Genomic DNA, 288,358 nt, shown 5'->3' with positions numbered 1-288,358 from the left:
AGCTAGAAAGAATCGCTTTGATTGGTCAGTCAATGCAAAAGCGAAACTGTAGAGACACGCAAATGTATAAATATAAGCAAAATTAGTTCTATAGCTTCAGTTTAACATGAAAAATGTCAGATTAAGGTTTCTGCCAGACAGCAAGTATCACGTAAAGCGCTGTAAAACGATTTGAAGATTTGGTTTGCGTCATGTTGTCATGCGAGTTTGGATGAAATGCTTGGTTAAGTCGTTTTTTTCTGAGAAGTCTGCAACTCTCCCATGGTAAACTTTGTTTGTTTGAGATTAATTTCTAATTTAAATATGATGAGTTCTATTAATAATGACAAAAAGTTTATTGCTTTAGCCGAAATCGTAGAACGGTAGTATTATAGAACGACCACAAATCGCTATGTTGCACTTTCATAAGAGAAACATTACGTTATAAAAATAACTGCTTCAATGCAAAACTTGAACGCAAGCTTAGCGAAGAGAAGTTTAAATATCGAAATACGTTACACTACTAGGCACATAGATGTATTTACATATATTTGGGCTATAGATATAATTTCGTCGGATACAAAACAAATACAAATCAAGGCAAGTCTATGTTCTGGGTTCGTGTGTTCGATGTTGGTTCCTAATATAAATTAATCTAAGGAGACCCTCGTGCAATTACGCCGATTGATTGAACTGTTTGATTGAAAAAATTGAATATTAGAAATTTTGATTGCCTTGTTCCACATCAATAGCTCTAACAACCATAGGGGCTGATCCTTGTAGCTTTATCCTGGAATTATATGAATCATATTACACAACAATTGTAGTACAATAAAGAGAAATGGGATTCACAATGATTTTTGTGAAGCACATAAAATAGTGCTTTTAATAACATGAACATGGAAATTCCTGTTGTAAAGGAGGGGGAGTGTAGCAACGTGTTGCTTGAGCCAACTAGTTCTGAAGGTATATTTGATTGGATTTTACGAACAACATCCAGTTAGCGCTCAACCTCCGAGTCGAGCACACGCGTTTCTGCTAGACATCGGAAGTCGTGCACGGACTTTATATTGAATTTTTCTATTAACGAGGTGCAGTGATACAGCCCAGTTCTGAGTGTTTTCTCGCGGATAGTATCAAAATGAAACGTCGCGAGAATACGTTTCGCATCGATTATGCGCTCCTACCACGGAAACCATCATACGAAGAGCTTCACCACTTTGTCAGTACCGTTCTCGAGTTACAAAAACACCAAGTAGTACGAATTCAGCCAAGTCGAAGTCAGGGATGCGCGTTCATCAAGGTCAATGAACTCGAATTGGCACAAAGAATTGTCGAGAAACACGACAATGTACACGAGACCGAGATCGACGATAAGATTTATAAATTGAGGATCACATTGGAGGATGGGGCAGTGGAGGTAAAACTCTTCGATCTCTCCGAAGATGTAACGAACGAAAAAATAATTCGATTTCTTCAAGCGTATGGGGACGTTCTTTCAATCCATGAAATGTTATGGGATGAAAAGTATGCATTTGGTGGTATCCCAACTGGTGTCCGAGTAGCTATTACGGCCAACAACAAACCTGCCGACACTGCCATGAATCCGTTCACAGTGGGATTTCTTGCATACAGAACAAAAAACTGCTAGTCCAAAAGCTGGACGCTGACCAAAGCAACGCTTCGTACGCGAACGCCGTCAAACAATCGAACCAAAAACCGATTCAACGCAAACCTACACAAAGGAATACTCCCAGTAAGACCCCTACTACAGAAACACCGTCGTTAGCAACACCGACGACACAGCTACACCAGTCAAAACTACCGTCTAGTGAAAAACCACCACAACAAAATGCAGAGCCCGCACATCTTCCTGATCGCCACCCGAGCAACTCTACCCTTAAAAAACCACAAAAACCACCGCTGACCGGAGGAGATGTTACACGCAGACCCGCACCATCCAATTCGAAAAATGATGGCGATGACACGGATAGATCCACAACTTCAACGAGCAGCCGACGATCGCTCCGCCGGCCTCCAGGAAAGAAGCCACGACAAGAAAACGGTGACGAGTCTATGGAAGAAAATTGCGCAACCTAATGGAGCACAACAGCTACAATATCGCTACAATTAATATAAATACGATTACAAACCCGACCAAGACCAATGCACTCCAAACCTTTGTCCGAATGATGGATCTTGATATCATTTTCTTGCAAGAGGTAGAGAATAACCAATTCAATCTACAAGGTTACAACGTAATTTGTAATGTAGACCAATCACGGCGTGGAACGGCGATAGCCCTAAAAGAACACATACAGTTTTCTCACGTCGAAAAAAGTCTCGATGGGCGCCTCGTGACGTTACGTATATCAAATACCACATTGTGCAATGTATATGCTCCCTCCGGCTCAGCTGTGCGCGCTGAGCGTGAAAGGTTCTTCAACAATTCTCTCGCGTATTATCTTCGTCAAAGCACCGAACATGTGATTCTCGCTGGAGACTTCAACTGCGTCCTACGACCTTGTGATGCTACCGGGTACAACACAAGCTCATCTCTCCGAGCAACCATCCAACAGCTGCAGCTTCACGACGTGTGGATCAAATTGAACCCACAAATGCCAGGCCACACGTATATTACTCACAACTCCACTTCTAGGCTTGATCGCATCTACGTGAGCTCAGGTCTGTGTGATAAACTACGTAATGCGAATATACATGTATGCTCCTTCACAAATCACAAAGCGCTGACCACCCGAGTTTGCTTACCCCATTTGGGTAGGGAGCCTGGACGAGGTTTCTGGTCTCTTCGCCCCCATCTGCTCACTCCTGACAATATCGAAGAATTCCGATACAACTGGCAGTATTGGACCCGACAACGTCGAAACTTCTCATCGTGGATGAATTGGTGGATGGCGTACGCTAAACCAAAAATAAAATCCTTTTTCCGTTGGAAATCTAAACTAGTCTTCGAAGACTTCCACCGTGAAAATCAAAGACTCTACGCGCAACTACGTCTAGCATACGATAGCTATTATCAAAACCAAAGTATGCTAACAACCATAAATCGCATCAAAGCGGAAATGTTAAACCACCAAAGACAGTTCACGCACATGTTTGTGCGTATTAACGAAACACACATTGCAGGTGAATTAATGTCCACATTCCAATTAGGCGAAAGAAGACGAAAAAGAACTATGATTACGCAACTTAGGAGTGAGGAAGACGAAATCATCGATCGACCTGAACACATCGAACAGCATCTACTAGAGTACTATACGACACTCTATACAGCGAACGAGACAACCGAAGAAAGATATGAATATTTCGCCTGCGAGAGAGCTATACCCGAGAACGACGAATCGAACGAAGCATGCACGAGTGAAATCACAACTGCCGAGATAAAAGAGGCGATTAAAACTAGCGCTTCGAAAAAATCTCCTGGAACCGATGGAATCCCGAAGGAGTTTTACCTACACACATTTGATGTTATCCACCGAGAGCTAAATCTTGTAATCAACGAGGCGCTCAATTAAAACTTTCCTGACGAATTTGTGGAAGGCGTGATAGTACTGGTAAAAAAGATGGGAACAAATAATACTGCCCTTTCGTATAGGCCTATCACACTTCTGAACTTCGACTATAAGCTCTTATCGCGAATCTTAAAGGCACGAATAGAGAACGTAATGAAAAGGCATCGGGTTTTTAGTAACACACAAAAATGTGCCAATACCAACAACAATATTTTTCAGGCAACTCTGTCACTTAAGGATCGAATAGCACAGCTGATCAACCACCGTCGACGAGGTAAGCTGATCTCTTTCGACCTAGACCACGCGTTCGATCGGGTTAACCGAAGCTTTTTGTTCAGAAACATGTGCTCGCTCGGCTTCAATCGTGATCTTGTAAACTTACTCACTAGATTCTCGAACGCATCTTCGTCTCGCTTGCTCGTAAATGGACACCTATCCACCGCTTTCCCAATCCAGCGTTCGGTTCCCCAAGGCAGCCTTATCTCCAGTATACTGTTCAGCTTGTATATTCATCCTTTGCTACAACGAATAGAACAAGTATGCGGGAATGACCTGGTCGTCGCGTATGCTGATGACATACGTGTAATTGCTACCACCCACCCACAAGTCGAGCAAATATACGAATTGTTCACTCGTTTCTCACGTGTATCCGGGGCGATTTTGAATCTATCTAAAACAACATCGATAGACGTTGGATTCATTAATCGGGACCCCTTAGTAGTGCCGTGGCTACAGACAGCAACAACGATCAAGGTACTTGGCATAATATTCACCAATTCTATTCGTGACATGATAAAACTAAACTGGGACAACTTAGTGGTGAAATTCACACGTCTAATCTGGCTACACTCGATGAGATCTTTAACGCTTTTTCAAAAAGTCACACTACTCAACACATTTATAACTGCTAGAATATGGTACGTAGCCTCTACTGTTCCCCCATCAAGTATCCACATAGCGAAATTAACATCTACGATGGGTAATTTTCTATGGCGAGGAATACCAGCGCGAGTACCAATACAACAACTAGCACGAGATAAAGCCCAAGGCGGACTTAAGTTGCAGTTACCCGCTTTGAAATGCAAGGCATTACTGATCAACCGTCACGCACAGGAAAAAGAATCAATGCCGTACTACAAATCGCTAGTATTCCTAAACAATCCCAACCAAATAATTCTACCAACCAATATTCCCTGTCTGAAATTAATACACACACATTTTCCACTCCTACCGGAGCAACTACAACAAAATCCTTCGTCCGATCTCATACACCGTTTCTACATAGAAGACACACCTAGAATAGAACGAGAGAACTGGATTCGAGAATGGCATAAGGCATGGAACAATATACATTGCACTAAAGGTCTAACTTCGCAACAGCGAAGCGATCTTTACCTATTCGTGAATGGGAAAACCGAGCACAGACAACTGCTACAAGTGATGCAACGCGTCGACAGCGAGAATTGCTTACATTGCACCGCGACAGTGGAAACATTACGACACAAATTTTGTGAATGCCCGAGAGTTGCACCAGCCTGGCGATTACTTCAACGACATCTTTCATCACTATACGCTTGGAGACGATTGGAATTCGACCACTTGATGATACCTGTACTAAACGGAATAAATCATGCAACGAAAGCAAAACTCTTGAAATTATTTACAATTTATATAAATTTTGTTAACAAATCCAATACTGTAATTAACATTAATGAATTGGAATTCAATCTTAGATATGAATTATGAAATGTAAATAGTATTTTAAACAAATAAACAATACTAAAAAAAAAATTAGAGGGTTGTATGCAAGACACGACCGATCACGATTACATTAAAAATGAAATAATTCTTAGGTACCCATAATAAATACAAAAATAAAGATGATGATGGATGCACAAAAAGTCACAAATTACAAACTTACTCTTACTTACAATTTGATTCTTTCAGAACAATTGATTCTACTCTATTTTGATGCCTTCAATAAATTTTTACATTTGAAAATTTTTGGAAAATATCCTTTAAATGAAAGTCAATTATGATGATTTCAAAGGTACTTAAAAGATCAATTTTGGATACGAACAAGTACTAATTATAAATCTGGACAAATGAAACGATTTTATATCATAATAATTTTCAAGACAGAGAACGTACAAACTTAATCATTTTATAAACAGCGATTAGAGATGACTTTAAATATTTTGATCGAAAAATGTGAATGTGAAAAATTTGAATAACCGTCAACCAATAAACTCAGTAATAGTGTAATTTTAATGATCCTTCGTTAAAAAGCATCGATAATCTTCGGAAAGTGTCTGAACATAGAATGGCAGCAATACAAGGAAGAAAATATGTGACACAGTCCGCAGAACATATTTTGTTACTTTGATTGATTTTCACTTTTGCATATTAAGGAACCAATGCATACGCAACCAAATCCCTAATTTTGTTCATATTGTAACTTGATTTTATTAATACATGAACGAACATTATCATTGTAAATGATGTAAATGATAATTTAATTGAAACTGGCGGTAACCCGAATTTAGTAAGGATTTAAATGATACATGTAAAATCGCAGATCAGCTTGTCTTGAGTTTATCTCTAATACTGTATTTTATTGCATCTGATAATTCTATATATGTGAGTCGGTCCAACTTATTTGTACTAAGTTCCGAATCTTTTGATTTTTATTCCTGGTAGGGCAACAGCTTGTTCAAATCGATACTGCATAACGATTGGTATTGCATTATTTTTGCTACACTTAGTCTGGATCCCTTGTATAAGATTCTTGGAAGCAAGATTACATCAAAATATATTGCTTTATACTAGTAAATCAATTTCTAACTATTCAATTAGGTTACACGATTATTGTTTGGTTTAATAATAGGGTCTGAGGGATTATGCTGAGAGATAGGTCTTTGTATTTAGCCACATTTAATGCAAAATAATTATCTATGATTATCATCGTAACACAACTTTATACTGAATTTATTTGCGCGCCACCGTGTTGTTCGTATGTAAATGGAGATTTCAGTATGCAAACTACCCGTTGACAAATTAAAACATTTTTAAACTTTTTCGAATCAATTTAAATGAGGAAAATTTATCAATAAATCACAGAGATACAAGCGCTTCAAATTAGGTTCGAAAAATCTATCGCCGATAATTCTAAGTTGGCCTGCTAGTTACCGGAGAATCAAGATAAGCCATGGGTAAACTAAAGCAGAAATGTATTCGGACATATATTTATAGATTCCCTTTTGTGCTATAGTTCAAATCGGACGAGAGTTTGACATCATTCACTGAGACTGTCATTGGCTCGTGAAAACATAGGTCAACTCAATCCATTTTTTCAATGGTATGCAATTAAAATAATATAATGTCGTTATCATATAAGTTTAAGTTAAATATTTTCGAATCGATTGGTAGTTAAATTATTTAAATTCATCAACAAATGACTGAGTTATAAGCGTTCAAAATTATGACAGAAAAAAGGTTACGGTTTTGCATTTTTTTAAGTTGACACCCAGCCTCGTACAGTGAAGAGTTAGCAAAAGCGACAATCCAACGAACGATTGCATATACAATCTAGTCATCACCTCACTGGACGAGCTACTTGTTTCATTCACAGTCAAGCATCAACTGAAATCAAGAAATGATTTGCAGCATATATTTATAGATTTCTCTTCATACTACGCATAACAATGCGGTGTTCTTTATGCATGACGCAAAGCCTCCTATGCCGAACAAGAAAATGACGTCAATTTCCACAGCTGGGATTGGTAGATGAAAACATAGGTCAATTCTAACCATTTTTTCAATAGTATGCTATTGAAATACTGAAACGACGTTGCTATACATGTTTAAGTTAAAAGTTTCCGAATCGATTGGTTGTTAAATTATATCAATCCATCAACAAATGACTGAGCTATTAACGTTTAAAATTATGACACAAAAAGGTTACGCGGCTATTTTTGAAACTTTTAATTGACACCCGGCCCCGTATAGCGAAGAGTAAGGCATTTTTAATGCCAAAAAAAAAAGGCGGGTGGGTAATGTCAGACATAACTGGATGTCGTGAATACGAAAACAACTGACATGTTCCTTAACACTTCCGAATATCAATTGTATGAATTATGCACGCATTCCCCTTTTTCACATTTTTCGCAAAAACAAAGAAAGCTTCACTTGATCTCGATTACTGTGAATTTCACACAGCGAAAAGTGCACAAATCTAAGCAAACTGTTCTTGATTTGCAGTAAACTGAGGATATTTCCCTACGATTTGCAAACAACAAATCCTAATAGTTCTTTAGAAAACTTTTAGAGCCATTAGAACGGCTGATCTTGTGCAATGCTCTCCACCGTTGTTTTTTTCCCAATGCTAATGACTGGCAGCTGTGACATAATCGCTCTTGTCGAAAGCGAAACTAGTTGTGCAGACGACACAAAACACATCTGCTCGCAGTGGCGATACAATCCAAACTGATTCAAGTTTTGTTGAGAGGCTTGTTTCTACCTGATTTCGTTTGTAGCTTTTTCACTAATGGGCGGTCCTAACGGCTATAAAAATAGCCGCATACAGAATTTTAATGTCGATTATTTCATTTCGGATTTGCATAATTTATTGAAAAAAAAACTATCAATATGCTGTAGGGATTCATTTCCAGCATTCAGAAGGGTCAAATTACGTAATTCTCTACGACATTAAACTCTGGAACATTTTTCGCAAAAAAAAAAAGCTTCACTTGATCTCGATTACTGTGAATTTCACACAGCGTAAAGTGCACAAATCTAACCAAATTGTTTTTGATTTGCACTAAACTGAGGATAATTACCTGCGATTTGCGAAAAACAAATCCTAATAGTTCTTTAGAAAAATTTTAGAGCCATTAGAACGGCTGATATTGTGTAATGCTCTCCACCGTTGTTTTTTTCCCAATGCTAATGACTGGCAGCTGTGACGTAATCGCTCTTGTCGAAAGCTTGCAGACGACACAAAACACATCTGCTCGCCAGCGATGCCAGATAGTAGTAGTGTCATTTCCGTAGATTTGAAGTTTTCTCGGAAACGCTCACGGTGAAATGCTTTTCTTTTTTTTTTGCTCGCCAGAAAAAAATTGTTTCCGTAGTTCTCCGTTGATAAATTTTATTTTCCGTAGATTTCCGTAGAAAAAATCCAATTCCCGTAGATTTTGTCTACGGATCCGTAGATCCGTAGAAAATGTTCGAATCCGTAGATCTACGGAGATTTCCGTAGATCTGACATCGCTGCTGCGGTCCTAACGGCTATAAAAATAGCCGCATACAGAATTTTTATGTCGATTATTACATTTCGGATTTGCATAATTTATTGAAAGAAACTATCAATATGCTGTAGGGATTCGTTTCTAGCATTCAGAAGGAGCAAATTGAGGAACTCACTGCTATATTCACCACTTTTCGGAACATTTTTTTCGGACGATTTGTTGTACAGCAGCAGCTATTTTGTTCTCTTCCACAGAACGCGTTCTGATTGGCTGGTGTTGACATGGGTCAAATGAGATAGGTTTTTCAATAGTGTACTATTGAAATACTTCAATGCTTTTGCTATACACGTTTAAGTTGAAAAATTTCGATTCTATTGGTAGTTAGATTATATAAATCCTTCCACAGATCACTGAGCTATGAGCTTTCAAAATACGAGAAAGCAAACGCGCCATATGAATTATCCTCTTTGATACTCGTTTATACCAAACATTTCAGAAAAGTTGAATTTTGAACTATTTGAGATTATGCCACACAACTGAAAAATTTATCATAAAATTGTGATCATATTTCCGATGGCATGTATCAAAAATTATGTTGATTCGTTAGATACAACAAGAGATATTCACGATCAAAAACTTATCACTCTCTCAGAGGGTAAATTTTGAAAAGGCACCCCATAGTAAAGTAAGTCGTATTCACGACAAAAAAAAACAACATAAAAACAAAAAATTGACTCGATTTGATGAGAATATTGTGAAAATTATGATTATTGTGAGACCTGAGATGGGACAATGGGTGGGAGTAATCTGTACATGTACGGAGTACTGATCAATCGGGTTGCCGTCTAAGTTGTTTCACTGGCAGGAAAATTTCGAAAACATTTTTGCGGCCCTACCTTTCCGAAACATTTCCAAGCAACGCCGGGTAATTTAGCTAGTTTAATAAATAAATAAATTCCACTATAAACAAATCGAGTTCTGACACAATTTCAATAGAACTATGTATCGGATGAAAATGTGTATATTTTTTTTTGTGTAAGCCCGACTCGGACTTTTTCCGATTCGTAGGAAACAGATACTCGGAAACGAAAAGCATCACGTGATAGAAACACAAAAAAGCACTAAGGAATAGTACGAGACTTCTTTATTTCTATACGGATTGATATAATTCTCGTTCGATAAATAATTTTGAACGCTTACAACGCCGCACCGAAACAAAAGACTCGTGTCATAGAAATAATACTTCTTCAAGAAAATCGACGAATACGCATGGTGATGCTCAATGGTGTTTCTTCGGTAGCTGACACCATAATCCATACCAGTTTTTTTGAAAGCTTAAATACGGTCTATTGGTCGCGTAGAAAATGTAATTATTGTGAATATGTTCGATCTGGAAATTACAGGAATAAAAACGAATTGAAGCGTTCGCGTACAGTTTTCTCACTAAAAGCCTAAATTTTCACTTGTCTCTTTTGAATCGATTGTCAATTGATTCACTGAAAAACGAAAAAGGGGAATTTTTATGCACAGGAGTTACAGACCGTGTCACTAAAAACTAAGAAAAGGTAATATTTTTTAGAACTCACCGTCATCCGGTAACTTATTGACAGGTGACTGAAATAGATAAAATTAGCAAATCGTTAAGTGAAAATAATGTTTTACAATACATAAAAATAATTACAAACATAAAAGTAATTCCTGAATATTAAAACGCAAGCTTGGTGTGTGATTTTGATGAACTTTTGTGATTTATGGTGACGTTTCAACAGCTGATGACTCTTGTTAACATTTCAATCTGTAAATGTGTCGTCTCGAGTACCGATGCATTTAGTTTTAACCTAAATTTGAAGCATTTTCCAACGTTCCACTGGAAGGCTTTCGTACGAGATGTGGCGAAAATGCATAGCGATCGAACAACTTTTAACTTCTAGATTCTGAATTCTAGTTTATTAAAGTTCAATTCGAATACAATCGTTCATTTTTGAAACCCGAAACCATTTGTCAAGCTAAAAACTATATCAATTTTGGTAGAAAGTTTTAATATCAATTTTGGTCGAGGCTCAAACATTGTGTAACTCTTGACATCTGAAGGCTGTCATCTTATACTACATCATAACGATTCATCCACGGAAAAACAAGCATTCCGACGACAATCTTTGCTTCATAGCGACCTCAAATCGCACATCAAAGGATCAAATGAAATATCTTCCCATAATAAAAGTCTCGTTGATGGAAGGCGCTAACAGCATGGCTGAACCGATATAGAACCGCAGATAAAAGGAAAGCATTAAAGGGGCATCACTAAAGCATCACTCGTGTAAGACCCATAGTAAAGTAAGACGTATTCACGTCAAAAACTGATTAATTCGAAAAATATTTTTTAGATACCTTACATTGTAAAAGCTGATGTGTTTTGCTGTCTTCAAAAAGTCAATTCGAACGGGAGATGGTCAGGTCTCGGTTTGCTTAGACGTCGAACAATTTCATTGATCTTTTTTTCTATATGGATTAGGATCCTTAACTCTTTTTACACGCGATAAGTTCTAGAAAGGTATATCAATATAGAAGAATTGTTTGATCCTGGTAAATTCAGGTGGCCTACACGTGATTATTGCTAAATCCTTTCACAATCTATCATTTCATGTGAATTTTGTTTCCCTTCAAATTTATGTGAGAGTCATGAACCAACCATGCAAACCTGAAGCATTTGAAATAAATTAACAAATTTTGTATCAAAGATTGCCTCTCCACACACCCGCTCTTAGCAGGTCAGAAAGCCATCTCGAATTATTTGAAAACCCATTCTATAAAACGTGTATGCTTCTGCCAGGCCCACCACTAACTCGAAAATCATTGATTATTTTCATCACAAAATTCATACCCACTGATCGCTCACCTCACTAAAAAGTGACTTCATGGTTCGGACTCGATTTTTCGCTCAAATAAACGCGAAATAAATTAGATTACATTCCATCAACTCGGTCTGCTTTAGGAAGCACCGTTGAGCGCTACGGACCATGGTAAATATAAAAAATGTTCATTAATTTAGACTGATTAGAGTAATTTTTCCTTAGTATAAGCGACGCCACGCAATGAAAGCTGTTAAACCTCTGTGCTTTTCTGGAATGTGAAATTATTTGTTTGCGAATCATATCGGATAAAAAAAATTCGACGCGCGACAATTTGCGTACGATCGGTCAAACACAATTCAGGTCTACTGGCAGCAGTGTTGGCAAAACGGCGAAGCTTGTTACGGTTAAAAAACCAACGGTTCAAAACAAAGAAAACAAAACAGAACTGATTCATTGGAGCTCCTGTCGGAGCGCTTGAATGAAATTAAAATCAATGCAATATCACATTCGCCCAGAAGTATTTTTTTTGTTCATGGACCGTATGACTATATAGAATTATATCTTTCTAATGGACATGAAAGTCTTCGTTGTAAGAATTAATTTCTTATTGCCCCTTTTAATTGTAATCCGTTTTCTTATTTGATCAATAATTCAACACAAGCAGAGGTGTCTCTACTTGTCTCTTAAGATGTGCTGGCTGTATGTTTGACTAACCATGAAACACGACATTAACAAGATTAATAATTCATTACGACTATTTTTCAATGTGGTCCTCCGGAGGTGAAAGTAAATGAACTGGTTTGAGATGGAACAGTAGCTCCTTTGAAAATTTCCCCAGACAGAAGCAGAATAGCAAGAATAAGGTGATTAAGCTTGTGTATCCATTTAATTTGTCTGTTTGCTATGCTGAAAGGTGTTATTCTCGTTTCTGTTAATTTGCATAATTCGATTGTGTTTGGGTATATCGATGACGATGAAAATGGTGCTGGAGGAGATGGAAAACGAGCATGAAACTTTTCTCAGTCAAAATGTATGGAAACTTGATAATGGCTGCGATTCAAGAATTCATAGAAAAATATTCAAACAGCATCAGGATGGAAAATAATTAAAAAATCGTGACGAAATGCTCTTGGAAACTGGAACTGTGGCATCTGTTAGGATTAAAAACAATTTTGTTTATCTAATTTAGTGTCCTAGCTATACAATGTGAGCAACCTAGACTGAATATGAACTATGAAAAAATATCATGAGCTACAACTAGAAATAAAATATGTTATTTTCACACTTGCCTTCAAATAATGTCTTATAATTCATTGTGGCACTTTATTTAACATTACAGGAAAAAATGGAGGAATGCTTCGAAATGGCAGACTCACACAGAGCTGCTTCACTCACCGATTGCAGTCTGGGTTTTTCATTGGAGTGAAAAGCTTCTGCGAAGCGACTTTTTTATGCAGCTTTTTATATTATTCTCTGTAAACAGTATCTAACAGTGTAAAGCGGAACGCTTTCACCAACCAGACGAACGTTCTCCCTGCAAAAATAAACTTCTCATACATAATAGACACAGAAGCACTTCGTTTTTCCTCCTGCTCAAATTGGACTAACTTGAAACGCCATCGGTGTGCCTAGCAGTAAAAGAACACACTGGATGCGATGCGAAGAGAGGAGGCTGGGTCCTGAAACAACCCTTTTGCTTCATCGTGAAACATCCTCTCGTTTGCTTCATATCGTTTGTTTTTTCCATTTTTCGGCACGGTTCTTTCAGAAGAAAACGTACAGGGAGTTGCTGGTGTCGATGTACAGTTCGTAAATAATTTCAGCATAAGTGCTGTTTCACTTAAAATCAAAGAACGAGCTTGTTCTGACCAAGGCCGTAATGTGAAAACACTTTTCACACTACCTGTTGCTGGTCCATTGATTCGGCGATTGCACTGTTCGTTGGTGATGAGTATCTTGTTGGAGGATTCATTCAATGTGTTCTCGGCCTTAGATAGACTGAAATGAAAATTGCAATAAATTTCATTGGCGTTCGAGGTATATGATTGAAATTGACTGTTTAAATTTGTCATCCAGATTCAAAATATTTCATGCATTCCATTTTTTTTTTCATTAAGATATTTTATTTCGGCTCATATACACTTAAGTTTGACTCGGCCGTTTAACAGTAATAAGAATCCCATCCATTGGTTCGGTGTCACTGTTGTTGGTGGAATCATCGTGGTTGCTTTTATTTGTCCAGGTGAAGGTTGCGTTGTTAGCTGCTACTGGTGTACCTTGTTCTGCATGAGTTGCGGCTATAGGTTCCGTTGAGGAGGATGCTTCATGATTGTTGATGGCTGTTTCCGATGTACTGGTTTTTTTTGGGGTTGGTGTGGACGGAGCGCTGTTGTCATTTGGTGTAGATGTCTTATTTAGTTTTTCACATGGCTTACCATAGTGAACAACTTTGTAGCAATATTGACATGTGGCCATGTGATTGTCATCGGTAACAAGTGATTTGCACGGAACCCTTGAATCCTGGCCGAAAATCACATAAGAAGGTATAGCGCATGCGCCACAAACGTACGCCATTTAGAATACCGTGGGAAAAGTTCTTCCACTTTTCTTTCTCGATGGAAAGAATCTCTCCATACTGGGACATAGTTTTGCAAATATAAGGATTACAGATGTTTGAAAGTAGATCATGCGCACGCACTTCTATAGCACTATCTTCCATATATACTGGTATGTTGTACTTGATGTGTTCATACTCCACATAGTGCACATTGTTATTGTCTTTTGCGAATTGTATTGCATCCAATTCTTTATAAAACTGGATGTAAACAACATTAGTTGTCTTGTTACATTGAAGTGAATGCACAGGTTTAATATCCAGATGTATTTGCTCCTTAAGCAAACCTTCAAGTTTTCGTACCGAAAATCGAATTTTGCACTGCCTGAAGTCAACAATAATTGTATTCTTTCGTAGTGGCGGTAGCTTTTGTTCGTTTGGTTCACTCATTTCGAGATCGTTCTATTATTCACTACACAATACTGTACTTGGTTTCTTCTGTCCCCAACGTAAGCGGTTTTGTTCTATCGACTGACTTGGATGAGATGTGAAAAGGAACTGATGCATTCCAATTTGTTCTCTTTAAGTCTTGAAAGAACTTTTGTGCGGTGAAGGCAGCTTTATTATATTAAAAAAATTAAAACTATTTTAACGAAAAATTTACATCGGAAAATCTGAATAAAACATTACTAAACAAATGCGATTGTCTCAAAGGAATTGTCATATGTTATCACATATACCAAGGCGAATCTCCGCTTGATTTCCTCCGAACCACTCTTTGTGCAACTCGCGAACGTTGTGCAACGCCAAATTTTCCCGCAAGGTATCTCGTCTTCCACCATCGGAGGTACCGATCCGAGATTCGAGCACGTGCACGTCCACACTCACCGGCGGAAACTTGCAGAAGAAAAAAACCAAAAGCAAGAAAACTCTCGCTGTCAAGTTAGTTTCCTGTCAGAGTCAACCAGTGGGCCCAATTTTCCAGATTTACGGTTCGTCTGCACTCTTAATTAAATCTGCTTACATGCACGTAGTATTTTGCCTAGATTGTTTATAACTGTTTCCATAAACCAAACGTTACAGTATTAACATTATTGTGCACTCAATTTGCTCAAAGATGGCAGAACCGATTTGCACAAACTTAGCTTCAAATTCCCCTACAAAGTTTCTGAATTTTATTTAAATCTGACTTTTAGTTTCGGAATTGCGGGTGATTTATGTAAAATTTTTATTTCAAGGGTGTTTTAGTGACCATGCAAAGAACTACAAATTTCATGAAAATTGTTCATAAATATGAATAGTTTGTAGGTCTTGTTGGTGGATGACAAAATAATTTCACTTCGGATATACCGATCCTCCGTTTTTCGGAAGATTCGGAAATAATAATAAATAACTCTAAAATGGAACTCACTAAAAGTTCTCAGAGATGCTGAGAAGGCTTCTCAATGCATCAAATGAGTAATGAAATCGTTCAGAACAGCTACAGAACTCATACCAACAGACTGAATTACCAGTTTCGATGTTACCAAATGAACACGAGCAAACAGATTCAAGAACGAACCACTCCACACATCCTTGATGACAAGCGTGCCCTATTACGTTTAATAGTATCAAACTTTTCTGAAGAAAAGTATGGCAGTATTTTTTTCCTCTCAAATATAGGCAATTCGTCCAAAAAAATTCTCGGTAGTATAGGTGGTCCAGGGAAACTCTCGCTGGGGAACCATTCATCATCAAAAAAAAACTGCTGAATCATCTTTTATTACCAGTAGCTACAATTAATATTTTTGAGTCAGTTAGAGCTTATGTTTCCTCTAAAGGTTCGGAATAAAGCATGTTTCATAATGAATGGGCACTGAGGCATAATTCTCACATTTTGGATTATTGGCTGATACACGGTACAAACGGTGCTAACGAAAGTACTTGTACATCGTTCAAACGATGTACACTGTAGGGTCGCGAATAGAAAATAATAAAGTTATGCTGACAGACCAGAAAAAATACGAGAGAAGACTCCGATACATATATAAGGGGGAACATGTGTGCACAGCTGACGATGAAGAACGAACGATATTCTCTCGTAGTTTCGCGTACAAACGTAAAAGAGATTGAGATACAAATGACACGTGTATACACAGGAAGAAATAATGAATTTCGTACGACTTGTAAATCGATAGTAATATGAAATAGACATCAGTTGAATTGAAAGTTTGATTGAAAACCATCATCCATGCAAAACTAATTTTTTTCAATGAATAGAACTGTTTCTTCCAATTAACGATTATTTTATATTTAAATTATATTGAAACGTAAATAATTGTGAAGTGTATTATGTTTAATTTCCTGCTCCAAATATGTGCATGAAAATAGATGTTAATTCACAAAATATTTTTGTCTGTGTAAGGTGATGAAAGTTAAAAATTCAATACCGACATTCCAAGTGACTATAACATAGAAACTCTTTGATACAGTGTGTAGGTCTTATTTGTTTATAAACATTCGAACCTACTTTGACAATACCGGTTCCCAGTTTCCGTACAAACAACTGAATTGTATCTGGATCCAGAATTACAAGGCAATGAAAGCTGAAACTTTGAAACCGTCATTTAAGAGCGATGATGCGAAAAACTGAAAAAAAATCTTCTATATTTTGCTCAACTCTGTCTACGAATTGAAAAGGTCATGCTATTTATGCCCAAATTAACTGTCTTGTTTTATTCAAGATTCAATTAAAATTGTTTTGATGAATCTTTTAGTGATATTCATGAAAATATGAGTTCAAATAGTAAATGGTAAATAACTTTTACTTTTATTTTCTGCATATCAGAGATGATGATTCGCATTGATGAGATGCCTAAATTCGATTCCTCTGGTAGAAGGTAACTGCGAGAAGCATTCTGCTTACATAAAATGAACTTTGCCACGTCTCACTTTTTCGCACTTCTAAGTGGAATCTCAAAGTTATGCGTTATATATTCTCAGAGACCACTCAGTCGATATGCGTCAACCTCAATTCGAATTATAGTCCTATGGATTCTTATTGGTTTTTATCTGCATCCGACTTCCAATTCCGGAGCTACAGGGAAAAATGTACAAAATTAACAAAAAAAGGTCACTCGATTTTCTCAGAGATAGCTCATCAAATTTTCACAAGCTTAAGTTCAAGTGAAAAGTCTTTCAACTCCATCCGGTTCCGGAATTACAGACTGTTAAGTATAAAACTTTTATTTTCAGGAGCATGTTCTCATACATGACACCGAGAAATCAATCCAAATACATTCAAATAGTCGTACAGTTCATCATTTAGACAGGTAAAGTTGATTGATGACGTTAATTTTGGTTATACCGGATCATCGTTCCTGGTTGCGGAAGTACCGAGAATGTGCTCGTGTGTCCCAAACCGAAAGTCACTCCAATTTCTCAGAAACGGCCAGACCGATTTTCGCAAACTCAGATTTAAACGAAAAGTATTATATTTTCATAAGTTGATGTAGAATTTTATGCAGATCACCCGGTTCCTGAAATACAGGGTAGTGTGTATGAAATTGCAACCTGTCATATAAAGCTACAATGTTGCAAACATAAAAATTCTTCTAAATTTGGTTCAAAACTATTAAAATTTATAGGATATGTTAGTTGCTAGCCAAACAAACCTATCTCAGCTATACCAGCTCCTAGCTTCGGATTCCGGAAATCCTAGTCGAAAACTAAAAAAACGGAACTCTCTTCATTTTCCCAAAACCAGCTGAGTCGATTTTCACAAACTTATATTCTAATAAAAAGATCAACGTACATAAAAATAGACTACTTTTGATCTTTTTTCAGACAGATTGAGAAGGGTTTAAAATTTCCAACCGTCGTTTGGAACGAAAAGTAGAAAAACGAAGCATTCCTATTAACTTGGGCCAACACTGCTAACATATGGAAAATGTTATGCCAATGTATGCCCAAATAAACTTTTATGTTCCTATTTTAAGGATCTCCTAGTAATATTGATTAGAACATGAGTTATATGAGAAGGGCATCATAACATGACTAGGTGAATTAAAAGATAGTTTGATGCATATTTATCTGGTGTAATCTCAAAAAATTTTTAAATCGAATGTCTGTGAGATCAATTTTTTATGCCAGATTTCTTGATAATTCATGACATGTCGAGATCTGGAACTATCCCAAAACGAAAACCTTGAGAAAAACCTGTTTTAATCCACCTAGTGGTGTAATGATGCCTTTCTCATATCAGTCATACTATCATATATAATACTATGGTAGTCTCCAAAATAATTTTCTTCGATTCTTGAACGTATAACAGAAATAAGTTTGTTTGACCGTCTACTGATAAAAACTATCAATTGGAGAAGATTTAGATTTTTTTTTTGTTTTTCGCCCTTTTCAGTGATGGTATATAATTTTTAACACATCTTACCATATATTCTCGGATCCGGATGAAATTCAGGAATTCCGTATGGGGCCGCAGGATATTTCATTTAAACCTAAGTTTGTGAAAATTGGTTGCGCCATCTATGAGAAAAGTTAGAACACATATTTTATTTTTTTTGCAAATTTTACCCCATAATTCCGGTACCGGAAGTCAGATCCAAATGAAATGCAGGAATTTAGTATAGGACCACATGACCTTTCATTTGAATCTAAGCTTGTGAAAATCGGTTCACATACGCAAACACACATATACACACACAGATATTTTGCGTACTCGACGAACGGAGTCGAATGGTACATCGGCCTTCCGGGACTTGGTTCAGAAGTCGATTTTCACAGTGATTGCATAACCTTTCTGTAGGAGAAAGGCAAAAATGATTGGAACTAAATCGATTTTTTTCAAAGAAATTTCATTTTTAAAGATAACACCAGATCTTGACGTTTCAGTTATTTATAATACATAAGAAAATTCGATGCAAGGAAACTAAAAAAAATTATTAGTCTCCGTGAATTGATTTTGTTCAAAAACTCTTTTAGGTAACGTCAGATCTCGGCGTTTCATGACTTTTTAAGGCAAATTTTTTGAGTTCGAAGCAGAATATTCGTAGAATCTTTCTACTATGCTAGTCTAGTAGCTATCCTCCGCTAAAAATGTTAATAAGCTGGAATAATCAGTAGATTTCAATGTATCTCTCCAAAAAACGTGTTTTGTCCTTCAACTTTTATTGTGTTAACCAAAAAACATGAAACTATGTGCTTTTTAATATGATTGCAATGAAATACTAACTGGGAGAGAAGAAGCGTTTTTTTTCCTAGTGAAAACATGCCATGCCAGTATTACATAGAAAACAACACTTTGTTTTCCAAATTTCAATTTTAATAATCAATTTATTCACTTTGAAAAGTAATCTAATGGTTCGAACGGCACTCCAACATTTCTACACCACTTTTATACCACGATTTATTTCAATCTCAGCGATGACCTTATCAACCGAGGCAAATCTCTTTCCGGAAGGCTTCTAATTTTTTCTAAATCAGTAAAAAACAGTAAATAGTCGCTAAATCTTCAATGAAAAGCAGTGTTTTATCAAGACACGAAATTCGCTTTCACCAAAATTAAGTCACTAACAAACCGAATATCATGATATTTTGAAAGATTTGAAATTTTGACATCTAGAGAGATTTGAAAGATCAGACCGGGTACCTTTTGACCCTCGTTTTATATGTTATGGAAAAGTTTCAATTACACCAGATGATCTTACAATCCAGTTGTCGTATGTTTGAGCCCCGACCTGAAAGGATTCTTTTTTTTTAAATAACTATTTATTGGAATATGAGTTAAAATTAAATTATTAAGATTTAAATTGGGTGTTCAGACACAAGTGGTGACGTTTCAGCCCTATTATATATATGATTTGGTTATTACCATGAGGACATTATTTGCTTCCGCAATTCTGAAATTTTTGTGTAGGGAAAATTCTAAACCTACTTGTATTGTGTAATGGGGAAAAGGAACTTATATACTAACTTACTAACTAATACAGAGAGCGAATCGATTCAATTGAAGATTGCATCGATTTTTGTCGGAATTTGCTTATAATATTATGTGACATTACATCTAATGGTTCTATATTTGTGAGTCTGTGTAACTCATTTGTACTAAACCAGAGAGGACGCTTCAAAATCATTTTCAAAATTTTATTCTGAATCCTTTGAAGCGTTTTCTTCCTGGTGGAACAACAACTTGACCAAATTGGTACTGCATAAAGCATGGCTGGTCTGAAAATTTGTTTATAAATTAACAACTTGTTTTTTAGACAGAGCTTAGAATTTCTGTTTATAAGAGGATATAAACATTTAATATATTTATTACACTTTGCCTGGATTCCTTAAATGTGATCCTTGAAAGTGAGTTTTTTGTCATACGTTAAACCTAAGTATTTAGCTTGATCAGACCATGTCAATTCCAAGCCATTCAATTTGAGAATGTGATTATTGTTTGGTTTAAGAAAAGAAGCTCTTGGCTTATGAGGAAAGATAATTAATTGCGTTTTTGCTGCATTTGGTTTAATTTTCCATTTTGACAGATAATCACTGAAAATATTCAAACTTCTTTGTAGGCGACTGCAGATCACTCTTAGATTTCTACCTGTGGCTAACAGACTTGTGTCGTCACAGAATAGCGATTTCTGACAACCAACGGGTAGATTTGGAAGATCAGAAGTGAAAATATTATACAAGATTGGAGCTACGCTCGAACCCTGCGGAACACCGGCTCGTTCGGGTAGCAATTCAGATTTACAATTCTGATAGCTAACCTGAAGAGTACGATCAGTTAAATAATTTTGAATCATTTTGATCAAATAAATAGGAAACTGGAAATCAGACATTTTTGCTATTAAACCTTTGTGCCAAACAGTGTCGAATGCTTTTTCTATGTCTAGAAGAGCAACTCCAGTGGATAACCCAGAAGATTTATTTGCTTTTAAAGCTTGCTTCAAATAGAATTGGAACAAAGACAATTGCCTGTATTTCAGTTATTTATTATTGTATTCAAGATCTTTTTTTTATACAAATGTAGCGTTTTCTTCATACTTTAAAAAAAATACGGATAAAATTATTCGTCACGGTTTTGAAGGAATTCTCGAATTTTTCCTGTAACACGGCTCAGTAGGCGGCGCACACCTTCTTCGTCCATCGTTTTAGCTATCTTATTCCACCAGGTCGTCATCTGATTGATGTCTTTGACAACGTTTCCCTTTGCCTTGAGTCTCCTCTTCATGATTGCCCAGTATTTCTCAATAGGGCGGAACTGGGGGCAGTTGAGTGGGTTAAGGTTTTTCGGAACAAACTGGACCACTTTCTCTGCATACCATTCTTAAACGGCTTTGCTGTAATGACAGCTTGCCAAATCTGGCCAAAACATTACAGGATGGTCGTGGGATCGAATGAACGGCAAAATTCGTTTTTGGAGACACTCTTTTTGGTATAGTTCCGATGTCATTTGTCTTATTTGTAACGAAAACTTTCGTTTTTTTGCCGCAGGTGCAAATGCCCGGCCAAATCATAAATTTTCTTGCAAATTTGTCGGCAAAAACAAATTTAAATTTGGCTGGAACATCCCCCCGAGCCGTTGCCAAGTAAAATTTTTGACCTGGGATTTGACCGAAGTCAGCCTTGACACAGGTTTCATCGTCCATCAGAAGACACCCATTGATCTTGGTCAGCACCTGGTCATATAGCTTCCGAGCACGAATTTTGACCACACTATTCTGTTTCATGGTCCGATTTGGCTGTTTGCTAGCTCGATACGACTTGATTCCTTCCCGGAGTCGAGTTCTCCTCACGGTACTATGGGCAGCACCGAATTTTCTGACCAAATCACGGTCCGACAGATTAGGATTCCTCTTAATCGTCTTCAAAATCTTACCACGCAATTTTCGGTCGTCAGTTCGACTCCGACGATCGGCTTGAGGCTTCCGAATCGTCGTCAATGTTTTCTTATACCGTTTGATAACGCGCCATACGGTATTTCTGGGGAATTTCAGCTGTTTAGCTAGCCTAGATGCAGACCACAATGGATTTTCCAAATAACTGGGCGCCAAGAGCTTCCAAATCCGTCCACCAGGAGCGCCACAATATGAGCAAAAGTTTGTTCCAATTCTAAATGAAGCAAGCTTTATCATGTTCGTTACCCTGACAAGTTGATGAGTAGTTGAATGTTCATGACGAAATCCAATCTGCTCTGGTAGAAAAATTGAATTCTCGTTTATATGAGATATCATTCTCAACAAGATAATTTTTTCAAAAAGTTTACTGATAGATGAAAGTAAGCTAATTGGTCGATAACTTGATGTTTCTGCTGGATTTTTATCAGGTTTCAGGATAGGAATTACTTTGGCGTTTTTCCATCTTTTTGGGAAGTAAGCTAATGAAAAACACTTGTCTGAAAGGATTCTTAATATCAGCAGAATCGCAGCAGCAGTCATGCAATGGTTATTTACGCTATGAGTCTGTTGCAAAGTCTGTTGAAACAGGATCTCTAATTCCACAAAAGGAATGTTATACCAGAACTTTGCTTTGTTTACACCAAAAAATGGATTCAAAAAACCATTTCTTACTTTTTAGTGAACTTATGAAATAGATATGTTATTCAGTATTCTTCTATTCAATTTAGATTCATCATTGATAACGAGGTCCGCTTTCAAGGCAACATGAACTCGTACATTGCTAACTCTTGCTTTTGTATGAATCTGCAATTGAATGTTGGAAATTCTGTGAATTTAATCCACGGTATCTAAAGCAACCTGTGGATCAGTAAACACAATTTCCACAACAATCAAAAACTCGAACGTTAACAATTGTAGCCAACCTCATTCCACAGATGCATACAAACATCAACTGAGAAACGACACCACAAAGTGCACACAATTCGCTATGACCAGCACTAGGAAACTGTTCAGCCATAGTTTGTTTAGTAGAAGCACCTCTCAAGTGCACTACTGGTTTGGACAACTTTTGCTTCCTGTGACTTCAACCTAGTTGTTCGTGTGGCCCTGAGGTGAAACCGCCCTAACGTCTGGTGTTATGGTTTGCAACCTCCCCACCGGAGAGGGGTGGGGGACACTTCCGCCTACAAGCAGACACAAGTATTCGGTCTAGTGGTGTACTAACAAGTCTAACTTACGCTCTGCAGTCCCTTGGCTCGCTGGATACGGATGTAGTTGGCTTGAGAAGAAGGGATGAAAGCGGTTGAGGCCTATCTGAGGAATGTTAATTAGTCGACTTGCAGAAGGTGTCTAGTTGTGGTTCGGGAAAATGGTTTGTGGGTAATGGGAAAGATAGAATCATGTTATTTTGGAAGCCATTCTTTGAGCTTTTTGCGGTGCTAGTGTATACTAGATGGAAAGAGAGGAATTTTTGATTATACTCTCGTGGGAGCCAACACCAAAGAATCTATGAAAGCAAGTTATTGGATTTCAAGCGGGTTCATAATTGTGTTAAACAACAGTTCAACTAATTTATTACTATTTAAAAGATACTTTTATTCAGTCCTATTTGCGTACAAGGCTTACGTGGCCGATTGAGTCGATTTTTAAAATAATTTTTTTTTGGTATTGGATCTCGTTGTCACCCTTTTTCTAGGAGGAGTGGAGCTTCCATTTTCTTCCTGCGAGGATTGAGGGGCACTTTGTTCGTGAATCGTCTCGTCATCCATTGCCACATCGGTGGTTCGTTACAAGCTGCTGTAGATGCGCCTTGTTGTACATTGGTTGCAGTTGCTGATTGGTTGGAGGGCAAGTTGTCAACTGCAGCTGGTGTACATCGTTCTATAGAGGATACTTATGGTTTCGTTGAAGAGGATGCTTAATTGTTTTCGGTGACTGTCACAGGTGTACTGGGGTTGCTTGGGGTTGGTCATAGGTCATAGGTCATAGGTAACAAGTGATTTGCACGGGATTCTTGTATCCTGAACGAAAGTCACCTAAAAAGGTATAGGCCTCTTCAAGCGCATGCGTAACAAACGTACGCCATTTAGAATACCGGGGGAAAAGTTCTTCCACTTTTCTTTTTCGATAGAGTATTGGGACATATTTTTGCGAATATAAGGATCGATGACGCTTGAGGGAAGATCATGTACACGCACATAGTACTATCTTCGATAAATATTGGAACGTTGTACTTAATGTTTTCGTGCTCCACATAGTGCACATTATTATTCTAGATTTCTTCGAGTTTCGATTTCGGTCTTTTCATCAGTGCTTAAAGCAGTTCAAATTGAACCGCCATCTCCACCTAATAGTTCAATTGGAACGGCTAAGCAGACGCAAAGTCCACACTATTTATGTGACCCTTTAAGGATATAACACTAGGTGCCATATTATTATTGTCTTTTGCGATTTGAATTGCATCCAACTCTTTATAAAACTGGATGTAAACAACATGGTCTTATTGCGTTGAAGTAAATGCACACGTTTAATGTCAAGATACATTTGCTCCTTAAGCAAACCTTCAAGTTCTCGTATCGAAGGTCGAATTTCGCACTGCCTGAAGTCAACAATAATTGTATTCTTTCGTAGTGGCGGTTGCGTTTGTTCATTTAGTTCACTCATTTCGAGATCTTTCTATTATTCACTACACAATACTGTACTTGGTTTATTCCGTCCCTAACGTAAGCGGTGTTGTTTTATCGACTGACTTGGATGAGATGTGAAAGCGAACTGTGAGTTCAACTAATTGTTTATTTATTTTGCGAGCTAAAACATACAGAAACTAATAAGCGTCTTCAATGAACTGAAAGATGGTATCTATTTACAGTAAAATAACACAGTTAAAATTAAAGCGTTTTTATAGAAAGAGATGGATACCTAGCTTCAACGTGTCGGAGCACAATGATAAATAATTCATGATGATCAGTTGAGCTGTTTTTCTCTCTCTAACGAAAAACGACTGACAGAAACCGCTCATTGTTGCTCAACTATATGAAAGTAAAACGAAAAACTGTACAATAAAAATCGCAATCTAGCACAGCTGCAATAAAACACATTTACGCTCACTACTCTGAACAAAAAGACAATTGCCGGAACGATTCGACATTTATTGAACGTTCCTTTCATACTGCAAATTTCCAATTCTGGAGATTAAAGTAAAGTCATATGGAATACGTACACATACCAAGCGATCCTGCTGACTGCTGACGAGCGGCAAATGGTGCGAGTTCAACCGCTTGTTATCAAAAATCGATTTCCTAATACGCTTGGAAAGAGCGAGAGTGACGGCAAGCGAGTGGAAAAAGTAGATTGCATCAAATGCTTTTAAACGGAACAGTTCACTTCGCAAATTATTCGATTTTTTTCGGTATGTTTTCAATGGTAATGTTCCCTATTTTCAAGTGGGTGCTGACTGGTATCCCAAGGGTTGCTTGCAGTTAATTAGCAGGAAGATTGATACCATCAACTACTAGCGAGTTTCAATGACTGCCGTAGTTCAAGCAGCCTGTGCAGTCGCGTGGCAGTCGCTGAGCATAGGACAGATGAAAAGTAATTCCAAAAAGCTTTGTGACTTGTATTCTCATCGGTTGTAAAACCTTTTTTCCTCTTTCGACTGTAGAGATGGTCTTGTTTCATTTCCGGAAGATAAACCTTCAAATTCACGCTACAGACTCATAACGATTATTGACGGTAACGGAAAAGTTAAACGGATGAGAAAATGACGTTTATATTCAAATGACATATCAGTGGGCATCATTGGAATGCGAGGAATGAAAACTTTCTCTTCTTCTAATTTGCCATTCAAAATTGCTGCCTCGAAAACATTTGCGATTACCTTTTGAACTTTAAACTTTTTTCGGTACTTGTTCCTCGATTTTATGCACTTTATTTTGTACTTTGTGTGCTTGTTTCTGTAATTTGTGTGTTTGTTCCTGTACTTTCTGTGTTTGTTTCAAAATTAGTTCCTGTACTTTCTGTACCTGCTCCAGTATTTTCAGTATTTGGTTCTGTAACTTCTGTACTTATAACTGTACCATCTACACATTATGTACCCTTTTCTGCACTCTCTGCACTTGTGCCAGCACTTCTTGTATTTGTTTCTCTCATTTCTGTACTTGGTTTTGTACTTTCTGCACTTATTCCTGTACCTTCTTTATTTTTTTCTGAACTTATCCTAGCAAGAGAGTGAATCTTTCGAATAGGCAAAACATGTCGATAAGTTTCCAAATCTCGGTTCCATCGATGTAATTTAATAACAGGAGGCAAACGGGATGGTTCGAGTACATTGGACGACTGTTCATAGCCACTCAAACGCAAATAATTTGAAATTTCGAAGTACTCTGGGTGGATACAATTTGGATCGTGTTTGGCCCAATTGAAGACGTTTGGACTCAAATAAGGTGCAGGTTTGAAGGTCGTTTCAAAAAAATTTACACATGGGAAATGCTTATGAAAAATTTAAGCCAAAAACAAATAGAAAACATTTTTCTAATTCGAATGGAATTGTTCCAAAAAGTAGAGAACCGAATAGTTTTGGTGTTTGAGTTGCGTATTGTGACAGCAAGAATCATATATATCGTGAAGAGAGATATCTCATCTCTGGAGTTTTAGGAACAACGAATCATAAGAAACGTTGATCACTTTCTTTTCTTACAGTCGTTCTATAATTTGACTTGACAACATTGAACCCAAATTTATATATCGGAAAACGGAAATCTTTATGCTGTTCATTTGGCGCCCTTACTTAATCGCACATGTGATTCGAAATAAAGAAACACTTGAATCAAGTAGGCTCAGTGAAATTTTTACACAAATCAGCTTGTTTGGCGCCAAACGGTTTTATTAATAATTTTGTATTCATATTTTGCTCAACAGTCAGCTAGCATTTCACAACTCCATACACAAAACAATCATCGAAGATCTAGCATGCATTGAGTGGAAAATTTCCAATTCCAAACGAAAAAATTTTCTAGTTTTTCTCTACTTTCCGAAGGATTTTCCTTATGTACTATAGCCTAAAACCTCCGGATAAACGCCACCTTTCGAATAAAAAAATCATTTCAAGATCGGCCCACGCATAGCAGACAACATTAGCAACACACACTTTTTTCGCTATTATTTTATATATATATATATATATATATATATATATATATATATATATATATATATATATATATATATATATATATATATATATATATATATATATATATATATATATATATATATATATATATATATATATATATATATATATATATATATATATATATATATATATATATATATATATAGATTATATTATATTGAAAAAAGAAGCCTTAGGGGTTACTCAATCTTGGCAAATTTTTAGAGTGGACAGATGAATACTTTCGGAGCAATGAATTTTTACCGCAGCGCAATTCGCTCGGATACGGGCTTAAAAGGCTATCCGCATTATGCCGATCCAACCGATCCGAGCTCTCCTGCGTTGACTTTTTTTTGCTTCGGCTATGACTGAACTGCACATGCAGCTGTGTGCATGTCCAGCTCAACCATAGCCAAAGCAGAGGAAAAGTCAACGCCGAAGAGCTCGGATCGGTCGGATCGGCCCAATGTGTCTTTAACTTGTCGACAAATGTCGCGCCACAGATCGAATCCTAACTTTGTCAGTTTATTGTTAGCAACGTTTTAGTTAAGATCGCGGTGTAAAAATGAATTCAAAATTCAAAAATCGTTGCTGCATTCCATTTAATTTTGAGACTCATATTAGCAAAAATCAAAAACTTTCGTTGCGTCGGGTTTCTTCTTCCCTTCTTGAGAAATTCGATTTTTTGCAGGCAAATGATGTTTTGTGTGCACCGTGTAGGCAGAAAGCGAATAAAATTGGGGCAAAGGATCTACGTGAGTATTAAAATAATGATGACATACAATTTTGCAAAACGTGCGAAAATGATGCAATTTTCACTATTCAGCTGTGAGGGAAAATTATGCTGATGCAATAATGATCACAGATTCTGAATCCTCTGAGACTGATGACAATGATGACAATATGTCTATATTCAGCGACTATACAGAAGTATTTCTTACATTTACTTACATTAGAACATTGCATTTCTCAAATTTTAAAATATTGATTGCCTTTTTAGAATGAACCAAATTTGCCTTCCGGTTATCTTACCGAATTGAAACAAAAATTTCATGCTAAAGATTCAACTAAATCGGAAAGAATGAAAATTTTCACTGTTTTGCCAAAAAACTGGAGTATTCGTAAGATAGCGCATACGACGCAGACATCAAGATATTTTGTTACGAAAGTAGAGAATCTCGTGGAAAATTGATTTTTTTGGGAACAAAAAGTAAAAAATTAATATATAATAATATTAATTAAAGTCAAACACTTTTACGAACGTGACGATGTAAGTGTTATGATGTCAGGTCATAAGGACACGAAATCTAACAAAAATGATTGGAAAAAAAGCATAATTCAAAATAGATTAATTTTTGGGAATCTTAAAGACGTTTATCAACGATTCATAGGTTAAAAAGGAAGGGATCAAAATAAGCTTTTCAACATTCTGTTCACTTAGACCAGAGCACTGTGTTTTTGCTGGTACTGGTGGGACGCACATGTTTGTCTTTGTCCCATTCATGAAAACGTGAGAGTGATGACTTCATCTAATAAACGGAAACATCTCAGTTTGTTTCCTGTAACGTTACTATTCCCGTTGTTTACAGGCACGCAACTGGTCAAATTAATGATCAGCAACGATTATCGTGTTTGCTACTACGAAGATATTTTGCTACATTTTTTATGTGAAAACCCTAGTGAAAAATGATTTTTCGGGCAATGTAAAAAATGTTCAACTAATGATCAGATGTCAACAAAAATTCACGTAGTTTTCAAAAAGAATGAAGTAAAAAAGTCACGCACAAACAATGGGTTATGAAACCAAAAACATGTTTGGACAAAATGACAACAGCTACTCATAAATTTATCGAAAATTTTTGCAAAGCTGCAAGAATATTTCTCATGCATTCTTTCATTGCTCGAAAACAAACTTCATATTTTCAAAATGTGAAAAAAAATTAAGAGTGACGAAAGTTTAATAATTTGTGATTTTGCGGAAAACTACGCCTTCGTTATTCAAAACGCCATAACTGGCTTTCATTGGAACAACAACCAAGCGACTATATTCACCATTGTTTTCTATTATAAAATGAACAGCAAAATGTTGAAATCGGCTCAGCCATCTCTAAGAAAATTGAGCGGTAAAAAAAACTATGCGTTTTGTCCGTTACGTCACTTATATCTTTGAACTAGATCAATGACCCAAAAGAAGCTTTAAAACAAGCTCAAGTTTGTTCAAATTGGTTCAAACTTGTAAATTTGTCTAAGTTAGTTTAAAATCGGTTTAGTCATTTTCGAGAAAATTGAGCGATAAAAAAATCTGGTGGAAAGGTGTAGACATTTTTCAATTTAGTCGAGCTAAATTGAATGGTATATGATATTATGGTCTCCGAGGCTCCGTTCGAAAATCGAGTTTTTCAGCAATCCTATTACCTTTCTAGAAAGGTAAAAAAGTAACGCATCCAAACCACATTAAGTTCGTCCTGCCTTCCCCTGCACGTGCAACAAACTCATGTACTCCATACTAAGTATTGCCTTCACTGTACGTTCTTCCCTAAGTCGTGAATAATATATTATTATTTCTACAAGAGTATAAAATAAACATTTATCTGTTTTTCATATTGATAATCTCGGTAGCTTCTCTCAAGCGAAGATCAAACTGTTCGAATTTCAAAGTGAATCGAAGCAATTATCAAGACCGACTGGAAAGCTAATATTGACATCTAATGGACCATTAATTGTAAACGATTTGAATTCACCCTGCATTTGACAACAGATTCAAATCAGTGCTTCCATATGAATTACAAACGAGCGAAAGCTGTCCAAATATCGTAATAATAGGAAAAAGCTAACGTCTCCACTTCTTGAGGGAAAAACTTGTTGATGATACTACACACTGAATAGTGAAGAGAGATCTTCACTTTCAGACAGAGGCCAACAGGGAATCAATATTGTAAATCCCACTTCGAATAGATTCCCCCAAACACCACACTTAGAGTTCATTATTCGTCGAGCGAGCCCAGGAGATGGAAGTAAATGGCCTTTGTGAAAACTTGACTTGGGAGAAAATACTTCACGAGTTTGAATCACTTCAGTAAATGTCAAATCACAACAGTTTGCTAATCAAGTTACACCCCGCACAATGCATAGATACCTCCTTTTGTTTTGTGCGGTGGAATATTAATGAGATGAATATATTTTCATCATTCAGAGACGAGGACAGCACGATAGGATTTAGGCTGCCGTATTAAGTGATGGTTTTAAACAGGCTGGTCACGAACGATGATGATTACAATAACTACTACTACTTTGGTGATAATCCTTTGAAAAGGGACGTGCTCGTTGAAGCTCAAGGATAATGCTTCCGTGGCATAATTGAAAAAAAGAGACAGAACTCAGTTCTTGAAATTTCTGATAATGAAATCATTGAAGTATTTTTAATTGTGCTGCAACACCACAATACAACATTGCGTGGTCTATTGCTTTATGCGGGTACAATAAAAAATGTAGATCATTAATTCCACTATTACGGTAAATTTCATAGTCTTCGCTGCATCCATTAATCAACGGAATCCGTTTCACTGCACGCCATCTGTCATAAGTAATCCTATGGCAGAAACAGCGAGGAATTCGTCCAATTAGGATTTCGTTTTGCTAATAGTTTTCCTAGCTTGGGTAACGAGCAGAACAGCATTTATCTTCTGCCCGTCGATGTGTCACCTGCAGGAGCTCTATTATTACATACTATTTTCTTAACCTACAAATTACTAGCATGAACGCAAGCTGTTCGTTAGAGAACAGCAAACTGACACCAGCTCGGAATCTGAATTCGATGTCTCTTACGTTTGTTATGATGAAACTGCTGCTGCTACTGCTACTGGGAAAAGACACAATCCACAGTCTTCGTTGCTAATGCTTAGTTCAATTCAGACTAGCACCCGTGGTGACATATGATGCAATGATCAAAACCAAATTACTCATTCCTAGCCGCCCGCAGTCGATACCATTCAGATACGGTTGCCATACTACAGGTAAGGTAGCTGTAGCTAACATCTTCGTTTAACACGGAACTTGACACCCGGTGCTCGGTTCACGGACACAGAGAGAAACGAAACAAAATATTGAATAAGAATATTTTTTCTTCGCGGGTGGTAAACAAGAAATGCCACATGTTGCCATGGACAGAGTGGGCGAGTCAGCCCTGCAGAACACAGGAAATGTTAGAACGTTCACAAGTGAAACCATACTCCAAAGTAATCATCATTTTACCACCCTTGGAGAAATTAAATTAAAACTCTACTTCCACGTCTGAATAAGTTCTAATTTTTTAGCCGATGTATTCAAAACTAAGTTCCTGATCAACATACTGTATCTAAACAATATTTACGACTTTTAAATATATTTACCAATGTGATGTAACACTTCTATAATAAAACTAGCTGGCCCGTCGAACTTCGTCTCGCCTGAAATTATTTTTTTAAATTTGTGTTTTCGGACAGCATAGTTGTCAAACGTTAATGTTTCTTTCCATTATTTTACTGATTACTTGGCTTACAATTAACGAATTACGACAAATTCATATCCAACACATTAACTTCGTCCCGAAGAAGAAATATTATCAAGAATTATTGTGGATATGTTCAATACTTTTGTTACGCAAAAACTAAACAAATGCACCAATTGCCAACTCATCCTTCGAGTCAGTGTATTGAACAGAGATTGTAGATCTCTCTCAAACTAAAGATTTGACATGTGGGATGATGGATTGGATTGAATCATATCTGACTGGTCGTAGTATGACCGTGAAAATTGGCGACTGCGTTACTCCATCATTCATCGTGAGCTCTGGCATTCCTCAGGGAAGCCATCTAGGACCATTCATATTTCTGCTATATCTAAATGATCTAAATTTCGCATTGCAATGCATGAAGCTATCATTCGCCTACGATTTCAAGCTGTTTCATCTCATCAAAGATCTGAAAGACTCAAACTTCGTATTTTTTAACTGGTGCAACGTCAACAGAATGGTTATGAATGCCTCTAAATGCTCCGTTATCTCCTTCTCTCGCAAATGAACCACGATCATGATTACACTATTTCGCAAGCTGCACTAAAACGGGAGACATCAATTAAGGATCTAGGAGTGTTATTGGATTCAAAACTTAGTTTCAAAGATCACATAGAATATACCCTCTCTAAAGCATTAAAGATGCTAGGATTCATCTTTCGCATCTCAAAAAATTTCAATAACATATACTGCCTGAAATCGTTATATTGCGCTCTAGTTCGTTCTACACTGGAGTATGCTGTTGTTGTTTGAGCACCATATTACCAAACTGATAAGCTGCGCATTGAACCTGTTCAGCGCAAGTTCATTCGTTTTGCTTTGCGTCGCTTGCCCTGGAGAGATCCATTTAATCTTCCAAGCTACGAAAATCGTTGTAGGCTCATACACTTCGATTTGCTATCTGTCCGCCGTGATACACAAAAAGCTGTTTTCGTCGCGGACCACATCCAATGTCGAATTGATAGTGCAGATCTCCTACAACAGCTAAGTTTTGACATTCTTCGGCGTAATTTGCGGTTTAATCCCTTTCTCAGAATTCCTCGTGCTAGAACTAACTATGGCTTTAATGAACCGTTTTCGAGTATGTGCCGCGTATTCAATATTGCTCTGATGAATTTGATTTCAATTTATCTCGTAACGCCATTAAAACCCGTTTTCTCCAAATCTTTTCCCGCTAGTTTTATTAGGATAATTAGACGATATCGATAGTTGTTAGTTAGCTTCGTAGTTTAAATAAGGGTAATTAAAGATTTTGTTATGTATCATTTGGTCAAATGTTATCTGTTTATACAAAAGATGAGAAGGTTTTATGCCGGCTGGAGAAGGAGAACCAAAATCTCAGCTCGAGCAGGCTTTTCCCTTGCTCCTAAATAAACAAATAAACAAATTAACAGATGGATGAAAAAGAGATGACCAAGATAAATACTTAAAATGGCCCCACAAATTTCCAAAAGCAGCCTTCGGGGTTGGTTGTTTGTCATTGAATGTCAAGACTTATTTGAACTGAAGACGTTTAAAAATTTAATAGCAAATCCTTCGGGATTATCGAAAGTAATAAACTAATTTTGAACGGTTGTCCATAACCTGCTTCACCGCTAGTGATATTATTTAGTCGTGTTTGATGAATGTTCGTAGCAGGATAATGACAGGATCAATTTTCGATTAACGAATTAGCGATAAAATGAAAAATACTTGGACATTAGAAAGTTCAAATTACCCTTTTATTAAATATTGTGTTCATTAACTTTGACATGAACGCTGGATTCGTTCAAGAATTGTATCAAAAGGTCTTTCATTCGTCGAGCCATCACATCGTTTTACTTAGTATTCAGTCCTGAGAATCAATATTCTGTTCTAGCGGAGTGAACATGAGGAGTGATTAAACCAGTATTCTTCTTATCGTTAAAGCCAATGTATAAAACAGCAGATCTCACAACTAATGGTTCTTACATGCCACGATTTCTCCTTCAGATATGATATTCACGATTCCCATATGGTAATTCGTCAAATAATCCAAAGTTCGGAAAATGAAATGATTTTACTTAAGCAGCTTACAAATGTCATGAATACCAACGTCAGCATGCTAAATGCAAGGAAAATATTTTCATCTGAACTCATTATTTCAACAGCAGAATCCTATCATTGATACGTGAAAATATCGTTACATAATTTGATTTGTTCAACTCACGCCCACGATGGCCAACATAATTCATCTAACTACATCTACTGGTAAATGACATTAGAACTTGTGCTTCTGTTTACGGTATAGCTAAAACAGTCATTTGGCAAGTAATGATTTTTATACCCTATTAAGCACGTGTTTCCAAATGACGAATCAATCATGCATGTAAAATCTCCACCCAAATCTACTCGTTGCGCGCCAAAAGATTCTTTCAACGATCTAGTATTCCTTTCTTCGACGGCCAAACACTTATGCAACTCGTTATGCGCCAAACACCTATCAATGATCTAGCAATCATTGGCGACTTTTTCAGTGGAAAATTCCATTGTCCATACAAAATAACTTTATTGGTTTTTCCCACTTTTCCGGTAAGTTTTCCTAATTTTTTTGATGTACGAACCCGGTGGGGGTAAAAACTGATCAAACAAAAAAAAAAGCATCTCAATCCGTCCATCCGTTCTTACGTGATGCGATTACAAAGAATGATCTCTGCATTTTTTGTTCAAGACCATAGGTGAATACAGTAAATCATCAAAACGTCAGTACAAAGATTTTGGAAGTTTGAATACATATCACAAATAAAAAACTATACGAACCAAAAAAAATAATTTTGCAGGGGAACTAATCCCTAATACGATGCAATTCATTAGATCTAATTTGTCAAATGTAGGAAATTTTATTTGTGATGACTTAATATTGAATTAGAGTTTTCAAATGTAAGTTGCGTTCGGTTAGCAAGTGTGACTGTACACTTGCAGTAGTAACACTGTTTGGTCCATCAAAAACCAAAGTGAGCATAAAGAAATTATGTAGATTGTTCGACAATAATTCCAGATCACATGACCAAGGACGGAAAAAATCAATCATCACCCTGAATACACACGATCATCTTTCACTATGCATCATCGTTCCATTGCGTACTCAATAATACATAACAGAGTCACTCAAACTCGTTCGGTATCATACTGCGTGCGATGGCGGAGAATAAGAGAATTGAAAATCGCAAAATTTTGAAACACGAACCCAATTGCCAATGCATGAGTTAAAGAGTGCCAGCGAACATCATCGGAAGCGATTATGTTCGTTCGTAAAAATGAACCAACTGTTCGTGTGCAATCGAAAATCCGAACGATTGACAAGTGTGACTGGATATATTCAGCAGGAGTTAGATCGAAACGATCTGTTGTAGGGAAGGGTGGAAAAAAACTGGCTATGGCAAGATTGCATGATGAGTTCGGTCGGCTGAATATAAGTTTTTGCTTGAAGGGCAATGTGCATTATGATGATCGTTACATTGCCAGTTATGTTAACATGTTACAAGTTTGATGTGCTATTCTAGTCAGAGTTAATTAGGTCTTTTAAGACAAATAAGATGAGATTGTTAGTTGACGAATGAGGAAATCAATTAGTTCCAACTCTAACAAATTTGTCCGCCGATCATCGGTGCATTTCATATAAGTTTGTTTTGGAAATCTGGACATAATCATAACTGTATCTTCATGTAAAACCTCTCAATAGGCATAATATTCCAAAGCAGTTGTTCCCTTTGTTGCTTGCTCAATCTTCTCAAGCAACAGTTTATGCATTTCTGTTAATCATATCAATCAATGCATATTCTGACTCATTTCAGGAAGATCAAACAAGTAACACTGGGAAAACCTTCCTTCGAAAAATCTTCATACCACCAGTGTTTGCATTATAATGTTAACGAAATGTTTTTGATTTCCTGAGATTGATATTGGGTGCTGATCAGTGCTGCACAATTATCACCTAGTCCACCTCCGCTAAGTATGGGGAAAATTTCTTTCCTTTCAATATCACTACAGTAATATTATTTAAATACACACATGATTATGAATGATCATTCTCACTATTATCAGCCATGCAGCGATTTGCACTAGCAGATGATGATATTCAGATGTCGGAAGTCCAGTACGCAATAGCAATATGCGCAATAGGATACAGCGAAAAAAACAATTCAATCTGAATATTGATTATAGAGACAAAGGACTTTGTTTTAATTCTAGGGTTGATTAAATCTCATGGTCTAAGTAACTTTATTGCCCTTATTAAACGCTATTTAGCACGAATTTTGTGTATAGAAGTAACAAGAGTGCAAATATTTGTGCGCAGCACTTGAACCAGCCCTCTACTGGGAAGCCTGTTGGCTACGATAACACTTGCTACAGCACTCTTCCACCGAGCTGGTTTGAGCGCTTGTTTGTGTTCGCTCTAGCCAAGTTCTCCGCTCCTGTTACTTCGGTGTATGAAAAGCAAGCAATAGTGACATATTTTTTTAAACCTGCATAAAAAATGTACCTGCAATTTACTCTGCATGAAACATGCTTCGTGATTGAAGTTATAATTGTCATTATAATTGTTTTTAATCACAGAGTGGCATATTAAGATCAGATTTAAATTGATTTTCAATACATCACCCACCATATTGAATTTCAGCATTTTCAGTGAGAATCTCTGCATGACTGATAATAGTGAGAATGTTTTTGAATGATTATGATTTTATTATCACGTTCGAGTTTATGGATCATCACTTCTTGTCAAGTACTGATACTTTTTTGAGTTTCATTGAATTCTTGAATGATTACGACATTCTATTCAGTTTTGTTTTCGAAGTTTTCGATAAAAAGACACTGAAATAAATTAGTTTGAATAGGAAAAAGTTTGGTTGGAAAACTTTATTTCCTTAGCCATATTATAAAAAAATTATTGCCCCATTACCCAATCACCAGACTGGTGATACACGATCACCTTCTGTGATTGCTGAATTTCTGGTGATCACCGCTTGATCACCGTACGTGATCCCTCCTCCGATACCCCAGAGGACAAATTTAGTTTCACTTAAACAACACCATAATTGACATATTAGACGAAAATTGGGAACTACTCTATGTTCATCGAATTTTAATTTATTGGGTGCTGATGGGACTAACATACACCAAGCGGTTATATTAATAATTTTAGACTATTAAAAAATCACGATTCAGGGTTTTAGATACAAGGAATAATATTGTTAACAGAATGTTTCCGCTGATTTGTAAACAACAACAGTTGAAATGTTTATTATTTTGGATAGCGCATGCGTTATTATAAAGAATTATTCCTATTTTTTTCGATATGTGTTATATTTATATAACCCCCCACTCAATATCTGTTAGTAGCTTTCAAACGGGATGCTTGCGGAAATCGGTTCAACCATTTCTGAAAAATGGGACTCGGAGGATCCGTTTGAAAGTCGGATTTTGCAGCAATTCTTTTACCTCTCTATAGGGAAAAGCAATATATTCAGTTTGGTCCAGTAATTTTATTGTTATCGTGTGTTCCCTAACGGTTTCGAGAAAACGCACAAAGGGAATATCTCCGAAAGAATTGTAAGACTGATTTTCCAATTTTGCATTCATGATTTCTTATAATTATTTATCGATTGAAGCAAACATTGTTCATTCATTTCTTTTGCTCTCTTGTAATATGCTGTTACAAAAGTTGAAAATATAATGTGCATAGAAAATAGGTTTTCAGTTGAAAATGTTAGTTCCTTTCGGCAACTGTCAAGCCTCTACTGAAATATAGCAAATCGAGATACTACAATCACCTGAAAATATGGTATCATAAATTTTCTAGGTGAGCGGGCCACTAGAAACAACATCGTGAAAACTGCAAATAATGTCGCTTTAATTTAGAAAATAACAACTTTTTTCACATATTTGCAGCATGAATCAAAAATGCACTTAAACTTCCCGTCGGCTCGTGAAATCACCCCACGGATACGATTATTTTGCGCCTGCCTTCATTATACTCCAGAGCGTTAAAAGAATGGATCGTCTTGAATCACGATTCAAAATACTTGCAAATATTCGGATTGCCGAGCGAGTTAACTCATCATTGGTTCGGATTGGTTCCGAACATGTACTAAGCAGAATTCAAATGGCAGCGCTCCATAACGAATGAAAGAGAGAATAAATGCGAGAGAATTAACTATTGCGCTTTGCCGATCGGGTGTTACTTGAGGCAATCGGGTGTTCGGCAGAAGCACACTTATGAACGAATAAAATCGAGTGACTCGCATCAGGTAGAAACGTGTCTATGAGTGCTAGCCGAGTGAAAATAGATACGATTATTCCCTTCCTTGCACATGACATTTTTCAAATAGAATCAGAATGTGTGCTATGGAGGTTTAGTTGCGCCATGCACTGAACTGACTGTGAACCACTGCTACGGTATGAAACTTTTTCACTCAACATTAGTACACAGAAAGAAATTATAAATCCCTATTGAAACTCCTTCCAAAAAGCCCACTAGTTATAAAAATGTATGGGTTATCACTTTGAATTCGAAGATCAAAGGTTATCACTTTGAATTCGAAGATTCAATCACTCAGAAATTCAATACGGTGAAAATTGTGTCAAATTTTGATTCCAAGCGCCATTTCATCGTGCTTCGTTCAAAACCCTAACTATTGGAATATGACAAAAAATCGATATATCCGTGAAAAATTGACGGATTCTTACAATCTACGACTAGTTTGATAGGTATTACGAAAAGGTATCTAAATTTGCAACAGTTCTTGGTTTTCAAGATCAATTGTGACAGATGTCAAAAAACAGTAAATTTTGAAATACATGTATAACTCGGAAAGTAATCATCAGATCCAAAAACAAAAACAATAGCATATATACGAGGTGTGACAATAAAGTAATAAGACTGATTTTATTGTCGCGCTTGTGTTAAATCTGCGACCTTAAAATTTCCTTTCCTCTTCCACAGCATCCTTTTTAAATCGTTTACACCCAAACCTCCGTTTACGAACACTTTTTATACGTTACCTCTTTTTACGTACCTCTTTTTACGAACCAAATCCCAAATAACGTAAACTTTTTTTACGAATCTACTTCGTAAAAAGAGGTTTTGTCATTCATCGAAAGCGATTTCCGACTCCATGGAAACTACTACAATATGGGTATTTTTGGAACGGGTTTAAAGAGTAGATTCCGGAAAATGATGTCTGAGGTATTTTGGAAATCCAAGATGGCGACTTCCGGTTGATTGATATTCCTTGAAAATCCATACAATATGGGTATTTTCGGAACGGAATTGATGAGTACATGTCAGAAAACGATGTTTGAGCTAGTTTTGAAATTCAAGATGGCGACTTCCGATTTGTTGATATGCGTTGAAAACCCAATGAAATCAACAGCTTAGAATTTACGAGAGTGAATCACAATTTTCAAATTCTTCAAACTAGAACACAACGGCTTTGATTTGATGATATTTGAACTCTTGTTTATGTTTTCCACGTATAAGAAGAAAAACAGAACGCTGCTACTTTACCTTGCTTGCGAGACTGGTTCTATGATGCCAGGCCTCTAATGCACTATACACCAGAAGAAGACAATTGCAAAGTATATACTGACAAAGTTTATTAGAAAACGGCAAACATCCTGACTAATGAGACAGATGTACAGACGCAATGTTATCAATGCGCTTAATTCGTCTTATACTTGTTATGAAATGCAAAGATGAAAACGTTCCACGCAAGCGTTCGTGCACGGAACGACCGAAATCAGCATTTTCGCGAAAAATTTAGTTGATTTGCTGATTTTAGTTAGTTATTTTTTGAGACAACTAAAAAAATCTTACTTTTGCTGATTTAGATTTTTTATTCTCATTCCCTTAATAATAATAAAATATTTGTTGAAATGACTATTTTTTTTAGTTGAATTCACAAATTAAACGTACTGTCATTTCTTAGCTAAGGCACACTTCATATCCAGTCAACTAATTTTTTAGTTGAATTAAAGAAATATAATGTTGTTTTCAACCAATATGAATGGTTGAATTGGCTTCTGCAATCTGCAGCTATATGGCGCCCTGTCACCGAAACGGTAACACCTTAATGACTACTAGCCACTAGATGGCACACTACTGCCGAAAAAAATTCAGACGCGGTTGTCTTTTCTATATTGGCAGGTATAAATACGATGTTGTGTTGGAGAAAAAGACATAAACGAAACGTAAACATCTTTTTGAATTTTTTTTCTTCTAAATCACTGTTTCTTCATTCTCACTGAAAACTTTGAGCACTCGGAAAACAAAAACCGAATACAAATAGTACACCGGACGGCGCATCTCGGAAGGTTTGAAGATACAAAAAACCTTCATCACAATTAGAGTGAAACATTCGAAATTCACATCACTGTTCCGCGTAAAAACATTATTACGCACAATCGCTTCAAGTGCGCACAAATTCTGAATAAATACACTTTCCACTAACAGTTTACGTAACACATGCGAAAAACATCTAAACAATTTGCGAGCAGTTTCAACAAGACTGTCCCTTTTAGCTTTTTAATGGATTGTTTTGCTTTGACACTGATGTCCTTCAGTAATGACGGTGATAGATAAATAGAATCAAAGTTTCTGATTTTAATAACGAAATTAGTTGTCAATGAGAATTTCGTGTTGGATTGAAATATTGCTGGTTTGTGTCCAGAATATTCGCCAACTAAACACATTCTCTAAAAATAAGAGTTTTTTTCAGCACAGTAAATTCTACATTTTAACTAATTTTATAGTTATTTTGGAAATTTTGTTGTTAGAATCAACTAATTCAAAAACAGTAATACGAATTAGGCGCAGAGCTAATTTCGGTCGTTCCGTGTGGAGTTACGAGCAATGTTATTATGCAAACGACAAATTTACGTTTAAAGTATATGAACATCGACAGTCGCAAACGAGAAGCCATCATACTTTGTCTGGACGGCATTTCACGCACATCAAAAACTGTCGTAGAATTTCCGGGAAACAGTCAAACGAGCGTCGAATGAGAATCCTGAATGATGCGAGCATCAAACGGACTACAATGAAACATATAAAAATAAAAACGAAATGGTTTTTCCTTTTTGCGCCTTTTATAGGCATGTACCATGTTTTGACTGATATTCGGATACTGAACTGTGTCTTAATACGCGCGCAATTGCGTTTATGTCACACAGAATGTACCCCAATATTAAGTTGCATGTTTTTATCTTCCATTACGTTTGGTGCGTGAAATCTGAGAAACATATTTCAGATCTAATAAACTAAAGCAGGTACACTCATAAAAAACTTAAGTTATTGTATTAAATTTATTAGTCCCAGAGTTCTATTTTTGAAACATTCAAAAGCTACATTTTTAATATTGAAAAAACGAATTCTTCTGCTGTTATTGTTGATTGTCTTTAGAGTAAGATGAAAATAGATACATTCACTTCGAGTTTTTGCGTCGTTATAACATCAGTCTTGAACAATGTTCGAACAATTTTTTTTGAGGTTTCACTTTTTAGAGCCGAAGAAAACCTATTGATTCCGATTTTATAACAAATCGACTAAATAAAAAGGCGACTCTACTAATCAGATGACATCGCACACTAACTAATGCTGTAATTCTTTTATTTAATGACAGTGTGGCACGGAAGGAACTACCTGCTACTCACTCGAGTTATCTTTTATCTTGCACAGGGAAACTGTCCGTCTCCAGCCAGCGCCCGAAAGGAAGTAACACAATAAAATGACACGAGATGTTTCGAATATAAAAAACATTTAATTTAATTTAAACGTCCTGACGTTGGATGTTATTCCACTTTAGCTAGGCGATTATCAAATAGATGCTAAATATATTTATATTCACAAGAAAACGATAAAAAATAGTAAGGATGTGCTTTTTCAAAGCGAGAAGAGCGAGATTTAGTTGGGTCTCAAAATCTGATCGAAAAAATCCGTTCTAACACTTATTTGTATTTTGCCGTTCTCATATAGAAAGGCTATGCAATCGCTGTGAAAATCGACTTTACAACCGAGGCCCGGAAGGCCGAGTGTCATATACCATTCGACTCAGTTTGTGTATGTGTGTGTATGTATGTTTGAGGGTATGTGATAAACAATATCACTAAATTCTCTCAGAGGCTGAACCGATTTTCACAAACTTAGATTCAAATGAAAAGTCTTAAGGTCCCATATCATAGATGGCTGAACCCATGCATTTTTGCCTTCCTCATATAGAAAGATTATACTATCACTGTGAAAACCGACATTTTAACCCAGGCCCGGAGGGCCGAGTGTAATATACAATTTGACACAGTTCGTCGAGTACGCAAAATGTCTGTGTGTGTATTCGCGTATGTGTGTATATAACGTTTTCTTTGCACTAACTTTTCTCGGATATGGCTGAACCGATTTTCACAAAATTAGATTTAAATGAAAGGTCTTGTGGACCCATACAAAGTTCCTCAATATTGCACTAACTTTTTTCAGAGACTGCTGAACCGATTCTAACAAACTTAGATTCAAATGAAAGGTCTTGTGGTCCCATAAAAAAATCCTGAATATTACATGGAACCAACTTCCGGTTCCGGAGTTATGGGGTAAAATGTGCACAAAAATGAAAATATGTATTCTAACTTTTCTCATAGATACTTACCTTACCTAACAGCTATAGGCCTGGGGTGTCCTTTGCTGTATCAAGCATACGTCTCCAGATAACTCGGTCCATGGCTGCTCGTCGCCAGCCACTTAAGGCACGGATGCTTCTGAGATCACCCTCCACTTGATCGATCCACCTTGCTCGCTGCGCTCCTTTTCTTCTCGTACCAGTCGGATCAGATTCAAGAACCATTTCCACTGGGCTGTCGGCCGACATCCTTATGACATGCCCAGCCCATCGTAGATGTCCGATTTTAGCTGTCCGTACGATGGGTGGTTCTCCTAGCAGCTGTTGCAATTCGTGATTCATACGCCGTCTCCATCTGCACTCCGCCATAGATGGTCCTCAGTACCTTTCATTCGAAAACACTGAGGGCGCGTTGGTCCTCTGCCAACATAGTCCAGGTCTCGTGGTCATAGAGAACAACCGGTCTAATTAGCGTTTTGTAGATGGTCAATTTCGTGCGGAGGCGTACTTTTCTCGATCGGAGATTTTTTCTGATTCCAAAGTACGCACGTTTCCCTGCCAAAATACGTCTATGAATTTCTCTGCTGGTGTCATTATCGGCGGTCACCAGTGAGCCCAATTACACGAACTCGTCAACCACCTCGATATCGTCACCGTCTATCAATATTCGTGGTGGGAGGCGTAGTGTTTCTTCTCTAGAGGCTCTTCCTCTCATGTATTTTGTTTTCGACGCATTTATGGCCAGTCCGATACGCCTAGCATCAGCTTTCAGTCCGATGTAGGTTTCAGTCATCTTCTCAAGGTTACGTGTCACAATATCAATATCGTCAGCGAAGCCAAAAAGTTGTACGGACTTTCGGAAGATCGTACCACTCGTGTCGATCCTCACTCTTCGAATCACACCTTCCAGGGCAATATTGAACAAGATACGAGAGAGTCCATTACCTTGACGTAGCCCTCTCCGAGATTCGAAGGGACTCGAGAGCGTCCCAGATACTCAGACGTAGCACATCACTCTATCCATCGTTGCTTTGACCAATCGCGTCAGTTTATCCGGGAAAACCGTATTCGTGCATTATCTGCCATAGCTGTTCACGATCGATTGTGTCGTATGCCGCTTTGAAGTTAATGAATAGGCGATGCGTGGTACGTTGTATTCACGACACTTCTGGAGTACTTGTCTTATCGCGAATATGTGATCCGTAGTGGCGCGGGCTCCAGTAAATCTCGCTTGGTACGGCCCTACGAATTCCTTAGCTATTGGTGATAGACGACGGCAAAGGATTTGAGAGAGTACCTTGTAGGTGGCGTTCAGCAATGTGATTGCGCGGTAATTGCAACAGTCTAGCTTATCGCCCTTTTTGTAGACGAGACATACCACTCCATCCATCCATTCCTGCGGTAGAATTTCCTCCTCGCAAATTCTAGAAATCATCCAGTGCAGCACTCTAGCTAGTGCCTCTCCTCCATGTTTGAGCAGCTCGCCTGGCAACTGGTCATTGCCCGCGGCTTTGTTGTTCCTCAGCTTGTCGAACTCTGTAGCTGTATCGTTCCTCGTTCGCTCTAGTTCTTCTCTTCGACCAACTGCTGACATTCGCCGTCAAACCAGTCATTTCCTCGATTCGATAACCTCGTACCTAGAACGGTTGCAGCAGTGCTCTCACGGCAGACCTTATGTTCCTCCAGCCGTCTTCAAGAGTCGCCGAGCCAAGCTGCTCTTCCGTTGGTAGCACTAACTCCAGTTGTTGCGCGTATTCCTCTGCAGTACGAATTCTACGTAGCTGCTCGAGATTGAGTCCCGGCGTTCCTGTGCGACGAGTGTTGTGCACCGTCGATAGTTTTGAGCGCATACAAACCGCGACAAGGTAGTGGTCAGAATCAATGTTGGCACTGCGGTAAGTGCGGACATTGATGACGTCGGAGAAGAATCGCCCGTCGATGAGAACGTGGTCGATTTGATTTTCCGTATGTTGATCAGGTGATCTCCAGGTGGCTTTGTGGATATCTTTGCGGGGAAAGAAGGTGCTTCGAACTACCATTCCTCAGGAGTCTGCAAAACAGGTTTTTTAATTCACATCGTAATATTTGAGCTATCCCAGAAATATATAACAAGTAATCAGACATCATACACTCCTATTTGGATGAAACTTTAAATACTTCTTCATTATGGCAAACCATTTGTTTTGTATGGATACAGAAACCAAATTTCGGAATTCTTGAAAAAACTCAACTACTTTTTTACAAGTGACGATGTAAAAAGGAGCAAGTTTCATTAAATTGGTTGGCAAATTCTTCCAGTTGCAGACGTAATATAAACTTACTCCGGTAATACCGGTCCATAATATCCGGTTTCGAAACCACCGGAAGAAGTGGACGAAAATTTCCAAAATGAAACTTATCTTGATTTCTCAGTGATGACTTAACCGATTTTTACCAACATAACGGGGGGCAACTAAAATTTTGGAATTTTTTTGAGGCCTGTATGCTCAAAAACAAACGAGCTCAGAATGAACTAATAGTGTGTACGTGTTAGCTCTCTTTCTCATCTTTCTGCTAGTATTTTCTGTTTTGTTCATGCTTGCTCAGTTTCGCTCAAAATGCCGTCGAAACGAGAAGTATTTCGCGAGCGCATTGTACAGTTCTACGAACTGTACAGAAATCTCGGCAAATAGTATACGGTACAACATTTTAAAAGCAACAATGTTGCGGTTTCGACAGTTTATAATGTACTAAGATGCTCAACAACTGCTCGTAAGGAAGGTAGAAGAAGACCGATCAAAATTATGGACGCAAAAAGACCTCGTTCTCTTTCTCGTGCCTTCAACAACAAGGATTTACTGAGTCAAAGGGATGCCGCAAAAAAGTTCAGCTGTTCTCACCAGTACATCTTCAAAACATTGAAAAGACTCGGAATAAAGTACCGAAAGAAGCCACGAGCCCCGGAATATACTGACGCACAGATTTCAACGCTGAATTCCCAATGCCGCTGGTAGATTAAAAAATTTTCCGGAAAAAGTTTTGGTTTGGACGACGAAAGTTACTTCCCTCTTTCGAAGACGCAGATTCCCGCAAACGATCGATACTATTCAACGGATAGTTCTACTGTACATCCGAACATAAAATATTAGTTTAAACATAAGTTTGAACAGAAAGTGATGCTGTAAGTTGTCATTTCCGAGAAAGGCATTTATAAGCCATGGTTCAAGCCATTTGGGTTGGCAATCAATCAAGATGTGTACCACAACGAATGTTTGTAGAAAGTTTTGATCCCGTTTTTTCAAAAACATCATGCTGATGGACAATACGTGTTCTGGCCGGATAAAGCGTCATCGCATTGCGCCCAAAAAACGCAATCGTTCCTGGATACCCATTCGATCCCATTTGTACCCAAAAACCACAACCCGATAAATGTACCTCAGTGTCGCCCAATCGAAGATTTCTTCGGGGTTTTGAGCTCTTTGGTGTACAAAAACAACTGGAGAGCCACGAATTGCTAACAGTTGATTGGTAGAATCAAGAGATGCATTCGCAAATTTCACATGAAGACATGTTCCGACATCAAACGGAAGCTTCGCCGAACATCCGATTACGGACCGTTTTCACACGGAACGACCGAAATCAGCATTTTCGCGAAAAATTTAGTTGATTTGCTGATTTTAGTTAGTTATTTTTTGAGACAACTAAAAAAATCTTACTTTTGCTGGTTTAGATTTTTTATTCTCATTCCCCTAATAATAATAAAATATTTGTTGAAATGACTATTTTTTTTAGTTGAATTCACAAATTAAACGTACTGTCATTTCTTAGCTAAGGCACACTTCATATCCAGTCAACTAATTTTTTAGTTGAATTAAAGAAATATAATGTTGTTTTCAACCAATATGAATGGTTGAATTGGCTTCTGCAATCTGCAGCTATATGGCGCCCTGTCACCGAAACGGTAACACCTTAATGACTACTAGCCACTAGATGGCACACTACTGCCGAAAAAAATTCAGACGCGGTTGTCTTCTCTATATTGGCAGGTATAAATACGATGTTGTGTTGGAGAAAAAGACATAAACGAAACGTAAACATCTTTTTGATTTTTTTTTCTTCTAAATCACTGTTTCTTCATTCTCACTGAAAACTTTGAGCACTCGGAAAACAAAAACCGAATACAAATAGTACACCGGACGGCGCAGCTCGGAAGGTTTGAAGATACAAAAAAACTTCATCACAATTAGAGTGAAACATTCGAAATTCACTTCACTGTTCCGCGTAAAAACATTATTACGCACAATCGCTTCAAGTGCGCACAAATTTTGAATAAATACGATTTCCACTAACAGTTTACGACATTTTTACATATCGGTTTAGAAATTTAAATAAAGATATATCGAACACATGCGAAAAACATCAAAACAATGTTCAAGCAGTTTCAATAAGACTGTCCTTTTTAGCTTTTCAATGGATTGTTTTGCTTTGACACTTCTCATGAGTTTTTGGCTAATAAACTTGTTAATAATACCCATTTCAGTTTTGTTTTTTTTGTGCTGTCCTTCAGTAATGATGGTGATAGATAAATAGAAACAAATTTTCTGATTTTAATAACAAAATTAGTTGTCAAGGAGAATTTCGTGTTGGATTGAAATATTGCTGGTTTGAGTCCAGGATATTCACCAACTAAACACATTCTCTAAAACTAAGAGTTTTTTCAGCAAAGTAAATTCTCAATTTTAACTAATTTTATAGTTATTTTGGAAATTTTGTTGTTAAAATCAACTAATTCAAAAACAGTAATACGAATTAGGCGCAGAGCTAATTTCGGTCGTTCCGTGCAAATGTTTTTAACAATGGACAATGTATCTTTAATTTCAATAAATCAGATCTTCTCCAAGTATGTTTGTCTTTTTTTGACAGCTTGAGAAAGAAATTCCAAAATTTTAGTTGCCACCCGTTAGATTCAAATGAAGGGTGGTTTCAGAGGTTGTCGTTTAATTTAATTTTTCATATTTTTATTATTTTCTCTCATATGCGCTTATACTTAACGTGGCCGTTTAACAATAATAAAAAAAAATTATTTCTTATGGCTGGATCTAGTCGTCAACTTCTTCGGCGTTTCCATTGTTATCCATCAAATGAAGGTTTTTGTAGTAGTGGCTCGCTATTCACGCTTCCATCCATTGGTTCGGAGTCACTGTTGTTGGCGGAACCATCGTTATTACTTTTACTTACCCAGGTGTTGGGTGCGATATTAGCTGCAGTTGGTGTTGTTGATGACTGTCACCGATTTGTTGGGATTATTTGGGGTTGGCGTGGAGGAAGCGCCGTTGTTATTTTTGTAAAAAATTCTTCTTGTCAAGTGTATCACATGGCTTACCATAGTGAACAGCTTTTTGGCAATATTGACATATACACGGAACGACCGAAATCAGCTCTGCGCCTAATTCGTATTACTGTTTTTGAATTAGTTGATTTTAACAACAAAATTTCCAAAATAACTATGAAATCAGTTAAAATTGAGAATTTACTTTGCTGAAAAAAACTCTTATTTTTAGAGAACGTGTTTAGTTGGCGAATATCCTGGACACAAACCAGCAATATTTCAATCCAACACGAAATTCTCATTGACAACTAATTTTGTTATTAAAATCAGAAAAATTTGTTTCTATTTATCTATCACCATCATTACTGAAGGACAGCACAAAGAAAACAAAAATGAAATTGGTTTTATTATCAAGTTTATTAGCACAAAACTCATGAGAAGTGTCAAAGCAAAACAATCCATTAAAAAGCTAAAAAGGACAGTCTTGTTGAAACTGCTTGCAAATTTTTTAGATGTTTTTCGCATGTGTTACGATATATCCATATATAAATTTCCAAACCGATATGTAAAAATGACGTAAACTTTTAGTGGAAAGTGTATTTATTCAGAATTTGTGCGCATTTGAAGCGATTGTGCGTAATAATGTTTTTACGCAGAGCAGTAAAGTGAGTTTCGAATGTTGCACTGTAATTGTATATGTAAAATGATGTTTTTTGTATCTTCTAACCTTCTGGCCTACGTCGTCCGGTGTACTACTTGTATTCGGTTTCCGTTTTCCGAGTGCTCAAAGTTTTCAGTGAGAGAGTCGAATGAAGAAAGCAGCGATTTAGAAGAAAAATTTATGTTTATGTTTCGCTTATGTCTTTTTCTCCAATACAACATCGTATTTATACCTGCCAATATAGAAAAGATTACCGCGACTGATTTTTTTCGGTAGTGGTGTGCCATCTAGTGGCTAATAGGCTAATCTTATAGGCTAATAGTCGGTGTTAACGTTTTTTCGGTGACAAAGCGCCATATAGCTGCAAATTGCAGAAACCAATTCAACCATTTATGTTGGTTGAAAACAACGTTTTATTTCTCTAATTCAACTAAAAAATTAGTTCAATGGAAATGAAGTGTGCCTTAGCTAAGAAATGACAAAAGAAGAAAATAATTGGTGAATTCAACTAAAAATAGCCATTTCAATAAATATTTTATTATTAATAAGGGAATTAGAATTAAAAAATCTAAATTAGCAAAAGTAAGATTTTTTTAGTTGTCTCAAAAAATAATTAACTAAAATCAGAAAATCAACTAATTTTTTCACCAAAATGCTGTTTTCGGTTTTTCCGTGCCCCTTTTCATTGCAACCGCACAGAATTACTTTTCACACTTGCTCTTCCTTCGACACCATCTTCGATCTAAAAAATTGTACTATCACCAAGAATTTGTTTTAACACACAGACATGCGTTCATCAGTGTGCGAAATATTACACACGTTGATGAAATATTTCCAGAGATATAAGCATTTAGACGAATCCAGATTTTGTCACGAACAAGACTTACTTAATAGTCAGTGCTACACATTTTACATTGAATGCTCCCGAAGAGCTATCCGGATTGTATCCTTAGTCTTAATTCAAAAACAGTTCCATTTTATTTCAAATATAAAAAAAATTAATAAATTGAGATTTTTCATGTATTTTTTGTATTCGATAGTATAATATATTTTTAGGCACACTGCTTAAGCTCTAAGATGCCAAGGGCGATTTTTCATGTATGAAACATTTGTAAGATATTAATGTAACATTTCGGGTGGAAATATTATTTTCTGGACTTTTTTCTTAAAACCACAAGTGGTCGTTTTACCCCAGATTCCCTTCTCTTTAATTTATAATTAAATTTCTATTTTTTTGCTATAAAGGATATAACCTCAAGTTGTATTTGTAAACAACCTTACTCTTCATGTCTTCCAAATCAGAGCCATTACAACTGTGGGTGTGTGAATATCATTTACTGGAATTCAAATTGATTCAATCAATCACTCATCGCGGTTGGTAAACCAGACACTATCTTGCTTGCCATGGAGGTGTATGCTAGCAAGAAACAACATCCAATTTATATTAGAGAACCATCGAGGAAAGGTATTCCTTATCTAATTTTTCCCCAAATTAGGTTGTTACAAGGCGACCTCCGCCTGTTTCGTGGCCGGTGCTTGATGGTAGCTAATTAGCATTATCCGTGGTTGGGATAATGTAATTTAAATGGCTAGCTTTCATTCAAAATGCCTTCTGCAGTATCAAAATCTACTCTTACAATAACTGAACGTAAGTAGGAATCATGACCATGAAAGAATCACAATTGAATCACTATGCATTGCCTTTCACCCTTTTTTATGACATTTTAGCATCGTGATGATGATAATAATTTGGAATTGCAAACCCGAAAGAGACAGGATTTAATCGCGCTCTTAGTGGCCCTACAGCTGATGATCCTTATCATTATAGGTCCGTCCAGTAAAAATACATGCAACCGTTTCATTTGAAATTTTTTGATCTTCTGAACAACAAAAGGATCTAATTATATTTGCAGAAATTCTTGAGTACGCTTTTGAGTGGATTTATTTCCGTAATAACTATCACAAAATGAAAGTACTTTTTTGTCAATCGATAATAAATAACTAGTAAATATCCTAGATTCCATTCAATATTAATATTATTTTGGATAAACTTATTAAATTCGATACTTTTGCTTCGAAGTAACTCAAATAAATTCAACATTTTACACCGGATTTGATCGGAAATTGAATGGAAATTCTAACGCAGCAACAAAATAACCACTCAGTTTATAGATTGCATCAAATATAACGGGGAAATTACACTGCTGAAAATCGATTACCTATCGTTCCACACGAGATACCAACTGAAAAAAAATTGAATTTCTAAACTATTGAAAAACTCCCGCTATCAGCACAATTTAACATATCAATAGGACGAAGACAAACACAAAGCCCAAGGCTAAGAAGAAAACTTTCGATCGAATTGAATATTCGAGACGAGTGCCATCTTGCCAAAGGGAAAAGTTTCTTCGAACGAGAGGAAAATCTAATCGAGCTCGCCATATCCGCTATCCCCGCAACAGAAAACGAAGTGTAATCGAAACCGGAGAATCTCACTGTCCGTCTCTCTCATTTTTCGCCATTGCTTTATCCACCATCTATGGCGAATCTAAAATTAACACCCATGTCTCTTGGCATCATATAATCTATAATCCGACGCGTCTGCTTTTTTTGTTGCTTTAGACCAAGGTTGCAATGTTAGAAGGATGACGGAAATTTGAATACATTCAAAACCAAGGCAACAGCAATGGGAAAATAATCCTTTCAAAAAGAAACCCGACTCGGTTTGGGCAAAGATTCCGGTAAATTTTTCACAGTGGTAGTCGATTTGAGTTATGTGATGTCGTTATCGCTGTTGCCAGTTATTGACAGGTTTTATGTCATCGATTTTTGAATAACACAACTTATCAAAATTAAAATGTGGAAGGGAAGAATTGAAAGTAATAAAATTTATTTCCAGACTCGGGTAGGTGTTGGCTTAATCGCTTTCCATGACTCATTTCGTAAAGCAAATCGTTCTATATCTTCCCTTCGAAGAACCCCACGTCAATGCAATGTTTCATAAAATTTAAACACTGAAGAGGAACAATCTGATCTCTTGTGGAGGACAAGCACTTGACGCTTATTTAGTTTGTTTTTCAGATTCATGTATACAAATAACATTTTCAGATCATTACACACTAGTAGCACACTAGTAGCAGATATTCCTAACCGTTTCGATTTCTTTATAGCGTGTACGAAATAGAACAACGCACGGATCGTTCGTTTTGTGTTTTCTTTCTTTTTCGGTGTTATACATATTGTCATTCTATATGGCGATTTGAAAACTTTGACACTCATCACCCTGTAACTGCGGAACTGGAAGTCGGATCCGGATGAAATCTCACAGTAGCTTTAATTCAAATAAAGATTTGTGAAAATCGGTTCAAGCATAACAAAAAAATCGAAGTGAGTTCTATTTTTGGAATTTTTCTTCACCACTTTCGGTGCTTCCGGAACAGACCAAATTAAGTTTATATGCCCACAAACTAACAAGCTCTGCAAACTAGAAGAATTTATCAGACAGTTTTATGATATTTGTACCTGTTTGTGGCTATCGTTTGTGAAAAAATACGAATGAAATTAGTAATTTTCCACTTATCACGCTCTAGTTCCGAAACCGGAAATTGGGTCCGGATGAAATGTTCTAAAATTTTTTAGGAAACTGTAAGACCTTTCATTTGATACCTAGTTTGTGAAAATCGATGGAACCGTTTCAGAGAAAAATGAGTGCACACTTTTTCTCTAATTTTCACATATTACCATGTAACTCCGGAACCGGAAGTCGGTTCCAAATGAAATTCAATAGCAGGGATTCATTAGACCTTTTATTTGAATCTAAGTTTGTGAAAATCGTTTGAGCAATCTCTGAAAAAAGTGAGTGCATATTTTTTCCATTTTTTGTGCATATTATCTCCGGAACCGGAAATCGGATCGGAATGAAATTTAATAGCTGGCTAAGGGACCATGAAACCTTTCATTTGAATCTAAGTTTATGTAAATCGGTTCAGCCATCTCAGAGAAAGGTGAGTTCATATTTTTGTTACATACACACACGGACGGACACACACTCACACAGCCATTTGCTCAGTTCGTCGAGCTGAGTCGAATGGTATATGACATTCGGCCTTCCGGGCCTCGCTTAAAAAGTCGGTTTTCACAGTGATTGCATAGTCTTTCTATATGAGAAAGGCAAAACTTGTTTCAATATACCTAGCAGTATTATGGTTCTCATTAAGTAGCGGGTGGGGTCCAACACTTTTGAAAAATCATTTATTTTTTCTTTATATTTTGTTTTAGTAAAACATTTTTAGATTTTTTTGTCAAATTTCCAATTCTTCCGGAACAAAGTGTTAGACCCTACCCGCCCCCTAGAAAGATTAATTGATTTTATTTACAACAAACTTGAGGCGTGTTTTTCTTGAAAACACTTTAAAAGTCCATGTCTGATTTCGTTCACCAATTGAGCATAGATTATGTTTTTTTCCTCTAAAAAATGAATGTAATGTTGTTGATATAACTCGAATATAGTTCACCGTAATAAGTAAGGGAAATAAAGTTGATTGAAATATCTATATTTATATGAATTTTTCGCGAAATTTTAAAATATGTGATATACCAACTCGTCGTCTTTTGAAATTTTTATTTGATTCGAAAACAGACAAATCGACGTCAACATTTCAGAGGGTCACATAAACCAATGAGAGTTTCTCTTTGTATGCTTTCTCTTTTGTTAATATCTGCTTAATTTTCACGTGTACTTACAAAATATTCGTGTAGAATGAAAGACAATATTCCCATGTTTCTAATAGTAACAAATATGTAACGAACGTGTGTATAATAACGCAGATATAGTCGAAAGAGAAAGAAAATAAAGAGAAACTGTCAACTGTTTTTAGGCCCTTTTGAAATATTGAAGTCGAAATCATCTCTTTCTCCGTCTTTTGAGCTCGAGCTACTCTTCGGTTTTATTAATATATTCGAAACTACGGCTGGCTGATATTTGTGTTTAGAAATAGATATTCTGCATGAATCAAAAACACATTTCCCAATTAAATTTGAAAATAAGGAACTCCAGTTTTCATTTTTTTATTGAGTTTTCTGTATAAAAATATCACTTTTCATAGATATCCGTAGAAATATTCCAATAAAAAATCTCAGAATCGGTAGATCTGACATCGTTGCTGACAACAAGACTCAGTGAAGAACATAAGTTAAACAAGAAATAACTTGTTCGGGCTGCACGAACACGAACATTTACGAACACCTTGCGCGATACGTCAATGCTCCTAGCGTCTGACATTCAACCTTCTATGCACCGTTCGTCGCACTACGCGGTGTCATAAAATATTTAATAGCTGTTACGTGAATAGCGGGCCATTTTTTTTTCATCGCAAAGTTGTTTATCAGTGTTCTTTTCAGTCATGTGATTTTTTTTCATTTTTTAAATTATTTGAGAACATTACTTTTTTAATGTTAAATAAATAAACATTGATTGAACATTAAAAAAAACTTTAAAAAAACCAAAAAGGTTTATTAATAGTGTAATTCAATGCAAACAAAATGGTGTTTGATTTACTAAAATTCAATAACTTGTTCGAAAGTTATGAAGTTATATAAAAAATTTGAATGAAAAGTTGAATTGTTCATAACAGATCAAAATTGTTCGACATTTTATGGTTGTACGTAAACCGCTATCAAAATAACAACATTTCATTGAAATTCACAGTGCTGAGTTCAAAGATCAATTGGCTGTAATTTCCGGTTCCGTAGATATATTGGTATTGTAACTGAGAAAACGTAATTTTTTCGCTCCGCTCAATTTTTTCGAAAATAGTTGAACCGATTATAACAAACTTTGAATGCTACTATTGGGTTGTAAATTTGAATGCTACTATTGGGTTGTGATCGAACATTTGTTTCAAAAAATAACCAATGATCAAGTTCAAATGTATTATTGCTGATACTTTTGGTTTCGAGAATGTTTCCGAACATTCGACGTAAGCGTAAGCATTCCTTTCAAAACAATGATCTCACTTCAATCTCTATGAATTCTTAGTTTAATTTTTATTATCGCTTCAGCCGTAGGTACGATCATGTTGCTCGAGAGAGATTAAAAACAATCTCGTACATGTTCGTCTGACACAAACTCTTTTTTTATTTGTATATTAGGATCTGTTACAACTTTGTCATTAAGGTCCGCGACACAAACTTTATTCCGACATCGGCATGCTTGGTACTGACCTTCGAAACTGTATATCAAGTACTAGAAAATTTCGCTGATAAAAGAAAATATTCCATATTTAAAGTTCCATTCATTACACAAATCTGTTTCACCACGATAAAACCTAAGAAATTTATTTTGATTGGCACTCCAACTGAAGAATCAAGGATCGATGAAAGTGGTGTATTGAGTAATTCTAATTGAATCTTGCCTAAATTGACACTAAATTTCATAATCCTAATCATTATTGCCTAGTTGAATTGATTTTTATCACATTAAAAACCAAATAGTTTATCAATGTCTCGGCCAAAATGAAAAGTCATGTTAATTAATAACAATCGACCTCAGGCTCGAGAGAAAAATTAAACATTTAGAAACCTGGTGTCAATTTATATGAAAATGTCTATTGCAAATTATATGAAAATGTCAAACTATGTATAAATGGCAATTTCGATGAATGCCAAATTGACATAAACTGATGAAAGTTGTATCATAGAACCATACGAATATCAAAACCAGTTTCGCCAACATTGATTACATCTTTCCCGGCAAGGTCACAACGCTATGTTCGAAGGTTCATCCAAACAATCGGGAACCGTGAGCGATTTGAAAAAAATATGTAAACACAATGGAGACGCCTAATACTCTAGTGTAGCGGCAAAGAAATGAACTCAATCCACAACCCACAATTTCACCCGTGAGACGCGTGCTCGTCCTGCGCAGTAAGCCGCCGAAGTCTTTTAACAACTCGAAAATTCTTCGCACACTGCTCGAACTGTTCGAGATATGTACTAAAAGCATATTTACCGAATCTCGAACATGTACTAACAGCTGGTCCCGGCGACGATTGTCAGTGTCGTGGCAAGTTCGAAGTGGTCTAGACGTTTCTTAGTATTTGTTGTAACTCTTGATGTCTTTCAACTCGCGATGAATAGTTTTGTGAATAACTGGAAGACTAATTGCGTATAAAATAATGATATTGTTCGAACACATCAAATCCAACGGTATACCGGAGAACAATTACCGCATTTCCGATTAACAGGATGAGTAAAGTCGCCGTGAAGCTATACGGTGGTACTCAGAACGCATGAGAAGAGCAGCCGGCAATCATAATCCACGAGGATACGGACCATTGTGTATTATTTATTCTAACATATCAAGAAAGGATGTTCCGATCGATGCGATAGATCTGCTGGTGGTTCTCACTAATATACCAGCGAGTAATGACGCGAATGGATTTAGGTTAGCTCTTCTTTCCCTGATGTCTTACCCCATGTATGCCATTCCGATTGGGAAAAAAATTGATTGTTATATGGCGTAAAAGCACAGCGATGTATCAGAACAACTCGCTGAAGACCAGTGAGTTTCGGTTGATGTTGTGTTCTGGACGGCCCAACCATAAAAATAGTGCAAGTGAGTGTGGGTGAAAAAGTTGTACTATTGAGGATCCGAAATGGTAAACAAGAAATAGTGTTATTATTTCTGATGAATATTTTCTCTCGCAGTCCTCAATTTGAACGAAAAGTCCTGGTGCGAGTCAAATAACCCAACCGCTAAAAGGAATACATGTCAGAAAGGAAATTAGAAGAAAACCCGAAGGAAAATCAATGTTTAGACATTGTGTATGTTAACTTTGGTGCTGCGTCAAAAAAAAGGCTGGACTCGTACAGCTCATTCTGTGTTCGACCTCGACCGGTTCTTTAGTGCTGAGTGAAGCGAAATATATTTTTCATGGTTTTCCTTGGTTCCCATACCCATTAGAATCGGTTCGACTCAGCAATGTTATCACCTATCGTGTGTTTCCGTTGGCAAATCAGCTACGCTCGGTTCCAACGGCGTGTTAACAAGAATCGTATGTTTTTTACAGGAAAATTGTGTCAACAAGAGTAACGGATTTAGGCGAATGAATTTGGCAAACCGCCCTCTGGGGAAAGTCGTACGTTGCGTGGAATGACAAGAGCAAACAACAAACTGTCGAATCGTTGCTATAGTGAGATTGTGGTCCCCCAGCTTCGACTCCCGTAGGGAAATCAGGCACCTTTTCACCTGGTGTGTGCCGATGCTTGGAAGTGAAGTAGGAAATCAGCGATCAAATCACGTTGGTAGTGCAATCAACCGAAACAGTGCGACATCTGTCAAGGGTCGTCGCTAAATATTCTAACAAAAGAGATCATTCATCAACCTGGGGCTCACCGAGCAAAACAGATAAAAAATCTTCCCGCTTTGTTTGTCAAAGCATTGGAATCAGTGTGGAGTGAGAAATAAATAGTAGGACAAAAAATCGTCTGAAAGCAAGGATTAAATTGGCATTCATCCTGTCGCAGCTTTTTTTTCTTCTGGCAGCTGCTCTGCGCGCTTTGGACACCTTTTGGCTGTCAGTTAGGGGCTTTTGATGAAAGGTAAGCATTTTAGGGTGAAAGTTGTTACCTCCTGATGTATTGTTCACTGTGAAAAGGGGATTCGCCGGGTATCATAGCATGAATAAGTGTTTAAATGACTCACATAAAAAACATTTTCCTCCGATACTAAAGACTAAAATTGCTGAGATGATAAATTTACAAACTTCACTGAAACAACCAAAACCAATGAACAGCAAAAACGATGCGAAAATGTTAAATTCTGGACCGATTACTTAGGGTTGATAAAAATTGTCGTCGGCGGTTTCAGATTTTGTGATAAATTTACTTTTCGCATTCAAAGACTTTCAAATTATTTTATATCGCTCAATGTTTAAAGTATAAAGTATAATAACAAAATATGTTGTGCACTTTAATACATGTAAAATTCTGACATCACATCAAGAAGTGCATGTTTGACGCATGGGAAATTTGGATGAGCTATCCCAAGCTTCATTTTTTTTTTGTTTATATTTTTCTAGAATATGTGTGTATCATGTCGTTTTTGAAAGATGCCGCGGCAAGAATATGTAAGATATTTTTAAAGATTATGAGGTTTTCTCTGAATGTAAAAACCTTACGCGGCTTTGTTTTTTAATAAATGTAGAGATAATAATAGGAATAATTAATTATCGCCTCGAAATAAATGCGGTTTTTGTGAGTCCTCATGATTTATGAAAATTATTTTTTTGTGAAATGAGATTCTTTGATCGTCATTTTGGTATAAATTACTTTCGTTGCACCAAAACTTGTGCTGGTGTTTTGAAAATGGAACATGAAAGTACATTATATTTCCTCCCCAAATGGATTTTGGAATTTATGCGATGTCAGTAAATGCTACGGTTGAACATCGAAATGGCAGCCATAACATTTTCCTTAATGAAAATTACTCTCAATTAAAACTGTAATAAATCCTGTAGCAATTAAATGAAATTGTAACATTCAGTATCCTAATATCAGATATGAAATGAGATGACATGAGATATCAGATACTGCGTGATTTTTTAATTTAGGTGGCATCTAATTTTTAACGTATGATTACTTATATATATATATATATATATATATATATATATATATATATATATATATATATATATATATATATATATATATATATATATATATATATATATATATATATATATATATATATATATATATATTATAGGAAAAATAAAACCAAGAGCTCAACCATTTTTAAACAGATTTTTGATATCACTACACCTGCTACTGGGCAATATTTTTATGCATAAATTCGAGTAGACGATTCTATATTTTGGATTATTAGTAGTTCGATTGTCAATGAAGAATGAGCAATTTAAAATTTGTCGTGTTTTCCAGGTCATTATCATGATTTCCCTTTACAAAGACAAAAGTTTCGTATCAAGGGTGCTCTATTTCTTGTGTCGGTATTGTTACCCCTTCATAACTTGGACATTTAACAATCGATTGACTTCAGTTTAGTCTTTTTGGAAACGGCAATCCAGTACAATTTTCACCGAAAGAACGCTCTGAAACAGTGACACTGTGCATCGAAAGTAATCGTTCACAATTAATTTAACGTTAAAAATATTGTGGCAAACAGGCGCCACTTGACAATACTACTCGTTGTTAAGTTAGTTTTTGAGCACGGAAAAGTGGGAGCAAATCGTACACCAGCAAACCATATTGACAAGTTTTAGGTAAACATTTGTGCCGAAATCATCACTATATCACTCGTGAGACACTCGAAAAGGTTATGGAAAGCGCGAGAAAAAGAATACATAATGCTTTGGCTAAAAAAATGATAGTCACTTAATTGATGTTTTTTTTAAATACTCCGAACAAACTGTAAATTGAATAAAACCGATTCGTAATGCCCTAGAGAAGGTTGCTGCTGCACATCAGCAAAGTGTATCATTTGTTAATTTATTTTGTGCGCCGTTCACCTCGCACGAGAGACATTTTCATCAACATTCTGCTGTTTCTTCGTAGTTTCTAACGCAGGATCACCTTGTTCATGGAGTACTGGATGATCGTGTTTAGCACCTTTCATCTTCAACATCAACAAACTTAACGGTTCTTTTCAGGGCATCTAAAGTTCTCTAAAAAGTATATATAGATTCGAATGAATTCATATGGAATACAAAACACTGCTGCCAAAATATTCAAAACAAGTTTTAGCAGTGATTTGGACAATATTTGTGTACGTCAACAGTTCGAAAAACTACATAGGGCTGCCCCTTGAAGTGCTTTTTTATACAGGTGTACACTTTCCATAACCAAACATAATAATGAACTGTATAGTGGTCAACCATAGAATATTAGCAGTTGAAGCCGTGTGCTTGTAGTCCCAAGGCTATGTATGTCTATTTTGGATACATTATTACTTGTGCCTCCCACAATGCAAAAAAAAATTTCAACATGGTGAAACAATGGTGTCTTACTTACTATTGGCTTTTACTAGAACAAATATGATTTGACAAAATTATCAAGAATGCACACAAATTTATCAAAATCAAAACTACAAGTAAGATGTTTTCAAATCTCGAAAAAATGTCTCTTTGATGAAATTATAAATGAGCGCAGTATTCCTGCAGATTATCATCTTTAGCTTGTCGCTGGAAGCAACTTCGAAACGTATGAAAAAGATCGAAATTGTGTCAAGTCGTCATAGCGCGCTTAAATTTCAATAGTTTTCATGTGTATGCTGAAATAGTTATAATGAAACATATTTCATCGCGTTTCAATTGCTTTCAACGAATTTAGTGTAAAAATCGACGTAAACATTTCAAATGGGCCTAAAACAGTTGACAGATTCTTTTTGTTTACTTTCTCTTTCTATATGAATATTTTGTATGTAAACGTGAAAACTTTCATTCTATATGAATATTTTGTATGTAAACGTGAAAATTAGGGAGTAATTAACAGAATAGAGAGTAAACAAAGAGAATCTCTCATTTGTTTATGTGACCTCATGATATATTCACGTCAAAATATACTATTTGCGCCGTATCGCGTTCGACTTCAAATAGCTTTTGGGTAAGAATAGCATCTTTCACTCTATCCTAAGCATTAAATGTTGTAAACGTAGCTTATTGCTGATCACTTTGCAACAAATATTTGAGTGATTGTTACTAACAATTATTCACTTCTGTAAATCAAAAAGTGCTGTTTTGACTGTTCACTAGCGACAGATTGAAGATCAGTGAAAATTAGCTAAAAATCAGTACTCATCCCATTGTAAGATCATCACTAATTAACATGGCCTGTGTGTTTAGTTTTGCAAACAAAAACAGAAGATAAACATGTTATTTGAAAATTTACAAATTGACGCGATACCTAACTTCAAGCTGAACTTAAATTTAGTTCAATGTTTTTCAACGCGTTTTCAAATAAACGCAGGTTTATGTGATATTAAAAACAATTGATTGAATCAAAGTACCTTCTAAATGTTCGAAAATTACCGATGTAAAGCATTGAAAAAAATGCATTTCAGAGATTCACGTATTTCTCAGTGTGACATCTTAGAATATAAAATTTTGATTTCGAGAAAACGCGTTTTAAATTTTGACGCTTCAAAGGTATGAACATTATTACGTTCGATGTTCGACTTAGAAAATTTGAAATTCTCAGACAACATCCAATAAAGCAATAAATATAAAATTCATAGAGTTTGAATTACGTGGCGATAACATAATGTAGATAATCGGTTGGTAAAAAAAAAGATTCTACATCATGCGAAACCGAGAGTGTCATCAATAATACCTACGAATGTTACCATCAGGCCATTTACAACTTTCAAACAACCGAGCCCAAATTTGTCGAATTGGTTGAGTTTTCTTTGAGAAACCAGGTCGGTTTGTTGGTCAGAATTTGATATGACTTTCAAACGAACCTAAGATTGTTGAAATTGGTTTAATTATCTCCGAAGAAATCTAGCAGCTTGAAAAAAGTGCGATCTGTCCATGATATCGAAAGTGTAAGATATTTGATCTTCGAACTTGATCAAATCAATGAACCAATAGAGCTATTCCAGAAACGATTACAACAGACTTTACATACTTCAATCCGGAAGAAACTTTGCACTCAAGACTAATTTCTAGAGCCAGGTTTCCCCAAAAAATGTTTTTTTAAATTCCACTCATTGTTTGAGCAGTAATTCAAAGTTATACTCTTAACAGATGAAATTACAAATATTAAACTTACATACAAAACTTCATTCTTTTTTATTTTTTCAATATGGCGGCTCTGAACAATACAGTTTCATATTCTGTATCGAATTGGGTATGGTCTAGTTCCGACCAATGGAAAATTTTCACCGTATTATTTGATTAAAACGTGCCTCTATTTTATCCAAAATTTTCTACAGATTTGTTATTATAACCAACCCTTCTTTTAAAAGCAATTAATGCCTTTTCAAAAAACGAAAAAAACACAGCTAAACCAATTTATAGTCAATTACAAAACTTCAATATGTTATAAAAAACGAAAATTTTATCACTATAATATGGTTCTACAAACGAAAATCATTAAAATTAGTTTTTTCTCCTAGGAGTAACCGTTTTCGAGGTATTCATACCGGAATTCCTTCCTACTTCGTACGCTAAACGGTGTGGTTGATCTAAATTATTTCTCCGAAGATCCGAATTGTTCGTGATACGTATTCCGCTTGCTGAATGCTGTTTTCTGCCTGACAAGTAGTAAGCTAATTTCACTTTGCCTATGGTGAGTTATTGCATTAGTAAAAGGTTTTTGGTGAAAACATAATAATTACCTACATGACTGATGGAAATTTTGTAACATGGGCCTAATTTCACCAATATGTCTGTCTATTGAACCGAGCCCAAAAAGGAAAACGGAAACATCCGAATCGTAGAAAAGTTTACCAGAGCAAGTCCTACGGTGCGGTCAGCTTTGAGTCGACAGATAATAAAATCGATGCCTCTCCGGAGTCAGTTAGTGCTCCAAACGACTAAAAATATTCCCGCAAACTCGCAGTGCCTTGTACCGTTTCCAGCCTCATCCTAAAGGAATACCACTGGGAATAAGTGCAACATGCTTCTGTAACTTCACGTATACGTGTCTGAAATGCTTGATAAGGCAAACATCATCCGAAGGCTGAGGCGTTCAGCTGTGAAACACGATTATGCTTGTTCGACCTTCGTACACCGTTAAGTATCATCGAGAAACGAGCTAAGCGTGGTGAAATTTTCATCCGATTTGCATTCGCTACGAAGGCTAGAATGAGTCCTCTTTCTGACCCAAGTGAAACCAAAAATTATGTTCAACATTTTGCGGTTGGTTTATACCTAACATCAGCTGATTGAGCAGATTTTTACACACCACTCCAAAAGCACACGACCTGGAAGAGTGTGTTTCCGATGCACTCTAATATGTAGCTCATCCCCATCAATATTCATTCATTACGCGGTGGATCGGTGCTAAAGAGGTCCTTTGGAAATATGTGCATATCGATGTAAACTCCATCTCACATTGGAATCAATGAACATGAAAGCAGTGAGAAAATTCTCCATCGTCAGCTGTTGAAAGCAGCTGAAAGAACCATGAGGAATATGCAAATATGCATTGTGAAGGAATTGATAGGACAGCTTTTGCGACTTGTTGACTATTGTTTGTTCTCTTCAGTCCCTTTCAAAAGGGGTTGATTATTATATCTTTTGATCTGTTATTAAGATCACGAATATGTTTGCACTGCTCTCGAGCCGGAACGGAATTGGGATATACTTACAATGAAATATTACTTACTTTGTTGTTACAAGAAGGGCGAAAGCCATCTATACTTCTATTATCCCACGAACATAATTCCACTCTACTATGGTCAGAACAGATAAGATATTTATTTTCATTAAAAACGAAACAAATCAGTGTGAAAGTGAATTCCATGTTCTGTCGATAGCACAAATGAGTCAGAAGCTACAGTAGAAGGATTCTTTCTTTCGTTTTCCCACTCATTTTCTTTCTTCCGAAATTAGACCTGTGCGCCAATCAAAATTGCCAACATCGGTGGCTGAAGCGTCTTTTTACCAGCGGCGACGGCGAATCGACGTGACGCCATTTCCTGAAAATATCGGCGGCAAAGGCGGCGCGATTCAGCGTAATAAATTATTATCATATTATTATATTAATATTGATTCACACAGGACAATTTCTCTATTTTATTATTTTCTCGACCTACAATCAACGATCCTAATGTTTATGTGATCCATTAAAGCCAACGTAGTGAATATAGATGGCAAATAGTTTCGAATGCAGCGAATTAGAGAAGAAATTGAGATGAATATGTCTGGAGATGGTTGACTATTATTTAAATAAATATATCATTCATATAGCTATATATAAGGGTAATAGGTAAGGGCTCCCTATTTCATCTCATTTGTAGGGATGTCGTCTTCAAACGCCGATTTAGCCACTAAAATCACTATAACTATTTCATGTTACTGCTTCATTCGCCTTGCTCCACGTTGAGAATTGATTCACATTTCTTGAAAATTTAACTAATATTCATAAAACAGCTAAAAACACTTATGATGTGTTCACTACTCTGCTCCTAATTACATCTCAATGGATTTTTATCCATCCCATTGTTGATCCTTTATTCATCCTATAAATTAGCAATGACGACAGCAATCAAAACAAAATATTCCACTACTACACTTTCAGGTTCAAAATGTCAGAATTATTCTTAAAAACGGCCTACTGCCAACTATGAGAGTACATACGATATTTTTAGAACCAGTTTGAAATCATTTCAACGTTTAAAAATTTTTCGGTCGTTTCCGTTAACTTTCGCTTCAAATTTAAAATTTTACTGTAAAGTTAATTTGATGAATTTTAAATAAAAACAAAAAAGTACAGTTACTTTCATAGTAACAGTTTACTATTTAGGCATTGGCCTTTCTTAAAAAATGGCCTTTCTTAAATGCCATTTATATAGATTTATCTGTATTGTATAGATTTCTGCGTTCGCATACTGATTTAAATCAATGTACAGATTTTCTAAATTTAATACAGATTTGTACAGGTTCATAAAAATGAGAAGTGAAAAAATAGACTTTTCTCTGAGTACCTATTAGTATTTGATTGCAGAGTATTTTTTTAAAAGTTTATTAATCAGCGGACATATCACCTGTTAAAGTGGAAATCTTTTATGCAGATAATTGATTATGAATACTGAAAATTTTGAACCAATTTGAACTGATATATATATATATATATATATATATATATATATATATATATATATATATATATATATATATATATATATATATATATATATATATGTATATATATATATATATATATATATATATATATATATATATATATATATATATATATATATATATATATATATATATATATATATATATATATATATATATATATATATATATATATATATATATATATATATATATATATATATATATATAGTTATTGATAAAAAATTTATTCGTTGAATATTCTAGTGAGTGGGGCAATGACTTACAGAGATATAAAGAACTATCTTTTAACATAATTTTATTAGTGCAAACAGATAGAGCACAGATATAGACTTTCTATGCAAAGTAATACATATTTTCTATGAAAATATCTGGCATCTCTGTGCACAGCCGATGAAACACACACACACTTTACAGCGTAATGTAGACGTATAGAGGAATGAAACCAGTGCTACTAGATTTGCCACAATGGATATTTCATTAGTATTTAACACGCTCTTTCTGGTAATATTCGAAGCCGAAAATTTTTTATTGAAATATTAATATCAATCACATAATTAAACTAATGTCACGGATACCAAAAACATACTTTTTGATGATAATTTGAAGAATAAAAACAATTTTTGTTTTGTAACATTATGAGATAAATTGGCAACTTTGCGAAACCAAATGAGATGAAAACAAAGCGCAATCAAGTGAACGAAGTGAAAAACTTTCATCTCATATTTTTGAAGACTTTTATTGCTTGTCGGGTAATTTTTGAAGTTTCAAATCGTTAAATAAACAAGTGGCAAGTGAACATTACTAATTATGAAGACATCCAGCATTCAATGGTAGTGTAATTGTGCGAAATAGTGATCATGTTTTGAGACGAATCGATAAGTAGATATTCAGAACCATGACGAACTGTAAATCTTGAGACGAAAATGTGTCATAAATTGAAAAGTGAGTTTATTTTAAATGAAAGAAACGATCACCGATGAATTCAGAACCATTTTTTTTAATAGGAAAGTGTGACAATAGCTTTTATAATCATTTAAAAACATTTCACAGTTTGATTCAGGTACGTTGTAAGATACTTATCATGTTCAAAGAAATGAGGTAAAGGGATGAGATGGAAATAGGAGCTCAGATGAAATAGGGAGCCGTTACCCTACAATGAGTTTATTTTGTCATGAGCAAGAAATATGAAGTTTTATTCTGAATTTCACTTTTTAAATCGCTCGCGTTTTTACATAAGACTGCTAAGGCTCCTGTTTAAATTAAAGGCTAAAAATAAATATATCTTTTTCGTATACTTACGTATGTAATTGACATAAAATCGATTGTGCGCTCAAATTCATTCAGATATCGAAAAATAATATCAAATTAACACCCGATATCACTGAGAATACTGTAGAATTCATTTCATACAAACATTCAAATCTCATTAGAAAATAGTTTTATCAAAAGTCTGAGTTACAGTTATTAGAAATGTATTTCTCTCCTAAAGAGTAAGTAATCTGAACTTTTCGTAGACTGGCATTATTATACTATGCGTAATGTGTATTTTACTCATACCGTGTGGTATAATGAAAAATAAGACAATTTTCCAATATTCTGAAAAACATCAGTCTATTGTAATACAAACTTCCTATAACATCAAAAAAAAGATATTCTTAAGAGGCGAACCAGCTTATTGGCACAATGACGTCAAAATGAAATGTAGAGGCGCTGCTTGTTTTAAGATGATCCTTTCAGTGAGAGCTGCCGAATCGACAGGAAAATTTTTAATTACTTCACATTTTGAACGATTTCTTATAAAAATGGGTAAATTCATTTGAAAAATCATAGTGGAAGTAGAAGAAAATGTTTATTTAGAATGGAGCATTAAACTTGATTCAATACCATTTTTCAAATGCCCGGAAATAACAATCGCTAAACATTCTAGCGCTCGCTAAACATTCTAGATCGCTAAACATTCTAGCACTCGAGAAATCAATATCCGCAAAAACCTAACCTTAGCCAATTTCACACATAGTAGTGATAATCACTTTAAAATCGATTTTCTTCTCCTCCGAGTCTACTTTTATTGCTGATATCTATTTGTACTATTGAACAAACGAAAAAAATGTTGCTAATCACTACTACCGATATGAAAATTTTCGGAAGAACCCTGTCATTGGCTCCGGTTGACGTCGATAGTACTGATTTTCAGTATACGTAGGCGGAAAATGCTTTAGTGATTAATTTTCAATGAATTTTCATGAAAACTGTAAACAATTTTCCATATTGATAAAATCATTTTTTCGGCTGATGGAATATAATCGGCGGCATGATTAAAATGTGATAACCGGCGCGCTGATTATCTTTTGCTTAAACTGGCGGCGTGTCAAAATTATTGGCGGCTGGGGCGTGGCGCGGCAGCGCGCAGGTCTAATCGAAATATTTATTTACCTGTTGTTGCTCATATCTAATAATGTTAACTTCCAAAAAGTTTTGAAGTTTCTTTACATTTATATAATTTTTTTCAATTCAGCAGATTTTCATGTTCTTACCTACAAATAATAATTCAGTTTCGTCTTGCGTACGGAAACGAATGTAAACGTCATTTGATAAAAGATGAGAATCATGAAGCAATAGACTAAAATGTTCTTTTTAGTTGTTTTGTTGTCAAACCTAAGCATTTACGTTAAGCAATAAAAACGATGGTAAGACTGTGGGAGAGATGTACTTTGGGTACAATTCACTGCTCGAACTGTGATATATGATAAGTGCGACCACACAATATTACATGTACTTGCAAATAAATTTGCGTTAACTGCGACGCTCCATTATTGTGCATCTTATAAGATATAAAATCACATGATCGAAAAACATGTATAATCCACCTAGTAGTAAGGTGATATCTTTTGGCCTTAAATATGCCTTACTCTTCACTATACGGGGCCGGATGTCAATTAAAATATGCAAATCTAGCCGCGAACTCAGTCATTTGTTGATGGATTTATATAATTCAACAACCAATAAGTTAAACATATGTGGCAACGTTATTTAAGACTATCAATAGTATATGATATCATTGAAAAATCGGTTTGAATTAACCTATGTTTTAGGAACCAATCAGATCGGACCATTTTTTCCACAGTCAGATTCGGACGGTGAGCGAAGCAAGTTGTTTGATGATTGGATGGATGACAAAACTGAAAGCTACATTCATTCGATCGAAGGATAATGCATTGTGTGCGGTGTGTGCCATTTTCTGTCTGCTCCACACCGTGTTCGCTTGAGTATATTGAGTATCAATCAGCTGTTGTTCTGATTTTCCGGTAACTAGCAGACAATTTAGAACAAATAACAGAACAACACTTTCTCTTTCGTTTATTACGGTACTCTTAACAATCAATCACTCAAACTTTTTGCAGAGAATAACTAATACAGGAATATTTCAAAAAAATTTAAACAGAAAATTAAAAATGAGAAACTGTCATTTGCACTTAGGACCTAATCTAATGATCATCGAGATTTAACAACCAGTAGGTTCGAAAACAATTAAATCAAGCATAGCAAAAGTGTGTGCTATTTATAATAAATACTTGTAATAAATTGGATTGAATTGACTGATGTTTGAACGTGTCAACCAGAACACGTCAACCAGCTTGATTACTGTTGTCGATACTGTTTCAAATCTCTACATATAGATATTTTGAAATGAATTCGATGAGAAGGTTTCAAACATTGATGCTCCCAGTCACAAATAAACCCAAATTGGTGACTTTCACTTACAGTATTATTGTTGGACCTGGTATGGCGAATTGTTGTCAAAAAGCTATTTTCAAATCTAATATGGCGACTGGGTTGGCAAGTAGGATTTCAAAATAATGTTTTAAGGTTTTTTTTTAATCAAGATGGCGTTTGCGGCTTTCCGATAATCAAAAATATCACATTAGGTTTGGCCCTAATATTGGTAGTGTATTATATACTTTCCTTTGTTTTATAATTGCAATGCAGAAATAATCTGTATCGAGGAGGAATAATTTTCTTTATTATGGCATTTAAAAAATCATACAATTTGATACATGATTATAATTGAAATTACAAATTTTCTGTAATTTTCTAAAGAAATTAATCATTTACTTAAGTCCTAAGAAGTAGATCCGCAGGGAACATTGGAATCCATAGATATGCATCAGCGTTAGAAATTTTCATGTAGGCTTATCGGAAACACCTGCTGGTTGAGGACTTTTCGAACGACCATTTTTCGACGGCGCTTGTCGTGAACCGAAATATCTATTTACGAACGAAAGCCGAAGTTCGCAAATAAAGTTTTGTTATAAATATTTTTTATAAATGCTTCTTGAACGCACTTGACGATTATGCATTAATAACTGAAGGTACTTCCCAAAATCCGAACATTAGTTTTAGAATCACAGGTAGTGTTTCACAATCATTTGCCTATTTTTCAAATTGAAAACTGTTGATGAGAGAATTTGAAAATTGCACTTTTAATATCATCATGATCGGTCGTGTCTCGTACAACCCTGTAATTTTTTGTAATCACATGTTTTCTGCATCAATATTCGTTTGTTTTTCAAATCAAAACAATCTCAATAAATATACATATTTTTGAATATATGTGAGTAATATAAAAATTTCGTTTTTCGGTGGTTATAGTTGAACACTATTCTGAACAGTATTGTGTAATTGCATTGCAAATTGTGTTTAATTTTGATTTTAAGTATTGAGATATGGCGTAAAAATCGACTACACCAAAATATCGATCTGACGGATTCTTACAATCTACGGCTCGTTTGAATGGTATTACGATAAGATATCTAAATTTAGTCAATCATATTTAGTTTCAAGGTCAATTGTGACAGATATTGTCAAAAAACTGCAAATTGTGAAATAAAAGTTTGTATAACTCCCGAAGTAGCAAATGTAACTTATCAAAATTTCGAGATGTTCTACAATGTTATTTATGCTTCTATGATGTTTTGGAATTGTTATTTATGCTTCTATTAATTTATTAATATACGGCTTCAACCAAGTTACGGTCTTTCACTGGGTGTTTTTTTATGTTAGATATGTTCAGAAAGATTTTCAAACATATTAGAATCGCACTATTAAGTTTCACAACACTACCGAAAAAATCATTGTAGAACAACTTTGAGTACATCTGAAACAACTGTGCAGCAAATCACCAACTTGCCTATGTTTCACTAGCAGTCACAAAAGCTTTGCAAAGATTGTCAGATCATGTAAAAAGGAAGTAACTATAACAATTGTGCAACTTATCAAAAATATTACTAATGCCTGTGTTCGAAATGGCTATAAATCTGCTGTGAAAGTAAAATATGTGAGCGAAATGATACTCTCCGCAAGGTAAAAAATATGATATTCCGTATTGAGAACCGTGCTGTAAAAATATTTTTCTGCTGAGTCTGCATAATTTTGGCCGCATCATAAACTATTGGGTCAGTGTGTGAAGCTTTCTTCATTTACAGTAAAAATGACAATAAATTAAAAAAAGGATTTGTTTAAAATAAGCTTGAAGCTTACAGACATGAGAACAGTATCATAAAAGTAACAGAAATACACCATTACATACGCAAAGAAAACAAATTCAACTAGAAAACTTGTATATGGTTTGCTCTTTGCTGAAATAATGAGCAGACCTGAAATCACATGCGAATTAGGGTGACATTTTTTATAATCATTTAATTATGTTATAAGCACTTTATAATAGCATTAAATGGTAATAAAATATTTCACCCAAGTGAAATTATTCTGTTCAAATACTCAAACGTTGATAAGTTAATAACTCATGTACTCATCAAATCCGTTCCAAAAATATCCATATTGTAAGGGTTTTCAAGGAATATCAATAAACCGGAAGTCGCTACCACCTCAAATATCGTTTTCCGACATGTACTCATCAAACCCGTTCCGAAAATACCCATATTGTAAGGGTTTTCAAGGAATATCAATAAAGCGGAAGTCGCCATCTTGGAATTCAGTACCACCTCAAATATAATTTTCCGACATGTACTCATCAAACCCGTTCCGAAAATACATATATTGTAAGAGTTTTCAAGGAATATCAATAAACCGGAAGTCACCATCTTGGAAATTGATGCTGCTTAGAACATCCTTTTCGTGTAAATACTAATAATTTCCGTTCCATAACTATTCAATATATTATACATATCTAATAATACATATACATAAGGAAAACTTTTTTTACGTTGAAAATTCCAAATAACGTAAACTTTTTTTACGTCGACAATTCCAAATAACGTAAACTTTTTTACGTCATAATTCGATTTACTGAGTCCCAATTATTACGTAAATGGAGGTTTGGGTGTATAAAAGCGGTTGAAATCAACATGTTTTGTCGGTTAAGTCACTTATACTATCATATCTCCGGAAACAGAAGTCGCAGTCATAAGATCTTCGCACTTGATCAATGGCCTACAAATAGCTTTCAAACAGGTCTAGACTTGTTAAAATCGGTTCAGCCATATCCGAGAAACTTGCGCAGTAAAAACGTTACTTATACCATTATATCACCGAAACCAGAAGTCACAGCCATTTGATCTTCGAACTTAATCAATGGCCCGACAGCAGCTTTCAAACGAGCATAAGTCTATTAAAATCGGTACAACCATCTCTGAGAAAATTGAGCGCGTAAAAATACAACACGTTTTGTCTGTTACGTCACTTATACAATCATATCTCCGGAGCCAAAAGCCACAGCCATTTAATCTTTGAACTTGATCAATGGCCCAACAGTAGCATTCAAAAGAGTATACGTTTGTTAAGATCGGTTCAGCCATCTCTGAAAATTGAGCGGTAAAAATATCTTAGAAAAGTACACATACATACATACACACACAGTTTTCGATCTTGTCGAACCGAGTCGAATGGTATATAACACTATGGGTCTCCGAGGCTCCGTTCGAAAGTCGGATTTTCCAGCAATTCTAATACCAAGAGAAAAGCAAAAATAGGTATAGAATTCTCTTAAACTTTGGAAAAATTTTCTGAGGCCCGGAGGGCCGAATGTCATATACCAATCGATTCATCTCGACAAACTGAGCAAATGTCCGTGTGTGTGTATGTGTGTGTCTGTATGTGTGTTGTCAACAAAGAGGTCGGGATCTCAGAGATGGCTGGATCGATTTTGATCAAACTAGTCGCAAATTAAAGGTCTTCCCGTCACCCTAAACGATATTGAATGGTTTTAAGATCGAATGTTTACTTTTTGAGTTATACGAATTATTATGTCAAAATTTTTAGTTTTCTGACAATATCTGTCACAATTGACTTTGAAAATAGAATATGTCTTTAAACTTAGATTTCGCACGGTAAAAGCTATCCAACAAGCCATAGATTGTTAAAATCCGTCCATTTTTAACGGAGATATCGATATTTTTGTGTAAGCGACTTTTCTCCCTATTCCTGCAGTAGCAGTTTTGAGCGCTGTATGAAAAAATAATGCTTGGGAGTAACGTGAAACATGATTATTTATACTGTTGCATACAATTGTTTCTACATACCAAAAAGGCTGTGTACAGCATCCTTTTTCATAGACTTTTTTCTCGGACCGATTTTTGCACGGTTCGGTTTTGGAAACATAATCGTTCGAATATGACATGTAAACCAGATGATGGCAGCATTTACAAGTTGAAAGTGATTCCATAACTATATTGATTTAAACTATGTACAGCGATAAATGCTGAAAAAACATCACACCTATATACGATTCGACTCAGTTCGTCGAGATCAGCAAAAGCGTGTGTGACAAATAATTCCACTAAATTTTATCGGAGATGACTCAACCGTTTTCTATAAACTCAGATTCATATGAAAAGTCGTATGCTCCCAAACAAGGTTCCTGAATTATGTTTGGATCCGACTTCTGCTTCCGAAACTACAGGATGATATGTGAAACCAAATTAAAAAAATGTAACTCTTTTTTCTCGTAGATGGTTAAACCGATCTAAGAACAATCTAAGATTCAAATGAAAGGTCTTAAGATCCTATAAAACATCTTGCTTTTTAGTCAGGTCCAACTTCCGGTTTAGAGGGATACATGGCGATTAGTTTAAAAATATCCATTCCACATAAATTAATCGGGTTTTTCGGGTTTACAGATTTGGATAGTCGATAACCAAATATACTTATTTCAGTTTTAACGGTATTCCGTTTTCGATTCGGAAGGTACCCAAAAATTTAATTCGCACTACGATTTCTCAAAGATGTCTACACTGATTTTCAAACATTTTGAATCAAATGTAAACAATACAGCTCCTCAGGTGAATTTAACTGACTTCGTCTACAGCGATTTTAGAATTCCGGTTTCAGTATCGAATCGTTTCTTACAGCTCTATCGTTTTATCAAAGCAGGCCAAATCAAATTTTGAAAACAAGCATTCAAATTAAAGGATTTATTATTCCATACAAAAATAATTATTTTATCCAATTCTGAACTCCGAATCTTGAATTACAGAGTGATGAGTTTTTAAAATTCAAACAAATTTAGAAGATGAAAGTTGAGCTCAAAACTATTGCAATTTATTCATAATATTTATTTATGGCCATACGAATCTATGTGGGCTATGCCGGCTCTGGAAGTACCGTCTCTGGAAGTACCGTAAATAATGGCGAAAAACTCTAAAGTGGAACTTACTAAATTCGATCCGATTCACGATTGAAATCTCAAATTGCCGCCTAAAACGACAGTCATTAAAATAATGTCATGAGAACTAAAACACCGATGAATATTCATGCAAAAAAACAATGGAAAAGAATGCCGAGGAGGAGGAGAAAAATTTCGAGATCACAGGTTCACTACAAGCGCGACAATAAAAGTTGTATAATTACTTAATTGTCACACTTAGTTTGTCGTAGTCATCCTGCGCTGCTTTCATTGCATGGTTAGCCACTACATCGTCTTTTTCGTTGGCCGTGATACCAATATGGATTGATAAACCCAGCATACTACCACTTCTGTACACTTAAAATTACCTTTTCCCACATCAATAGTTCAAATGTTCCATGTATGTTTTAGCGAAGAAAAGGAGTTTGCGAAAGATTTCGAAACGTGACGATTTTTGAAAACAGAAGATATCGCTTCAAAATGGGAAATATTTGAGAACAATTTTTAAATAGAGTTATGTGATTAGATTTATTAAATTTTGAAAGAATGTAAAATATAGTAAAATGATTCCATACAAGTTTTTTGTTTTTTTTTACCGAAAATCCGCTACACATAACTTACTCAAGATATTATTGGTTGACATGTCTCAAGCTGTGTGCAGATATCTGAATAGCATGTTTATACCAAGTAAGGAACATAAAATCAATTTACAGTCTCAATTTAATTATTTCCCTGAGCTGCAGCAGATACTCACATAAAACACATATCTACATCTGGCCCCTAAGGCTATGTGATCACACAATATCCAGTTACAGAATAATGTAGTGATATGAAAAATAGTAGAATGTTTTATAACTCTCGGTTGATTTTTCATTAGGGCGTATAAGCAACTGACAGTTTATCACTCAATTCTTTGCATGAAATGATACCCGAAACTTTGGACTTCCAAACAGAGTAGTGAAATCAAAGAAAATCTTTTTAATCACATCACAATAATCGAAAGAGAGAGTGATTAAAGAGAAACTGTCACTTGCTTATACGCCCTAATGAAAAATCAATCGAGAACTTTCTAGCCACCTAGTGTTCTACCGTGCGTCACATAAGTGAATCACTATCTGTGCTCAACCTACCCATCATTTAGAAAAATGTAAATGAAGACATAAGGGCATTTGTTCTCTCGATAACCATTTCCCTAAACAATGAAGACGAGATACCGTAGGTTGAATTCAGAATGTCATTTGCCAAAAAAAGGGTTCCAAAATTATTATGTCCACGTTACCCTAATATTATTAGATAGCATCGAGGCATCGCTTTACTGATTCAAATTCAACCGCTAACCCAAGCTTAGAAACGTAAGACGAACAGATAACAAACCGGATAACCCCCACAGTTTTGATGAAGAACCCAGTCAGGTTCGCCTAATTTAAATATAAAAGTTCTAGATTGAGCGGTTTATTATCTCGCTAAACGAGCACAGATTTTCAAGATGCGTCGAAGCGGTATAAACTGCTGAAATAGGTAAAAAAAATTCAAAAACCAACAACAGCTAAGCGAAAAGTACTTCATTATTAAACGATATAATAATAATACTTCATTATTGTGGTTTGTGAGTGTACAGTTTATCAACAAGTGCACATTGACTGCATCTCAACAATCTGTTGACTAGTAGTTCCGTGTTCTGGGGACTTCACAGTCCGAGAACCTTGTTGGTCACCAGAAGTTCATTTATCACCAGAAGAAAACTCTTCTTGACCAGAGCAAAATCGATATTACGATATATATATATATATATATATATATATATATATGATTTGGTTGTTATCATGAGGACATCATTTGCTTCCGCAATTCTGAGATCTTTTTGTAGGGAAAATTCTAAACCTACTTGTGTTGTGTAATGGGGAAAAGGAACTTATATACTAACTTACTAACTAATACAGAGAGCGAATCGATTCAATTGAAGATTGCATCGATTTTTGTCGGAATTTGCTTATAATATTATGTGACATTACATCTAATGGTTCTATATTTGTGAGTCTGTGTAACTCATTTGTACTAAACCAGGGAGGACGCTTCAAAATCATTTTCAGAATTTTATTCTGAATCCTTTGAAGCGTTTTCTTCCTGGTGGAACAACAACTTGACCAAATTGGTACTGCATAAAGCATGGCTGGTCTGAAAATTTGTTTATAAATTAACAACTTGTTTTTTAAACAGAGCTTAGAATTTCTGTTTATAAAAGGATATAAACATTTAATATATTTATTACACTTTGCCTGGATTCCTTCAATGTGATCCTTGAAAGTGAGTTTTTTGTCATACGTTAAACCTAAGTATTTAGCTTGATCAGACCATGTCAATTCCAAGCCATTCAATTTGAGAATGTGATTTTTGTTTGGTTTAAGAAAAGGCTTATGAAAATGGAGTAAGATGTTTTGTGACTCAGGAACGCTTAAGTTCAATATGAACTTCAGGAGACTAACATATTGCTTTATTTATAGTTACTAACGATAAATTGTGGTCGGGAAACCATAACAAGATCAATAGTTTCAAATTTGATGCAACCTAATAGTTCTGTCGATCTAGAGTTCCATAATCGGTACATAACTTAGAAAAGCCATGACACAGAAGTAGACAAATGCCAAATGCCAGCTCACGTTCCGCCAACGCTTCCTGGTTTCTTTTCGGAATTACTGGAGCGCGGCATGAAAAATGGCTTCACATCATTAGGGAGGGAAGGGCAGATGAAAGGATAGAATGAGTAATGCGGTTTTGATTACACACAATATCTTACGGAATGCTTCCGTCGAAGCTTCTTCATTCGGAGTGCCCACCGAGCACCCCGAGCACAGAGGTCTGCTGTTTGCGGTCTACCCGAGAAAAGTGCATGAGATTCCTTCCCACAACGTGGCGTATAACCGATGCGGGTACCAGTGACGGTGCAAAATGTTAGGAAAAAACTTTGCCCTCTTTTATGCGTGGTGCAAGAACAGGAAGCAATAGAAGATAGGAGATACCTTTCGTAACGCCAAAGATAATGGACTCCGGACTGGTTGATGGCACATGCAATAAAGACGAAAGCCGGTTGAGCAAATATTACACATAAATTTCGGTCGGTAATATTGGTTTACATCGTACTGTAGTTAGCTCCGGAAAAGTTTCTGCAATAAGTGACAGGGCCTGGCGTCATTTTGTCTTCTCGGGCAGATTTGTGCACTCTTTCCTCTGGTAGATTTACCCGAATGAAGGACGGAAGGAACAAGGCCATATTGGGATTGGCGGCACAGAGGAATCATCACCAGAGATGAATGTGACCACATAGCGGAACAATTTCCTTCGCAGTAATGGAAAAATATTACACTTGAAGATACTCGAATTAGATAATAAATGGCCATAAAACATAACTAGGTACTTCGTACGAAATATCGAACTAGTTGCATAAGAACTGGTATTATTAGTATTAATCTGATTTTATGTTTATAACTTAAGAGGTTGATCTACCGTTCTATAACTATAGAATACTTTATTTTTATAACTGAAAGGTACTGTAAAACATCAATATCAAAAGCACCAAAGATTTCTATACATTTAATGTCTTTGCCTACTATTTTCCAGTTTGTACCAAGGCGCACACAAACCATTTTCAATTAATTTTGTACGATCCATATTCGACTCATCAATGCGTTAGTATTTCATTTTGAATAGCTGGTGAACTTAGCAGATGAACATGAACTGATAAGTTTGTGGTATTAACAAATCATGTTGAACTGCCATGTGCACCAGAAGTTAAATGTAGGCTGCCAACGCATTGGTGAGTAAAGGTTGATACGGTTATAAAATTTGTATTTTCTATTTTGATTTCTATGTAATCAAATTTTGTATCCCGCAACACCGTTTACATATATAATGACAATCTTTGAACACATTTGTTTTAACCAAACATACATGGTATACCTGAAACATTCTCACCCAAAAAGCCTTCGTATTACATTCCTGTAGCGGTATTTGACCTTCTGTTTCAACCGACTTCGCAGCCGATTCAGAGTGTACAGAACTATTCCATGGCTGGAGCTACTATTCTACTGACAATACGAATCCTTCCAGGTCGGGGCTCGAACATACAATAACTTGCTTTTTGGGGTGAAAAACATTATGCTTCTGATATATTTTCTGAACATTGTCTACCGTATTCCCGATAATGTTTGCCCCATTGAACAATGTCAATTCTCATAAATTTCGATTCATTTTACTTATTCATTTTGGGGGGATTTTTTATCGAAGTCTCAAGATATGGTAATCATTGATTGAGTTTCCACTTGCTAACCCAAGCCCAAATAATTCATATTTTATTAATATTACTAAGGGACTCTTCAAAAAAATTATTTAAATATTGAATACGAATAAAAAAGTTTCAGGATAACCTTTTCAATTTTCATCATTTTCATAATATTTTCCATTTGAATCTAAGTCTGGCCGTTTCTGAGCAATTGAAGTGATTTCAGGTTTGGAGCACACGAGCACTTCCGGAACCAGGAACGATGATCTAAAGCAAAATCTTGGCATAACATACCTTTTGTAGAATTCGGTCTTTCTGTTTCAACAGATTTCGCAGCCGATTAATAGCGTACAGAATCATTGCATGGCTAGTACTACGAACCTACTGACACTAAGAATCCTTCCAGGTCGGGGCTCGAACATGCAAAAACTGACTTGTAAGACCAGTGCCTATGCATTGAACCGCCAACCCGGGCGATGATCCGGTATTCCCAAAATCAACGTATTTGGCCATCAACTAACCATACCTGCTAAATTGAAAAATTATACGACTGTATGAATGTATTTGGTATTATTTTTCCGGTTCGAATGATTTTGACGTTTCATGAAATCTTATACTTATCAGCCTATAATTCCGGAACCGGAAGACCTTTCCTTTAAACATAACCTTGTAAAAATTGAGTAAGCGGTCTATGAAAAAATCGAGTCCACTTTTTTAGTTTATTCTGCACATTTCACTCCGTAACTCCGGAACCGAAAGTAGGATCCAAATAAAATTCAATGGCCTTTTGCCTATGGGACTATGGGACTATAAGGCCTTTAATTTGAATCTATGTTGAACATGATTAAGGGATTTCGGAGAATATCGAGTGCACTTTTTCTTTATTTGTTTGCTCATTTTACCTCGTTACTCCCGAGCCGAAATCTCGAATTGGGTAAAATTCAATAGCAACCTATGGGACGAAGAGACCTTTCATTTGAATCTAAGTTTTTGAAAATTGGTTCTGTTATCTCTGAGAAAATCGTGTGGATATTTTGGTTACACACTCAGACGCACACAGAAAAACAAATAGAGTGTCGATTGAAAATTTCCGTGCTGTTTCCCGGACAATAACATTAAATCAATAAATAGTGAACAATTGAAGAGTTGAGTCTGTGCTTAAACGAAAACAATATTATAGACTTGATACGAAAAATAAAAAAAAAACAAAACCAGTGATTGAAAATTTCCGTACTGTTTCCCGGACAATAGCATTAAATCAATATATAGTGAACAATTACTTTATTCCTAAAAATTGGGTAGAGTCTGTGCTAAAATGAAATTAATATTAGCAATTTTCCAACTATTTCTGCAGAACAAACTTAGCTTTTTATTTGGGAAATATATTTTCTTTGCCAGAGAAAACAGGTGTTCCCATTGTCACGGCAGTGATCGTTGAATCAAATTTATGCAAATGGCGATAATTAGTGGTAAGGGGTTGCAACGTGGGGACATTTTGGTTTAATAAATCTTTTCACTATTTAAATGAGATATTTATTGCGTATACAAATTTACATTGTTTTCACGAATATAAGCTATTTTTATCTTAAATATTCGTTTCGTTCAGTAAATATTAATAACAATAAAAAATGTTTTTACCCCGCTTTGCCCCTCTCACGAGGCTTTCAAAATCTCACGTTAACATTTAATTTACATTAAAAAATATTTATGAATATTTGAAAAATCACTATTCCGTCAACAGTTAATGGCTAGAAAATAATTTATTCCATTTTTACAAAACCGGTTCGGAAATTCCATTGAGTAGAAAAATAACTTTTGCATACCATTCAGTAGAAAAATAACTAATTAACAAAATGATTCCAATGAATATAAAGTTAATTAAATTCTTGAATTAAATTATCAAAACTGAATTAGTACCATAGAATAACGATTCAGTTAATACAAATGTTGTCGTAAATTTATTTCCATCTCCTTGAATCGACAATCAATTTACATTAAAAAACACGCATTGATTGTATTCCCAACTAATCGAAAGTTTGGATAAAAGGGATCGATTTGGCTCAAGCAGCTCTCAAAGTTCATCAATAGCATTCTAAGCCGCCCATTTTTCAAGTACTCTTAAGCAGCGAGAAAGTTCACGCGGAACTTGATCTGTTCTTTCAAATTCTCAAAAGTTCCGCGTGTACTTTTGAGCAGCAAGAAAGTGTTTTTTAAGTAATTGTGGAACACCTGGTTGCCTTACCTTACCTCCTTTTGCTAAGAATACTTTTTCCGCCTCTCTCTTGTGAATATTATTTCTCTTGTGAATATTCTATATTTATCGTATCGTTTCTCGTCGAATAAATTTTGCATTGATATCTTCTTTTGTTAGTAAGCTTACTATAGATCTCTACCCTCTGAGTAGTGCATAAAGTATCTGTGCTCATCAGAACGTGTCGATGGGGGAAGATGAAAATTGATGTTCAAGACCTCCATCTCCTCATCTAAATCCTCCGTCCCCCCTCGTTTGTCGACAAATAAGATAAATTTCATAATAAACACCCTTTTTGGAGGAATTTCTTTAAAACTGCACCATTTTGTTCATTAACCTGTGCAATGAATATCTGATCTCGCAGAGCAAAATAAGCAATACCCTTATGACCACCTCTGAATTGCAAGTGGTTTGATGATATTTTACTAAGTTATTGTGGAACTATTCCGATATATACAAACAATTAGACTGAGAGTTTCTGTAATAGAGGCACTTGCTATCTTTTCACGCGTATAAATATCCTTACGATCATCTCTTAGTTGTAATAAATATCTGTGGCCGTCGAAAAATGTTGAATTTACCTCAAATTCCCTAAAAAGCATATAATCGAACATTACCTTAAGGTTTGGGGTTGGGAATCGAACCCAGGTAGGCTCTGTGAAAGGTATGCATTTTTCACATCGCACTATGCCCGTTCTTGATACTTGATTTCCCCAAAACATCAGCATAAATACAAGCTTATGAGAATGAAAACTGAAAAACAATTTCGAAAAAGTATTCTGGTGATTTTATTATACTTATTATTGTTATTATTACAATTATTACTATTAATAATAATAATAATAATAATAATAATAATAATAATAATAATAATAATAATAATAATAATAATAATAATAATAATAATAATAATAATAATAATAATAATAATAACAATAGTAACAATAATAATAATAATTTCTGTTTCGATGTTACTGACATTCAAAAAGTTGATTTCAAAAGGTCTATCAAAAAGATGCACATTCTATCACACTCTTCATTGAACCACCCCCATTTTCACCGCAACTAGGTCTTACTGGTCGTCATAACATACGAGTGCTTCATTAGCTACAACACGAGATTTGATTGTGGAGCAGCACCGCTTTTATGTATTAATGGGCCCTGGGGCAAGATTTTTTGTGTGTGCCCCTAGCTAACTGAATGTTTTTTTTTTTTTTTTGCTAGGATGATCCTGTTCGGGGCCCCTAAGACCGTGGCCCTGTTGTGGAGTAGTTTTCGGTACAAAACTCGCAAAATTTTTCTTCAGTCAATTTCTCTCAATTAGATCTTTTGAACTGAAATTTTGAACTATTAATAATTAACTAAATAACTAAACCCATCTGCGACACACGTTGTTAATTGTCACCTCCCAAAAATCTCTACATAAATCATTCCCACATCGTCGTCAACCAACTGAGCGCAGTCAAGCATAATTTTCGTCTAGATCTAGTAACATCCATCTAACAACAACAAGCGAGACGCGAGACAGCCCAATCAGCATTCCTTAGCTAATCGTAACAAATTATTCATGACACCTGAATTTCACATTTCACAAACCTCGCATCATATGTCTCAAACCTAACCCCCACCACACCCCCCCCCCCCCCCTTTCCACCGCTTGTTAAACACCAACACAGTGACTGTGACTATCACGAGACATTTTAAGCCATGCACGTCTTCATTCACAGAGCAACGTGCCGAAAAGGATCTGAATCGTTACCACTCTCTCCCAGCCTTCCATCATTCCGTTACGCTTCCACCGGGAAAATGGTTTCGAAGGTCGTGATTTTACACAACGTCGAGGGCGCGCATTAGATCGTCATCACCGTACCTAATACCGCTAATAAAAATGTCAAGTACCTCTCGGGGCACATTTCTGCTTGGAATGATATTTGTGGGACCGGTCGGTTCCCGTTTTTTTATCTGGCACGGAACCCATGAATTGCGACCCCACTGACTGGTTTGCGTTGCTGACGGTGACAGAAATTCGCCCACCGTACAATCAAACAAACCGGTCCGAACATCGAAAAGGTAAACAAAACCAACCGTCATTTTTCCACGCCATGGAAAATGGTTGCCTGGCCGTGTCGTGCGGACGGCAGGCCCCGAAGGTAGTAACCTGGTCATGCATGAATAGAAATAATTTTGGCAAAAGTTTTGTTTTGTTTAAGTGTGTCTGAGAATGTATGTATGTGTTGGATTAGGGTGTTTACCCGACATGTAGATTTCAACTGAAAAACTCCGTCACGATACAAATACGACGGAAGCATCAACCCTAAGCTTAAAATCAAACTATTACCCAAACAGACTGAATGTTTTTTACTCGAAAATCTGCGGAAATGAATTTACTTTTTGTATTTATCGAAATGAATTTATTTTCGTATTCGTATATGAACTAAAACATACTCAGTGTATGTCATTTAATATCTGGACGCGAGCAAACTGATTTTGCTTGGATCCATGTTAATGAAATAACAATGCTGAGTACTCACACTGGTAATTTATGGCACTTTATAGATAGAAAAACCTGTTTTAATCCACCGAGTGGTGTAATGATGCCTTTCTCGAATATACTATTGTGGTATTCTATTCAAAATACTATATCGATTTTGATTGGTTCTTTTCGGCAAGCATTAACTGAGAGAGACGAAAGATAGGAAATGAAAAGACGGATAGGTATACTAGATTGAATCAGTTATAAATTTAGAACGGAAAAGTAAACCTAGGCAGGCTCATATAAGTATGATCAGGAAAAGCCGCATACACGAGGGCTATGAACCGAACTGCCGAGCTTTCCGCCAGCCCGAGCGGCGGCCTCTTGCATACGAACCTGTGATCTACTCGTTCGCCCGGTTTACTTTACCGATCGAGCAGTATCGAGGTCGGACGGCACTTAAACCTGTGAATAGCCCGTTTGCCCGGAATATTGGCTCGTGTGTTATTTTGTAACATAAAAAAATGTCTTCATGAATTTGATAAAGACCATAATCATTTGATAAAGACCATAGATCATTGAGGGCACCTGTATAGGTTCGCGCGGTTTTGCTAGGTAAGAAGAAGTAGACCAGCGGAACGAATCGTCTCGTCTCACCTGCCAGTCGACGAATATTTTCACTGGTTGAAAACAACAGTATTCGGCCATGTTCGCTATGCTAATTCTTCAATAGAAATGGGACTCCGTCTAAGGTTTTTGCGAATTCTTCCAAAAGTTCATCGAACCGACTAATCTTCGGGCTCTTTGACATATACGCTTCTGTGTTAGTTTCGAGATCATGGTTTGAGCCTGATAAAGTAACAAAAATGAAACATGCAGCACGACTGAACTATTATAATAATTCCTGTTAATTTGTTATGAATAGAATGTTTTCCAAATGTATCTTTTGAATCGAACGGATAATTATAGTAATATTTCGAAATATCTTAATATCTTGTCTATTTGGATCTAGTGTCAGTGACTAGTACATTTCACAACGTCTTTTCAGTGACCTTAGCGTCGAATGACCAATGGACATCATGTTAGGCAAATGATACGCAGACAAATTTTGTGCGCAATTGGCAATTCCCAATTATATATCCGTATATACCTGTTTATATAAGTGGTAAATGAATCCATCGGATGACAGTTTCGGTTTACCTTTATTTGTTAATAATATTTCATAAGTTTCCAAACTGCCATTTCGACGTTCAGTTACGCAGCCCGAAAAATGAATAATTCCAAAGTAGTTTTCCTACAGCGATTTATGCTTTAGCAACTAAAAATTGGCACTGCTCATTTTAACATATAATTACAAAGTGCAATTACGTACAGTGATAGTGATTACTAACAACAATTTAAAATTTGGAAATAAACACTTTGCATATATCCCATTCAACACACCCAGAATTCACACTTACATTGTATTCGACTTATTGTTGTATTCTATCTTCCGTTATATACGACTTTTTGTCCTTTTCGACTTTATGGTGTATTCGACCTTATGGTTATTCGACTATTTGTTACATTCGACCTCTCGTTATACTCGACGTTTTGTTATTTCGACTTTTTGCCGTATTCGATCATTTGACGCATTCGTCGTTTTGTTCTTTCGACCTTTTGGTGTTTCGACCTTTTGTTCATAGACGTTTTGTCATTCGACCTTCTGTCAATCGACATTTTAGTATATATTCTCACTATTATATGTACTTCCAGTACCGGAACCCGTGAACCGGTATAATCGAAGTCAGTTTGTACGACTACCAACATGACGTACATGTTCTACTAGTTTTTATTCAAATTTTGAAGATTTTATACGATTTTTCCATCGTACTCTAAACGACGATTCCAATTTATGTTGTATCCGAAAATATGCAGTAATGTTTGGAGGGTCATAAGACCTTTCATTTGACCCTAAGATTAGGAAAAACGGTTTTGAGTCCAGTTTAGATTTCTTTTACGGTTTTTGTTTTGCCGAGAGTGAGAGTATGTGAAAATCGGTCAAACCATCGCTGAGAAAGTGAGTGAAATCCATTTTGGAATATATAACCACTATTTCCGGTACTTCCGGAACCGGATACTGGGAACCAGGATAGCCGGAATCGGTTTGTTTAGTTGCCTACTGATGGTGGCTATCGATTTGTGTAATTTTGACACCAGTTCAGAATTTTTTCTATGCTTTTTGTTTCGCCGGTTTAAGTGATGATGTACAATATTGAGTACACTTTACCTGGAATAACTCCGGAACCGGAAGCGAGATCCGGATGAAATTAAGGACACACATACATACATCGCGCAACTCGATGAACTGGGTCTAATGGTATATTTTTACTAGTCGGCATAAACTTTCTATATGAGAAACACAAAAAAGCGAAAAAAATATTCCGGTGTGGATTTAATAAAACCTCGTATTTTTCTTCCAATACCACTCTTCATATTTTTAAAATTCTGTTGGCTAAGCGGCCATTTTTTCTACCATCTCTTCATCTCTCTTCTCAACTGAACAATTTTTCTCAATTGGGCAACATTAAAGGCAGTTGAGTTGAATGATGTTCATTTCAAAGAAATCCAACTCAGAGTCTTGAAACCACTGTAGCACTTCTCCGCTGTAGTGACAACTAAGACCTAAATTTTACAGCTACATTATTTGCTTTAATGTACGGAAGAATATACTTTTCCAGGCACTCTTGCTTGTACATTTAGGGATCCAGATAATTAATTGTCACCAAAATTTGTTTTTTGTCTGAAGCTGAAAATATTTATCAAATCAAAAGGTTTCTTTCAATTTATCGGCAGTAACGAATGTGATCTTGCTAGAGACTTCACCTCGCGTACATTTCGGCGTCCATTAAGTTGCATCCTTCGTATTTAATAATAACCTTATTGTTCAACTTCCGGGCACGTGTTTTCGACGCTAAATTTCTTTCCAGAGTCATAATTAATTATTTGCAATGTATATATGTTTCGCTGTAGAATTTGGCATAGGTGGCTCTCACTACATTCTGTCTAGAATAATCTACTCTCCTCTAAGGAACATACCGAGTGATGGTTAATAATGATCTATTCCAGAAATGGGAAGCAAGTCTTCAGACTCCACACACTCCTGAAACTTTAAACACGTCTTCAGTAATGCAAACGATTGATTTACGAGGTCTGTTCAAAAAGTACCCGGAATTCTTATTTTTCTAAAAAAATATTTATTTATTCGTTTACATCTATATATCCTTCAAAGTAATCCTTCCTAGATACAATACACTTATGCCAGCGTTTTTTCCAGTCTTCGAAACACCCCTGATAGTCACTTTTTGTAATGCTCTGTAGCACTCTCAGCGATTCTGCCTTTATCTCTTCAATCGGTGAAAAACGCTGTCCTTTCATGGGTCTCTTCAACTTTGGGAACAGGAAAAAATCACACGGAGCGATATCTGGTGAATAAGGAGGTTAGGGCATGATTAAAGTCTTGTTTTTAGCCTTGTTTTTTTTTATCAAAATTCAGCAGTTTTGGAACGAATTTTGCTGCCACTCGTTTCATGCCCAAAACATTTGAAAAAATATGATGGCATGAGCCAACTGATATGCCAACTTCATCAGCAACTTCTCTAATAGTGATTCGGCGATCATCCATAATCATTTTTTCAACTTTTCCCACATTTTCATCGATTATTGACGTGCTGGTTCGACCGGAGCGTTCGTCGTCTTCAACGTCTTCACGGCCATCTTGGAAACGCTTATACCACTCGTAAACACTTGTTTTTTTCATAGCAGACTCACCGTAGGCTCTCTGTAACATTTCGCACACTTGGTTACACTTTGTTTCATTTTTCACGCAAAATTTAATACAAATTCTTTGACTCTTCAATTCTTCCATTGTTTAAACTAACAAAAATCGTCGAGCTCAAAAAAAACACGTCTACACAAGCCGCTACAAGACAAAATGTAAACAATGAATACAGCTGAAAATTTCACCATACATTAGGGACATATGTACCAACACACACACAATTTTTGACCACCGGACTCTCCAGACGCGCGCAATTAAAAAATTCCGGGAACTTTTCGAACAGACCTCGTATCTTGCAAGATTTTCATTTGAAAATGTATGTTCAAAACAACATTCAACATCAAATTGAAAAGTGAAGAGGTGACAGCTAGAAAAAAATTAAGGCAGTTGCGAAACATCGAATTTTTGCTAAAAAAAAAGTCGTTAAAACTCTTCCTTATGAAAGCAAGAGTAATAATTTTGCACATGGTAATTTTTCTTCTATAAGCAGCCGTTCTCGAAATATGAAATATGGAATTCAAAATGCTTGAAGATTTTTGTTTAACTGTACAGATTTCACAAGTTATAGGCTATGTTTATGCGAACAAGCTTAACAGAGGCATTTCAACAAAAACCTGAATTCATCGAATTTCGCCTACACGTTTGTCTACATTCTGACAAATTGAAAAGAATGTTTTTGTATACAATATACCTTACATTAATGAATACAACTTCAAGCGTTTTTCTGTTAAGGTTCCCGATGGTCTAATGCTTTAGAACTGCTTTTGTCATTGAATGTCTTTGAAATATCGAAATAGCAAATAACTTCTTTCAAGATTTGGATACAATTGATTTCAGATTAAATTATATATTGAAATTAAGATATAAGAAATAATATTAAAATATTGCATTATATTTGAAGGAAGCGACGTAAAACACAATAACACTAACGTTTACAGATTTCGGTATTTTCGTACATTTTGTGCAGATAATTGATATTCTACTCAAACAGGCCTGAGAAATCTACAGAGCCTGGGTTGCCATTTCAATGAAAGAAACAAAACAACATGATGATAGGTCATTTTTAAGTTTCATTAGATATGGTGAAATCCGTGAAGTAAGAACTATGAGTTTCGATGAGATACATTCCGCAAGTAACGCTTATTCCGATCGTGATCAATTTTCATGGGAGAGAAGTTATTGATCATGATTCAGATAATTTTGATCGTGGATTCATGTATAAGAATAATGATTGAGAATGAAAAATGAAACGACTTGTTTCATGATTTTTATTGATCACAACGACGGATTTGTTTCCGTGTATAGATCTTCAGAGTAATTACTACTAAGAGAAGTATCTCTACATGTGAACTTATTGCTTCTGATCTGTCGAATCACATTCTAGTGTTTCAATAACTATTTTGCATCGAGAACTTGAAATTTTACAAATAACTATAAATTGAATGCTATAATTTCTCAATTTTGGTAACACACTGATCGAATTAACATCCGCGAAAAATGAATGGTTTGTCATACTGAAAGCGTGTACAAATTTTGATCCAGATCAAAGCATGTGCAGTCTTCATTTCCAACAATGACAAATGTGTTTCGCTTTAAATGAAAAAATTTTTTTAGACAATTTAGTTCATTCCACTAATTGCTCAAAAAAGTACTTTTAGATATTTTTATTTCATCTACTGGATGTATGCGCTAAGTTGAACAAGCATCAGAATATTATTGATTTCTATAGCTGAATATAAAATATATTGCAAACAATGAATTATTTGAAAGATCTCTAAAAGCTGTCAAGCTTTCAGAATTGCTGCCTTGAAGATACCTTGTAAACGAAAGTTTTCCATCCTCCAACACTTACACTTGGTAATTTAGTACCATATTAAGAAAGAAACTTTTAATGCCTCAAAATAGAAACACTATGTAAAAACTACGTTTGCGATCATAGCCACCAATTTTCATAAAAAAATTTAAAAAGTTGAACATGATTCTTATTATAAATTGTTTAGAAATGTTTCGAATCAAAATATAATCCCCCTTTTGAGGGATAATAAAATGAGCAAAACTGTTAAAAGTTGTTACCTAAAATCACAAAAAAAAACATTTTCTTTGCCAAATTCGAATGCAACACAGCTATGAGAAACAAGTAGAACTTCACAAAATAACTATTCCCCAAACTTTCCCCACCATGGCAGTTATTTCTCTCGGATGCTAGATAGGTCCATGGGAGCGACAAGCTTTCATACTTTCCGCTGTTGCCACACGCTTCCGTGTACTACCAAACATTATACGGTAATGAGCCCCCGAATGTGCGTCGAGAGCCATTTTACCTACTGAGCACACACTCACACGGTGGCTGAAAACATCCGCACCCAATTTGTAACCGCACCGAAAACAAGCCGTTGATCGTCGGCATCGTCATTTCATCGTCGACGGAGAAATGCTTTCCTGTGGCAATAGTCGGGAAAATATACTGCGATTACGTGCTACTCATATCCGAATCACACGGGCCAATTCGGTAGACATTCAATTTTGCCGTACTATGAGGAAAAAGTGAAAAGAAATTCATTCAGTTATCGAAGGTGCGGCAGGTTTCGATCTTTAATGATGTTTTTCTTATTAAGTTGTCAACATCAAACCATTTTAATATCTTATCTCGATGATAAATGCAATAAATTTCACTATGTATGGAATGTAATACACTTTAATGCAGATAGTGAAAATCATTTATGGTCACTCGGAAGGCTTCTAGTTCTGTATCAGCAATCTGAATGTTTGAATCGATTAATTATAAAACGGTAGGATATTAACTATTAATTCTAGGTTATCTTGACCACGTGTTGTTGTTCTATGCACCTAACATCAGTTTAAAAATAACGCATAACATATAACGTTATAGGATAACATATTTAAATGTATCTTGTGATATGGTTTTTATTAGAAAACACGCGAATGCCGAATTTATTTTCGAGACAATCACGTAATAAAGGTTCTCGCATAATCAAGGAAATTATAAGTCAAACATACAGGGTCTGCCATCTAACTTTTTTTTTGAACTAGCGGTTATTTCGACATTGGTAACTTCTGATTTGACAGAAATTTAGTTTTATCCTTCCGCTGAATGAAAATGGTTGTGTATACGCTTGAGGAACGCGTGAAAATAGTGCAGTTTTACTTTGAAACTGGGCTTGCGATCAGCTTGAAGAAGACGCCGATTTTTACCAAAAAATCATCTTCTCAGATGAGGCACATTTTCATCTCGGCGGGTATGTTAATAAGCAAAATTGTCGCATCTGGAGAACGGAAAACCCGCACGGAGAAGCCGATGCATCCTCAGAGAGTGACGGTGCTGTTTTTGGTCTGGCGGCTTCATTGGGCCATTTTTCTTCGAAAATGAGGCAGGAGCCGCCGCCACGGTCAATGGCGAGCGCTACCGCGCCATGATTAGCGATTGGTTCTTCCCATTACTTGAAGAGGAAGACTTGGACACCATTTGGTTCCAACAAGACGGCGCTCCGTGCCACACAGCCAACGCTACGATCGATCTTCTGCGCACAGTCTTCGAAGATCGAATTATCAGTCGAAGTTCGGATGTCGTTTGGCCGCCTCGGAGCTATGATTTGACGCCGTTAGACTATTATCTTTGAAGAGCTGTCAAAGATAAGTGTTATGTGGACAGGCCAGAGACAATTCAAGCCTTGAAGGACAACATTCGTGCAGCCATAGCTGAAATAAAACTGCATACAACCGAAAATGTACTAAAAAACTGGACCGTATGGCGTACTGCAAGGCCAGCCGAGGCAGCCATTTGAATGAAATTATATTCCACAATTAACCGGAAGGATTGTACTTTAATATGAAAAAATAATTTTTAAAATCGGATGAACCGTTTGTGTTTTATTGCATGTTTAAAAAAAAGTTACATGGCGGACCCTGTACATAAAACCAATCAAACATTCTTCAGTAAACGGAGTATTGCGAAAATGGACAGCACTCGAAAAAAATGCAAAAGACAAAATGATAATTGGAAAGTTATTTTTACCACACCATTCGACTCAGTTCGTCGAGTACACAAAATGTTTGGGAGTGCGTATTTGCACACACTTTTCTCCGAGATGGCTGAACCAATTTTCACGAACTTAGATTCAATTGAAAAATATTATTGTCCCATAAAAATTTTGTATAGATCTGATTTCCGGCTCCGGAACAGGGTGATGTGTGAAAAAATTTGAACCTTCAGAGGGACCGTTGAAAAGTCACGTAGACCAAAATTTGGAACTTTTTACCACGTACCGATGTTGCACATATTGTCATTCTATATGGCTACTTGAAAACTTTGACACTCATCGCCCTGTAACTGCGGAACTCAAAACTGTTATAATTTGTAGGTCATGTGAGTGACTGAATCGACTTCGGCTATAACGGACCCCGCACGGAGAACCCGCAGATCACAAAATTACAATATTGCAATTGTTGTTTCACGCCCTGGTTGTTTCAACTAAAATGTTGTTGATTTAACTAACATATCTGTTGATTTTGACATAACCATTCAGGTAACCGGAAATTGTTATTTTCAAATGCTGTCACTTGGCGGAGAACGAAGACAGCAAAAGGCAGAACAAAAAACCTCTTCATTTCACCAGAAGCGTTTCATATTGAAAATTTTCAATGGTAAATGAACGTCATTTATGTTAGTTACGTAGTGGTCGTTTTATGTAAGTGAAAGTATGCAGAAGAATATAACAGTTAATTGTAAAACAAGTTTTCCATGTGTTAAATAGATATTCCTACAGTATAAATGTTTTAATTTCATCTGAGAATAATGTATTCTAGGACAGTTCATGTCAATGTTATTAAAACCGCTTAACGCTTAAAAATTCGTTGCTAAAGTGAAGTGGTACTATTTGTATTTTTTTGAAAGTGTATCTGTAGCATTAGGTTTACCAGCGAGCCATTCTGCAAGTGAAGGAAAAATTTCCTAATTCCCTGTGACCATTTTTCTGGTGAGTTCCCTTTTGAGAATTGTATTCTTTTGGTTCATTTCCATATCCTTTGTGAGTTTAGTGATAAAGATATAAGCAGTTAATTAGGTAAAATTTCGTTGTTCAAGCAGTGAACGATTAGCTGCCCCGAAGAGGCTAACAGTAAAAAATATTTATTGCAATTGGCGTTTTAAGTTCAAATAACTGAATAATTAGTTGAAACAACTGAGACATTTTTTTGCTTTCATGCATACAAGTAACTTTGCTGGGATTGTGTCTTTGCTCAATTGCACGAGTGACATCTCATTGAAACGTTTCATTGTTTGCTCAGGGTGTTTGGCATTGCTCAGCTGAAACGTTTAATTACTTGTTGGGTGTCGTTGCTAAGATGCCAGCACGATAAATCAAAAATGACAGATTAATTAAAACAACAGTCGATTAGTTGTACCAAATTTTAACCAATCAAAATCAGAAAAACAACTAATATTTTAGTTGTTTTGCGATCACTGGTTTTTCCGTGCGGGATCTAGTTCCGGAAGTACCGAAAATATTGGTCATAAACTCCAAAAAGGAGCCAACTCTCTTTTCTCCGCAACGACTCAACCAATTTTCCCAAACTTTAAATCAAATAAAAGGAGCGCAACTTTATAGAATTGCTAAATTTGAACTGGATCTGACCTCCGGTTCAGAAATATAAGGGTGATGAGTGTTTGAAATTTCCGATAGGGCAAAAGTGGAAATAATTTTCTAACTCTTGAGTCTAAAACTTCCATTTTGTTCATATTAGTCTAAGCTGATCTTACGAACCGACTTTGGATATACCTGGTCCCTTGAAATTGTGGCCAAAATTTCCAAAACAGAACACTCTCAAGTTTTTTTCCGCTATGGCTCAACCGATTTTCACAAACAAAAAGCCCAAATGAAAGATAATCCGGAACTACAATGAGAAGTGTGTTTAAAAGTTAAAACCGTAACTTAGGCTTTGCTAGATTGTGCCCGAATCAGCTTCTCCCAGTTTCTATTCGATGAGCAGTTTTCTCCAGAATATCACAGTAATATTTCTGAGAGTACTAGTCACATGAGGAAAGTATCTTTACACTACTAGGTGGATTAAAACAGGTGTTTTGTTTGGGAAAATTTTCAAAGGCCCGGAGGACCGAGTGTAATATACCAATTGATTCAACTCGAGTACAGAACAAAAAGGAGTAGATCTCAGAGATGGCTGGACCGATTTTGATCGGACTATAGACTGCTATTGAATTTCACCCGCATCAAGCTTCTTAGTTTTCTTAGAGTTCGCTCAACCGATTAAATTCAAATGAAAGTCCCATATCCTGCTATTCAATTTTTTCTGGATCCGACTTGCGATTCTGGAGTAAAGGGATGAAATTCTCAAAAAATATAAAAAATCAACTCTTAACAATGAGGTAGAGATTTCAGAGATGGCTAGAACGCTTTATATCAAACTAATCACGGTCTCCACGGCGGCCTGAATGCTAATGAATACTTTGGATATAGGATGATTACTTTTCGAGTTATACGAAGTTGTATGTCAAAATTTTCAGTTTTTTGACAATATCTGTCATAATAGTCCTTGTATTCAAAATATGTTTTGAGACTTAGGTTTCACATGGTAATGGCCATTGCGGTAAAATTTCATTTTCATTCGAATGATATCAGATATGAACATGAAATTTATGGCCACTGATCGTCAGTATATCAAATAGAGCAAATCCGAGAATTCATCGTCAGTTGAATAATCGTACCTAGTCATTTGAAGTTTTGCTTGCTCAGTTTCAAGTGCCAAGTAGTCTGGCTGCCTCATAGTCTTCGCTGTTGGTAGTGAGCAAGTTCGAATGAACAGAATTATAAATGGAGTAATGTAATAAAAATGAAAACTGAAGGAGGTAACTATTAATTTATGTGTATTCTGTAATTGAGATTTCAGCTACCTGGTTTGCTTTTCATCTATTATCTTGAACCAACTCGAATGTTTACATAAACCTCATTTGAAGGTCGCTCTCACACTAATGAAAGATATATTTTGTTACTTCAAGATATCAACTGACGGTGGTTAAACTGCGTTTTGATTTGAAGAGAATCGATTGAAGAACTGAATGCTGTTGGATCGGTACGTCAGCGAACGTTGTGTGTGTCAGAGTGTAAAGTTTACTACAATAGACAGATCGTCAGCGTGTTTCACATTCAATTTCAATTGAATTGAGTGAATTTTTACTGCACTGGTAATAGCTATCCAACAAGCCATAGATTGTTGAAATCTTTCCATTTCTTATGGAGATATCGATATTTGTGTTTAGGCGGCTTTTCCCCCTATTCCAGCAGTATGAATTTTGAGCGCCTATGATAACAACAAAAAAAACAACGATTTTTAATACTATTGTATGCAATTGATTCTAAGCATCCTTTCCCGTGACATTTTGCCTCGTTTCGATTTTAGCATGGTTCATTTTTGGCAACACAGTCGTTCAAATATGACATATGTAATAGAACGATGGCAGTAGCTTCAAATTCAAAACAATTTTACATTTATATTGATTTAAACTGCTTATAGCAATAATTGCTTAAAGATCATTACTTATATACCATTCGAAAGTTCTTCGAGATCAGGAAATGTGTGTGACAAATAATTTCACTCAATCATAATCGAATTCCTCCATCTAGGATTCAAATGAAAGGTCTTAAGATTTTATAAAAACTTTTTGTTTTTTAATCAAATCCGATTTTCGATCAGAAGATACAGTGTGATTAGTGTAAAAATGTCAATTTCACATAAGTTAATCGGGTTTATCGAGTTTGCAGATGTTGATAGCCGATGATAAAGTTATTTCAGTTTTAACGGTGTTCGTTTTTTATCCTGGAAGGTATCCAAAAAATTTATTAAAATACGCACTACGATGTCTCAAAGATGGCTACACTAATTCTCATATGGGAAAATTGGTGAAGTAAACTGACTTAAGCTACACCGATCTCCGAATTCCGGTTCCGAAAGAATCGGAAATAAAGGAACTTAATCGTTTTCTCGAAGAAGATTAAAACGAAATTTATAAGTAAAAATTCTAATTAAAAGAACCACACTAGCAACGCAATGGTTATGCTGAAGAAATAATAAAGTTTCACATAAAGAAAGTATTATCAAAACGTTGCTTCTCTTGGGTTATCATTGGTAGCATGAACCTTTGTTTGATATGCCGCCTGTTCCTAAACCTCTTTAAAAAGCATTAATAAAAATAACAGTAGTATAACAGGGTTTCTTTCTTGTGGGGTCGAACTTATGTCATATCTTGTATATTTTTTCACGGTTGTACGAAAGGTTCGCAGCTGAAATTTTGCAGTCATTAGACGAGGTTTATTTGAAATGGGTAATTTTTTCGAATGTAGAATATAAAATACAAGGGAGAAGAAGCAACGATCGTATAACTTCCACCAGCAAGACCAGCTATCGCTGTCGAGCCGCCATTTATAGATGCCTGTTCCTCATGTTCATGTAATCCATTTTTTTCGATTTTTGGGAAACTGACTTTCTTTAAAATTTATATATTGGCAACAACTGAGCCGATTTTCGACATATCGTGTAACAAAGATTATACTCCCAAAATCCTTTCCCCATATGATACGAACCCGTCGAACGACCGTGTCCTGATTAAAGGCGGGTATAAATAAACGGCATAAAAAATCGAATATACCTTTTAAAAATAATAAGAGAATGTAATACTAAATGGATTTTTTATCCACCCTAATATCAACTAGGAAGCCCTTACGACAAAATAAAAAAAAGGATTCAAAATATTCGGTGGAGAACAATTGTTTAAAATATTACAAAATTCTGAGAGATCGTATATTGTTTTTCTATGTAATTACTGATAATTGAAGCTTGCCTATTGACTCAGCGAAATTTCAGCTTCATATACACAAAAACGAGAATTTCACAAATGACCTCGTACAATGCAACTCGTAAAGACCTAATTTACCAAATGATGAGAAATTTCATTTTTATAAACTTAATGTTGAATTAGTATGAATTTCAATGGTTTCGACTGTAATTTGCATTCGGCTAGCAAGTGCGACGGTATGAATTTATATGCACCATTTACCAGCCTAGCAGATGTGTGCTTCTGTGGCACAGTCGCTTGAAGGACGTACTTTGTACGTTGAATCTCGGTTCAAGTCGCGGTCATTGCTATCAGTTTTTTTTATTTAAATGAATTTCATGTCATGGAATTTTCAAATCACACAATATTACATGTTCTTGCTCGTAAATTTGCGTGAACTGCGACGTTCCATTTATGTGCATCTTATAAAATGTAAGCTCACAGTAATTTTTCGAAATGTTTACCCTTCATACAACCGTCAAAATAAAAAGGAAAAACATGATTTTGGCACCACAAGGTAGAAACTCCTCTTAATGAAAAATGTATGCCATCGGCGAGCACATCATTTTAATTCCACGAACAATTCAAACTAATTTCTTACTGAAATCTTTACCCAATTCTCTCGTTAGGGGCAGTTATCACCTTTTCAAGATAAAGTTGTTTGGAGAATAATTTGAAATTAACGTCACATCATTCGCAGGAAATTGTATTTATTCACCCCAGTCTGTGCTTCAACTTTTTTTGAGCGGGTCGGTTAAATATTAGTGTGAGTCAAAATTCGAAATGAGCAAATTCTTTGCTTCTTCTTATACTAAACATTCCCATCCACTAAAGAATGTTTCCTTTGAATTCCATTGCAGTGGAAATCAACAAGAACATTTCTTCAGTCTTCTTCAGTGAAATCATTTCATCGACAGTATGGTGAAGATTCACAATTCAAATTCTAAATGATTTTTTGAAAGCAATTTCAAAGCAAGGCGCAATGAAATGAACCCACCTAGGGCACGTGATTGGCGGAAATATCACGATTCGTTCAACATGTGACGCATGTAATTAATTTTCTCCCACAGCCTCGTGCCATGTCGTATTTCCGGAATGCTACGAACATGAGCATAATATGAGGTGGGGCGGTGAATTCAAGTCTCATTTGGCGCAATTTTCACGGGTGTGATTACGACTTTAGCAGGTGTTGGTAGTCTTATTTATTCGTAGAGAGTGGATGAAAAACCGCAAGAAATCTGGTGTACCATGGAAAGTAATGTCGCGGAAAGTTCATCCAGCTGATACCAACATATTGTAAAGCTAAATAAGGCAAAGTAACTTCAGCCACAAACGTTGCCGGTTAAGTGGGAGAGACACAAAAGATTCGTGAAATAATGTAGAAAACAGGCCGAAGCTTTCTCGACCCAACGATCCGGAGGAAACCACAATTGCATTTTCCATCGATATCATGATCTCAATCTCGCCCGTCTTGGGGTTGGGCTCAACGTCATGCGATACAGTAGAGATTGAGATTTGATGTTATCAGCGAACATCATCTATAATGGCATATTGATGCTGGAGCACAAGGCATCAGCGTGGAGGGTTTTGTTTAATTAGTGCAATTGACTCCAATGAACAGGAATAACAATTTATACTTACTTGAAATTTCAGATAGAAATTAATAGGAACTTTCGAATCAGAGGTCATTTTATTTAAGGAAGTAATCGCTGCACTGATTAAGAAGTAAAATGATTTTTGCCTCCCAACACGCTCTGACTCTTCGTTCACCAACTTGTTACTCGTTAGTCAGTTCGGATAAATTACAGTTCAAGAGCAAAATAAATTGATTGAAAATAGTGCATAGTAATTGTGTCAATAACGTCTTATAACTTCAATAAATCGATTGAAGTAGGCATGTGGAACTCCGTCTGGAGTATTTTTATCACCTAAGCATCCTATTTGACACATCTTGTCACTTCATTGCGAAACATAAAAACAATCACTTTTCCTTTTCTGAGTGCACTTTAAACGCATGTCATAAAGCTAAACTTTGCCAATCATGACGACAGGAAAAAATTTAGTGTTGTAATAAAAAGTGTCTTTTGAACGCGGTAGAACGGAACCCCGCGCCCTCTAATGTCTGCTACTTTGCAGCGAAAATGACTGTTCCTATTCACGGGAAGTCGCAGTGCGTTGATGTGCATACCGCTTTCAGCAGCCACAGTCCTTTTGTCACTTCGTCCCAACATTCTTCACAATGATAAATGGGAAGAGAACTGTGTGTCACTTGCGAAACATCGTTCACGCGCTCAAAGCTATCGCTTATTTTACGACTCACCTTCCATGCAGAATGGGTGATAAGCGACATTCCAAACGGAAAGTGCTTCTGAAGTAGATAGCAGTAGCGGTTGCATACCGAGAAACATTAGAAGATTCCCTGCTGTTGTTCCTGAGTCTCGTCATGTGGCTGCAGCCACAAATGGAATCCAGATTTATGCATATTATCCTGCTCATGCTACCAATATTAATAGTTCACATATTCCCTCTTGTCGTTTTTCCCTTGGTGGTTCACTTTCGCTTACATGGCGTTTGGTCAGTAGCTGGGACACGTCTTATCAGACGTTCTTGACCCATTGTTTGCCAGTCGGACCGAGTTCGACCGACACGAATCATTGAATTTTATTTTCCGATGCTGAGGTCAAAATTTATTATCCTTTCCCGTCGACGGTAGGATGGCCTTGAGGAAAAGTTTCCTCTGAAAATTTGCACTTTCACTTTCATCGCCTTTGAAAGGATCGTATATCGATTCTTATCTTGCATTCATCCGAGAGGGTTCCTTGGCCGATAAAATCTAGCCATGGGAAATCGAAGCAATCCAATATTTTTTCGACGACGATGTCAGGGCTTTTTCAATATTTTGGTCTGTTCTGATTTTATGATGAGGGACCGATAAGGAGAGGTGTATTTTTATAGGATTTGATTTGATAGGTGAACGGAATCTTCTATCTTTTTATTTTATCTTTACATTTTTTTATATACTGTGTCGGTTGGAATTTTCATCATAAATGACAACATTCCGATGCGAACCATTCGGTTTGATGAAATTTTTTAAACTCGCTCCGTGAAACCATTATTACAACTTTGTAATTTCGTAATGTAATGTAATGTCTCCGATTAGGTAAAACTTGGTTTGGAAAACCCGTTCAAATCTTTTTGAATGCAAAAACCGGAAGAAACAATGAATGCAAAATAAAAATTAAAATTTATCCGGGTTCTACCGGATTTCGCATTCACGTTAGCTTTATGTCACGAATGGTTGAATTGGTAGATATATTATAAATATCAGGTGTGTCAGTCGATAATGCGGATGTGTCTCGCTCATAGTAGTCAATTGCTCTCAATCACTGAAAATATTCCGTAATTATCCGTCGGTTTTGCACGATAAGCTTTGCGTTCATCGTTGAAAATAGTATCTTGAATCTTTTACTTATATTCAACCTGTATTGCCTTTCAAAAAGCCCGCGCACAACTGGTAATACGCTTGGAAAAAAATAAATGAATGAACGACGAGGCAAATTTCTGGACAGCCAGCAGTCTAGAGTTTTACTTATTCCGGAAATTAATCGTTTAGTGCGTCGTACTTTCTGTTGAGATTGTATTGTTTGCCAAGATATTTCCAGATCTTATCGCAGTCCACATAATTCTATTTCTCTCCCGTGATACTCGATACTGATACTGCAGTCGAACCCACGGTATCTCGAAACAACGAGTATCAAGCTAGCAATCCATCAAAATAACATTGAGAAGATACAGTGGAAAGGATTTACTTATTCCAAGCATCATTTTCTTGGGATATTGTAAATTTTCGTTTATTCGGTCAATCAGGAAGTGCCAATACGTGCTTACTTTTTCAACACTAAAGTTGGGAATAGAAATTGAAACCATTTATGGAATCTATTTCATCGCTGGAGCATATTTGCCATAAAAATGCGCTAGTGAACAAATAAACTTCTTTAAAGGCAATTTGCAAATATTCACAAGATATCACTCTAAATGTTCCGTAATAGGGAACTCAAATGCAAAGCATGTTCAATGAAATTGTCAGCAAAATAACCAGAATGGAAATATACTTCATAATCAACCTTCTGCTGGTTATTTTCCAGTTATTTTTCCCAGTAATCCGACCTGTTTATCTTCCGTGAGAAACCCTTCTTCAATTGAACTGGTTTTAACAGATCAAAGTCACATTTATAGTGAAGTGATTTGTAGAAACATGAACCCCTGGTAATGATGGAATTTTTAATATTTTTATTAAAAATCTTCCCGATGATGCCTTGAGACTCTTGGTTAAAATTTCCAACAAGTGTTTTCAGTCCCTAAGAGATGGAAAAGCTCTAAAGTAATTCCAATCTTCAAAACCGATTAAAACCCAGCAGAAACATCAAGTTATCGACCAATTAGTTTGAATTGAATAAATTATCTTGTTGAGAATGATGTCTCATATAAATGACAATTTTATTTTTTGCCAGAGCAATTTGAATTTCGCCAGGAATATTAAACTACTCATCAACTTGTCAGAGTAACTAACATGATAAATGCAAATAAATCTTCGGGGTTATTCACTGAAGTTGCTCGTCATTTAAAAATTATTCGACAATGTTTGGCACAAAGATTATCAAAAATGTCTTATTTTCAGTTTCCTATTTATTCGATCAAAATGATTCAAAATAATCTCAAGATTAGCTATCAGAATTGTAAATCTGAGTTGCTACCAGTATGAGCAGGTATTCCTCAATGTTCGAGCGTAGCTCCAATTTTGTATAACATTATCACTTCTGATCTTCCAAATCTACCTGTTGGATGTAAAGAATTTCTATTCTGTAACGATACAAGTCTGTTAGCCACAGGCAAAAGTCTACGAGTGATCTGTAGTCGCCTACAGAGAAGCTTAAATATTTATGTAAGCTCAGAGCATCGATATAAACTTTTAAATTACATTGAGTCAATTATGAGTTGAATCCTCCCTCAAATCACCGAGAAGTATAGATTGGACTATCATCTATCTGAGAAATGAAGTAGCCCGCAAAATATACATATCGTGTAGTCATGTTGCGGACACGGGATGTGTACCTTTGGAATAAAATTGTGAGTTATCAGTATATAATACATAAAATGTTAATTTATATGATTGACATTTTAAAGTTCAAGATTTTCTACTTTTTTCTCGAATAATGGATTCTCCAAACTCCCACTCCAAACTCCTTTACATGTATCTTTTAGATGAAGCGGCACACTAAGCCAGTGGAAAATACATTTTCATAAAATATCACTTTTTTCCTTTGCACCGCCTGCAGCAGCCAGAGCTTCTCGTCTTCATTTCCCTCAGCAAATTCAATATAAAATACACAGACTGTCGGTACCGAACGTGTTCGACCGATTCTGCTCACAAGAGTACCCATTCCGAGCTGTCTGTCTGCCTTGCAAGGATTCCAGCTTCTACATCACAGCTGTCAATTTTGTTCGCTCTGCCCGGTAGCGATACATAAATCTGCATGTAATGGCCAATGTGGATACAGTAACCGTACTATCCTATGCACTCATTCTCTCATTCCGCAAGGTCTCATCTCTGGCCATTACTGAACTCCGCTTATGTCGATGATAAAGTCATTTGCCCTCGAATATCCTCTCAGTGGCACTGCATCCCAACGCAGGACAATCGCCTTACGGGGGAATGTAGAAGAAACATTCGCTTAATGTGTGAGTATGTACCGGCAAAGAGCCACAAATTTCCCACAATTTATCAATGAATAACGGGGGAAGATAAAACTTTCCGGTTCTGCTTTTCGTTTGCCTCTTGGCTATTTTTCGGTACCAATGGAGTTTTTCCTGTTGTTAGGAAAAAAACACTATGAGTAGCTTCATTCCAAAAAAAAATACAGCAATGACAATACTAGCATACAAAGGTAAATTTGCTTGCTATCTGAATGGCAAATAGTCTCAGTCGCAATGTGCGCTGCTTCCAAATGTCGTAATTCTTTGGATGCGTCGAGTCGTCGTAGTAAACGGAAGCAGGTTAAACAACGGCCACTAAACCCAGGTCGGACGTGCCGTTGTAAGAGAAACTCGCCCAGGTGGGAAAAACCCCTGCAGATGCTGCAGTGTTTTGAGTTTCGAAACCAGAGATGTCCGGAATTAGCTGGAGGAAGACGAAAATCAGTCACGTTTCATCATCCCAACGTGCGTTAGTAGCTTCCATGGCCCAGCGATGGTCGACGGATATTTTTTACTGGTGCAATTTTTCAGTATTGATTTACACTTTACAGCTTTGAACAGAATTTACGTGTCACAATTTGAGACCGCTCGGACCTGCATATTAAGTTGGAATAGTACAGAGAGGAATCTCTCCGGAGTGCGTTGGCCATAGAAACACTTCAAATTATGAGATTGAGACACATAATATTTCCGTCACGTATTCGGAAACAGGAAGCTTTGGCACTTTAATCTAAATATTGTGGATGTAAATATATCAAAGAAAAACTGTTGTATTTGACTAATGAATAAATGGCAAAAGCCATTATCAATTGCATATTTTGAGGTTCGCATCACCGTTCTTCACGATATACATAATCACTATTAGGTGATAGAATATTTCTGGAACAGACATCATACCAAACTCAACGCCAAGGTTCCTGTGAAAATGAATCTTTCAACATAAAAAACTTCCTGCAACTTTTCATTTATGAACATACCGCAGAAAACAAATAACAAACAGCTAGCTACGAACTACGGAACTACAATTTCCAATTGTTTACCGTTGCGCTCAACAATTGCCACCGAAAACCGACACCACGAATCTTCATACGAAATTCGATGCAATTAATACCGATGAACTTATGCTACTTTTTTCTTAGCTACCGTAAATTCGAAGCTTGAAGCGTTTTCGATATTTTGTTGTAAAACAAAATTGCGCATTTAAGGGTTAAATACAATATCAAACTACAAAATGTCTGCCAATATTTGTTTGGAATATTAAGTCAGCAGTCTTTTAGGTTCCTTATTTGTGTTTGCAATATTTTCAAAATTATTTCTTTGAGAATTTTTGATACCCTGATCGTTTAGTTGGTTGGGGTTGATGGTGAAAGATGTCTCGCATGAATCGAAAACAATGTCTTGGCATTACATTCCTTCCGTGGAATTTGGCCTTTCTGGTTTAACAGACTTCGCAGCCGATTCTTAGCATATATAATCATTGTATGGCTTATTGACACTATGAATCATTCCACGTCGGGGCTCGAACATATGACAACTGGCTTATAAGACCAGTGCCGTATGCATTGAACCGCAAACCCGGGCGAATCGAACGGTGCACAAAACAAATCCAGCCGCTGATGTGCATAGCACATCGTTAAAAAAGTCCCGGGACCGACTGAGATGACGTTTGTAATGTCAAACTATCATCATCTTTCAGAAGACAAGTGTCAAATTTTCACGTCAATCGCACTACAAATACTAAACTTACCAACATATAAGTGACGTTACTTTTTGATTTACGAAAACTTAAAAATAACGAATTCCGTGTATTGGTAAAACATTGCTTCCTATAAGGAAAACCCGGGCAAGTCCAGCAATGGTTTAAGAAGTGGTACCCGCACTCAGATTAAAAACAATGATTTGTGGTATTCTGATTTTACCGTGACCAAATTAAGCAGTCATCCCGAAAAAATGTGAGCAAGTTTTGATAATCGTTATGGATGAACACAAAATCAAAGTCCGACTGAACTGAAAGTGCTTTTATGATCGTATGCGAAAATCTAGGCATGAAAACAATCTTTTCCAAATACGTACCTCGTTCGCTCACAATCTATCAAAAGCAACAGCGCATCAACAATCCAGAGAGCTGGTCGGCACTTTTTAGTCGCAATAAAAAGGATTTCTTGCGTTGGTATGAAACAGTGGACGAAACATGGATCTATCTTTTTTCTCCGGAGTTGTTTCAACATTTAGACTGTGAAAACGCAACAGGTAGCTGCAACAAGTATGGCGTCAGTTTTTAGATGCTCCACGGAAAAGCCAGCGATCACAAAACAACTAAAATATTAGTTGTTTTTCTGATTTTGATTGGTTAAAATTTAGTACAACTAATCGACTGTTGTTTTAACTAATCTGTCATTTTTGATTAATCGTGCTGTCAGCTTAGCAACGACACCCAACAAGTAATGAAATGTTTCAATTGAGCAATGCCAAACACCCTGAGCGAACAATGAAACATTTCAATGAGATGTCACTCGTGCAATTGAGCAAAGACACAATCCCAGCAAAGTTACTTGTATGCATGAAAGCAAAAAAATGTCTCAGTTGTTTCAACCAATTGTTCAGTTATTTGAACTTAAGACACCAATTGCAAGAAATATTTTTTACTTTTAGCCTCTTCGGGAGGCAGCTAATCGTTCACTGCTTGAACAACGAAATTTTACCTAATTAACTGCTTATATCTTTATCACTAAACTCACAAAGGATATAGAAATGAATCAAAAGATTATAATTCTTAAAAGGGAACTCACCAGAAAAATGGTCACAGAGAATTAGGAAATTTTTCCTTCACTTGCAGAATGGCTCGCTGGTAAACCTAATGCTACAGATGCACTTTCAAGAAAATACAAATAGTACCACTTCACTTTAGCAGCAAATTTTTAAGCGGTTTTAATAACATTGGCATGAACTGTCCTAGAATATTTTACTACTAGATGAAATTAAAACATTTATACTGTAGGAATATCTGTTAAACATGGAAAACTTGTTTTACAATTAACTGTTATATTCTTCTGCATACTTTCACTTCCATAAAACGACCACTACGTAACTAACATAAATGACGTTCATTTACCATGGAAAATTTTCAATATGAAACGCTTCTGGTGAAATGAAGAGGTTTTTTGTTCTGCCTTTTGCTGTCTTCGTTCTCCGCCAAGTGACAGCATTTGAATACAACAATTTCCGGTTACCTGAATGGTTATGACAAAATCAACAGATATGTTAGTTAAATCAACAACATTTTAGTTGAAACAACCAGGGCGTGAAACAACAATTGCAATATTGTAATTTTGTGATCTGCGGGTTCTCCGTGTCGATATATAATTAACGTCGACTATCTTGAAAAGGAAGATTTTTTTAATTATTAATGCGTTAGGAGTTATTAATGCGTTAGAAGTATGGAGTCGTAAAAAACGGCCTCATATGAAGCAGAAAAAATCATCTTTAACCAAGACAATGCACCGTGCCACAAGTCAATGAAAATAATGGCCAAATTGAACGTATTGGGCACCGATCTGTTTCTTCACCCACCATATTCTCAATAACCTAGCCCCCAGCGACTACTTGTCATTTGATGATCTTAGAGATTCATCGCCGCAACTGAAGCCTATTTTAAGGTCATGGACAAATCATTCTTTAAGTAGGATATAAAAAATTTAAATAATAAATAAAGAAATTTTGCTCAAAAATGTTGTTTTCCTAGTTAGTTCCTGAACTTTTTGGACGATGTGGAAGAAATCTTCTCTACGGCAGTATCGAACCGCACAGAGTGCAAGTCGATTCTACACTGAATTTGGTTTTCTGTGAGTAATTTTCTCAAATGCAGAAATCATATGGAAACCGTGAACTTATGTATACGCAACCATCATATCAATTAGAGTAATGACAATGGTTTGAAAAACCGTGAGAATTAGACATTGTTCGTGGTTGAGTTGTAGATGTTCAAAATGGTTTTACTTCTATATTTTGAATTTGTACCACGGTATAGAAAACAAAGACGCAATCCTGCGTCAAAAGATTTTGAGTGATTTCATTTATGTGAAGATAAAGAATGGAAAGGCGAGATGTGACAAGGTTGATTTTAGCAAACTGAAACCGGAAACTTTCGGTACTAACTTAACTTTCGCAAGAGGAGTTGACCTTAAGCATCTCATCAATGCAAATCACTCGAGCCTCCGAGATACCGGTTCGTATAGTAAATGGTAGAAGACCTTTTTCGGTACTTTCCGGCAAACCAGAGACTCGAGTGATTTGCATGAATAAGATGCTTAAACTCGACCCCTTTGGTTGAAGGTAAAAGTTAAGTCACTAAAAGATTTCGGCTTGCTCAATTGACCATTGTCACGCTTCACATGTTTATTGTATATCTTCACATCCTTGCTCTACTTTGAGTACTAGCTGAAATGGTAGTTCGAAACACCATCTTCCCCGCAAAGATATCCACAAATCAACCTGGAGATCACCTGAATAACATACGGAAAATCAAATCGACCACGTTCTCATCGACGGGCGATTCTTCTCCGACGTCATCAATGTCCGCACTTACCGCAGTGCCAACATTGATTCTGACAACTACCTTGTCGCTGTTTGTATGCGGTCAAAACTATCGATGGTGCACAACACTCGTCGCACAGGAACGCCGGGACTCACTCTCGAGCAGCTACGTAGTGTTCGTACTGCGGAGGAATACGCGCAACAGCTGGAGCTAGTAACTAGTGATCTTGAGACTCATAAAATAAATGAATTGTAAAAACAAATATCAGAAAACTGTCTTGTAGTTTGATTTAACGGAAATAAACCGACTTAGTAGACGAAGTAGTCCCGCATGAAAAACATTAAATTATTTTCGAGACGTACGGCTATCGGGGGGATAGATTCAAAGAGTTGATAACCCACACAAACTGAACGAACGGCTGGTGGAAATGCGAAAAACTAATTGCAAAATGCTCTTTTCACGCCGCGAAAGAAAAAGTCTTTTCCGTAGAATTGAAATTGACGACAAAAATGAATATATTTTGAGAATTCGATATGCATAAAATCAAAGGTAATACCAGGACAACTATCTACATCGAAAGCAGAACCAAATCGATTTGAGAAAAATACTATTCTATGTGTGTGGTGGAATCAAAAAGGAACTAGGAGCATCATGAACTCAGCGAAACAGTCATCATCGTCCGCTACCGTCAACAAGTGATCCTCAGGTCACCCGATTTTAATGATTTGGATAGGGAGAGTAGAGTTGCTCGATTATCGTTCGTATTGGTTGTTTGATTGTGTGAATTTTGCAACTTTAACTTTAACCAAAATTCAGATTTGGAGTTCAAATCTACAATTTAGTTCCCGTTAGGAAACTGAGTTTAGTTCCAAAATCATGTCAAGAAACTAGTTCCAAAACTCTAGCAAAAATCTTGTCAAGGAACCAGTTCCAAAACTCTAGCCAAACAATCCCGAATTAGGATTTAGATCCAGAGTCTTAGATCGAAGTTCTGAACCTCTACTCCGGAACTGAATTCAAAAACTAAGATTTAATCCAGATTCCAGGTTCTAATTTCAGTCCCGGAATCCAATCCAAATGAGGTTTTACACCACGTAGATCTGTTGTTGCTGGTGTTGGTGGATGATACTTACCACCATGTCCAGTTCCTAGCAGGCACCAAGCGAAATCAATTTCCTTATTGTCCATTACTTTATGTACACTTAATTTTTTAGTTATTTGTAGGTATCTCACACAAGTGAAAATTAAAACGTAATTTGCTGATCATATGTCTAATGGCATGGAGAAAAAATTAGGTCGTTGAGTTTAGTACTACTCAAGATATTTGCGATTAAGATCTTCCACAGTCAATACAACAATGTTATAGTTGTTTGTTTGTTTTTGTAGATTTACATAGTAGGAAAACTTCGCATAGTTCTTTGGGAATATATCAATAGTTCTAAAAAGAACTGATTTATTTCAGGAACTGGACCTGAGCTCTATAACTAAACAGGTTCAAAATTTAGTTGCAATTTAGTTCTAGAACTGAATTCTGAATTTGAATTTCGAAACTAAATTTAGCTGCGAAATCTAGTTCCAGAATTCAGATCCAGCATGCAGGCTCTAAATTTTAGAACTCTGGGTCACCCAACAACTACCTGTTGCTCAGACTTTAGGATCTACCAGCATAAAGAACTGCGTTAATGAACTTTTTCTCCTCGGCTCATACTCGTGATACCACATGCAATTAACCCCTTAAAGCTCATGGGGAAATATTTTTCCCTTCTATGATAATCGTTGTCGATTCTTCATTTATTTTTAAATCGATGTGTTTTTTTACTGAATGTTTAAAAAACTTATTTCTTAGGTGACAAATGTGTTTCTGAACGAATACAAAAAATGAACTGTTAATCTCTGTTCCACTAAAAAGTTTGTGCAAAACGACGTATAGAAAAAAGAACACATAATAAATGTGATATGTGCAACGTTCACTTGTGCTAAACAAGTACACGAAATCGTTTCGTAGAATACCATAACTAACTATTTATTTTACTATTCTGATAATTAAAGCATATAAAGCAATAGATTAAATTACGATATAATCAACCCAACTCTTCGTTTATTTATTTCTGAGGATCAAAGGGTAAAATCTTTCCCATGAAATTATAGGAAACTTAAGCAGCCTGCTATGTTTTTCTGGTGATAGTCTCTGAGGACAATATTCCAAGTAGTTCTTGGATCTTGGAATATCTGTCTCAGAATATACTCAGATGGTCTAGATGCTTTTGTGTTATTTACACTAAAATCGAATGGAACTCGAGATTTAATTTACGCACTCCCGACTTTGCGCGAAAATTGAGGGTCCAGTCTTGCTAAGTTGGATTTTTCTCTGTTATTGCTTCAAACTTCAAAATGAGAAGCCCTTGAAAAGAACTCAAGCTTATCCCCGCCACTTTAATTTTTGCATTTTCATTTCCCGCGGGTACCCAATATCAATTTTCCATTCGTGAGAAAGCAGCCTATGGGAATTGTACCAGAGCAGTGAGGCAGGGCAGTCGGAGCCAGTCTCGGTTTCCTTGTTCTATTACCCCCGGAAAGCAGAAGCTAAATGTAACATCTTCTTTGCATTCATTCAACCGACGGTACCTGCCTCCTCTCTGTCCGTTCTCGTTGCCCTTCCGGTGGTCAGTCGGTTATTTTCGTTCTCATCGACATCGTAACCGTAGCCGAGGATTTGCATATTTTTGTGATTTCGCTCATTTTCCAGAGAGTTCCCGAAGGGCGAGATACACCGTTGGCAGGCGGGTCGTATAAGCCATGGAAATCCTTAGTCCCCGATGATCTCGTTAAGCGCTCGACAGCGTACCAAGCGACGCATGCGAAAACAAAAATGTCATTTGGAAAAGTTCCATCATGCCAGTCACGGAAGTTGAGTGGTTTTAAGAGTGGTAGATTCTATACTTATAGGATTGGATCGGATGAAATGGGATTTTAATCATTTATGAGATAGTTTTTCCTTGGTTTGACTTTCGACTAAGACACGTTAGACACGCTATAATTTTTTTTTGTGAGACAGTGCAACCACTACTGTAGTGCAACTTATCTAGATTCTCGGATCCACATTCATTGAAAAAATATATTTTTATACACATACATGCGAGGATATAACAAATGAGCTGTTCAAAGCCAACACCCGTAAATCATCCACGAAATTTTACAGATAAATTTTGGCAGGCTGAGGAAAAAAATAAATTTATACAGTTATACGCTTTTGCCGGTTGTAGTGACCTTTCCTGTAAACGCGCAAGCCATTTATCAGAGACCTGTCCCGAAATCGGTGTTGGTCTTCATTTGGACTAGTTGGCACACATTGCGTGCTGGTGGCCTAGCATCGAAAATATAGTGAAAAACGCTTCAAGCGTTTTGATGTACGTTTAATCCATCCTGTCGACCCGGAAGTCGCATGGTATTTTTTTCCCAACCGGCCCATGAATCTTTATGTTTGTCTCAACTCCGCAGGCTTGATAGGAGAAGAAGTGTGGAATCACGGAAAATACACAATAACTCAGGTAGGCAATATCGGAACAAACAGCTACAAATGCGATGGATTTATGAAAGTATACTATGAAATACTCGGCTATACTCGCGATTGCCTGTATTTTAGCCATATATCATATAGTTCGGACAGCAAGTAGATTCGAACGAGTTGCTAATCTACTGTGCGAACATGAATGTGAGAGTCGTTGGTAGTCAGTCTCACGTATCTGTTTCCGGATAATGTGTTAGAATACCGATAAATCGAGCAGAGTAACATCGTTGTTTGAAGCAGTGTTTAACTATGATGTTTCCTATCGTAAGATTTTTTCATAACAAAGTACAAATTGCAAATAGCTTGATAGATATTATTCTATTTTTTCGCATAATACATCGATTCGAAAGTTGTATTTAAAACATTCTTCATCTATTTGTAATTTCAGGTATCACATTTGAGGACAAACATTTAGTCATAATGTACATTAAAGTTATATTACCGGCTTTCGGATCAGCTCGTACAGGTAAAATGACACAGAAAGAAATTATGAATTTTACAGGTGACTTAATTCTTCAAACGATTCAATTCATAACTACTGAACTTCTCAAATGACACATTATTCCATTTTACATGTTCTTGAATATAAATTTGCGTGAAATATGACGCTCCATTTATGTGCATCTGATAAGATGATCATTTTAAAAGCAAGTAATTTTTCGAGACCTTGAATCCATCCATTAAAATCCATCCGGTGCGCGATATTTAGGAACTTATTCTATCTATCATGCTAAAAATTAGCCCAAACGTACTTTACTCACTGAGCCTTTTTAAGAATAAAACGTCGATTAAAATGTCCCTGAAATGATAAAACAAAAAACACTTTTTTCCGAATTCCGCCTCAAAATAACCTCATCATTCTATGCGAATTTTTTTCTCATATGAAAAATGAGCTTGCTGGATAAAGATCCAGCTAGCTCATTTTTAATATGAGAACAGAAAATAGACGATGTTGAATTTGCCAAAAATAGTGGTCTCAGTAGGAATTCGAATGTCAATTAACCACCGCAAAAAGTTGTTTTTTGATCAGCTAAGAGAGACCCCGGCATCCACTTTACAAACGTTTTGCCTTTCTCTATAGAAAGGTATTAGAATTGCTGGAAAAACCGACTTTCGAACGAAGCCTCGGAGACCCATAGTGTTATATACCATTCGACTCAGTTCGACGAGACCGGAAAATGTCTGTGCGTGTGTATGTGTGTATGTGTGTGTATGTGTGTGCACTTTTCGAAGATATTTTTACCGTTCAATTTTCGCATAGATGGCTGAATCGATTTTAACAAAATTATGCTCGTTTGAAAGCTACTGTCGGGCCATTGATCAAGATCGAAGATCAAATGGTTGTGACTTTTGGTTTCGGAGATATGATGGTGTAAATGACGTAACTTTCTGGGACTTTGATATTTTCTCTAAGTCCCAAAATGTCGATTTTTTTCAAAAAAAATGTTTTCGAGATGACACTAAATCTCGACGTTTCATGCAGTTCTAAGCTTTTTGGCATCAAAATTTTTTTTCGATTTCAGAAATTTCATGTACTTCCTAATAGTACTGTTGTTGTACCGTTGAATTCCACTATGTTATATCACGTCATTACACTCTCACAAAGTCACTATTTTCACAGTCACTATTTTTCCGAAAGTGTATCAAACGTTATAATACAGATACGTATTTCGGAATGCTATTTGCATCCTTCTTCAGTGTATCGGTTTTATAAGTTTATTGAAAGAATGCTGCAGTGAAGTTCCTTTTATACAAACGTAAGTAGGTAGAAACGTAAGTAGGTAAACCACAAAAAGAAAAAAAATTGAAAAGGTAAAAACAGGTAACAGAAAACTGGAAGAGTTAAGTGTTTTCTATGTTTGTTTTTATCTTGGATATGGGTAGTAACTGGAAAAGCCAAGAAGATCTATTCCCTTGGTCTCGGTTTAATAAAGAGATGGAGTTGTTTTTGAATATTTCTAAACGTTCTGCTGAATCTAATTTCCATGGATTAGAAATTTGTCTTAAGATTTTTATGTCATTAGTAGTGAGTTCATGATCTTCAAAAAAGGCATGTGGTAGTCCCTTTTCCAATTCTTTGGATGCTTTCGCTATTTCTGAGATATGTTCCTTGAAACGAATGTCTAGTGTTCTCTTTGTTTGTCCGATGTATATTTTATCGCAATGAGGACACGAGATCATGTACTTACCCCTATGGAGCTTTTTCAAGATTGAAAATTTTCAAAATGTTTCATGATTTTCATAATTTCTTGATCATGGAACCGGCAACGGATTTTTAACCGTGTGTTGATTTGATTAGAGCAGAGCCAGGGTAATGGTTATCAAAGCATTTCGAAAGCGATCGAACGCAAATATCCATTGGGGATATCTGGCCACTTGAAATGTCTGATAGGGAAATTTCTATGGGGTAATCACATTTCAAAATGACAGATGATGTTTTCTAGACGCGTTGACTCGTTGGCAATTTTATTGTGAACATTTATGGACTTTGTTGGTTTGTGCAAAAAACACATATTTTGGTTTTATTTAAACTGCTAAGCAGACACAAAATTCGCACTTCGTTGTTTTCAATTTTTTTCTTATTTTTCTGGATACGCTTCATTCATAACAACAAAAATTATACAATCGAGCAATTCCAAAATTTACACCATGGTGGTAAAATCAAGTTCTATTTTCTACGATTAAGATGAGACTTTGTACACGCCTTCATTATGAGAAACCATTAATTTGGCACGGATACAGAGACTGATACAGACTCATGAATCATTTTTTAAAAAGGAGGAATTATTTTAGTTTTGTCATTTTTAGTTGAATTTGCGCGGAACTGTGCATTTGGTGGTCGCCATTGAAGGTTGCCATTGACTCTGGTAGTACACTTGTCTCACAACAATCAGTTCAAAGGGTGTAGCCAGGTAAGCATACAAAAACTACCCCCCAAAAGAAATTAAATTAAGCTGTTTGTGAGGGTTTGTATCGGAGATGTCTTTCCCAAAATTTTCACTCTTTTACGGCCATATTTGAGGAGTTATAGTGGTTCTTCTGATTTTCATTTCATATAAATTTTTTAAAAATCTATTTAGCAAAAAAATTACAAAATCAGAAATAGATTAGGCATTTGAGAAAAATTTCTGATTTTTTCAGAATTTTTCTAAATGTATGTAAAAAAATGTTCAAAAATTTCGAATTTTTTTATTCACATTACAAGTACATTACGCTGCATTATTTAAATATACTATATATCAATATGGATCACTCTAGCGATTCACGAGGGACATCACAGTAAAGTGCGGTGCAAAAATGGTTACTAATACACTACACATTTTTTAATGCACATACGACAGTTTTCCCAATCAGCGCACTGAACCAAACAACGCCAAACATATGGAATATTTCTCGATATACACAGCACGGAAAAATAAGCTGTTATTATGGTTTAGAATCGCAATCTGATCTTATTTCGGATAAGAAGATTTTGTTTCTATAAAAATTCTTATTTATATAAATATGTGTGATATGTGCACGCAGAACTAAACAAATTAATCTTAATGTTAGTTGCAGTATTTTACCAACATTTCTGGATTATGTACTACAATCTCTTGATTTGAAAAATTACGGTTACGGTTATATAAACATACAATATCATGTTGTGTAATAAATAAATAAATACTTCAAAAACAACACTATTTAGTATATGAATAAACCGTAATTCGCCTCAATGAGAGCTATCAATTGAATTAAAAGCAATAAGTATAACTTGTTTTTTGTTTACTGTATTGTATTTACCGTACTATTTATTTACATTTCTTCAGTGCTAAACAAACTTTCTAAGTTCAAACTATTCGCAAAACAGTTCACAGCAAGGAGCAGATCGCTTATTATATGCACTTTTAGTTCATAGACAATTTAGAAAAATGACAATTTTATTTTATATTCTAACTTTCACTGAAAAAAAGATAATGGGCAGCTAATTTAAATTTAATGTCATGAACGCAATGAAAAACATATCGCAATCAAAGTAACTTCTAATATTTTCATTTCATTTCAATTTTGTTCTATATATCAGAAGTGATCTGCCAATCATTGCCTTTACAGCCTATAGGTTTCGTCTTTTCAGCACTATTCATAACATTAATGAGCAAAATTAAATACTAACTCATAACTCTTGAAAGTGAAAACGATAGGTCTAAAAGAGAGCAATTCCACATTATTTATAGGCGATATTAACAAATTTCAACATAAACCACTATGTAGACGTAAAGTTAATACTATTATCAACGCACCTTTTGCATCGAAGCGCCGTTAGGGACGACTTTCTGGCTGTCAACAGATAGTAGGTATTTGTACCGCATCTTACAGCACATCACTAAAGACATAGCAGTGATTTTCAAGTAACTTCAACTTAGCAGTTTATGTTCAACCGTTATGTAACGCGAAAAGTTCAACATAAACTGCTAATGCACTAATCAGGCGAAGACGAAGTGTAAAAATAATGAGTTATGTGCACTTAGCACAAACCAGTACCTATTAGGTATCTAAACCTCTGAATTATAGTAATATTTCCCCCTCCTCTATACTACCCTACTCCCTAACTATACACTCAAGAATCGGCTGTGAAGTTTTTTGAGAGAATGCTCTTTTTTACATTTTTTCGTATATTTTGGTGGGATATTCAATTTGTTTAGAGTTTTGTTATGGAGAGCTATTCAACATTGTCTATCAATTTCAATCTTGAAAACATGTTTTCGTTCCACATTCAAGAGAAACGAAAAGTGAGGTTTTGTACTCCATATCCACCAGTGTTGCAAATTCTACTCACAATTTACGATAATCGATACCAATATACTCCATTTTATCACATTCAGTTTCAAAACTCCCAGCACTCAGATTGTATCATGCACAATCTTACTGTAGGCAGCCACATACGAAAGTACACATACCAATGCCATCATACTACAGCCATTTCCAGGATACACCCGCCGACCCATAAAAGTACAACAATATTTACGATGTTCTTTATAATCCAAATATTTGCTGAGATAATATACTCGATGTTTCATTCCATTTAAGCCTGACGCCGTCGTCGTCATCGTTGTCTACTCCCAGGCCAGTACAAAGAGCGCAGGAAATCGCTCCTTGCGAGCAAATTTCCTTCGAAGCATCATCATTATCGTCATCATCGTTGTTTCCCGTTAGAGTGGAGGTCGTCGCTTAAGTCGTCAATTTTCCTCCGGTACGACTACTCGGTCGATTCATTCTCCAACATTCCGAAACTGCTATGAATGCTGAGCTCTGATTCTAAGCTGAAACTTTGGTATATCGAAATAAACAGTTCAAAAAGGAACGACGATTTATTTTTACATGGAACCATAACTTCGTCTCGCATGGCAAGCTATAATCTTACGGTAGTAATTTATCTGAAGATTAGAGTTACAGCTCGTTTTTCCAAAACATTATTGGTGGTTTACAGTCCGCTCACTGACGAATTGGAAAAGGCACTATTTCTATTACAAATCGGCATCGCTCCTATACCGACTGAAAATTTTGCTTCGAACCGAGTTTTACTTGTGGCTATTACTGGTCGGGTGGATGGGTTAGTTTGCGAAGTATTCAACAAGAAGAGCTGCACGTAAAGTTTGTCCTTACCAGATGGGCATCCCGTTCGAAACGTGTTCGGATTTGGCTACCCCAAGGGAAAGAAACAAATAAAATGATGGATGAAGAGCCATCTAAAATTTGTCTGCAAGTATTCTAATCGATGCACTCGCTCGGTACGATCCTGATAGAGTGGCACATGAATATGGCTTTATTGGCCCAAATCATCCGAGCTATGCGCCATTAGTAGCTGTCGGAGAGCTTTTAGTTCGGAAGAGCATTTTATGGCCGTCCGAGTCGGAATATCGGAATAATGTGCTCCGAGTTTTGTTATTGTGTGATTGTGCGGAACACTAACAGTAGTTAGAACAAAACACCCTCCAACCATGCCAGTCATTGCATTGCTAGGAAACGATTGCTTTTGTACATTGTTGAAGTGTTATGCAAATAGTTTGAATATCTACAACTGATGGCAGCTTGTAGAAGTAATAATAGCAGCTCAGTTGTTTTGCGCACCGAGAATTGGTTAGATTGTCTGTCGAACAAGAAAGGTAGCTTTGGTTAAGTTGTTTAGAAAGTATTAATAATTTTCATTTGCTCTTATGTTAATATGTAATACAGTATAGTATATGATATAGTAATAATTCAGTACATCATATTGTGATAATGCCAGTATTTATGCACTCGGCAGCTCTGAATGAACATGAAAGAGATAACTTGAATGATATACAGGCTGCACAATCTAAATGTAAACCATGTAAACTCTTAACATCTGTAATATTCCAGGGACGGGACAATAAAAGCCATCCACCGCGTTTGATAACCATTTTTAATGTGGAACACATTTTTGTTTTCTATATAGGGGTGCAAAAATACACATAGCAACGTGGTCAGGTTTTGAACAATTACAGCTCAGTCAATTTTGTATTTTGTGAAATATTTCTACGTATTGATTTGAATGTTCATAGCCATTTATTTTTAATTGTAAATCATTGAAATGTTGATTAATAGCTAGCAGTGTCCTATTTTGTCTGCAAAAAATCTCCGGCATACCGGATTTCCCTGCCATAGTCGACGGTTTTGAAGGAGTAAGCGATATATCAATCGATGCAAAAGCGAAGCCTAATGAGAAAAAAAGCAAAATTATAGCTAACGTTTCTGTTCTAACCGTAGCATGCTAAAGGTAGGTTATTGCTAGACAGCAAGACTAAAAGTGGCATAAAACGATTTGAAGCTTTTATTGGTATGCTCTGATCTTGTGCCATGCAAGTTCGGATGAAATTCCATATTATTTCGTTTCGCCTGAGAAATTGACAACTACCCCAGTGTAAATTTGAAGTGCATAAGATTAATTTCCAATTTTAATAAGATGAATTCGATTGATAATGAGAAAAAGTTTATCGCTTCAACCGAAATCGCAGAATGGTAGTAATAGTAGAGAAACGCTATAAAAATAACTGATTGCATACAAAACTTGAACACAAGCTAGGCGAAGAGAAGCTTAAATATCGATATCCGTATCGCAAGCGTGTACAAACATATAATTGCATACATTTGGGCTGTTGATGTAATTTCGTCGGCTACAAAACAAATACAAATCACGACTAAGCAGACTCTCGTGCATTTGCGAATTCTAAAGTGTGACGATTGATTGAACTATTTGATTGTAGATCATTAAAAATTTTGGTTGCCTTGTTCCACATCAATGGCTCGAACAACCCCATGGGGCTGATCCTTGTAGTTTTTCATTGACTTCATTCTTCCTTTTTCACTTGGTATTCAAAAATGTCGATTTTAATGGCTGGTTAGCCCGATTTGACGTCTTTCGATTTCCATTCATGTGAATTTTTAAAATCCAATTCAAAGGCACAAACAATTCGCTAAAACAGACACGTATGAAAAATGTTGGACAGTCACTTAAAAGAACCTTAATCCGTTTTGAACAAACAAAGATTTGGAGCTTCGATATCCTTGTTCTTTGTTCCTTGTTTCTTGCCAAAATTTTGTTCAAAAAACAATATTTTTAAATGATATGATGTATTTGACTCTAGCGGTCTCTCAAAAAAGAACACTTTATTTCAACCAATGTTCAGACCACTGATTTTTATCTTTATTAAAAGAAATTTAGCATTGTTTTCTCGGGTAAAGCGGGGTGGGGCAAAGCGTGATATTGCACGGCGCTCAACGAGATATAATTTCGATGCACAAAAAATAATTTAATTTACTTTATATTCATTGTAATCGATTTTTTAATTATTTATTTTTCAATAGAATGGCACGCAACAGTTATTTTTCTACTCGACGTAATTTATGTACAGTTTTTGAAAATATGAAATAAATAATTTTCTAACCTTCAATTATTGACGGAATATTGGGGTTTCAAATATTCATAAAAATTTGTTAATATAAACGGTATTATCGTGTGGTTTATAAAGTACCCCGCCTATATGGGGCACAAAAATTTTCTTTCAGATTGTTCTGAACAATTACTTAACGTAACGAATATTTAATTTTTTTTTCGGGTTATCAGCTACTAAATATCTAATTCAAATAGTGAAAATAATCTTAAAAACAACAAGTCCCTGCTCTCCTCCTTCACAGATCTTGTCAGAAAATCGTATGCATCAATCGGTTATTTGCATATTACAACTTCAACTGACACTATTGTTTAAATAAAACCAATAAATTCATACATACACCTGAGCACTGCCTAAAGACTTTTTCTAAAATGATCTTTGTGGAGAAACGAGTTTCAGACGAGAAAAAATAAATCATTTTCCTTCATATGGAACAAAATCAGTGCTTCGACTAGGTAGTAAACCATTCGATCTTTTTCTGATTCTTTTTCTGAGACTGCTAGAGTGCAACAACACATTGCATTCGCAGTTGTTTTATAATATTTCTAATTGAAACACCGTTTATAATGGCTTTATGACTCATCATGACTGTGTACATAATATGTAACCGAACATACGCTTTGAAAGTTCCTTCAGTATCTGATAATTCTATCCTCCAAACAAGCCAGTCTAAGATTTTGTTGCCCTGAAACAAAATAAAACTACAAGAAGCGCTTCTCCCAAACAACGACTTGTAGGCTTCAGGACAAAATTTTGCTCTCTGGTAAAAATCATTTTCGTTTTTTCTTCATATTGCAAACAACCGTATTTCACAGGCAATTACGCTCTGTTTCCTCTAAAAATGTTGCGAAGATGTGCGCACTTGGAAAGAAAGCCATCTTTCCGTTTTTCTTTCCGAGGCTCAGTCGCACACTTTCTATGTACATCAGAGCGTCAAGCATGTCAAGAAAACTGCATATAGATGAGAATTTACGATCTTCACCAGAAGAAACTGGAATGGAAAACAATGACATCAACGTTTGTTTAAATTAATTTTCAAGAAAAGTTTCCACTGAAACCTGTCCTGGAAAACTCTTGTACTACGCAACACAGCCTCTGTAGGAAATAAGCATTGCCGAGTTATTCACTAAAAGCACAAATCTTTTGGCAAGTCTGCAGGCAAACAAGATTGCGAGCGTCAGTCTGGCTCAGTAAAGTTTTCTTACTTTCTGCAATGTCGCTATAAACTGTTGATATTCAAATAAAACACCATAAAATTAGCACCCGTCGCAACGTCGGGCAGTGTTGCCTACTTGAAACTAGTTATAAAACTGTGTGTCTTCATGAATTATGCTATTATACTTATGATACTCATTTTATTTTACGCACAGTATAAATTGATTTGATCATATGTCATTGAATAAATATTTGGATTGAAACATAATAAAATATAACCTTTTGCCGTCCATCAAAAACAACAGACTAACAACTAGACATTTTCCTATACAACATAAATACTGAACATTAGATGTCTGGTAATGCCTGAATTATTGGCACGAGATAATAGTTGAATATAGTGAAACACGTTTAATCAGTTCAATTTTGAAACTATTCCAAACATATCATATAATAATAAACTATCTGTACTCCCAAAAATTTCTGGTTATGAAATCTGGAAACACTAGTAACATGAACGGGATACGAATGAGTCAAATCCTCCCCTATCCAGAGCGGCACAGCAGGGCTACGAGTAAAGAACCATAAAGCGAGCCCACCGATAAATGTCCTTTCCATTCCACAGTCGAATGGTCAACATTCACCGTTCCGAACGATTTGACCTGAAGCTACGGATACAACAGAATAGTCTATCGGGAAGGGTAGAATATAAATCTAGGACCCCCGTCATTAGTGAATAGTGACATAGCAGCGTCGAAATGTCAAATAAATTCGGTCAATCCTAATAAATGCGGCTGGACAAATTTGGTATGCAAAAATGGATCGCTTACTTCGTGAAGATAGAGTTGCGTTTTACGGAGCGATGCTGCAAAATAATCGCGTAGGAGTTTGGACGTGCCAGTTGTGCAATTGCTAAATAATTTCATAGAATCTACTACGTTGGTTGCACTACAGAAAATCGATAATGTACGCATCTGCTCCACGCTGAATATGTTTGTTATTTCCCATGATTCTTTGCAATCCAGTATATGGAAATTGTTTCTGTTTCTACGGTGAGTAATGGTGTCTGGAGTATTACAAAGAAAATATAATGCTGGAATAAATCCCTATATTTTATTGCTATCATGGAATCTTCCACAACCACCAGAGCTTTTCGCGCTATTCACCCAATTTGAATGTTTTATGGTTTGGTTTGGGTTGAAATTATGTTGAAAGTTTTCATCCGTTGTTTCTGAAATTGGTTTTGCATTGAAAATCGTAACAAAAAATGAGAGCACTTGGTTAATCATTGTTTTATTTACTAACCATATATGTTTATATCATTAAAGTTTACTTTGAAATTCAGATTTAATTCATAAGAACTAGAAAAACTAGTTATAAAATAGGACTGATAAATTTGCGCAAAAACGTTTAAAATTTTTATTTTAAACCTGTTACTAAAACCAACATTCCCGGAACCGAAATGCGGGGCCCGATATAGCCGCAGTCGACTCGTTAGGCCATCAACTAACATGACTTTCAAATTAGAACAGTTTTAAGCCTAGTTTCGAAGAATTTTTACGGTTTTTGTATGATCACTTTATATAACGGTTTGAAATTTCAAACACTCTTCATTTTGTAATTCCAGAACCGAAAATATGATCTAAATAAAATGCAATAGCAGCCTATAGGACAATAAGACCTTTCATTTAAGCTTATATTTGTGAAAATCGGTTTAACCATCTTTGAGAAAATGGAGTAACCATTTTTTGACAAATGCACAGACATTAACTCGATGAACTGAGTCGAATGGTTGTATCACTATGTGATGTACGCCAGAAGGAGAACTCAGAGATGCCTGGACCGATTTTAATCGAACTAGTCCTCAATCAAAAGTCTCCTTGTCAGTTAGAACACTATTAAATGGTCTTGAGATCTAATGTTCATATGCATAACTCAGCAAAAATCTGGCGGAATTTTCCTCATTTTAAGACCATATTTTTAGACCCTATGTATGTTTTGGTTTCTCCATCCGTGCAAAATTAAAGATTTTGCTACTCACTTTCCCCGGGTTGTCAGTTTAATGCATAGGGTGCTGGTCTTACAAGCCAGTTGTCGTATGTTCGAGTCTCGACCTGAAAGTAATCTCAATGTCAGTAGGATCGAAGTACTAACGAATTAAATACAATGTCACATAAACCAAAAAAAACTTGCAGTTTCGATGTGTCATTGGAAGCAGAATCGTTCTCCCGTAAACAAAAACATCCTGTTCCATTTATTGCACTGAAACAGTGCACAAAAATCAGCCGACCAAGTCATATTGACCTTGTACCTACGTATTATAAAAAGAGCACCAATTTTGCAAAATGTACCACACTTGACAGTCATAATGGAACAACATTCGACCAGTCTGCACGCTGAGTAACCCCAGAAGTGGGTACTTATTATCGTAATGAACTCTCGTGCACTCTCACTCCGTAAAAGTTGAAAGAAAAATAGTTTTACTGCTTTTGTAGTTGTATTTTTGACGGTATACTCTTATACCGAATACTGCTGCTAAAATTCAGTCGGTATTAAAGCCTAAAATAAAGTGTAGGTCCCGTTCTGGGGATCTATAGAAGGTTAATTGCTCTTGCCCATTACGGGGAAAACATATTTCAAGAGTTTTTTTGCAGTTGGTGTTCATTATAGGATTTTAAAATTGTGTGAAAACTTTGAAGTTTGTTGTATTTGGAAGGAGAGATTTAATGTTAAATGGTTGATCGTCGGTGCTGAACAGTCGTTCGCACCGCATGCAAATAGCTCTTGGCTCCTGGAAATTTTTTCTGGCTACCTTGAGTTTCATTGATTCAAAGCTTCAGTCTTTTTCAAGGCTACTTGAATCAATAACAGTCTTTTTGAAGACTATCAATTAGTCAGCCTTTCTGAAAACTATACAAAGAGTGATATTCTTATATAATCAGTCTTTTTGTAGGCTAAGAAATTATTCAGCTTTTTTAAGGCTAGTCATTCAAAGAATTATTCTTCGAACTAATCAGTCTACCACAAAATCAGTCTTTATCAAAATTTATCCAAACTAGGAGTCTAATCGAAGACTAATTTCGCAAACTTAATTTATATTTTTCAAAAATGCCTGCGTCCAACCGGAAAGACAATAAGCCTAAGGCTAAAAATAATTCAACACGGAAGAAATCTCAATCCGTTATTCTATTTTTTTTTAATAACATAGACAATGTTATAGAATCGAAATGTAAAAATAAAAGACAACGGACGGACTTACCTTCCGTTGATAATATGCCGTCTAACAATATTTTAGATATTCTACCCGAATCGGATGGTAGCGACATAAAAGAGAATTTTTCAAAAATTCCCAAAATGGACGCTTGTCGTTCTGGGAAGAAACAACATTCTATGCCTCCAGTTACGGTGATGATTTCCGACATCAAAACATTCCGTACTGAGTTACTACCTTTCTCCCGATAGTAAAAGTCTCCTTTCAAATCGGACGAAGAGGAGAATGTCGAGTCTTGGTTGATGGATTGAAAGATTACGAACGTCATATCTGGTATTTGTCGGAGAAACTTCATAAGTTTTATTCATATGATATAAAATCAGATAGACCCTCCAGGGCTGTCTTAAAAGGTTTATCAAATGATCAAAGTGCTGATGAAATTTAAAATGAACTAAACGAATTGCTAGGTTTTGGCCCTTTCCAAGTAATACTGATAAAAGAGCAAATGATACTTCTAAACCACGCTTTGGACTTTACCTAATACACTTCAATCGAAGTGTTGTAAACAATTTGAAAACTTTAGAAAAAGTACGTTTCATTTTCCACATTAAAATACATTGGGAACATTATTAACGGCACAATGGTATTGTAAACTTAACGGAATGCTGTCGTTGTGAAGGCTTTGGCCATGGTACCAAAAACTGTCATATGGATATACGGTGCTTGAATTGTGGTAAATCGCATTCGAAAGACGTCTGTCCAATGAATAAAACCACTGATAAATTTTCATGTTCAAATTGTGATGAAAATCATAAATTTAATTATTCGAAATATCCTGTCCGAGAAAAAAATTTTAAACGCTCGTTCGCTTAGCCAACAAGTCAAATCAACGACCTTAAATTTACAGAACATACCTGAAAATCAAAAACGATACAAATGCCAAACCTAATTATTTCTTCGAATGTAAAACAAAATATGTAAAACGAAACTAACGAAAACAATTTATTGACAGGTAGATCGATCACGTCATCATCTTCTTCTAATAACAGTTACGCTTTGGTAACAGGTAGACAACTACCACTTAATTCTTCTAATGTAAACAAACAAAAAACAGGAACGCCTTCCAGTTTGTCTTCTAACGAAAACAATTTATTAATGGGTAGATCGACCACGTCAGCTTCTTCTAGTGGCAGTTACACTAGCGTATCAGGTAGACCTACCAATCTTCCTTCAATGCCATTCGCTTCTTTAAGCGAAATCGATTTAGGCGATACAACGGAAAATGAAATTATCTACCTACAAAATCAACTTTTTCAAATGATCATCCGAATGAATTCGACTTCATCACTTTTTGAAGCATTTCAAGTTGGATGCCAATTTACAAACAATATTATAATTAATTTAAAATTCAACAGTGATGTTAAATAATTATATGAATATATTTAATTGGAATGCTCGATCTTTAAAATCGAGTGAAGATGAATTTTATAATTTTCTCAAAGTTCGCAAAATTCATATTGCCATTGTGACAAAAACATTCCTTAAACCAAATGTCAAACTGAAAAGCAATCCACATTATGTGGTTCATCGTTTTGACAGGTTTACTGGAATGGGTGGGGGAGTTGCCATTTTTGTCCAACGGCACATTAAACATCGAATTTTACCTTCTTTCAATACTAAAGTTATTGAAAGCTTGGGAATCGAAGTTGAAACCATTCATGGAATTTATTTCATCGCTGGAGCATATTTGCTATTCCAATGCACCGGCGAACATTTGAATTTCTTTAAAGGCGATTTGCAAAAACTTTTTCGTAATAGGGGACTTAAATGCTAAGCATTTTCAGTGGAATTGTAGGCGAAATAACAGTAATGGTAAAATATTTCATAATCAACTCTCTGCTGGTTACTTCACAGTTCTTCATCTCAGTAATCCACCTTGCTTCTCTTCCGTGAAAATCCCTCTACAATTGATCTGGTTCTAACAGATCAAAGTCACATTTGTAGTGAACCGATTACACATGTTGACTTTGACACAGATCATCGTCAGACTTTCCAACGAAGCTATAATTAATCCAATTAGTTCTATATTCAACTATCATAGAGCTAATTGGTTTGAATACAGATCTCACATTTAAATTCATGTGGATCAAGAAATTATTTTAGAAAATTCTGCAGACATCGACACAGCAATAGATAATTTGAATCATTACATTATCGAAGCTAAAAATCTTTCAGTTCCTCAAACTAAATTAAATTCTCCTATCATCGATTACAATCTTCAACTGTTCATTCGGCTGAAGAATGTTCGTCGACGATAATATCAACATTCTCGTGATCTCACTATGAAAAACATAGTTAAGGATTTACAAAAAGAAATTAAACATAGATTTACTCTTTTCTAAAATAAAAGTTTTCTGGAAACTTTCTTAGGTTCTTGAGAAACCTCGGAAATCAATTCCTGCTCTCAAGGAAGGAAATCAAATACTTCTTACAAATAACGAAAAAGCTCAAAAACTTTCTCAGCAGTTCGAGAGTGTCCACAATTTTAATTTGAACGTTGTGAGCCCTATTGAAAATAAAGTCTCACTGAAATATGATCATATTTCAACTCAAGTGTTGTTAGAAAATGACATTAATGAGATGAATTTTGATGAAATTAAGTCAATTATTAAGAAACTTAAAAACATGAAGGCTCCTGATAATGATGGAATTCTTAATATTCTTATTAAAAATCTTCCCGATGTTACCTTGAGACTCTTGGTTAAAATTTTCAACAAGTGTTTTTCATTAGCTTACTTCCCAAAAAGCTGGAAAAACGCTAAAGTAATTCCTATCCTCATACCTAATAAAAACCCAGCAGAAACAACAAGTTATCGACCAATTAGCTTACTTTCTTCTATCAGTAAACTTTTTTAAAAAAATTTTTGGTTGAGAATGATGTCTCATATAAATGAGAATTTTTTTACCAGAGCAGTTTGGATTTCGTCATGAACATTCAACTACTCATCAACTTGTCAGAGTAACGAACAATCTGAATTGCTACCCGTACGAGCCGATGTTCCGCAGGGTTCGAGCGTAGCTTCAATATTGTATAATATTTTCACTTCTGGTCTTCGAAATCTACCCGTTGGTTGTCAGAAATCGCTATTCTGTGACGATACAAGTCTGTTAGCCACAGGTAGAAATCTGTCAAAATGGAAAATAAACCAAATGCAGCAAAAACGTAATTAATTATCTTTCCTCATAAACCAAGAGCTTCTTTTCTTAAACCATACAATAATAATATTATCAAATTGAATGGCTTGCAATTGACATGGTCTGATCAAGCAAAATACTTAGGTTTAACGTATGACAATAAACACACTTTCAAGTATCTCATTGAAGGAATCCAGGCGAAGTGTAGTAAATATATTAAATGTTTATATCCTCTTATAAACAGATATTCAAAGCTCTGTCTAAAGAACAAATCATTAATTTATAAACAAATTTTCCAACCTGCCATGCTTTATGCAGTAGCAATTTGGTCAAGTTGTTGTTCCACCAGGAAGCAAACGCTTCAAAGGATTCAGAATAAAATTCTGAAAATGATTTTGAAGCGTCCCCCCTGGTTTAGTACAAATGAGATGCACAGACTCACAAATATAGAACCATTAGATGTAATGTCACATAATATTATAAGCATATTCCAACAAAAACCGATGCTGAATCGATTCGCTCTCTGTATTAGTTAGTAAGTTTACAATTACAATTTTCCTTACACAAACATCACAGAATTGCGGAAGCAAATGATATCTTCATGGTAATAACCAAATCATGTATATAATAGGGCAGAAAAGTCACCACTTGTGGCTGAACACTCAATTTAAATCTTAATAATTTAATTTTAATTCATATTCCAAAAATAGTTAAATGGTTTAGTCTTCGCTAAAGCTAAATTTTATATTTTTTTAAATTCCATTCAATCAGTTGTAACAAAATGCATCCATCATGCGGTGTCATCCACTTTCCCGATTTTGTCATTCAAACGTCATTCAATCGTTAATTCAAACAGTTTTAAAAAAGCAGGGCTGACATTATGCATCTCGAATCGAGTTGCTCGAAACGATTATTTTTGAAGTCGATTCGACTGAACTGAGGCATTACGTATCGCTTTCGACCTCGTGATCGAGATCCTAACAATGTGTTACTAGATTTCGACTGACGCTGCTCGAACTGTCATAACCAGAGATGCCATTTATACAGATTTATCTGTATTATACAGATTTTTACATGCGCATACAGATTTAATACAGAGTACAAATTTCTTACAGATTTCTTAAATTTAATACAGATTTCTACAGATTTCATCAAAAGTATCGAGGAAAAAATTAAACTATCTATTAGTATTTGAGCTATCAATTAGTATTTGATTGCAATGACGAGATAAACGTTTAGGAATCAACGTACAAATCACTTTTTAAAATACACATTTTTTGTGCAGATATTTAATGAAGAACACTGAAATCCATTTATATTAAAATTTGTAACTAAATTGAACTTAAAAGTTAGACAAGTCTTGGCATCGTGAAACATTATTGCCAGACTGACAGTTGTATTACCTGACTCGACGTTGCATATTGGGTTTTGGAAATCCATCTCAACTTATGAAGTGAACATTTTCAAATTAGACAAGTATATGGCACCATAATTCAATTGTTGTTGATAGGAAAAAACTATGAAATTTCGTCGATGAATATAATATAAGATATGAAATCTAATCTACCACTCTATAACCATAATGTATTGGAATAACACCTTTTAACATAGTTGTATTGTAGAAATTTCATGTTATTAGCGAATACAGATAAATACAGATATTTTATACGAATCGATACAGATTTTCTATGAAAATATCTGGCATCTCTGGTCATAACATACATAGGTAAACAAACCCATATACATTGCAATCATGAAAAAAATTAAACTGAATTATTGTTCGAGAATTTTCGATTACATTTATTCAGTTGCGGTTTTAAGTTGCCGCACGAAATTAACATGAACACATTTCTGAAATTTAAATCAAGAAGCAGATTTGTTTCCACTCCATTTGAAAACGTAAAGAATTTTTTCAAGCTTATTCTTGTACACAATTTATCGATGAACTTTTGAAATTATAATAAAAAAAATTCTGTATTTTTCATGTATTGTTTCAAGTCTAATACAATTTACGTCATCCATATGTGTAGTTTTAATCAAAGGCTTTTAGGTTTTGCAGCTTTCTTTGTAGTATTTTATCATATTTATTAGGAGATATTGCTTTAGCTAATATACCAGGAGCAACCCATTCTTTGTAGTCTTCATAATCTATTTAGGTACACTTGAAGAGTCAAATACACGCTAATAGCACGAGATTGTGATGCTTTTGGCATATTCTAAATACTTTCAAGGTGTTTGGACAAATTTTTCAATTTACTTGAGTTAGATATATGGGTAAAAACATTATTTGCTCATTGTTATCGAGCGAATAAGCTTTTTCCTACAATCCGTTTGAGCGACGTTTTCTGTCCACAAGATTCAGAAATTTTATTACAAACTACAGTTACTGGGCATAGGTTAGTTTCGACTTACTTTTGTTATCTTAAGTAAACACCACGCAGCTTTCAATTAATATGCTTTCTAAACAGTTCGACTTGTACATAATATGCCAAACACACAAAGTATATATAACGATATAAAAAACAATGCATTAAAATAAAGATTATCAATACTAATATGTTTATGAAAATCTAAGATGTTATCGATAACTACCTAAATAAAAAAGAAACGTATTCGAAAACTCTTAGTCGATAGTAATAAGGCTTTCGACCATTTCTTATCGAGTTCAGTCGTTTACGAGCTCGATTGTTTTGGTTTCATAATGCCAAAACTTCTCGATAATCTAATACTTCTTCGAGTGAAGTCGAACGAAGCTCGATGATCGACTTCGAATCGAGAACCATAATACGAAACGAGGTCGATTCGATAAAATTTCAGTCGAATCGAGATACATAATGTCACCCCAGGTATTGGATGTTCGATCAGCAGAAAGCAGAAGTTCTCTTCATACATAATAAAGAAAGCATATTCTCTCAAGCATCATTCATAACGAATGCGAATTTACAAGCCTTTCGATAGACTCCTGCCATCAAGTTTTGCACAATTTCGCTTAAGGGGGATAGGGTCTAACACTTTTGAAAAATCATTTATTATTTTCTTTGTATTTTCTCATAGTAAAACATTTCAAGCATCTTCTGTGAAATTTTCAAGCCTATCGGAGAAAAACTCGGCAAGCTATGGGTCTTTACCTTTGCTTATCTCATACTGCGAAGAGATAAGAGTTCGGCACACAGGTCCAAGATTTCTGCTTCGATCGATTTAAAAACTTGACAAAACATTCTTGAAATGTTACATTATAAAAGAATACAAAAGAAAAAATATGATTTTGTGAAAATATTAGACCCTACGGGCTCCCTTGAGTAATAAATTGTTTCCATTGATTTTATAAACAAAAAACTTTAAACGCGTTTTTCTCGAAGGCAGGTTTTGAAAGTCCGTGTCCATCGTCATTCAAAAACTACTGAACCATTTTTTTTCAAATTCAAACAATCGATTCAGCACGATGAACTGAGAAAATGTCCGTGTGTGTGTTGTCAACAAAGAGGTCGTGATCTCAGAGATGGCTGGACCGATTTTGATCAAACTAGTCGCAAATGAAAGGTCTCCCCGTCACCCAAAACGCTATTGAATGGTTTTTAGATCGGATGTTTACTTTTTGAGTTATACGAAGTTTTTTGTCAAAATTTTCAGTTTTTTGACAATATCTGTCACAATGGACCATGAAAACAGAATATGTATTTAGATTTAGTCTTCGCACGAAAATAGCTATCCAACAAGCCATAGATAGTTAAAACCCGTCTATTTTTAACGATTTTAAGATCCCATAAAACATCTAGCTTTAAACTTATTTCAGTTTCAGCGGTATTCAGTTTTCGATTCGAAGTTTTTAATTCGCACTACGATTTCTCAAAGTTATCTACACTGATTTTAAAAATTTTTGAATCGAACTATACAGCTCCTCAGGTGAATTTAACTGACTTCGGCTACAATGATTTTCAATTTCCGGTTCCAGTATCAAACCGTTTATCAGAGTTCATCCGTTTTCTCAAAAAAGTCCAATTTGAGTTTTGGTCCTATATAAAATTAATAATTTTATCCGATTCTGGAATTACAGGGTGATGTGTTTCTAAAATTCAAACCATTATAGAAGATGACAATACCAAAAAGCTTCAAAGTTGGACTCAAAACTATTGCAATTTATTCGTCATATTTATTTTTTGGACATACGAATCGTTTTGGGTTGTGCTTGTTCCTGAATACCGGCTCTGGAAGTACCGTAATTAATTATAAACTCTAAAGTGGAACTTACTTCGACATCTCATGGAATGTTCAATTGATTGTCACACGTTTAGATTCAAATTTGATCCTATTTGTAGCTTCGGTATTACAGGGTAATGAATGAATAAAATCTCAAATTGTCGCATAAAACGACGATCATTAATTCATGAGAACCAAAACACCGAAGAATATTCATGCAAAAAACAAATGCGGAATGATAAAAAAAAGGTATCATCTCACTGCTAAGTGGATTAGGCACGTTTTTATTACTGATAGGATACGCATCCTAAGGCACGCTTTCATTTAAATCCCACTTCAGTGCCAAAAATGTGTATGAAAATTGCATCAACTAAAATTCTCTCAGAGACGAACCAGCCTCCGGCATAAAGTCTCTTTAATAAAGAAAATTAACTAACCAATTAACAAAACGTCTGCTTAACGGTTTCTGTTGAACCGTTAGGTGGCGCTAGCGGTTCAACATAAACTGCTAACGCACTGATGAGTGTTTTAATCCACCTAGGGGTGCAATGATGCCTTTCTCATATAACTCATGTTCTAATGGATTTTACGAAGAGATTCTTCAAAAAACTTTGTTTAAATATTGAATTGCAACAAACAGTTTTGACCCAAGTTAATAGGAATTCGCTCTAAATGAAGGTTTAAAATTTTAAACAAATCTCACCCTGTTGTTCCGGAACCGAAAGTGAGATACAAACAAAGACCAAAAACAGTATATTTTTGCGAACGGTCACAATGTGAAAATTGGCTCAGCCATACCCGAGAAAAGTGAGCGCACTACTACCAACTTGTATTATTAAATAACTTGCTCCTAAACATTGAAAGAAAAAATGTATACCTCATATATTTTAAGAACACTGGGTAAAAAATTTGTATAAGATTTTGTATGGCTTCGGATCACTAAGGCCTATAAACTCAAAACTGAGTCACGAGCTCTTATTCGTAAATGAAATTCTTCTATGAATAAATTTCACACTGCCTAACTGTGAACAAAATAAACTCAATGTTCAAGGTTAAAAATAGATTCGTTTTCCTTTCGAACAGAACAGTTTATTGCCAACCCTCAACCTCGTTCAGTCTCGTAACAAACCTTCCTAAGCAACTGACACATTGCTAATTTTCCGCTCCTAATTAATGTTCAACAGTGAGTAATTCATTAAAAAGGGATTTACCGGGTGTTGCAAATTTAAACTCGACCCTAAATTAACCCACTTTGGAAGGAATTTGTGGTTTTTATGCCCTCGTTTATTTTTTATTTTTTTTGTAACTCATGATTTTGGCATCACTAAGACAACCAAGATTATCTTCACAATACGGATTTTGTATTTTAGTATACGCTGCCACAGGATTTTGGAAATTCGATAATTAAATCAGATGCACGCAGGCTTTTCATTTAAAAATGGACTACCAATGCCAAATACGCATCAGTAATTTTTCTTTGCGGCTGAACGAGTCAAACCGAGAACTAACTTTTACTTTCAGGCTTCGGAATACTCTTGAGCAGAAAAATGCCACACCAACCATTACCGAAGTTTGCCTCGGTCGTGCCTGTGAAGGTTTCGGAAGGATTTGCTAACGGTAAACAGTAAACTATTGCAAATTGATTACTTGCTTTTGCTTGGGCACAAATTGTCCAACCGGTCGGTGTGCTTCTGGTGCAGGAATAGAAACGAATAAATGTAACACCTCATGTTTATCTATATGTTTACTTTAGGCTTTGAGATTCTTTTCCCAGATGGATAGGATATCCGATACTTCGCCTTCAATAGAAGTTGGCTTGGGTACATATTTAAAAGGACATCCAAAATAACGGGCGCTTTTTACCTTTTTCATATAGAAAGGTTATGCAATCACAGTAAAAACCGATATTGTAATCAAAGCCCAGAAAGCCGAGTGACATATACTATTCGACTCAGTCTGTCGAGTACGCAAAATGTCTGTATGTAAGAGTAGGTATGTAACAAGTTTTTGCACTCACTTTTATCGGAGATGGCTGAACCGATTCTCAGAAATGAAAGGTACAATTATCTCATACAAAATTCCGGAATTTTATTTTGATCCTACTTCCGGTTACGGAATTACACGGTGATTAGTGTAAAAATTCCTATTTCATATTACTTCCTCCCTTTTTTAAGAGATGGCGTGACCGATTTCAACAAACTTTGGTTCGAATAAAAGGTGGTCCCATACATACTTCTAAATTTCATCCAGATCCGACTTCCAATTCCGGAATTATAGAGTAAAGTTTGTTAAAAATTGGTTACCATCACTTAAAGCGACATAGCAACAAACGTAAAAAAATGTTCTGAACTAGGCTCAAAACTATTCCAATCGGTAATTATCGTCAGTAGACGGCCCAACAAATTTATTTTGGCTATCTGAAGTTTCGATTCCGGAAGCACTGGAAATAGTATTCATATATTCATTTCAAATTGGAACTAACTCACTTTGCTCGGGAATGTCTCGAGCGATTTTCACAAATTTAGGTTTAAAGTAATGGGTTTGGTCCCATACGAAATGGCTGAATTTCATCCAGGTCCGAATTCCGGATTCGGACTTACAGGGCTAGAAGTGTTGAAAATTATATGCCGTCACTTAAAGCGGCGAAACAAAAACATTTTTTAGAGCGGTTAGTGGAATGAACTAAATCGCTTTTAAGCTTGAGTATGAACTTGACCGACCAGCCCTGAGTGCCACTCCATTACTGATCGGAATCAACTGAAATTGTACAGATAATTTCAAGATTATCAGTCCTGGGATTGGCAAATCATTCAACAATATACATTCTGGTACAGAATATAATGATCTGTAACGGCGCCGGTCAAGTCCGAGTGTAGGTAGGGTAGGATATAGGGAGGGTTGTTAGTCCAGCACTCGTTGTTACTAGTGGTTATTTATATTTACTCAAGCACATTCCATAAGTGTCAAATAGGAGGATATTTTTAGCTTACATTTCAATGACTGTGGCTTAGTATGTTCCGCGCTGCTTATTTATTAAAATTGAATTCACAGATACTAAGATGCTTATACTGAGAAACCTGTGAATATGTCATTATCTTTACGTCTTAGACTCATCAGCGCAGAACAGTTTATGTTAAACTGTTATGCCACCTGCATGAACCGCAATGCAATACAATTATAATTTGAATGTAGATAATTTAATTTCCTGTTTGATAATTTTTTTCGTGGTTTGTTCCGTCGCTTCAATCGACGGTATGAAATATTAAACACACTTTATACCATAATTCCTGAATCAGAAATCGGATTGAACTTAGGAGTTCCACGTTGTCACGCAGCGAGGCTTTCACTTGTAGTTCCGTGAAAAGAAAGTCCATTGGACATAAAAATTAACTGGCAATATAGCCTAAGTTACTGTGTCATCAATCGGTGGCACCTCAAGTAAGGTGACGCCACCCAGAAGTGAAGAAGAAGAACCTATAATTTTGTGAATCGATTTGGCAATCTTGAAGAAAAGTGAGTGAGATCCTTTTTGCAGTTTTTCATCACTATTTCCAATTCTTCCGAAACCGGATTCAGAGTCTCACACGGAATTCCTGAATTTCATCCGGATCCGACTTCTGGTTTCGGAATAATACTTATACCGTCGAAACAAAAAACGTTAACAATTTTCTAGACTGACGTCAAAGCTTCTCTAATAGGTGGTCATTATAAGTAGACGACCTAACAAACCGACTCCGTCTATCCTGGCTCCCGGTTTTCGATTAACGGTGGGAGATAGTAGTCATATTCAAGGAAGGGAATAATCGCATCTATTTTCACTCAGCAAGCACTTATAAGCACTTTTCTACCTAGTTCGAGTAACTCGATTTTATTCGTGCATAAGTGTGCTTCTGCCGAACGCCCGATCGTCGAAGCGCAATAGTTAATTCTCTCGCATTTCTTCTCTCTTACAATCGTTATGAAGCGCTGCCATTTGAATTCTGGCTAGTACATGTTCGGTTTTGTATCCGAACCAATGATGAGTTACCTCGCTCGGTAATCCGATTATTTGCAACTATTTTGAATCGTGATTCAAAACGATCCATTCTTTTAACGCTCTAGAGTATAATGAAGGCAGACACAAAATAATCGTATCCGTGAGGTGATTTCACGAGATTGTGATTTCACGAGATTCACGATTTTGTTATTTTCTAAATTAAAACGAAATTATTAGCATTTTTCACGATGTTGTTTCTAATAAGTGGCCCGCTCACCTAGAAACTTTAAGATTCCGTATTTTCAGGTGATTTTAGTATCTCGATTTGCCATATTTCAGTAGAGGCTTGACAGTTTCCGAGAGGAACTAATATTTTCAACTGAAAACCTATTTCCTATGCACATTATATTTTCACATATATCTTTACTTTTCGATCCAGAATCGATAACAGTTGGATATGACGAACGGCTGTTCTCACCAAAATCGTATGTTTTGGAATACAGCTCTCAACGAGTCCATAAGAGTTTTTGATTTTAAGTAGTACTATCTACCCTTATATTATAGCTTCGTGTAGCGCAATCGGATAGATTTTTTAGGGCTTGAAAACTGCTGTATTCATTTAAAAGTTTGGCACAAATGTTTATACAAGTCATACAAGTAAACCAAATTCATTATGTTGTTCTCAAGGTATTGTAGTTTCCGTTACGAATACAATGACATGTGGGAGGATTACAATTTTGTTACCACTTTTGTAACAGCATATTACAAGAGAGCAAAAGAAATGAATGGACAAAGTTTGCTTCAATCGATAAATACATTTTCAGAAATCATTAATGCCAAATTGCAAAATTAGTCTTACAATAGTTTCGGAGATTGCGTTTCTCGAAACCGTTCGTTCACACGAGATAACAATAAAACTACTGGACCAAACGACACGATTTTTGGCTTTTCCCTATAGAAAGGTGAAAGAATTGCTGGAAAATCCGACTTTCAAACGGAGCCTCGGAGTCATATAGTTTTATATACTATTCGACTTTTTATATACTATTTTACCGCTCATTTTTTGTAGAGATGGTTGAACTGATTCCCGCAAGCTTCCAGTTTGAAAGCTACTAACAGATTGTGAATCAAGTTCGAAGATCAAATGATTAACACTTCCGGATCGTATAAATGAGACAATTAACAAAAAGCACCTTTTTTGTATTCGTGTTAGAAATTATCACAATAATAAAATGTCTTAATAAGACTGTGTGATTTAAGAATAGGCTTTTTATTTTGTAGAGAAGCGCGTAAGCCTAAAAAATGCATGGAAAATATTTTTTATATTTTTTTCTTAACAAAATCATTAAGAATTAGCCATGTTCTTCTTACATATGAAAATTTCGCACCAACTCGAAAAAATGTTGGCAGCAGCCTTTCAGATTTGAATGAAATTCCCTAAATATAACGGTATAAAAATATAACTCAATTATGGTGTTGTTTAGGTGAAATTAAATTTGTCCTCTGGGGCATCAGGGGACACGTAAGCAATTATCAACTCTTGGTGACCAAACGGTGATCACCAGAAATTTAGTAATCACAGAAGGTTATCGTGTATCACTAGTCTGATGATTGGGCTGATTTTATTTCGCATACTTGTAACATCTGATGTCACAGGTGCAACACTATTGCCAATTGGAAATCTCTTTACAAATTCACAAATTTTTTCACAATTTGTGAAATGCTCAATTAAGAAAAATGCGGAGAAAATTATAGTAAACTGTAAAAAAATGTTATATACATATTCTATAACGTCTATATAAATCTGTGAATTACTCAGGAAATAAACTTTTTTCCAACCAAACCTACACTGGTGGTAAGATTTTTCGAAGGAATGTTTTCCCAATGTCATTTGTTTGATCTTCCTTAAATGAGTCAGAATATGCATTGATTGATATGATTAACTAAAAAATATAAACTGTTGCTTGAAAAAATTGAGCAAGCAACAAAGGAAACAACTGCTTTGGAATATTATGCCTATTAAGTGGTTTTACATGAAGATACAGTTATGGTTAAGTTCAGATTTCCAAAATACACTTATATGAAATGAACCATCACAGAACTAACATAGGTGGACCGAATCAGCTTGCCTTGCAACCACGCCGATTATCGGGAACCTAAAGCATAAGCGCACTGGCTGTTTCAAAAGTTTGCTCATTCGAACTGTTCAGTTACAATTTACTTGAAAACCATTCCGAAGTCGATGATCGTTGGACAAATTTGATAGAGTTTGAACTGATTGATTTCCTCCTTCGTCAACTAACAATCTCATTTTATTTGTCTTATTAATTCTGAGTAGGATGGCACATCAAACTTGGTACATGTTAACATAACTGGCAATGTAACGATCATCATAATGCACATCGCTCTTCGAGCAAAAACTTATATTCAACCGACCGAACTCATCATGCAATCTTGTCATAGCCAATTTTTTTCCGCCGAATATATCCACACTTGTCAATCGTTTGGATTTTCGGTTTCACACGATCAGTTGGCTCATTTTTACGAACGAATATGATCGCTTCCGATGTTGTTAGCTGGCACTCCTTAACCCGTGCATTGCCAATTGAGTTCGTTTTTGAAAATTTCGCAATTTTCAATTCTTCCATTCTCCGCTATCGCACGCAGTATGATTACGAACGAGTTTGAGTGACTGTGTTATGTATTATTGAGTACGCAATGGACCGATGATATATGTCGTTTTCGCTTGAGAAAACTGAAAGTGACCCAGGGTAGTTTCATCAAACAAACACTTTTCACGAAACTGTGTTGATTTCGCACTTAGCAACGGGGGTTTGAGTAAAACTGATTTAAAAACCAGGTTGGAAACTGACTCGATTTTCAGTTCAACAACGTTGAAACTAGGTTCGAAACTGACTTCAAACAAACGGTTTGACAGCAGTTAGGGTGGAAACTGGGTTAGGTTTGGCATCAAGCGAAAACAACAATAGTGAAACATAATCGAGTATATTCAGGGCGGTGATTAAATTTTCCCGATGACAGAACTGATATTCACTATATTAGGTTCAAATGAAAGGTATTATGGTCCTTCATAATTACTTATTTTATCGATTCCTATACAAATTTACAGGTGATATGATCCTACAAAAAATTCTGTATTTTCTACAAAAATTTACTCGATTTAAAAATCGTATAAAATCTTTCAAATTAGAATCAAGACTAGTAGAGTTCGATTATATCGATTCAGGTTCCGGAAGTGCCTGTAATAATGAAACGGACTTAATTTTCTTATGGATGGTCTAACCGATCTGAGAAAAGTTTAATTCCGCAGGTTGTACTAAAATATGCACAGACAATCTTTTTGGTTTCTTTAAAGAATCGAAGAAAATTATTTTGAAGAAACCCCATAAGAGTATGATTGATATGAGAAAGACATCATTGCACCAATAGGTGGATTAAAACAGGGTTTTTTTCTTCAATAACTTGAGTAGCTCCACTATCAATGCAATTACACACAAACCAATAAAACGATTGCAGTCAAAAAACTGAAGACTGAAAAATTTTAAAAGTTGTTTCAAGTGCAAGGTTGGTGCAACTGATCAACCAATATGAAAAATAATGAGAAAATGATGTTATTATCAACTGAAAATTATTCAATTATTCTCATCAAATTTTCCATCTACAAAGGAAAAGTTAAAACTCTTTTTGATTCTAATTGTCTCCAACACCATTTTCCAATAATTATTTTTTTCTCAATCCATGCTAACGCAAAAAGATAAATGTCTAAAATATTTGGTTATTTAATAGAAGCTAATGTGAACATCGCTTTTCTTCTACTTATACGTATACCTATCAAAAAATATATCCATTCAGTCAAACGCCAATTGGCTCTATTCGGACACGTTCAGAAATTTTCAATGTGGAACACAGTCGTAAAACTGCCATTAATTTAATGCCGTTTTTCTTCTGTAACCTTTCCTTGGCCACCTGCTGCCACTACTAATAGCACCACTTATACTATTGCTACCTACTATCGCTACTACCGGTACGAGTAGTTCGGCGAAATTGTTCCGAAACAAGAAACATTTAATGCGACATGAAATTAAACCGCAAAAAAGTGTGAAAACTTAAAATTTTACGACACTTCCTCCATTCTACCCTGGCTATCTGTGTCAGGTTCCCGGAGTGAATCATTGTCCGACAAATTGGCCATGATTATAATCGACGTTAACTGCTGCGGAAATGAGCCAAATGGAATGAGAACAAAATATTTCTGAAAAGTTTTTCCTATCCAAACTTGGACGGTAGGGCTGCGTAATGTTCGCTTGGCTGTAACGGGAAAAAAGTCACGGCCAACAAGCGAGGAGACATGGGATGTTTTGAGAAGAGAAAAAGGTGCGTTTGCTGATATCAAGAAGTACGCTTGTATTGTAGAAATGAAGTTTTCAGTATTGGTTTAGGAAAGCTATAGAGAAAATTTTCATCAGAAAGGTTAGGAATTATATTAGTCACCATAAACCATGAACTGAAAAATAAATTTGATAATTGCCAGAAAAGCAATGCACTGATATGTTTATTTCTTGGCACAATTCATACATAGCATGATCCACAAACATGGACGCATGCTAATTAAGCAGTTCATTCTCATTGAAACGGTAGCAAGAGAAACGACCTAGCAAACTGACTGATGAAAGTTGAATTGGGTAAATATACATTCTTGATTAAACAAATATAGAGAGTAAAAACACAAAAATTAAATTTACACATTTTTAAACTTCCAGTGTACGAAATGAAATCCCATATCAAATCTACGTACACTGATGACTGATAAGCTAAAAAAGTTTAAAATTAATACTATAAATGCCACCAACACGAAAAACTACTGCATTTTTTTTACACCAACCCTAAGCTGTATTACAGTACGCAAATTCTGCCCGATCAAATCGATTCTGACACAATAATTATTTTGAGCTTACAGCATCAATGATTTTTCGGTTGGACAAGTTTTACCCCAGTACACTCCATTATTAGCGTGGATTTATCTCGTTTTACCTTTGCGACAAAATATGTTCCCTTGGTTTTTTGCAGGTATAACAACAATATTAATTAGGGTCAGGCTTGAAAAGTAAAATCATTTCCATTAAATCACCCAAAAAAATGTCCATTGCGGTGAGAGCTATAAAAGGTTGATGAATAATTATTTTTTAGTCTGGATTGAGAACTGTAAAATGTTCTTTCCCAGATTGTAAAATTTAGATGTTATAACCTTAGATGAAATGATGATTACGCATTATGTAAATTAAAGTATGCCGTATTTTCTTGAGGGATAACAAAATACATGTTTTACATCCATGTAAAAAATGTAAAAAGAATAAATTTACATGATATTTTTGTTGTATGTTTATTTGTATACAGGAATACTTATTATTGATTGGAATTAAATTTCAATACGATTTCAAGACAATTTTGTGATTTAGCGAAATGATGCTTTCGGTGAATTGATTTAAAAAGAAACTACCCTGAAGCGGGTCATGCCCGATGGATTGAAAAAACCAGCTCTAATCCACCTAGTAATGTGTGTAATGATGCCTTTCTCATATTACTCATAACATCATAAATATTACTGAGGAATACGCAAAAACGTTCATTGAATAGAAATAGGAAAGTTTGTTCGGACTTAATCTAACAAAATCAACAAATCCTGTTTATCCTGTAGTTCGGAACCGCAAGTAATTTTTTCCATAAATACGTTTATTTCTTAAGGCAATTTACATAAGTTTTCCTTCGCCGTAGTATCACTTTTACATAGAATTCTTATCCAAATACAATTCTAATATAGCAAATATATTATATATCAATATGGATCACTTTAACGAATCCAATACAAATCGAAAAGACATCACAGTAACACCATCTCGTGACGAAAAAGGCTATTATTTCAGTCAAGTTTAACAGCGTGCACCCAGAAGTTTAGTAGCATGCACCCAGAAGTGAAATGTCAAAAATTATTGAGCATGATGATGCCTACATAGAGGTGTGAACTTTTTCATATTTTAGTGTGTTTTTTTCCTTATGAAAATAAATATCGCCTATAAATAATGTAGAATCATGCTTTTTAGACCCATCGTTTTCACTTTCAAGAGTTATGAAGTAATATTCCCCTTTGCTCATGAATGTTATGAATAGTGCTGAAATGCTTATCTTCACAAAACCTGAGAGGACGATCGTTTGCAGAATACTAGCGGACCCCTGCACACTTCTTAGCGCAATAATATTAGATTAAATGTAAATAAATCAAAACTACGTTTATGAAATTTTAATGGTTATTAAAAAAAACAGTGGTTCCCAACATTTTTTATCGCGGACTACAGGTTGGGAATAGCTGCTCTATGATAAACTATATTTTTTTAGATTCTTCATATTCGGTAAAATTATATAAAACCGATGGTATAAAACTCAAATTTTACGTCATAAATTTCTAACAATTGCCCTTGAGACGCATTAGAAATCGGCGTTTAAATGCAAATGATGTATCGGTGGGTATCATTGGAATGCGTAAAATAAAAACTTTTCACCGTTGAATTCACCAGTCAAAATTGTTCCCTCAATGACATTTGCTATTAACCTTTTAACTTTGAACTTTGTTTCTGTATTTGCTTCTGTACTTTCTGCACCTGCTCCTTTAGTTTCTGTACTTGTTCCTGTACTTCCTACTCTTGCTCTTGCACTAAGAAGCAGCGTTGTGAGAAAAATATGCTCGAAGCGATGTTGAGAAAAAATTATGCCCAAAAACGACTGGGTTGATATAATTTGGATCGTGTCTAGGCCAATTGAAGACGTTTGCGCTCAAATGAACCGTACTTGAAATTTGAAACATTTCACAAAATTTGGAGGTCATTTTGAGAAAACTACGCAGAAAATCTTTAAAAAAAACGCAAAGATATCCTTCGAAGATTTCAAGCCATTATTCCTGTTGACGATGAATGGATTTACTTTTGATTTACCTGAAAGTAGCCATTTGTATTTACCTGAATGCAGCAATATTTGAAAGAAGTTGGGCTGTTGTTTTAATAGTCATCTCATTAGTAGAGTCACCATATTATTTTGCCAATTGCTCGACTTTCATTGAATCAACGAATTATGATAAAATCGGATACGATATCTTTGTTTCGACTTCAAGAAGCAAAAACACAGACAGAAATAGTTTGAAAATTGTGCCATACTACTGTTGCAGTGACGAGATAACTCGAAGCTAATGCACCTAGTTTCAACCAACCCTGAAAATGAATCTACCGAACAGAGACAGCAAATCTCACTCTGACAATTAGTTTTCGTATATGAGATAACTACTGGAGTTGAGCTTAAAGGGAGTGCCGTTACCCTACCAAATTATATTTGCATCTCACTCCAAATTTATTTAATTTATTAATTGAATGTACTTTTTATAGCACAGTTGTGGTTGGGTTAATCTAATGAAATTCAAGAAGTATAACTACAACTGGTGATGCAACTTTGCTTTTTGGGCATTGGTTATGCTTATGTAAAAATTAAGCCGTAAAAAACAAACATCCTTCGAATTCAATTGAAATTGCTCCATAAGGTTGAGAGCTGAAAAGTTTTGGGTTTTGAGTTAACGGTGACATTTCTGGAGTTTCTAGGAAATTTAGGAAAAATAAACGAATCATAAAATAACGTCGTTATAGTCGTTCTATAACTTGACTTGACGGTATTGAACTGTTTACTGTTCATTTGTCGCCCATACTTAATTGAACATGTGGTTGGAAATAAAGAAACACGTGAATCAAGTAGGCTCAGTGAAATCTAAACAATAATCAGTTCGTTTGGCGCCAAAAGATTTTATTAATTTGATGCGGGTGCGACCAGTTAATGTTGTTTCAAATAAAGAGATGGCTTTTTGGTCAATTGGTTTCTCGTCAAAACATGTATTTTTCGTTAAAGGCTAACGTTTCGAAGGTTATATCTTCATCTTCAGGGCAAAACGACTACAAATATTTTTCGTTTGTTATTCATATACTAAATTGTTTTGTTTTGAAGCATTTATTTATTTATTAAACAACCGGATATTGTGTATTTATATCACTGGAACCGTAATCATTTTTCAAATCTAGAAATTGTAATACAAAATTCTGAAATGTTGGAAAAGTTCTAAAATTAGCATTAAGATTAATTTGCTTAGTTATGCGTTTTCATATCTCACACATTTATATAAAAATTTTCTATAACAATGTGTTCTCTTTATTTAAACCAAACGATTAGCTGCTATAAATTATAAAACAAGCTGAAATTTTTATACATTTTGTTGATAATTTCATAAACTATTTCGAGTTTGTTTGTATCAGTACATTATTTTTATTCAAATTTAGCTATAGAATGCACTAATGGACGCAGTAGGAGTCAGAACTAAGTACACCCCAAGTAGTATCCACAACAAATTTGGATATTCCGTATGAAACTGTAAGACTTTTCCTTCGAACCTATAAGTCACTTCCGATGAAACCCTCAACGAGTGAACACGTTGTATCGTGTTAGTGCAGAGAAAATTTGAATATTTCGCGAGATAAAAATCCATACTCTAGCGAATCCACGTTGTCAGGCAGCGAGGCTTTCATTTGTAGTCCCGTGAAAAGAAAGTCCATTGGACTATAAATGAAAATTAACTGACAATATAGCCTAAGTTACTGTGTCATCAATCGGTGTCATCTCAAGTAATGTGACGCCACCCAGAAGTGAAGAAGATGAAGAAGAAGAAGAACCTTAGTTAGTGAAAATCGATTTGGCCATCTTTAAGAAAAGTAAGTGAGACCTTTTTGCAGTTTTTGATCATTATTTCCAATACCTTCGAAGTCGGATCCAGATGACCGGAATAGCCCAAGTTGGTTCGTTTGCCAGCAACCAATATGACTTACAAATTGGAACAGTTTTGAATCTAGTTAAACCTAGACTTACTATCTCATGCTCTATTTCATTAAACCAATTAAACGAAATCTAACAAACGAAGCGAACCTGCGTTTCTGTTACTTCTGCATATGTAAGTCAAGCTAAACAGCATGAATCAGCAGCATAAAACATGTAGTAGGATTCAGCGTTGGTGATTGCCGATAATTGCGCAGAGAGCGGCTCGATATATTTCTACATTGTATACAACATCGTCAATGTGGTAGATGATTTGTAGATGGTAGATGGCAAGAGCTGGTAGATTACAAGAGCTCGCTGCCTCTTAATGCATGAACCGTGAGAGAATTTTTCTACATTTCTTCGTTCCACTTTATACTCCGAGTATTTCACGACACTTACCAAAATAGATACAGTTTTGCGATAATCGGCACTGTGTGGAATTTACCGAGAGAGAATCGCAAGTTGACAATTATCGCAGAAAATGGAATCGATGATTCCACTTGATGATTCTCACACTATGTTGCAATACTTTGAAACCTTTGTGTGGAGCATTCACAATATTGTCATAGACACAACTTATACAAAGGATATAAGATCGTAGTTAGAATAAACGGTAATAGTAAAATGATTCTATCGCAATTATCCACTGCCCGTCTAGAATCGAATCGCAAAACAAGAATGAGCAACCGTTTATTGTTTCAGAGCGAATCCCCCAGCAGCGTGCTAGCCTGTCGAAATCGAAAGAAATTCGCTCTCGCACTGGTGTCCATTCTATGCTAAATTTGCCATGCCGGTTTTTTGTTGCTGAGATGATATCCGTCTCTCTTTGATGGCACTGATTGAACTGTGTGAAGAGTTGCTATAGAGCGTTCTTTGATACGATAAAAGCCATCCTTACTAGGATTTCGGTATTCTAATTGACACCACTAGGCAAGAAGCAAGATCTGGCCAGCAGACAACAGGATCCTTGTGGCTTCGAATCATGGGTAGAAGTTGTTTTTGTAAGCATTCCTTGATGTATATTTCGCTGTTCATTGAAGCAGTGGTGATGAAGGGTTTCGAAATCTTACCGCAGCTACAAATTGCTTGCCACAACATAGCTTTCTTACCAAATTTTTTGACTTCAATCGATGTCTCGGACTGGTTTAACACTTGCCCTTCTCGCACCGTATAATATTGTGATCCCGTCAAGGATTTGTAATCGAGTTTCAAGTAGGTTTCGTCGTCCTTGATTATGCAGTTCAAATTTCTAGCGGGCATCGTACTGTACTGCTTTCGAACCCTCGGCCTGATCGATGTTTCTTGTTTCGGACTACGTTTTGGTTGTTTCTGCTTCTTATAGGTTCGAAGATTCAAACGTTCTTTAGCACGAAGAACATTTGACTTCGAAATGCCCACATCCCGAACTGAAACCTTCTTCTTTTGCTCGAACGCCTTCAATATACGTTTATCCAACTGACTATTATCAGGACCTTCTTTTCGACCCGTTTTCGGTTTATCCTTAAAGGTGTTATCCTCACCGAACTTCCTGATAGCATGTTGCACGGCTATTTCACTTACTCCTTCCATTTTTGCTATCTTTCTCAGTGTCAGTTCGCGTTCTGTGCACCATTTGTACACAATTTATCGACGTTGTACTGCTGAAAGTCCACGCATTTCGAAACAAACTAATGAAATCGAATAAACAACTGGTTTTTGGTTGCGTCCATACTTTCTGGAACAGTCTTTAGAACCTTTACCTTTCTCATATAGAAAGGCTGTACTATCACTGTGAAAACCGAGTTTTGAACCGAGGCACGAAGGGCCGAATGTCTTATACAATTCGACTCAACTCGACGAATTGAGCAAATGTCTGTGTATATGTGTGTGTATGTATGTATGTATCTGTGTATGTGACAATAATATCACTCGATTTTCTCAGAAATGGCTGAACCGATTTTCACAAACTTAGATTCAAATGAAAGGTCTCATGGTCCCATAGATCGCTATTGTATTTTATCACGATCCGATTTCCGGTTCCGGAATTACAGGGTGATATACACAAAAAAAATAATAAATGGTCACTCAATTATTTCAGAGATGGCGTGACCGATTTACACAAACTTAGATTCAAACGAATGATCTTATGGTCCCATAGATCACTATTGAATATTATTTTTATCCGACTTCCGGTTCCGAAATTACAAAGCCTTATGTGCAAATCTAGACAGATCTATTACTTCTTCCTCAATCTGAACTTCGTGTCAAGTTTAGACAACATGACATGTGAGTATGAATAAAGAAAAAATAATATTTTTGTGTAAGTGTTTCCGAATATTGCTTACGACAGAAAATGACATTTTACTTTGAGTCGAAATGTTGCATTGGTAATAAGAACTCAAGAAAAAAATCCTTGCATGGTTTTATTTCGCTAAAAATTAAGGAAGCGAGTGTAGGTAATTACAATTACCAAATGTTGTGAAGACATTTTTTGCTGAAACTGGGAGAAACATAAACCGCTTCACCAATAGATGTTTCGGTCCATTTCCCTGAAGATAAACTTTTTCTCGTTAAAAACTGTACTGCTCATGAAATTTTATTTCATAGCATAAACGCCACCGTTTTGCAGCATGAAATTCCGAGAGCATTTACTGCAATTGCATTCGTTCAATTCGGTAAGCCGTCAAAAATGATGAGGTTTGGAGAAACGAGGAAGGTTAAGTGAAACAAGTTGCAATAGAAAAGCATTCACTGGACTTGGAAAAGCTCTTCCGCAGTGTTGTTAGCATTCTCAATACCAGTTAGCATCAGTGCTGGTCGGTGCTGCAGATCTCTCAATAAGACTCTTCCGGAATCGATACGTCTCTAGCGGCGTTATGCAGACTTTTTGGTTGCAGAATTCTACTATTGAGTCACTTTCCTCGTACATCCCGAGAAATCGGATATCCTATTCAAGACCCGTTCATACACCGGCACGAGTGTAGTATCCAGTTTATGCAATGCAATCACGTTTGCCCATACGACGGGAATTTCGCACACCGGACTCGGCCGAATGTGCCTCGTGCCGTAGTAAACTGAAGTTGGTTCTGATGCAATGCACTGCAATTAGATTGTTTCAGTTGAAAAATCGGACGAATTTGAGCAGAGTTTGTGGCTTTCCTGTTCGAGAGGAAAATTGGCTATCTGAATCGGGTAACTGCCGTTTGCAACTCAGTTCCATGTGTGGTGTTATTCTGCCCTCAATGTCACACTGATTTAGTTCATAATTTGCTACGAAAATTTGATTTAGCTGTGATTTTTGTTCTTCTTGGAGTTTGTTGGTACTGCTCACTCGAATCCAGAATATACAAACTAGTGGCACTGCTTACAGAAACTAATCCCGTAATTTTATCATTCGGACTATTATTCCAGACTCTCGATCCAAGATTTGTATATTTTGTTTCAATCAATAAAAAGTTTCAATTTTAAAAATAATGAAAGTCATTTCAGGGCTTGCATTTAAAAATTCTTAAGGTAAGCTCGAATGGTTAGTTGATTTCATCCTTTATTTAGCAATTACTGAATAACGCACCTCAAACAACCTTTAAAAATCATCCAATTTCAATTTTCCAAGCAACGCTGAAAATTGTCACATATCAATTCAATTACCGGGTGAACTCATTTCCATTTTCCATATAAAACATCAGGACACATACTCACACATCTAAACATCAAGATGGTTCATATGTACAGTAAACACAATCCACGAAGCGGATAGGCTCAGGAAAACCGGCATTGGAACAAGAGACCCGACTTCAATCAGCATAATCTTCCTCGGCGTGATGCCGGCGGTCCTGTTGAATCGCTCCAGTTGCCAGGGGAGTTTCAACTCAGAGGGACCATTATTGAACATGGGAACTCTCCTTTGTTAATTCAATGGGTCAGTATTTTTCCCTTTTTATTTTCCCATATCATCGCATCGCCCGAAGAAACGAACCTGGGAATCACGCAGTTTCACTGCCCATGTGAGCATCAATATCCAGCATTAGAGTATTCGGTATCCTTTCCAGAATAATATGATTCCAAATATCAAATCCCCCTAGTGCTGTAATGATGCATTTCTCGTATAACTCATGTTGTCATTAATATTACTAAGGCAGTCTTCAAAAAAACTATTATTTGAAAATTGAATTTGTACAAAAAAGTTTGTGTGGGCATACATTTACATAACCTTTCGAATTTTTAACAGTTTTAACCCAAGTTAATAGAAATTCTTCGTTTTTTGCCTTTTTACTCTAAATGACATCTCACTCTGTTGTTCAGGAACCGGAAGTGATATCCAAACAAAGGTCAAAAGCAGTATATCTTTATATACGTTGTCCCTTTCATTTAAGTTTAAGTGAAAATCGACTCAGCTGTTTCTGAGAAATTTGAAGGAGTTCCGTTCTTGAGTTTTCGACCACTATTTCCGGTACTTCCGGAGCCGGGAGCTGGTAACCGGCATAGCTAGAATCAGTTCTTTTGGCCAGCATAACCAGAGATGCCAAGTAAAAATTTCAAATATCTTCAGACAGAGTTGGAAAAGTATATTCGAAAAAATATCTGCAGTCAGCAAGTATGTCTTGCTGACAGCCATTTCTCTATAAAGTATGATACGCTAAACTGATACGGCGAGCAAAAAAAATGGGTCGCGACAATTTCCAAAGTCTGTAAATTTTGATAAAAGTCTGTGAAAAACTCGATTTTCAAAGGCTGCACTACAAAAAATGTCTGCAGCACTATGTACGAAATCTGCAAATTTACAGACAAATGTGAAGATCTGGCTTCTCTGAGCATAACCTATAAATTGAAACAGTTTTGAATCAAATTTACAAGGATTTTTACGTTTTGCCTTTCTCATATAGAAAGGCTCAGCAATCACTGTGAAAACTGACTTTTTAACCGAGGCCTGGAGGGCCGAATGTCATATATCATTCGACTCAGCTCGACGAACTGTGCAAATGCCTGTGTCAGTGCGTGTGTGTATGTATGTAACAAAAATATGCACTCACTTTTCTCGGATATGACAGAATCGATTTTCAAAATCTAAGATTCAAATGAAAGGTCTTATAGTCCCATAGCCCCATTGAATTTCATTTGCATCTGACTATCGGTTTCGGAGTTACAAGTTAATATGTGATAATTGAAATGTGCAGTCAGTTTTCATTGAAACGACTTAACCGATTTCCACACACTAAGATTTAAATGAAAGGTCTTATAGTTTGCTAAAAATTGCTAGAACATTTTATCCAGATCCAAGTTCCGGTTCCGGAACTAAAGCGTGATGAATGGAAAATTACCAATTTCATAAGTATTTTTTCAAGAATGATTGCCAAAAACAGGTACAAATCCCATAAAACTGTCCGATAAATTCATTCAGTTTGCAGAGATTTATTGTTTGTGGGCATGGAAACTGAATTCGGCACTACTAGTTCCCCAAACTCAAAAATGGAATTCACTTCGATTTCTCTGTGACGATTGAACCGATTTTCACAAATCTCGATTTGAATTAAAGCTCATATTATCAAATTCAAATAATAATATATCATATTATTATTTGAATTAAAGCTTATATTATCTGTCCCGGGGTGGCGGTTCAATGCATAGGATGCTGGTCTTTCAAGCCAGTTGTCGTATGTTCGAGCCCCTACCTGGAAGGATTCTTAGTGTCAGTATGATCTATAGTACTAGCCATGCAATGATTCTGTACACTAAGAATCATCTGCGAAGTCTGTTGAAACAGAAAGGCCAAATTCCAGAAAAGGAATGTAATGCCAAGACTTTGCTTTGCTTATCTTCAAAGCTACTATAAAATTTCATCCGGATCTGACCTGCGGTTCCGCAGTTACAGGGCGATGAGTGTCAAAGTTTTCAAATCGCTATATAGAATGACAACATCGGTACGACACCAAACGAACGATGCGTGCGTTGTTCTATTTCGTACACGCTTTAAAGAAAACGAAACGGTTACGGATGTCTGCCACTAGTGTGTGATATTGGTAAAATACTGTGCTGCGATTGATAAAAATTTTAGCTATTTTATGATCTCACTCATTTTTCTTCAAAATCGGTTTAGCCGTTTCTGAGCAATTGGAATGATATCCAATTTGGAGCACTCGAACACTTTTCCGGCACTTCCGCAACTAGGAACGATGATCCGGTATACTCAAATCCAACGTATTTGGTCATCTACTAACCATACCATCATAATTGAACAATTATACGGTTATTTGGATGGTTTTTCCGTGTCATGTAAAAAGCACACTCATAAAAACGGAGTTTTTATACTTATCAGCCTGTAATACCGGAACCGAAAGTCGTATCTGGATGAAATTTTGGTAGTGTTATATGAAGTTATAAGACCTTTCATTTGAACCTAATCTTATGAAAATTGGATAAGCGGTCTCTGAGAAAATCGAGTGCACTTTTTATTTTTTTTTCGCACATTTTACCCCGTTACTCCCGAACCGGAAGCTCGATCCGATGAAAATTCAATAGAACCCTATGGAACCACGAGATCTTTTATTTGAATCTAAGTTTGTGAATATCGGTCCAGCCATCTCCGAAAAAATCCAGTGTGAGAGAGTGAATTTTGTAACATACACACACACACAGACACACGCATACAGCCAGTGAACCGGAAGCCATCCTGCAACCAGAATCATTGAAGCGACCCAGGCATTCTGCCGATCGATCCGTTCACGGGTATTGGAAGCGACGGTTACGGGAGAACTTCCATTGTCGGGAAATTCTTCGCCGGCGTAGGCTAGATCCTTCGTCGTGGACTAGCCGAGTACTCGGAGAACCCGCAGATCACACAATTACAATATTGCAATTGTTGTTTCACGCCCTGGTTGTTTCAACTGAAATGTTGTTGATTTAACTAACATATCTGTTGATTTTGTCATAACCATTCAGGTAACCGAAATTGTTGTATTCAGATGCTGTCACTTGGCGGAGAACGAAGACAGCAAAACGCAGAACAATAAACCTCTTCATTTCACCAGAAGCGTTTCCTATTGAAAACTTTCAATGGTAAATGAACGTCATTTATGTTAGTTACGTAGTGGTCGTTTTATGTAAGTGAAAGTATGCAGAAGAATATAACATTTAAATGTAAAACAAGTTTTCCATGTGTTAAATAGATATTCTTACAGTATACATGTTTTAATTTCATCTGAGAGTAATGTATTCTAGGACAGTTCATGTCAATGTTATTAAAACCGCTTAACGCTTAAAAATTTGCTGCTAAAGTGAAATGGTACTATTTGTATTTTCTTGAAAGTGTATCTGTAGCATTAGGTTTACCAGCGAGCCATTCTGCAAGTGAAGGAAAAATTTCCTAATTCCCTGTGATTATTTTGCTGGTGAGTTCCCTTTCGAGAATTGTAATCTTTTGGTTCATTTCTATATCCTTTGTGAGTTTACTGATAAAGATATAAGCAGTTAATTAGGTAAAATTTCGTTGTTCAAGCAGTGAACGATTAGCTGCCTCCCGAAGAGGCTAACAGTAAAAAATATTTATTGCAATTGGCGTCTTAAGTTCAAATAACTCAAAAATTGGTAGAAACATCTGAGACATTTTTTTGCTTTCATGCGTACAAGTAACTTTGCTTGGGTTGTGTCTCTGCTCAAATGCACGAGTGACACCTCACTGAAACGTTTCATTGTTCGCTCAGGATGTTTGGCATTGCTCAACTGAAACGTTTCATTACTTGTTTGTGGTGCGTGTCTTTGTTGGGTGTCGTTGCTAAGCTGCCAGCACGATAAATCAAAAATGACAGATTAGTTAAAACAACAGTCGTACCAGTTGTACCAAATTTTAACCAATCAAAATCAGAAAAACTACTAATATTTTAGTTGTTTTGCGATCGCTGGCTTTTCCGTGTAGAAGCCACAGCATCGAAGTCGAGTCGTCGGGGCACCAGTGAACCGGAAGCTATGCTCCAACCGGAATCACCGGATCGACCTCGGCACTTCTTCGAGTGTCCCGGTGGTATAACATGAATGGCCGGTGTCGGGAGAACTTCCTTCGCCGGGGAACTCTCCGTCGGTGTAAGCTAGATTCTTCGCCGGGTACTAGCCGAGTAGAAGTCACAGTCTAAATGGTCCAAAAGTAGGAAAGAACGACGCAGACGTTAATGGCGATACATAAGGCATGGAAGGGTGCTTTGAGCACCAATAGCATTCCACCCCGAAGTAAAGTAAGACATACAGACATTTGCTCAGTTCGACGGGCTGAGTCGAATGGTATATGAATTAGGCCCTCCGGACCTAGGTTACCAAGTCGGTTTTCATAGTGATTGCATAGCCTTTCTGTATGACAAAGGCAAAAAACGGAACAACAACAAAAAATCTATTTCATCGATTTTCATTTTTTTATTTAGTTAATTACTCAAATAACTTTTTCGGGTCTTTTTATCATGTCTGTTTACCGTGAAACGCCCACAAGGCATTTATGTTCAAACACGTGAATATCGTACATATTTCGCATTTTGTGTTGTTCTACGGCGCGAGCGTTCTTCACAGAGGACGTAAACTGTAAACTCAATTTCGTGGATAAGTTAATGCCCGAGGCGGCATGGAAGAATGTGTTCTTTTTCGAGTGAAGCAGAAGCTGTTTGTCTCTTTTCTTATTCTGCCACAAACGTGAAATATTTCAAGGTTGCTTTTGTTAAACAAATCAAAATCGAGTGGCAAGACTCATAATAAAGGGTGATTTTTTAAGAGCTTGAGAACTTTTTTAAACAATAAAACGCATAAAATTTGCAAAATCTCATCGGTTCTTTATTTTAAACGTTAGATTGGTACATGACATTTACTTTTTGAAGATAATTTCATTTAAATGTTGACCGCGGCTGCGTCTTAGGTGGTCCATTCGGAAAATCCGCTTTTTTATCGACAAATTTTGTTCAGCGATGAGGCTCATTTCTGGTTGAATGGCTACGTAAATAAGCAAAATTGCCGCATTTGGAGTGAAGAGCAACCAGAAGCCGTTCAAGAACTGCCCATGCATCCCGAAAAATGCACTGTTTGGTGTGGTTTGTACGCTGGTGGAATCATTGGACCGTATTTTTTCAAAGATGCTGTTGGACGCAACGTTACAGTGAATGGCGATCGCTATCGTTCGATGCTAACAAACTTTTTGTTGCCAAAAATGGAAGAACTGAACTTGGTAGACATGTGGTTTCAACAAGATGGCGCTACATGCCACACAGCTCGCGATTCTATGGCCATTTTGAGGGAAAACTTCGGAGAACAATTCATCTCAAGAAATGGACCGGTAAGTTGGCCACCAAGATCATGCGATTTGACGCCTTTAGACTATTTTTTGTGGGGCTACGTCAAGTCTAAAGTCTACAGAAATAAGCCAGTAACTATTCCAGCTTTGGAAGACAACATTTCCGAAGAAATTCGGGCTATTCCGGCCGAAATGCTCGAAAAAGTTGCCCAAAATTGGACTTTCCGAATGGACCACCTAAGACGCAGCCGCGGTCAACATTTAAATGAAATTATCTTCAAAAAGTAAATGTCATGTACCAATCTAACGTTTAAAATAAAGAACCGATGAGATTTTGCAAATTTTATGCGTTTTATTGTTTAAAAAAGTTCTCAAGCTCTTAAAAAATCACCCTTTATATGACGGAGAGGGTGGTATATTTTTCCATTCATTGTTTCGATTTCTAGGACATAGCCATTGGTGACTCCAGTTTGAAGTGTTGATGCGTGATAATTTGGTGCTTACGTGAATACATTCAATTGCATTATAGAATCGCAAAATTCTAAAGTTGTGTCAGTTTTTCTATAATATTTATGTCAAAGATACGCAAGACAATCCCGTTCGTGATCCATGTTCGTCATCTTGTACTTGTACTCGATGCTTTGATCCCCTCGATATCTGATCTTCAAAGTTGAGCAAGAAAACAAAAAGTGTTAGAAAGTTTGGTGTGCGTTTCCCGGTTGCGAGAGTAATAACCAATCGAACAATTCGTCAAATCGCATCTACATAATTATCAGCTCAACTAGCGACTTCATTCTTATACCGCTAACAGACATGCACAGAAAAAATATTGAAATTTACAATACATATAAATCAATAGTATGATGAAATAGACATAAGTTGAATCGAAATTTTGATTTGAAACCATGATCGGTGTAAAATTAAATTGGATTGCATATGTTACATTTTTTAATGAACAAAACTGTATATTTCAAAAAACGCTTAGAACTGTATAGTAACTTTCCATTCAATTGTCTGCTCCAAATTCGTACATGATAATTGATGTAAATTCACAGAATATTTTTATCTGAGTGAGACTTCCGTGCAAAGATTTCAAGCTTGGCGAAGAGAAGTTTAAATATGGAAATCCGTATCGCAAGTATGTATAAAGATATAATTGCATACATTTGGGATATTGATGTAATTTCGTCGACTACAAAACAAATACAAATCAAGACAAACAGAGTCTATATTCTTGATACGCGTGTTCGGTGTTGGTTCCTAATAAAGATCAATCTAAGCAGACTCTCGTGCAATTGCGGATTCTAAAGTGTGACGATTTATTGAACTGTTTGATTGAAAATGTCGGTCATTAGAAATTTTGGTTGCCTTGTTCCACATCAATGGCTCAAACAACTCCATGGGGATGATCTTCGCAGTTTTTTTTTTATTTTAGAGTACATTTATAAAACGTTTGTTCTGGGATATAGAATTTATTTCTTTTTTGTTTTATTGACAATTAGTTATAATTTCCCTTCTACCCGCATATTTCCGATAAAAATAAGTGTGCATATTTTTTTTTAATTGAGCGAAGCCTCGAAATAGTAAATAAATCTAAGATATTTTTAGTATGTAACCATCTAAAACGGCAAGGCGCACACATATGCAAGAAAAATGATATCAACGTGACAGTTTATTCATTACGCTCATTTTGAGACTATCTTGAATTTTAAATAATCTCGAAATAGATTTGTTACATGTTTGATACTTCATTTTGCTTTATAAATCTTATGAAAAATGGCTGGAATATAATCTCATAATGGTTTTTAGTAGGATTTTGTGGAATTTTTATGCTAGATGACACTGAAGATGGCTCCTTACTTCTGGAAACTCTAACTCGAATATTGGCTAAACCGATTTTCACAAACATACACAGAGAAAAATATTTTGTAATTTTACATCTATTTTCATGCACATATTTGGAGCAGGCAATTGAATGGAAATTTACATAACAAAACGAAGCGGTTTGTAAATATACAGTCTTGTTCAATGAAAAACTAAATAAATTTTAATGTAATTTTACATCAATCATGGTTTTAAATCAGATTTTCGTTTCAACTGATGTCTATTTCATTACACTATCGCTTTACATGTCGTGTAAGTTTCATCTTTTCATTCTGTGTAGATCCAAACGAAAGGTCTTGTGGTCCCATACAAAATTCCTGAATATTATTTGGATCCGACTTCCGGTTCGGGTATTATGGAGTAAAATGTGCAAAAAATGTGAAAATAAATGCACCAAATTTTCTCAAAAACGGCTGAACCTCTTTTCACAAACTCCTGAACTGTATTTATATCTAACTTTCAATTTCGGAGTAATGACGTAAAATGTGGATAAAAATCAAAATATGTGTACTAATCTTTCTCATAGATGGCGCGATCGATTCTCACAAACTTAGGTTCAAATGGAATGGTCCCATACGGAATTTCTGAATTTCATCCGGATCCGAACATATAGGGTAAAGTGTGTGAAAAATTTTATACCATCATTGAAAAGGGCGAAAAACAGTAAAAAAATTTCTAAATCGACCTAAAATCTTTTTCAATTGATAGTTTTTATCAGTAGACGGTCAAACAAATCGATTTCGAGTATTCTTTTAAGATTCGGAAAAAATTAATTTGAAGAATGCCACAGTTTTATATATGATAGTATGAACTTGTTGAATAGATAGTAGATTCTCAAGTTTTCTATTTTTTCTAATGTCTACCGGAAAATTCCCTCATCAGAAAATAACTGTGCCAAGTGAAAATGTAAAAAGTAAATGACAGCTGTCTAGCTGTATTTCGACTAAAGCTAACACAGATTCAATCACTGATGAGTTCAGCTCAAGATTTTGCCAAATCGCGACAATAAGATGCACTTAGCCGAAAGTTCAGTAAATCTATTAAACGAATCTCGGAAAACATAATTGATTACTGAGCAATTAGCAAAATTGTGTGTTGGTGATCTGTCTCGACTATTTATTAACTATACCGAGCTCTAGAATTAGTTTTAAGAGTATCTTTTGAACATTTTCAAATTCATTGTGAGTTGAACAACTATCATATGAAAAGTCAGAAAAATAATTGTGGCGAAATTTTTAAACTATATTCGGCACAATCGAACATCGTTAAACAAGCAACAGACTTTTGATTCATTATTGCCAACATGGTATTTGGGATCCGGGTGATAGAAACGAAACAATAATGACAGCAAACACCGCAGGGCTGCCTTGGTGAAAGTATTTTTAATTGCGAAACTATTCATGTGTCCCGAGTCCTGAGTTTCTGCTTATAATTACGGCGCTAGCTGCACGCCAAAGCACGGAGACACATTACTTCTCGGCAAATGAATTTTTGCCGCATTGTGGAAGCACGTAGAATAGGGAAACTCAGTGAAAATACAACTTTTTTGTTGTCGTTCGTTCTTCAACTTGCCAACCTCACTAGAGTTACACCATGGTACCACGGAACAAAAAAAAAACAAGTGCAGTAGACAGTATGATAGATTATCTAGAGATTAAGTGTAGTTTGATTATATTTCTATGGGAACAGTCAAGTGTCAACGAAAAAAAAAACATAACAGAACCTAACAAGACTCCCTTTCGGACATTTGATACTGTCAAAAAGGGTAGTTGTTTGTGATCCGTGTGAAGCGTTGTACAAACACCAGGTTGATCATTAAATGTTAGAATGGGAACTTAACAATATCTACAATATTGAGAGCTCTGAAACTACATATGTTCCTCGTGAGAAAAGTTTATCCTGTGACAATAATCGTGCTCACACTTTTATCAAAAATAATTCTGTCTCCGGAGATTTCACATCTAATTTCTAGTTTCGTGCCAGCATTTGTGTGAAAACTGCGATGTAGAAGTAGTTATTTGAACCATGTCAAAGTTCAAATTACTTTACAATCTAACTCAAAATTGAATCTAACACGTTGTTTGCTATGGTTGATTATTTGCGAGTAGTTTTTAAATCTTTATTAAAACATTTTAACATTGCATCCTGCTTCTGAATACAGCAGTAGGAAGTGAGTGAAATAAATCTTCGAGTTGTACACTCGTTTATGTACTTACGAAAACATGGATGTTATCCTATACTCGGGTGCATATTCATTTAGAGTGAGCCACCCTCCCAGTCCAATAGTACTTAAAACTCACCGGACTGATGTGGGTGTAACCGAAGAATCAGTTCCAGTAAAACAATGCTGCACCAGCTGAAAGGTATAAGTCTAGTTATTTGTTTTTGCCTTTCTCTATAGAAAGGTATTAGAATTGCTGGAAAAACCGACGATCGAACGGAGCCTCGGAGACCCATCGTATTATATACCATTCGACTCAGTTCGACGAGATCAGAAAATGTCTGTATGTGTGTATGTGTGTGTGCTACTGTACTGTCGGGATCAAGTTCGAAGATCAAATGGCTGTGACTTCTGGTTCTGAAGACATAACTTTATAAGTGACGTAACCGACAAAACGTGTTGTTTTTTTTACCGCGCATGTTTCTCGGAGCTGGATGAACCGATTTTACCAAGTCTAGGCCCGTTTGAAAGCTATTATTAGGCCATTGATCAAGTTCGAAGATCAAATAGCTGTAACCTCTGGTCCCGGAGATATAATGCCGTAACCGACAAAACGTGTTGTTTTTTTACCGCGCATGTTTCACGGAAATGGCTTAACCGATTCCAACAAGTCAAAACCCGTATGAAAGCTATTGTTACGCCATTATTCAAGTGCGAAGATCAAATGGCTGTGACGTCTGGTTCCGGAGATATGACGTGACGTAATTTTCGATCTTGAAAAAGCAGTTTGAAAAAATCGACTTTTTGCGACATAGAAACATTTTGAGTCCCAGAAAGTCGAGTTTTTCGGAAAAAAAATCTTTTCAAGATGACACTAAATCTCGACGTTTCATGCAATTCTAAGACTTTTGCATCAAAAAATGTTTTCGATTTCGAAAATTTCATGTCCCCTCTTCCCATCCTATGGTTATTTTACAAGATTTATGAAAATTCCACTAAGTGGACTAAGAAAGGTTTTGCCTTTCTCTATAGAAACATATTAGAATTGCTGGAAAAATCCGACATTCGAACGGAGCATTGGAGACCCATAGTGTTATATACCATTCGAATCAGTTCGACGAGATCTAAAAATGTCTCTGTGTGTGCACTTTTCGAAGCTAATTTAACACGCTCAATTTTCTCAGAGATGACTGAACCGATTTTAACAAACTTATGCTCGTTTGTAAGCTACTGTCAAGCCATTGATCAAGTTCAAAGATCAAATGGCTGTGACTTCTGGTTCCTGAGATATGATGGTATAAGTGACGTAACCGAAAAAAAACGTTGTTTTTCACTGCTCTAATATACAAGGTGAGATGAAAAAACTGCAACAAAGTAAAACGCCATAATTTTTTCATTTTTTTTTAAATTTTATTGAATGAAAGCAAAAAATGTCGGAAATAACATCAAATTTGAGAATCGGTTTAGATTTGTTCGAATTGGCCACCTTTGGCACGAACTATGGCCTTCAAACGGCCAATGAAACCATCACACGCTGCCCGAAAGTGGCTCTGCGGTATTTTGTCCCATTCTCGGCGAAGCGCTTGCTTGAGATGATCGACACTTTGGTATTTTTTAGTGCCAACCTTGCTTTCCAAAATACCCCAGGCACAATAGTCCAACGGATTGGCATCCGGAGATTTTGGTGGCCATTGTGCGGTGGAAATGAAGCGAGGAACCTCATTTCTTAACCATTCTTGGGTGGCGCGTGCTGAGTGCGATGGTGCTGAGTCCTGTTGGAATGTCCAAGGTCTGCGGCCGAAATGTTTGCGTGCCCAGGGCTTCAGAACTCCCTCCAAAATATTTTCGCGATAGATTTGCGCATTTATTTTGACCCCACGGTCGATGAATACGAGCGGCGAGCGACCATCGGCTGTTATGGCGGCCCACACCATCACCATGGCCGGCTTTTGAGTTCTGGTGGCCAACCGAAGTTGCAAATTTTCAGCTGACCTCTCTGGCAAGTAAACACGATCATTTTGTTTGTTTACAAACTGCTGGATAACGAATGGTTTCTCATCGGAGAAAACCAAATTCGGCAGTTCACCACTTTCGGCCAAGCGAAGCAACTCTTTAGCTTTTTCGAGTCTAACTTTTTTTTGCGCATCAGTAAGATCTTGCACTTTTTGGAACTTCAATGGCTTTAGTCCAAGCTCATTTTTCAATATTTGCCGAATGGCATATTGCGATATGTTCAGCTCACGAGCCATTTTTCGGCCACTGCGACGCGGATTTCGTTCAATTCGCTTCTTCACTTTTCGAACCATTTCTGCCGATGTTGCTGTTTTTTTTCGTCCACTTCCTTGACGTCGGGCTACGCTACCAGTATCACGGTAACGAGCGATGGTACGAGACACAAAAGATTTATTCACTTTTAAATGCTGGAGGGCTCTAACGATAGCCACTTGTGGTTTTCCAGCCAAATGCAAAGCAATCACACTATCACACTTGAATTCCATCACAAATAACTTTTTTTCTGAAAAATTCCCACCAAAATGCTTTTGTGCGCTTGTAAATAATATAATGAGCTGTCACTAGAATAAATCTGACAGCTGTGGGACGAGCGGTTTAGAAATGACAGCAGTCTGAAGTTGGTTGCAGTTTTTTCATCTCACCTTGTATATATATATATATATATATATATATATATATATATATATATATATATATATATATATATATATATATATATATATATATATATATATATATATATATATATATATATATATATATATATATATATATATATATATATATATATATATATATATATATATATATATATATATATATATATATATATATATATAGAGTATAGCCTCGGAGACCCATAGTATTGTATACCATTCGACTCAGTTCGACGAGATCGGAAAATGTCTGTGTGTGTGTGTGTGTTTGTGTGTGTGTGTTTGTGTGTGTATGTGTATGTATGTATGTGCACTTTTCGAAGATATTTTTACCGTTCAATTTTCTCATAGATGACTTAACCGATTTTAACAAACTTATGCTCGTTTGAAAGCTACTGTCGGGCCATTGATCAAGTTCGAAGATCAAATGGTTGTGACTTTTTGTTCCGAAGATATGATGGTATAAATGACGTAACCGACAGCACGTGTTGTCTTTTCTACTGCGCAAGTTTCTCGGAGATGGCTGAGCCGATTTTAACAAGTCTAGGCCCGTTTGAAAGCTATTGTTAGGCCATTGATCAAGTTCGAGGATCAAATGGCTGTGACGTCTGGTTCCGGAGATGTGATGGTATAAGGGACGTAACTGACAAAACACGTTGTTTTTTACCGCTCTAATGTATATAAGAGTGCCAATCTTTTGTCACACCACTAGGTGGATTAAGAAGGGTTTTAGATTAGCATCACTCTCCTCATACAAATAGGCAACGCAAATGTCAAGCACTAGGTTGGAAAAATGATGCCGACTGTGTGACATAAACATTGAAGCATGCTTTTGTGAACTACTCGAATCAATCTAAATTAATTGGTGTCAAGAATAAGCCCAAATTATTGTCACAAATTTTTTTATAAATAGATAAACAATGTTTTTATGAGATTGTTATGAAGAAAGAGTAAAGCATTATCACACCACTAGGTGGTTTAAGAAGGGTTTTTTCATGTACGTTTGTTAGCCAATAGAATCATGAGGCTTTCTGAAGCCTATGACTGGGACTTGACTCATACCGGTTGAACGATAATTAAAATAACTCAAATAACAAGGAAAAATTTTGATCATTTCGTAAATTCGTTGGGAAATTTCAATTCAGCCGATTGCACGATATATAAAATGCTTTACTGTTTTACGTGTACCATTCTACATCTCTGAACGATTCGCCTTGCTGAAATTTTGGACATTATTCAACAAAGTGATGTCCGTTTATTCAGAACTGATTCTTTGAACGCGTTTGAATTTTCAAAGTGTTCCACTCGAAATAACAGCAATCACATCATGCCATTGCTCTAACTTACACAGTTCTGAAAATATTCCAAACAGGAAACTATAGATAAGTAAATTACTTGCCTCAAAGATAACATATAGCTATAATGCCCGCTGTGTATAGTAAAAAATAAACGATAGTGAATATTTTCGATCCAAACAAGGCTTCAAATGTTCCTGTTATGTTGGTTTTGCTAGTTTCTAGTTACTCGTTATCGAAGAAGAGCTCTCCTTAATGAATGTTGTACATATCATATTATTTCCATTGCCAACATTCTTTGTTTAGCTAGCGTTGGCTTCGGAATGTTACTGAATGGTAAACGAGACCTACATTTCGAGATGGGTTCGGGTGATTTAATGAATCCTTGAAATTTTTTACACCCTTCTCCAAAATAAGAATGCTTGTTTTCGGATGAAAAACAAATATATTTTGTATGATCAAGAAAACTATATCACAATTCAATTTAACAAATCAAGTGTTGTAATTTCATGTGTTAATCTATCGCAAATGTTTTCGGAGGAGCTCTTTCGAATAGCCGCTGTTTTAGAAGGCATGGCACGTAGATCTTACTTTTCAGTCTGAACTACTAGAATAATTCCCGAAATCATCAACAGAAAAGATAGCAAAGTCAAGACTGCTCCGATTTGGATGAAGCTTTGTCCACGTCTTCAGTATGGCAAATCATTAATTTTGCGCGGATGGAGAGACCGACTAGGATCAAGATTATTTTTTTAAATTGTATAGTCTAATGCAAAAGCAATAACTTTCCTTTCCTTTTTTTTTTTTGTAAAATATCGTTTATTTCGCTTAGGATAACTATTTACAACTCATCTTTGATCAAACTCATAATTTTCATTCTTCTAGATTCAAAACGAACTCTAGCTCTGTTAGGTCGAGATCATTCATTTGGTTTAGAATGAAGTTGACGTATTTTGTAACTAATTTAAATATTTCGTATTTCATTGTGGTTTGCGTGTTATTTAGTGTAGGCCGCAGCAGATCAGTGAAAGTTAACCTTCGCCAGCCACCCAGGATTGTAGTTATTCTTCGCTGCAGATATGACCAAGATGCAGTCACACGCGGACACTCACAGAATTTGTGTGTAAGCGTTTCGATGCTTCCTGTACAGTGCAATCAGTTTGGGTTATCCGCTCTTCCGATCACATGCAAGAGTTTGCGATGCGCTGTTTTCTCATTAACCAAGAGATACAGATCGCTGCGTTGGTTCGACGATAGTTGTCTCGTAGAAATGTTTTTCCAAATATTCCTCCAGTTCAATTCTGGATGGTTACGTTCTACCCTTGGAAGTTCCGTTTGTTCCAAGTAAAAACAATGAATTTCACCGCTGGTGGAGTTTTGAACGATTTGACGGGGAAGCACAGGAATTTTCTGATGCAAGATTTTGAGACGGCGGAAATCGGGATGTTTTGGTTTAAAAGGAAGCGATAAAAAGGAAGGAAATCCATTTCCTTCAGATGGCGATTTATAAGAAGCGCGTTGCTTTTGAAGGACGGCAGCTGTAGCTTTAGTCCACCTTGCGTTTTGTCTCGGACTAACTGGTGCATTGGAATACGTCCTGGTGTTCCACGAAATAGAAACGACCCCATTGCCGATGTTATTCGTGCGGAGTGCATGTTTTGTGGTGGGATAATTGACGATAGATACCATACCCTCGCCGTGATGAAGGTATTCAATAGTATCACTTTCTGTTGAAGATTTAGAGTGCGCGTGTTGTGCATCCACATCATTTGTATCACTTTGATAACTAAAGGATCCCAGTTGCGCTTCACCATCTCCCGCACCGAGTTAGCGAAAATAACACCGAGTACCTTTATCGTCTCGGCAGTTTGCAGTCCCGGCACCGACATCGCATTTCCATTAATGAAACCGACATCCATACCAACTGTTTTTTGACGATTCAATTTTGCTCCAGATACCGTTTCGAAGCAGTTGAACAGTTGAAAACATCGTTCGATCGTTTCTGTTGTTGTGACCAACACGGTGATATCGTCTGCATATCCCACACATATATCTTCTCCACAGACGCGTTCCAGTCGTTCTACGAGGGGGTTGAGGTAGATAACGAAGAGAAGCATCGACATCGGGTCTCCTTGTCGCACAGATCGTTCGATTTGGAATGGCTGTGATAGACGTCCATTCACGAGAAGTCGGGATGTAGACGTGGTTTGCACTCGGGAGAGCCAACTAGCGAATCTCGGATTGATCCCCATAGAGAGTAGGGTGCGACACAGAAACGAATGAGAGACACGATCGAAAGCATGATCGAGATCGAACGAAATCAGTTTTCCTATTTGCTTTCTCGTGATCAGTTGCGCTAACCGATCTTTTAGCGAAAGAGTTGCCTGGAAGATGGTTTTGCTACCGTTTGAGCATTTTTGTGCGTCACTCAAAACCCGATGATTTCGGAGAACGAGCTCTAATCGTGTTTTCATCACACGACTCAATATTTTATAGTCCACATTTAGTAGGCTGATCGGGCGATAGCCTCTCACTGTCTCATCGCTACCTCTCTTTTTCACTAAAACTATTACCCCTTCGGTAAATGTCGGTGGTAGATCACCAGTTAATGCTTCGTTTATTACGAAGAACAGCTCTCGGTATATCACATCGAACGCTCTCTGGTAAAATTCGATGGGTAGACCATCAAACCCTGAGGCCTTTCGTTTCGGGGATGTGCGAATGGCATTTTTGATTTCCTCGACTGTGATCTCGGTAGTTAGAGCAGCATTGTGTTCGTCTCCTGGAGGTATCGTTCTCTCGCATACGAATTCCTCTCCCTCAACTTGCCCCGCGGCTTCCGCTGTATAAAGGTCCTGGAAGTATTGAAGCACGTGCTGTTCGATCTCTCGGGGGTCATGCATGTTATCGCCTTGCTCACTCTGCAGCTCGGTGATGATTGTTTTCTTACGCCGTCTTTCTCCCAGCTGGAAGATAGATAAACATTCTCCGCCTACGAAAGTCTGGTTGATACGAATAAAATTTCGTGCATGTTCTCTTTGCATTGATAGCATTTGTGCTTTGAGATGGTTGATAGTAGCTAACATAGAAGGATTATGGTAGTACCCATCATACGCGGCGCGTAGTTGAGTGTAGAGTCGTTGGTAGTCGGCGTTAAAAATGCGTAAGGCTTCGTTAGTTTTCCAACAAAAAAATTTGATAATAGTTTTCTTCGCGCATTTTGTCCACCATTCCATCCAACTAGGAAAGTTTGGTCGTTGACGTGTCCAATACTGCCACCGACACCGAAATTCCTCTAGATTATCGATGGTTAGCAGATGCGGTCGTAGCGACCAGTACCCTCTTCCTGGTTCGTGACCTAGGTGGGGTAGGCAAATGCGCGCAGTCAGCGCTTTATGGTCGGTAAAAGAGCAAACGTGCGTAGCGGCGCTTCGCAAGTGCTCGCATAACCCTCTGCTTACATAGATACGATCGAGTCTAGATGCCGAATTGTGTGTAATGTATGTGGGTGCAGGTGTTGACGGATGGAGTTTTAACCACAGGTCATGCAGCTGTAACTGTTGAACAGTAGTCTGGAGTGCCGGACTCGAATTGGCTCCTGTGGCGTCGCTAGGACGTATGACACAATTGAAGTCACCAGCGAGGATGACATGCTGGGTGTTGTGACGCAAGTAGTAGGCCAATGTTTCGTTGTAGAAACGTTCTCTTTCGACTCGAACCGATGATCCTGAGGGCGCATAAATGTTGCAGAGGGTTGTATCCTGCACCCTCACTGTAATTAGACGACCATCCAGACTCTTCTCTACGTGAGAGAACTGTATGTGGTGTCTGAGCGCGATTGCCGTTCCCCTTCTCGCATGATCCACGTTACAAATGATGTTGAAACCAGGAAGCGAGAGCTGCTCACTCTCTACTTCTTGGAGAAATACGATATCAAGCTGCAGCATTCGGACAAATGTCCGAAGTGACTCTAGCTTCGTGGCGTTCGTGATATTGTTTATATTTATAGTACCGAGGTTGTAACTGAAGTATTCAGCCATTACAACGGTAGATCGCCTTCTTCTCGCTTGTCATTCTCGTTGTCCACCCGAGGTTTTTTCCCCGTTGGGCGATGACGAAGTTGCCTTCTCGAGTTAGACGAACCAACCGACGAGTCTGTCTCGTTTCCGTCAGACTTGCTAAGCGTGTTTTTGCGAGCCACTGTGTTGGTGGCTGATAGGTTATGATCGGGTTCGATGATTTCGGCTGACGCTTCACCGTCGGGGTAATGAGTTTCAGACGGGCCGGGCGATAGCGCAGGGAAGTTTTGTTCGGTCTTAGCCGGTGAAGGCAAAATCTGCTTTTGTTGACGTGGGAGAATTTGTTTCGGCGGCGGCATGCTTGCCGACTTAGCCGAGTTTGAGGCTGCCTGTCTCACACTGGCGGCCGGGGGGCTCGTGTTCGTGATAGCGTGGGGAGAATTTGTCTGCTTGGCGGCATCGGCGTACGACTTCTGGACAAGCAGTTTTTTGTTTTGCACACAAGTAGCTCCGATGTGTATGTGCTCACGGCAGTGCCGGCACGTTTGAAGTTGTCCAAAATACGACACTTGTGTCACTTCGCCATCGATCGTGACCCACGAATCAATGTTTCGTTTCACTAACATTTTCACGATGCGAATACCGGTCGAGATGCCAGGAAAATCGCAGTCGGCTCCGGTTTTCTGCTCTCGTATGTCGATGACCTCTCCGTATCTCTCAAGGAATTCGCAAATTTTTAGATCCGAAACGTCCTCCGACAAATCGAAGAGCCGCACTTCAACTGCTCCCTCCTCTAGAGTTATTCGCAACGGGTATTTTTTACCGTCTACTGCAATCTCATGTTTGCTATCGTGTTCCTCGCAAATTCGTTGTGCGATGGCTAGGTCAGTGACCTTCACGAACGAAACACCGAGAGCTCTGCTGTTCTGTATCCGAAGTACTTCACCTTTCTTCAGACCCAGGATGGTTGCACAAAAGCCGTGCACGCGCGTAATGTCCGGTTTCTTCGGAACATTAGAGAAGTCAATCCTAAAAGTGTTTTCCCGACGCACCATCGTGGATTCGTTTGGACACGCAGCGACACTAAACGGCTCGACGATGAGCATAAGAAAATTTTTAACGATTTACGCTGTATAACTCGCCTCGTTTGTAACTTCCGCGTTGACAAAGACGTCTGTTCAGCTCGGAAGATGAGCACTCACTGCCTTTCCTAACTTCAGTGATTTTTGCCTTTCTAGTATAAAAAGGCAATGCAATCACTGTGAAAACCAACTTTTCAACAGAGGCCCGAAGGGCCGAATGTCATATACCGTTGGTTTCAGCTCGACGAACAGAGCAAATGTCTGTGTGTTTATGCACTCACTTTTCTCGGAGATGGCTGAACCGATTTTCACAAACATAGATTTAAATGAAAGGTATTATGGTCTCATAACCTGCAATTGAATTTCATCTCGATCCGACTTTTCGGTTCCGGTGATATGTACCAAAAAATTGAAAAAATATGCAACCACTTTTTTCAGAGATGGCTGAACCGATTTTCACAAACTAAGATTCAACTGAAAGGTGTTAGGGTTTTATTCGGATCCGACTTCCGGTTCCGGAACCAAAGTAGTGCCGCCGGTAGTAGTGGTGTCAATTATAACAATAGTAATAATAATACTACATGCTTTATGCTGTTGATTAATGTTGTTAAGCTTGACTTACATATGCAAAAGTAACAGAAACGCTGGTTCGCTTCGTTCGTTAAATTTCGTTTAATTGGTTTATTCAGAATAGACCATGAGATAGTAAGTCTAGGTTCGCCGGGGAAAACCTTGACAGCTCCCATTATTCTCAAGCATTACAAAATTTTTGGGTCTCTTTTTCTGTCAAAACGATTTATTACATTTCAAAAGGGCGATGATTTGAATAAAAAAGGTGTTTTACGTACATCTCAGAATTTGTTCATTCCGGAAATAAATCAGCTTCGTGAATTTTTTCCGCATTGATTGCTTTGCACAGTGGAAATTTGTTACGAGTATTTCCATACGAAGTTTAAAAAAATATTCCACACAAAATTTTAATGAAACATTACGATGATTGTTAACTGCATTCTGGTCCAATATGTGTTCGGATATATTGTCAAACACACTAGGAACGTTGTTTAACACTCGAAAAAAACAACACTCTGTCCACCGAAAAATAAGAGGAGTTACCGATGTTAATGCTGCCTTCTGTGATGGATAAAATATTTAATTCCATTTTCGTTATTTTGCAGATTTATACTATTCCTGCATGAGTTCTCATGTTTTTGGTTAGTTGATTATTTCGGATAGGTAATCTTCGCATTTGATGTTTTGAAATATTTTTTTTTTTCATTATAGATTTTGCTCTCGCTCTCTAACACAATATTTTATTATATTTTATTATATAGTATAATATATATTCGTAACAAACTGACACGGCAGCTGACTGAATATAAATGTTATCATGTAAATAAAAATGCAAGAGTAAATCTCAAAGTCTTACCGTACATAATGCTTTTCAAACAATTCTTTTTGTTAGTATACCCTTTTTCAGATGTGAAACACGAAACGAATGCATGATTTTTCATAGCGATACAAAGTTGCGTGTTTAAAGGAAGTTGCATTCTATAAGTGAACAACAGTTTCAGACGCGACACCTACAATTTCAAAGTGGTTACGCGAAACTCAGCTAATGTATCAACTTGTTCTCCGGTTGGCTTAGGTTTAACTAGGTTCACAACTTTCACAATTTGTAGGTTATATTTGTTGCTAGCGAACGAACAAACTTCTTCTGTTCGCCTATTCCGGTTATCTGGATCCGATTTCGAAAATATTGGAAATAATTATCAAAACCTGCAAAAAGGATCTCACTCACTTATCTTCAAGATGGAAAAGCGATTTGCACAAACTTATAGGCTCAAAAGAAAAGTCTTACAGTTTCATACGGAATTCCTAAATGTTGTGGATACTACTTCAGGTTCCAAAACTACAGGGTAAACAAAATTGTAGATTTTGTTAGATTAAGTTTCCTATTTCTACTCAATGAACAGTTGTTTTTGCGAATTCCACAGTAATATTTATGATGTTTTCAGTAACATGAGGTTTTCAAAGAATTTCTTCTGTCTTCTGTCTTCTGTCTTCTGTCTTCTGTCTTCTGTCTTCTGTCTTCTGTCTTCTGTCTTCTGTCTTCTGTCTTCTGTCTTCTGTCTTCTGTCTTCTGTCTTCTGTCTTCTGTCTTCTGTCTTCTGTCTTCTGTCTTCTGTCTTCTGTCTTCTGTCTTCTGTCTTCTGTCTTCTGTCTTTTGTCTTCTGTCTTCTGTCTTCTGTCTTCTGTCTTCTGTCTTCTGTCTTCTGTCTTCTGTCTTCTGTCTTCTGTCTTCTGTCTTCTGTCTTCTGTCTTCTGTCTTCTGTCTTCTGTCTTCTGTCTTCTGTCTTCTGTCTTCTGTCTTCTGTCTTCTGTCTTCTGTCTTCTGTCTTCTGTCTTCTGTCTTCTGTCTTCTGTCTTCTGTCTTCTGTCTTCTGTCTTCTGTCTTCTGTCTTCTGTCTGCTGGTTTAGTAAGTTTACACAAAACGATTAAATGGTATATCAATCATTTCGAAATTTATCACTAATAGTCGGATGAACGCTTTTTGACAGTTAATCACTAATAGTCGGATGAACGCTTTTTGTCAGTCATTTATGACTGCTTGATGATACGTCGTACTTTGCATTTGATGACAAATTCTGTCATTATATATTCAAGCCTCTTTAGTTAACATATTTTCAGATATTTTTCTAATTGCTTTTCATTGTTTCATTCGCAGATTTGCGTCATGCTACTATCATCATAGCAACGATCTACCACTAACTCCACCCTAGAAGAAGACCCGCCTCCAGTTGCACACCTTAATGTGGAACAAGCGACGTCTCGGCAGCCGTTCCGATGTTGCTCACCATGTTGTATCAGTGCTGCATAATTGCATTAATGATAACTCACTCTTCACCAGAAACTCATCTATCATCGTCACAACCGTCGTATTCCACCCACAAAACGACGATGGCCGCAGATGACACCAACGCATGGGATTACGAAATCCATCCGGCAAATTCAGAAGCCAGCGCCGCTCGATTGGCGGGCATCAGTAGCATTAGTGCCGATAGTGCTAGTGAGTGGGACGAAGAAGAGTACAAGACTTATCAGGGCAGCAGTGGTAACACGCTACCGGTTTTCCAGAAAAGTCAACCGACGAAGCATTGGACAGCGGCAGGTTAGTGATTCATTTTCCTTTCGATTATTTGATTCGTGACGCATCGTAATGATAAGGATGACATTCGTTATAGAATCTGTGAGATGAACTAAACTTACTGATGATAGCTCGAAGAGCCGATCAGCTATCGCGAATCATTACAGCTCTACAGCAATATTAAGAAATTTGCAATTTCTCTTCAAGGCGAACCTGTATCAATCTGGCAGAGGGTGGGAATAGAACATGCTGCGATGACAATCAATTTTCCGCTACCTCGATTATACCCCAAAAACACGCGCACCGATGATGTTAGTTTCAATGTGAGGGCGACGGGGACGTCATCGTGCAGAATGCCCATTTTCTTGCTTCAGAAATGCTGAGCTTTTTCCAGACCATATAATGCGTTTCGAGGCATCCGAATAGAGATCCGGTCCGGGCTTATGAACAGAACCAGCTCAACAAACGCCTTTCAAACGTACCAAAATGATTGGCCGCCATCGGCGCCGCTACCGCCAGTCTGATGGGAGACACGCGACGACGGCAATGACGACTAACGGGGACAGCAATTGGCTATGCTATCATCATAAAAGCGAACGGATAATCGGATGTCTTTCGAAGTATTAAAGAGGATGGACAGCTCATCTTTTTTGGACGAACGATGTAGTTTAACAATTTAACGAAATCGATTTGAGCTCAAAATGAGCCTCAATAAATTGCTTGTTAAATGCGAAGGTTCAGCCAGAATGAGGGTGTTCCTTTAAGTACTATAATATATGAAGTATATGAACGACATATGGGTACTATTTGTTTTAGAAACTTGTTGTGTTTTCAAATATCAGATTCTGACTCCACACAATGAGTCTTATTTACTTTTTTCATTCTCTTTGAGTGATATCTTATTTCTTCAGTTTGTAACTCGGCCGTAAATCTAGTTTATGCTTCACTTCTTGAAAACAAAATAAGGCGGTGGACAAAAACGTTTTCTCCAACAGATCTCTTTTCTAATTAACAGAGCTGGCAACATTTTGATCCCATTATTCTTCCTTATCGAGGAAACCGATTGCCTATGAAACATTATTCTCTTTTCGTAACAAATTTCCTTCTCGATTTCACGAAAGCCCCCAAGACTTTTCGCGCGCTGTTCTGCTCGATATCGAAAACTTGTATCGTTTGCGGTTTGACTTGTAACACTAACAGCATTTGTCGAGACACGGTTCGATAACAAGTTGCCATGCTTTGCCGCGGACTCAAACAAGCAAAGTTTCCTCCTGATTATTTATTGCGGTTTATTCTTGACAGTGTTCGCATTGAAAAGCGTCCGAAGTATAAAATATTTTATCTTTCTGCTGTTTTACCTATCTCATATAGAAAGGGTATGCAATCGCTGTGAAAACCGACTTTACAACTGAGGTCCAGAAGTCCGAGTGTCATATACCATTCGACTCAGTTGTGTGTGTGTGTGTGTGTGTGTATGTGTGTGTGTGTGTGTGTATGTGTGTGTGTGTGTGTGTGTGTGTGTGTGTGTGTGTGTGACAAATAACCGATTTTCACAAACTTAGATTCAAATAGAAGGTCTTAAGGTGCCATACAAAGTTTTTGAGCTTCATTTTGATCCGCTTTCCAGTTTCGAAATTACAGGGTGATATGAACCAAAAAAAGGAAAGAAATAGTCACACACGTTTCTCAGAGATGGGTGAACCGATTTCACAAACTTAGAATCACATGAAAGGTCTTGTGGCCTCATAATATTTTCTTGAATTTCATTTGGAGTCGACTCCCGGTACCGGAATTACAAGGAAGTAAGTGAAAATTTATTAAAAAATGCGTACTCTATTTTTTTCGGAAATCTATTAATCGATTTTCACAAACTAAGAAGCAAATAAAAGATTTTAATTTTTGTTTAAAGTCGCATCTAGTTGGCAGATCTTGTTAGTTAGTGAATATATAAAACTACTTTAAGACTACTAGTCTCCGGTTTCCGTTTCCGAAAGCATCAATAATAGTGAAGAAAATCTCCTAAAACAGAACTCACCTCGATTTCTCAGCAACGATTAAGCCGATTTTCACGAATCATGATTCAAATTAAAGCTCATTGTCTTTAAATATACTGTGCAATTTCATCCTGATCCGACATCCGGTTCCGAAATTATATGGCGATGAGTGTTTATAAGGGTAGATGGGGTAAAACCACCCCCTAAGGAAATGTGGCTACATCTTAACTATAGAGAATAACACGGAAGAGTTTCATGCATGACTATCTTCCGTAATCATTACTTCTCAAAATTACGTACAAATACTCGTTGAATACATTGAAAAATACATAAAATATCTTATTTTCCAAAACCCTTAAAAATTGTCTATTGAAATATACATTTTAAATTACGCGAAGTGACGATTATCTGAACATTGAGGCAGGATGATCTTAAACAACGGGTAAACATCCACCAAAACAACGGATTAAAGCTCATAACAACCACGGGTCAATATGCACCCTCATAAAGCTTCTTTTTCTTATTTAAAGAAAGCTTTAGACTTTTCGTTGACAAAATATTTGCCAGGTGGAAGATTGTTCATTATTATGCATTAAATTGATAACTTTTGGATAATTTTTGTAAGCGAATTCTTGAGCATTTTGCCTCACACAATTCGGGTCGTTTTGCCCCCAAAATATGGGACGATAAATTTGACAATTTTTCTATAAAATTGCAAATACATCGTCTGTATTAGAACTTATTTTAGAAACCCGAATGATGTGCAAAAAAAATTCACTGGTTACATAATTAAAATCGTCTTCATCACCCTAGAAAATTACTATGGAACGAACATCAAAAATTACTTATAACAGAATCATAACTGGTTTTTTTAAATTTTTCCAGATATGATTGAACCATCGCTACCAAAATTTTATAGTAATCTGTTGTTATAGCAGACTTTCAGTTTCATTAAAATTTCAGTGAAAAAAATTGGTAACTTTTGAGAAAAGCAAAAGGTGCATTATGCCTCGGGGATCCGTTTTACCCCATCTCCCCTTACATTCAAAATGACAATGCAAAACTAGTACGCGACGGTACGTGCGGCTTTTCTCCGTTCGCAGCATGCTTTGTTCATTTTCGTATAGCGTGCAGGGTTGCCACATTTCAACTTATATTTTTCAGGAGAAAAAAATGTTAATTTCTAATTCTTTTGTTCAATTTGTACCTACTTGTTAATGTTATTAGAAGATCAGGATAAAGATGCTTTTCTATAAAAGGACACTTATTGCCTTTTTCATATAAAAAGTTTATGCAATCACTTGGAAAATTGACTAGTGAAAATTGGCCCAGAGGGCTAAGTCATTCGACACAATTCATTGAGCTAGGCAATGTATGTGTCTGTGGAATGCGTGGAGTATGTGTCAAATAATGTCACTCATAAAATAAACAATGTTGTAGTCCCATAGGTTGCTGTTGAATTTCACACCGTCAGCGACGATGCAAAAAAGGGTAAAATTCGTCTAGATTTGGCTTGAAACTGATTCAATTATTTGTAGGCTATATTTAGTTACTTATGAAACGAACCAATTTCGGCTATATTGATTCCAAGTTCCCGGTTTCAAAAGTACCGGAAGTAGTGTTCAAAAAGTTTGAAACGAGACTCACTCAATACTCTCAGATATGATTTGATCGATTTCCACAAACAGGCTCAAATAAAAGTTCCTATAGTCTCATAGGTTGCTGTTTAATTTCATCCGGGGCCGACTTCCGTTTCTGGAACTATAGGGTAAAGTGTGTTTAATCATTCAGTGCGACGATGCAAAATAAAGAAAAAATTCTTAATAGCTTGACATAACTGTTTACAAATTGAAAAGGATATGTTAGTTTATAGCCTAAGAAAGTTTCTTATTTTATTCAAGATTGAAAAAAAAATTCTTTACAGAATCTTCTAGTGATATTTTTGAAAATATAAGTAATATGAGAAAGGCATCATTACACCACTAGGTGAATTAAAAAAGGTTTTTTTCACGACGTCACTCGCATTACAGCTGTTGTTCCTTTACACCAACGATGAGAAGCGAATATATTCGAAATCGAAATTTCTTCCGTTCATGAATGTAAATCCCGTACATTTATATTATTTTTATATATCTTCCAGAATTCCGTATCAGACGACACATAGGTTTAAAGATCGCATTGGACAGGAGATTCGGAAGGTTCGATTTCCAACTGCGGAAAATTTATGGGTTCAATGTCAAAATCGTAAACTTTGCCATTAGCGGGCGAAAAAGGATCGACGCCTGTCAGCAAAAAGATTGAGCATATGAATTTCGTTTCGCTTGCAAGTAGCCTAACCGACTTGTTGGTAGCGCAATTTTCTAGTGTGGAAATACGTGATTAGAATGAATGAAAATGAATACTTGTTAACACATTCCGTAGCACAGTTTTTCTCACTTATAGGCAAGCGGATTGGGTATGGTGCTTTTATGGTAATTTTCAGTCGCCAACGATTGCTTTCCACTTGAACTGGGCTCTGATTAATGGGTGGAATTACCTGAAAAATCCACAAAATTTTCGGAACGTAAATTATTTGGCACCTAATTTGATAGACCATAGAAATGAAATTATTGCCATCATCTACCAAATGACAAACGAATTTGGACATTTTCCGGATTCACAATTAATGATTCAATAATCATGATTGAATCACAAGGCGGAAGTCAATACTTTAATTAAAGGTTGAGTATGAGTTAAAATTAACTCATCGGGCAAATGCTCCAGTAACACAATCAAAATTGAACCCCCGTGCGACAATAATTAGGCTTCCTACCAGGCATCCTAAATTGCATTTTCGTGTCCATATAATTGAAAACCTCTCCATCCATCATCGAAATTTGAAACTAGCCACATTGTGGAGAGCCGTTCAGTTCCACCAATTCGTCTGCAGTTGTTGGTCCTTGATCCATTTTCGAATACTTCGTGACAATATTACACTCACTCTCTGTTCACCTTTTCCACCATGAACCTATTCCAGTTGCATCTCAATTTCCAATCCGGTAGCAGAAGAGCTATTCCATTGTGGCCACAAATATTTGTGATTTTAATTTGATAACTTTGTTGCAGCCGGTTCGAACATTTCTATTTCGCTCATCAGCTGGTAGCTACTATTGGTGCTTTCGACGCGGTGAAATTTGCTGCAATAATTCAATGCCCTGTTTGTACAATATCATTTATCATAATGCATAATACGGGGAGTTTGTTTATTCGGGTATGTGGTAGCATAATGTCCCGTGTGTATTTACGAATGCACCGGTTATAGATACAGGATAACGGTACACTAAAACCTAAATTTACGTTACTTTTTTTTAAATAAATATTTATTGGAACATGAGTCAAAATTGGTCGTGACCTTCCTTACATGAATCTTTTTTATCATTTCATTAAGTCCATTGGAGTTTCAATTGAATTTTATTTTATGTTAGATTGTTTTCTCTTCTATGAGTTCGACCAATAGCCAACTATGTGATATTGAATAAAAGTGATGAACTGATTTTTTAGTTAATGTAATTTATAATAGCAACTCGCTTGATAAAAACAGTGTTTAGATTAACTAATGAATACCAACATACTAATATCATATACGAAATGTATTAGGTACTATGTATTGCGCATGCCACGGTGAAGAAAAACTTATGTATATTGCCTATGAAATAAACGTATTTATGGAAAAAATGAGTTAAAATTTTAACTATTAAGGGCTGAGGCCAGCAGGTCGCGTAAAAAACAGGTGGCTCGCTGAGGTTATTACATTTCTCTCCATGCTCTCTCGCAAATACGCAAAATGACTCTCGATATGGCCGGGTGACCAAGAAAGTTTTGATATTTTCGGTTACAAGTTTGACTACATCACATAAAATCCAATAAAGCTGCCGCTTGTTTGGCGGCCTTTTTGAGCCGATTTTATTTCTCTCTCATGTTTCGTTACGTAACCAGGGAACTAAAATGGTGCCGACATAGAAATCAACTTACCTCCACGAAAATAACTTTTACTTAATTTTCATCGCGACAACATACCTTATGATTAAAAAAGAACCCTAATTTTATTAACAAACGCAAAATTTCAATTTTGAATAAATTTCTTTATTATCGCCTTCAAAGTACTCTCCTTCTGCGGCAATACATGCATGCCAACGCTTGATCCAATTTTCCATACAAATTTTATAGGCCGCCGAAGGTATGGCCTTTAGTTCACGCAGCGAATTCTCTTTTATGGTCTCTATGGTCTCAAAACGCGTTCCCCGCAATGGCAATTTGAGTCTGGGGAAGAGGAAAAAGTCACACGAGGCCTTATCAGGAGAGTACGGTGCTTGGTTGATGATATTGGTTGAGTTTTTGGCCAAAAACTGCGACACAACCAACGCTGTGTGAGCCGGCGCATTGAATGAAATTCAGCTTTTTTGGCACCAGCCGAGAAGCGACGCGTTTCAAACCCAAAACATCAGTTAAAATGTGTTCGGCTGATCCATAAGAGATGCCCAACAACACAGCAATCTCTCTAATCGGTACAGAACGATTTTGCAAAACGATTTGCTTCGCCGATTCAATGTTTTCTTCAGTAACAGATGTTGTTGGGCGGCCAGGGATCTAATCATGATCGAAGCTTGTACGACTACCTTTGAAGCGTTTATACCACTCGTATGCCTGTGTCTTTCCTAGACACCAAAGGCCTTTTCTAACATTTTCAACGTTTCGGAAAACTTAAATCCATTTGCAACACAAAATTTGATGCACGCACGTTGTTCTAAATTTTCATCCATTATAAAAATCGCTACACGAAAATTTTTCAACTTCTTTGTATAGACGCCAAACAAAAACTAATCGTACGATATGCGTCAAAATTTGACAGAATGTGTTTAAAAGTGTTGCCAACGTTGAGAGAATAAAAGTTTACCGATTGGACAAGCGCGGGAATTTTAAAATGAAAATTCCGGTCCTTTTTTTATCATAAGGAATATGTTTTTATGCACTAATCGCATCTAAATTAAATTATCTAGACATTGTAGGGATAAATTTTTGATCCATGCTTTTGAAGGCGAGATATTCAATGAACAAGTTGAAAGTTGCCGTTTCCGCTATGCAATTCTTCCTTCCTTTGAAAAAGACTTTCCCGACCGCTAAAGTCAAACAATCATTCTGAAATTGTCACAGAATAATCTAAACTAATTTTCTAAGAGATTGTCAATTGGGTTTTTCGATATTCGTCCCCGTTTCTGAGAAAATCAGATTTGAAGCGTGAAAATAGCCCTCTAAACGCTCTAAAACACACTGGCCTCAGCCCTTAAGATTTAAATTAGGTATTCAGCCACAAGTGGTGACTTTTCAGCCTTATTATATACACCATTTGGTTATTATCATGAAAACATCATTTGCTTCCGCAATTCTGTGATTTTTGTGTAGGGAAAATTGTAAACCTACTTGTATTGTGTAATGGGGAAAAGAAACTTATATACACCCAAACCTCCATTTACTTAATAATCGGGACTTCGTAAATCAAATTATGACGTAAAAAAAGTTTACGTTATTTGGAATTTTCAACGAAAAAAAAGTTTACGTTATTTTGAATTTTCAACGTAAAAAAAGATTTCGCTATGTATGTATATTATTGGATATGTATTAGGTGTACAACTTTGCTTCCGCCGTTTTTTTTTCCAAAATTTAAAGCTTTATTGCGAAAAAAGTGCTAACAGATGTATTATTCATAGTATTGTCCGTCGCTAGCGACAACTTTCTCCCATCTTTCCGGCAATTTTCCGATCCCGGCTCGAAAAAAGGAGTCCTTTTTTTGACGCTATCCATGAAGCAATCCATTTTTCCAACTCTTCGAAGGATTGAAAATGTTGATCTGCCAGGCCGTGTGCCATCGAACGGAATAGGTGGAAGTCAGAAGGGGCGACATCTGGGGAATACGGCGGGTGGTCCCATTTCAGCGTTTCCAGGTACTTTTTGACCACTTTTGCGACGTGAGGCCGAGCATTGTCGTGTTGGAGGATGACTTTGCCAAGTCGCTCTTGATACCGTGGCCGCTTTTCTTTTAGCGCGCGACTAAGACGCATGATATGATGGTTTCACCCGGTTTTAGGAGCTCGTAGTAAATTGTTATTCATCTTTGAAGGTTTTTTCTCTTTCACCATCATATTTGTCTTCGACATCGAAATCACCATTTTAAAAACGTTAAAACCACTCCCGACACGTTCTTTTACTCAGAGCAGCATCACCGTAAGTTTCTGAAAGCTTCAGTTGCATTTTTTATTTTCGAATTGTAACAGAAAAGTAAAACTTCCCGCAAATTGCGAGAATTGGGCACATAAACAGACATTTTCGAGCGTGAATAATATGACAACAAATACAACTGTCACTGCCAGTTCGGTTTCGCATCTCAACCAAGTCAGTCGATAAACCAAAACCGCTTACGTTCGGGACAGAAGAAATCAAGTACAGTATTGCGTAGTGAACAATAGAACGATCTCGAAATGAGTGAAACAAACGAACAAATGCTACCGCCGGTACGAACGAATACAATTATTGTTGACTTCAGACAGTGCAAAATTCGACCTTCGATACGAGAACTTGAAGGTTTGCTTAAGGAGCAAATGCATCTTGACATTAAACGTGTGCATTTACTTCAATGCAATGTTGTTTATATCCAGTGCTATAAAGAGCAATTCAATTCGCTAAAGACAATAATAATGTGCACTATGTGGAGCATGAAAATATCAAGTACAACATTCCAGTATATATGGAAGATAGTGCTATAGAAGTGCGTGTGCACGATCTTCCCTCAAGCGTCAACGATTCTTATATTCGCGCAACTATGTCCCAATACGGACAGATTCTCTCTATCGAAAAAGAAAAGTGGAAGAATTTTTCCCCGGTATTCTAAATGGCGTACGTTTGTTACGCATGCGCTTGAGGAGTCCTATACCTTCTTATGTGACATTCGGTCTGGATACAAGAATACCGTGCAAGTCAGTTGTTACCTATGACAATCAGATGGCCACATGTCAATATTGCCAAAAAGCTGTTCACTACGGTAAGCCATGTGATAAACCGGACAAGGAGACAACTATAGCAAAGGACAACGGTGCTTCCTTCACACCAACCCCAAGCAACCCCAGTACACCTGTGACAGTCACCAACAACAAGGAAGTATCCCCTTCAACGAAACCATCCAACGTAACCCCTATAGAACAAAGTACACCAGCTGCAGTTAACAGCTAACCATCCAACCAACCAGCAACTGCAAACAATGTACAACAAGGCGCATCTACAGCAACTAGCAACGAAATCAACAACAATACCACGGCAATGGATGACGAGACGAACCACGAACAAACTGCCCCTCAATCCTCGCAGGAGGAAAATGGAAGCTCCTCTCCCCCTAGAGAAAGGGTAAAAACGAGATCCAATACAAAAAAATTATCTAAAAACTGAGCTAAATCGGCCACGTTTAGCTTGTACGCAAATAGGCCCGAATAAAATATCTTTAAAAAAAAACATATCAAGGTAAATAATTGGCATCACACTATCAATGCATTCTATTGTGTTGTGTTTGATTGAAACTTGCAATCGCACAGAAAGTGAAAACAATCATTTTCAGTAAACATTGTGCTACAAAAACCTTCAGTGTTTACTTGATCGTGTTTGGAGTCCAGTTTTCGCATAATTGGACAAGGGTTTGCCAATCATTGTTTGCCTCTATTCAATCCCATAATAAATCAAGTCGAAGGATTATCCGCATACTATTCCGCAGTACGATAGCTCCGGCACACTTGAAAATTTACGTTGCAACCTTTTCTCTTCGCCTGCCTCCTAACTAGCGAACTGCCCATGGTAAAACGCACTCTGCCCAGTATGGGTGCTGAGGGTGGATCACCTTCCTTCCAGCCAGGGCACCGGGTGGCGTGCAATGATATGCAGCGTGAACAAGTATTCAATCATAAATAATAATTATGATAGCACTTCCGGAATTGCACCATGGCTTCTACCGCCGTTCAGTATTTGCACTCCAGCTGGAAAATAAATTAAAACCGGAACTGGTCATATCTGGTTGCACTTTGCCTGTGCCCGCTGCGCTGTTGACTGCGAAATGAAGATGACTTTTTTGCGCTGCTGCGGAATCGCCGTCGATTCTTTTTCTTGTGCGAGAAAATTCCCAGTTGGAGCCAATCCAAATGGAACTTTTACGCTAGCGAGATACAGTTGAACAGCGATATACGACCCGGTGCCAGAACTTCCAATTTCAATGCTAAATCTGATGGAATTTGGGGAAGTAAAATTCCACTGATGCGCTGCGGTTGTTCTAGTCGTAAAACATAACACGAGTGATCCAGATTTCATTCCTACTTGCCAGCAAAAACAGATTTGAATCGATTGGGAAGAAATTCAAATTGGCTGAGCTCAATCCATTTGCACAATATGCATACGAGGAAAAGAAAAATATGCATTATGAAACTAACAGAGATCCAAGTTATCTATTTCAATGTCGAGATATACCGAACAGTACGTCTATGCTTTCAACTGAAACCCGAATGAAGGACTCACCGCTGACCAGAGGAAGGTGAAAGGATATGTCCTGAAAAATTACTTCCGCAATGACGAATGCACGTGGAATAGATAGATGGAGCGCTATAGGTTAAAAATGCTTATCAGTTCATCATCATTACTGTTTTCAATCCACCTACTGGTCTGATGGAACCTTTTTTAAACATATATATTTATATTTTTATATATATATATATATATATATATATATATATATATATATATATATATATATATATATATATATATATATATATATATATATATATATATATATATATATATATATATATATATATATATATATATATATATAGACCGAATGAATTTTAGCTCCAGTGGGCCTTTTCCTGGTCTAAAAACCATGCCTAATCCACCTAGCAGTGAGATGATACCTTTTTACCTTTTTTTTACCTTTTTTATATATATAAAAAATAGGTATAGAATTCGCTCAAACTTTAGAAAATTTTTCCGAGGCCCTGAGGGCCGAATGACATATACCAATCGATTTAGCTCGACGAACTGAACAAATGTCCGTGTGTGTGTGTGTGTGTGTGTGTATGTGTGTGTGTCTGTATGTGTGATGTCAACTAAGAGGTCAATATCTCAGAGATGGCTGGACCGATTTTGATCAAACTAGTCGCAAATGAAAGGTCCTCCCGTCACCCAAAACGCTATTGAATGGTTTTGAGATCGGATGTTTACTTTTTGAGTTATGCGAAGTTTTATGTCAAAATTTTCAGTTTTTTGACAGTATCTGTCACAATTGACCTTGAAAACAGATTATATTTTCAGACTTAGATTCCGCACGGTAATACCTATCCAGCAAGCCATATATTGTTAAAATCCGTCCATTTTTAACGGAGATATCGAAATTTTTGTGTAAACGACTTTTCCCCTTATTCCAGCAGTAGAAGTTTTGAGCGCTGTATGACAAAGAAATGCTTGGGAGCAACGGAAAACACGATTTTTTATACTGTCACATACAATTGTTTCTAAGTACCAAAAAGACTGTGTACAGCATCCTTTTTCATGACAATTTGCCTTGGACCGATTTTAGCACGGTTCGTTTTTGGCAACATAATCGTTCGAATATGGCATATGTAAACCAGATGATGACAGCATTTTCGAGTTTAAAGCAATTCCATAATTATATTGATTTAAACTACTTACAGCAATAAAAACTGCAAGAACATAACTTCCGTATACCATACGACTCAGTTCGTCGAGATCAGCAAATGCGTGTGTGACAAATAATTTAACTCAATTTTCTCGGAGATGGCTAAACCGTTTTCTACAAACTCAGATTCATATGAAAAGTAGTATTCTCACAAACAAGGTTCCTGAATTACGTTTGGATCCGACTTCTGATTGCGGAACCACAGGATGATATGTCAAACGAAATTAAAATAATGCAATTCATTTTTCTCGTAGATGGCTGAACCGATCTAAGATTCAAATGAAATCTAAGAATCATCTATGATTGAAATGAGAGGTCTTAAAATCTGATAAAATTTAGTCAGATCCGATTTCTGGTTTAGGAGATACAGGGTGATTAGTATAAAAATGTCCAATTCACATAAATTAATCAGGTTGATCGGGTTGGCAGATTTGGATAGTCGATTACCAAATAAATTTATTTCAGTTTAAGCGGTATTCAGTTTTCGATTCGGAATGTACGCCCAAATTTTAATTCGCACTTCAATTTCTTAAAGATGTCTACACACTCCTCAGGTGAATTTAACTGATTTCGGCTACACCGATTTTAGAAGTCCGGTTCCAGTATCGAATCGTTTCTCAAAGCTCAATCATTTTTTCAAAAAGGCCAAATCGAACTTCAAAAACAAAAATTCAAATTAAAATAAATTTATGGTCCTATACAAATTTGGTGAATTTTATCCGATTCTGGAATTACAAATGATGAGTTTTTGAAATTCATACCGATATAGAAGATGTAAATTGTTTCGCGTATTAATTTGTGGCCATTCGAATCATTTTGGATGATGCTAGTTCCTGAATACCGGCTCTGGAAGTACCATAAATAATGACAAAAAACTCTAAAGTGGAACTTACTCCGATATCTCATGGAATGTTCAATCGATTGTCACACGTTAAGATTGAAATTCGGTACGATTTGCAGTTTCGACATTACAGGGTAATGAGTAACTAAAATCTCAATTTGCCGTTTAAAACGACGATAATTAAAATAATTTCATAAGAACTAAAACACCTAAGAATATCCATGCAAAAAAACACATGCGGATTGATAAAAAAAGGTATCATCTCACTGCTAGGTGGATTAATCACGTTTTATATATATAAAAAATAGGTAGAGAAATCGCTCAAACTTTAGAAAAATTTTCCGAGGCCCGGAGGGCCGAATGTCATATACCAATCGATTCCGCTCGACGAACTGAGCAAATGTCCGTGTGTGTGTGTGTGTCTGTATGTGTGTTGTCAACTAAGAGGTCGAGATCTCAGAGATGGCTGGACCGATTTTGATCAAACTAGTCGCAAATGAAAGTTCTCCCCGTCACCCAGAACGCTATTGAATGGTTTTGAGATCGGATGTTTACTTTTTGAGTTATACGTAGTTTTATGACAAAATTTTCAGTTTTTTGACAGTATCGACAAATCTTGGAAACAGAATATACTTAGATTCCACACGGTAATACCTATCCAACAAGCCATAGATTGTTAAAATCCGTCCATTTTCAACGGAGATATCGACATTTTTGTATAAGCGACTTTTCCTCCTATTCCAGCAGTAGGAGTTTTGAGCGCTGTATGACAAAGCAATGCTTGGGAGCAACGCGAAACACGATTTTTTATACTGTTATATACAATTGTTTCTAAGTACCAAAAAGACTTTAGCACGGTTCGTTTTTGGCAACATAATCTTTCGAATATGGCATATGTAAACCAGATGATATCAGCATTTTCGAGTTGAAAGTAATTCCATAATTATTTTGATTTAAACTACTTACAGTAATTAATTCTGGAAAAACATAACTTCCATATACCATTCGACTCAGTTCAACGAGATCAGCAAATGCGTGTGTTACAAATAATTTCACTAAATTTTCTGGGAAATGGCTAAACCGTTTCCTACAAACTAAGATTCATATGAAAAGTAATATACTTCCAATTAAGGTTCCTGAATTACGGTTGGATCCGACTTCTGATTACGGAACCACAGGATGATATGTGAAACGAAATTAAAATAATGCAACTCATTTTTCTCGTAGAACCGATCTAAGATTCATATGAAATCTAAGAATCATCTATGATTCAAATGAGAGGTCTTAAAATCCTATAAAACATCTTACTTTTTAGTCAGATCCGACTTCTTGTTTGGGAGATACAGGGTGATTAGTGAATGTCCATTTCACATAAATTAATCAGGTTTATCGGGTTTACAGATTTGGATAGTCGATTACCAAATAAATTTATTTCAGTTTGAGCGGTATTCGTTTTTGGATTCGGAATGTACCCCCAAATTTTAATTCGCACTACAATTTCTCAAAGATGTCTACAAACTCCTCAGGTGAATTTAACTGATTTCGGCTACACCGATTTTAGAATTCCGAAAATGATTGAGCTTTGAGAAACGATTCGATACTGGAACCGGAATTCGGAAGTCGGTTCAACCGAAGTCAGTTAAATTCACATAACGAGCTGAATATTCTATTCAGAATGTTTGAAAATCAGTGTCTTCTTTGAGAAATCGTAGTGCGAGTTAAAATTTTTGGGTGCCTTCCAGATCGAAAATAGAATACCACTAAAACTGAAACAAATTTATTTGGTTGTCGACTGTTCAAATCAGCAGACCTGATAAATCTCATTAATTTATGTGAAAAACAGATCTAAACGTAATTCAGGAACTTTGTTTGTGAGCATACGACTTTTCATATGAACCTGAGTTTGTAGAAAACGATTGAGTAATCTCCGAGAAAATTGAGTGAAATTATTTTTCACGCACGCATTTGCTGATCTCGACGAACTGATTCGAATGGTATATGTTTCCAGCATTGATTGCTGTAAGTAGTTTATTAATTTGAATTATGAAATTGCTTTCAACACGAAAATTCTGCCATCATCTGGTTTACATATGTCATATACGAACGATCATGTTGCCAAAAATGAATCGTGCTAAAATCGATCCGAGGCAAAATGTCATGGAAAAGGATGCTGTTCACAGTCTTTTTGGTGAATTAATTAAAAATGGGTTAGATAAAAAAGAAGTACTTATTCTTGATTGAAAAAATAACGGCTGCGAATGTTATATTAGCTTTTTGTTCCTACAGAATGTGTGGATTCAATTTTCTCAGAAACGGCTGAGCCGATTTTCACAAACTTGAATTCGAACCGCTAAGCAAATACTTGGAGCAGTGCTTAGTGGCATACGTAGAACTATTAAGTTGTAACATATTAGCAGTTTAATAAAAGCTACTCGTTTTCATAACTTATAATTTTTTCCGACTCAATTCGTTTATTGCCGATGCTATACTTTCAACACTCCAAAGTTTTTGGATGTTACAGTGATAAGATGATTATTGTTATGTTTATTAATATCGTATTGTCGCATCTTAGTTTCAATGGGACCATAGCACTAACCACGACGCAAAGATTCTGTACGCTGAAAATTGGCTGCCAAGGCTGTTGAAATAGAGTAGTCAAATTCCACAAAAGGAATGTAGCACCAAGACTTTGCTTTTATTATTGTATTAAGAACGCTTACATTAACATTTATTGGAAATTTTGACTGATTAACAAACGTGAAAATCATTTGCAATCAAATGTACGTGAATTGCAATAACAGTCATGGGATTAACATCAAATTACCAGTGAAATCAGTTAAGTATTCACCTAGCGTTAACTGTAACAATCAACAAATTGAATTCTATCTTATATAAGGGAATGAATTAAAATAGCGAAAAATCTTCCAAAAAACAAATCTCCCAAAACTGCTGTATTTTGCCTGATAAAACCCACCGCTTCATCGAAGCATTAGGAAATTAATTTTGTATCTTATAGAAAATGAGACTCTAATTCCGCATGAAAATTATGTGTTACCTACGGCAGATTTATATCTCTTGAATTTTCTTCCTCTTACAGGACCACCAGCTATGTCATCTTCACTCGGTGACATCGAAAGTCCATCGCACACAACGGATTTGGTAATGAACACAAATCCATCACCGACACAACGAAGCCTTTCGTTGGCAACGGCTGTGATAACCGGGGAGAATGAAATTGCCAACCGGATAAATCCGACAGTGCCGGGTCCGGTTGGTAATAGTGGTAATATCAGCTTGTCGCTCATTGACAGTACGGTGCTGTTGCTGCCCTCCGGTGTACCAGCGTTGCAACAACAGAATCAACCGCAGTCTCCGCTACAGTCACAACAACAACAACAACAACAGAGACATCGAACGATCAACTCGATGAACCTTAATCCAACCACTCCGGCAATGCTAGTGAAACCGGTCAACGAGCACCGGAAACTACTGAAGAGCACCGGGCCCATACTGAACTATGTCTTCGATTCACATCCACCGTACTATAAGTCGACCTACTACAATGCACGGTAAGTTTATTCAGGGTTATTATTGACTCAGTAGTACCTTACGTCGCTTCGGATTGAGTAATCGATTACGCTGGGCAAGGGTTTTATTTTCATAGCATATGGGTGGATATTGTTGCTGATATCGAGAGGATGCATTTATCTGTATCGCCGGGATAAACAATGGATAGCAAAGATATTATCAGAATTAATGTTCCGTGTACTATTTATATTTATGTTTTACATTAAAACATATTTCAAATAATAGGTCAGAATCCATTTGCCGAAAGCCGTTTCACCGAAAACCATTTCGTCGAAAGTCGTTTCACCGAAAGGATCATATCGCTGAAAGCTATTCCGCCTGAAGGGTCATTTCGTCGAATCCTACAATTGTCTTAATATCGTATTCAAATTAAATTCAAACAAATCAAAATGCAAGATGATGAGACATTAGATTGTCAATAAAAAACATTCGGCGCTCCGCCAAATAAATTGCCTCTGTGGGACTCTTCGAGATAGCACAGAAAATGCGGAACCTAGTTTCTAGTAGACTGATCAAACGAGAGGGTTAATGGTGTGTGTTAGAGATGATTGGGTTTCGGGTATTTGTGCCCGAAATCCGATTCAAACCCGAACTCGACAGGTGCTGGTCGGGTTAAAAAAAATTGTTTTTCGGGTTCGGGTCGGGTGACAATTTCTTCATTTTTAACGGGTACGGGACGGATTCGGGTTCAAAAGTTCGATTTGCATTTGTTATCGGGTATAGGTCGTGTTCAGGTTGGTGTTCAGGCCCTTCATAAATGCAAAATCAGGAGCTGAAGCGTCGGACAGAAAAACAATCGTTCTTATTTAGGTTACCGCTAGGCTCAAATGCAATACTACATTGCATTTACGGTAGTTTTATCATATTTAGAAATTAGGCGATATTTTTTCTCTGCACGAAATTTTCAGTTGAAACATCCTATCGGCGAAATGATCTGTTCGGGGCTTGCAGTGAAATGGCCTTCAAAGAAACAGCCACCGCGCTACGCCGCCGTCAACAGTTTTGTTACACCGCCGATTTCGAAAAAGCACACCGACTACCATTTAATTTAATCACGTCGTCAAATTTATTTGATCGGACCGAATGCAAATAATTTTTTTTTTATAAAAATTTTTATTCAGGCCATTCCGCGTACAAGTTTTACGAGCCTTATTGACTCATATTTTTTAACATAAGTATATTTTTTTACTATTGGATCTGGTTGTCATTCTTTTTCAAGGGAAATGGAAGCTCCCATTTCCATCTTTCGAGGATTGAGGGTTACTTTGTCCGTGGCTCATCGTATCATCCATTGCTTCATCGTCGGTGTTGTGTGTGGTTTCCGTTTTCTTTTAGTTTTACTTGTTGATCGTAGTCTTGGGCTCGCTGATAGTTGCTGTTGTATATTGATTGCAGTTGTTAGTTGATTTGATGCTGAAAAAGTTTCTAAAACAGGTGTACCAGGCTCACTAGTTACCGGTGCTGAACGGTTGTACTTGTTTTTGGTTGAAGATGTCCTTTTCGCAGTTTCAGTACAAGGTTTACCGTAACGTGCAGGTCCTTTTCGCAGTTTCAGTACAAGGTTTACCGTAACGTGCAGGTTTTTCACAAAACTGACATGTAATCAGATGATTCTCATAGGATGTCTCCCGCCTTGTCCACAAATGATGTATGATGTAATTGCCTTACGTAGTCGAAAACGTACCAGTCGCACGCCATTTCGGATATCGCGGAAAAAATCCCGCCATACTTCCCTTTCGATGAAAAGAATCTCTCTGTACTGCGACATATTTTCCCGACCGAACGTAAACAAGGATTTTGTTTTTAACATTGTAGCACTCGACGCTGTGCACCTCGTTGTTAACCGAAGCGAATGCAATTGCATTTCTTTCACGTTTAAATATTATGTACACAGAGTTCGACACGTTGTTGAATTGAATCTCAATAACATTATTAGCGTCTAGATGCATTCGTTCTTTGACTAAGGTTTCAGTTTCGTTTGCTGCTGGTCTAACTTTGCAGCGTTTGAAGTCAATACAAATTGAATTCAATATTGTAGACCAAATTTCAGGCTTTTGTCAATCGTATTTGCCCATTTTGTACACTCTATTGTTCATTACACTGTATTGTCTTTGTTTCTGTCGTCTCGACCGTAAACAATTTTAGACTGTGTTGGATGTGTTGTGAACACGAATTGATTGTAAATCATATTATCATTAGTGTTGATATTAATATATATCTTTTTTCTGTTCCCAATTCACCAATTTTCCTTTTTTCAAAATTTCTATTGAACGGTTATTTCTGTGTCATTTCCGGTTTCCTCTTAACAAATATTGTTGCTCTTAAGCAAATTAAACCAGAAACTTGATGCATATCATATAAGCAGGCGCGTACACAGGGGGGGGGGGTTTAGGGGTTCAAACCCCCCCCCCCCTCCCCAAAACAAAAAATTATAACCCATGGGAAACATTTTGATATAAATTGTACATGTGTTGATTTATCACCATGTTCTAAACCCCCCCCCCCCCCCCCCCCCCCCAAAATTTTCTCTGGCTACGCGCCTGCATATAAGCAAAGTGAGCTTTTTCAATAGCACAAAGTGAAAAACAACAGAAGTGATGCTATTTATGCCCAAGTAATTTATGTCGCAAAACTTTCTTCAAATGCTTGGCTTGCCATCAACCTATGTGAAAGGATCATGTCGCGAGGATTTGTTGCGACTGCTCAAGTTATAGCCACAGCACATGAACAATTTTGATCATTTCGCTTTATGTCCATGTCTGCTTTCCATACTTAAATTATTATTTAATTTATTGTCGTCTGCAGTTTTGTTAATTTCTTGACTACTTATGTATTTGAATCTTAGTTTGTTCCTATTAACTAATATGAAACGATTAAACACTCAATTTTATGTCATTGCAAAAATAAGGTGATGAAATTGTGCACCCCAGAAACTTCAAAAATTGTTAAAGTTCATTTGTTCAAATAAATATACTTTATATTACATTCGAATAAATATACTTTATATTCACAGTTTAAAAAAAATCAAGCCGATTTTTAGCATCGATTATCATTATCCGAAAATCAACAATAATTATCGTTTGTCGTTTACGATAATTGTGATTACTCGACGAGAGTATAACTAGTGTATGAGTATGAATCTCATCCCTTGTAGTATAACTAAAGTGATGTTTTACAAACTCACACATAATAATGAAAAGATAATCATTAAAAATCATTCTCTTGTAAGCAGGATTTTTCGTTCCTGCATTTCGAGTTCGGATTAAAAGAGTCTGTCGGGTACCTTATCTTCAAAACCTTAGACGATTCTGATTGGAAATTTTCATCGTTCCGTGTAATATTACAACCTTTAGAACGATGAATAATTTCATATCAGAGTCATACACAGTATTCAGTTAAGGTGGTACTCAATACGTTGTTTCGATGTAATAACGTGAGAATTATCTGCAATATTTCTTGAAACAGAAAATTATTGCGTTTGATGTTCAGTACGTCTAAATTTTTTTTTAACATCAATTGATAATCATATCGAGATTGTTAAAATTCTTTTTTTTTACTGTGCATAAATTTGTTGTGCCACCAGTATACTCATATTCCTTGCCACATAGATTGCACTTTGCCCTTCACGACTTTTGGTCCACGTCAATGCATTTCCACACGCCACTTTGTATTGATTTCACATTTCACTTATTTTCTCAATAATTTTCATGCCATAACCTATATGTCTATACACGAATACTCCACTAAAAGCCAATTCCTATTGCTATTATTCCATCGCTTTTAGGCGCACTGGAAGAGAGTGCAATGAGTGAGACAAATTGAAATAATTGAATCCTCTGAAAGTATGACCTTTTTTTTAAAATAACTATTTATTGGAATATGAGTTAAAATTAAATTATTAAGATTTAAATTGGGTGTTCAGCCACAAGTGGTGACTTTTCAGCTCTATTATATATATGATTTGGTTATTACCATGAGGACATTATTTGCTTCCGCAATTCTGAGATTTTTATGTAGGGAAAATTCTAAACCTACTTGTATTGTGTAATGGGGAAAGAGAACTTATATACTAACTTACTAACTAATACAGAGAGCGAATCGATTCAATTGAAGATTGCATCGATTTTTGTCGGAATTTGCTTATAATATTATGTGACATTTCATCTAATGGTTCTATATTTGTGAGTCTGTGTAACTCATTTGTACTAAACCAGGGAGGACGCTTCAAAATCATTTTCAGAATTTTATTCTGAATCCTTTGAAGCGTTTTCTTCCTGGTGGAACAACAACTTGACCAAATTGGTACTGCATAAAGCATGGCTGGTCTGAAAATTTGTTTATAAATTAACAATTTGTTTTTTAGACAGAGCTTAGAATTTCTGTTTATAAGAGGATATAAACATTTAATATACTTATTACACTTTGCCTGGATTCCTTCAATGTGATATCCTTGAAAGTGAGTTTTTTGTCATACGTTAAACCTAAGTATTTAGCTTGATCAGACCATGTCAATTCCAAGCCATTCAATTTGAGAATGTGATTATTGTTTGGTTTAAGAAAAGAAGCTCTTGGCTTATGAGGAAAGATAATTAATTGTGTTTTTGCTGCATTTGGTTAAATTTTCCATTTTGACAGATAATCACTGAAAATATTTAAACTTCTTTGTAGACTTGTGTCGTCACAGAATAGCGATTTCTGACAACCAACGGGTAGATTTGGAAGATCAGAAGTGAAAATATTATACAAGATTGGAGCTACGCTCGAACCCTGCGGAACACCGGCTCGTACGGGTAGTAATTCAGATTTACATTTCTGATAGCTAACCTGAAGAGTACGATCAGTTAAATAATTTTGAATCATTTTGATCAAATAAATAGGAAACTGGAAATCAGACATTTTTGCTATTAAACCTTTGTGCCAAACACTGTCGAATGCTTTTTCTATGTCTAGAAGAGCAACTCCAGTGGATAACCCAGAAGATTTATTTGCTTTTATCATGTTTGTTACTCTGACAAGTTGATAAGTAGTTGAATGTTCATGACGAAATCCAAACGTTTCTGGTAAAAAAATTGAATTCTCATTTATATGAGACATCATTCTCAACAAGATAATTTTTTCAAAAAGTTTACTGATAGAAGAAAGTAAGCTAATTTGTCGATAACTTGATGTTTCTGCTGGATTTTTATCAGGTTTCAGGATAGGAATTACTTTAGCGTTTTTCCATCTTTTTAGGAAGTAAGCTAATGAAAAACACTTGTTGAAAATTTTAACCAGGAGTCTCAAGGCAACATCGGGAAGATTTTTAATAAGAATATTAAAAATTCCATCATTACCAGGAGCCTTCATGTTTTTGAGTTTCCTAATAATTGATTTAATTTCTTCAAAATTCGTCCCAATAATGTCATCGTGTGATAACACTTGGGTTGAAATATGCTCATATTTCAGTGAGACTTCATTTTCAATAGGACTCACAACGTTCAAATTAAAATTGTGTACACTCTCGAACTGCTGAGCAAGTTTTTGAGCTTTTTCGCCATTTGTAAGAAGTATTTGATTTCCTTCCTTGAGAGCAGGAATTGGTTTCTGAGGTTTCTTAAGAACCTTAGAAAGTTTCCAGAAAGGTTTAGAATATGGTTTAATTGCGAAATTTTCATTTCGTAAAAGAGTAAATCTATGTTTAATTTCTTTTTGTAAATCCCTAACTATGTTTTTCATAGCAGGATCACGAGAACGTTGATATTGTCGTCGACGAACATTCTTCAACCGAATGAGCAGTTGAAGATTGTCATCGATGATAGGAGAATTTAATTTAGTTGGAGCTTTGGGAACTGAAAGATTTCTAGCTTCGATAATGTAATGATTCAAATTATCAATTGCTGTGTCGATGTCCGCAGAATTTTCTAAAATAGTTTCATGATCAACATGATTTTCAATGTGAGATCTGTAATCCAACCAATTAGCTCTATGATAGTTGAATATAGAACTAATAGGATTAATTATAGCTTCGTTGGAAAGTCTGAATGTTACAGGAAGATGATCTGAGTCAGCATGTGTAATCGGTTCACTACAAATGTGACTTTGATCCGTTAGAACCAGATCAATTGTAGACGGGGTTTTCACGGAAGAGAAACAAGTAGGATTACTGGGATGAAGAACTGTGAAGTAACCAGCTGAGAGTTGATTATGAAGTATTTTTCCATTACTGTTATTTTGTCTACAATTCCACTGGACATGCTTAGCATTTAAGTCCCCTATTACGAAAAATTTCGGTCGATATCTTGTGAGTTTTTGCAAATCGCCTTTAAAGAAATTTAATTGTTCGCCGGTGCATTGGAATGGCAAATATGCTCCAGCGATGAAATAAATTCCATGAATGGTTTCAACTTCGATTCCCAAGCTTTCAATAACTTTAGTATTGAAAGAAGGTAAAATACGATGTTTAATTTGCCGTTGGACAAAAATGGCAACTCCACCACCCATTCCAGTAAACCTGTCAAATCGATGAACCACATAATGTGGATTACTTTTCAATTTGACATTTGGTTTAAGAAAAGTTTCTGTCACAATGGCAATATGGATTTTGTGAACTTCGAGAAAATTATAAAATTCATCTTCACTTGATTTCAAGTATAAAATTTATCTTCACTTGATTTCGAACATTCCAATTTAAAATATTCAAATAATTATTTAACATCACTGTTAAATTTTAAATTCATTATAATATTATTTGCAAATTTCCATCCGATTTGAAATGCTTCAAAAAGTGATGAAGTCGAATTCATTTGGATGATCATTTGAAAAAGTTGATCTTGTAGGTAGATCATTTTATTTTCAGTTATATCGCCTAAATCGACTTCATTTAAAGAAGCGAATGGCATTGAAGGAATATTTGTAGGTAGACTGCCATTAGAAAAAGATGATTTGGCCGGTCTACCTATTAATAAATTGTTTTCGTAAGAAGATGAACTGCTAGGCGGTCCTGTGTTTTGATTATTTACATTAGAGGAAATAGGTGATAGATTTCTACCTAATATACCAGCATAACTGACATTAGAATAAGATGATGACGAGGTCGATCTACCTGTCAATAAATTGTTTGGCAATTGGCAGGCGTACCTGTTTTTTGTTTTAAATTCGAAGAAATAGGTGCCTTAGAAGAATTAGGCGTGGCATTTGTAACGGTTTTTTTGATTTTCAGGTATGTTCAGTAAATTTAAGGTCGTTGATTTGACTTGTTGTCTAAGCGAACGAGCGTTTAAATTTTTTTCCCTGACAGGACATTTCAAATAATTGGATTTATGATTTCCATTGCAATTTGAACATGAAAATTTATCAGTGGTTTCATTCATTGGACAAACGTCTTTCGAATGCGATTTACCACAATTCAAACACCGTATATCCATATGACAATTTTTGATTCCATGACCGAAGCCTTGGCAACGACGATATTGCGTTAAGTTTGCAATACGATTATGCCGTTTATAATGTTCCCAATGAATTTTAATGTGGGAAATGAAACGTACTTTTTCTAAAGTTTTCAAATTGTTTACATCACTTCGATTGAAGTGTATTAGGTAAAGTTCATGGGAAATTCCAGAGCGTGGTTTAGAAGTACCATTCGCTCTTTTTTTCATAAGTATTACTTGGGAAGAAGCAAAACCAAGTAATTCTTTTAGTTCATTTTTAATTTCATCAATACTTTGATAAGCCTTTCAAGACAGCCTTGAACGGTCTGTCTGATTTTATATCAAATGAATAAAATTTATGAAGTTTCTCGGTCAAATATCGGATAAGAAGTTCATAATCTTCCAATCCATCAACCAAGACTCGACATTCTCCTCTTCGTCCGATTTGAAATGAGACTTTTACTTCCGGGAGAAAAGTAGAAAGCTCAGTACGGAATGCTTTGAAGTCGGAAATCATCACCGTCACTGGTGGCATAGATTGTTGTTTCTTCCCAGAACGACAAGCGTCCATTTTTGGGAATTTTTGAAGAATTTTCTTCTATGTCGCTACAATCGGATTCAGGAAGAATCTCGTAAATATTGTTAGACGGCTCAACGGAAGGTAAATATGTCCGTTGTCTTTTATTTTTACATCCAGATTCTATAAGATCGTGAATGTTATTAGAAAAATGTTGAATAACGGATTGTGATTTATTCCGTATTGAATTATTTTTAGCCTTAGGCTTGTTGCCTTTCCGGTTGGACGCAGGCATTTTTGAAATGAATGGAATTTTGAATTTTGAAGTTTGATTAATAGTCCTTTGAATAGCTAGCCTTAAAAAAGGCTGATTAATTTCTTAGTCACTCTAATATCACTCTTTGTATCACTTAGTCACTCTAATATCACTCTTTGTATAGCCTTGGCTGACTAATTGTTAGTCTTTAAAAAGACTGTTAGTGATTCAGGTAGCCTTGAAAAAGACTGAAACCTTGAATCAATGAAACTCTAGGTAGCCAGAAAAAATTTCCAGGAGCCAAGAGCTATATGCGTGCGGTGCGAACGACTGTTCAACACCGACTGTATGACCTTTATGTGCAAGTTTTGTTGATGGTTTTCTCTCATTGCACTCTCTTCACCTGTGGGACGAAGTGAGATTGCCGAGAACGAATTTGAACGACGGCTAGTCAACGTCATACCAATGCACTTGGCGCTTCGTTGAAGCCGAAGAAATAAAAATGTTCCATTGGGAACGGGAATAGCGTGATGCCTTTCACGCAGCCCACCTGGGCTCGATTCCCAACCCAGCACATAGGGTTAGAAAGTTTTTCTGACCCGTAGAAGCAAATAACTTTAATGTTAAAGCCTCTATAATTGAAACAAAACAAATCTTCCGTCGTAATGGGAATTGACTTCAATCTGTTGTGATACTTTAAGTATCGAGACCAAAAGTATCGATACTAACAGTATCGCTCTGATGCAATATCGATAGCCGATTCTTGGAAGAAAGTATCGATACCTCAAAGTATCGACTCGGTATCGGTCATCCCTACTATGTAATCATTGTGTAAACCGACTTTTGAACCGAGATCCAGAGGGCCGAGTGTCATTCGACTCAGTTCGTCGAGTACGCAAAGTGTATGTGTATGTATGTGTGTATGTGACAAAAATATGCACTGAATTTTCTCAGAGATAGCCGTATAATTCTTTAAATAGGCAGATATGGTTAATTTATGACCAAATATGTTGACTTTGGGTATACCGGATCATCGTTCCTGGTTCCGGAAGTATCAGAAAATTGCTCGTTTGCTCCAAACCGGATATCCCTTCTATTTTTTAGAAACGGTTAAACCGATCTTCGCAAACTCAGACTCAATAGTATTATGTTTCCATAAGTTAATGTTGAATTTCATCTAGATCCGATTTCCGGTTCCGGAAATACAGGGTAATGTGTATGAAATTGCAACTTGTCATATAGAGTGATAATGTAAAACACGTAAAAAATCTTCTAAATTTAATTCAAAATTGTTTCAATTTATAGGTTAGGCTAGTTGCTGACCAAACAAACCGAATTCAGCTATACCGGTTCCCAGTTCCCGGTTCCGGAAATAGTGGATGAAAAAAATGGAGCTCTCTTCGTTTTCTCAGAAACTGCTAGATTCGATTTTCACAAATTTAGACTGAAATAAAAGGGTCAATGTCTATAAAAATAGACTGCTTTTGAATTTGGTTCGGATCACACTTCTGGTACCGGAACAACAGGGTGAGATATGTTAAAAATTTTAAACCGTCATTTAGAGTGACTTTATTTTTACATAAAGTTTACAAAACAGGTGAACCGGCTGTATCTTCAAATTTAAAGCAGAAACAAGGACCATAGTGTTTTTAAATATATATCATAAACTAGTATACCGCGTAGGGAATTTCGAAAATACTCATTTTTCGAAAAACTATAATCATATAAGTGAAAAGTTTAATCTTTTACATAAAAATTTCAGTATTGTAGTATTGTTTATAAAAAAAAAAGTTTACAACATATCAAGAAACCCTTGCGTGGTATACTAGATAATGTGCTTATAAAGGTCTCCTCAGAATTTAAAAATAATCGATAAAGATTTTAGCAGATATGAGTTCGCAAGATTTTGAAGATCGCGTTTCGAAAAAAAAAACGTTTGAAGTTGTCTTAAGGTAAATAAAACGCGGCGCGAGGCGCCTTCTCAAACTGTCGTAAACAACTAGTTTGAGATTCATTTTGACCACAAGACATTTTTTTCGCATTCTAGAGGGTTTTAGGAAAATTTTAAGCTTGCAAAAAAGTTTTGATCTATTGAAATTTTCATGGTTGCCATACCCCTTAAACCACTAAGTAGACTCAAAGTTAGCACTATTTCTGTAACACCTTTAAGGTATTCCATCGAGGTGCAATTTTTTTTGCCGTCTCAAGCAAAAACAAATGACGACTGGCTACTGGTCGCCGCAGAATTTGAACGTCTAGGAGTTTCTAGTTTGTGCAAAAAGCACAGTCATTTATTGATAGATTTATATTACCTAACTACCAATCTATTCGAAAACAAGTTTTTAGCCTTATATTGCAACAGTGTTTTAGTGTTTCCATAGTACACCAATGGATAATCTGTTGGATTTGATCTATGTTTTCCCGAGCTAGGATGATAATTCTTCTTCAACAACCAACCGCTTCCACCATCTCAAATTCTTAATTATTTTACTATTCAATTTTTTTAATATTTTGCTATTTAAAATTAGAATTAGAAGTGCTTGTCAAATACACTTAAATACACATTTAAGAACGAATGCGAAAGTGCAAATTATTTTTTTTTTTCTAATAAATATTCCCGCATAAACGAATACTATAAATTAACTATACTACATAATGTCAAACGTTCAAGAATATAGTTTGGATTATGCATAACGCTCGCATATTTTTTTGATGAAAAACAGTACATTTTGCGTAAAATCAGGAGAGGACAGTACATTATCTTTGAAAAAAAACAGCACATTTTGCAGTATGCATTATACCTAGAAATAGTGAATAAAAAACGAATTATCAGATGACTTGTTTTCATAGTAGCAATATTTATTTTATTTCATTTTTAAGGTATTCTCTAATTCAGTAAAAACTTTTAAAATATGCATGAATTAATCATCAAACATTTTTTGCACTAAACTTCATTTTTTTAGAAACTATGATTTTGATGTAGTGTGTTCTCACTTCTTGGTGGAGACATTTTTCTTTTTTTTAATCAAGGAAATTTTGCAAAATTATCGTGACGCGTTCTAAATAAGAATGAGTAATAAAAAAGTTATAAAAAGGAGAGAAACAGGCCTATCTATTTATTGTTTGCATTTATTTATATCCACTACGTGTTGTCAATGTTCTTTCTGACGTTTTGTATTGCGGCAAATCGAAATTTGTAATTGGTTGAGTTAAAGATTCAAAACTCTTTATTTATTTTTTTTATGTGAAAAATACAATACATTTCTATGGGAACATACAGTACAAATAAAAATACAATACATTTGAGGGTAAAAAACAGTACGCAGTATTAGGATTTAAAATACAATGCAATACTGTAAAATACAGTAGGGATACGAGCGATAATTATACATGGAATAATCAATTTCGCTAATCAAATGATACTTTTACTTGCGGGATGTTATAGGGCTATATTATTTCGCCGATTACTCGACTTCGGATACAATATCTTTGCTTGACGAGTAGATGCCAGTAGACAAAATTAATGTCATTTTAAATAGTAGCATTAATTTTAGAATTACTCATGATTTGTTGTATATTTTTCATATTGACATCCATGAGTGAATTTGAAAAAATACCCGCAGGTTATAATCTATGCCGAATAACGCCTATTCCCTGCTACCACTGGTCTTGGGTAGCAAATTTTCATATGTTCAATCAGCGCACAGGACTAATCTCAACGTCACTGGAGACATGTAAAGAGCTGCATGCAAAAATCGGAAAAGCGCAATTTAGCTTGGAAAATCCGTTTAAGTCAGTCGTTCATATAATATTCGCACAAAAAATAGTTGTCTGGTCTAATTCGTGGTTGTATATAGTATTTTTCAAACGTGTCGAAGTCGAAAATAAAAAGTACACTTGGCATGGAATAACACATGTTTAATTAAACTGACTATTCACCATGGTGAACACGGACATGCTTCAATGAACTTCGTAATGACTGTCACATGGTTCCTAGTATTACTCTGATGAATAAAAACTGTTTCAAATAACTGCACGCTATTAGAGCGTGCATAGATATTAGAGTGAAAAGAATTATCAAGCTCTCTGTCAATCTATGCTGAACAGCACGTGAAGTTTGTTGGGTATTTAATTTTATGTAGCTGAATTATTCGAAAACGAATGAAGCGGTCGTTCGTAACTGTTGAACTCGATAGAAAAATAAAACTATGAAATAAAAATATATCACAATCACATCGTATGGCAGGCAGTGTCCATGTGGAGATGGCCAACACGTACCGGCGAAAAATTGCTCTTCTTGTTGGTGGAAAAATCAATAGTGACGCGCGAATCGAGGCAGAAAAACTGAACGATACAACCTCTGCTAGCATCATGAAAAGGATAGATCACAAAAAAAATTAATCCAAATTTATCAGATCACCCTCCGTAGTTGTTGCCTCACGTTATCGATATTTAGTCTGGTAACATGCATCGGTCAACAAACGTAATTGACAACCGTGGCAGGATATCTCGAAGCAGTTGTTCGTCGTTGAGAATGAGTTTGGCTGGATTGTTTTGCTACACACATGAATAGTAATATATGTTAGTAACTATCTTGCACAGGTACACATCGAAATATAAGTAAGTTCTAAATTAGCGGCCTGCTTGGGTCTCCAGTAGCTAATAAAGACTTAACCCATCAATCCTATAAAGACCCATCTGTCTTTCGCCTTTATAAATCAAGCGCTCGATAGTATACTTCGGTGTTCTTCCTATTTCCCACCGGAAGATTTACAATCCTCATCTGAAGACCACCGTATAACCTTCTGTCGCAGCCACTGGCCCACATACGGTCCCGCTCCATAACGCATTCACTTAGCTGACAAGTCGCAAGTTGGAAGCACCATGTGATACAAGTAAATCCTCGAGACCGGGTGAAATTTATGTTCATTCACATGTTATTGTGAAGCAAGTGGGTGCTTTAAAGCACCCTGTTTATTACGTTTAGAATCGCACAATATCCTTCGCAGACTCCAGCAAAACAATGAACTCTCTTGGTATTTCCATGGCGAGTAACAACCTCAGCATGTTAAATCCTTGTCAAGCAAGTTGGTTCCGTAGTAAAAACAGAGAAATAAACGCAAACCGATATTATATAGCAAGTGACCATTTTGGGGGATGCAAAATGGATCCCTTAAACACTCTCGGTTTCATCTATGACCGCACATTGAGGAAAATTCAAAGCATAGATGGAATATTAAATTTAACATCAAGTAAAACACTAGATTCAGTATCACTGGACCTTGATTTTTATTCTCCGTTTGTACTCACACAACTTTTCATGTATTTGCTAGTATAACTCTGAATATTTCTTCCCAATCAACAAGAGCTTAAAGCAAGATTTTATTTTAAAAGCTCTGAAATACAAATTTCATAAAAAAAATTCAAAACAGAATTTTACTCATGTTTAAGATTTGTCAATTGTAAAGAGACTCATTCGAGCGAATGATTCATCGGACTAATACGTGTGAATAGACAACATACAATACACTGGGGTCTTTTTTTCAGCGGTATTTTTTAATGCGGTTTCTTTTTACGCGGATTTTCGAAGTTAAGTGGTTTTTTTACGCGGATTTCCCAAGTTACGCGGTTTCCATATTTTGTCTTAGAAATTAGAATGAAACGTCTAGATCCGGTGTAATATGTGACAAAACATTGTGGAAATGTTTTATTATAACAAAATACAAAAGAAAAAATATGATTTTTCAGAAAATGTTAGACCCTATGGTCTCCCAAGAGTAATAAATTGTTTCCTTCGAATTTATAGACAAAAAACTTTAAACGCGTTTTTTTCTCGAAAGCAGGTTTTGAAAGTCCGTCTCCATCGTCATGCACCATTTTTTCAAATTTTGCACACACTTCCTACAAATAAAATACCATACCCAAACGTTCTCCTTTTGTTGTTTGTTACTTTGGGGAGATTTCACAGCTACAGAATAGCAGATTTTTTCGTGAAAAATCATAGTTTTTACTTAAAACAACCACAAAAAAATTAAAAAAAACTGGTCGAAAACGTTGGGGTCTAGGAAAACAACTAATCTATCTATGCGGCTTTGATTTGATAACTTCTGATTAGTCTGCGCTGAAATACAATGGACATCGCAAATCATGATTTTTAAGAAGCGTTCTCAAAACAACCTCTTCCGACTTATTATTATGTAGAACGTTTGAATTTATTTTGTTGAACGATAGCTCTGAAAAAAACTACAAGGATCAGCCCCATGGGGTTGTTCGAGCCATTGGTGTGGAACAAGGCAACAACAATTTCTAATGATCTACAATCAAACAGTTCAATTAATCATCACACTTTTGAATCCGCAAATGCACGAGAGTCTGCTTGATCTTGATAAGGAACGAACACCGAACATTGTTTGTCTTGATTTGTATTTGTTTTATAGCCGACAAAATTACCCCAATATCCCAAATGTAAGCAATTATATCTTTGAACATACTTGCGGTACGGATTTCGATATTTAAGCTTCTCTTCACCAAGCTGGTGTTCAAGTTTTGTATTTTTATGGCGTTAAGTTTCTCTACCATTCTGCGATTTCGGTTGAACTTTTTCCCATTGTCAATCGAGTAGAGATGGTCGGGTATAGAAATTCTTGTACCTGAACCCGACCCGTACCCGAGTGATCAGCAAAAAAATTTACCCGTACCCGATTAAAAATTTAAAAAATTACCCGTACCCGATCAACAATAAAAAAAAACAAAAAATTAGAAAATTTACCCGTATCCGATTAAAAATTACCTGTACCCGTACCCGACCCGAATGAGTAGTAAAAATTTTATCAAAATTCAGGATGGAGAAAATAATGTTTTTAGCGTGGCTTGATACATTCAAATCGAAACTTAGAAACATTTCCAATCAAATGATGAAATAATATTAATAATAGATACGAAATAGACTGAGTTGTAAGTGTTTAAAGCCTGACCACATTTCTGCGTGTATTATTCCTGTAGTTTCGGATTTGCACCCCTATATAGAAAATAAAGATGTGTTCCACATCAAAATCGCAAAAATGGTGTTTTTTCAACATTCAGACCCTACTCCCTCCTTAAAAGAACATCCGCACCTCACTTTTTAATATGTGTACCTGTAGCAGCATACCTACTGTTTGACACATTCGCACTTAATTTGAAAAATGGCATCGAAGCAAAAAAAGTAACGCGTCAAAAATTTGCTTGCGTTTCAAAAAAATCCGAACTACTCAGTTGGTAAAATTTTAAACTATGGATAAATCAACAGTCACCATACCGTTGTCCATAGGTTTTCCGATGACAAATTATTTAGTGCTCACCATAAGTTTTCCGATGACAAATTGTTTAGTGCCAGAAAAATCGGATCAGGAGAAAATTGAAGGCCAAAGGCCGCAAAAACATCGAAAAAAGTGATCTACTATTTCAAGCGGAACCCCAACCGCTACGTCCGAGATATTTCAGGCAAGTTAGAATGATTGTCTACAACCATTCATCAAGCTGATTATGAGAAAGAAAAAAAAATAAAAGGTTGTGTATGAGATACGACCGAGCATGATGACAATACAAATGCAATTTTCAAACTTTTACATAAACAGGAAATAAATTGTGAAACACTATTCAGAATTTTATAGCTAATGCTAGGATTTTGGGAAATTAGGACCTTCTGTGACTAATATTTCATCGTCAAGTGCATTCAAGAAGTATCTAGGTATAATAACATTCACAACAAAATTTTTTTTGCAAACTTTCGCTTTCGTTCGCTAATAAAGATTTCTGCACGTGACAAGCGCCACCGGTGCCTTATTTGCTGTGTTTGATACCTGTTATTGTTCTAAGTTAAGTGACAATATATTGGTGTTTCCAACAAACCTGATTTGAAAATTTCCAACACTGACGGATTTTTACGGATTTATGCTTTCTCTACGGATATACTGCTTAGAATTTATGTGTTTTGGATTAATTAATTAGAAAACTACAGAAAATTGAGATTGAGAAATATTCAATTATAATCATATAATTTCCTAACCAAAAATTTACAATCTTTTTGACACTGATATCTACTCTTCGATAAACTGCTTTGGCATTGGAATCACTGATGGTGAAAGCCCTGTTTAAGCTACTCTAATTAGTTTGTACGAATGCTAAAATGAGTCGTTTAATTTAGCTGACTGACGCTAACTCAGTTTGGAGTAAATCGTGTTCATGTTAAAACGTGTACGTCTTTTACTGATTTTTTTATGATTTGTTGAATTTTCGGGTATGTATGTATTCGTTCTTCATTTTTGTGTAACGTATCAGGCTCATTTCGCCGAAAGCCGTTTCACCAAAACTCATTTCGCCGAAAGGGTCATTTCACGGAATGACATTTCGCCGAATGTCATTTCGCCGAAAGGGTCATTTCGCCGATTCCTGCAATTGTCTCAATATTATAATTGGAATTCATTTAAAAAAAAAGACAAATGAAAGATGATTGCGTAACGCCCGTTTTGTTGACCTACAATTGTACTTCTTGAATAAAAATTGATTCTTGTACTCTTGAATAAAGATAGATTCATAAACCTCAGAACGGAGTTCCCAAGGAAACTTGTTGACTATTAGCCACCAAGTATCAAAGCATTTGCATAGGTGTATCTACCAAGCAAATGTATGTGGTATTTTGCATTTACTAAGAGACAATACTTCTAATGCGGCTTTGCCGCATCGATTTAATTCGTGTGCTATCCGACCTAGCTTCCGCTCGTTCTGACGAAAGCTTTGAGTATTCCGGACAAACGAGGCGGTTACAGGTTTTGAACGGCTTCCTGGACGAGAATATTATGCAGTAACTGGAAAAATTTAAGTGGTAGAGACATTTCCATCGCGACTCTATGGTCGAAACTCCTCGTCAACCAGAAAAATGTCTGTTGTTTTTTCTCAAGTAACACTAGGTAAATTGGCAAACGAGGCGGTTACAGGTTTTGAACGGCTTCCTGGACGAGAATATTATGCAGTAACTGGAAAAATTTAAGTGGTAGAGACATTTCCATCGCGACTCTATGGTCGAAACTCCTCGTCAACCAGAAAAATGTCTGTTGTTTTTTCTCAAGTAACACTAGGTAAATTGGCACCCTTAACTCAATATCGAATATCGAATTGAAAATTATATTTTTTATTTAAAATTACTTCCTTCAACGTCGTTGATTTTTTGTTACATTGTTAATTCAATATGTCGACAGGAAAACAACCAAAAAGTATCTATAATAATATTTAAAACAGAAACGGTTTAGAGATTTCCGTGTACACAAGCACATTTGCTTGTGTACACGGAAATTAACGTTAAAACGCAGCAAACGTTCATTAACGTTAAAACGCAGGCAAATGAACGTTATTTATGTCAGTTACGTATAGTAGCCGTTTCATGTAAGTGAAATTATGCAGAATATAAGAGTTAATTGTAAAACAAGTATTCCATGTATTTAATAGACATTCATACAGTATAAATGTTCTAATTTCATCTGCCAGTAATGTATTTTCGGACAGTTCATGTAAATGTAATTTAAAACGCTTAACGCTTAAAAATTTGATACTAAAGTGAAATGGAACTATTTGTATTTTCTTTTCCGTAGCATTAGGCTTATTGGCAACATTCTTGAAAACGGAATCAAAAAAGCTTTTTCGGCAAGCTATTCTACGAGTGGAGGAAAAATTTCTTAATGCTTCTTTTTGCTGGAGAATTCTATCTTGAGAATTTTAATCTTTTATTGCATTTCTATATCATCCGTGAGTTCAGTGGTAAAACTATACACAGCTACTTAGGCAAAATTTCGTTGCTCAAGCGGTGAGCGGAGCGGCTGATCTCCCCAAAGATACTAGCAAAATATTCATTGCAATAGGCATCTTAAGTTCAAATTACTGTATAATTAGTTAAAATAACAGAAACAGTTTTTGCTTTCATGCATTCGGGTAACTTGGCTGGGATTATGTCATTGCTCAGTTGCACGAATGACACCTCATTGAAACGTTTCATTTTTCGATTTGGGTGCATGTCATTGCTCAACTGTAACGTTTCATTACTCGTTTGTGGTGCGTGTCTTTGCTGGGTGTCATTGCTAAATTGTTTCGTATACTTTTGAAATACTTAAACCATGTTGCCTCATATATTTAAATCAAATGTTTCCGAATCAATCTATAGCTAAATTATATAAATACATCAACAAATGATTGAGTTATAAGCGTTCAAAATTATGACAGAAAAAAGTTACGCGGATAGTTTTACAATTTTAAATTGACACACGCCTCGTATAGTGAATAATAAGGTATTTTTAATGCCTACATGGTAAATGTTTTAATTTCGTTTGCGAATTAAATATTTCCGGACAGTTCTTGTCAATGAAATTAAGAACACTTAACGCTTAAAAAATACTGCGATGAAGATGAAGTGATAGTATTTGTATTTTCTGAAGATGAAGATGAAGTGATAGTATTTGTATTTTCTTTTTTGTCGTGAATACGACTTACTTTACTATGGGGCGCCTTTTCAAAATTAGCCACATGGAAGAATGGACAGAACTTAATCGTGAATATCTCGACTTGTATTAATGGTAGCAACATAATTCTTTCACCATTTCATCAAAAATATGATCAGGAGTTCAGGATAATATTTTGAACAGTGTGCGATAACCACAAACAACTCAAAAATTAAGTTTTCTTAAAATTTGAAAACAACGCGGAAAACTCTTTACTTTCGCTTGGGTTTTTCGCGCAAGGACGACGATTTTGAGGTAGTCAGGCACATATCTTCAACTGAATGCGTATAAAAGGGGAACCGTGGTCGAAAATCGATCATTTCTTTTCGTGCGTTCGATGGAAGCAGACGTCGTGGGAGTGGAATCATCAACCAGCAGCGACGGAGAATGCACCTTCTGCGTGGTTAAAACCTCAAACGCTCAGGTCGCTTCTCTCATTCGCTTGCTGGCCATCAAGGCGAGAACCAGCAGCGACTGAAACTGGATTCTGAGTCTGTTATTGGATCTGAATTTAGGTCTTGAACTCAGGGTCCAGTTCTCTATTCCAGACTTCTATTCGGTTCTTCTTAAAACCATAATAATACTCCTAAAGAATTATGCGGAATTTACTTTACTGTACCTCTATACAACCCATTTTTGTCGTAAATACGACCTACTTTACTATGGGGTGCCTTTTCAAAATTTACCCTCTGAGAGAGTGATAAGGTTTTGATCGTGAATATCTATTGTTGTATCTAATGAAACAACATAATTTTTGCGACAGGCCGACATGGAAATATGATCAAATTTTATGATAAAATTTTCAGTTTTGTGACATAGTCTCAAATAATTCAAAATTAAACTTTTCTGAAATGTTTGGTATAAACGAGTATCAAAGAGGATAATTCATAAGGCGCGTTTGCCTTTCTCGTATTTTTAAAGCTCATAGCTCAGTGATCTGTGAAAGGATTTATATAATCTAACTACCAATAGAATCGAAATTTTTCAATTTAAACGTGTATAGCAAAAGCATTGAAGTATTTCAATAGTACACTATTGAAAAACCTGTCTCATTTGCTCCATGTCAACACCAGCCAATCAGAACGCGTTCTAAGGAAGAGAACAGAATATCTGCTGCTGTACAACAAATCGTCCGGGAAAAATGTTCCGAAAAATGGTGAGTGAGTTCCTCAATTTGGTCCTTGCAGTGAGTTCCTCAATTTGGTCCTTGTGAATGCTAGAAACAAATCCCTACAGCATATTGATAGTTTCTTTCAATAAATTATGCAAATCCGAAATGAAATAATCGACAATAAAATTCTGTATGCGGCTATTTTTATAGCCGTTAGGACCGCCCATTAGTGAAAAAGCTACAAACGAAATCACATAAAAGGAAATCTCTTAACAAAAATTCAATCAGTTTGGATTCAATCGCCACTGCGAGCAGATGTGTTTTGTGTCGTCTGCACGCTTTCGACAAGAGCGATTACATCACAGCTGCCAGTCTTTAGCATTGGGAAAAAACAACGGTGGAGAGCATTGCACAATATCAGCCGTTCTAATGGCTCTAAAAGTTTTCTAAAGAACTATTTGGATTTGTTGTTTGCAAATCGTAGGGAAATATCCTCAGTTTACTGCAAATCAAGAACAGTTTGCTTAGATTTGTGCACCTTTCGCTGTGTGAAATTCACAGTAATCGAGATCAAGTGAAGCTTTCTTTGTTTTTGAGAAAAATGTGAAAAAGGGGAATGCGTGCATAATTCATACAATTGATATTCGGAAGTGTTAAGGAACATGTCAGTTGTTTTCGTATTCACGACATCCAGTTTTGTCTCTGACATTACCCACCCGCCTTTTTTTATAACAATTTTTATTCAGGCCAATTTGCGTATACATAAGCTTTACGAGGCCGATTTGCCCATGTTTTTGTTACACAATATTATTTTTTTATTGTTGGATCTCGTTGCCACCCTTCTTCTAGGGGGAGAGGAGCTTCCATTTCCTTCTAGCGAAGATTGGAGGTCATTTTGTCCGTGGCTCATATCATACATTGCTACATCGTTGGAGTTGTGAGTGGTTTTCGTTTCCTTGTTTTCATTGTTGATCGCAGTCTTATGTTCATTGGTAGTTGCTGTAGATGCGCTTTGTACATTGATTGCAGTTGATAGTTGGTTAGATGGTGAAGGTGTTTTTGAAACAGGAACCCTGCATTCACTAGCTTCCGTTGTTGAGCGGTTGTCCTTGTTTTTGTTTGTTTTGTTTCTTTTCGCAGTTTCAGTACAAGGTTTACCGTAGTGTGCAGGTTGTTCACAAAACTGACATGTAACCAGTTGATTTTCATACGCAATCAGCGTTTTACACGGATGTATCCCGTCTTGATCACAAATGATGTAAGATGGAATTGCTTTACGTAGTTGCATACGTACCACTCGCACGCCATTCCGGATACCCGGAAATAATTCCGCCATACTTCTCTTTCGATGGAAAGAACTTCACCGTACTGCGACATACTTTCCCGAACGAACCCATCGCTGGTCTGCGGGGAGGGTCATGCACGCGTACTTCTATGGCATTGTCCACCACGTACACAGGGATTTTATATTTAACATTGTCATGATCAACACTGTGCACCCCCTTATTAACCGAAGCAGATGCAATTGCATCTCTTTCACGTTTGAACATATTGAACACACAGTTAGACGCCTTGTTGAATTGAATCTCACTTACATCATTAACGTTTAGATGCATTCGTTCCTTAAGCAAGATTTCAATTTCGGTTGCAGCTGGTCTAACTTTGCAGCGCTTGAAATCAATACAAACTGAATTTGGCCTTGTAGGCCAAATTAGCTCTGCTCTAGCACTTTGGTGCGATTCAGTGGAGGAGGTAAAAGGAAACAAACAAACTCACTCATGATGCGTGCACACTTTATACAACAGTGGTGTATATATGTGAAAGAGAAGAGCTCTCGTTGAAGTTGTCAGTGCGAGGGAGAAATTTTGCTTTCTCTTCGTCACACAGAGGAGCTGGACAACTCTGTTGCAATGAATACTTTTATTAATATTAGTCTCTTCGGAGTATGTCGAAATGTAATGTAATTGAATACAAATTTTACTTGGGAACCTAGAAACTGTTTGTGACGTTAATTTCTTTGAGATATTTCATTGAATCTGGACAAATGGTACACACAGAAAAAATATATTTAAAAAAGAAATAAACTCCGAATAATTCAAATGAATACTTTCGTTGGTATAGTGACAATATAATTCTGGTGGGATATAACAAATTTTTTTTGACGCAATTAATATTTGTTTGAACAACTAAGCTCTAGTTGTAATCAAGCATATTTTGTTTGAATCTACGATATCTTGATTCAGAACACAACATTACGGTTTGAAACAACAATTTTTTTTCATGGGTTCACAGTTTACACAGCAAAATTATGCCTAAGTAGCTGCTTATAGCTTTAACATTAAAGTCATTTATGATATAGGAACTAACAAATAAAATGACAACAGTGCATCAAGAAATTTTTACTCCACTTGTAGAATGGCTCACTGGAAGAGCATTTCTAATTTCGTTTTAATGAACGTTTCTGATAAATCTAATACTAGACATGCACTTTCAAGAAAATACAAATCAGTTCGTGCTCGCATCTCATCCGACACAGTCGAAAATTTCTCACGGTCACGACGACAGAAACAAAGACAATACAGTACAGTGAACAATAGAGTGTACGAAATGGGCCAATACGATTTAACAAAGCCTGAGGTGGATGCAGATATTTTCACAGAGCTGTACACGCCGGTGACCACTCTGGTGTATGGTTTGTATATGAGTAAAGTGGGGCACGCGAAATCAGCTAAATAAAACAATATATCGTTTTTTTAAATTTACGTTTTTCCTTGCAACTTTTCATAGCAAGGCCAGATCTTCTCTCTATTAATTGAAGTTCACAGAAGTGTTCGCTCACCATCACGCGCCAGTGATCACTTGGGTTTATTTAGGCGAGAGCACTTGAGAGCGATTCGTGCGAAGAGAATGTGATTCTCTCGCACCAGCTAACAACATAAGCACGCACTCAAAGTCTGTCTAATGGACACTGGGAAGAAGTGCGCTTTCCTCTTTGTGTGGAGCACACGAAATGTATGCGTAGTGTACAATTGAAACTTACGATCTGGTGTATCACTCTAGTGAAATGCCATCTCTGCATTGCAATAAGCGTTTTAAGACCACATAACTATATGATCGGTTGAAACAAATGAGACATTTTTTGCTTTCGTGCATACAGGTAACTTTGCTGGGAGTGTGTCATTACTCAGTTGCGCGACTGACACTTCATTGAAACGTTTCATTTTCCTTTTAAGGTATATGTGTTATTACTGTTATTACTGGATGTCATTTCTAAACTGCTAGCAAAGGTAAATCAAAAATGACAGTTTAAAGAAAACACCAATCGATTAGTCGTACGAAATTTTAACCGATCAAATTCAGAAAAGCAACTACCATTTTAGTTATTTTGCGATCGCTGACTTTTGCGTGTTTATAAATGACTAATAGATCGGCACAACGAAAGAATTTACTATCTAACAACTATCAGAGCTGCATTAAATTCTAATAGAGAAACAACCTACAAGAGAAATCGATTTAAGTACACAATACTTTACACCCCTTCAAGATCGAATTCTTAGAGTGAAAAAATGTTGATTCTACTCCCGCTTGACTTGATAGATCCAAACACAAAGCGCTGAATACATCGTTGACATCGATGCTCTTGAAAAATCGATCAGACACGAATAATGAAGCCACTTGGTGGATTCTTATTCTATAGTGAAATGGGACCGAGGGATCAATCCTTCAGTGTGGGATTTGAAATGTGTTGAAGAAAATAGTTAAATGCGAAAACGAATAAAATGGAGTGAGCGTTTTTGTGAACCAAAGCAAATGATATAGTCAAGATACTGTGGAAGAGTCATTTGCACTTCAATTTTCACAAACCAAAGCCAAACTATACAGCATGTTTCGCTGTGGTAAGAAAAACAAAACTGTTCTTATCCTATACTCATGATCCGAGTGCTACGCGATGGCAAAACAATTCTTGATATTTTCGAACGAGAGTACCACAAAGAAAAAGAAAAAATTCTTCCTACTGTAACGCATTACGGTAAAAAACAATTTACTAAATCAATCTAAAACGTAAACAATATCCCGTGTGTCAGTTTACTTCTAATTTTCCGGTGTTTACTTCCGGTTTCAAGGATTACAGTGGAAATCATTACGGCAGTTTCCTCACTTGGGTACTCTATTGCAAAATTTCTCTGTAATGAACGTTAATTTTCCTGTATGTGCTCCCTTTGTTTAACTCTCGTCCTTCACCTTCATCTCAACGTCAAACTATCAATCCTACAATGAACAAACAGGCTACGTACTAGAGAGGCCATCCCAGATTCACGCGCATTTCATTCCGAGAAAAAAGTAGCGTTACAATTCGATACGATTTATTCATCGAAGCATAATCGACAGCTTCAATAACGGTTGCCACCCCATGCATCATATTGAATGACAGTGATGAATCAGCGTACCAATGATACAATCGCTTCCTTGCAGTAACAAAACGTGAAAGGGATGCCATGTTGGTGAACACTTTTGTAGATACTACGAAGGTGCACATCACCAACGATTCCCATCGAAAAGCCCCAGGGAATTTTCGACTCAGGACGTTAGGATGCACTATTCAGGAACTGGAGTAAATCAACGACTTGTTTTTGTTTCTGCTACTGCTGTAATGATGCAGTTTCACTTCGCATATAATCCGATTGAGTATATCTCTGCATGGTTCTAACACTGATAGATTTCCCGCTGATACGTAACGAAAAGCGGATCGATAAGATTTTCACAAATACTGATAAATGATAAAAATCAGTTCAGATTGTTCTGTTCATCATTTCCAATGATAAGTTTTGCTAGGAAATAACCATCCTAAACAAATCATTCCACTGAAATCAAAATAACAAACATCAAAATAAGCTACTAAAAATAGCTGCTTCCTTCTCCCGTGTTATGAACTCTTTTTTTCTCAAGTTACAAATTTTCAACAGACGATGGTGAGAGCTCTGGCAACGGAAATCCCGTCAACAACAGCCCAGACAATGACAAGAGATCGGGAGCTCTTTTTTACAGTCACGGAAGGCTTGCTTTGAGTTCAACAAAAACAATTTTCATGTTCGTGACTGCACTGACTTGCCACTTACCAGACACTTACTAGAGCCAAGTGACATGACCGCGAATTGGCCTATGGTGACGCAGTAACCGTCTGTACAGCGTTTGGAATCGTTTGCGGGACTGTCTGAAGAGCAAAACAACACTATGATAAAGAAGAGACAATCATTCCATATGACGCGGACAAAACAACTGATTTGGAACTCAATGATTCGTAGATGGATTTATATTATTGAACTACCATTCGATTCGAAAACATTTAACCAAGGCATGTATAGCAACGATACCAAAGGGTTTCAATTTGAAAAAAATTGATTAGTTTTTGAAATCCAACGGTAAATCAAAACGGCAGTGTGAAAAATCTCCTTGGTATCTTAACACGGCTGATGGGTTTGAACTTCGCATCGCACTACATACAAGGTTTATTCGAAAAGTGAAGGGCGGCACTTATATTTCAGTGGATAGCGAAATTCCAAAACTGTCAGATGATGCCAATCAGTTGAAGGAGTGCTTTCGCAGAACTGTTACATATAGATTTTTTGCCTTTCTCATATAGAAAAGTTATGCAATCACTGTGAAAACCGACTTTTGAACCGAGGCCCAGATGGCCGAGTTTCATATACCATTCGACTCAGTTCTACGAGTACGCAAAATGTACGGGTGTGTGTGTATGTATGTATGTAACATTTTTTGCACTCACTTTTCTCGGAGATGGCTGAACTTAGATTTAAATGAAAGGTCTTATAATTCCACACAAAGTTCCTGAATTTCATGCGAAGCCGTTTTCCGGTTCCGGAATTACAGGGTGATATGCGCAAAAAAAATGAAAAAAAGTGCGCTTACTGTTCTCAGAGACGGCTTAGCCGATTTTCACAAACTTAGATACAAATAAAAGGTACAAGTCCTATACAAACTTCCTGAATTTTATTTTGATCCGACTTCTGGTTCCGAAGTTACAGGGCGATTAGTGAAAAAATTCTGATTTCAAATTACTTTTTCACTTTTCTCAGAGTTGGCGTGACCGATTTCAACGAATTTAAATTTCAAATGAAAGGTATCATACAAAACTTCCAAATTTCATCCGGATCCGAATTCGGGTTCCGGAATTATACGGTGAAGTTTGTTAAAAATTGAATACCGTCACTTGGAGCGTTGAAACAAAACATGTAACAATATTTCTTAACCTGCCTAGAAACAGTTCCAATCGGTAGTCATTGTCAATAAACAACCAAACAACCCGATTCCGGCTATGCTGGTTCTCGTTTTCTGATTCCGGAAATACAATAAAATAATTAAAAGTAAAATAATTTCTAAACTTGTCTTAAAACTCATTGTCGGTAGACGGCCAAACATTAATTTGGCTTTCCTTGTTCTTGGGTTTTTGATGAACGACCGTACATTGTAGCCATAGACTCAAAATCCCAGTCACTTTTCTCGTACCAACTTCGATTATACCGGTTCAAAGATTCCGGTTTCAGAAGGACCTATTTTCGTTTCCTCAACGATGGCCTAACCGACCTGAGTACTGTTTCACTCTATAGGTTATACTAGTTTTGTATTTCAAGATCAAAGAAAATTATTTTGAACAATATCACACATTTATATATGAGAATATGTGAGATATGAGAAAGGCATCATTACACCACTAGGTTTTTCCATTTGTCATTCAGTATACAATAAACCACGTTTTATACCACAGGCTTTTAATCCTCATGCTTTGTCGGAAGCAACACGTGGGAGTGATTTGAAGTACTTGGTATGATTCTATCCGTATTGGTCGGCTTCCTATATGTTTAAAAAGATAGATGTTTTGCTTCCCTTACGATAAGAATGCCTAAGAAAAGTAATCTATTATCTTTTTTCTGTTTCACAAGTGAATTTAATGTTTTTATGAAGGTTGTTAATAATTTTGAAAAAATGTTAAACAATGCAGTAAATATCATCAACGTATCTCCACCAGCGATTTGGTAATAATCCCTTCTTTCCTAAACTTTCCTCAAGATTTGCCATGAATCATCGAGGCACCTTGAAATTGTTTATAAAATGCGCCTCTGAATTTGAAGTAGTTTTCATCTATACAAAGGCGAGTTAGGTTCTAAAAAACTCTCACTTTGCTTTTCCATAAACTGTTGCCATGTTGTTGAAGTAACCAATCTTCTAATAAATTGATAGAGTATTTTACAGGTACGCTTGGGAATAAAGCGGTTACATCGATATTTCATCATCTACAAATTCACCTGAGTTCTGAAGTTGGTTAGCGAAGTCTTACGTATTGTGTACTAAGCTAAGTTTTGAATTCTTTCACTAACCATTCGGTTCTTCTAGTCAATTGGACTTTCTCTTTATGTATTTTCATATGCATGGTAGTTTAATTGGTAAAACAATTTGCCCGGTTATGAGCTAGCTACGGGTTCGAGTCCCGTCTCTGCGGTAACATTTTCGCGGTTTTCATTACATAGTTGCATTAGCATGTCTCTTTCCCCCATTAGCAGAGATGCCAGATCTGCAGATTTGTCTGTAAATCTGCAGATTTCGAAAACATAGTGCTGCAGACTTTTTTTTGTTGTGCAGACTTTTGCAGACTTTTGAAAATCGAGTTTTTCGAAGACTTTCGTCTAAACTTGCAGACTTTTGAAATTGTCGCGACCTTTTTTTTTTTGCTCGCCAAGTCAGTTTCGCGTATCATACTTCATAAAGAAATTGGTAGGGGCTGGGGTCCACTAGGAGACTGATAGTACTTATTAGCTCTCTCCGGAAGGAATCCGGCGGAAAAAAATGAACCAAGAATAGATCCACTGGCTTCCTGCTTCCATGTCGTGAAATGGCGACAATTGAAGGAATTTCTTTTTTATTTCAGTTATCAGATATTTTCAATGTTTTATTCCTGAATACTCTATTTAACTAGATTATTTCTTCATCCAACCTATCAATTTCTGTCTAGCTTCGGAGAAAAGTTTTATTTGGAATGTTTTCTTCTTCCATGTTATTGATTGTCTTTCAGGATTATAAATTGAATGATAAAAATCAACTATTGCGCAAATCCGTTTATATTACAAAGCTAATAACAGAGATAATTGGTATATTGAATACATAGTAAAAAAAAACACTTGATATTAATATTTCAAACAATAAATTAATATTTTCTCGATAGCCGGCTGCCCAGATCAACCAATATAACCAATTAACAATTTTAATAAATAAATATAATAATAAAGTGGAAATAATAAAGAATCAAGACGCGCGTGAAATCTGTTGACCTTTGATTGGTGATTTAAAATGATTTTTTTCTAAATCCTATTCACTCGTTTACTTTGTATCACGTAATTTTATTTATACAAAATAGGGAAGTTTTTATTCTTTACGCGATAGTATTGCAAATTTTTCTTCAGTTTCCTGGAATAAGAGCTGTGAATCAAGACTTCCCGGGACTTCAGTATAGGATATTGTTGAAACGTTCACTCGGGAAGTCAGTGAGTTTAGTGGTGCATCCGCCCAAATAGCACATGTAACTTGTTCATAACTCTTACGACGTGCTCGCATTGACTCTTTTTAGTCGCCAACTGGTCACCGTAACAAAATGTGACAATGAAAAAGTGACACACTATAAAACAATGTTAAGTAATGATTTCATATCGGTTACCGTATTCGTTTGCAACAAAGAAATACAATTACAGTATCGGTTGAAAGCTTCTGTACATTATCCCGGACAATAATATTAAATCAATAAGTAGAATAAGTAGAAAAATCCAGCAGTTTAAAAAATTGGCTACAGTTAAATCTGCGCTTATACGTAAATTTTTTGCCGGTACATGCGCGAAGCAAACTTGTTTCGTTTTGAGAAGTACATTCGCACTACCAGAGAGAATATTCCTACACTTTGTCACGGCAGTGTAGGCATGGAAAAATTTATGCCATTGGCGGACTGGCGGGTGGCCCGCATGCTGGTCATCGACTGGAGCGGTCTTCCGTGGGCGGTGATGGTGATGTTACGGAAGAGAATGAAAAAAAGTAAATATTGTGCAAAGAGAGGTAAAAAGAGGATACGGAAACAAAATGTCTGAAAACTACAGAGATCTAATTAGTTGCCATCGAGATGGTGGAGAGACGGGGAAAGGGGAAACGAAAAAGTTAGTGACAAAAAACAAAGATCTTGTTAGTTTTTGCTGAAGTTTGGCAACTTTCGAGAGTTTTCTGACGAGAGTTACTGAAAACTTCATTGAGGCAGATTGGTCTTTCATGAATGTCACCTTCTAATGCCTTTTTATTGGCCGGGATGGAACAAGGCGAAGGGACCCAAACTAACGATATTAAATAAGACCGTTCTGATAAAGTTCTCAAATTTTCCCGTATTTTCCCCAGGAAATATGGGGGATACTTTCCTAGCTTCATTACCCGGAGACTTTCTATTGAGCTTAGACTGTCCGTGACAATGAAGTAATGAGCTTTGGTCAAGGTTTCAATGATCTCGAGGGTGTACTGAACAGCAGCTAATTCTGCGACGTAAACTGAAGCCGAAGCCTGTGGACCTGTTGATGTTTGATCCGTCAGTGTAAAACACCTTTTCACAGTTGACTGTTCTAAATTTATTATAAAAGATATTAGGGGCCCCTTGAGGGCGTATGTGATCCGGAATTCCCCGAATCTCTTCTCTCATGGATATGTCAAAAAACACAGTAGAATCAGAAATATCCACGTAATCAAAATTCAATGACATAAAACGGCTCTGAGAATTGAGCTCGACAAGCCTTTCGAAGTTTTCAATCACCATCGGATTCAAGATATCGCATCGGATAAGCAATCGATATGAGAGATCCCAGAATCGATTTTTCAACGGTTAGACGCCCGCGAGCACTTCGAGACTCATCGTATGAGTCGACTGCATGCAATCTAAGGCAATACGCAAACAACGATACTGAATTCTTTCCAGTTCAATGGAATGGGTGTTCGCGGCGGATCGGAAGCAGAAGCATCCATATTCCATTACTTACAATATCGTAAAATCTACAGATTTCGAAAACATATTGATGCAGACTTTTTTTTGTTGTGTAGACTTTTGCAGACTTTTGAAAATCGAGTTTTTCGAAGACTTTCGTCTAAACTTGCAGACTTTTGAAATTGTCGCGACCTTTTTTTTTTGCTCGCCAAGTCAGTTTCGCGTAGGGGCTGGGGTCCACTAGGAGATTGTAGTACCTATTAGCTTTCTCCGGACAGCACCAGCCTAGATGCCGTGTGGAATCCGGCAGAAAAAATGAACCAAGAATAGATCCACTGGGTTCCTGCTTCCATGTCGTAAAATGGCTACAATATCGTTGTTTGGTACAGCCTGATCAGGTCTCCTGGGTGGGCACCCCACGAAGCTCCAGTTATTGTGCAAAGAAAATTGATTCTCTGCTGGCATTTTTGTTTCAGATACCTTATATAGCATCCCCAGGTGCCTTTGGAGTCGAACCAGACCCCGAGATATTTAAAGTTGAAGTTGAAATTGAAGCTGTAATTGTGCTGGTTCTCGCTCCCTTGAAAATACAACCAGCTTGAAAACACAACCGTAGAGAACTCTATACCCATTTGAAGAACCCATGTCTACAAGGTGTCGAGGGTATCTTGCAATGGTCCTTGGAGATCGACAGCTTTGGGTCGTATAATAGACACAACGCTGTCGTCGGTAAGTTCTCTTAGCGTACAAGATGTGTTGATACATTCATCAATGTTGTTTACGTAAAAGTTGTATAAAAGGGGGCTTAAGTATGAGCCCTGAGGAAGACCCATGTAACTGAATCGTATTGTCGACAAATCAACATGCGCGAAATACATGTATTTCTCGAATAATAGATTATACAATAAGTTATTCAGAATTGGTGAAAGACCATGCTGTTGCAACTTCTCAGATAGGATGTTTATGGAAACTGAGTCAAAAGCCCTCTTCTTGTCTAGGAAAACTGACGCCATTTGTTCTTTACGAGCAAATGCCATTTGAATTTCGGTTGAGAGCAACGCAAGACAATCGTTCGTTCCTTTGCCTCTGCGGAAGCCGAATTGTGTATCTGAAAGTAAGCCATTGGTCTAGACCCAATTGTCTAGACGAAACAGAATCATTTATCAAACAATTTCCGGATACAGGAAAGCATAGCAATCGGCCGATACGAATTGGGATCGGAGGCTGGTTTCCCTGATTTTTGAATGGCAATAACTCCTACTTGTCTCCTGTCATGTGGAACAATATTATCCTCAAGAAGCTTATCAAATAAATTCAATAAACGTCAAAGTCAGGCAAATTTTTCAACAAGTTGAATTTGATTTTGTCTCCGAGATTAATCATTGTGCTTGTGACGAAAGTTATCGCGATAAAATTCCTTGCGTACTCAAGGTAGACTATCCAATGTCCCAGTGCGCGACATTCTTGCTTGTCGTGACCTTTCTTACATGAAACTTCTTTATCATTTCATGAAGTCCATTGGAGTTCCCATTTAAATATTATTTTATGTTAGACCCCTTTCTCTTCCATGAGTTCAACCAATAGCCAGCTATATTGAATGAATAAAAGTGATGAACTGATACAAACAAACCTAAATAATTATAAGATAATGTACAAAATAAATGTATTTTATTTAATTTAATTTATAATAGATTAACTAATGAATACCAACATACTAATATGATATTCGAAATGTATTAGATTTAAAGTACTATGTATTGTGGATGCCACGGCGAAGAAAAACTTAAATGTGTATTGCCTATGAAATAAACGTATTTATGAAAAAACGAATTAATTCGAAATATCACTCGACCGCACTAATGCAAACACAGTTCAATATGTAATGACCTTGATAACGGAATAAATCAACTCAATACACGATTGGAGAAACGCGAATTTACGTCCGATCGGTCCGATAGTTACGGCACGAATGAAACGACCACTTTAAGATTGTGACCTTTTTTAAACTCGGTGAGCAGCATTTTACTAACAAGGAAAAAGTGGAAAATAAGTCGATTATTTCTTCAAATCAAAAGAGCCGGGTTTTCCTTTCCCATGGAATTCACAATTTTACAGAAATATGGAAAACTGTGTAGCTATCTGTAGCCAATACTTTGAATAAATTGAATAAATCGATTTTTTTTCCGGAAAAGCTTTTGTCGTATTTTTTTTTTGTTTTTTTTTTTGTCGTTCATTTGAAGCTTATATACCGTTTTGCTCAGCAGTTGACATCGCTTTAAGTTATCTACTCAAGTAGTGAATTCTCTTAACTTCAGTTCAGTCAATATTGCTGTACGATCTTCCATTGCAAATTAAAGCCTACTAAATTCGTCGCCGGTCGAAATGCTACCACAACAAATTTTACTTGTTTGTACAATCGATGAAAAAACACATAATACAAACATACATGCGACCCGGTGGCCAATGGATGTATGTATTCGAGGGATGATGGAGTCCGGAAATAATGCTTACAACAACAGAACCAAATTGAACACGACATTACATCACAGAGTGTCAGAGAAAATCCCACCAGTTTTCATCAAACATTCATAAATAAAGTATAATCAAATTTAATATTTCAATGAAATTATTCCGTTGATATTTTGCGTTCGCCGTCTACCTCTAGTGGCTGCTGGCTGTCAGTACACGGTGCCATTCGGGCAAAAAATAACTTCCGCGAATGCAATACCCTTCAAGGAGTGAAAAGCGAAAAAAACGACGAACCAGTAATTTATTCATTCAATTTTACTCAACGAAAATTTGCATACGTGTCATCGCATAACCGACCGGCTGTATGTTAAATGTGTCCCCCTGACAGATTCTGGGTTCGGGTGTAATTTGTTTTGGTTTATAGTTTGCGTTGGGTATTGTTATTTTAGAAACACTTCTTTGGTACTCTGGAAAACATTTTCTTTAATGCTTGAAGAACGGTAAATTTTATGATATATGAAGGCAAAGCTCAGTCGAGTGACAAATAGGGTACCTGTCCAGTACTGAATATGCTGTTATCTTTATGCACTAGGGGACGGGTCTGTCTATCTATAAAACAATATTTCAGAAAGAATACCCACTATGAGAGAAAACAACACGAGCGAACGACGAAGAATAAAATAAACATTCATCAGTCACTGGTGTTTGGGATCCCTCGCATACAGTAAGCCAGCTGTTTGCGTACCCCGCATCCTTTTCCGTTATTCAATATGAATGAAATTCCGAACTCACAACATTCGGTTTGTGGTTAAGTGACAATGGTTTCAAATTTACTAAAGTGTTAATAATTCATGACTTGATGAGTACACACCAACGTCAACCACTACCGGTGAGCTCGGACGCGAAAATGCAGGTAACCCACGCCCGCCAGATGTTTTTCGTTCCCTTAGAAACGAAACGTGACCGATCTATGTTGGTGGAATGTAAAAGTTTTCCACCCTCTGGGATTTGGAAAGTTGGTGAAAATATAGAACGATTCTGTAAGCTATGCTGTGTAGGAATATGGGAAACATATTCCCACAGTATTCATAGTGGGTTTTCAGAAAACTGCATCTGTCGAAGAGTCATCAACAAAAGGTGATAATTTTGGTCTTGGTGAATCGATTCCATAGCCCCTTGCTAGGTGTAGTTTTTCCTAACAGATACCACATTACATATGGAAAAAAGTAACTGCAAAAATTTAGCGAGTTTCCACCTGTGAAGTTACGTAAATACATACATGAATGGAACATAAGAGCTTCGCAACAAAACAGCAACAAAAAACTTACTACTTCAAGATTTTGCACCTCATAAGATAGGAACTTGGCACACTGAAGTACACTATTTGAACGACTCTTATTCCCACTACTGTCGTCGTGATTGTGTAATTCTATCCTTTGTCTAAATATTTAAGATAAAACCCTTTGCTTATTTGAACAATTAACGGGAGAGACAGAGAAAGAGAGGTCATCATGCCTCTTTGATTGTGGCTGTAATACTTCTCCGGAAGCCTGCGGACAGACCGGTAACCGGTAGAAGAGGTCGGCCATTTCGTTTTTATCAAGAGTCGTAAAATAAATTTTATGCTTATTTTCCAACTGAGAAACCATGCTCTCGGATGCAGCATGCAAATTCCGCGCTTAGCGTATTGGATTTTGTGGACGTGGGTGAAATTGTTGGCAGCCAGAGAAAGCGTATCGTGCCGTGGAAAAGGTGGTAATTGGATGCCTTCTTCAGTGTGCACACAATTCGTCCGTAGTCCGAGAGTTATTGTAATGAAATTTTAATGCAACGCTAAAGGGGTTCTCACACAAATATACCAGCAAATGGTGGACTTGCATTATGCGCCTTCCAACGACCCGCCGATAGCTGCAACGAGGTTGTCCAGCTAGTTCATGCAACTACGATGTGACTGGAGTTGCACTGTAAAATTGGTGATCTTTAACATCCAGCTTACTCGTAGAACAATTGTTGCAATGAAAAGGAGACACATGGTTGATGATATCTACCAGTTGTTTTTTTTTTATTCAGCTACCCAAAATATGAGGCAAATTAATTTTGATATTATATACAGTGTACGCGAAATTAGTCGGCCACTAGGCCGATGCTGTTTGCGGTGTAACATAACCTAGGCGACCAAGTCCTCTGCGCTAAACAATACGTGTGCTTATTTTTGTGCCACAGTGATTACTCCGGGGATAAAGTGTGTTTTGCGCTGTTTGACCATCTAAACTAAAATTGGTTAATAAAACTGTGGTAACACTGTAACATGAAGAGGAGAAATTGGCTAGGTAGGCTTATCCTGTGGCTATGTATGTCTATATTCCTAGAGCCAGCAGTGCAATAATTTCTAAACTCTTCGGTCCATTCCGTTGCGCCTGCGGCAAAAGTTTACACCGATGCACACTGGTACGGGAAGTTCCCTGCGGTATCTCAGAATACGAAATTAAAAGTTCACTGGAAATTGAATCCATTGTTATGAAATACGGTGACAGTTTGACAGTGATTTATCACGGCCGCAGGTGTAATCGAACTTAGTTGCGTTTACCCGGCTATTAATTACTTCATTACTTCTTGAGATATCTACTGAGACCATAAGCAGAGAACAACAAACAAGAATTATACACGGGCAGAATCCTGATTCTGGAAGTGAGTAAAATGAGTCATGATTCTGGGAATAAAGTAAATATACCAGATGTAACATGTATATTAATAGTAATATGGAATAGACATCAGATGAATCGAAAGTTTAATTGGAAACCATCATCGATGAAAAATTTGAATTTGGAAATTCATCACTCTGTATTTCCAGAATTAGAAGTCGGAATCGAATAAAATCCACCAATTTTTTTTTGTTTCAATTATAGAGGTTTTAACATTAATGTCATTCGCCTCTTCGGGCCAGAAAAACTTTCTGACCCTGTGTGCGGGGTTGGGAATCGAACCCAGGCGGGCTGCGTGAAAGGCATCGACTTACCCATCACGCTATACCCGTCCCCAAATCCACCAATTCTGTATAAGACCATAAGTCTGTTCTTTTAAATTTGAAATTAGATCTGGCCTTTTTTGAGACTTCTATATGTTCGAGTTAAACTCACCTAAGGGATTGTAAACCATTTAATTTGATTCGGAATTTTAGAAAATGGTGTAGACATATTTGAGAAATCGTATCGTAATCGTAGTGCGAGTTAAATTGTTAAGTACTTCCCGGATCGAAAACTGAATACCGCTAAAACCGAAATAAATTTACTATCCAAATCTGCGTTCCTAAGTGAATTTCTGGGCACCTTCCGGGAAACCAAATACTGGTTTCTCTCAAAAGGGTGTATTATGTCAAAATCTGCAAATTCGATAAATCCGAATACTTTATGTGAAATTGACATTTCTACACTAATCAGTTTTTTCAGAGCACTTTACTGTATTCAGGAACAAGAAATAACCTAAAAGATAAATTAATATTACGAATAAATTACAATAGTTTTGAGTCCAACTTTGAAGGTTTTTGGTATTGCCATCTTCTATATCGGTTTGAATTTTAAAAACTCATCACCCTGTAATTTCAGAATCGGATAAAATCCACCGATTTCATATGGACCATAAGTCTTTTAATTTGAATTTTCGTTTATGAAATTCGATCTGGCCTTTTTTGAGAAAACGATTGGGCTTTGAGAAACGATTCGATACCGGAGCCGGAATTCGAAAACCGGTGTAACCGAAGTCAGTTCAATTCATCTAAATATCTTTATAGTTTACATTTCATTCAAAAATTTTGAAATTAGGTGTAGACATATTTGAGAAATCGTATCGTAATCATAGTGCGAACTAAATTTTTAAGTACTTTCCGGATCGAAAATTGAATACCGTTAAAACTGAAATAAGTGTACTACCCAAATCTGCACGGAGAACCCTTCGATCATAAAATTGCGATATCGCAGTTTTTGATTTTTGCAATAGTTGATTTAACTAATTTCTTTTTGATTCAACCTATATGGTTTTTGATTTGCATATATTCAAGTAGTTGAAAAATATTTTGTTTTGAATGCTGTCAAATGCCGGAGACAGTAGACAGCAAAACCATAATCGCAACGCAAAATCAACAACTTTTTTAGTTGAAATCTGTTCGCGTCGCTTCTAAATGTCAATGAAAACAACATCGATGGTTAAAGCGTTTGGTGAAATTGTGTTTATTCGATTTGAGAAATTTATGATAACAAGTGTTTATCTAGCAGCGGTGTTGTGATAAAGTTAACCTTGTTTAAGATGAAAAAGATTTGGTGACAAATTAGAAAATGTTAATGAATGATCATCTCGTAATCTTTCAGGTATGCGCAATAATTTTATGCTTCAAATTCGATCATTATTTACTTCCAGCAGACTGTTTTACTTCCAGCTGTTTGATACCGACGATGATGTTCATGCATTAGCAATAAAACGCTTTTTGACATGAATTAAATTTATAAAAGTAACAGGAGCGAAGGGTTTCAAACGCACAGAACGCGCTGCGATTGAATGGCGCGTTTGAATTGCCGTCGCAAAATTCCAATTCCCAGCGGTTGATGCAACCAAGCTCATATAAATTGACTAAAATTATCAGTGCATAACTTTAGTTCAACCGTTTGAAGGCATCATTTTAGCTAAATTTAATAATTTTGCTAATTTACTCGCCCCACCGGGCACTTTTGCTGATTAAAAACGTTTTTCTACATCAATCATTTCCGATCGAATCAGAAGTATTTTTTTAGAATTTAGATCTTTACTGATCTCAAAACAAACAAACAAATAAAACCGATTAATTTTTCAACTAACAGAATTTTGTTTCAATAACAACACCCGTTATTTCAACTAAAATATTTGTTGAAATTGAAAGGTATGTGTCCTCACTAATTGACAGCATTTTTTTTTTCAAACAGTTGAATTAGTTGTTTCAACCATCGTTTCTGCTAATCGAAAAACAAAAAATGACAGTTTAGTTAAAACAACAATCGATTAGTTGTACCAAATTTTAACCAATCGAATTCAAAAAATCAACTAATATTCTGGTTGAAATGGGATCGCGGGTGGTTCCGTGTGCAAACCCGATAAACGTGATAAATTTATGTGAAATGGACGATTTTATACTAATCACTCAGTATCTACTAAACTGCAAGTTGTATCTTGAGGCCTTTATTTTGTTCGGAAGTATAAAACTTTTCATATGACTCTGTGTTTGTAGAAAACGGTTGAGTCATCTTCGAGAAAATTGAGTGAAACACGCGCATTTGCCGATTTCGATGAACTATTGCTGTAAGTATTTATTGCTGTAAGTATTTTAAATCAATATAATTATAGTAATGTTTTCAACTCGAAACTGCTGCCAGATTTACCATCACCTGGTTTACATATGTCATATTCGAACGATTATGTTGCCAAAAACGAACTTCAGACAGAGAATTGTCTGAAACATCGAGTGTCTAGTGTCATCTCGAAAAAAAAATCCGAAATCGAATCTCGAGATTTGGTGTATTCTCAAAAAAAAAAGATTTAAGATCGAAAATTTTCAAACTTCCACCGCCAGGCAGCACCACTTACCCATATCCGATTAATATTTAGGAAATTCCTTAAAATATGGGAAACAGTCGAGTTGTGAGCTTATCAAATAACTTAATAGTAGCTCACTAATAGTACTGTTGTTGTACCGTTGAATTCCACTATGTTATATCACGTCATTACACTCTCACAAAGTCACTATTTTCACAGTCACTATTTTTCCGAAAGTGTATCAAACGTTATAATACAGATACGTATTTCGGAATGCTATTTGCATCCTTCTTCAGTGAATCGGTTTTATAAACTTATAAAACCGATACACTGTTGAATAAACTTATAAAACCGATACACTGAAGAAGGATGCAAATAGCATTCCGAAATACGTATCTGTATTATAACGTTTGATACACTTTCGGAAAAATAGTGACTGTGAAAATAGTGATTTTGTGAGAGTGTAATGACGTGATATAACATAGTGGAATTCAACGGTACAACAACAGTACTATTAGTGAGAACATTCTACTAACAGCTCAAACAGAAATTTAGTGAATAGTAGCTATCAAATTTGTTTTCAAGTTCGATTCAGCCATTTTCGAGAAATTGCCTCCGAAACACAAAGTGAATCGATTTGGTCTTCGAACTTGATCAATGGCCTAGCAGCTTTCAAACAAGCCTAAGCTTGTTATTATCGGTTCAGACTTCTCTGAGAAGTGAAAACATCGCACTTTGTAGAATACGTCACTTATACCATTATAACTCCGGAACCGGAAATGACATCTTCGAAAGCTTTCAGCGTTTTGTCGGTTACGTCACTCATACCATCATATACCCGAAGCCAAAAGTCACAGCCATTTGATTTTCGAACTTGATCAATGGTCCCAGGTAGCTTTCAAACGAGTCTAAGCTTATTGAAATTGGATCAGTCATCTTCGAGAAAATTGAGCGGTAAAAAATTCGTTGAAAGGTGCACGCACCTACACAGAGACATTTCCCGATCTCGTCGAGCTGAGTCGAATGGTTTATAACACTATGAGTCTCTGAGGCTCGTGTTTTCCAGCAATTCTATTACCTTTCTGTGGAGAAAGGCAAAAACAATCTCATTTACTTACAAAATCAATCTCAATCAATCCCAATCATTTATTGCAGGTACGGCCCACATTTCGAAACAGACAACGTGACCAACATTACCGTTCAAAACGGTGATGATTTGTTTCTAAGCTGTAGAATAAGTTTGCTGCAGGATAAAACGGTAAATCAATATACGAAAAAAAGCACATTTAATTGAGCATTCAAAATTACCTTCGTTTCTCGTGTCGCTATTATCAGGTATCGTGGGTTCGAAGGAAACACGGCGAAACAGACCTACAGCTACTGACGGTCGGGAAGCAGACATACTCGGGTGACTCACGGTACACGATTGTGTTTCAATATCCGAACAACTGGAGGTTGAAAATTGCGGCCGCAAACAAAAATGACGAAGGCGTCTACGAATGCCAGATATCGACACATCCACCTAAAGTGATAATCTACTATCTACATGTGAACGGTGAGTTTCGCTTCCAATAACTGCTGACGAGTATCGATTGTTGATTTGAATCCTCATTTCATATAGCTTAGGTATAGCACAGTTGAGTAAGTAAGTAAATAATAGCTTCTCAATCATTCTTTTCCCTCGCCCTACGGAAACGATGCTGGATTCCATTTTTTAAATGTAATTTTCTCAATTTCCGAGGAAATAATCAAAGACATGATTCGGTATAAACGAAATGGTGGTTCAATTCACGCCTAAATAATATAGCTTCACTTTGCGCCTCAAAAATGTAACTGGCAGTAATCCTATCTTAAACACGACAATGTTATGCCTTACCAAATGCGGAAAATAAAACGTTCCTATCTAAATAACGAGACCAATTTCGATGCACCCTCAGCACAACATGTTTGTTTGACATCTTAAAATTCATATTATTTATTATGAGCACAAATTTCCTTATATGTGCCATGCATCACTGATAAAAACAACCCCACATACACACATCGGAAGCCTTGAACCCATCGCCTTTGGTGCCAAAGTGTATCGCATATAGGAAGACAGATTTGACCAGAAGCAGTGACACTTTCCTTCACATTCAACAAAGGCGGGCAATCGGCATAGTTTGTACAGTTTCTCCATACCCATACACAGAAAAAAATAATGAAATTTACACGATATGTAAATCAATGATAACTATGAAATAGACATCAGTTGAACAAAAATTTGATTGATCATCATCGATGTAAAAGTGAATTGAAGTGCCTTGATTTTTCAATGAACATTTACGCTTAGTTTTGTTTTTACTGTATACTGAACAATAAAGACCTGAGAAGTAACTTCATATTCAATTCCCTGCTCCAAATATGTGCATGAAAATAGAAATATTTTTATCTGTGTACATTGTTTATGTTAGTAACGATATTACAGAATTTGAAAAAAGATTTAACTCATACAATTTAAACTTACCAAGTATATGTATTATTTAAGATTGTAAAATGACCTCCGGGCCAGAGCATAATATATACTAAACGCACCTGGTCCCCGACGTTGACTCGAACAATGCAGTACAGTTTATTAATTTTAGATGGTTTAAGGTACCAATCGCCATAACTATTTCAGTTATCAAATGACTGAATGGAAATATAGATTGAAGAAGTCAAATGAATGGAAAACTCACAGAAAAGATGATTTCTTGGAAAAATATACGCTCAGAGGCAGGACTCGAACCTGCGTTCTTATGCATACCGTCCATACTCGTATTACAATTTAAGTGTGAACATACTTCAATTTATTTCACATAATTTCGGCTGTAACTACTTAGTTTTTCAAAGGACCCGAATCGCATGAAGATGTTAAATCCAATAACAGATTTGAAATAAAAATATAAAAAAATTGGGACACTTTCTTCATACTTGCTATAGTAACTATATTTTAGGTCAATTTTTGTATTGGAAAAGTGTGACTTTTTTCAGTGTACAGTTTAGTAAGGGTTTAATCATTTCAACATACATTTATCGTTTAAAATATCTATAGATGTAAGTTTGAGGGTAAAAAAAGACATTTTTTATTAAAACAAATTCAAAACTGTGGACACAATGAGTAATTCTCGAACCTGGTTTTAGGAAAGTGATCTTCCTCTTCACACGATATCGTACGAATATGATACATGCAATCATATCAGTTGGATGAATCGTACGCCATTTTTAAAGCTCGTGTATGTAGGATTCCGATGACGTGAACTAAAGCCAAGTGTACAGTGTAAAATATTTTCCACTGTCTTTGTTCGTATACAAATTTCTCACAAGGCTTGCCGAGCTGAGCTGGTCGCTGACTGTAGTGAAATAAATATAAATAAATAATTCTAATTTTAGAAAGTGGTAAGCGTTTTACATGGATGTGTTCTGATCAAAGACAATGTACGAAAGAAAAATCTTCTTAAACAAGAAGCATTTAGAAGCATTACCACCCCAAAGGCCAGAACACAATTTTTCTTGCATGTTCTAACGCGTGGTTTTCTTCACTTTCAAATCTGCGTTCTAAGTTGCAGCAAGCGATACGTTGCATTTTTCTTTCACTCCGCCGCTCCGAGACAAATACTGTTTTAAAATACAGAGGTCGGTTTCTTCTTCAGAATATGTATCAAATATTGAATGACCGAATGATAGCCAGGCAGCGACTGGTATAGTAGAGAAGGCAATACGCGATTAACGGGTGGCAACTAAAATTTTTGAATTTTTTTCGAGGCCTGTATGCTCAAAAACAAACGAGCTCAGAATGAACTAAGAGTGTATATGTGTTAGCTCTTTTTCTCCTCTTTCTGTTAGTATTTTCTGTTCTGTTCATGCTTGCTCAGTTTTGCTCAAAATGGCGTCGAAACGAGAAGTATTTCGCGAGCGCATTGTACAGTTCTACGAACTGCACAGAAATCTCGGCAAATAGTATACGGTACAACATTTTAAAAGCAAAAATGTTGCGACTTCGACAGTTTACAATATCCTAAGATACCCAACAACTGCTCGTAAGGAAGGTAGTGGAAGACCAGCCAAAATTATGGACGCAAAAGGACTTCGTTTTCTTTCTCGAGCCTTCAACAACAAGGATTCACTGAGTCAAAGGGATGCCGCAAAAAAGTTCAACTGTTCTCACCAGTACATCTGCAAAACATTGAAAAGACTCGAAATAAAGTACCGAAAGAAGACACGAGCCCCGGGATATACTGACGCACAGATTTCAACGCTGAATTCCCAATGCCGCTGGTTGATTAAAAATTTTTCCGGGAAAAGTTTTGTATTGGACGACGATAGTTACTTCCCTCTTTCGAAGACGCAGATTCCCGGAAACGATCGATACTATTCAGCGGTTCTATTGCACCTCCGAACATAAAATATAAGTTTAAACATAAGTTTGAACAGAAAGTGATGCTGTATATTGTCATTTCCGAGAAAGGCGTGGTTCAAGCCATTTGGGTTGGCAATCAATCAAGATGTGTACCAGAACGAATGTTTGTAGAAAGTTTTGATCCCGTTTTTTCAAAAATATCATGCTGATGGATAATACGTGTTCTGGCCGGATAATGCGTCATCGCATTACGCCAAAAAACACAATCGTTCCTGAATACCCATTCGATCCCATTTGTACCCAAAAACCACAACCTGATAAATCTTCCTCGGTGTAGCCTAATCGAAGATTTCTTCGGGGCTTTGAGCTCCTTGGTGTACAAAAATAACTGGAGAGCCACGAATTGTTAACAGTTGATTAGTAGAATCAAGAGATGCATTCGCAAAGTTGACATGAAAGCCATACAACGCTCCTGTTCCGACATCAAACGGAAGCTTCGCCGAACATCCGATTACGGACCGTTTTCAAATATTCACTAATTTTTTTTCCACAATGAACCATGTATCTTTAATTTCAATAAATCAGATCTTCTCCAAGTATGTTTGTCTATTTTTGACAGCTTGAGAAAGAAATTCCAAAATTTTAGTTGCCACCCGTTATAAATATATTCTTATGCCCAGTAGGGTGGGACAAAATATTTATTTCAGCTCCACTAAACTTTTCGTGTTCCTTTTGGGTCCCATAAGCACCATGAAAAATTTTAGCTCGATAGGAGAAACTATATTTTCGCGCCCGCGGTTCAAAGTTTGTATGGGATTTAGTATGAGAAAACTATCTTTTAACAAAAAAATCATCTGCAGGTCACCCTATATACTCAAAAAATCAGCGGGCATGTAATTTTTGTAGGAAATTTAATGAGGAAGAAAACCTTCGAAGACTGTACCATAATCCGACATCTGTAAAAAATGTTATTAAAGAAAAACCGACACAAGATCCGAACGATGGCTCATTCCTTAATGTATCTAGCACCACTGCTGCTAGTGGTGGTAATATGAGTTTGCTTTCTTTTATTATGCTACAACAGTTGACCTGAGTTGTTTGATGTCTTCACAATAGTTGCTCGGTGTAGTTTGACGATTTTTTCTAACTTAAAAACCATGTTCCAAAACTCACTGTAAAGACACACAAAAACTAACTTTTTTATTTGAAGAAATAAAATTTTGAAGTCTTCCACAATATTGTTGATAATCTCAAATACTATAACTTTGTCGAAGACATAAACCATCTGTCTCATATGGTTTAGAAGATATAGATGATGATATTTAATACTTTAGAAAAAACATTGATTCCAAGTTTTTGAGTATCCCGTTCCAAAAATTCCCACATTGTAAGGGTTTTAAAGAAATATCAAGAAACCGGAAGTCGCCATCTTGAATTCCAGAACCACCTCAAACATCGTTTTCCAACATTTACTCATCAATCCCGTTCTGAAATTACTCACATTGTAAGGGTTTTCAAGGAATATAAAGAAACCGGAAGTCGCCATCTTGAATTTCAGAACCACCTCAAACATCGCTTTCTGACATCTACTCAATAATCACGTTCCGAATATACCCATTTTGTTAGGAGTTGTAAACAATATCAATAAACCGGAAACCGCCATCTTCGATTTTGAAACGAGCGCGAACTTCATTTTCTTGCACTTACTCTACACATCCGTTTCGAAAATAGCTATATGGTGGGCGGTCTCCACATGCATTACACAAAACTTAGTTCGTAAATGAAGGTTTCGGTGTACCGAATAATGGGTAGCTTCATGAGTCCAAGAGAAAGTATGTCTTTCTTTTGCCCTATAACGATACAAATTATTTAGCATTGGCCATGCCCTAATGAACTGTTACTCTAGTTACCAAGTAAATAATTGTCCGGCTGTTCTTACATTGTCCTTAAATATATCAAGCAGCTACACGAAGACAAACTTTTTATCTAATTCCCATTACTAAATCATGAGATAACAGAATCGAGAAAAGACGTGCCAGCGTGAAACAATGTTACTTCGAAGAAACCTTCTTTCGCGTACTGACTATTGCAAAAACGAACAAAAAAGAAATCGTAAAAAGAAACAGCTGTACCGACAGCTGCTCCGACAGAGATGAGCATCGCCATAGCTAAGAGCACCCGAAACCAACGGCAAACGACCCATCCAGAAAAGATCTATATAGGTGGGTACAAGGTTCACAACTCCCGACAACATTCGACTGGGAGGGTAGTGAATCTTGACCGAAAACTTGATTTGTGAAATGGCGTAGTTTGTAAATCAAATTTATTGCAAACAATTTATTTACTTTTTTACCATGCCTTTCGGTGGGTTCGATGCCATGTAACGAACCGTTTGTTCATCCGCGGCTTTACTGCGCTGCTTTGCACAGTCTTGCTGCCATAAGTGCGGTATCAAATTTAGGATTTGACACATTCATGATATTTGGAATTTCCGTTTATATTTAATCAATCGTAGCAGGCGGAACAGATCGAAGTAGTTAATATAATTGTATGATGAATTATTTCAATGATTGTTAGCCATATTATACATTGGAATCACTGTATATTAGTAGAGCCAGTATTAGAAATGAAAATATAGGATGAGAAAGTAACGCCGCCCCAACTCAAAAAACTTCAAGCCTAATAAATTGGTTTCGTAGTCAAAAGGTGGTTTTGTTTTTGTTTTCCGAGGATTATATAATTTACGGCATATATTTCGATATACTTACATTTTACAGTATATACTAATTTTTTCAAAGTAAAAGATTTTCAATGGGGTTTGTGGATGTTGTTCGGTTTTTGTTTCGATGAAAATTAAAAGGTTTATTTAAACATATATAAAAATTCTATTTTAGTTTGAAAGCTCTAACTGAACTGAACCATTTCTCATCTTCAAAACCAATTGGAACTTGACTCACCCAGGTAAATTGTCAACTCGTGAAACATTTAGTAATGTTTTTCCTTTCGGTTTCAACTAGTTTATTCGGTTTCGGAATGCTTTATTGGGCCAGATTATTAATTCCGACTCATGATTCAGAAGATCTTTTATGGCACGCATACCCTCCAGCACACTTCCGAACAAAAGAAATAATACAACTTTCTCAGCGCAGTAACTTCAAAACTCCACATATACTATAGTTCTTTGAAACATCTTTCTCAAATGACCTCTTTGCAAGTTTACTGCGCACTTGTTCATGAAGGCCTTCGTACCCTATAGAAAACGTTCCTATTTTCGCTCGAATATTTCATCCTTGCGCTCAAAACAATGACCGTAATTCTTGCCGTCCATCACAGCACTTATTTCCCCCATTGCTTCTTTTATTGCTCCCACGATGCAAAAGTATTTCATCGTACCAACAAAAAATAAAGCTGGAGACGAACTATGCCAATAGGGAATTTCCGAGAACGGCTTTTTTCGGTACACAAACTAGAATTAGAGCAATTCGTAAAATTTACTTTCGTACTGTCGTCGCCCTAGCGCGGGAAACAACGGCAAACACCAGAAACATTGCTGGCACACAAACAGTTGAAGTCATTGTGGCATGAATTACCACCCGTTTTTGTTGAATGCGGATGACTTTCTGACTGCAACAACTTTTGGCAACCCTTCAGGACCGCTTCAAAGTGTTTAAACGGGGGAAACTTTTCGATTGGCGCACGATACCAACAAGGACTATCTGATCTTTTCCGGTCGGTCGAGAACTCGCTTTTTGATCTGCTTGCGAAAAGCCAAGTTAGTGACGCAAGCTTTAACAGTTGACAACAGTTTTGAAAATTAATTAGTGACGAATATTGCAACTCTTATATTTATTTGCTACTGAATTGATTTCAAACTTGACTGTTTTGATTCCGTTGTTTCTGTTGGAATGTCTTCCTTGTTATTTGATTATATAATTTAACTCGATTGAGAACTAAGAAGCAACTAGTAATCCTAAGAGACGTCAACTCAACTGTTTTTGAAATTATTGAAATAATTATAAATTTTACTGTAGTCAATGTAACCGATTTTCAAAAAATTAAATTTTGTCGTATGCTAAAATTACAAAAACAATCTGGACTAACATTACGCATTCGATTTCGCACAAATATTTTATCTTATCGACCATGTTTCGTATTGCATTTCTCGATGTGTGCCTGCCGGATCAGATTTAAAACATGTGACGTAAATTCTTTATTCTTAATATAAGACACATGACAAGACATGGAGCTCCACAATTTCGTTTTCATTTTATGTCAGACCTGAACTAGTTTCCATCCTTTTTACTGTCAAATCGTTTATTTGAAACCACTTTAAAGCTGAAGTCCAACGAGTCAGCTCCGGGGCTGATTCGTATATCGGTTTTACTCACACCACCGGTGTTTAGTGCGAATCACACTTAGTTCATTCAGAACTGTTTATCAGGCCTTAGCATTCAGTGTGTTAAGTTTGCTCCTGACCTTGATCGCAAGATTTGATTAATAATTTAAGGAATAGATTCGGGAAACTAATTGGGATCGACAGTTGTTGATGGAATTGGGCTTGGCTCTGCTCATCCGCAGTCTCATTACTCCATTGTAGCTGATGTGTGTAGCGATGAACTGGTCCGGCGGGAGGGGCCAGTTGTATTACTGTCTGATACTGGTAATGATACCGGGTTCGAATCTTGATGTAATCAAGGATCTTCCCGGGTTGGGAATTTTCTTGATTAACCCTGGACAGTAAGTCCGAAATATTTGAATGTTATTTTGAGGTCAGTCGTTCTTTTGAAGAAGAATCTATACCTGCTAGATTAATCAGATCGTTTTCTTTTGTTTACTGGTTTAGATATGTGCAAACATATTAATTATCATTCAGATAACCCGTTCTGCTCACGCCTTTGTTGGGGTATGAGGTGCCATCATCACCATCACCACTATATTGCCTTTCTCATTATATTATATGTACATTCTGATAATAGAAAAAAAACCATATCACAGAATGAATACTAGCTTTAGCCTCACAATTTATGTAGTCTTTCTAGAAAATTTTCATCAATGTTAACAAGATTCAAAGATAATCTTAAATCGTATCAAAAATAAAAACTCACCTAATCCGTTCCAAAAATATAAAAATATTTAAAGGTTTTGCAAAAAATAATGACAGATTGAAAATGATTTCAAATAGCATTTTTCAAAAGTGCTACGTAAAGGATTAATTAAGTAGTTTCAAATCACCTAGTCTGTTCGTAAAATATAGGATACGCATGTTGTCATATTATATGTGCTCGTATTAGACATAAACCTCAACATACTTATATAATAACAACATAACAACTGTGGTTGCCTTCGATTCAAGAATAGCTCAATTCGTTAACCACAAGTGCATATCGCCTGCCAAACAAGAAGATTTTCTTCCGTTTAAAACGATTATCCACAGAAAAGTCCTTGAAATACCAGGTGCGTAATTTAAAATGTTATTTTTTCATAAAAAATAATCAAGTAATCAAGAACGATTCTCTCTTATAACACATTTTGTTCATCTTTTTAGCAATAAATGGATACCATATCGAAAGAAATCTTCACCTTTAATTGATATCCATTTATCGAGCCATTTTCGTATTACCTTGAAAGTTTGGAAGTTTTTCGTAGCGAAAAAAGAGTATTTCGCACCGATTTTTTCATTTTTCCATCTGTCGTTCCTTCAATTTCTGTTTAACACATTTGCCAACCTTCAAAATTTTCCCGATGGCTCAGCTGTTTCGCCATAATTTGTCGTGTTATTATTTTCGTCATCATATGAAAAATGCAATTTTAATGTTTTTAACAAAATAACGAAAATCAACCGAAAAAGGTTGAAATTGTCGAACTACATTCATTCAATAATGAATGTAGTCATTCAATAATGAATGTAGTTCGACAATTTCAACCTTTTTCGGTTGATTTTCGCGTATTTTGTTAATAACATTAAAATTGCATTTTTCATATGATGAAACCAGCATTCACAAGTTAAAACTATTGGAGCAAGAGTGCTTTATTCCTATAATTGAAGTCATTTACACTGATTTTTCACGAACATAATTACATGGCAGTTTAAAATAAATCTATTTGCACTTAATACAAATAATGCAAACTCAATTACCTAGAACCTGCTTCATTAGCTGAGCGAGCGTGCAGGAATCCTATCCATCATAATCTGTTACAGTCACAAGTTCAGTCTGAGGCATTTGACAGGCTGTTTTTTTTAGCACGGTGTGAATTAATTACTCACGTCGACCAACTGTTCGAGCACATTTCCACTGTGGATCACTTTTAACTGATTATTTCATTGTTCGCCGGTTAGCTGTGATCAAAGCCTTGGTATTCCAGTTTAATGACAGTCTATGAAGGAAAGGACGGGAATGTTCACTCAATAAATAACTCATAGGTCACAAAGCACACCGCACGGACCCGCTGTGCCCAGTGTAACAAATAATAAATCAAAGTCAGAGCAGAAGTGGGAAGTCCTTGCTCAAATTTGCTACCCAAGCTACATGTGTCTGTGGGCTGGGAACGCTGCTGATAGAGAAATTCAAATATTTGTAGCTTCAATCGAAATCAGAATTCGGTACCTTCGGTATTTGTTTCACCGGCACCGTTCAACAACACAGCCTAGATTTGTTGTTTTCGCAGTCCGGCATTCAATTCCATACGATGCTCATGGATCTTCGTGGGCAACAACATGAAGGCGTACTAATTTGAGCCACAATGTTATTGTTATGGAAGATTTTCGTATTTGATGCAGAATTACAATTCGTCACCTCAAATTAATTACTTTGAGCTAATATGGCCTGAAAAGAGATTCTTCATTGTGATCAAAATTGATAGGAAGAATTTCAATAAATCAAGAATTTTAAAATCGGGCAAATATTGTATAACTGATTTTAAATCCGTATTAAAATAACATTGATTCGTAAAACTTTGTTTACTAACTACAACTTTAATATTGCTACTGATTCTAAAACTAACAACTGATCAACTGTTTACTAATTATGATTGATAAGATGAAAGACCGTGTCACGTTGAATTTGATGCCATGAATTCATTTACTATAATGAAACTTTAAAACATGCAAAACCGGATTTGCTAATTGTGGACCATCCTAATTTTGAGATATGTAGCAATTTTATAACAAATTCGCGACAATCATTATTAATATATATCATTAAAAGAGTAGAATATTGGTAGGCTACTTTTGACGATATCCAGAAATGTACCTGGTGAATTTTTATTTTCAATTTTTTTCCCATCTCGGACAAGAAAAAAGGTCTGACCCTATAGACGGGAGTTTGGAAGGCTGCGTAAACGGCATCGATTTAGGTGGTAGGCTGCGTGAACGGCATCGATTTACCCATCACGTTATTACCCGTCCCCCAATTAGTTATTGAAATATGACCCGAATAAAATTCAAAAATTATACTTGAATATATCCAAAATCGATAAATCAATTTTATTTTTCAAAACTCTAACTTGGCTTATTTAAACATGATAATATTCTTGATCGGAATGGTACTACTTGATTCTTGAATGGGAATGGTACTACTGTGACCTAGTTTAATAAAGCACAGGATTTGTTCTTGGGCTACAGCCAAATATGCTAGCTACTGGCGAAGCTTGCAAACTAACGCTCAACTTGCAAACTTGCTTTTGATTTTCACCAGATTTGAATATGAAAATGTCAATATGTCCATTGCATTTTCCAATATTATTCGTGTGATTTGTGTGAAATCATACCAAATAATATCCAAAATCGCAAAATCAATTTTGTTTTTCAAACTTCTAGTTTGGCTTATTTAAACATGAATATTTTCTAATCTTGAATCAGAATCGTACCAAGCGCAATACCATCCGAAGGATTCTCCTTCGAGTAGGTTATCTTTCATTATGTGCCTCGAAGCAACCAAACAGGACAATAAAGCGAGATTTGAAGTACAGAACACGCACCCTACGACCCTGCTACAACCAAGTTCTGAAAAAGTACAGAGGATGCCTTCTTATGAACGTGCAAAAGTTTTGTTTGGCTTCAGCACGGCGTGGTATTCCAAACCAATTCAGACTTGTTTTCACCGATAATAATGCATGCGAAAAGGTGAATAAGCAAAGGATTTTCCGAAGGTGAAATGTAGTCTCAAAAAAGGCGCACAAAATTTCACTCGCTTGAGTTGACTGAATCGTCGCACAAAGCATAACAAGAAAAACCACCCCATAGAAACCAGGAATATTTTCAGTGATTGAGTGCAAGTCGTTTGTTGGCTTGTAAAAAAGACTCATTGATTCATAATGGATTTTTGAATCCTTCCCACTTTTAATATATCCCAATTCAATCGTTATCGTTAGTGATTACTATTACACTAGAACTATGAATCAGGAGTAATTATGATTGATTAACATGAGGTTATATGTATTTGTGTTGACTAACTTGCTTACCATATATATGCCTGAGTTAGGTAGCAAGCATGGATTCTCCTTCATAAGAACGATTCGGTATCTTCGACAGTAGTTCACCGTAGTTCAGTGTAAAAGTATTCACTTGACACGCATGCATCAGGAATTGGAACTAATTGGCTCAAGTGGCACCTTCCCCTAGTTATATATTCTATCCTAATTGACTTTCATTGTCATCTTCGAAGAAGTAGAATGTGGTTATATTATTATTTTCCTTTGTGTCAAAAGGATCGTAGCACTTGCTATGGAATAGAAGCTATGCTATGAATCGGCTGCGAAGTCTATTGAAACAGAAAGGCCAAATTCCACAATAAACGTAATACCACGACTTTGTTTTGCTTGACGATGTTTATCACTGAATTCTGGTTCTGGAACCAAATAATACAAATGTTATATTTTTAAATGTTCTACATGCACGAAAATACTTGGCTTGTATTCATTTCATTCAGTTGCCTGTCAACGTTGAACTTTTATTTTTGCTATAATGAATGGCTACAATCTGAAGTAATACCTATTATATCATATTAAACAGCCATGCATTGCTTCAGTAACATCAATGCATTGAACTCAACAGACTTGGATATTACTAGCATTATAAACGACAGTTACTTAGAAAATAAACAATTTCTCACCTCAACTCCTCACCTAAACTCATTTCATACCCATTTTATTGTATTCAACTCGTTTTTATTTCAACACAAAACCCAATGCTGCATAAATTCGTGTCATTATTCGATATGTACTTTTTGCTTACAATAGAATGCCACCCTGCCCACCGTGCATTTCTTACACCATCTCAATACGAAACAGCAGCGCGCAAGCAATAAAAAAAATGCAGAAAATTTTCTGTAAACTTTTTCAAATTTCGGTTGTTTTGGCTAAAGTTTTATCATTTTGAGTTGCATTTTCAGATTCTTTGTGAATTTCTGCTACAAACATTACTTTTCCGTTCTAAAACCATCTCCGTAGAACGGAACAGTAACCGTTTATACATTTCAAAAACCAATTACGCCTCGGCAAAGCAAAATTTCAAAATTCTAAAAATACTTAGTTGTGATAAATTTAATTGCGAAAACTTTAGTGTTTCTAGTTTTTCGAAAATCGGTATAGTAATTGAATAATTGACTAAAAACGCGACGCGCGCATTCCGCTACATTTCACCTTAAAATGAGGTTTAACGATCACTCGCAAAACTGTGTAATCAAGTTAATGAATTCTGATAATTTAATTTCTTAAAAATGTTTACCTTACTTGAATAATGTTACGATCAAAACTCAGACCACGTGAGTTTGACGCTTTTTTCATCTCGCAATCCTTATTTTTACGTTTCGTTTTCGGTTCGGTTGCATTATCAGTTTAAATTGAACTGCTAATGCTTCCGTCCAGCTCAACACCGATCACTATACGATAAATATAACTAATCGCTCATGTAGAGATTGATCATTATTATGCCTAGAACAACACTTAATCAAAAAAATGCTCCATTTTGAAAACTTTCCATCCAATATTAGATCGCTTAATTAGCTGATCTTAAGTAAAGAAGCTCAAAGTTATTTCCAATGTGGCTCAGACAAAATTGTATGGACTGAAAATTTACCATATTCACTTTACGCAGTTTTTTTCACTGAAACTAAAAAGAAAACGCAAAGAAATTTCATATACATAGTGTTCAAATTCAAATAATGTTTGCGAGGTCAAAAACATTGCACCATAAAAAAAAAACTTTGCACCGTAGAAATAAATTTTGAAAATTTTGTTATGAAAACACAGTGGAACATCTTTATTTTCTTCTTTTTACGTTTCATCTTCGACTCATCAGTGCATCAGCAGATAATGTTGAACTGCTGATGCAAACCCCCGGATCAACATAATCCGCTGAGCAGACGTGCCGAAAGAACGAAACAAATTTGAAGGCACACTGACCGCTAACAAATTTTTGTTGTTTGGTAATCTGCTGATGCACTGATGAGTCGAAGACGAAACGTAAAAACATGAAATAAGTCATGTGCACTTTGCCCATACTAGCTACCCACACGGAACCGCCCGCGATCCCATTTCAACCAGAATATTAGTTGATTTTCTGAATTCGATTGGTTAAAATTTGGTTGAAACAACTAATTTCACTGTTTGAAAAAAAATGCTGTCAATAAGTGAGGACACATACCTTTCAATTTCAACAAATATTTTAGTTAAAATAACTGACAAAAAATTCTGTTAGTTGAAAAATAAATCGGTTTTATTTGTTTTAGACATTGCAAATAGTTGAATCAACTCAAACAATGTTATTGATTTGCGAAAATAATCAAAATATACTTACTGATACATGTCATGATCTATTTGAAATAAGTTCGGTATGTTGGGATTCATGAAATGAATATCGTTGTTAAAATATAAACAGTATTTTATATTGACATTTAATATCATTATGGCTGGGAAAACCACCGATCACAGCTGATTTCAAGTGATCTTAACCAAGGAATAAATTATCATTACGAAATCAGAACTGATCTGATCTCCAAGTGATATTGATTTTTGTATGATCATGATCATGTCAAGTCGAGATCAGTAAAGATCTAAATTATAAAAAAAATACTTCTGATTCGATCGGAGATGATTGATGCCGGAGTGCCCGGAGGGGTGAGTAAATTAGCGAAATTATTAAATTTACCGAAAATGAGTATTGAAAGATGATTATTGATTATTTTAGTCAATTGTTATGAGCTTGGGTGCATCAACCGCTGGGAATTGGAATTTTGCGACGGCAATTCAAATGCGCCATTCATTCGCAGTGCGTTCTGTGTGTTTGAAACCCTTCGTTCCTGTTACTTTTATAAATTAAATTCATGTTAAAAAGCGTTTTATTGCTAATGCATGAACATAATCATCGGTATCAAAAAGCTGGAAGTAAAACAATCTGCTGGAAGTAAATCAATGATCGAATTTGAAGCATAAAATTTGCGATTATGGTTTTGCTTTCTACTGTCTCTGTCATTTGACAGCATTCAAAACAATATATTTTTCAACTACTTGAATATATGAAAATCAAAAACTATATTGGTTGAATCAAAAAGAAATTAGTTAAATCAACTATCGCAAAAATCAAAAACTGCGATATCGCAATTTTATGATCGAAGGTTTCTCCGTGCACGAGGTACAAAACCCCCAAATGACGAAAATCTTCATTTTGAATAACTTAGACTTTGTACCAAAAAGCATAGCGTAGCTAGTAGAACCAAATGATTTTCTGATTCAGGACTTTTCCGTTCAATTCAATCAACACATTGAAGATTGTTAATTGAAACCACAATCATTAAACACAAGCATCGTCAGCTGAACCTTCTTCATAAACAGCGCTACCAATCTGATGAATCCTGTTATGCCTAATGTGTTAATTCTTTTCATCTCAACAACTGCAACAAAAAGTACGAAGCTTTTAAGCATCTAGTTCACTCGAGATCGTCTGCTTTGGTTTGAGTTAATTGCCATTCGTTAGTTGAAGCAGCTGTCAACTGCTCAGGAAAGCTGGCCGAGCAAGGGTCCCTTTAAAATAACGTGCCTGAAACGTGTAGTCGCAAACGGCAGAGTGTTCCTCAATTATACTGTGTCAGGTGCACCGAGGTGTACTTGGTCAGATGGTGTGACTTTTGATTAATCCCTTCCGTTCTCATCCAGTGGGTGAACTCTGAGAGTGAAACGCCCCGGGGAAATCAGGTGTTTATTAGGGGTTAATATGCGGGTTTACTGAAGCAGTTTCAGAGGGGATGTTTCAGTAACCTGTCAGAATAAATCACAAGCTTCATGGTGCGTCGCCAAATGTTCACTTCTATACGATCACTCCGAAAATAGTTTATTTTCTAGCCAACATGCGAATAAATTCTCCCGAAGTACCAAGAGCACTCGTTTGTTCCGATATGTTCCAATTTGGATGAAACTTTGCACATCTTCAATTTAACAAACCATTTGTTTGCATCCATTTTCTAAAAAGGAGGTATGCAGTCGCGATGAAATGACCAACCCTAAAATTTCAGAAACTGCGGGGCTAAACCGGACACTCTAAGGGGCGAAACTTCTTGAAAAAAGCACCCATTGCTTCTAGCTTCAACTTGCAACTACAATTCCCAATTTGTGATTTGGAAAAACATGCATTAGTTTTTGTACCAAGTCTCCATAAAGTGACTAACCCAAAATTAAATATTTAGGAACCGCTAGACTAAACCGGACTCCCTATGGGGCTAAACCGAACTAGTGAGTTTCACACAAAAATGAAGAACGAATACAGTAGGGCATTGAACAATTGCTGGTTTAGTAAATAATTTAGTTCAACTGTCCGGATCAATCCCATGTCCGGACTTGCCCCGTTCTCCCCTAATTATTCGGTTCTTTTATGGACTAACAAATCGATTCAGGGGAATTGATTACGTGACTTTCTCTATGAAAATAAGCAAATCGTCACTAAAATTCAATACTGTAAATCGGCACTTAGTAGATAATTTATCACTTTTCTCGGAGATGGCTGAAACAATTTTCACAAACTTAGATTCAAATGAAAGGTCTTGTGGTTTCATACAAAATTTATGAATATTATTTTAAGCCGACTTTCGGTTCTGAAGTTATGAAGAAAAAAAAATAAAATATGTGTTCTAACTTTTCTCATAGATGGCGCGACCGAGTTTTACAAACTTAGGTTGAAATGAAAGGTCCTGTGGTCCCATACGTAATTCCTGAATTTCATCCCGATTCGACTTCCTGATCCGGAAATATAGGGTAAAGTGGGTTAAAAATTTTATACCATCACTGAAAAGGGTAAAAAATTTCTAAACCAATCGAGAAGATCTCCAATTAATAGCTTTTATCGGTATACGGTCAAACAAACCGATTTCGGTCATTTTTTCAAGAAACGAAGAAAATTATTTTGGAGAATACCACAGTATTATATATGATAGTATGATTGATATGAGAAAGGCATCATTACATCACTAGGTGGATTAAAACAGGTTTTTTTTATTGTGGTCGTGCACAGCAAACAAAATATATGATTTTTACAGGTGACATAATTCTACAAACGATACGATTCATAACAACTTAACTCATAAAATGACGCAATATTTCATTCGTGCAGAATTTTATTGGCTTCTAGTGTAATTTGCACTTGGCTAGCCAGATATTATGTATGGGTTTATATGTATCAATTATTCATTAAGCAGATATGTGCTTCTGTGGCTCAGTCGATTAACTGGAGTGCTTTGTGTTGTGATGGTTCTTGGCTCAAGTCGCGGTGTTGCTATCGATCTTTTGTTTTTTATTTCATTCGATTTTAAATCATGGAATTCTCAAATCACACAATTTCACATGTTCTTGCATATAAATTTGTGTGAAATGCGACGCTCCAAGTATGTACATTTTCTAACGCCAGAAATGCATCTCCAAAAAAATTTTGAAAAAATTGTAAACCTTCCCGATAATACGGTAATTTCGGTGAATTGGCTGCTATAAAGCCACTCTAGCTTCGTTAATATGGCAGTTAAAGTGTTGAAATTTTGGAAGTATTGACTTCAGTCCAAGCTCTTTTAAATGTGGTATAACAATATGAATGTTCCTCTGAGGACAGATTTTACACGCCTACCAGGGTATAAATAAAAATAAATAAAAATTTTGTTTAATAATTAAATACATTACCATTTCTGTAATTTTAGAATAATGGACGAGTCTAGTGACAGTAGGCAGTGCAACAATAAATAAATAAATAAACACACTGTCTCATTCTCAACAACAGACACAAAAGGGCGGTTCAGCCTACACCGAAAAAAGTTGGTGCACTTATTTTCACAATTTTTTGCACATTTCACCCCATAATTCCGGAACCGAAAGTTGGATCCAAATAATATGCAGGAAATTTATATGGGACCACAAAACCTTTCATTTGAATCTAAGCTTGTGAAAATCGGTTCAGCCATCTCCGAGAAAAGTTAGTGCAAAAAAAAACGTTACATACACACATACGCACATACACACACACACACACACACACACACACACACACACACACACACACACACACACACACACACACACACACACACACACACACACACACACACACACACACACACACACACACACACACACACACACACACACATCGCAATGAAACACCGTCAGAGTGTTGCATTTCTGCTCGAAAGTGCAAAATCAGAGCAATCCACGCCACCAGTCGACGCAAAATCTTACATCGATAAAATGCTTAATGATATTTTCAGTTTATTCATATTTTGCAGCAGACAACTGCCAAACTTGTTTAGTAGAAAGATCCTACGAAAAGATAGTTTTAATGATGAAACTTTTGTTTAGGAAATGCTTACAAAACAAGGGACGCTTTATACAACTTTCGCCTACTAGAACTAAGCTCTATTGCATAACTACTAGAACTAAGAACCATGCGTTTCCTTCTAATACGTTGTACGTGTCCAAAAATTATTTATTTTTTAATGAAAGATCCTGAACGGCACCAAAATTGGGAGAGTGAACACAAATTTGGAAAAAAGTTCTAAACGTTTCTGATACTGCGTAAAACATCCCTTAGTTGCATCAAAAATCAAATAAAACTAAAATCAATAGAACCACTATAGCTCCATCAATATGGTAGTTAAATGGTGAAAATTTTGGGAAAATTATCTCCAGTCCATGCTCTTTCAACTATGGTATAACGATATGAATTCCCTTCGGGAGAAGATATCACAAGGCTATAGTATTTGAATAGTTTTGGGACTAATTTGTACCAATTTTTGCGTCATCCTTTGTACGATGCGACCTTTTTTAACACTCATTCCGGAAGTCGGATCCGGATAACATTCAACAGCAATCGTAAGAACTTTAAGGTCCTTTAATAAAAATCTTAGTTTGTGAGATTGGTCCAGCTATCTTCGAGAAATTATAGTGGTTATTTGTTACCATTAGTTACAGTGGAATCTGCTATCTCTTTTCGGTTCATCGGCTCAAAGAGTAAGATGAAAATAGAAACCTTCGCTTCAAAGTTTTTCATCTCTACAACAAGAATATTGCACGTTGGTCGAACTAGATCTACTGTGATATTGCTTCTTAGAATCGAAGAGAAGATATTCATCACAATTCGTTGATTGGAAGTCAAGCGATTCACAAAACAACGTGATGATTCTAACAATGAGATGACTATTGGTACAATAGTCTACATCATTCCACCACCTTATACACCTGTCTTAATAAATTGACAGACTTTATTAAATAGTATGCCAGACTTGGCAGCATTTTTTTATGTTGCATTTCCAGCAACTACCATCAAGTCGTTTACCTTTAGAGTATATATTGAAAACACCGTCTTTTCGCTCAAGAGTTTTCTTATTGTCGCAGCAGCAAGCTTTCCGCCCGTCGACTACAACATCACTTGAAAAGTTGTTCCTTTTCCCTAATATCATTCCTTTCACCCCTAGAGTCAGTAAGGCAAACGGGAAGTGACCCAGTTAGCCGCCCACAGACGTTATTCACTCAAGTTCATAAGACATATTTTCTCTTCTATACAAGGGATCTTTTTCTGGTAGTTTACTGTTGACAATGGTTTTGTTTATAACCCTCTTACGACGGAAGCTGCTGCCGTTGCTATCAGATACGAAATGAGCGTAAAAATTGACGACTGTAATGGCATCAGACTCATCATGAGTGATGTTTTATCTTAAGTTTGGTGGAACTTATGAAATTTAATGAATCTCGTTACCGTAATATACTTCACTCTATTTGGAAAGTCGCAAAACTGCAAAAATTTGAAAAAAATCAAATTTATGAAAAATTAATCTTTAAAAGAAATTTAATTTTTGAAATCAAAGGAAATCAATTTTAACTTAGGCACTTTTTTATTCTATACGGTTCAAGTTCGCTAGGGTTAGCTAGGGTATGAACTTTTGTGGATTTCGTATTCAAATCCTTTATCGAATTTTCGAAATCGCTTACCAACAAAAACTGATAGTAACCACTGTTTCGAAGTTTTGCAATTTAAATCGATTTTCGAAGTCGAGCACATTGTACCCAACTACGTGTCTACTATTGTATCTAACTACTCTTGGAAACCACGGAAAGTGCTGCTCTAGACATACAACACACATTTTCTAGCCCATTCCCAAACACCGCACCACCGACATCCGGTCAACATCCTCTGCACTCAGAACTTTAATGTTTGCTTTACACTCGTAAATCGATTTTGCAGAATTGACATCCACCCGTGGAGAAGTGAAGTTGAACACATGTAGGGAGACCTCGGTTCCATTCAGCGTGCGGAAATAAGTTGAAAAGTTTCATGTTTTTTTTTTTCTTCATTTCCATTGTACAAGAGTGCCGTTGTACCTCGCTGCCGGATCTACGGTGCTATGTCACCATGACATTTTCTGAGCCTTCCAACCGACCTGGTCTTCTGGTACTACTGGATATCTAAAGTGCAGGAAAACGGACCATGGCCAACTGAAACTTCATATAAATGAGAACAAAAATAAAAAAGGCGCAGTATTGTTCCAGTTAGGAATAAAATAAAAGGTTGCTAACCACTTCCGACGTGAATGTAGCACTTAAAGTAGACCTTTATGTGCAATGTTCTCCGGACTGGGATCTGCTGTGTGTGAGTGAACCGTAGATTCGTCGCTGAAGGTGCCCAGCACGCCAATTCCAGTACAAGTCAATTTATGGGGAAATCGAATAATTGAAAAGTTCAGTTTAATCTGTGTCGGAGTGGATTTAACAGTTAGAAATGAATGGTTCGAGGAAGCTCTCTTTGTCCTATGACAATTGAGCTGAAAGTTGGATTCAGTTAAATTCGAATATCAATTCTACGGATGATAAATGAATGTTAGGCAGATTTTGAAAAGTTGCAATCGTAGAATTATATTAGTTGAAAACTGGAATTTCGTACTGTTCATACATAGCTCAATCATTATGATATATGTTTTTCAAGCACCGAAATCATCCACAACCAATCTCAATTCTGAGTAGCGCTATTATAAAACAATACAATAATAGCAAAACTTACTAATAATGTATTCTGTTATTCTCAACTGTTTCTCATTTTGATACTTGTTATAAGAAATTGTTATTTTAACTACTACCTAGACCAGGTTTGTATCAGAATTTTAAATCATGGAATTCTCAAATCACACAATTTCACATGTTCTTGCATATAAATTTGTGTGAAATGCGACGCTCCAAGTATGTACATTTTCTAACGCCAGAAATGCATCTCCAAAAAAATTTTGAAAAAATTGTAAACCTTCCCGATAATACGGTAATTTCGGTGAATTGGCTGCTATAAAGCCACTCTAGCTTCGTTAATATGGCAGTTAAAGTGTTGAAATTTTGGAAGTATTGACTTCAGTCCAAGCTCTTTTAAATGTGGTATAACAATATGAATGTTCCTCTGAGGACAGATTTTACACGCCTACCAGGGTATAAATAAAAATAAATAAAAATTTTGTTTAATAATTAAATACATTACCATTTCTGTAATTTTAGAATAATGGACGAGTCTAGTGACAGTAGGCAGTGCAACAATAAATAAATAAATAAACACACTGTCTCATTCTCAACAACAGACACAAAAGGGCGGTTCAGCCTACACCGAAAAAAGTTGGTGCACTTATTTTCACAATTTTTTGCACATTTCACCCCATAATTCCGGAACCGAAAGTTGGATCCAAATAATATGCAGGAAATTTATATGGGACCACAAAACCTTTCATTTGAATCTAAGCTTGTGAAAATCGGTTCAGCCATCTCCGAGAAAAGTTAGTGCAAAAAAAAACGTTACATACACACATACGCACATACACACACACACACACACACACACACACACACACACACACACACACACACACACACACACACACACACACACACACACACACACACGCACACACACACACACACACACACACACATCGCAATGAAACACCGTCAGAGTGTTGCATTTCTGCTCGAAAGTGCAAAATCAGAGCAATCCACGCCACCAGTCGACGCAAAATCTTACATCGATAAAATGCTTAATGATATTTTCAGTTTATTCATATTTTGCAGCAGACAACTGCCAAACTTGTTTAGTAGAAAGATCCTACGAAAAGATAGTTTTAATGATGAAACTTTTGTTTAGGAAATGCTTACAAAACAAGGGACGCTTTATACAACTTTCGCCTACTAGAACTAAGCTCTATTGCATAACTACTAGAACTAAGAACCATGCGTTTCCTTCTAATACGTTGTACGTGTCCAAAAATTATTTATTTTTTAATGAAAGATCCTGAACGGCACCAAAATTGGGAGAGTGAACACAAATTTGGAAAAAAGTTCTAAACGTTTCTGATACTGCGTAAAACATCCCTTAGTTGCATCAAAAATCAAATAAAACTAAAATCAATAGAACCACTATAGCTCCATCAATATGGTAGTTAAATGGTGAAAATTTTGGGAAAATTATCTCCAGTCCATGCTCTTTCAACTATGGTATAACGATATGAATTCCCTTCGGGAGAAGATATCACAAGGCTATAGTATTTGAATAGTTTTGGGACTAATTTGTACCAATTTTTGCGTCATCCTTTGTACGATGCGACCTTTTTTAACACTCATTCCGGAAGTCGGATCCGGATAACATTCAACAGCAATCGTAAGAACTTTAAGGTCCTTTAATAAAAATCTTAGTTTGTGAGATTGGTCCAGCTATCTTCGAGAAATTATAGTGGTTATTTGTTACCATTAGTTACAGTGGAATCTGCTATCTCTTTTCGGTTCATCGGCTCAAAGAGTAAGATGAAAATAGAAACCTTCGCTTCAAAGTTTTTCATCTCTACAACAAGAATATTGCACGTTGGTCGAACTAGATCTACTGTGATATTGCTTCTTAGAATCGAAGAGAAGATATTCATCACAATTCGTTGATTGGAAGTCAAGCGATTCACAAAACAACGTGATGATTCTAACAATGAGATGACTATTGGTACAATAGTCTACATCATTCCACCACCTTATACACCTGTCTTAATAAATTGACAGACTTTATTAAATAGTATGCCAGACTTGGCAGCATTTTTTTATGTTGCATTTCCAGCAACTACCATCAAGTCGTTTACCTTTAGAGTATATATTGAAAACACCGTCTTTTCGCTCAAGAGTTTTCTTATTGTCGCAGCAGCAAGCTTTCCGCCCGTCGACTACAACATCACTTGAAAAGTTGTTCCTTTTCCCTAATATCATTCCTTTCACCCCTAGAGTCAGTAAGGCAAACGGGAAGTGACCCAGTTAGCCGCCCACAGACGTTATTCACTCAAGTTCATAAGACATATTTTCTCTTCTATACAAGGGATCTTTTTCTGGTAGTTTACTGTTGACAATGGTTTTGTTTATAACCCTCTTACGACGGAAGCTGCTGCCGTTGCTATCAGATACGAAATGAGCGTAAAAATTGACGACTGTAATGGCATCAGACTCATCATGAGTGATGTTTTATCTTAAGTTTGGTGGAACTTATGAAATTTAATGAATCTCGTTACCGTAATATACTTCACTCTATTTGGAAAGTCGCAAAACTGCAAAAATTTGAAAAAAATCAAATTTATGAAAAATTAATCTTTAAAAGAAATTTAATTTTTGAAATCAAAGGAAATCAATTTTAACTTAGGCACTTTTTTATTCTATACGGTTCAAGTTCGCTAGGGTTAGCTAGGGTATGAACTTTTGTGGATTTCGTATTCAAATCCTTTATCGAATTTTCGAAATCGCTTACCAACAAAAACTGATAGTAACCACTGTTTCGAAGTTTTGCAATTTAAATCGATTTTCGAAGTCGAGCACATTGTACCCAACTACGTGTCTACTATTGTATCTAACTACTCTTGGAAACCACGGAAAGTGCTGCTCTAGACATACAACACACATTTTCTAGCCCATTCCCAAACACCGCACCACCGACATCCGGTCAACATCCTCTGCACTCAGAACTTTAATGTTTGCTTTACACTCGTAAATCGATTTTGCAGAATTGACATCCACCCGTGGAGAAGTGAAGTTGAACACATGTAGGGAGACCTCGGTTCCATTCAGCGTGCGGAAATAAGTTGAAAAGTTTCATGTTTTTTTTTTTCTTCATTTCCATTGTACAAGAGTGCCGTTGTACCTCGCTGCCGGATCTACGGTGCTATGTCACCATGACATTTTCTGAGCCTTCCAACCGACCTGGTCTTCTGGTACTACTGGATATCTAAAGTGCAGGAAAACGGACCATGGCCAACTGAAACTTCATATAAATGAGAACAAAAATAAAAAAGGCGCAGTATTGTTCCAGTTAGGAATAAAATAAAAGGTTGCTAACCACTTCCGACGTGAATGTAGCACTTAAAGTAGACCTTTATGTGCAATGTTCTCCGGACTGGGATCTGCTGTGTGTGAGTGAACCGTAGATTCGTCGCTGAAGGTGCCCAGCACGCCAATTCCAGTACAAGTCAATTTATGGGGAAATCGAATAATTGAAAAGTTCAGTTTAATCTGTGTCGGAGTGGATTTAACAGTTAGAAATGAATGGTTCGAGGAAGCTCTCTTTGTCCTATGACAATTGAGCTGAAAGTTGGATTCAGTTAAATTCGAATATCAATTCTACGGATGATAAATGAATGTTAGGCAGATTTTGAAAAGTTGCAATCGTAGAATTATATTAGTTGAAAACTGGAATTTCGTACTGTTCATACATAGCTCAATCATTATGATATATGTTTTTCAAGCACCGAAATCATCCACAACCAATCTCAATTCTGAGTAGCGCTATTATAAAACAATACAATAATAGCAAAACTTACTAATAATGTATTCTGTTATTCTCAACTGTTTCTCATTTTGATACTTGTTATAAGAAATTGTTATTTTAACTACTACCTAGACCAGGTTTGTATCAGAATTTGTAACAAAAGTTTCTTCCTGTCATAAACTTACTTCCGCTTACTAATCGGATGTAACTGAATGTGTATTGTTGCAAACATTTTTTGCGATGTGAGGTTATACTTAGTTGAAGGTTGCCCTTCAATTTTTCTGTTCATGAAAGTAGCGACTAGACTCTCTAGTAGAAGTTCTACAAAGCGCAATGATTAAGAAATCGCCTTGAAATTTTGAACAAGGCGAATGTTTGTTTGAAGTGTGGGAAATTCTACGATTTGTTCAGCATGGTTATTCGAGGAAACAGTGAAAGTAACTCATAAACCTCTTATTAATATACGAGATTGTAGGTTCGGTTCACAATATAAGACAGCATGCAAATTTCGGAATTATTACTAGTTTTATTTTTAATGGTATAGTGTCGGACCAAGCGATAATACCACCAGCAGATTAAAAGTTCCCATAAGCACAGCTACTACCAATATAACTTGACGGACGATTGCATAGGGATGTCAAACTTTTTGTACTACACTCGATTATTCATTAAACGAATAATTCTAATTGATCATCAGAGTTATTAATCGTCTACTCGATTAATTATTCAATTATTATTATTAATTTATTTTTCGAATATTGAAACTAATCGATTACATTCAGTAGATTTTCTGGGCTATTAATCAATTACTCGATGAATCAATGGACATACCGACATGCTTCAGCATTCTTCTATTACGCTTGAAACGAGTTGGAGAAATACCGAACGTATCAAAAATATCGTATAAACAACAAAACACTGACACAATTATCAATTGTGAAACATTTGCTTGAAGTAGTCGTGTTTGACTTTGCTCCCAAGCATCGCTTTATCATACAGCGCCCAAAACTCCTACTGCTGGAATAGGGGGAAAAGTCGCTTACACAAAATATCGATACCTCCGTAAAAAGCAAACGGGTTTCAACAAACTATGGCTTGTTGGAAAACTATTAGCGTGTGAAATCTTTACTATTTCAAATATTCACTGATTTGGCAGAACTTTCGGAAGAGGAATAACACGACTCAACTGGTTAACGTTTAACAACAAAAAATAAAGTGTATTCAGCGATTGGTTATTTCATCTTCTAACTTCATTTTACTTAGTTGGTAACACTCGAAGTTGATAGATATATCGACCATGATTTTTTTTGTGTTGATTATAGAGATTTTTAACCTTGAGGTCATTCACCTCTTTGGGCTAGAAAAACCTTCTGACCCTATGTGCGGGGTTGAGAATCGAACCCAGGTGGGCTTCGTGAAAGGCATCGACTTACCGATCACGCTATACCCGTCCCCCAGACCATGATTTACTAAATAAGGTGAATACATTTCAACTTTTCCCTTTTTAGAGGTATTTGCTTATAATTAAGAAAATTAGCATTACTTTACTATTTACAAATACAATTTGAATTCTTTTAAAAAGAAAATTATTAAACATTTCGAACAGATTAGTAATCTGAGTAAATCAATAAGTTCACATATCATAGCTATAATCAGGATCTCTCAGTTGTTTTTGAATGCGCTTAGCGCGCTTCTAATAGCCACCTGACAAGTTCACCATGGCTGCTTTTCTTCTTCTTCCGACCTTCGTAAGATCATGTTCAGGAATTCCCCGGAACACGTTTTCTTCCGAACCGCTTTTGGTCCCTTTATAATACTCCTCCTGCTCCAAACCATCGAATTTGCCGACAACTGAACTAGGGCCCATCAGAACGTTCGGCCTTGCTTCGGGGTCCCGATCCTTATAACGCCTAACTTGATTTCGATGCGCCATGACGACCACGTTTCCAAGAAGTACCTGGAATGTATTCAACGAAAATTGTTCATTTCATCTTCTAACTTCACTCTACTTACTTGGTAACACTGGAAGTTTATAGATATATCGACCATGATTTACTAAATAAGGTGGATACATTTCAAAATCTAAACCTCAAAACATAGTTTGTTTAGAAGGACAATGGTGTCAAATATAGTAAAAAAACTGAAAATTTTGACATAAAACTTCGTATAACTCAAAAAGTAAACATCCGATCTCATAAACATTCAATAACGTTCAGGGCGACGGGACTTTTCATTTGCGACTAGTTTGATCAAAATCGGTCCAGTCGTCTTTGAGATCTCGACTTCCTGTTGTCAACACACATCCACACACGAACATTTGCTCAGCTCGTCGAGCTGAATCGATTTGTATATGACACTCGGCCCTCCGAATACCATACCTATTTTTTATATTATTTTTATATTAATTTTTATATTAAAAAAATATATATTAAAACTCTTTGTCTTTGTTCATGAACAATAAAATCAACGTACAACCTTTAATGTTCATCACAAAATTGATTAACGGAGAGACTGAAACACTACTGAACACTGAACAATCCTGTGTTAATTTCTAGTTAGCCATACTTTGGATACGCTACTGCCACCTACTCGTCCCATTACGTTTCAGAACGACAACAAAACTCTCCTGCCTGGTATAAAAATATTGCAACCACAACAACTTGAACACTTTTCACACGATTTCCCTAAGTGTCAAAGGCAACTTTATTTCCATGTCGTTTAAATCACATAAGAATACCTGAAAATCGATATCTAAACTGAACTTGTCATTTTTACCAACAGCAAAACAAGAATTTTGTGTAAAGTGAATGTAGCACCCAAATAGAGTGGCCATGTGAATGCTGCACCCAAAATAGTGTCGATCGCGGTTATATCTGTAAGTAGTCGCTACGCTGATTGAGTAAATTTTACACACAGTTTATATGTGAGCCTGTATATCTGTTTCCTGTGCTTCGATCTAATTGTTTTGCTTGTAAAGTAAAACGATGTGCCGTTATGTTTTGTCAATGTTCCACAAAATGGTCAATGGTCGAAAATGGCCACTTTTAATCTGGCGCAAAAAATATTGCGGAAAATAATATATTCGCTCGGAATGTTATATGAATACTCTAAAGTAACAACCTTCAGTTACAAAACGCATTTGGTTTAGGTTTATATCCTTACTTATACGAGCGCAATCTGACTCGGAGTGCTGTGTTTTCTTCTTGTAATTGTTTTAAGAGGTGGTGGTTTTTTCGCCCATATGAGAATGACAAACAAGATTCCACTGAGATGGGATTTTAAATAAATAAACTAAGCATGATCTAACATTGCAAATAATTCTTCAGTTCAAAATTTCATGGCGATTGCTAAAGTATTGCGCTTTGTAGAACTTCCACCAGAGAGACAAGTCACCATTGACGGGACGTTATTTGCAGGTGCCTCCTCTCCCCCATTCTTATTTTCGACTCCAAAAATAAACAACTGCCCAGAGTCACTGGGCTCTCGTGAAGAAAAACTCTCTCAATGAAAACAACAAGCTACAAGTAAATTTCTAAAATCTTCGACAAAAGCAGCTGAACTAGTTGCAGAGAAGTCTGCACAGACACTAATGGCTAAAATAATCACAAATGTTCGTAGTTTCTTCATGCAGCCTAATTAAGTAACTATATTTAGTTTTAAGATGACTAATAATGCAAAATTCATTGAAAAAAATCCATCTAGGATTGAACTAACAGCAAATTTGTTTTATTCTAAATTTAATCTGTCCCGATTTTGTCGCAAACAAGTCTTAACAGCAAAAGTAGGTTATTTATGACGATCGATAGCTCTGCGCAATAAGTGACTTTTAGTAACTGTAATAATATATTTTCCATTCAGAAATTATACCTTTCAGTAAAATAATTATCGGAGAAATCGTCTTAAACTAATGGATCCATTTCAATGTGATACATATTACCTACCTATGAATATTTTATTAATTTAAACAAAATTATGCGTAAAATTCGGTTTGGTAAAACCTGTCTTTGAAAAATACACTTTACCTTGAAAAAAAGTGGGTGAATAATGTCAGAGACATAACTGGATGACGTGAATACGAAATACACGTTACTTCTCACTTCTGAACATCTAAACGCGATCTCATAAGTTGATATATTATGAGAATTTTGCAAGGTTTGTAACGGTGCTCCTATACTAAAGTATGACGAATTCACGACACACTTATTCTAACACACTAAAAGTCAACGATCAACTCTGGCAATAATCAACTCTGTACTTCATCATTACTTAGTTCAGCTCATCTGCAAATCGGTTTCAGAAGCATCATTGAGCGAGTTCAGTAACTGGGTAACCATTTGTGTAGAGAAAACATCGTCTCAACATCGTAGTGTCAAGCAATCAGCAGATGAGCGCTGAGTGCTGTATCAAATATTAGAACCCACTGAGAGACGATTTGTGAATTTTTATTTGATGTGTTTGCACACACTATCTCGCTTGTATTCCCCATCCACCAGAGTTGCAATGGGCGGCCAACGTTCAAATCGATGCCATTTCAATCCAATTCTCAACACATGTTCTCGTATTCTGGAAAACGCATTCGGTTCAGTAGCCAGTTGTGTTTAGCACGAGACATGAAATTCAATCATTTATGGTATACATCATGCTACGGTTCGACTTTGTTTTCGTACATTGATGCTCGTGCTCGTTTTGAGTACTAGCAAAAACAAAACCGAAAATCTGGGTTGTGTTGGCAGCTCTGTGGTTTAAGCATAAAAAAAACTTAACCGGTGTAGCTCAGTACGGTGATGCCAAACTCAGTACTCACTTTTTAAAACTAGGAATGAGAGCTACATGTAATGAAATCAACACTGAGATCCATCAATACCATCATAATTTGATGTCTGCGGTGCTCTGTATAGGTGAGTGTGTTTGTTTAGATTAGCGATGAGTTTCATCTTTACCATCATTTTACGGATTGCATCGTAAATCATGAGGTGAGCTGATGAATAGAAAAAATCGAGCCTCATGAGCGAGATGTTGCCACCCTTGGTGCTTGCTAGAATGAATGAAACGTGTTAAGTTTTACATTTTCTATTTACGTAGTAGGTACAGCGGGAATGCTACGTCGCTCACAGCATCAAAACCAACGGCTGAGCACGAGGAAGACAAACAAGCGTCATGAGTTTTTCTCTTTAATCCTCGTTGATATCAAACATTAAAGAAAATTATAATTTTGAATTATTTGTGGTTATTTCAAACTACTTAAGATTTTATCATGAATTGTTTATCATATTTTTGATAGCACGGAGGAAAAAGTATATTATTGGGTTAAGTACAACAAGGGAGTTCTACCCATTCTTGTGCAGTGTAAATTTTAAAAAAGTGCCTCATAGTAAAGCAAGTCATATTTATTTTGAATACACTCCTACACCTGCATAATAATAATAAGTACAAAATTTCATGTTAAATGTTTCTGTGTTGCACAACGTAAGCAAGAATCGTAATACTGGCAACTCCAAACAATGCTACTGCAGATTAGTAGCATAGCTTGAATAAAAACCCAACAAACTCTCAGTCTGTCGTTCTCAGTTAATATGATTCCAATTGCAACGAAAAGAAGGTTTGTATCCGGTAGCATCCAATTGAACCAACCAATTGCCGTGAACGAATAATACAAAATTCGTCCATTTCCTGCCGCTGATGAGGGTAGAACCAGAACCCCTTCTTCGGAAATGGTGCTAAATTAAATTAGAGTTGCAAACGGTTCGCTGAAACACCGGATGATTTATCATCTTACTGCCTTCCGTCTCCGGCTTCATTTCCTACGCGCGATAAACAACAGCAAGAAGTGTCATGCCTATATATATGAAATGCTTGAGATCTAGGGTACTATGGTTATAGCACTCCTAGTAATTAAAATTCAAGATATTCTTATTAACATTGAATCGCCTTCGCCAGCTAGGGAATTGTAAATAATAAATTGAACATCAAATTAAACATCCTTGGGACTTACACCATTGCATTGATTTATCAGGACGGATGAAATGAAACCAATAATAACGGCATCCCAAAATAGGCTCACCACTCTACAAAATATTTTAATTTTCTGCTATTAAGAGCATTCATGTTTAAGAACCGACGAAGCAGTATAAAGTTCCACCGGGATGAATCATATCGTCATGACAGATTTGTTTCCTAACTCCCGCTGTGCGTCCCGACAGCTTGGTTGGTCGGCTATGAAGGAGGTCGTAAATCAAAGCCATTTTCCCAAGAAGGATTTATAAAAATATAGGTGTATCTCTTGGGTTCACCGTCAGGTTCCGAGAGAGAAAGAATGTACCCATTTGTGGTTCTTTACCTGTTTATCTAGCGGCAGCATTACTGTACTGACGATGAATTTGAGAGTTCCTGCAGGTAATTTGAATTAATTGAAGATTTATTATCGGACATAATTTTGAATTAGTTTCGTCGCAGTAAATAATGTTTTGAGGATGATCTAAATTTAATTCACCCATAGGTTCAGCGTACCTAAACGCCTTGCTTGTGTAGTAAGTAAAAAAAATCCGATATTTCTAAATCATTCGAAAAATCACAAAACTATATAAAACCCTATGTGTACGAGTATGCAATTTATTCATTCTCCTTAATCTGATTGAATAAGAGCAGACTCTTTCTGCCGTCTAAGTATCATGGTTAGCACGTTCATTATACTACTGAGCAGAGACTTTCATAAAACTTCCTTAGTTTCGTATCTGTCCCCTACAAGTGTAGTAAATCTTGATAGCACTTCATTTTGCCGTGCCGCCACTCGTGTAGAAGTAAACAACATAACGCCCGGGGGCCTTCGTAGAACAGCGCACAGTCTTTGAAAGCGGAGAGCTCATCAGCAGAAACGGTAAACTTTTTCACACCATTACCAGCCCCGCAGGAAAAATAAGATTTACATCCTGCAACCAATTAGTGCTCTGTGCTCTAATGCATAAGCCAGTCGCACATACACACACAAATACAGAGAAACGCACTAGTCACCGACCAAATAGAGGCCTAGACGAGCAAGTACAGCGTAATTAAATACTTGCGTGTGAAAACAATAAGGAAATTTTATGCTTCTGCTGCCATTTTCATAATCAAGGTTCCTGACTTGACATTTAACAGCATGATGCACACGTATCAAGTAGAGTCAAGAGGTTTTCTTTTTATTTTTTCACATTCTTGCTTCATCATTGGCCTACGGACAAATTCCTAGTTAATTATGGTTGTAGTGCATGGAATGTGAGGATGGCAAGAAAAATACATCATTATTACAAGAGGACAATGCTGATCATTTCTGCTGAATCACAAGAAATTTGCATGAATCTCATTACCTTTTTAGTCTGCATTAAAAACAACTGAAAATCTTTAAAAACTCCAATAAGCAATTCTATTTGCTTTATAACTCATTTTGACTATCACTTTCGGTATATAATCTCGACGATTCTGTGACATGATTGATATTTAAATCCAGAATCCAATGAACATAACTTGTTATAGCTATTATAACAGTATCGTAATAACATTATTATTTTACATTATTCAAATTCTAAAATGCTCTTCATGATGACTAAGGGGATATATACCCTCTAGCGCAAGAAAACAAGCCCATATCTTTTAATGACACTAGAAAGTGCGAAAATTATTTAAATCCAATTAATTGAAATCGCGGCGGAGGTTTAATATAAATTGAAATGTGTACATATTTATTGAAAATGTTGCATTTAATTGAATTTGAAGTGTGAAACACTAGAGGGGTTATTCATAAACCACGCAGGCTAATTGGACTTACAATCAAAATACAGAGGCGTTCCACCGATGGAAGCTTCTGATCTGGCAGGCGATTTACGGATGTGGAGAAATAAGCGCTCCTTTCATAAATTTACGAACATTCAACATGTGATTTACATGGAAGAGTACTTCAAGACTAACTGTCACTAACATTTCTCGGAGAATCGATTTCAACAAACTTGAAATCAAATGGAAGGTATTGAAGTCTCATAAAAAATTTTGAATTTCATTTGTATCCGACTTGCGGTCCGGAATTATAGGATGCAGAGTGTAGAATATTGTGAACTAGGTTAATTCCAATCGATAGCCCTTGTCAGTTGACGGCCAAACGAACTAACTTCGGCTTTACCAGTCCACGGTTTCCGATTCCGGATGCACCGGAATAGTACTCACACTTTTTGCAATTAAACTCACTCACTTTTCTCAGCAATGGGTGAACCTATTTTCACAAACTTAAATTCAAATAAAATGTCTTATGATTGGGTGATAAGCTTTCAAACTTCAAAGCTTTCAAGCTTTTGATTTCAAACAGTCATATAAAGCGCACCGGTACGTACATGGGCTGTAACGGAAGACGAAAACACAACACCGCCTCTACGAACGAAGCACACGGTGTGTGGTGCTCGATTTTGTATACGCTATAAAGAAAACGAGAACCGACACCAAAAACACTACCAAGTCCATTGAGCGCACATGAGCACGAGTTTCCAACCGTGTTGAAGAAACCAGAAACAAGATGCAGGTACATGCTGGTAAAAATCTGTCAGTGTTAAACTTTTTTCAAATTCCAAGCTTCTACAAATTTCAAGAATCTATAAATACCTAGATTCTACTTCTGAAAATATTAAGATAGAAATACAAACAGGTTTTGGAAATGGTAAATTAGATACTCAATACGTTTAGCTCTGTCGTGCCTACTCAAATAATTGCTTGCATAGAAGAATTTTCAACCTTCAATTTTTGGAAGCTTACGGTCCGGTGTGCAGGAGTCATTCAAAGGGGTGGGAGTTCAAGTGAAAGGGAGGGTTTAAAAGGTGGGGCGCAAAAATTGACGAAAGTGCTTCATCCAAGTTTAAGAATTAAGAATTGTCAAGTTTTTTGCACTTTTATATAATGGGTACACTATTGTTCATGCAACTTAATGTTGAAAAATCTTTCATGCGCACGGGCCTGGGAGGTTAGATTGGATTCAGTCACAACGAGGGTCGGGAATCTTTGAGTCAAGAAAGTAAATATCTGAAAGTCACAAAATATCCATGTTTTTGAAGAGCCAAAAATATTTTCTAACTTAATTTTTAGATGACTGAAGGAATAAGTTGAGAAAGTAAAATGAACGGTGTATGGGAAATTGGGAGTCATGTGAACTCTTTAATCTGTTTCCAATTTCTTAAAACCAATATGTTCACTACTTAACGAGTAGTTACTAAAGCTTTAGGTGTTCAGTAGAGGAGAGTAATTAAATGAAGTGCTTCTAGCTCCACGAATTTTTCGAAGACTTCAGCTTGCACGATACAGGGGACAGGGGATAGCTACAATGACAACCACGACAGTTTCATGTGACTCTCACATTTTCAAGTATGCTACATTCATTCCTCAGCTCATCATCAATTCAATTAGATTGTACCAGGAGGCTTAATACTGCTCCTTAGCAGTAGAATAAGTCAATATAGGGGACCCCCAAACCTGAAGCTGCGCATAATGTTAAGCACAATCAATCATACGGCACAAGTTAAATTGCTTCCACTTTACTAAAAATATGTTTTCTTGATCATATAGTTGAAAAGTTAGTATTTTTTGAATGAACAGGTTTGGTGATTGTGTGTTCCTTGTCAACATTTTTATTTTTCCCAACAAAACACGCTCAAATCAGTTTCGCGTTTTTTGAGTGCGTAACGTTCAATAAGGCGTATCTTCAAAAGTTCTTTGCATTTTTCTTCATTCATTTTTGTCTATCCTTCTCATCTCAATAATGCTTCATTATCGAAGCTCTTGCTATTTAGACTGGTGTTTTTGAGACCCTCGCCAAAAATACTACTCATAAACTTGGTTCATCAAGTATGAACTTGATGAACCAAGTTTATGAGTAGTATTTTTGTCCCGGGTTTTTGGTTCAATGCATAGGGCGCTGGTCTTACAAACCAGTTGTCGTATGTTCGAGCCCCGATCTGGAAGGATTCGTAGTGTCAGTAGGATCGTAGCACCAGCCATGCAATGGTTCTGTACACTCTGAATCGGTTGCGAAGTCTGTTTAAACAGATGGTCAAATTCCACTACAGGAATGTAATACCAAGGCTTTTTACGTACCGATTGACACGTAGTTTGTTCCAATTTCGGTTCTACTTGAATGCTTATCATTTATCTTATGCATTCTGTAATCGCAAGAATGCGGACAAATCAAAATGCTGAACTCTAATTCCATAATTAAACTACAAAAATGAGTGATGAAAACTGCCTGAAGCAAAATATGTAATGCTATGTAATAACTACTTGCTTTACAAAATTGTTATGTTAATGCACCGCATCTTTCAAGAAATTGAAGCATTCCCATGAATTTCTAACACTCCTAAGTTTCAAATAACAAATAACCATACTTAATTCATTTCAACACATAGTTCATCACACGAAACATTTCTTTCTCACTGAAAGGGGAACACATTTTCCACTCCTACGTGAATAGACTTCCGGGGAGTCCTTGAGAACGAAAATCATAAAACAAACAACACTTCGGATTTCTATCTCAAAAAGGAAAAAAGGGAAATGAGTTTATAGCAACATGGTGCAACAGATCCTCCCACAATCTTTACCACACCGGGCAAGATTCTTCGCAAAATCAGCCAACGAATGCGACTCAGCATGAAACCACCCAAGAAGGATGAATTTTTATGGTCTCATTTCAATATCTATTTTCTCCGTTTTTATTTTTTCATTCAACCTACATCGTGAAAAAGCCTGCGGCACTTGGGAACCAGAACAGATAACCATCATCTCAGCTTTACCTCCATCTCCACATCCCAACCTTATCTAACCCTACTTATAGACCTCATTGCCCCCACTGCATTGTGGGGTTTCTTTTGTGTGGTCGGGTCCCACCGCTGAATCCTTTCTCCGAATGCCGAAAGGTATTCTCAGCGCCGTACAAGCTGCACTCATATGTTTATATTTATTGTGTGGTTTTTCTCCATTCTCTCATTCCAGCACCGGAGGTTCTGATCGTCGACGAAGAGGGTGAACCCCTGTATGACAAATATTATGAGGTTGGATCAACGATAAAACTGATGTGCCGAATACGTCACATGTCGATGCTGCGATCCGCCGTTTATTGGATTCACAACGAGAACATATTGAATCATGACGTGCAGCGGGGTGGTATCAGGTAAGCAATCGAGTGCTTTCTTTCACGGAATCATCACGGAAATACTTCAATCGTTCTTTGAAAATGGCACCCCTGCACCCACCCACACACAGCGGAACTGGGAAAGCAAACTCAGTTAGGAATGTTTGGATCGAAATACTTTAATCAAAACGATGGAAATGATATTTTTGGATTGATAAACGATATACAGCTTGGAGTAATTGAGAAGGGTGTTTGATGAACAGAGCACGAAATCTTTGAATCACGAGTATGTCGGCGTTATTTTTCCTGTTTCAAGAACTGTCACCTTGTATCTATTCTTCTGCTTTGTCTATTCGGAACTTTTTTTCTATACGAGCAACTGTTGGAAAATTGAGAATATTTAATTTAATTGAATTCCAGTTCATAATTACTAGTCAGTTAGTTCCATGTGTATCGTCTTCTTAGAACGTCGAAAGGAAATGATTTAAATTTTGGCGGAGCGCAATGATACTTGGTAATATGGTACTTGACATTATGTAATAATTGCGAAAAATTTTACATTTATTTTGTAATTATGTGTCAAATCAGTGACTAAAGTCAGATGCACTCTCACAATTTTTCTGTTTTTACCTTTCTCATATAGAAAGATTATGCAATCACTGTGAAAACCGACTTTTGAATCGAGCCCCGGAGGGCCGAGTGTCATATACCATTCGACTCAGTTCGCCGAATTCGCAACATGGCTGTGTGTATGTGCTTATGTGTGTATGTAACATTTTTTTGCACTAACTTTTCTTGGAGATGGCTGAGCCGTTTTTTACAAACTTAGATTTAAATAAAAAAGGTCTTGTGGTTTCATACAAAATTTCTTAATAATATTTGGATCCGACTTCCGGTTCCGAAGTTATGGGGTAAAATGCGCAAAAAAAGAAAATGTGTGTTCTAACTTTTCTCATAGATGGCGGAACCGATTTTCACAAACTTTGGTTCAAATGAAAAGTCCTGTGGTCCCATACGTACTTCCTGAATTTCATCCGGATCGACCCTCCAGATCCAGAAATATAGGGTAAAGTGTGTTATAAAATTTAATACCATCACTGAAATGTCGAAACACCGTACAAAGCTTTCTAAATTGACCTCAAACCAATTTCGGTTATTCTTTTAAGAATCGAAGGAATTTATTTTGAAGAATGCCACAGTATTATATGTGGTATGTGTATGATTGATATGAAAAAGGCATCATTACACCACTAGGTGAATTAAAACAGGTTTTTCTGTAGTAGAACAGCTTTAAACATAGAATAAACTCTATTTTGTGATATTTTAGTAACTCTATAGCCAAGCGTCACAGGTTTTCAATACATCGATGAAAGAATGAGACTTGAAATTTTGCTGATGCTCCCTGCAGACGTTAGTTTGGTTTCGTCTTGTCATAGAGGAAAGAGTGACGTTGGCAATTATACTCTTTCATTTTTTTCGATGAGAAACAAAAATGCTTCGTCTCTCTTCGTTTGTTCTGGTGTCAATTATTTACGAATGAGACAGTAAAACATTGAAAATGAGACTGTTGGAATGGTTTCTTTCATTAAGAATGCGTGACAATTTTAAGCTATGATTACTGCTAAATCAATCGAAACGTAACGATTTTTTCAGAAGCAAGGCTTATAAACCATATGCAATCTGTTCAACAGTTAGAGACAGGCATCTGATGTTTTTACGAAAATCCTTTTCTTTCTTGATGAATATCCCTCGAGAGTTTAGAAAAGCATGACATCAAGCAAGTGCAATTCGATTAGGTTTTATTAGCTGCTTTATCTAGTTATCGATTACCATTGATTCTCATTTTTTTTGTCTAGATTCGTTTAATACATTGAAGTATTTCTAGCTTATTTTGTAATTCTGGAAGATATGCCATTGTTGCTCATAATAAATTACGCCCAACAAAATTGCTGCATGAGCATATTACGGACTTCTTCTCTCACGAAAACACATATTTCGGCAGTAATGTCACGCATTACCGAACAAACCTCACAGCGTTTTGCCTTTCTCATATATAAAAGTTATGCAATCACTGTGAAAACCGATTTTGAACCGAGGCCTGGAGGGCCGAGTGTTATATACCGCTCGACTCAGTTCGTCAAGTACGTAAAATGTCTATATATGTGCCTGTGTGTATGTTTTTTGACTTTCAAGTAAACAGATTTCTTAATTTAAGTGTTTTCTAGAAGTTTACGGTTATCATGTGAGAGTGATTTTCAAATTTAAAACTAGAAACAACCCAATGCAGCTTAATTATGGTATGTGTGTATGTAACATTTTTTGCACTAATTTTTTCAGAGATTTTTATTAACTTAGATTCAAATGAAAAGTCTTGCAACCTCATACAAGGTTCCTGAATTTTATCCGAATCCAACTTCCAGCTCCGGAATTACAAAAAGATATGTGAAAAAAAAATTGGAAAAAAAATGCACTAGCTTTTGTCAAAGACGGTTGTACTGATTATCACAAACTTAGATTCAAATGAAAAGTATAATTGTCACATACAAATTCAAATGAAAAGCCTTGTGGTCCCATTATAAACTCCCAAATTTCATCCAGATTTGACTTCCGATTTTGGAATTATAGGCTAAAGTATGTTAAAAATTAGATAACGGATATAGTTCCAATTTGGCCTCGAAACTACTCCAATCAGAGTTTCTAGTTTTCGAAACTAGTTTTCTCAGAGATGACCTAACCGATCTGAGCACTGATTGACTCTGTAGGTTATACTAGTTTATGGACAATCATTTTTGTATTTTTATCAAAGAAAATTATTTTGAAGAATATCACACATTTATATATGAGAATATGTTTCGATCATAGAAGTTTTAACCTTAAGATTATTTGCCTCTTCGGGCCAGAAAAATAAGCCAATACTGTCAAATTAATGAATTATTGTGAACAATTTTTTCATCTATTTGCCTTTCTCTACAGAAAGGTATAATAAGTAATAGAATTGCTGGAGAAACCGACTTCCGAGCGGAGGCTCGGAGATCCATAGTGTCATATACCATTCGATTAAGCTCGACGAGATCGGAAAATGTCTGTGCATGAGTGTGTATGTGTGTATGCATGTATATGAGCACCTTCCAACCACTTTTTTCAACTCAATTTTCTCAAAGATGGCTAAACTGATTTCAACTAACTTAAGCTCGTTTAAAATCTTAATAAAATAAAAAGGCAAAATATATTTTAATTAGACTGTTTCGATGAGAGGGAAAGGCATTATCACACCACTAGGTGGAAAGGTTTTTTAGAAAGTTTTTAGAGGTTTTAAAAAATCAGATATTTGATGTATTTTTCAATACATATAGCGAGTATTTGTTGGTATTTATGAGAAAGAATAGTTATTGAAGGTAGTCATGAAATTCTCACGTTTTATTAAGATATATATTAAGATATATTTATCCTTAAAGGGAACTATATACCCATTCTTCCCCAAGGAACTTTTCTTTAGAGTATGCGTTTTACCCCTTTTTGCCTTTTTCATATAGAAAGGTGAAACAATCACTGTGAAAACCGACTTTTGAACCAAGGCCCCAGTGTCATATACCAATCGACTCAGTTCGTCGAGTACGCAAAATGTCTGTGTGTGTGTATGTGTGTGTGTGTATGTGCGTATGTGTGTATGTAACGTTTTTTTGCACTAACTTTTCTCGGAGATGGCTTAACCGATTTTCACAAACTTAGATTCAAATGAAAGGCCTTGTGGTCCCATACAAAATTCCTGAATACTTCCGGTTCCGGAATTATGGGGTAAAATGTGCAAAAAATTTTGAAAATAAGTGCTCTAACTTTTCTCAGAGATGGCTGAACCGATTTTCACAAACTTAGATTCAAATAAAAGGTCTTTAGGTCCCATGAAAAATTCCTGAATATTACTTGGATCCGACTTCCGGTTCGAGAGTTATGGGGTAAAATGTGCAAAAAAAGAAAATATGTGTTCTTACTTTTCTCATAGACGGCGCGACCGATTTTCACAAACTTAGGTTCAAATGAAAGGTCCTGTGGTCCCATACGTAATTCCTGAATTTCATGCGGATCCGACTTCCGGATCCGGAAATATAGGGTAAAGTATGTTACAAATTTTAAACCATCACTTAAAATGGAGAAAAACCTTAAAAAAATTCTAAATCGACCTCAAATCTTTTCCAATTGATAGTTTATATCAGCAGACGGTCAAACAAACCGATTTCGGTTATTTTTTTAAGAATCGAAGAAAAATATTTTGAAAAATACCACAGTATTATATATGATAGTATGATTGATATGAGAAAGGTATAATTACACCACTAGGTGGATTAAAACAGGTTTTTTCTAATATTTTCGGGAATATCAATCATGAGGAAGCGTTCTTTTAAAATAATAAACGTTACCACGTTACGTCCCTTATTGATTGTTCTGCAGCGCAAAACATTTGAGCGGGTCATTTCGCCGTATATTATTTTGCCGAATGGCTTTTCGCCAAAAGTCACTTCCTAGTGGACCAATTCGTCGAAAGGGTCATTTCGCCGAAAGGATGAACTCGCCGAAAAGGACATTTCGACTAAGGGGAAACTTCTATTACATCACAATAATTAAAAAAACTACAAATTTTGGTAATTCATCAAACATATTTATTTGTTTTTATTCCTCTTAGTAACATGCACTATCCTGCGTCACATGAACTATACGCATCCACACAACCGACACACAGATTTTTTTTTCATTCGTGAATAAAAATTATGAAAATAATTATTGACAATAAAATACGGAGAAAAAATCGGCCAACCAGCCCTAGAGTCGGGGTAAGTTGACCGAGTTTGGACAAATATGTGAAACACATCAAATGTATCAATAACATTTTTCCTTATTTGAAAAAAGTTAGTATGCATCATTTTTTGGTAAACAGGTACGTGAAAAACCTCCCCTTCTTGGTTTTTGGTATTTTTCAAAAAATGTTTTTTTCACTCCTCCAATGCTTCTTTTATTGGAGAATTGATAAAATTTTGGATCCATTCGCGATTTACAGTCTTGGCGCTTCTCCGAGTCAATTCTCATACTCATCTTGAAGAGAAGTCTGACATTTTCAGGATGGCCTAAATCTGCAGGTTCTATACTGATGGACGAGTTTTGTTCGGGGTTGGCTCAATCTGCGACAAATCCTGTCCTGATTCATAGAACATTTTAATTATCTTTTCTATCGACAATTTCCAGCTTTTAATGATTTTTTTCTCTTATTTCTATTTGTCAATAATGTTAATTTATTTCCATTACTTATTTCTCATGGATATATTTCATTATAATCATCAGCATAAGCATAATATCTAATTCCGTCCAAAAAAGGATAATATTTCACGAATATCCAAATGCATTTTGCTCTGAGCTAAAATTAAAACTCGGCCAACGAAACCGGCACAAAACTCGGCCAACCTGCCCCAATGAATGTTTTCGAGAACAATCACGATTAACAAAAATAAAAGTAAGGTTATACTGGAAACCGATATGCCATTTTGTAATGTTTTGAATACCTTTTCCAATGGTACCACGTTTTTGGAAATCGAATATAAATTTATCCGCATTATACGTATTACCTTACAAAATAGGAATTTACTCGCCAGTGCCGAAAAAAAAACGTATTCCTACACAAACGACAACATAAAAACACCTGAAATTACGTCGGTAGGTAGGTGACGTAATGCTCCACAAAAATCATTATGGATGTCACCACTGCGCATAATAGCCTTTTCAGAAAAGCCACTCAGCCAACCTGCTCCTTCGGCCAACTAGCCCCGGTCTCCCCTATGAGATATTTCAGAAGTATGATCATAGGCCAACATTATTTCATTATTTAATTATGTGAATTCTTACTCAACTTACTATTAATTCCTTCAATATCTCACATAATTTCTGTACAAGAAATTACGTTAACCGAAAAAGCAACAGGGTTGTGTACAAGACACGACCAATCTGATTGACATTAAAAATACAGTAAATTTTCAATGCATACATGAATTCCAATTAGTTTATGTTAGAGGTCATGATTCTTTTTCAAAGAGGAACTATATTTAGAAGATATTTACATTCTGATGGAGTCCAAACGTTCGCCTTATGTGAAATTACAACAACTGGAAGTCCGTTATTCTATGATTAGCTAACTGTTGTTATCAACATTTAAACAAAATCATTCATATTCGATTGGTAGTTAATTTACATAAATTAACCCACAATCCATGCATGACACAAAATCAATTATTACCACACATGAAATTCAGAATAATGTGCATTCCAGATGCTTCGTTCGTTGATACTTGTGGATTGAGAAATTACTAGAAAAATCAGTTCCTGAACAAGACAATATTTCATTACGAGTTAAACAATATTTTTCGGCATTTCTATTGTTTGAATCGATTTTCATAAACATAGATTAAAATGCTAAAAAAATTTCATAGCTTTTTATTCAAGAGATGTTCCTGCAAACAGTGATTAGTTCACCGTCGAAACTACTGAATTGTTTTTTTGCTAACACATTAAATTTTAAACAATCATTACTGTTTTGTCAATTGCAAGTTAGTGTCATATCCTATATTTAGTGAAGTAAACATGAATATGTCAAAAGACATTGCAATAAATCTCTCATCAATTTTTAGGTAAATCAGTTTTGTGCACTCAATTTTCTTAGAGCTGAACCGATTTTCACAAACTTAGATTGAAATGGAAGTTGATCAGAAATTCCTGAACTTTAATTAAATTCGACTTTTGGTTAAGGAACTAAGGAGTAATATGGGTAAAAAAAAGAAAATGTCCTAATTTATATTAGACAACATAGAAAAACTTTTCCTTTTTGAGTTCCTACTATTTTGAAGATTCAATGCTCGACAAAGAATAATCTTGATACTACATTACACTAGAGCCGTTTATACAGGGGGGCTCGTGCCCCCGGGCCCAAGGTCTTAGGGGCCCTTGACGGGACCAAAGCCCTTGACAGGACAACTGGCTTGTTCCAACTTATACATTCATGGAACTCAAAGTGTCCATTCAAAATTATCTAGTTTATAATTCTAGAACACAACGATTCTCAACATTTTTTTTTTATTTTTTCAAATTACAAGCAATCGAAAGCGGATATGCTGAGCACCATCAGAGCAACCAAAAATCTGCAACTAAAAACGTAGTGAAAATTGCTTTTAACACCATTTCGGTTTAGTTTTTCTTCTCAGGCGAAAATCATTCACTATTTACTAGTCAATTTCTAACTTCGGAAACATGCCATTGGCCTTATGCCAAAACTTATATAGCACAATCCAAATCAAAACCCGTCTCGCAAAACATACAACGACGAGCTAAAAAACGTCGATATTTTTTCCGAGCGAAATTCAAGCTCACTTACCACTAGACCTTCGTCGAACAAACAGTGTTCACAGTCCCAATCTGATACTGTATCTGTTTATTGTATTTCCTTTTATTGCAACGCCAATGACTGCCAGCGTCAAGACGAATCTCACCAACGTCGGTGCCAACTCAACGCTGTTCGTGGCCAAAGTGAACAAACAGGACTCTGGAAGCTATACGTGCTCGATTGGACCAAATCAGTACTACAGCGTCTCCGTACATGTTCTTAACGGTAGGTATTTCAGTTTCGAAACAAATTTATGTTTAATTGACTATTTTAATATCTGCACTAATCAATTGAAACCATCATAAAGCAGATAGATACATGAACGTGTTTAAATTACCATCCAAAAAACATTTAAATATCTTCATTACGACTCAAAGGAAAATAATCGTTTTCGGAAAGTCACCCTCACCCCACTTGTCTGACAAATTCAAATAACAATTCAACCTAATGGCTATCCGTTTGCTACTGACTGTGGAATTATTCTAAATACCAAATAACGACTTATTCGGCAGATCACTGCGAAAACAACCGATGAAGTAGCGGCAATAACCACTGCGCGACTCATCTTCAATCGTAAAAAGAGCAACTAACGTAACTCACCCAAATACACGCCTCTGTTGATTACTGTAACAAATCCTGCGAAAGTATTTCGAGGACTGAGCAGCATGGATTACCGAATTCTCCAAAGTAACTTCGGTATTTTCGCCAATAGTTCTGTTCTCGATGCAGAAGCGAGAATCAGTAGTTGAAACTTTCCTATTGAAAAAGTTTTCTATCTTGCACTACTTGCTGACTGGCTTTTGTATTAATCCGGTTGTTGTTTCTATAAGAGAAAAAAAACTTCGAGCCAACCGAACAACAGAGTGTCGTATCACTTTCTTGAAGAAGTGTTGTTTTCTTTCTTTTTATTTTGTCCATCTTCTATTGTAACTGGTCCATTAGATCCGGCCAACTAAAATAGAATGATAAATCTCAGGCTAGTCTCAATTTAAAGCGATGTTCTCCGATGTCGAGAATACAAGAGAGCTTCCGGAATGTAATCCAATATAAGTGTATAAATAAAACTTTCAAAATCGTGATGGAAGGAGTTAGTGAACATATTTCCGTTGCATTTTTAAAGTTCATCATAGATTGTAATTCCCTTCTAATAACTTTATTACATTGTCAATAAATACACTGTTCATTTAATCCCACGTTTTGCAGGTACCGCAAATCCATACGGAATTTATCAGCGATCGTGTGCCTTCTCAGCTCTACTGGACACAGTCGACTCAAGGTTCATTCTCAAGCAGCTGGTATTTCTGCTAATAAGACACCTGGCCGGCAGATAGCACTACCCACCGGAGACCGTTTGCGGAGTCGCTATCATGTTTCTACTTCTAGACTGAACCTGATGGAGACGCAGCGTTGTTTACGATGTAAGCCAGTTTGTACAGACCGAAATAGACAGGTAAAACCCCGATCTTTACTAGTTAAGACTCAAAGTAAATACGGACCCGAATCGCGTGTATATTAAATTATAGATAAGATAAACCAATATGAATAGGGATAGATGAGGAAATATAATACGTTGATTTGATCCCAGTCATTGAGCAGCAGTTCAACGAGACGGAAATGTTCCACATAGATATATTTCAATGTTTATTCCAATGACCGCCGGCAACATGATGGGTGTGAACATTTTAGGCCGGCAACATGATGGGTGTGAGCATTTTAGAGTTATTTAAAATTTTGGACAGAGATTAGATTTTAGTTTTTGTTACAGCTGTTCAAATTATTCCACTGTTTCTAGGTTAGTTATTTTATACAAAAGTTCAAACCAATGCGGAAACGATGTGTTGAATACGATATTTTTGTAAAAAGAAATAGACAATTTGGATGAGATGTATTTTTCTGTTTTGACCAAAAACGAACAAAACTCGAATTAAATCATGTAGAATATGACATGCGCAAAAAAAAAAACAAACAAACCAGAAAAAAAACTATCGTATGGAAAAAAATATAGTAATGAGTAAAGATATATTGTATCTCCTTAAGTATTCTCTAGAAATGGTGACTATTTCAAATAAACCAATAAACCAGTTGAAAGAAAGTATGAAGAACTTCCTGTAAAATAAAAATGATTCGAAATACAAAGTATTTTGAAGAAATAAAGACCATCTTTCCAACTAGTACTCAAGAAAATTCCGAATGCTTGTATCACATTTCCTGCTATTGTTCTGTTGTTTCAGTTTCGTTTCTAATGAACCAAGAATCCTATCATACCAACTTAAACACAGCAAATGACAATGGAACATATCTATTGATGTAAATTGTTCGGAATACTTTTCCCATATAATGCCTACATAGCTTGAAATTATTGCTCAATTAATTCATTCCACTGGGTGGGGTGAGTAGTAACTTCTTTCGGAATGAATGAATAATGTTCTAATTTATACAATGTAGTCCCCGTTTAAGTTGATATTAGGGTTTTCATGGATCTTTGGTCTCTTTGATCCCGTTCGAAATAATAAACTTCCCGGAAGGTCTGCAAATACTCCTCCGTGGAGTCGATGATCTTCTCACGTGGGTTGAATTTTTGATTGATGAACCATCTTTGAGGATTGGGTATTGATAATAGTCCGATAGAAACACTTCGTGTGACGCCATTTCGGTGAGATTTCAGTTTCCAATCGTTTCGTTGAGGCGCAGTTACAATCAAAATTGGATAGACAAGTTCGTACTAAGATGAAATTTGGTTGGGAACATTATTTCAGAAGATAATTACTGATTTATGTAGAGAAGGCAAAATAGGCGATTACAGGTTTGTATGCAAGAGACCGCCGCTTCCGACGGTCATTGAGCGACTCTGACTCGAGCAGTTATTTTGTTGTTGTCGGAAATAACCCGTTATGCCGTTTTTCATTGAAAAATATTGGTGGCGTGGATTGCTCTGGGGTGGCATTATGTATCTCGATTCGACTAAAATTTTATCGAATCGACCACGTTTCGTATTATGATTCTCGATTCGAAGTCGATCATCGAGCTTCGTTCGACTTCACTCGAAGAAGTATTAGAATATCGAGAAGTTTTGGCATTATGGAACCAATACAATCGAGCTCGTAAACGACTGAACTCGATAAGAAATGGTCGAAAGCCTTTTTTCTATCGAGTATGAGTTTTCGAATACGTTTCTTTTTTATTTAAAGGTAGTTATCGATAACATCTTAGGTTTTCTTAAACATATTAGTATTGATAATCTTTCTTCTAATGCATTGTTTTGTATATCATTTTATATTTTGTGTGTTTGGCATATTATGTACAAGTCGAACTGTTTAAAAAGCATATTAAATGAAAGCTGCGTGGTATTTATTTAAAATAACAAAAGTAAGTCGAAACTAAAATATGCCCAGTGACTGTAGTTTGTAATCAAATTTCTGGATCCTGTAGACGGAAAACGTCGCTCAAACGGATTGTGGGAAAAAGCTTGTTCGCTTGATAACAATGAGCAAATAATGGTTTTACCCATATATCTAACTCAAGTAAATTGAAAAATTTGTCCAAACACCTTGAAAGTATTTAGAATATGTCAAAAGCATCACAATCTCGTGCTATTAGCGTGTATTTGACTCTTCAATAGTACTCAAATAGATTATGAATACTACAAAGAATGGATCTCCTGGTATATTAAGGCTAAAGCAATATCTCCTAATAAATATGAGAAAATACTACAATGAAAGCTGCAGAACCTAAAAGCCTTTGATTAAAACTACACATATGGATGACGTAAATTGTAATAGACTTGCAACAATACATGAAAAACACAGAATTTTGTTTTTTATAATTTCAAAAGTTCATCGATAAATTGTGTACAAGAACACGCTTGAAAAAATTCTTTACGTTTTCAAATGGAGTGGAAAGGAATCTGCTTCTTGATTTAAATTTCAGAAATGTGTTCATGTTAATTTCGTGGCAACTTAAAACCGCAGTATTTCAAACATTTTTCTTATTTTCAGTACATGAACCCAATAAATGTAATCGAAATTATTGCAATGTATATGGGTTTGTTTACCTAAGTTTGTTATGACAGTTCGAGCAGTGTCAGTCGAAATCTAGTACCACATTGTTAGGATCTCGATCACGAGCTCGAAAGCGAAACGAATTGCCATAATTCAGTCGAATCGACTTCAAAAATAATCGTTTCGAGCAACTCGATTCGAGATGCATAATGTCAGCCCTGGTTTTGCACTTTCGAGCAGTAATGGCAATGAGATACCGTCAGAATGTTGCATTTATGCTCGAAAGCAAAACCAAAGCAATCCACGCCACCAGTGTTTTTCAATGAAAAACGGCATTAGACAGATCGATATTTGTTTTCTGACACTGAAAAAAATAACTCAAAAAAATCAAATTTCAGATCTTTAGTGGAAATTACTCCTGTGTATTTTTTCTTAAATTTTCAGTCATAGAAAATACCTCAATAAAAAGTTTGAATACATTGTCAAACGAAGTAAGTTTTTTCACGAAGATTTTCGTACGTTCTCGTATTGTCTAAGGCCTAAGTCACTCGTAATAAAAATAAACTGCATACTCAATGACTGGATAAACTATTTGCCTATAAACAGCTAGTTTGTTTTGAGGTGATAATTTAGATTTTCTGTTAATCAATGGGTAGAGAGATCTCAATAAAATGTTGCATTTTAACACTATTTTGTCCACATGTGACCTAAAGAGAAACTTGCTATGTCAATCCTAGATAAACTGCCTCATTCAACCAATCGATTTCAGAGCCATTTATTTTAATTTTGTTATTCTCAGGTGAAAAAAGTCTGGGAGATTTAGAGTGGGGAAATATGACAGCTTTAGTTTTTGTACCGTTGATGCATATTTTCCAACTGCTGAAATAATCAACCAGTACATCCATTCCTCTCTGCATTCTGTTTACTAATGAACGAGGTACGCGATCTTTGTAGATGAGGGAGGTATCTTCGGCAAACAGTGAGAGTACGCCATCACTCGGAAGTGCCGGAATATCTTACGTGAAAATGTTGAATAATATTGGGCCAAGGATACTACCTTGAGGAGCACCAGCGGGAACATGAAATTTATCTGATTATAAGTTGTTAACAAAGACTTCGAAACTTCTGTTTGACAGATAGTTTTTTACTATTTTGACTAGACAGGTTGGGAAGTTGAGATGATGCATTTTATGAATTAGGTCATCGTGCCAGACATTGTCAAATGCTTTTTCAACGTCTAACAAAATCATGCCAGATGTTTTCGAAACAGCTTTATTTCCTGAGAGAGTGTTATTGACTCTGACCAACTGGTAAATAGCAGAACGACCTCTTCTAAACCCAAATTGTTCTTCAGGAAAAGTGTTATTGCTGTCTGCAAACTTCAACAAACGGGACAGGATTGCTTTTTCGAACATTTTGGACAGTGAAGATAAGAGACTGATCGGACGATAGCTGTTCGGACAAGTGAGATCCTTTCCAGGCTTTTTTGTAGGCATCACTCTGGCCACTTTACAACTAGAGGGAAAGTAGCTAAGAACAAAACATTGGTTGAAAATAGATGCAAGATTTTAGAAAAATCTAACGCTAAGGTGTTTGAGCGCTATGTTGAAAATAGAGTCAACACCCGGAGCTTTCATATTTTTTTACCTTTTGATGGATTCTTTCAATTCTTCTTATGTGATTCTGTGATTAGCAGCAAATATAGAAGGCATTCTATCAACAGTTTCGAAAGTGGCTGAAACAGTAGTTCCATGAGGATTGATCATGTCTTGATCAACACGGTGGGAACTAACAATGTGCTGACCTAAAGCAGTAGCTTTTTCAACCGGTGTTATGAGCAAACAGTCATCCAGACGAAGAGGTGGTATCGGTTTCGGCTTGTTTTTAACAAGTTTAGACAATTTCCAAAAAGATTTAGAATAATTATCTACCTTACTGATATGGTCTGAGAGTTCCCTGTTTTTGATATTGTTCATTCTTTGTCTAATGATATTAGTGAGATTATTAGCTGAAGTTTTATTTTCCCTGAGTTCTGTTTTCTGGTACTGCCTTCGATAAATATTTCTTAACCTAATTATTGTTTTAGTGGTAGAAGCAATGGTGATAGATTTACGGAATATTGGCATTTCTCTTATGTTTAGTTCATGAGCTCTGGCGATGGCACGTTCAACTTCATTTAGTTGTCTGTCGATGTCCTCTGCTGATTCTGGATGGCGATCATAGTAATGTTGTTGTCCACACTGCTGCTGAATGCTGACTAGTCGATATGATAATGATCACGCCGAGTACGTTGCTGGGTTTCAACACCGGACCCAACTTCCACCATAACGGGATAGTGGTCAAAACTGAGGTCTTCAATGATGACAAGATGAGAGATGTTCTCACCAAGATTGGTGATAAACAGGTCGATGATGGAGCAGATCCCTGATCTGGCAACACACGTTGAACTATCCGGATCTGGAATTTCCCCAGGCTTGATGTCTGGCATTGATATCACCGGCGATGATGAATTTATTTCGTCCTCTTGTCAGCTTCTGCAGATCATTTCTTAGTTGTGATTGATTTCCTTGGTTCGGTGAGCACTGTCTAGGGCAGTATGCTGCGATGAATTTTATCTTGCAACCACGGAGCACAGAGCTCATGTCGACGAGAATTTTCATCATCAGGGCCATCATCAGTAGTTTTGAAACCAGGAGGTGGAAGGATTGGATCCGGTAGATTATTCAGCCTGGGGAAATTCACTGGGTCCAATGGCAGTACAGGTGATACAGGTGGGACCTTCTTCTTCGTCGGTTGTCGCTGAGGTGCAGCTTGTTTCCTTATTTTCAGGAACTCAGCACATTTTGGACATCTACGCTCAGTTGCTTCGTGGGACCCAGCGTTGTTCGCACATCGATGGATAGATTCCTCTTCAATTGCACACTCGTTGGTAGCATGATTCGATCCGCAGCGATTGCAACGGCTAATCATGTGGCAATTTCGAGCACCATGCCCGAAGTGTAGACATTTCATGCAGTGAGTTACATCTCTGCGTTTGTTGCGGTAGGGTAGGGTGCCAGAGCCGGTTTTTTAAGATATGATACGGTGTGACTCTTCGCTGACTAACAAAAGTCCTCTCAGCACAACTTTGTATGGTTTTTCACTCCGCTTGTCATGAGTGAAAAGTTCAGCTTTCGTTTCCTGGAGATGCTTCGTTACCAGATCATACTCGTCCTGTGAGTTGCAATATGGCTTGGTCCTAAAGCTGCATAACTTGAATGTTGCTGCGACATTCAATGAATTGGCAACCACCAACGGTGGAAGCTTGATGTTTCTGGTCACTGTTATCCAAGTGACACTATCCATATTATCCGGATCGGCATCCGGATTGATATCAATATCCAGCGAAGCGTAGGTGTTCATTGTAGCCACTGATACATGACTGACAGATGATCCTCTGGAGCTTGTAATTTTCTTCCGCTTCACGGACCGTCCCGAACTGTGTCTATCACAATCGGTCGCCTTGAGCGACATCTTCTCCAATTCACTCGTATGTATCAAAGTTTTAACTGTGCACACGTTGAAAACAAAACACAGAATCAGAGAGCGCGACCTGCGCGTTTGAGACTTTATATCACGCAGAATATCTGTTTTAGCTGCTGCTGGTGGAAAGTCCTCAATACGACTTCCAATCCCGTCTAACGAACAAAAAGAAATGAAAGATTTCGACCATGGTTTACCTTATATATTTGTCCAATCGTGATGAGTTTTCTTTTTTGTATCCAAAAATTTGAGAAAACTTGAAAATCTAATCCTAAATTTCTGATCATATTTCTAATAGCATGAAGAAATAATTATGTTTATATGTTAAGTACAACAAGAGATATTCGCGATTAACTTCTACCGGTTCTTCCATAGGGCGAATTTTGAAGAAACTTATTCACGTCGAAATTCTAAAGATTGTTTAAATGCAATCAAAACGATATGAAATTCAACAGTTATTTTTTTACGGTTTCGAGTGGAAAAAATCCCCAAAAATTTTACCTTAAAACCGGCTCACAAACTGACCCCTAAAGTACTATAAATACAAATGAAATACAATTTAAGTCGACCAAAGTTTATGTTCTCGGTTCGTGTGCTCGATGTTTTTCAAATATCCACACCAAAAACGAATAGATTTGTGTTTCAAATAAGAAACGAACAGAGATGGCGCTCGCTTATAATGATTATTACAACAACAGACAAACATCGATCATTTAAAATTTCATTTGCTTTGATCCTCATCAATAACACGAACAATCTCTTGAGACTGCTTCTTGTAGTTTAAACGGAGAGTACGAACTGAACAACATTTAGTGAAATCCACGTACATTCAGTGATTTGCATAAAATCCATTATCATAAACTTACAAAAATGCATTATCTGAAAATATATAAGGCAAGACAGATAGCTTCATAAATCCACTCGAAAACTTTGGAAAAACAAACAATAAAAATGAACAAATAAATAAAGTAATTTTATAATCATTGATTATCCGGCACGTGTTTAATCGGTGTATCATATCTGGGTCTTTTTCTTTTCTAATTAATACAATCGTCATACTAGATCAGATGCAGTGGTACATACGGTCTCTAGAAACAACGAACATCGGACAAGCACTGCATCTCTTGCTCAGTCACACAGCCTCTATTCGTGGCTGGTATCGTTATTAAATATCTTATAAAAAGTTTTCAAATCAGGGAACATTCTTCGCTTCCCGCAAGCATTAATTTTTTGTTTCATTATAAATTTTCACTCATTCGGTCTATCATAAAGCTAATCTACGAATAGTCTACTTCAGTCCAGCTCAACTTCGGCACATGGAACATATCCATGCATAATATAATTCTTTCTCTTCTGCAATAAAATTTAATCCCGCTTGTGTCTTCTAATTACTACATGCTGTTTTTATACAGGTGGCGAATAATTTCTCAGAGTTCACGTCAGGAACCATGTTATACACTAAATGAGATGAAAAATTGTCTAATATACTGCCATATATACAATAAAGAAAATTATCACATCAAAAACATTTTTATATTACTAGTTGTATTTGATTCTGATTTTTTTCTCAACCCGAACTAAAAATTGTTTTCTTTATTGCTGAAAAGTTTTACCCAAACAATACATGCACAATCAGTCAAATGAATAATCCTGTGCAGAAAATGGCGCCTTTTACTATTTCCTCCATATAAAATGCATTTGTACCGGTCCCGAAAAAGTTCATTCACATTTTGAGAATTAACGGACAATGACTTGTACATCCTTAGGCAGGAAACCCAAGTAGAGCACATCCAAACATGCACCTTCACATCCCATGAATTCAGTTATCATTTGTCGGAAAGCATCCTTATATTGTTCCTGACATTTTACAGAGAATGTAAGGTGTGCGTCCTTTGATCTCACTAAAAGAGAATAATTACAAAAATAACTAGAAAGTACATGGACATACTTACTCATATTTTCATAACCCTCAGCACCGGTGTTTATTCAGCTTGAATATAAGCCGTAAATAACTTTGTTTTTTGACAAATGGAAAACTCTGGTGGCAAAGTGAAATTGCGGATTTTCTGGTAAGATGACTGTGAAAAAATTCATTACCAACCAATAAGCTCTTCTTTGGATTGAAAAAATTGTTAACGTAGGACTACGTTTTTCTTTGTAACACTGACTTGGGAGCCTTTACAAATTTCACACATCGAGAGCGTTACGAAACAACTTTAGATTTGATTTCTTATGTCGGTTTCTTTGAAAAACATGGAACTGACCAAGAGTAGTTTCTTCCAATAAACAATTTTAACGAAACTAGTAGGGTTCGCACTTGGCAACGGAGATGTGAGGAAACCCGATATAAGAATTATGTTCGAAACTAGCTCTAACTCAAGTTCAATGGAGTTGAAAATATGTTCAAAATTCACATTAAAAGGTTGTTATCAAAAACACGTTTTTTTTCTGGGTCGGAGGATGCACTCAATTATTCCTAAAATATCGAAAAAAGCATGGTTCAGGGGACTGGATGTGAGTAGGGACTTCATTCGTGTGATGTCCAGACTCATATTCAATCACTACACGTTAGATGCACATCTCCTTCGAATTGGACTTTTCGAGACTAAGAGCAAATTCAGCAGCTGCGAGATAGATAGAAAAACTTATGTATAATGCCTATGAAATAAACGTATTTATGAAAAAAATAACACGTTTTCATCATAAATACGTTTATTTCATAGGCAGTATATTTAAATTTTTCTTCGCCGTGGTAATAACACGTTTGTTACATTCAATATTATTTATTTCTTTTAATAACTACATACTTAAAAAATGTTGCATCTTCTTAGATGCACATAAAAGGAGCGTCGCCATTCACTTACATTCACAATACATAGCATGTAAAGATAAGTCATATAATTAACTACACAGTTAATTTAGTTGAAGTTTACATCGATATAGACGCAAAATTTATATTTACTTTATAAGTTCTCACAAGTTCCTATCACATGCCTCCCCGAGCGTCTTAATGACTTCTGCGTTAGTAGCATAATGAGAGAGTGCGAAATGGCTTGTAGGTCATCCTAAAGTGCAATATTTATCAAAATATATTGCTGCATGTGGTTCTGTTGTTTGATGAATTATTTATTATATATTGTATCGTAGCATATTATTATTTCATATATTATCGTCTTATATTATATTTTGTTATGTTATATTATGTTGTATTGTATTATACTGCATTGCATTATATCATATTATATTTTATTATATTATATTATATTGTGCTGTATTATATTATTTTATATTATGTTATATCACAGAGAACAGATATCTAACAGACATTCATGCGTGCAAAGTCGTGTGCAACGGTGACACACTTGTATGCTTTACACAGCTATTTGAAAAAGTTTGTACTAGCTTGGATGTCTGTTTTCTGTAGTTATATTATATTATATCATATTCTATTGAGTTAAATTATATTATATTATTTTATATTATATTGTAGTATACTGCATTGCATTATATTATGTTATATTGTATTGTATTATATTAAATTGTGGGCAGGGAGTGCATCAGGGTATATTACAAGTGAATGACTGGATGATAAAGTGGATTGCCAACCTGAGTCACGTGTTTCTCCCTGAAGGTCTATAATGAGTAAGACGCACCCTTCTAACAAACAAACCATCAGGCAAGTTAAGCTGGTACAGCAAAATTCTTTATTATATGGCTGGATATGCCTGGCGCCGGGTCCTCAAAACCCATTTTGGCCTTCTTAACAGCAGTTATATGAAAGCTATCTGATAATCAATTTCGGATCTACTGTAAGTCTACCCGCATACTCTGGTAATGCCTTGAACTGATAGTGGCTTCACACATACATACATACATACATACATACATACATACATACATCAGAAATGGTAACGGCCAATAAATAATCTGTCAGCTTTCCCTGTGAAAAACTACAAGGATCAGCCCCATGGAGTTGTTCGAGCCATTGATGTGAAACAAGGCACCAAAACTTCTAATGATCTACAATTAAAAGATTCAACCAATCGTCTCACTTTTAAATCCGCAATCGCACGAGTGATCTTGATAAGGAACCAACACCGAACAACGTTTGTCTTGATTTGTATTTGTTTTATAGCCGACGAAATTACTCCAATATTCCAAATGTATGCAATTGTTATATCTTTGTACATTTGGCGATTTCGATATTTAAGCTTCTCTTCGCCAAGCTTGTGTTCAAGTTTAGTATGCAAGCAGTTATTTTTATAGCACCAAGTTTCTCTACCATTCTGCAATTTCGGTTGAAGCGATTAACTTTTTCTCATTATCCATCGAGTACATCTTTAATAAATTAGAATTTAATCTTAAGCACTCTAAATTTATCTTGGAGTAGTTTTCAATTTCTCAGGCGAAACAACATAACATACAACCTACCTCCAGCATGCTACGCGTAGGACTGAAACGTTAGCTATAATTTCGCGTGCTTCCAACAGATTCGCTTTTGCATCGATTGGCCAAAAACTCACAACACAGGACACTGCTCGCTACTAATCAAACTTTCAAATTCAAATCGAAACTTAGAAATATTTCCAATAAAATGATGAAATAATATTAATAATTGATACAAAATAGACTGTTTAAAACCTGACCACATTTCTACGTGTAGTTTTCCTTAAGTTTCTGGTTTGCACCCCTATATAGAAAATGAAGCTGTGTTCCACATAAAAAAAATTCTGGATGATTTACAATTAGCTGAAAGCCATATGGCCATAGACGAAAAATAAATTCTCGAGCGGTCATCAATTTCTCTTCAAAGCCAGCCAGCCCTCTCAGTCTAGCCCTGGTGTTCTTTGATGTGGTATATATATCCACTTGATCGATCCAACTTGTGTATGCTTTCTTTCTCTTGTGCCTACCGGATCGAATTCAAGAGTCATTTTCACTCAGTTGTTGATGACAAGCCTATCGCAGTCGTCCAACTTTCGCTGTACGTACGATAGGTGATTCTCCAAGCACCTGTAGAAATTCGTGGTACGTCATCTCCACACACCTAGAAAAAATCGTGTAAATTTACGTCTTCTGAAACCGACATAGTCGAGCATAAAAAATGACTCAGTTTTACAGTAAATCGCACAAAATGTCAATGCATTTCTATATTTTTTTTCAATTACTGAAACATATATGTTAACATGTCTGCTTGCAAAGTGGGGTATGTTTGACGTACATTGAAAATCATTCTTGTAAAACTCAATCATTACGAATTACGTTCTTCTGAATTGTGTTATATATGGATTTACGTCACCTGAAAATTTAATATTTTTTTGCTATGCACGTTCCATCTTCCATCTTCATTCCGCTATAGATGGTCGGCAGCACCTTTCTTTAGAAAATACCTAAGACGCGTTGTTACTCTGCCAATATAGTCCAGGTCTCGTAACCATAGATAACGATCGGTCTTAATAGCATTTTGTAGATGTTCAATTTCATACGCTGGTGTACTCATTACGTGGTCTTCATTAGTTAATCTAAACACTGTTTTTATCAAGCGTGTTGCTATTATAAATTACATTAAATAAAATACTTTTATTTTGTACATGATCTTCTAACTATTTCAGGGGTGGAATCACGTAAGGTGTTTATCACCAAGTGATTATCACTTTTGAAAATTTGGAATCATGTAAGGTGATAATCACCAAGTTCTGTCACCACTGCTGAAAGGCTAACATCACTATCAAATGTTGGCATTACGTAAGGTGATAGTCACCACGGTTTAATCACCTTCATGTCAAAATGGAGGTGATAGCAAACATAAACATAACCTACCAAAATTGATCGGAGAGGATAATTTTTTAATATAATTCGTACTGATATTGTGTCAAAATTAAATACCAAAATGAAAAGTAACTTAGTTTGTATATTTTAAAGAATTCATAGAATGAACGGTAGTATTTATCAATTAAATCAATTCATTTATGTTGTAATCATTATTTAAAGGAATATCATTGGGGTATTCGTAGAGTCAAAGATAAATTGCTTTCTGGAAAAGTGAAAAGTTTATGAATGTAGACATCTCCTGTTGCACATAACGTAACATAAAAAATCTATGCTAACATTTTCAGTAGAATTAGATGGTCGTGACTTAGTGAGCGACATATCAGTCTCGTTCAATTGAACGAGTAAAAAAGATTAAATTGCGTTCTTAATTTTCTTCTTGTGAGTCGAACTAAATAAGGCAATATTTTTGGACAATTAGTTGCTAATCATAGTAGATATTCGTAGTACCGGTGGGTAAAATTTCCAAAATGGAACTGGCATTCGAAAGCTCTGTGATCATGGTACTACAAAAAATGCCATAAACGTAAAGTAAATGAAAACTATACACAAAATTATTTAACAGATCTTTCTTATTCGAGAGGAATGCCATCCGTTGTGAAACATCAAGCAGATCTAACGATTCGTGTTATTTCAAAGCTAGCAAATTTATCCCAAAGAACTGACTGTGTCATTGATTTCCATTGAAAAATAAAAATCGGCACTAAATTAAACCAACAAGTGAATTTTTTATTTGTTTGTGCCATACTCGCGAGGCAATTTTTTTCAACGTTACTTTTCGAAATCATCATTGATAAAAATGACTCGAATTAATGAAAAAGGATTGAAAGCTATGGGAATAAAAATTGAGATTTTAAAATATTATATGGGTATACGCCACTTTCATATGTTACTCCTCCTAATATCAACGGTATACGCCACATTCATATTTTACTCCTGAAAAATTGACGTTTCTTGACAGGTGATAAATGAAGTGAAGTTGGCTCAATCACCGGTGATGGTGATAGTAAAAGTGATCACCTTCGGTGATTCCAAACATTCTGGTGATCACCTCTTTATCACCAGGAGGTGATAGTCACTTATCACCATACATGATTCCACCCCAGGTTTGTTTGTCTCAGTTTATCACTTTTAATAATATCATATAGTTGGCTATTGATTGAACTCATGAAAGAGAAAACAGTCTAACATCAAATAAAATTTAAATTGGAACTCCAATGGACCTAATGAAAAGATAAAGAAGTTTGATGTAAAGAAGGTCACGACAAGCAAGAATGTTGCGAACTGGGACATTGGATAGTCTACCTTGGGTGCGCAAGGAATTTATTAGTTGAGATCTGACATCACGATACTCCACGCATGTCCTAACGACATGATCAATATCGCGATAACCTTCGCCACAAGCACAATTAGTCTCGGAAAGTCCAATTCGAAGGAGATGTGCATCTAACGTGTAGTGATTGAACGTGAGTCTGGACATCACACGAATGAAGTCCCTACTCACATCCAGCCCCCTGAACCATGCCTTTGTCGATATTTTAGGAATAATTGAGTGCATCCACCGACCCAGATCTTCTTTATCCCAAGAAGCTTGCTAGCTGGCAAGTGATCTTTGGCGGGACGCGCAAAAGAATTCGTTGAAAGCAATCGGTCTCTCATAAAATTCACCCTCAATAGCACAACGTTTGGCTAAACTATCGGCTCTTTTATTGCCTGAAATGGAGCAATGAGCCGGGACCCAAACTATTGTGATTTGATAATTATTATTCAATATGACGTTCAGGCACTGTTTTATTGAGCCCAAGGAAAATGGTTCATTTTTGCCAGCAGCGTTTGAGCAAATGGCTTCAATTGCACTCAGACTATCTGTGAAGAGAAAATAATGGTTTGGAGATAATGTGACGATTGCACTCAAACTATAATGAACTGCTGCTAACTCTGCTATATACACAGATGCAGGTTCTTGAAGCCTAAATGAAGCCGAAACATTATTGTTGAATATACCAAACCCAGTAGCCTCTTCAATTCGTAATCCGTCCTTGTAAAATATTTTCTCAGAGTCAATATGCCGGAACTTACTTATAAATATTTTTGGGACTTTCATCGAGCGTAGGTGTTCCGGGATTCTACGCACTTCGCGCTGCATGGATGTGTCGAAAAATAAAGTTGAGTCAGGGACATTTGGAAGGCTGTCGCGGATAGCAATATATCTTGAAGGGTCGTTTTCCTGTGACATATGGTTAAAATATACTGTCATGAATCTTGTTTGAGATTGAAGCTCAACTAGCCTTTCGAAGTTATTAACAACCAGGGGATTCAGTACCTCACATCTTATTAGCAGTCGCGATGAGAGCTTCCAAAAACGATCTTTCAATCGAAGAACTCCCGCCAGAACTTCAAGAATCATTGTATGTGTCGAATGCATGCAGCCTAAAGCAATTCGCAAACAACGATCCATATTCCATCACTGAAAGTATCGTTGTCTGATACAATTTTATTAGATCATCCGGATGAGCACCCCACCAAGATCCTGTTCTTGTTCGAAGAAAATTTACTCTTTGGTGGTATTTTGTTAACAGATACCTAATGTGTCCTTCCCACGTGCATTTGGAATCAAACCACACCCGAGGTATTTGAAAGTCTAAACCTGTTGGATCATTCTTTTTATCATATGAAGCTGAAGCTGCGCGGGATCATGCTCTCTTGAAAAGACGACCAGCTCTGTTTTCTACGCAGAGAATTCGATACCCAGATGAACAGCCCAAACGGACAAGTTATCTAAGGTATCTTGCAATGGTTTTTGCAGATCAATAGCTTTGGGTCCAGTAACCGAAACTACGCCATCATCTGCCAATTGTCTTAGTGTACATGGGGTTACTAGACAGCTGTCAATGTCATTCACGTAAAAATTATAGAGGAACGGACTGAGGCATGAGCCTTGTGGGAAACCCATGTAGCTAATTCTGAATGTTGCCAAATCGCCATGTGAAACATACATGCATTTCTCTGACAAAAGGTTGTGCAAATGATAATTTATAATCACTGGAAGTCCATGTTGATGGAGCTTGTCAGAAAGAACATCAATGGAAACTGGATCAAATGCTCCTTTTATGCCTAAAAATACAGATGCCATTTGTTGTTTTTGAGCGAAGGCAATTTGGATGTCAGACGAAAGTAATACAATTCAATCATTCGTCCCTTTATTTCTACGGAAGCCAAACTAAGTATCTGACAACAAACCGTTCGTCTCGACCCAAGTGTCGAGACGTCGAAGAATAATTTTTTCGAACAATTTTCTGATGCAGGACAACATTGCAATGGGTCTATATGAGTTGTGATTGGGAGCTGGTTTCCCCGTCCCTTGAATGGCGATTACTTTCACTTGCCTCCAGTCAGATGGGACAATATTTTGCTCAAGAAGCTTGTTGAACAATTCCAACAAACTTCTTTTTGCAAGGTCGGGTAGATTCTTAACCAAGTTGAATTTAATTCTGTCCATCACAGGAGCGTTATTGTTACAAGACATGAGTGCTATGGAAAATTCCATCATTGAAAAAGGGCTATCAATGGAACCATTATTTGGGGAAGACTCCCTAATAATGCTATGCGCAGGAACAGAATCTTAACCTGGGTTGGCGGTTCAATGCATAGGGCGCTGGTCTTACAAACCTGTTGTCGTATGTTCGAGCCCCGACCTAGAAGGATTCGTAGTGTCAGTAGAATCGTAGCACTAGCCATGCAATGTTTCAGTACACTCTGAATCGGCTGCGAAGTCTGTTAAAACAGAAGGTCAAATTCCACTACAGGAATGTAATACCAAGGCTTTGCTAGGAACAGAATCTGGACAAACTTTCCTCGCAAAATCAAATATCCATCGATTCGAGTATTCCTCACTCTCATTTTCTACGTTACGATTTCTCATTCGTCTGGCCGTATTCCAAAGAGTGCTCATTGAGGTTTCTCTTGACAAACCTTCGACAAAATGTCTCCAATAGCTACATTTATTGGCCCGAAGTATGCTATTATACTAGGTTTCTTAAGTCAAGAATTTTTCAAAATTCTGAGGAGTTCCTCGTATTAAAAACGTCTAGAAAGCATTTTGTTTCGAGTGTTTAGCATCTGAGCACTCTTTGTCCCACCAAGGGTTTATAAGACTTCTGTTAGACGATGGACCAAGAAATCGTTTGGTTTGGGCTTGTTCTGCGGCCTCCAGAATCGAACAAACGAGGAAGTCATATTCTTCAAGTGAGGGAGCTCTTCCATCGAGTTCAAGGTACTTGAGATACTACTTTGGTATTTAATCCAGTTAACATTTTTTGTCAAATCATATGGAATATTAACTGAATTAGCAATGCCTTTGTTACTGCTAATTAAGATGATGATTGGTAAATGATCGCTACCGTGTAAATCAGGAAATACTTTCCAGGTGCAATCTAGTCGAATTAAAGTCGAGCAAAGAGATAAATCTAATGCACTTAGACGTGCAGGAGGTCTTGGGATCCGTGTCATGCTATCCATATTTAATACCGTCATGCTAAAGTTGTCGTAAATATTCTATATTAAGGATGATCTGCTATCATTGTAAACGGAACCCCACATAATTCCGTGTGAATTGAAATCTCCCAGAATCCATCGTGGAGCAGAGAGGGCTTCGACCATTTCATTAAGCTGTCGCTGTCCAACTTGTGCTCTTGGAGGAATGTACACCGAAGCAATGCAAATGTCCTTTCCTTTAATGTTTATTTGACGAGCAACCACTTCTATGCTAGAAGTCGAAGGAATATTTAATCTATAAAACGAATAGCTTTTCTTAATTTCTAAAAGCACTTCACCATACGGAGAGTCTCTATCGAAACGTATAATGTTAAAGTCATAAAAATTTAAGGCTATGTTCGATGTAAGCCATGTTTCACACAAAGCAAATACATCACATTTTTGACTATGCAACAAAACTTTAAATGAATCAAGTTTTGGCATGATGCTTCGACAATTCCACTGCAGGACATCAAATGATACAAAACCTGAAAGAACTGGCCATTGGGCTGATAACTGCTTCAAAAAAGTTCTAGCTATTGGTAGGAATGCCGTTATGATGGTCTTTAGGTCAGTAATCCTGATGGTGGCTGCGAAACGGAGCCCACTGGATTATTGTCTTTTCTTGTGCTAGTTCCTGGACTAGTTTGTGAATTTGACAAACCAGGAGGCACAGTTTTTGGTTTAAAATTTAGCTTTTTAGATTTAACACGGGGATCTTCTTTTGAAGGTGTAATTTTAGGTGCCTTTTTTGGTGATTTGTGGTTTAGTAATCTCCTCTTAACAGACCCTTGAGGAGTGACAAACGAGGTATCTTCACTATTTCCGTCAGAGTCAGATTCCTCTAGCTCCGCAAGATTTGAAAATCCGTTTTCGGTTTCCAAAAGTGGGACTAAGGCATGGCAAAAACACGGATCCGTTCTGAACGGTACCCGCCACCAGGAGTATTGAATGCTTTGCTTCTTGCCCGTGTTGAAAACCAAACACCGAACGCAGTAGAAAAAGCACCCGTAGCGGTGGTCGTGTAATTGCCAAACAACGGTGCTTGGATTTTCGGCAGCACTGAAGTCGAGTGTTCCTGACTTCGGCAAATGCCGAAGTTTCCAATTTTGCCTTTGCTTGTACTATAAGTGCCTATAGCGCCACGGTATGACGAAAATTGCGTTTGAATGATTAATTCTTTTTTCATCAATACGCGTCTGATTGAATTCAATTGATTGACAATATAACCAACGCATGGGTACTCTTCGGTGTCTTCGCGAAATTCAAAACACTCGGCTCCGGTGTTTAACGAAACTTAAAACACGCGGTTGCGGTGTATGCCGAAGCTTGAAACACAGCTTGAAACACCAGTGCCGAAAATGAAACAGCGCCGCGAGCACCGTGGCTTCGGATATTGCGTTTCGTGTTTCGCTTTGTGCACTGGCATGTAATGGCATTCTCAATACACGCGGTGGCGGTGGTTTTATGAAGCACGCAGTGCAGTGCAGCGTTTGGACATGCCTGGTATGGACATCAATGATCGTTTAAAGCATTTCTGCATATATGCGTTCAGACTGTGCTTTTTAAGAAAGCTTCATTTTGTCTTTACGCAACTTAAATGCAGCGCATACTGAAAGATCATGAGGACTCAAACACATTTTTCAATATCTTTATCGCAAAGATTATCCTTATGAGGCCCTTGACATTTTAGACATGTTTATGTCCGATTTTTTTACAGTTCATGCAATTCATAACATGTGGTACGAAAAGCCGAACAGGAAGACGAATTTTATCGATATAGACATGGCTAGGCAACGCAGATCCGGCAAATGTTACTTGAAACGAATCTGAGGGACGATAAGACCTATTTCCATCGACAATAGAGGCTGCATTCTAACTCCCTCAAGCATGGTGTTTTTGAAACGACCAACTCCATTTTTAAGTAAATCATCGGCTATCAGAGTTGCTTCAGTGACAACACTGTCAATTTCCACCTCCTTCGATGGAATGTAAAATCTATATTCAACAGTAAATAATTTACAGGTTACAATACCGTTAGCCTGTTTCAAATCGTTAACAACAACTCGAATTTTATCTCTATTAACTTTAAAGATTTCTTCAACTTTTGAAAAATGTGATGTCAATTCCTTTGTAATTTGCATCAAATTTAATACCTTTTCTTTTTTTTTGGAAATAGACTATCCATGGCCCAGTGATACCCTCTGGATAATGTTTAGCCCTTGGAGTATTTAAGATCTTACTAGTATCCGGAATCGGATTCGGATGATCTTCCATGAAATCATCCATTACATTACCTGTTTTTTTTTTGTAAATTAATAATATCAAAATAAAAAAAATTGATTAAATTAAATCTACCTCGTTGCTGTTGTCTCTGTTCCTCTATCGTATGGAACGACGTGAAGCTCATCCAACGATTTCCAATTGGCAGTATTTTGGTATCGTTTTCTGCTATCTATCAGCACCTCTATGCACCTTTATGCGATGGCACCTCTGTGACTCGTCACTTCTATGCGCTCGCACTTCTGTGTTTCTACACCTCAGTGCGTATGAACGGGATGGCCTTCGTTGCTGGCTTTCAATTCGGGAAACGCCCCGAATATTGCCTTAGCTATTAGCACCAGCAGTTTTAACTACCTGCAGCCGTTAACTCACGAGCAGTATAATCGAAACACAACCTCTTCGCTTGAATGGTTTTCAGTGAAAATGAATTTTACATGTTTTTGAAAATAAATTTGTGTCAAATATGATGCTCCGTTTATGTGCATTGATAAGATGTAAAATCACAAGAATTTTTCGAACTATGTATGCTAGTAAGTAGTAGCTGTTGACAGTGACAATATGAACTGCTTACAGCTAAAGAAAGAAAGCCAGAGTAGAAGCAGAATTGAGACAAAATACTCTGACATAGTGCCATTGATGTGTATAGTTTCCATATCCCGGCATCTAAAGACTTTTTTGCTTTTTAACTTCAATGATTTTTTATTTTGATAATCTTGAAAACAGAATTCAGCCTCCAATCAATCGTTGAAGAAATCAAATCTTCTACAGATTGAATGCATCAATTCAAACTGTAATCTTCCTTCGAGTATAAGTTTTCTATTGCATCCAAAGTTATTTATTCTCGAGTCAGTCATTCGGACTTTTCCCGGATTTCCGACGGCATTCTGGTTCGAGGAATCATTGTCTATCCTTCCGTTTTATGTACGATTCAGACGGTCCGTCTCCTTCCGTCACCGTCAACCTTCGTCACCGTCACCGTCAAAATTAATTACATGCATTCTTATGGAGAATTTCACACATAACGTCACCGTCACGGAACGTCAAACTAATTTTGACGGAGGCTGACGTTCCGGTGACGGTGACGGAAGTAGACGGATCGTCCGAATTGTACATTAAGGTCCATATTTCCCAATCAGTAGTCCTTAATGCAAGCACATCAGAAACAGTCGACTGAATAATGTATGTAATCAAAACGAATAATTGTAATTTGTTTACATACACTCTGATACCAACGAACTCAGTCGGTCATGTTTTATAGGAATCCTTATCTAAATGTGCTGATTATGCAGAGAATGTACAAGGAAGCAATAAATTTTGCATGATTATCATCATGTAAAACTAACATTTTGTTTACATCGTGCGAAAACTAAAACAATAGCACAACTGCTCGGTCATCTATCGTACCATTGAAGAACGAGGTCACGAAATTATCATCAAAAAAATTGGACGCGGCATGTGTCTTCAGAGCGAACTCTCACAATCGTGAGTGGGATAAATTAACCTTTTTGATGAAGCATCAGATAGGCTTCGATTCAGTTCAGCAAGAATCTGTTTGGATGTTGCCCTAAAAAATGTAGCTATATAAGGCCTTCACAACAGAAGACTGAGTGATGGCAGTTCAGTTCACGGAATTTTTATTCGGATAATGACCATACCGACAAAATTGCTAATTATTTGTGTTTTGCTCATGTTTCAGAAAGCAGCCAGTTAAAGAATCAGTGAAAGGTTGAGAAATATGGGCAGTGTTAAGTGATATCCAAACAATTTGTTCCTAACAATTTTATTAGATTCGACGGAAGCATATTCTTTGAACGGTAAGTATGCAATTATAGTGCATGGATGGAATGAGACTTTCAAAACGGACTGGATTCACGATATGTTATCAAATCTAACTACTCACCGAGGTGGATGTCTCATCTGTAAGGATTATAGCAAATTATCTGTAATTAACGATTATTTCGTCGGACTGGTTCCACAATTCAACACGGTTGTGGGCAGTTTACATAAAAAGTTTATTTTCGGATTTTTGGTGCGCATGTAGCTGTAGAAGCAGGACGCACTATTTTGGTTCATTTTGGTTCACCTTTTTTTTTTTTGCTCTCCGAAGATCTTTGAGGATCTCCGGATTTTTGTTCTTTGCTCACTAATTCAACGATGGGGATGCGATTCTTTTTTTTTATAAAAGATATTTTTATTCAGGCCTATTTGCGTACAAGCTTTACATGGCCGATTGAGCTGAGTTTTCATCTAAATTTTTTTTTGTATTGGATCTCGTTGTCACCCTTTTTCTAGGGGGAGAGGAGCTTCCATTTCCCTCCTGCGAGGATTGAGGGGCAGTTTGTTCGAGACTCGTCTCGTCATCCATTGCCGTGGTATTGTTGTTGATTTCGTTGCTAGTTGCTGTAGATGCGCCTTCCCGGGTAGAAGTGATTTGCAAACCAATAACAAATTCTGCTATTAAAACCAAACATCTCAATGGTAGAAATTAACATTATTTAGTTTGAAATAAGAGTTAAAATATCAAAAATCATAACAAAACTTGCATGAGAAAATTGCAACAAAATTTGAAATTCTGTCATTGTAATATGAAACCAAGAACAAAATATTTATAGAAGACGAATTTCTCAATTATTTTATATTCTAGCATTCAGAATAGAGTAATATCATTAGTATTTCTGATATCTGATTCTGATGCAGTTTATTCAATAGTATTTTATTTGAAGATAGAACTACTGGATCAATTTACTTAATGAAATTGGAATAGCTCATCAATAACGAAATAAGATATTATAACTAATTTTGATGTTAAACAGATATTGTATAATTTCTTGATTCCTTGGATGCAATATCACGAAACCATCAAGTATCGCTGTGATAACACAGAAACATCAAACCAAGATATAATGGTAAAAGTTGTTATTATTTTGATCTTTGTTTGCTATTTACACCTACCCGGGTTGTTGTACATTGTTTGCAGTTGCTGGTTGGTTGGATGGTAAGCTGTTAACTGCAGCTGGTGTACTTTGTTCTATAGGGGTTACGTTGGATGGTTTCGTTGATGGTGATACTTCACTGTTGTGGTGACTGTCACAGATGTACTGGGGTTGCTTGGGGTTGGTGTTAAGGAAGCACCGTTGTCCGTTGGTGATGTCTCCTTGTCCAGTTTATCACATGGCTTACCGTAATGAACAGCTTTTTGGCAATATTGACATTGATTGGATTGGATTCTTGTATCCTAACCGAAGGTATAGACCTTTTCAAGCGCAGGCGTAACAAACGTACGCCATTTAGAATACCGGGGAAAAGGTTCTACCACTTTTCTTTTTCGATACACGGAAAGACCGGAATCAGCATTTTGGCGAAAAAATTAGTTGATTTTCTGATTTTAGTTAGTTATTTTTTGAGACAACTAAAAAAATCTTACTTTTGCCAATGTAGGTTTTTTATTTCTAATTCCCCTA

At 36.3% G+C, this 288,358-nt stretch overlaps 2 protein-coding genes across 4 annotated transcripts; both read left to right on the top strand.

Annotated features, from left to right (window-relative positions):
• The first annotated feature begins 2,078 nt into the window (after nucleotides 1-2,078).
• Nucleotides 2,079-3,515, top strand: LOC131433751 (uncharacterized). Its single transcript, XM_058600345.1, has one exon. The coding sequence runs from the start codon at nucleotides 2,079-2,081 to the stop codon at nucleotides 3,513-3,515; it is 1,437 nt and encodes a 478-aa protein (XP_058456328.1).
• A 51,924-nt stretch (nucleotides 3,516-55,439) lies between these two features.
• LOC131439492 (uncharacterized) lies at nucleotides 55,440-266,175 on the top strand. 3 transcript variants are annotated; one of them, XM_058610573.1, is made up of 9 exons: nucleotides 55,440-55,578; nucleotides 56,442-56,973; nucleotides 166,059-166,502; nucleotides 182,174-182,645; nucleotides 221,679-221,781; nucleotides 221,859-222,078; nucleotides 257,177-257,354; nucleotides 264,821-264,957; nucleotides 265,936-266,175. In XM_058610573.1, exons 3-9 carry the CDS (start codon nucleotides 166,178-166,180, stop codon nucleotides 266,061-266,063), a joined length of 1,563 nt encoding a protein of 520 aa, XP_058466556.1. In that variant the 5' UTR covers nucleotides 55,440-55,578; nucleotides 56,442-56,973; nucleotides 166,059-166,177; the 3' UTR covers nucleotides 266,064-266,175. The 3 variants fall into 3 exon arrangements, with proteins under 3 accessions (XP_058466556.1, XP_058466555.1, XP_058466554.1); XM_058610572.1 differs by having other exon boundaries at nucleotides 55,440-55,816; XM_058610571.1 differs by having other exon boundaries at nucleotides 55,440-56,030.
• Nucleotides 266,176-288,358: the final 22,183 nt, after the last annotated feature.

This window comes from Malaya genurostris, chromosome 3 (genome assembly GCF_030247185.1).
Source record: "Malaya genurostris strain Urasoe2022 chromosome 3, Malgen_1.1, whole genome shotgun sequence".
Classification (NCBI taxonomy): domain Eukaryota; kingdom Metazoa; phylum Arthropoda; class Insecta; order Diptera; family Culicidae; genus Malaya; species Malaya genurostris.
This window is presented reverse-complemented; position numbering and strand designations above follow the sequence as displayed.

Coding starts and splice junctions, on each gene's coding strand:
- LOC131433751 (XM_058600345.1), top strand. CDS start 2,079: ATGGAGCACAACAGCTACAATATCGCTACAATTAATATAAATACGATT.
- LOC131439492 (XM_058610573.1), top strand. CDS start 166,178: ATGTTGCTCACCATGTTGTATCAGTGCTGCATAATTGCATTAATGATA. Junction 222,079..257,176: donor CTACTATCTACATGTGAACG/GTGAGTTTCGCT, acceptor CTCTCATTCCAG/CACCGGAGGTTCTGATCGTC. Junction 257,355..264,820: donor GTGCAGCGGGGTGGTATCAG/GTAAGCAATCGA, acceptor AATGACTGCCAG/CGTCAAGACGAATCTCACCA.